The sequence below is a fragment of the Cibotium barometz genome, chromosome 8 (assembly GCF_041138505.1).
Source record: "Cibotium barometz isolate CiBa-2024 chromosome 8, ASM4113850v1, whole genome shotgun sequence".
In the NCBI taxonomy this organism is placed as follows: Eukaryota; Viridiplantae; Streptophyta; class Polypodiopsida; order Cyatheales; family Cibotiaceae; genus Cibotium; species Cibotium barometz.
In genome coordinates this window covers 24,405,641-24,693,998 of record NC_141053.1, presented here as the reverse complement: position 1 = coordinate 24,693,998, position 288,358 = coordinate 24,405,641, and the positions used below count along the sequence as shown (strand labels likewise).

The following is a 288,358-nucleotide window of genomic DNA, read 5'->3' as shown; positions in this document are numbered from 1 at the left end:
TTTCACCTTCTTGTCAACTATAGCAATTGAAAGAATAAACTATGCATAGAAAAAAATGGAAGTTAGTATATGAGCCTACAAATTATGTACCATAAAGAGAAAATGAATAAGCAAATATTTATATACCTGCAATATCTTGAGCCAATCATGTGTCTTTGGTCTTTGTGAAGGCACCGTTCAATGAATGCATTACTCCCATTGGTGTACGAAAAGAGGCAATCATACTTTTCACCTTATTGTGCTCCTTCTTAGTTAATACCCATGGTGCCTTTGGTAGGACCATGTTACCACCCTCACTTTCAAATTGGCCATGCACTTTAAAGGTGGCCAATGTTTTGTAAGTCATCGCTTGCACCCTTTGTATCTCTTTTACCAATTAAATGGCCCCAAATATTTGTTTGCGACATTCTTAAAGCTATGCATGGGATCTAAGAGATGATTGATCTTAATGTCACACCAATATGGAAGTCGAAAGAAGATTGAGTGTCCAGACATCGCATCAGGTGGTGGATTCAGGCTGCTTCTCCATGCCTCAAACCTATCTCTACCTCTCACATCACAAGAGGTGAAACATTATGTGGCACATACTTGGGATATGAAGGAGGGAGAAATCGATGAGCATAAGTCTTATATGCAATAGGCTTAGGGTTTAGGATTTATGGAATAAGCCTTATGCAATAGGCTTATGCATAAGCCCTTATGCAATAGGCTTAGGGTTTAGGGTTTATGGAATAAGCCTTATGCAATAGGCTTAGGGTTTAGGGTTTAGGCTTATGCATAAGCCTATGCATAACGGCTTATCCATAGACTTATGCATAAGCCCTTATGCATAAGCTTATGCATAGGCTTATGCAATAGCCTTATGCAGCAATAGGCTTATGTATAGGCTTAAGCATAAGCCCTTACACAATAGGCTTATGCATAGTCTTTATGCAATAGGCCTAGGGTTTAGGCTTATGCATAAGCCCTTATGTAACAGGCTTAGGGTTTAGGGTTTATGCATAAGCCCTTATGCAATAGACTTATGCATAAACCCTTATGCATAGGCTTATGAAATAGCCTTATACATAAGCCCTTATGCAATAGGGTTATGCATAAGCCCTTATGCATAGCCTTTATGCATATAGGCTTATAAATAAGCCCTTATGCAATAGGCTCAGGGTTTAGGGTTTATACATAGGCTTACGGTTTAGGGTTTATGCATAAGCCTTATGCATACACTATGCATGCATGAAGTTTAAATGTGTGACTAATCACTTTTTCTCATCTTATGTTTTGTAGGTGTTGTATTGTCATCCTCTCCTTCGGCTGACATTGTTGAGGAAAGCTCTCTTATTCATGCAACCTCATCTTTATTTGCAACCTTATGCCGGGTTTAGGGTTTAGTCTTATGCATAGAGATATGGAGCATTATTGTATGCATAGAGATATGGAGCATTATTGTAGGCCATCTAGAATGCTGTTTAAGTCAAGTTAGGAGTGGTTATCCGTGAGTAGGTGGTTATAGTGAAGGGGGAGCCTTAGATTTTTTCACTATCCTTTTCTTGTCAAAGATAAGTTTCCTTTGTATTTAATAGTGGGGAGCATGTAGAAAGTCCTTAGAAACTATTATCCAAAAGGGGCACTATCCACCCTTCTTGTCTAAGAAGTATTGTAAAAGGTCTCAACAATGTTCTAATATCGTATGCTGCCTCGTTTGTTTAAGAGTTAGAGCATTCTTGTGTTGTTGTCCTCTCCTTCGGCTTGAAATTATTGAGAGAGGTAAGCTCTCTTATTCATGCAACCTCATGTTTAGTGCACCATTGGGTGCTGTGTTTAGGGTTTAGGCTTATGCATAGAGATATGGAGCATTATTGTAGGTCATCTAGAATGCTGGTTAAGCCAAGTTAGGAGTGGTTATCTGTGAGTAGGTGGTTATAATAGAGGGGGAGTCCTAGATCTTTTCACTATACTTATCTTATAAAAGAGAAGTTTCCTTGGGCTTTAATAGTGGGGAGCATGTGGAAATTCCTCAGAAGCTATCATCCAAAAGGGGCACTATCCACCCTGCTTGTCTAAGCATTATTGTAGAAGGCCTCAACAATGTTCTAATATCACATGTTGCCTTTTTTGTTTAAGATCTGAGCATTCTTGTGTTAGAGAAATCTTGTGTTGTTGCCTCTTTTGTTTTGCAACTCCTGCACTAATCCTCTCTTTTGGCTTCACATAAAAGCAGTAAGCTCTCTTCTTCTTTGGATTGCTTACAACATGTTTTTCCTTTATTGCACCCTTGGGTGTTGGGTTTAGGTTTAGCTTAGGTTTACCTCTATGAGTATGCTCTTGCAGGATCTATACATGAAGCTTCTATGAGTAGGCTCGATGCATAGGCTTTATGCATAAGGCTCTATACATAGAGCTTTATGCATAAGGCTCTATGCATAAAGATTCTATGCATAGGCTCTATGCATGAGGCTCCATGTGTAGAGCTTTATGCATAAGACTCTATGCATAGGCTCTCATTAGAACATCTGAGAGGTCATTTGGAAGGCCCTTTCGAAGAGAGAGAAAATAAAACCCGACCAATGAGCAAGTGGGTAACATAACGTTGACAATAGCTATATTCATATAAAAAAATTTAAAAAATATAACTTATATTTAAAAAACTATCGTATTCATCTAAAAGTAACGCTTTTTTAGAGAATGTACCTAACAATGGCAATAAAGAGGCTCATCATATTCATCTAAAAAGTAATGATTTTTTGGATAATGTGATTAATAATCAAAGTAAAGAGGCATGACCAAGTATGAAGAATATCTTTTCTTTTGATATAGAAGACGGAAAATTTTGAATGCTCTCTTCATTGTTCGGTCTTCTTCGTCTCGTCTTGCTCTTCTCATCATCCAATTCTTCTTCTGCTCTTTTTGTTTTTTCTCTCAAAAAATGGCTACAACACATCACTTTATATCATATTGTTCCCAATCCCAGTGCTCATGAAAAACCGACCTTTAGTGTATTTTTTCAAGCGTGTAGTATGCACTATGTAGTATATATTTAGGAGGAGAACATTGTAGTGTAGAAGGAGACTTGCAACATTGAGAGAGAGAGAGAGAGAGAGAGAGAGAGAGAGAGAGATCTGCCAATCACATTACAAGATTGTAGTGATTCTATGATGTTCCTAGAAGTCTCCGCTTATCTCCACAAGTGTAGCAGTAAAGTGTGCATCACTGGAAACAGCCCCAAGCTGGTTGACAGCTTCACTTAGCACAAATACGGCAAGAAGTGCATCCGGGTGCTACTTACAAGAGGGAAGCTTGGATCTCTCTATAGTGTTTTCAATTTAAGACAAATTTTAAAGGCTTTTCCTTTTTCAAAAAGGAAGAAAAAATTTGATTAGCTATCTGATTACATCTTATAGCCATTTGGAGCTATACAAGAGAGAGCAAGGAGAATCAAAGCACCAATACGTGCCAACTGGCTATGATAGCCAAAACCTCTCCAAAGGAAACTAGAATCTTCACAACACAATGATATCTAATCCTTTGTGAAGATATATATCTAAGCCTTGCAATACGACGTAATTCTTTTAAGTCTCGCCAACAAGTGGCTACTTCAACAGGAGGATCTCAATAGGAGTCTATATGACTCAGTTCTTGTACTTCATGTATAACTGCTTCATAAGAGCACTTAAATATACATAAAAGCATAAAAAGCACATGGGAACAAGTATGTAGGAACAGGTCCTACTCAGCAACAATCCTGACACAAGAAGAGACTCCATCGTTTATTCACATGAAGAGTGTCGCCTCCATGAATCAGATGAGGAACTAAGAATCACAATCTCGTTCTGATGATTTTATCTATGTTCCTCCCGTTCTTCCTTCTCTTCTCTCCTATTATTAACATCTCTTAGTTTCCCAACTAAAACAAATCCCATGTAACTCTGCTTTTGATTACCAAAAAACAAGTGAGAAAAAAAATTAACAAAAAAGGGGACTCACAAAAATATAAAAATGCAATCATTCGCAAATACCCCCATCCACCCACCCATCCCAATAGGAATTTTAGCTAACCTCTAACCTTTCCATTTACTAACTAGCATTTTTTATTCCTTCCGAAGGAACAAAAACCATTGAACGTCACTTAACATCTAAACCATCAACAAAGCTTGCCAATTCTCCCCACACAACGCTCTTCAACGCGATCACGAGGACGCGATCCGCATCAGGAAGGAAAAAATGTTAACCCATTCTTTAGGGAACTATCCGAAACAGTCTTAATTGGCCCAACTATCTCAACTAGAGTAGAATACTTCACTCGTGGGTCTTTTGACCTTCCCTAACTCTCAAGCTGCTCCAATCTCAAAGAATTACCACACCAAAGTATCACTACTAACTCCAACAGACTATATTCCAACTATTTTGACCAGACTAACCTAGCCGACCTAACTGGAGCAAAGTTCTTATCTTCCATGTCCACTGACCCTCTTAAGCCCTCAAAACACTCAAACCCCACGAAGACTCATCTCCGTATACTCACAACTGTTAGTTGTGCTACTGCTAATGATTTTCTGACTCAAGGATACCTTCTCCTTCAATTATGTCTCATTGCTGGTAGTCAAACTTAACTCAAAACTTTCCTTTTCAGTAAAGAGATTCCAAAACCACTCCTGAAAACCCACAATTAATCCCTATTGGGTCTCTATTGATCTAGGCTAACTCCCTTCTGACTTGACATAGTTTTTAAGTATTACCTAAACCACTAGCAATGCTCAACTTGTGAGACTGCTTCTAATAGTCAACCTAGACCTCACAAGTGTTAGACAAGGCCAGACCAATACTCTAACTCGCAATGCGCAGCAGGATGTGGGTGGTCCGCCACACGAGGGGTGTGTGTGTAAGGCCATTCTTTGGAATGGTGCTTACCCTGGGGCACTTAGTCGGTAACGCGGCTAGTCTGTGTCCTATGGTAAGTATGGCACGCCGTACTAGTCGGTAACGCGGCAAGCATAGTATCGTTATGGCGATGTCACCTTCCCTTCCCTTCCCTTCCCTTTGTCAAATGCGGGCATATGGTCGGTAACGCGGCCAGTGTATGTTCGTATCCTATTCGTATTCCCATAGAATCGGGCGGCATTTTGTCGTTAACGCGGCAAGTTGGTGTCGTCCGCTAGTGCATATATTGTTTTTTGCATATTGCGGCATTTGATCGTTAACGCGGTCGAAAAAATGTCGTAAATTTGCTTGCATATTACGGCATATGAATGTTAACGCGGTCGAAAAAATGTCATAAATTTGTTTGATTTGACTTGTATTGTTTTTATTGTGTTTGATCCATGCGATACTTGGTTGCTAACGCGGCATGAGTATTTCATGGATCAAATTTACATCATATTGTCTAAACGTTTTATTTTATAATATCGTGATTCGTAACTCGAAAAAATGAATATCTCTCTCTCTTCCTACCCCCCCCCTCTCTCTCTCATGATACACTGCACAACTCTTTCTCTCTCTCTCTCTCTCATGATACACTTCACAACACGATAGATGTGTAGATAAGGATTTCTTTTTTTTTCTCTTAAAATATACATAATTCCTAATAATTTCTTTTTTCTCCCTCTATTTACTTAAAAATTAAAGCAGTACATTATTTTCCTCTTTAGGAACTCACAAAAATATTAAAAATGTCATCTAATGTTTCTTCTCTCTATCTGTCACAACTCTCTCTTCCTCTCCTCTCTCTCTCTCTCTCTCTCTCTCTCTCTCTCTCATGATACACTTCACAACTCTCTCTCTCTCTCTCTCTCACATGATACACTTCACAACTCTCTCTCTCTCTCTCTCTCTCATGATACACTTCACAACTCTCTCTCTATCATGATAGGTGTGTAGATGAGGAGTGCTTTAGGAATACAAAACATTATTTTTCTCTCTTTAGGAACTCACAAAACTATTAAAAATGTCATCTAATGTTCCCTCTCTCTCTATCTGTCACACCTCTCTCTCTTCCTCCTCCTCTCTCTCTCTCTCTCTCTCTCTCTCTCTCTCTCTCTCTCTCTCTCTCATAATACCCTTTTCACAACTCTCTCTTTCTCTCTCTGTCATGATAGGTGTGTAGATGAGGAGTGCAACATGTATACACTTGATAAGTAATAATGCACTTGTTGCGGTTGTCTCACGTTCGATAATGTATTGCATGATGTTGAGTTCAGTAATATTGTTTGATATTCCGTTTTTGTTTGATCATTGATAAGTAATGATACACTTGTTGCTGTTCTCTCACGTTTGATGATGTATTGGATGATGTTGAGTTCATTAAAATTATTTGATATTCCGTTTTTATTTGAATATTGATAAGTAATGATACACTTGTTGCTGTTCTCTCACGTTTGCTTGATGTTGATTTCAGTAATGTTTAATATTTTATTTTTTTGTGTTTAGTGATATTTGCTAGATTTACGAAGACGACCAACATGCTTTCCCCTGAAGAGCGTAAAATCATTCTACGAGCAATTCGCATTGAAGCAGTCATCACAGTGTCACAATGTGCCGATGATGTCGTCAAAAAGATCAATGAGTGAGATACTCATGCGAGATCTAATAGACCAGATATGGGAAAATGCACAGCGTCGGCTTCGAAGCGGAGGCAACGCTAAGTTGCTTGATAGACAGAAGATAGCAGATTCAACCATCAACATATAACACGAACCATTTTGGGGAGCATGCGTGTAGCATGCAATGATCTTAGAGATGCTGCCCCGCCTGAAGCTAATATGCAACGTCTACAGTTATGGGACGTTGTATGGAGCGAGCAAAGAGTCAAGAGCAAGCGCATGAAGGCGCTGGATGCAGAGTCCCTCCCCAAAAGAGTGTGCATTGCCCAGGACGTCGCTGCAACGTCCAGCCAAGCAGATGCAAGGGGGCAGGTGTCATTAATCGTACCATCTACAATTCTATGTGCACACACCTCATTGGCATCCCGCACGAGGCTCTGTTCGAAGGGCGAACAATAGGCTCTGGTGTTTTTGGCATAGTAAAAGAGTATACAGTTAAAGGTATATCATTTTTGCCAGAGCACATTACTTTTTGCGGAAAGCACTACAAAGGAGAAGGCAGCGCCAAGTTCGAGAGCTTCCAGGCAGAGCAGGGCATGCAGGTTCTACACCCATCAATTGTCAGGTGTATTGCCTTCACAAAAGAATCTCCTTGGATCACAATTTTTCCATACTATAATGGCGGCTCGCTTGGTGATACTCTTCTGAAGGTCCCCTTCAGATTCAGTGAGTTCACCAGAGCAATTTTTTGTTTAGATCGAGGATGGAGACAACCCCCGCCCGATAATATTCCTTTAAGTCATCTAGAACTTTCTAAAATAAAACAAATAGTAATAACCATGCCACATATTATGCATGCCCTGGTGGAAGGCCTAGCGGCAGCACATCTGGCAGGAATTGTACATACCGACCTACATCCATTCAATGTAGTGTTGGATTTTACAAAAGAGTTGAAGCCACGCGTAGGTATTATCGATTGGGGGTTACTGCACTGAGAGCGCCCAAAAAACGGGTGTCTCTCAATTTTGTATTTGAAGCAGACAAGAATCCTGAGAAGGTGACGCAGGCGGTTTCCTATGCAGACAGAGAGCGAAATAAACGACCGTGGATAGCCCCGGAGCTTTATGATCCGTTTTTGGTAGATGCATACACTCCTGCATCTGATGTTTTTGCATTGGGATATTTATTAAAAACTTTATATGACTTTTGGCAGAAAGTACAAGAGTTGTGGATGGATAATAGTTCCTATTGACAAAGTTACCATGGATACTATTATTTATAGAGTCAAAAATTGGATGTGCCTGCCTAATCTCGCGATGAGCGAAAATCAATTTTGCAAGTAGTGGAATTTTTTAGATCACTAAATACTAACCCAACGAGGGCACAACGTCCTCTTGTAGAGCTATCGGTGTCATTCACCCCAATTTTGTAATGATACAGTATCAGGAGATTAAGTTTCAGGAATGGCACTTTGTTTCTCTCTTCAAAATTTGATGTGTCCATTGTTTGAAATATTATCTCATTGAGTCTTTGCAATATCTCTCTCCTCTTGTGGTGTTTAAGTTTATGTTTTCTCTTCAAAATTTGATGTGCGCGCATTGTTTGAAGTATTTTTGGAGTCAAGTGGATATTTCTCATTGAGTCTTTGCAATACATATCTCCTCTCGTGGTGTTAAACTTTGAGTTTTTGAGGGTAATGGTCAATTTATCTTACGTTGATCTTTACAGTTCATTAAAATCCTAAAGTCATTTATGTTCATGCAGATATGGCAGAGGCGCAAGCAAACGAGCATCAAGAGTTAGCCAAGAAGGCATATGAGCGAATGAAGGCCCTTGCACATGGCCTGACAGCCCGCGAAGCTACAAGAACAGCATGCAGGTTGTCGAAATAGACAAATCCTACTTATGCCCAATGGAAAGACATAAACAAACGCGTAACCACAGAGATGATAAAGGAAATATGGCCATGCCAGATGGCGAGATTAAGAAGGGAAGGTGGAAGATTTCGCGTTGCACTCACAATGATATCAAAACTAATGCCGAGCGCATTTTCTTGGAGGTGTACGGTCGTCCTCTCCATAACGCCGACACTCCACTCTATTTTGCTAAGATGCTATATGCACAATTTATCCTAGAAACTCCAGTGGACTTCGCCTCCAGAGAGGCCACTGTCAACACCCACAACATACGTGAAGAGACAGTGATATTCACAAGGGAGGAACTTGCTCTCATGGTGGAGGGCACTGGATTGGAGTTAAACAAGGTCAAAGAAAGCTTAGGGGCACAGCTAGCAGAGAAGGAGAAAGAAGCTGAGCGATTATCTCAAGCGTAAACTCCCCCCCGGCCAATAGAGGGATTCAAGAGCAGCTCACAAAGATCAGCCAAGATGTACAGAGCATCTCTTCACGTATTGCTCCTGTGCGCGAAGGAAACCACATCTCTCATTTTTTGATACATCCTGATCTTGTGGGAGTTTCTGCTGAGGCTACTAGTTCCTCCACCCCCTAATGTCCTATATGTTACAAAGTATTCGATGGGTGGAGCGGCCAGTATATACTACCCTATGGACACTACTACCACTTAATATGTTTAGTGAGGCAAATGCAAAATACTTCCACATGTGCATTGTGCAGTGTCCCAATAAATCAAGGTATTTATACAGTGTTCGGCATGGCTAGCGAATATAAACCACCAGGACCTTTAGATGCAACTCCTAGTGTAATTCGTAATTTGTTTCAAGATGAAAGCTAAGAAAGACATAAATCCTACTTTTGTATTGATAATTTCTCCAAATACGATCATTTGTACAAGTACTTTTTATGAAATTAATGAAATGTCAGTATCTTGCTCCAAAATTCTTTCACCGTTTACTCTCTTGTCTGCTAAATTAAGCTCATCTAAGTCAATGTCTAAATTGTCTTCTATCTCAAGGGTGGTGCACAACGTGCGTCCAACATCAAAGTTCTCGTCTACTACATCATTACAATTGTACATCCATCTGGGCATATCTTCTTCATACTCTTCGCTTTCAATGTCTCGCAAGATCTTTTCATTGCAATACATGTAAACAAGTTTATCTGCTCGATCTGCAAGAAGTCGATTGCGAATAGTACTGTGAATATATTTGTACATGCTCCAGTTTCTTTCTGAGCCTGAGTTTGAAGAGCACTGACTTAGAACCTTCATCGGAAGGTTGCGCAATAAAGCATAATGCTCACCACCATTCATCATCCACCACTTCCATGCAGGTTGCTCTTTAGCCATTTGTTGAACAAGGGAGTTGGAAAATAAACCCTCTTTCAATCGAAATGAGGTCATCTCCTTTATGCACTTTACACGATCATCAACATTATTATAGAAAGTGTTTACCACTTTATAAAAATCTTGCACCACCTCAACATTGGACATCAAATCCATATTCCAATCTTCAGGATCTAACATGTAAGCAGCACTATGTAGTGGTGAATGCGCTCCAATCCATCTAGCATGAAAGTACTTCAATAGGACTTTTCTTTGTCTACTGGAGAATGGTACACGCCATTGCTTTTCCACCACCACTGAATGCTCTAATTTCTCAGGACACTCCAAACTCCGCTGGACAGTCCACCATTGCATCCATGCTTTTCCGAGATTAGGCGCTCTTTGATCAAGACTTCGTACGGCATACATAACAGGCATCATTACATGGTATGCATCCATCACACTGTTCCACCAACTTCTTCTCGTAAGCGCTGCCTTCAAGACTTTGATTTTCTCTTTCACTTTTTCAAGTTGAGTGCCATGCATGTAAATGTTTCGTAAACTGCATCTTTATTTCTAAGAAGAGACTCAAAAGTGTAAAAGTGAGTGCAAAACCTAGTCTCTGCTGGAAGCTTTAACATAACTGACATGCGAGGTCGAAAAATATCTAACACTCTCTGTCTCTTGAGCATGAATCTCACAAGCTGGCGAGCAGTGTCGACGATTGAGGCAAACCATTTGGTATCATCACTTTTATACCAATCTTTTAATACAAGATTCAAACTATGAGTATTACAACCTACCGAAAAAACATGTGGATATTGTCGCTGTAGAATTTTGGATGCATTTTTGCAATTCTTTGCATTGTCCATGACGACTTGGACTACATTTTTGGCACCCACTTCCTCTATCACAGAGCCAATGACTTGAGCAATGTAAGCCCCAGTTTTGATTGAACCAGCTGAATCCACGGCACAGATGAAAGTCTCACCTCTAGGTGAAATAACCATTATATTAATTAATGGTTTTCTTTGTACATTAGACCATCCATCACTTACTATTCTACATCCAGAAAGCTCTATATTGCTAAGAATTATTCTTTGTACACGTTCTTTTACGTGCGCATAACATTTCTCTAATAGATCATTTCGCATAGCATGGTACGTAGGCGGTGAAAACCCTGGTCCAAACTCACCAATTTTCTTCCATGCTCTCTTCCAATGCTCACTGTCCACCATCATCATAGCACTCCCAGAAAAGTAAATCGCTTCAGCAAGGGCGAGTTGTGCATCATCGAGTCGACCTTGACGTAGGCTTTCTTGCAATGAAGTTTGACGCATGGGTATATTTCCTACGTCAAAGTTTCGCTTGCAGGAAGATGCACTGGGTAGATTACTTTTTGGTTGCACATTGCCATTCGGGGTAGAAGTAGGCGATGTAGCGGGAGTTTGATGATTAGAACAACAGTGTTCTTGCTGCCTTGATACATTAACGGTAGGAGTGTCATGTTTTCTTGAATCTTTCTTTTGAATTTCTTCTCTTATGCGTTTGGCCACTACAGGTGCAGAGGGGTGGGTACATGACTTTTTCTTCGGTCCGCCTAAAAAGTGTTCTCTTAGTCGAGACGCCCCACCTGATTTTACTGCATGGCATAGCTTACACTCCCAATCTATGAATCGATCACCAACGTTAATTGCATATTGCCACTCTATCCCGGGTGCCTTTTTTTTCCTGCTATTTGAAATTTGGACTCTATTGGAGGTATCACTGGATCCAACATTGTCCTCCATCTCAACAAATAACCTATTCAACCAAGCATATAACAATAAATACACAAATGAAAAAACAACAAAGTCACTCACGTATTACAAAACATACATTAGCAGACAAAGTACTTCGAAACTATCTTGACAAATACAAAAGATCATCACATAACACAAAACTACTTCGAAACTATCTTGCAAGGTCTTACTACAAAACTACTTCGAAACTATCATGCACATTGCACCCCCAATGAAGGATACCTTTTGTACCCAATTAAGGATACTTTACACAATCAAAGATCTATGCTTGCCCAATACTCTAGTATAGGACAATAGACCTTCTCTAACATTCACAAAGAAAATCAAAGATCTATGCTTGCCCAATACTCTAGTATATGACAATAGACCCTTGTCTACTCTAAACTATATCAAGTATCAAGAACCAATACAAGCCCCTAAGCAGGACTCTTGGCTCCATCCAACCATTCATAAAGTAGAATGAGGTAGATTACCTACGTAGCTCAAATGCAAAGCTGAATGACTCCAAATTTGTCCCTAAATCTTCGCAAGTATTAGCTATGAACCACACCCTACCCCCAATTCAAAGAACTAAGGACGAGTGGCTCAATAGCCTTAGGAGTGCCTACAAGGAAAGACGACAGCCTCTAAGATAAGGACGTTCTTCCCAAGAGGACACTTCTAGCAACTCGAGAGCTCTACAAGTACTTTGAGGAGAGATATCACGCCCCCAAAACAAGGACTATCTCCCCAAAAGTTCCACGATGGGTGTCGGGCAGTGTTTATAAACAGAATAGAACCCCGCCGGTGTTCTTTGGTTTTCCCGGTGGGCCCGCCAGGATAAGCAGTTATCCCGGCAGGCCCACCGGGAAAACCAAAAGCCCGGAGGTGTTACAGGACTAGTGGGTTCTGGCAGGTCATTGCTCAGGTCATGTGAATATACAATGTGATCACAAGTTTTAATATGTTAACAATAGGTTTTGTTAACGTGATCACGAAATTGTGAAGACGTTAATGAAATCCCTGATTTCTGACTTCACAAAGAATCAAAAACAACACCATAACTGTATTTGCACACTGCAGGTAACCATCAACAAACACTATAGTGGATTATTGATGAAGGCTTTGAGCTAGACCAAGTTCCAACAGAATTGTAGCCTCAGTAGTCTTAGGGAACCCATCTCCTACAAGACTCACTCACCTTTGCAACTTGTGCTCTGGGCAGACTCGAGTGTTCTCAAGCAAAACCCACGTCTTCTTCTCAAACAAAAACTGTCACAACAAATTTCTACAGAATTGCTTCACTACAGCCTTTCTTCTGCCAACTCGCTCCCCACTCTATTTCTTCTCTATGCCCTTTCCATCTTCTTCACGATTTCTCTTCTCTACTCTTCTCAACATCTAGCTCACACACAATCAAATCTTCTCTTTCTACAAATTTCATTTCCAAGCATCCCCAATTCCAAGCTTCTCTCAGCTTCACAAATCTATTGCTCTTTTCTTTGCAATCTTCCCCCCACTGCATACAAATGTACTATTCTTCTATTGGCTAGGATGGCAATGGCTAATTTTATTTTTTTTAAAGTAGCCACAAAGCAATTTCCTTTTCCTAAGGTTTCTAAACATACATCAATGATTTTTTTTGTTTTCTTGGAATAGGGTGAACATATCTATTGGGCATTTTCCATGAGCATAATGTAAAAGTTGCTCATGCCTTAATGTTTGAAAAAAACATACCAAATTATTTTTGAGCTAAAGTAATAGCAACTGTTGTTTACAATTATAAACAAATCCCCATTACAAATCGTACATGGCATGATGCTTACAAACATAAAACCAGATATGTCTCACTTGAAAGTTTTTGGATGTACTACATATGTGCATATTCTTGATGAAGTGAGAACCAATTTTAATCCAAAGACAAAGAAATACATCTTCATTAGCTATACTTTGGAGTAGAAAGATTATAGATTTTATAACCCTAGCACTCGTGAGATGCGAGCAAGAAGAGACGTTGTCTTTGATGAGATAAGTAGCTAGTATGCACAAGTAAAGTAGACTAAAGATGCAGATGTAAGAAATAATGATGTTCTTCCACATATAGAGCAACAATCACGAGTGCTTAGAAGACTTGGAATATTGGATCTAGCGCCAGTTTATGGTTAAGCAAGTTGAGGATAGATACAAAGGATATAGATGCATCATATCATGATACTACAAGTGTTGGAATACATATATCATACAAAGAAAAGAAAAAGATAGCTTAACCTTTTATGCTTGATCTATCAACAAGTCACTCTTATATGGATGGTGACTCCAGTGACTTCGAATAGAGCCTTAATGAGAAGCTTAGCATTTTATCAATGGTTACTACTAGTATACAAAGAACCAAGGATGTTTTGAAGACACTCGATAGTGATCTAAGTACATGTAGATCTACTTGGATTAGATACTCTATTAAAAAGTGAAGATGTGATGAATATATAGCCCATCACTATGCTTACATGATTAAAGAAATATAAAGATTAAAGAAATATAAAAAAGAACCCACTTATTTTGAGCAAACACTTGAAAAAAAAAATTATATGATAGATGAGATGATAACATTAGATACATAAACATTAGTATCTTTTAACCAAGAATAACAAGAAAATTGAATGCGAGTGTAGAAGATCAAGCATAACTCATATAGATCTATAAATAAGTATAAGGCAAGACTGGGTGCCAAGGGTTAAATGTAGATATATCGTATTTACTAACCATGAAGAGACATTCAACCCGATTGTAACCATGAAAACTATTATTACTATGGTTGTAACAAAGGATTAATCTTCATATAAGATGGATACAAAGATGCGTTCTTATGTGCTCATTTGTAAGAAAAAGTCTACATGATGTAACCACTAAGTTCTAAGAATGATACATATCCAGATTTTGTGGACATTATACAAAGCCTTCTATGGCTTGAAGCACAAACACCTAGAACATGGTCGAACAAGATTGAAAAGTATCTTGTTAGCATTGAATTTCAAATATCAAATGTAGATTTTTGACATTATATAAAAAACATAAATAGAAAGAGCATGATATTAGTAATTTATATGAATGAAGTGATTAGTAATGGTGATAATCATGCTAGCATACATGATATTAGTATACTTTTAAAGCCGAATTTACGAATGAAAGATTTGGATGAGAACCGATATTTCTTTGCTATAAAGTTAATGAGATAATCTAAAGACATTTTTTTTTTGTTATAGAGACACTATAACTTGGACATGTTGTCCAATTTTGGTATAATAGATTGTACGCCTATTTGAGTGTCATTGATACATAACATTAAGCTTATATAGATACGAGTGAGCTTTTAGAGGACCCCACTATTTACAAACGGATATTGGATAACTTGATTTATATGACTATACTATTGGACTTGTGAGTCGGTTTATGTAAGCTCCCAAAAAGCCACTTAGATGTGACTCGACAGATTTTGAGATACATAAGTCCACTATTAATTATCAATTTTCCTACTATTAATTATCAATTTTTCTATGAGACTAGATTCGCCTATAATGAACGGTTTTTCAATCCAAGAGACATTTGTTTCTCTGACAAATGGACTAGAGATCGCATTATTAAAATACTCAACAATAGGTCACACATGAGGCCAAATGTGAGAAGGAAAAGGTATACGCGAAAAAAAAAAAAGTGGAAGCAGGTAGTTAAAAGAGTTTTTAATACCCACAACAAAAAGCAACACATCGTTCTTATCCGTAGACACAAAATATGGTTCAGGCGAAAAGGCACCACGGATCACCAATTTTGTAAATTCTCATTTGGTATTTTCGGTAGAGAATAAACGGAGTCTCTCCCATCCACTCTGCCATCCATTTCATTTCATGCCCACCCATCAATTTTTAATAGCCTTGCAAGTCAAAAAGCTCGTAGGTTCCACAATGGGAAGAGTATAAAAGACCATGAATGAAGCATCTCGTTGCATTCATCTATATTCACGCTCATAAACCAAATGAGTGTTGAAATCTATGCATCAAATCCAATAGGAAAAGGCCGAAGTAATCCAAGGCCATGATGCATCAGTAAGTTAAGAGGGTTCAAAGCTTTGATTTGAGTTCTGATCAATGAATTGAATTGTTTGGAAGTGTCAATCTGACAGAGTAGTAATTAATACAGTGAATCTGCGAAGAAGACAAACATGAATCAACTGTTTGGCACCCACAGTTGTAGGAGATACTGAACTTTCTCGCATCAATCCACAAATATCCCATTTTCGCCATGGAAGCAAGAGACCTCACCCACCCACCATCCCTCGTTCCATTGGTAACAAACCAAGGACAGGGCACAGTTTTAACCAGCCAGCTGCAATGGAAGCAGCATATCATTAAGCGGAGTAATTTGACATACAGTTGTATTATGTTTACTTGAATGTAGTGAGAATGAAACATGCTTATCCATTATCTATGGAAACGAGTGCTGACTAGAGCCCATGTCTTACAAAAGCCAGTAACAACACTGTAGATTGGCACAGGCAGAAAAGCATGAGCTACGTTAGACGAAAGCATACTTTCGTTAAACACTAGGTGTAGTCGAGATGTTAGTATATGCAGGTGCATGTCCACACTGCGTGCTGGCCGGACACAGAACCGTGGGCGCCAAAGATGTAACTGGGTCTGGCCACACATCCACCAGGGCATTCGGGGCAGTCATTGTGGCACTGTGGTGGCCTGGACCCCGGCTGCCTCATTGCTGCACTGGTGTTCTTGGCATGAGAAAACATAATCCTGTGCTGAAGGGTGGCCCAATCCTGCTCAAAGAACAATATTATTCTAAAAATATTACTTTGAAGTTTGAAGTTTGCACCTTTCATATACAATGCGAGACTTTCAAGTATATGGCATATCAGTACAGTATAAGCACACACAACCAATCATGCAACTAGAGCTTGGTTTTAACTGGGGATTCATGCTCGTTACAGAGGCTAGGGGGGTGGCTTGGTTTCAATAGATACTATAGTAATTAAGGGCGAGATTTAATTCGGCCAGTATATTCAAGTAGGAGGTTAGTTTAGCTAAGGTGATTCAGGGCAATGCTTGCAGATAATAAAGGGATGCAAACAATTACCTCAAGATGGATCACGTCGCTATGATCGCTCTGGTAAATACGCTCCCGTCGAGGTGACTCTGCGTAGCAGGCAGACCGCCAGGGAATGTGATGATCTCTCTCTCTCTCTCTCTCTCTCTCTCTCTCTCTCTCTCTTTGTGCATGGCTTCGTTCCTTCTTATTACGTTACTTAAAAATTGTACCAGAGGAGAGGTGATTATTCTAGCCCCATACTATTTGTGTTCTCATGCATATATGTTTGAGAGAAATACCGTTCTCTTGTTGCAGTAGCAGGAGCCACACCCTTGCACGCCACGACAAGACAAGCAGGAACAGGAGCAGCAACAACATTGCCAAGCTCACGGCGCGGGATGGGGCCATACTATCCCCACATATAAAATATGTGCAAATAGGAGGCAGCAGCTTCTACTGCACACTGCAGACGCAGTGCAGAGTCCAGACTGCAGCAAAAGAGAGGAGATTGTGATGTCTGCCTATCGAGGAGTCTGTGGAGACAGTGGAGTGGATAGAGCTCAGTCTTCAGAAAGGTAGCAGTATTGAAAAGGAGCTGGAGCCCAGCGCCGAGGCCCGAGGGCCGAGCCGCAAGAGGTAGCGAGGGGCGACCCGGGCGAGAGGCTACTCTGCTTGTAGGGTGCACGACCTGGAGGCTGGCACTGCCACACACCAGCAGACTTTCAATGCCGACGGACGGACAGGCGCTCTTTGTTGTTGCTGTGTCAGGCCGAACCAATCATCATGCGCGAGTAAAGGCCTCTTTCCTCCTGAGTCCTGCATCCTGGCAAGTGGAAATCAGTATCTACTATGCCGTGCTGATGCAGTTCCGAATTCCAAGGAAGAAAAGCATATGAATAATGACACAGGATGTCCGACGCGCGGCATATGAATAACGAGAGACGAGAGCGAGAGAGAGAGAGAGAGAGCAGCTGTTCCCGTGCACGCCACTGGTTGCTGCGTGGAAGGCTGGTGGCATGCGCGGAGCTTGGAGTCGCCTCAGGTGAGCCGTAGTCAGAATATGAGCAGGCTAGTGCGTGACAGGGTCACCGTCACCGTGTCAGGCCGAACCAATCATCATGAGCGAGTAAAGGCCTCTTTCCAGGGCCTAAATTTGACGGGTGTTTTACCTGTCAAGGGCGATTTTTCCTGTCAAAAAAGGCTTTTTTAAAAAAACTATGTCAAAAAACATGCAATGCCTTAGAATTAACTTTTCATTATGAAATACAGTAATTTCAAATGCCTTTCAAATGACATGTCATTTTTTAAAAAGCGCTTTTCATTTTTTTGATATATATATATTATATATATAATAAAATACACATTGCACAATGTGCAATCACTGCAATGTGTATTTTATATATATAATAATATATATATATATATTATATATTTATATATATATATATTATATATATAATTTCGGATGCACAAATTACATTATTGCATGATTTGTAATTTTGCAAAATTGCATGCGCTCCACCGCTTAAGTGGCACTCCCATAACTCGTTTCCTCTTTCGGCCACCTCTCTGTCCAGCTGTGTGTACAGTGTGACTCGTGACTCGTGAGTGTGAGGGAGACGCCTAGGAGAGAGATCCAGCAGCCAGCTTTTATAAATGATCACTAGCCGGCTGTGCATCTGCTCTGCGGGGCCACTCTGCAAATAATCTCCTCGCAGATTTCTTTTAATGAAGATGGCAGTGATAGTTGGCCGCTACTAGCTAGCACGTGTGGCTCCGACTATAAAAATGGCTTCATTTGGGTGAGTTATACTCAGTGCTCACTTATAGTCTGCATTGTTGATTCACTGGTTAACATGTCACTTGTCCTAGCATCCATTGGGAGCTCATCCTCTCAGCCTCTCAGCACTTGTCTCAGGTATCTAGCTATTGCTTGATTATACTCTTTATAATATACGATTGAAGGTTTCTATAATCTTTGAATCCTAGCAAATCTATTTATATGGTTTGACATGTTAATTTGTACATACACAATTTGATCTAATGACCTTTCGCTTTTCTGATGATGTTTGGGATTTTGTATTTCCCTGAATCCATTTGACAGTTTCTACACATGTAAGCTACGAGAGTTTTTTAGGCATAACGACTCTGTTGCCCCCGTATGACCTAGCTTGACTATGGTTGGCTTCTTATAGAGCGGATATATCCCCTAGCTTTACACATGCATGGGGTGCTAAATAGTGTCAATTTCCAAAACAGTTTGCTATGTAATTTTGGGCATACACATTGGGCTTCTGCATGCCTTGATGAGTATCTTGCTTTTTTGATGGTCATGACTGAATACGGTTACTCTGTTTTTTTAATGAGTTTTATAAGGAGTCTTTAACGCACATTTTTTTGTGACAAATCCGGTCTGGTTCTATCAAGTTGCATCCTATAGATAAACGATGAAGAAATTAATTCCCGATTGGGGTGTGAACATTCTATACGGTTGAATAGATAAGCTCCTGGAACCTTGGATTATGATTTGTGTACCCTAGGTGATGGACTACCTGCATGATGTGCTCTGAAATTCGGGTTACTCATTTTGGTTTTTTGTTTTTACATCTTTGGATAGTACGACTAATTGTCCTATCAGTGCATCAGTATAAGGTCCTTACACATCAGTTATTATTGTTATTTTTTGAGGATCTTAAGGGCATACACATTTCGTTAATTACTCAATGATGGGCATGATTTGCTGTTTTCTGAAAGCTGTGAATCTGGTTATGGATGGGCGACTATGACTGATGATGGGTATGATTCTTCATTCTTTGATTTCTAAAAGCTTTGAATCTGCTTATGGATGGGCGAATATGTATTGATGACTTATCTTGGAATTAATGTGTTAACATATGTAACCTAGAAAAAAAAATTTTTGATTTACTGAACGACTGCTTCAGTTTGCAGATTAGACAAATGGATTGTTTACTTATAGCCATGTTGTTGGTCTAATACAGATCTAGCAATGAATTGTTTACTTATGACAAATGTTATAATATATAGAGGTGGTTTTATATTGTATGATTGTGTACAATTAAATGAAATTGCTCTCTATCTGTCTCTCTCTTAACTTACTTTTATGATTCTTGAATCTCGATTAGTGAGTTGTGATCATAGCTAGCTACTTCCGATCTTGGTGGAGGACGTGGACCTACTGGCTGCAATTTATTTCTAGGTTGGATTCTTATTTTGATTGTTTTAACATTTTGTTAAACTATCTTCAGCTATTCCCTTTTGTGTCTTGTTTTTGTTGTTATTAGTCTGTTGTTCCCCTGCTATAGTAGTATATATGCCTTGTATAAATGAACATGCTTAACCGTTAAGGAGTATAACGGCCTTGTATAAATGAACGTGCTTAACCGTTAAGGTTGAAAAGATGCAAGGGGGAAGAGAGCTTGAGCTCTTGCAAGCACACACACACACTCACAAAACCCTAATAGAGAACACACAAGGTGAGAGGCTGAAAATCTTCTTCTTCTCTACTCAACACTCAACATGCCATATACAAGATAATGAGTACACATAATATGAAAGGTACTCAACCAATACATACACGGGTTCTCTATAGTGTGAACCCGACTAAATGAGCTGGCGCTATAACTATGCCAGTCTCTAGAATGGCTGTCACACAGCTTGTTATCCCCCCCCCCACTGGCCGCATATCACCCAAGATCTCACCAACCATGCCAGTGGTGTAAGTGTGGGGCCTATCCCCCAGGCGGGTCATCAGTGTCCACCACCTCACTAGACAAGCTCGATATCTCAACACTCCCCCTCGAGCTCAACTCCATCTCATGTACACCAAGCGAAGCCCTGAATTTGCGGAGCTTCTCTGTACCCAATGCTTTGGTGAAGATGTCAGCTACCTGATACTCTGTGCTAACATAAACAAGGTGAAGATCTCCTACCAAGACCTTCTCTCTGACGAAGTGGTAGTGGACCTCTATGTGCTTCGTACGAGCATGAAAGACTGGGTTCCTGGCCAACTGTATACTGCTAATGTTGTCACAAAAAATGACAACTTGTCTATCCACTGATAGACCCAAATCTGCAAGTAGCTTTCTCAACCAAGCTACCTCACATGCTGCCATAGCAGCTCCTCTCTATACTCGGCCTCTGTACTCGATAGAGCAACCGTAGGCTGCTTCTTGCTGCTCCAAGTCACAGCAGCACTCCCCAAAGAAAACATGAATCCACTGGTAGATCTTCTATCTGAGATACTACCAGCCCAATCAGCATCTGTGTATCCATGTACACATATTTCTGTCCCAGTCTCATAGAATAGTCCACAATGCAAAGTAGACTTCACATACCTCAGTATGCGTCTCACTGCATCCAAATGCGGATTCCGTGGAACCTGCATAAATTGACTCACCAACCCAACGGCATAGCTCAAATCTGGTCTGGTGATCGTCGTGTAGATCAAACTTCCTACTATGCGTATGTACATAGTAGGATCCTCCAAGATCTCTCCTGAATCTGCACTCAACTTGCCATTCTGATCCAATGGCACAGAAATAGGCTTACAGCCTGTCATACCATACTTGGACAACATGTCCAAGCCATAATCACAATGCCCAAGAAATATCTGAGCTCCCCCAGATCCTTCATCTCGAACTTCTGTCTAAGCAAGATCTTTACATCAAAGATCTTTGCATCATGGTCCCTCGTAATGATCAAGTCATCTACATAGATGATGACAAGCACAACTCCTCTATCACCATGTCTCACATACAGCGAGAAATCTGCATTGGCTACATGAAAGCTAATAGTGACAAGATATTTAGAAATCTTGTCAGACCATGCTCTTGGTGCTTGCTTTAAGCCATACAAGGCTTTCTTCAACCTACAAACATACTCGGGGTGACCCACATCCTCATAACCTCTTCTTGCAAATCCCCATGCAAGAATGCATTCTTTACATCCATCTGATGTAAAGACCATTGCTTTGACGCAGCCACTGCTATCACAACTCTCACCGTTGCCATCTTGGCAACTGGACTGAAAGTTTCCTCATAATCAATCCCATATGTCTGCACATATCCTTTGGCTACCAATCTAGCCTTGTACCTGTTTATGCTTTCATCACTGTTATGTTTAACTTTGTACACCCACTTGCATCCAATGGCTTTCTTGTCTTCAGGCAATTGCACTAAAACCCAAGTTTCATTTCCATATAGTGCATCCATCTCCTCATCCATAGCTTTCTCCCAACACACATTTCCAACAGCCTCATCAATGCATGTGGGCTCAACAACCTGCACAACCTTTGCCATATATGCATAGTGATGTGCCACATAACCATCATAAGTAAACCTCTGCACAGGGTTCTTCACTCTCCCAGATCTTCGCAGCTTTTCATTCATGGCTTCCATAGCCTTCTTTACACTAGGTGTTCTCATAGCTGGGATCCCAAGCTCCTCATCAAGGCTCATATCTGAACCACTAGACTCTCCATCAACATGAGAATGCCCTGCAGAAATGTCAGGCATACCAAGGGGCTCAACCACTTTCTCTTTTCCTTTACGTGATGTAGTAATCACATTTGTAGGGCTGGTATTATGACGCAACTTGCCACTCCATGGTCTATCAATAGACCCACTAGATGAGAACTCTCCTGGTCCACTCAAAGACTGTGATTGCTGACCTGCATTCTGTGCAACCACACTTCCACTCACATTAGCCCCAACAGCTTCTTTTTCAGCTGCATACCAGCTGCTCATCTCATCAAAGACAACATCCCTGCTTACCCTTAACTCACGTGTAGCAGGGTTATAACACCTGTATCCCTTTTGCTCAAGGGAATATCCAATAAACACACATTTTTTTGCTTTTGGATCCAGCTTAGTTCTCAGCTCATCTGGCACATGCACATATGCAATGCATCCAAGACTTTCAGATGAGACAAATCTGGTTTTCTGCCAGTAAACCTCTCCTCTAGAGTCACATCATGTATGGCTGCAGTTGTTCATGATGTATACTGCTGTAGAAACAGCCTCAGCCCAATAGCTATGCGGCATATTTTTCTCTTCCATCAATGCCCGCGCAATCTCAGCAATGTGCCTGTTTTTTCGCTTAGCAACTCCATTTTGCTGCGGAGTGTATCTACATGTAAACTGTCTCCGAATACCATTCTTCTTCAAAAATTCAGAGAACTCATTGGAGAAGTACTCTCCCCCTCCATTTGACCTTAGGCACTTTACATATTTCCCTATTTGCTTTTCAACCAAAACTCTGAAATTCTGAAAGTGAGTGAACACCTCACTCTTCTCCTTCATGAAGTATACCCACACTTTCCTCGTGTGGTCATCAATGAAAGTCACATAATACCTGCAGCCTCCCATAGATATGGTCTTTGTAGGACCCCATACATCTGAATGCACAATATCTAGTGCATTTCTGCTCACATATCTGTTACGTGGAAACACATGCTTTGTTTGCTTCCCAAATTGGCATGCTTCACATATTTTCTGCATACCTTCCACTTTAAATTTTGGCAGCCCTGTCACAATTCCTTTTGTCTGCATAGACTTCAATCTCTGCACATTTACATGTCCAATCCTTTTATGCCAAATGTATGTGTCTGCAACAATTCCTGAACCATTTGCAAACATCGCAGCACTCATTTCAGGCATGTCTACATTCAACGTAAACATTCTGCGCACTCTGTTGCCTTTTGCAACCAACCTGCACTTGTCTTTAAAGTCTTCAACATAACACCCATCAGGGTTAAACCGAACCTGCAAACCCTGCTCAATCATCTGGCCAACTGAAACCAGATTCTTTGTTATGTTCGGAACGTGAAGTACATCTGCAAGGTACTTCACTTTACCATCCTGCATAGACAATGGCACATCTCTAACATGGGCAATTAGATGAGAAGTGTCATCCCCTGTTTCTACAAAACCTGGTCTTTTCGGGTTTTTCATCTCCTTGAACCACTCCCCATGACTCGTCATGTGGTTCGAAGTGCCTGAATCCACATACCATACATTATCTTTTTGTGCTGCATCAACATTTTCAGACACGGCATTCACGACATGCTGCATAACAAACAACTTTTCATTATCCTCATTATTTCTACTTGAGGATGCATAGTTGTTTTGCTACACTTTCCCATTTTGCATGTCAACCTGCTTCTTATAACATTCTGTCTGCACATGTCCAGGCTTACCACAATAATAGCATTCACGTGCATCATTATATTGCCTTTGCCAATTTCCACGGCCTCTTTGACTCCCCCTGCCTCTGAATTTGCCTCTTCCACTTGCGTGTTGTTGTTGTTGTTGTTGATTCTAGGACTGTTGTTGTTGCTGCTGCTGCTGGCCATAATTCTGATTGCCTGTTCGGCCACCTCCTTGACCGCATCCACGGCCTCCTCTACCTCGTCCTCTTCCTGAACTCGTGTAGAAGGCCTGTTGCTTTGAATTATTTTTGCATTGTGAAGATTGTTGGTCTTCACCCAAGCTCTTCTCTTCGATAATCAGCATAGACACCAAATCTGTAAAGTTGGGAATGTTTTCCCGAGTCTGAATAGACGTCTTGAACGCCTTGTATTGTGGCCCGAGACCACGTAGACAGACTTCCACCTTGTCATCATCATCTACTGACACACCAATAGATGCAAGGGATTCCACAATACCCTTTATCTTCAACGCATAGTCATTCACAGACATGCTCTTTTTCTCCACAGTATGAAGTTCATTCTTCAACTGTATCTTGCGTGCCTTGGTATTTGTTTCATAAAGCTTTACCACGGTGTCCCACACCTCCTTGGGGGACTTGGCATCCTGAATGTGCCCAATCATGGTGTCCTGTATACTAATGGATAGCCAATACATAACCTTCCTGGCTCCTTGGTTCTAGTCTTTAAACTCTTTCACATCTGCAGAGCAGTCGGTTTATATCCGGTATCTCCGATGCCTCTTTATGCTCACCTTCTATGTAGTCCCAATAGCCTTTTCCCATCAGGAAATTCGTCAACCTGAACCTCCAAGCATGGAAGTTATTCTTATCAAGCTTCTCAGCCACAATCTAAGTTATCCCATCATTTGACATCTTGCCAAACACACAATTTTACCAGAAACTGCACTCTGGTTTTTCTACACAACCTGCTGTATTTTCTGCACAGCAGTACTGTAGTACTCTCAAATGTCACGACCAGTGACTTCAATGTGCATACATACACCCAATGGCAACTGTAGACCTCTTTGCAGCACCCATAGTGTCTGCACAGTCAATCTGTCTTCCGCCATTTCTTAAAACAGAGTTCTGCAGAGAATCGATGACTTATCCGCAATGCTCGAAATCGCCTGCTTTCTGAAAAACGGAGGTCCAGACGTGCCCGAAACGCGTTTTCGGCCCAGAAAATATTGTCCGATAGGACGGTATAGTTGTCCTATAGCTTTACTCCCGCGAAGAAAGCTCCTCAATCAGAGACCGTTTGCCGGTGCCTCCCGTAGAGCTCCCGACAAGGGTGTAGTCACCAACACAATAGGGAAGAGTAGTTGAAGCTCTTACCCTCGTACTGCTTCCTGTGGTTCTCTTGCTTGCAGCTTAGCCCTTAGCACGAACCAGGCTCTGATACCATGAAAAGATACAGGGGGGAAGAGAGCTTGAGCTCTTGCAAGCACACACACACACTCACAAAACCCTAATAGAGAACACACAAGGTGAGAGGCTGAAAATCTTCTTCTTCTCTACTCAACATAACATGCCATATACAAGATAATGAGTACACATAATATGAAAGGTACTTAACCAATACATACACGGGTTCTCTATAGTGTGAACTCGACTAAATGAGCTGGCGCTATAACTATGCCAGTCTCTAGAATGGTTGTCACACAGCCTGTCATCCCCCCACTGGCCACATATCACCCAAGATCTCACCAACCATGCCAATGGTGTAAGTGTGGGGCCTATTCCCCAGGCGGGTCATCAGTGTCCCCCGCCTCACTAGACGAGCTCGATACCTCAACAAAGGTATGCTCTCTTCTCTTTATTATCATGTGGCTTCTTTTTCTTATTTTATTCTTATATTTTCAGTGATGGTTAACCGTCCCAATCTAGTGCCTCATAGAGGATGCGGCAAAAAGAAAAAGTCACAGCCTCCTTCAATAGATTCTTTTTTTGTCAAGACAGACCATTGCCAATGTAGCACATGAGAGTAGTGGTGGAAGCTCGAAAACTTGTAATGAGATTTCCCAAGAGTCTTCTTCCAATAAACCCAAAAGGAAGTGGAGGACTCAATGGACTCTACTACATCCTTGGGCATATTTATGCAAGTCTACATGTAATGAGGACCGCATAAAATGCACTTGTGGTGTGAAGAAGATGGAAGAGTGAATACTTTCACAATGGGTGGATCCCAAAGCATTCAGCTTTCAGCCTTGAATGAGCATGCAAAATCTGCAGATCATACGAGAGTTGCAAGTATTTATCATGCAAAGCTAAAGGCTATTGGTGGCAAAGGACCAATAGATGGGGGTATTGACACAATGGTGCATTTTGAACAGTTTAGAATAATCACTTGTATGAAGCTGGTACACTTTTGTGCATGCAATATTGCATTGGAGAAATATCCCACTCAATGTAAGTTACAAAGGGATCTTGGCACTCCTAATATGCCATCATCTGATGAGTATGGTGCATATACCAATCTCGTATCTGGAAGAGAGTTCTTGATGGCTTTAAGAGATTGTACTAGACAAGACTTGTATGCTGAAATTTGTGGAAGTCCATTTTTTTCAATCCTCATTGATGAAAGTACATATAGAACCATGGAGAAACATTTGATTATCTACATTTTGTACTTGGCTCGGAATGGCAAAGGAGAGCCCAATTGTAAATTTGTGAGATTGCTACCGGTTGATAATGGATCTGGGGAGGCAATCTACAATGCTGTCCATGCCATGCTCTTAGAGAGCAATCTGGATTTGAAGAAACTAGTTGCATTTGTAACGGATGGTGCCTCAGCAAACTGACAGGTCATAAGACAAGTGTAGTGGCACGGTTTCAAGCATTGGTGGCTTCACGACTTATGGGCGTGCATTGTATTGCCCACCGTGAGGCAGTTGCAGCAAAGGATGGTTTTGCATCGAATCCTCATGTGTTTGCTTTTGTTGATAAGGTTGCAATGATAAGGTTGCAAACAAGGTATATGCATGGCTAGGGAAATCAACAAATCGACATGTCGAACTTCAAAACTTGATGCATGAGTATCATATTGTTGCAGACTTGAAAGTTTTACTACAAATCCATGCAATTCGATGGCTATCTAGAGGCCAAGTAATGGAAAGATTGGTTCCCTTAATGCCTGCTATTTTGGAGCAATGGAGAATGCATGAGAAAAAATGGTACAATTATGCCACAATCTTTCAAGTCCAGTTTATGATGCATTTGCTGGCTGATGTTTTGGTTGAACTGAATAAATTAAATGCAAAATTTCAGAGGGAGAACATGGATGTTACTATGATTGGAGTCTACTTGGATTTGACATTTGCCAATCTGATGCATATGTGAGCTACAGGTGCTTATACTGGTGCGGGATAGGTGTTTGCATACAGGTGCTTGTCTGAGGGAAAATCTCACTAAAAGGTATATATCTTATGAGGGCCAATTTGGTGCTGGTTCAAAAAAGCTTACAAAGTTTTTGAACATGTCAAAAGATGGGAATATGTTATATGTTGATTCTAATGGGTTTACTCATAAGCATGTGCTACACTTTGTGCCAGTTCCAAAATTAGCTCCAAAAAAGAAACGAGGCAGAGCAGTAAGTGATTCAGAAGAGGAGGATGCAACTCTTGATCTCAATGTACTGCCTCATGATGGTGGAAGTGCAAGTGGTTCCCTCGCTGAATGTATTTGCATTAGAAGGACATTTGTACAAGATGTTTTGAATGCTTTAAATAATAGGTTTCTTGATCTTGGGGTTTTCAACTCGGTCAAGCTATTTAATCCCTCTACCTATCCTTCTGATGTAATTGAAAGGGATAAAAGGATTGAAGAATGGTTAGAGAGGCTTATTGGCAAGCTTAATGTTGATGATTCAACAATTGACATTAGGAAATGTTTGGGTGAACGGGAGGATTTTGTTGGCATGCTGTACAGGGTTGCTAGGAGTAGAGGTATGCATGATGCTTGGGCAATCTGTAGCGACACAAAGACTTGGTGGGACACATTTCCACGACTGATGCATTTATGGCAAGCAAGCATAGTATTTCCAGCGAGTACAGCATCATGTGAGCGAGGTTTCTCTCGACAAAATGACATAAAGAGTAGCTTGAGAAGTAGCATGTGTCTGGAGACGCTTAATGCATTGATGTTGTTATCGCTTAATGCAAGTGATGCATCACAAGTTTGTTGGAAAGATGTTTTTGATATTTGGTTACAAGGAAAAAAGAGGAGGGCGATGCCATTAGAGTGATTTGTTTACTAATTCCATGAAGTGCAACACAACTAAACAATAGTCAAAGGCCTAATTTTGGCAAGTTGGACATGTAAGGCATCTTGACTGGACAGCATGTTGGCCAATGTATGGGTACATAAGATGGTTGACAACATCACTCCAGCTATTTTGCCGTGAACACAACTAGTGAGTAGGTTGTACTAGGGTGGCTAAGCCCATTTTGGCAAGCTGGACACACATTTCAGATGGCTGGGCAGCTAGACACATTTCAGATGGCTGGTAGCCTGGTAGAAGAAATAGTCATAGATATGTCTATATGTAATACAAGGATAAGCTATTGCACATCTCTCACATTAGTACTTTCATAGCATAAGTATTACATTGAAGCCTTTTGTTTGTAGATTGGATGCTTTATGTATATACAAGTTTCATCAACAATTATACCTAAATTTTTACTTTTAAAAAAAGCTTGTTTGTAGATTGATTGTTTAATTACAAATAGTTTTTTAGTTTTTATAAAAGCTTTTCATTTTGATAAATTGCTTGCCATTTGAATAACATGATTTTGGAAATTCGTCATGTGAAAAGTGGTTTGAAAGAGTGTATGTCACTTGAAATTTTAAGTAACCCGTCAAATTTAGGCCCTGACAGGGTGTATGCGCGTGAGAATTTCAATAGGCCAATTGCGCGCCTGGGATTGATTCAGGCACTCGTGGCTTGGCCATCGGCCACCAATGCAGTGCATGGGAATAGCTCCCAGACGGATCACATCAAATTATTTTCATCGTTTCAGGTTTTATAAATATCCAAATAGTTTCAATTGATCACATAGGTTTACTACAAGTGAATTTGAAGTTTTTAAAGATGTCCACATAATCTCAACTGATTACTTAAGTTCATTACACGTGAATTTGACCTTAAAAAAAGATTTTTAAAATGCATAAAAAAATCAGTGTTTTTTACGATTGTGAGTTTCAAACTCACACCAAATTAAGGTGACGATTTGTTATAGACAAATTGTTAGACTTTATTGGGAATTATTTTGCATTCAAAACTTGGGAAAAATGGCCTGAAAACCAGATTTTTCCACACCGTGACTATTTTAAATTATTCACGTGTGACTATCTCTTAGATACTCCTTTTGTGATTCTCTTAGATACTCCTTTTGTGATTATCCTTTGAATTAGCTCAATTATGAATGGTGCTTAGTCCAACTAGAAGAAGGGGTTGTGAAGGTGGGAAGAGGCTTTGCTTGTGAAGGTGAGGGATTGTGAAGGGAGAAGAGGAGGGCTTGCTTACGACGGTGAGGGCTTGTAAGAAGATCTTGTGAAGGGAGAAGAGCTTATAAAGGGAGAAGAACTTGGGAAGATCTTGATAAGGTCAAGGGAAGGCAAGGGAGATTAGGGCAAGGTACATGCCATAGCTAAGAGGGTTTGAATGATCGACCTGTAAATGAATTGAAAGGAGGACATGAGAAGAGAAAGCGAAAGCACATGGCACAACACATGGGAGGAAGGTATTTGATTTTTTTTCAGTATGCAACTATGGGCTCGGTTATGTACATAGCTATGTGCGAGGGTATAGCCGTGTGCATAGATGCACCCATAGCCACATACTAGGAAAAATGTGGCCCCCTTTACAGATTCCAGAGAGCTATTTTTAATCAAATGGAGTGGATTGTTGATATAGTTTTGTATTCTGCATGATAACAACTAGGTGCCTACTATGCACAGACAACCGTCTTCTTCCAAGGATGATAGGGCATTGGTGCAAAATTAGCATGAGTGGTTGCATCAAAAGATTCCATGTCCATGTGAGAGATCAAGGGAGAAATCATGTGGTTATGATGAATCACAATAAATAACAAGATTACAGAGCTGATTCGAAGATGTACGATGTTCAGATTCTTCAGTGAGTATATTTATTCACTATCACATGTTTTTATGCACATGATTTAGGTATTCATAAGGTAGCCTGTGTTTTTTAGGACAAGGACGAGGATGAGACATTTTGTAGAATTCAAGAGTCTATGCCTCATTACTCTGTGATGTGTGGACCACTATGTAGAGGCTTTAGAGACCTCTATGAAACAATTGGGGTGCTCGACATGAGGAAGAAATGTGTTAAAACCCTAAGATCTCTCTAGTTTTAATAACCATGCATAAACATGCATGAACCAAGCATATCCTCATCTACCTGACCACCCTGAGCCCAAGGGTGCACACATAAATACAATGAAGTACCACATACCTTACCTTGGTGTCCCATACCACCAAGAGATATGACATCATTCTAGCTTGCACATAGCTTTAGTGTGAAACGGCAAGAGAGTAGATACCATGCTCTACACAAGATGACATCCCTTGAGTGTGCCCCATGCCCCTATTATATAGAAGGGCCCTCAAGTGACTCTTGACTCTCAAATTCCCATGTGTTGCCTGACCCTAACCTCAACTCTTAAGGTTAGCCCTAACCCATGTTCCACTCTAGACCTTGTTCCCATGCTCACAAGCCTAATGTGGGTTAGCCTCCTAGTATATGCATATAACATACTTCCTCTCTCTCAAAACATTGCACTCTTGAAAAGAAGGAAATCTACGCTGAACATTCTCAACCGACTCCCAAGTTGAATCTTCTATTTTCCTATCTTTCCACCTAATTTTAGCCTCAAGGATTAGTCGACTACGAAGTTCCTTTCCTTGAATTCAAGTACCTTTTCAGGTTCATGTGGAACATAGGATAAATCTTTGACTTCAACGAGTTCTTAAGGAGTAATTGTGTTATCCTCACCTCTCCCAGTTTCTCTTTCAATCTACTAACATGAAAGACTAGGTGAACTCTAATATGTGGAGGAAGTTTTAGTTCATACACAACTGTGCTAATCTGACGTATAACTCGAAATGGACCACAATATCTAGGAGATAATTTTGAGCACTTTCCAATTGACAAAGTCTAAGAATCTTTAGGAACTTTCAAATAAACAAATGCTCCTGGCTCAAAAGACAAAGGTGAGCATCTCCTATCAGCATAAAAGTGTGCTCTATCTTGAGCACTCCTGATAGAATCCTGAGCTTCGGTCAACATTTCCTACATATCACGCAAGAAATCCCTTGATGCATTAAGCTCAATCTCCTTAAGACTGACATCAATAGATGCCCTGCGTTGATACCTATACATAAGCATGAATGGACTAAAACCAATAGCTGTATGTTTAGAACTGCTATAGGCAAATTCCATCATTGGAAGATACTTTTCCCAATTTGATGGTTTTCTAGAGACATATGCACGAAGGATATCCTCTACAATTTGATTCACACGCTTTGTTTAGCCATCAGACTACGGATAATAAGAGGAATTCATACTCAAAGTAGTTTCCTCGTTGTAAACCATTCGGAATAAAGTAGTTTCCTCGTTGTAAACCATTCGGAATAAAGTAGGAAGACATGGCAATATAATGAAATGAACCAGGGATCCATCGACGGCGACGTACCCACATCTGCACAGGGATTTATTAACATCCCAAGTTACCCATATCAACATAGGGAGTTATCAACGTCTCGATGAGTCACATATGTATATCTGTAAACCATCAGGTGGATTGTATAAATCACCTAAAGGACGGAACTAGAGAAAGAAATGCCAAAAAAGGAAGAATCCAAAATTCCTTAATCCGAACACAACAAGATAAACTCATTGAATTTTAAAGAAAGATATTTCAACAAGTGAAAATGCCGACGAGATTACACTCATCAAAACATGCAGGCTATAGATAAAAGAAGTTTATCTCTAGTGAATGCCTATACTACAACTTTAAGTGAAGTCAAAAAATGAGATTGTCTTTGAATGTTGGGGTCAACATGCCAAGTGATGTAAGCAAGACAATAATCTTGAGCCCAAATTATCCAATAAGATAGTATATGTGAGGGATCACTAGCGTCCCATACCACCATGATACCACCCACACATACCTTACCAATTTGGAACTCCCTAGGATGCCGTCTAGAAAATATGAATAAAATCCTGCATAAAAGGAATGAGATGGCCTTATCCAAGACTTTCACATACTAAAAATTATCTCTATATACCTGAGACTACATCAAGGAATAACTCTTTCTGAGTACATAATTAGAAAACAATTGGAATTATTGGTGCCTTTCTAATGATAACTACCCAATAAACACAATAAAGTTGGGGTAGAAAAATAACTCACCTAGATACATAAGCAACTAGGTGTCCAAGTTGGAATATATACAAGAGTATAACTTAGGAACATACTCTAAAATTACGTGAAAAAACAAAGGCAAACCCTAACTTCAAAGCACAGAATATTATCCAAAAGATCAAAAGATCCTCATAAAACCATGGATAGAAGCATAGAAGCACCTTAAATCCATGAAAACCATAGTTGATCATAAAAATCATTGCATGCCATCTAATGGTCATTAATCATGCCAAAAGAAGCATTAAAATTGGTGGCCAACTCATCAAAGACCACACTTAAATAAGTGCAAAATAAATTATCATGGAAAAGTGTCAAAGGCGAGACGCACTTTCCCTAATTTTCTAGGGCCTCAAAACACGCTAATTTTGAATTCCACCAAACCTATCTTATGGCATTCCAAACCTATATTTTTTCAAAAAAAATAGCAATTAGATTTGCCAAAATACCAATTTCTAGGATTTCTAAAAATAATTTCTAGAATATTCCTAAATTCTCGTGAGAATCCCATCGTTCACAAAATTTTCAATTGTGCCCGACAATTCTCAAATCCAATGAAAATTTATTATTTTAATGGATTTCCTAATTTTTGTGTAAAAAATAGATTTTTAAAGGAATTTAAGTGGTCACAGGTGCCCGAATGGACACAACACATGCCAATCACCAATCCCAAATTTTTCTAAAAAATTAAAATAACCGGAGGGCCCTGAGGTGACTCTTGACTGTGTAATTCCCATGTGTGATCATCCATTCTCAGAGCCAGTGGTGGAGATGACCATTGTCACTTCCCTGGTGAGGGCTCTCCCACTAGAGTCCCCAAGTGGGCCCCCAAGATCTTGGGACTGGCTATGGATTAAAGTTTCTTCCAATGTCTTCTGTGACAAAAGAGACATATATTTTTTAGCAGACAATAGCTCCCATGCGGATTTGTGTGGTGTTTCATTGGTGCAGACCTTCTATGCTAGAGAGTGGCATGATGATCTTCTCTTTTCCCTCTTAAGTGCATCCCCGGGGATAGAGTGGGATTCAAAGTGGGTCTTGCTGCCACCGCCTAGGAGTTACCACCGTCCAAGGGCTCTATTGCTTGCCACCGTCCAGGGGTAGGCAATAGAGCTCTCACATCATCTTCATGATTTATGCATCATCGGACATGCTCACCCACCTCTAGTCCTTGGTTAGGATGGAGCTTGTAGGTACAGGCTGCCATAGAGACCTAGATGGGGAGGTGGTGGCCTCCAGCCTAGAGGTGTTGTTCTTTTTGTTCATATCTCTATCGTGGTACCCCTCCCCACCTCTTACAGGTACCTCCATTGTGATTATGCCTTCTCTCGTGCTCGGACAAAGTGGCAACACATGGAGGACAAGGTCCGCACCCACTTGGCACCGCTTTGCCCCAAGGCTGATTGTGATTATTCCCCATTTAAACCCATGCCCAAGACTCTTCAAGTGGAGGGAAGTTCTAATAGTTCTACCTCCTAGAGATTCTAATATGTAGATAGTCTCATGGAACATTCATGGTCTAGGGGGGCCGTAGTGCTTTTAGAGGCAAGGCGTCCTCAGAGGACAGCTTCACAGAGCTATAGTTGGGGGACCCATCGGCATTCTTTTCCATGCCAGAGATTCCTTCTAGAACCTAGCCAATGATAGAGTCACTGATGATTTCTTTGAGATAGCGAGCCCCCATAGGCAAATAAATTGTATTCGTCGCTGGTTACACGGCCAGGATGGAGCCATTGTTTTTACCCCCCCCCCATGTGAGATCCATCACCACTATTTTTTTCTAATGTCTCCTCTCATAGGTGTCCAATTATCCCCTCAAGTGATGGAAATGCATGAGAGGGTCTGGGGAAACACATGAGAGAGGTGGTTCCCCTTGATCTTTGGTCCTTCTTATTGACTCTCTTCACTACACACGAGCTGGCAGAGGCATTGATGGCTTTTCCTAGGGGAAAATGCCTAGGGACGGATGGGCTTCTAGTTTCTTTGTTTCTTTGCCTACTAGGATCTCATGGAAGGTGGCCTTCAAGTAGCCTTTGACGAGATTGACGAGATTATGACCATAGGAGCCATGCCACACAAGCTTTCAGAGGGTTTGATACATTTGTTTCTTTGTTTCTTTGTTTCTTTGCCTACTAGGATCTCATGGAAGGTGGCCTTCAAGTAGCCTTTGACGAGATTGACGAGATTATGACCATAGGAGCCATGCCACACAAGCTTTCAGAGGGTTTGATACATTTGATTCCGAAGGAGGGTGGTGAAAGATTGGAGATTAGGAAGTGGAGACCCATCACCCTTCTTGGAACCGCCTACAAGATCTTGGCCAAGCCCATGAGCTAGAGACTTCAGCCTTTCCTCCCTCACTTGATCCATGACACTCAGACACATTTTGTTTAGGATTGAAGCATTATGGACAACATCTTCACCTTTAAGGAGGAAACAGCTTTGGCTAGGATGCAACAGTAGGACCTCATAGAGCTACTCCTAGACTTTGAGAAAGATTATGACAAGGTCGATTGGAGCATTTTGAAGGGCATGATGTGCCAGATGGGGTTCCTTGTGGAGTGGATCCATGGTGTTTGAGTATTGTACTCAACTTCTCACAGCCAGGATCTTATTCAGGGAGCCTGAGAGGCGACAAATTCCCCCTTTCATAAATCAGTCCAGCAATGCTGTCCTCTAGCACCTTATCTTTTCTTATTCTTTGCCAAGGCCACCATGAGTAGTTTTCTCTCACAGCTCAAGAGACGGGGCTCCAAGGATTGTGCCTTCCCCTCTATACACAAGATGAGCTATTGGACTTGGAGTTTGCAAATGACACACAATAGCTTATCTATCTGGATATGTGGGGAATCTCCAAAGTTTCGCTGAGGTGATTGAGATCTTTTGTCGTGTATTAAGAGTGCAGATCAACTTGCACAAGTTATGTTGTTTTTTGGGTAGGTTGTGCACCTGCCCTCACTTGGTGTTGAGTTAAGGCCTTCTAGTGGATCCCAAGGGGCACTCTAGTTTGCTATCTTGGATGCCAGGTGGGCATCCATATCTCTCCGGAGCAGTAGCTTACCCCTCTTCTTCTGAGAATATTTTGTACTAGAGTGTTGTGAGACTCTCCTTAGTTGGTCGAGTGGTGGTGGCAAACCAGGTCCTTCTTGCCACAATGTGGTACATTACTTCTTGTTGGGCCCTCTCTCGATCAGTATAGTAGTTGATTCAGAAACCTCTTGTGGGCTTGCAGTGAGACAAGAGACCTTCCCGGGCCAAGATGGCATGGAGAGTGATCATTCAGCCATGACGCAAAGGGGCCCTAGGCATCATTGACCCCACTATTCAAAGTTGTGCCGTGCTGGGCAACAAGCTGATTATTAGAGGACTCCTTCTCGGTGGTGAGACTTGGAAGGACTTCCTCTTGGCCTAGATTTCAGCCCGTACCCCGGGCCTAGGGGGCCCTTTCCCACGCAGAGTACTAGATGGATCTTTGCAGAGATGCGATCCTGCAGATTTAACCAACTTTTAAGGATAGATTTACAGCCAGCTTACTTTGTTCTTGTTGGGATCACCTATGGCTGGCTCTTAGGCAACTAGCTCTAGTTGCCTCAGAGGAGCATCCTTAGTAGCTAATCTGGAACCCCTTGATCTATTTACCCAATGGCCATATGTTGGGGGCCCGAGTGCATGTATCATGTGGCACATTGAGCATAGGACTTTTCAAGTTCCTTCAAGATTGGGTTGCACACATAAGTAGCTATCCTAGGAGGTTCAGGAGAGAGGCCTTGCAGGGATCGGGGGTAGAGGCAGGCTCAGTCTCAACATCAACTTCGCTATTCCTAAATAGTGGCTAAGAGTGTTTACTAGGCATGATATTCTTGGAGTTTTTACTAGGCATGATATTCTTGGAGTGTTTTACTAGACCCAAACCCCTCACAATAGCTTGGAGTCTTTCCTAGGCATGATATTCTATTGGTAGTTCCATGGAGCGGATGCGGGCTATGGTTTGCTCACTTTTTCTATTAGTCCCCATGGTAGGTTAGAGAGATCCAAGCTCCCCTTGGAGGATTTTAGTGGCTACATCTTACAGAGGGTGAGGGTGATTACATTTTAGGCACATGAGTGGCACATAGGCCCCCCTCGACCAAGGTGCCAGGGAGAGACCTAAGTGGCTATGGATTTGGGAAAGCTAAACTTTCATGTGCCTCCAGTGTGGGACTCAGGAGAGTGAACTTGATGTGATCCTGCTAATTGGGACGAGACTCTAGATGCCCCCCTTTTTGCATATATAGTACGGCTAGGTTGTAGGATTTAGATGCCAGAGATTGATGGCACCCTAGAAATAGTAGTACATTGGCAATCACAAGGCCTATCCCAATATATAGTACGGCTAGGTTGTAGGATTTAGATGCCAGAGATTGATGGCACCCTAGAAAAAGTAGTACATTGGCAGTCACAAGGCCTATCCCAATATTTTCTCTGGAGGCTCTGGGATAGTTTTCAGCCTTGCAAGATCACTCTCTTCCTTTGGTTTAAAATGGCACATAAGAGCTTGGTGGGTTAGCATGTGGTTGGCCATTGGAGGTCAACGAATAGCTTGCCTAAGGTGTAGCCACCCTCAAGAGTCTTAAGTGACAATGTCTTTGGGATTGCATGAGCTAGGGCCACCCTCAAGAATCTCAAGTGACACTGTCTTTAGTATTTCCCAAAGCCTTAGTAAGTTTGGCCGCTCCACATCTTCACAATGGGGACAGGACCTGGACCCATATCATTACATTAGGAACTCTCGCTTGGGCCACAAATACTGAGGTTGTCAAGGCTTATGAGGAGGATGGTTGGGGGCTAGCCCTTCAAGTCTCTCATCTCCGCATTTCGACAATATGAGTCACAACCCCATCTACCAACCACTGGAGACCGGCTCAGATGGAGATGGGAGATTTGTAGTAATATTACAACTTGGTACATATGGCAAGCTAGATGCAACAAAGCCATTGTTAAGCTAAATATACAACCTTGCACACAAGAGAGAGAAAGAAGAAGAGAAACAACCATGCAAGGGTCCAGTGAGAGATGTGCACTTAGCCAACCCTAATGAGGCTTAACTCCCCTTTTTGAGGCCGCTAGGGACTCACTCCACCACCACTTATGTCACCCAAGTAGGGATTCAAGAGCTAAGTGAAGAGCAAGGAAGGAGGGGATATGGAAAGCTCAACCTTCACTCCATGCCACATGCATGTAAGAGGGACCTTCATAAAGAGACAAGAGAGGGGAGAGGAGAGGAGAAGCTAGATCATCACCATCCCAAACATGCACACACAACAACAATCAAGCATGCAAGCATCCACAAGCTCGAGAGAGAGAGAGAGAGAGAGAGGAAAAACTCAATTGTGACTAATGGTATTGTCCCTTTTCATATTCCATAAAGTATCTTATATACAAGAGCAGAGTCTCATTTTATAATGGCAAGCCGCCCATTTGCAATTGGGGGCCCAAAACTAGCCCTAGCTCTATGTGCATCTCTTTGGAACCTATGATCGGCATTACACAAGCCGTGAAAATGGTCATCCCATATCTCTTTTATCATTTAGCACTTTGGGTGGTTTACAAAATGATAAGTTACAAGAAGCATAGCCATGCTTGAAAAATAATGTTAACCGAAGTGTTAACATAACCCCCTCCCTAATTCAAGTCTGCCCTCAACCATCACTACAGTGGTTGGGCAGTTGGCTAACCCATGGGACTAGATGGGGTTAGGCTGGTGGACTGATGGATCCCTAAATTGAGACTCAATTCTGTTATGGTACGATAGATGAAGTAAATCCCGAACAAAAATTATTCTATGGAAAAGAATCAACAGTTGTGCCTCTCAATGAGGAAAAAAGCGTTGGTCTCTATGATCCAAGTGCAATCTTTCCCTGATCTGACTATGGGACTTACCTCAGATCAGTTCAGCTAGTTAAGACTTTTTGACTACATTAGAGAAAATTTATCCTGGAGGATTCGCCTGTGATTTTCGAGCAATGGGAAGCTTTTTCAGGTTCAGTTTTGGAGGACCCGATGGATTAGTCTCTTGTCCGAGACAAGGCCCCGAGTGAGGGACCCTGGGCCACGCAAGAAGTGCAACTTCCGTTGCTAGCAACCCTGATTTCATTATGCGGTGGGGATAGGGACGTTACAGCTAGTATCAGAGCAAATTTGGCTGGAGTGGATCAATTGAGAAGTCAAAAATGTCAAAAATTGATGAAGTAGCAGTAAAAGGTTGAAATTGTGTGATGAATTCATACAAATTGTTGTTCAGACTGAAATTCATAAATTGGAAATTAGATCTTCAGATGGAAATACTGCAATTATATGGAATCCCTGACTTGCTTGAGGCATAGACATGATGGTATTTACCTTATAATTCCAAGGACCGTGACTACCCGTATATACCGAGAGTATAACTGCAACTCTTTACTGGCAGTATATCCGAGTAAATCTAAGATCTTGAAATTATAAGCAAAAATGCTATCCAGATGATGAATTCGAATGTGGTTGATATGATTTTAAAATTCTAGTTGAGAACTAATGAGTTGATTTGGATTCTAATTGAAAAATGATGATTGCTAAATTTTGGTTGAAATGTAATAAGTTGAACAAAACCACAATGAGGATGAATGGGACGAGTCCCTGTGATGATGTTCATAATTTGAATGACGATAATGACTTTAGCAAGTCACTATGAGATTAGTGGATTGTGTTGTTGACAAATTGCTACTATTAACACTTGACCTAGTGGATCAAGTTAAGGGATGACAAATTAAAAATCTGTATAATTGAAATCCCCATGGAGGACTATTCAGATGGAAATTTCGGTCTAATGGACCATTCTTGTGTTAAAGATATGAATGAGATGTTCTGAATGAATTGTTATCCGATAATATGAATATCTTTATCCCATGATTCTATGAGCAACTGACCAATCTTAAGAACCCCAGAATCAGTTGAATCTAAAATCGGATTTGAATCATAAATAAAGAGAATTAACAAAGTTTTCGGGGTAGGGAAATCAAGGATCAAGATTCCAGACTCCATCTCCTTCCTTCTAGAGTAATCAGGTTTCTTTCTACCAAAATCAAGAAAATCCCAAAGGTAGACCCTCTAACCAACTCGCAATCTCAATCCAAAGTAATGCAAGACCTCCGCCTTAGAATAGGGGAAGGCAAAGAGAGATGTTTCCAAATCGGCCATCCACTTCCAAGGCAGTAACGCTGGAAGATATTGAAGAAGAAGAAGAAGATGAAAGAGATCATACTCCACCTGCGAGATGAGGACATCTCGCATTTTTCAAGTGGGAGAGAATGTAAGATTCCTCCCCAGCTCCTCAAGATGTCCAGTTTCTTCCCCTGTAATCAATCCCCTTTTCAGAATAATAAAAGATCTTGTTTTTACCTGTTTTGGCCTAGAGAGAGAAAATATTATAGAGAGAGATAACTCAGTTTTTAGATATCTTTGGATGGAAATATATCCTTATTAAACTAAATTTCCTCGAAACAAAAGTTAAAAAAAATCCTAAGGTGCATTAGAAATAAATTATAATCTGCTTTAAAAAATCTGCTTAAAAAGGGGTCCAAATTTTCTCAAAATTTTGGATTAAGGTTCTAAGGGACCAATTAGATTAATCCAAATGTAGGGAGGAGATAAATTGAAAAACCCCCCAAAAATGAGTAAATACTCACACAAGATGAAGAGTGGACTAAGAACCAAGGAAAATAGTTAAAAATTTGATTTTTGAAACCTCAAAACGGGGATTCCCCCTCATGAAGGAGGCACCTTTTTTCTCATCATTGCTTTCCATTTTAAATCAATAAAATGAGATATTTCCTCTCTTCTCTCTCCTAATTCAAGTCTAGTTCCAAAAAGTAAGCTAAACTGACCCAAAAATAGTCAAAAATTGACCAAACTGATCTAGAAAATTCTAGAATCAATTTGCTTGGTTTGAGGCTCTCTTTTTCCTATAAATAGAAGCCCCCCCCCTTGTAAAAGCTTAATAGTGTTTATGCACTGTTACTCTACTCCTCCCTAGAGCCAAAAACATTGAATTCACTTGATAATTCACTTGTTTTTTACTAATTCCTCTACAAGGAATTGGTGGCCACTCTTGATCCAAACAAGAGTAGAACCCTCAATCCCTCAAGTCAAAGGAAAGCTCACAAAACTCCATGTAAGTTATTAATTCTAATCTATGGTTTTGTGAATTCTTTGCTTTTTAATGTGATTATGGATTTATATATATATATATATATATATATATATATATATATATAAACTTTTCCTATTGATTACTCTTTAGAAGTGAAAATTTGATTAGATTAGAGTGCTTTATTTCTGCACTCAACTTGCCATTGTGATCCAATGGCACACTGAGATAGGCTTAAAAACCCACTTACATCCAATGGCCTTTTTACCAATAGGCAAATCACACAAAGACCATGTACCATTCTTCATTATAGCATCATATTCACTTTGCATTGCAGCCAACCAATTTTTTGATTTTTGTGCCTCATCAAATGAAAGAGGTTCTTCCTCTTCACACATACTAGACACAGCCAAAGCATAACAATCTGATGCATAAGAGGCATGCTGAAAACCTGAACGAGTACGACTAGATATAGGTGCATCAATTTTACTATCACGCAAGGTTTGCACCAGCCATTTAGGCATACCTCTAGCCTGCTCATTTTTAGCCCTATCCTTATGAATTATATCCTGTAAATTTGCATCAAAAATAGGCTGATCTATGATGACGTTTGAAATCTGCATAGGCTGAATATTTACCTCATTAGGACTTACATTTAAATTCCCACCTGTAAATAGAGGCAACAACGTATCAAATACATCCCGTGAGCTCACACCTGTCTCTTTGGTACATGATAACAAAGGCTGCACAGCATCTTTCACAAAAACAACATCTCGACTAATCAAGATACGCTTTGACTGCGGATGATACAATCTGTAACCCTTGCTCTTAGCACTGTAACCAACAAAAATGCATTTGACAGCCTTATCATCCAATTTTCTGCGTTGTTGCACAGGCACTAAAGCATAGGCCAAGCAACCAAAGACACGCAAGTGACCAATAGAAGGCTTCCTGCCATGCCAAGCTTTGTATGGAGTAATAGACTGCAAGGCCTTAGTGGGACACCTGTTGAGTACATATACAGCACACATGACAGCCTCAAGCTAAAACGCATGTGGCAAAGCTTGGCTCTTGACCATACATCGTGCCATCTCCATAAGTGACCTGTTCTTCCTCTCAGCAACACCATTTTGCTGAGGGGTATACGGCACTGTACATTGGTGTTTTATCCCACGACTAGCCAGAAATGCATCAAACTCTTTAGACATGTACTCCCCCCCTCGATCAGAACGGAGGGTGCCCACAATACAATTGGATACATTTTCAACCATAAGCATAAACTGTTTGAAGCACAAAAACACTTCGGACTTTGCCTTTAGTGGATATACCCATGCATGCCTTGAGTAATCATCAATGAAAGTCATGAAGTAGAAGTGTTTACCAAATGACGGAGTTTGCATAGGCCCACATACATCACTATGTACAAGCTGCAATTTGCGAGTGGCCCGCACAGAACCATCCTTTGGAAATGTAGAACGCTGCATTTTGCCCAAAATACAGCCTTCACAAACATGTTTCAATGGTGCCTCAAGAGGGGGCAATGAAGCAACCATATCAAATTTCTGCAAACATAGCAAACTAGCTAAGTTCAGATGACCAAAACGAGCATGCCATAGTTTTGCATCTGAAACTGCTTTTTCATCAAAAACTGCATTTGCTGAATCTTCCACACTTGTCATAAGAATTGAGCCTATACAGCCCACGAAACAAGGTGCCAGATATAATAATCGTATCACCAGAAGTCAAATCATGAACAGTACATCTGTCATCCACAAATTTGACTACAAGTCCAAGTCTAGCAAGCGTAGAGACAGACAATAGATTCTTCTTTATCCGTGGCACATACAAAGCATCTGAAAGTGTGAAAGCGCTGCCATTTGCATCTGTAAGCATAACTTTACCAACGCCCTTCACTGGGTAAGCAGCATTATTGGCACATGTGACAGTATTCCCATTAGGGACAGCCTCAAGAGAAGTGAACATATCACGATGCGAGATAATGTGCTTTGTAGCACCACTGTCAAAATACCAAACGTGAGAGTCAACAAAAACTGCCAAACATGCATCATGTACAGATGGGTCATATTGGCAATACACGCTAAATGCCCATTCTGTATCCTACACAACATTTGCAGAATCTATATTTGTAGAAGCATCCGCTATTGTGGCTGCATTTGACTCTTTCTTCTTTGCCTCTTTAGCCTTTAGCTTAGGGCAATTCTTAATGACATGATCATTTGCCTTACAATAGTTGCACCTGGTCTTTTTCTTACCTTTATCAAGAGCCTTCTCAGACTTATTGTTGGTTCCTGTGGAAGGAGAAGAAGTTGCAGACCTACTAATAGGAGAAGAAACAGTGGAAGGGGCTACCTTACCACTTCTTCTCTGCTGCTGGGCAGTAATAAATGCTTGATCAACTGCACGCTGCCTGGCCCTGTTTTGCCTGGACTGCGCTTCTTGCAAGAGCTTGTTGACTAAAGTATCATACTTGACAGCATCACGTCTGTCCTCATTAAGAAGTCTCCACGTGGAAGCAAAAGTCTGATATGTCTCAAGTAAAGCATCAAGAACAGTCTGCACAAGAGAATGATCAGGAATAATCTCACCTGCAGAAATCAACTGTTCTTTGAGATCTTTAATCTCAGCAAGAAAAACATTCATGTCATCATCTTCTTACATAATCTTCAATTCTAGCTCTTTACGCAGGTAAGTGATTTTTGCCTTGTTACGACCTGCATACAAACCAGCTAGAATATCCCAAGCCTGTTTTGCTATTTTAGCTGAACGAATATGTGGGGTGATGTTACGTTTGACAGAAAGTGCAATCAAGGCATGAGCCTGTGCATCTTTACCATCCCAACGAGCTTGTTCAGCAGTGGGTAAAACAGCAGCAACAGTAGAGCTGCTAGAACCTGCAACATCCTCAACAGATCCTATATCCACAGAACCTGGATGTACATCCATACCCTGCACAATGTTCCACACTCCTTTTGCAACCAAAACATGCTGCATTATGTATGCCCAAAGTGGGTAGTTGCTGTCTCCATCCAATTTGTCATCAGCAGATAACATGTGAAATACATCATTGCTGTTATCAGCCATGGCCACTGACTGAAACTGATGCAAAAGCTACCTGTAATGAAGCAAAGACTGAACAGAAAACAACTCGTGCTATGTAGCACGGTCCACAATAGAGTACGTATGCCTATTTTGCAGAAAACTGCACTGTCAAAATTTCTACAGAAAATGACGAAAACACCTGTGCAGAACTTGAAATGCAAAAACGGAGGCCGAAACGACCTCAGATGCGATTTCTGAGAACGCTCATCCCAATGGGCTTATTTGCAGAGTATAGGGACCTGGAAGCGCTCGTGAAAGCTCACCTCAATCGGAGAACGTGAGTCGGAGGGTGCTGGTGGCGTAGCCCTGGGAGCGGATGCCTGCTCTGATACTAATTGTCGGAATTAGGGTTTCAGGAAAGCACACAAAGCTTGGAAAAGAAGAAGCAAGAATGCACACAACACAAAGTGTATTAGATTGTGTCAATGTACAAAGATTAGTTAGCCCTAGGAGGATGGGCGTATATACAAGCTGGGGGAAAAAACCTCCTAAAGAGGGAAAAAGTGCCCCGGTGGTCCTAAGTGTGTTCACACACATCACTGCCTATATATATGTAGCAACATAAAGCATATTGGATATAGTTTCTGCTCTCTTGTGGTTGTACAAGGCCTCACTTATCTTAGGGGAGATTCAACCTAATCTTGTGTCAAGGTGACCTCTACTATATTCTTCATATCTCTCTTATTTATTTTATTTGGTTTATTAAGGTTTATGCTTAAATTTGTGTAACTATACACTATACCCTAATTTTTTTGTTGAGAAATTAGAGTTTGCTTACCCAATTGTCTTAAGGTCTTAACAGTGGTATCAGAGCTTTGGGGAGACCACTCAAGTGGAGAAGGAGTTTTGAATAAAAATTCAAAAATCAAGGTTTATGCAATTTACTTGGTGTAAGAAGGCCAAAGGTTTGATTTTTGGAAATTAATGAAGGCTCAACAAATCAAAGGAGAAATATCCTAAGAAAAAGAAAGGTGTGCAAAAAGCTAGAGCAACAAGGAACAAGGGTACAAGTGCTTGGACAAAAAAAAAAGTTCTTGGAGCAACAAGGAACAAGGGTTCAAGTGCTTGGACAAAAAGAGGACATCATCAAAGATCCAAAGCTTGAAGAAGGCCATAAAGATCTTTGGGAAAAGGTTGGATGGTTTATGGGAATTTTCTAAGCCATTGGATCAAGAACATAATCAAGGCTAGAGTCTAATATCAACTTTTTCAAAACCACCTCTGCAAAAACCAAAACCTCGCCTCTTTTTTTACAAAAACACCTTCTTCAATTCTCAATTCCTCAATAATCAAGCCTTATGGATGTGATTAGCATGGCAAGAGCTCCAACCTCCTAATCTCATAATCACTAAACTCAACTCATGTAGCAAATCCATATTCAAGGGCTGGAATTTCTCACAAGGATTTTATATAATTTTGAATTATCCTCCTATGCTTGACGGCTTAATTCTTCAATATTTACGTTTTTTTAAACACTAACAGTGCTTGAAAATTAATGAATTTCCTCTTCAAATCTCAATTCTGTCACAGCCTAGCCTTGCACCGCCGCTTTTTGCCATTTTATTCAAGTGCTTACACTACTAGTCACCATATTAAGATTTATTTTGAAAGCTTAAAGCTTTTTTAAAATTTAAAGATTTAATATTAAAGCTTTAAGCTTTGGATAAAAAAGCTTTAAGCCTCAAAGCTTTTATACCAAATTCCCAAGGATGTTTTTTAAAAAGCATATAACAAAGCTTTATATTTAAGGTTACAAGCCCTCATCAAAAGCATCATTTAAAGCTTTTCAAAAATTTTAAGCTTTTACTTTTTGTCCTCACACACACACACACACACACATATATATATATTTCTGAGACAAATTTTTAGAAAAAAATTTCCACCTTCTCGAGCCTTTTGATAAATTTCAAGAGCAATAATCCCAGACTTATTCTACCACGAGACCAACAATTTCAACTAACAAAGGAAAGAAATGGACAAAATTATTTCAAGTGGAATTTCTTGACAAATCTCAAGCACTTTAACGTATTTCTTGGTTGCTACATCTACTTTTAGACTTCATTGAATTCTGAATCACTTGGATTTTTTGCTAATTGGCAATTCACAAATTAGTTTATTCAACATCGAGGAGTTATTTTTCACATTTTCCTTCTTGATTGCATCCGACTTCAAAATTCTATTTTCTTATCAACACCAAGTGGGATGACAAAGTTTATTTTTTATTCCGTGGAAAACTGCTACATCCCTAGCAAATCAAGAGCATCAAGAGCTACATCAAAAGTTTTTCCGTTCTTACCAAAATCTCATCCATGCAATTGAGGTCAATTGCAACTTGAGCAAGAGGGAATGTTAGTCGAAGTGACCTCTACTCTATTCTCCATCTCTCTCTTGTATATTTTATTTGGTTTATTACAGTTTATGCTTAAATTTGTGCAGCTATATGTTATGCTCTAATTTTTATTTTGAGAAATTAGATTTTCCTTCTCCAAGTGTCTTAAGGTCCTAACACAGGTACTCCCTTGAACATCCCTAAGTTGACGGATTTCATGCCTTAAAAAACTGAGACCACAATCACTGCACGTCTATGTATAGACCCTGAACTCTTTATGGCATTGAAAGCTCTTCTTAATGGGGAACTTAATGTTAGGCTATGACCCTTTGTAGATATGCATAAACAACATCCTTCCTATGAGGCTACACCAAATCCTCAAATGGATGAGGACAACACCAAGTCTATGGTCAAAATACCACTGAACAAACTAGGATAATACTTTGAGAGTGATGAGACTAATGCAACCCTGTCCGTTTATTGCCAAGGGAATCACAATAATGGGAGTCCTAGATGGTGGTAGAGGAGTGAGTTTAATCACCAAAAAGTGTTGGGAAAAGATGGGTAACCCTTTTCTTGAAGACATTATTGTCAAGCTGGTAGATGGATGTTATGAGATCTTAGGATCAAGGTGCTAAAATATTGGGGAAGCATACCTCCATCACGATGGATTTCTCCAAACAACCAAACTCTTATGATATGATCCTAGGAAGACCATTTATACATGAAGCTAAAATGGTCTATGATTGGGCAAGTAACCATGTCCACTTGCAACTTGATGATCCAATTCTTAGAGTAGACCTTGTGGCTAGTCATGTACATCCTATGAGTAGTGGTAGACTTTTTGGTAATCAATTGGATACCAAAACGTCTATCAATTGGTAATCAATTGGTAGACTTTTTGGTAATTAATTGGATACCACCATCAATTCTATTCCATTACCTTATTACTTCACATGCAAGAAGGACACCGATACAAACCAGGGACCATCCCAATCGAAAGTAATATGTGAAGGTGATGATTTGAATTGGATTCAAATGATGGCAACCATAGACACTTGGGGAAGGCAAGGATCAACATGGGTAACACCGAATGGCGAGTGCATGTGGTATGAAGATTTGCGGGATGATGTGAGAGAGTTAGGCATTATTGGAAGTAAAGTTTCTCCAGGTTTGCAAGGATGTTGACTCCAAATGAAGCTTAGAGAAGGTAGTCGTGTGTATGTGTGATGATGAATGTGTAGCTGATTTCTCATAGAGATTTGAAAATACATGACATTCATGGGAGAGAGCAAGTATACATGCTAAAGAGATGTATTTTCTTGAGTTGCATGGTGCGTATATGAAGATGGTCAAGATGTAGACATTGATCAGTTAGTTGAGCCCAGTCTTGAGAGAGAAGCTGGAGTATAAGAGACATAAGAGCTTGAAAGAAGCTCTTGAGATTGCTTACTGCAAGGAGAAGAAACTAACGTTCTATGCTAGTTTAAGTCGCCCACCAACTATTCAAGATATAGAGTCTATAGAGGCACCTTATGATAGGTTGTTGGAGTTAGAAGGTTTGCAAGTAAAGGAAAAAGTTGGAATGTCTAACTCGATCATGGATCATGGTATGTCTCATGTTTTTATGAGTCTAGGTCCAATATCATGTGATATGAAGTTTGATGATGATGAAGTTGATGATAGCACAATGCTTGAGTGTGAAGAAAATGAAGGCTTTGTTGAGAGTTGTGAGATCCCTGTCCCCACCACGCAACGAATTCAGGGGTGCTAGCAGCGGAAGTAGCACTTCTTGCGTGGGGCAGGGTCCCACACTCAGGGCCTCGCCCAAGGATATCTGGACAAGAGACTAATCCATCGATTCTTCCAAAACCAAACCCGGAAAAACTTCCCTTGCCCGGAAAGCACGAGCGATTCCTCTTGGATAACTTTTCTCTAACGTAGTCAAAAGCCTTAACTAACTCAACTGATCTGACCGAACCCGAAAGTCCCATAGTCAGATCGAAAAGATCATACTTGGATCATAGAGACCAACACTTTTTTTTCCATTGAGAGGCACAGCCGTTGATTCTTTTCCAGAGACCAATTTTTATCTGGGATTTACTTCATCTATCGTACCAACAGAAATTTAGTCTCATTTTAGAGATCCATCAGTCTAGCCTAAGTCCCTTGGGTTAGCCAACCGCCCAACCACTGTAGTGATGGGATCCAATTAAAAATTTGGTTAGGTTTTGTCTCGAGTACCAGGAAAAAGAGTTCCCAGGCCCCCTAGCCGGATATTCATGCAAACTTAGAACCAGTCACACCACTTACGCACCCAATACAAAATTGCCTTTTTCTCAGGATTATCTATCTTTAAAAATAATCATTTAATGAAACCATTGTGTTACTGATCATAATCCTCAAAATCTCTGATTGAATCCTTATTTCAAATCATTCCTTCATCAGTGGAATCATTGGCAACCAAAACGCTCACCACCTGACCACTCAGGGGCCTTTTCGATAGTTCCTAGCTCATAGTAACCGGTAATATATTCAGATATCAAAATGGAATCTCCGTTGAAGATCAGCAAGATCAACCAACGGATCCATATAAAAGAGCCATGGACTCATCCGTTGAGGACCAGCAAGGTCAATCAACCAGATCCATGCCCGAATTCAGAAAACAACTCTTACTCCTTATTCAATATCTTCCCCGACATACTTGTGGGTATCTTTGGCGACCCAGATCCTGAGCACCATATAGTTAGCACCCTCTAGGATCCTTTGCAGGTCACCTAGCGCTTCACACATAGGCCGCTTCCTTGGTCCCTCATCCACCATGTACCAGAAGCTCACCATTTAAATTGATCAAGACCTCGACCGACCTTGCTACGAGAGACGTCCTCCGTTGACTCTCCGTCAGCTGTTGCAAACTTATTAGCTAGCTCTCCATGACCTCATTCACAAGATGGTCAAAATGCTTCCCCAGCATTCTTAACATAAAACAGTCATTTAAAAAGAGGTCATAAATATAATTTCTATAACAAACTCTCGTCTTTCGACATTAATCAACATTACTTAATCCACATTCATTTCATATAAATTCCTATTCTCATCTAATCACATCATTTTTCATCTCATCACTTCTTCCCTCAAATATCCTCATCAGATCTCATCCTCTCGCATTTACCCATATCGACATCTCATCACATCACATTCATTCAGACCACATCTCATCACATCACATCACATCACATTCATTCACATCTCATCCATTCAGACCACATCACATTCACTCACATCACATCTCATTCAGACCACATCACATTTACTCACATGACATCTCATTCAGACCATATCACTTCACAACACATCTCATTCAGAACACATCATATTCATTCACAACATATCTCATTCAGACCACATCACATTCATTCACATCTATCCAGATTCACATCCCATATTATTCATTCACATCCCGATTCACATGACATCCCATATTATTCATTCACATCTCGATTCACATGACATCACATCCATTCACATCCTGATTCACATGACATCACATCCATTCACATCTCATACCATTCATTCTCATCTCGATTCACATGCCATCACATTCATTCACATCCCATATCATTCATTCACATCCCGATTCACATAACATTACATCCATTCACATCCCATACCATTCATTCTCATTTACCTGATTCACACCACACCACATCCCATACCATTCATTCTCATTTATCTTATTCACACCACATCCCATACCATTCATTCTGATTTATCTGATTCACACCATATCTATCCATCCATTCATTCCCATCTATCTGATTCACATCACATCTATCCATCCATTCATTCCCATCTATCTTATTCACATCACATCTATCCATCCATTCATTTTCATTTATCTGATTTACATCACATCTCATCACATCTATCCACATCACATTCTCATCACTTCTATTCATATCACATCCATCCATCCCATATCATTCATTCACATCCCGATTCACATAACATTACATCCATTCACATCCCATACCATTCATTCTCATTTACCTGATTCACACCACACCACATCCCATACCATTCATTCTCATTTATCTTATTCACACCACATCCCATACCATTCATTCTGATTTATCTGATTCACACCATATCTATCCATCCATTCATTCCCATCTATCTGATTCACATCACATCTATCCATCCATTCATTCCCATCTATCTTATTCACATCACATCTATCCATCCATTCATTTTCATTTATCTGATTTACATCACATCTCATCACATCTATCCACATCACATTCTCATCACTTCTATTCATATCACATCCATCCATCCATCCATTCATTCACATTTATCTGATTCTCATCACATCCATCTATCCATCCATTCATTCACATTTTGATTCTCATCACATCTATTCACATCACATTCGTTTAAACAAAGAATTTACGTGACTTCCTAATTTTTTTGATATAAAGATTCTTTACGCATCTATTTATGCATAAAATCAACTTTAGTGGGAATAACACTTTAAACAAAATCCTTTTATGCATCTATTTATGCAAAATTAATTCTAATGAAAATAACACTTTTACAATAAAAATATTTCCAATATGCATCTTTCTATGCATAGAAATTAATTCTAATGAAAATAATGCTTTTACAATAAAAATATTTCCCATATGCATCTTTCTATATGCATAGAAATTAATTCTAATGGAAATAACACTTTTATAATAAAAATATTTCTAATATGCATTTTTCTATGCCTAGAATGAAAATAACACTTTTAGAATACACAAACGGCGGGGATTACTCTTTTTGAATCTAGGATAAAGAAAGGCTGAATTCAAGAATGAAGAGAGGGGGAAAGCCTTTCCAACAAGGCATAACATCATTTTTCATTTTAAAGAAAACAAAAATTAGAAAACCATTAAATGGAATAAAGAAAAAGTAGGATTTCCAGCTTACATGAATTTTTGTGAGCTTTCCTTTGGCTTGATGGTTTGAGGGATCTACTCTTGTTTGCAACAAGAGTGGCCACCAATTCTTTTGAAGAGGAAATGGTCAAAAACTAATGAATTATCAATAAATTCATTGTTTTTGGCTTTGGAGAGGAGTAGAGTAACAGTGCATAAAACACTATTAAGCTTTTACAAAGGGGGAGGCTTCTATTTATAGGAAAAGTGAGCCTCTAACCAAACAAACTAATTCTAAAAATTTCCATATTAGTTTGGTCACTTTTTGACCATTTTTAGGTCAGTTTAGCTTACTTTTTGGTTCTAGATGAAACATTATTTGAGGGTTTAAAACTCCACCACACATGTGAAATAGATGCCTCCTTCATTAGGGGAATTTTCCCACACCGAGGTGTCAAAAATGCATCATTTCCTCTAAATATCTCTAAATTTTTAACTAATAACCTTGTCCTTAGTCAACTCTTCATCTTATGTGAGTATTTACTCATTTTTAGGAGGATGTTCTTTATTTCTTCAATTTATCTCCTCCCTACATTTGGATTAATCTAATTGGTCCCTCAGAACCTTAATCTAAAATTTTCTGAAAATCTGGACCCTTAGGCTAAGGCCTTTTGAACATATTACACTACTAAAGGTTTAGGGCATACTGACGCTAGAACACCGACGCAAATGTCGAGTGTTGGTATGTACCTCCTAAACTTGGAGGCAAAGAGTCGGGCGGGTAATTTTCAAAAGTACGTATACCGACGCTTGCGTATACCGACACATATTTCGATGAATATTCTGACACATATTTCGGCGGATATTCCGATGCAGATATAGATCTCCCTCTCTCTCCTTGGGCGTTTTGCCTCTCCCCATCTCCTCATCTTCTTATGTGTGTGTGTGTGTGGAGAGATTAGGGTAAATGTGTGATGTGTGTGTATATCTCCTTCCCCTCTCTCCATCCTTCTTCTTACCTTCTTAATTATGTTTGGAGAGAGGATTTGTATGTGTGTGTTGTGAGAGATGTAGAGAGTGAGAGAGCTTGTGTATGTGCATCTATTACTAATGTATGCAATGTGTGTGTAGGTTTGTTCCTCCCACGTGTGTCATAGCTTGCAGATCTGCTTCGAACATGCACTATCCAATCCACATTTGAGAGGTAAGCACATTACCAATTATGTTGTTTTATTACTTCTCTTTTTGTTATGTTTTAATTTGTTCTCAATTTGTAATTATTAATTAAAATTGAGTATGCAAGCTTGTTGTTTTATGCACATATATGCTAATATTAGCATATATGTGAGTGCATAAGAAATTAATGTATGTGCTTATTTGTCTTTATACACACACACACACACACTTTGCGAGAGAGAGAGAGAGAGAGAGAGAGAGAGAGAGAGAGAGAGAGAGAGATTTTCTTTTTGGCACATACCCAAGGCATTTCGGTCTCTTTTTTGACTTGAAATCTAATGTCTAAGACATGCATGTCAACGCTATGTCTATATGTATATACTCTAATGTATATGCCTAAAGCATATATCCATAAGCTAATGTATATGCCTAAACATCGCTAATGTATACTTGAACTCCCTCAACGGCTGGGGAAAAGAAGCGCGTTTGACGCTTTAAATGTTATTTTTAAAATCTCCCTCAACGGCTGGGGAAAAGAAGCCAATTTGATGCTTTAAATGTTATTTTTAAAATCTCCCTCAACGGCTGGGGAAAAGAAGCCCGTTTGATGCTTTAAATGTTATTTTTAAAATCTCCCTCATGATTGGGAAAAAGAAGCCCTGTTTTATGGTTTACATAATGCTTAATGATTTGTGTAATGCGTAATGATTTGCATTTAATGAGCTACATATACATGTTATCCTGCTAGATGGAGCCTCTCAATCTTGAAGAGAGAATAGTGTGTCCATGCATGCGATGTAAGTACCAAATATTTCAAAAACGAAGGATTTGCAACCAGCATATTCATGACGCTGGCATATTTCCAATGGAGCACTTAAAAATTTATGGTTTCAATCGTACAACCAAGCAAGTGTGCAACCACATCTTGATAACATTACGCCTATGAATTCTCGTCTCCAACAAAGGATGAGAATATCGAAGAAGGAAGTGACAGATGGAGCTCAATTAACAGCACCCGAGGGAATGGAAGAAGGTCCAATGGAGGAAATGTTGGATGCCTTTCTTGAGCAACAAGAAGGTGTCTTCGAGGAGCATGAACATGAAGATCATCAACCACGACATTCTCAAATGTCAAATTATGAACCAGAGGAAGAGGCCATGCGTAAACTTGCATGCCTTCCACTATGCAATGGTGCCAAGATATATGTATTGCGTGCATTTCTTACGATGCTAAATTTATAGTCAATTTTTGGATGGTCTAATACAAGTGTCACTGAACTCTTCAAGTAAGGGATTTATGGAGATTACACCTAATGTTGGAATGATAAATTTTCAACTTGTATTTGACTAAATCTTAATAGTAATACTATGAATCGTATCCTTGAATCTCTATATGGTCAAGGTGTCGATGAGTAGGAAATTTTCTCTAAGATAAGACTTAGTGGACTATCTTAAGCGTTTCTCCTATTTGTGGAAGGGGGGGAACCTTACAAGTGGTATCAGAGCGGATCTTAGTTCTTAGGATTTGTTTTTCAAAGGTTAACTATCAAGGGATTAAAACAAGTGATTGTTTATCATATAAGGATGAATCAATCATCTCTAATGGCCATAGAAGTGATTTGAATATCCTCACATGTTGAGACAATCATCCTATGAAATTGTGCTTGTATCTTGGGGGTGCACACGCAAGATATTTGTACAATAAATTTGAGAAATAAGATTGGGGAGAAAACCTTTTGAGAGAAAAACATAGGGTGATCAAATTAAGAAACTAAAGAGAGACTGAATGACTAGAAGGATAGACCGAAACTTTGTTTAGAGAAATTTTTCAGGATATCTCAATAAATTGTATATTATAAATTATTAAGATTATAACTCCATTAAGATTTGAATAGTTGACGTGTGAATGCCATCCATTGGATGCTGTACACTAGGACGATCATCCAAGATCTTGAACCCATCTCAGACAAAAACATCGGATGTGTAATTCCCAGAGGATCATGCTCTTAGATGTGTTAATCCCAAGATACTAAATGTGTAATTTTCAGAAAACTAATCATCTCAGATGTGTTAATCCTGATAATCTTTGGATGTGTCAATCCCAAGGCACCAGATGTGTAATTCTCAAAAAAATGATCTCATATGTATTAACCCTGACTGCCTTCAAATGTGGTGCTATGATAAGTATTTGATAGTTTTGAACTTTTAATGGATACAATGAAAGAAGCAAGCTCACCCTTGCTCACGTCTAAAAATCGTAAGAAATGCCAAATTAGTTGGAAGCATTGTTGTCGATCTAACCACTGGAGTGGAGCTAGAATCAGTTATGAGATGCCATGAAAGTACACCTTCGTGATGAAAGGTTTTGTCCTCTAGGATTTTGAGAGGATAAAATGAATAAATTTTTGGAGAGCTAATCCAAGAAAGGAAGACCCTAAAAGAATACCACCAAACTTTTTGTTAAACTTCTCCGATTTGCTCTAGAGATGGATGAGGTAACTCTTCTCCATCGATTCATTTGGAAGCTTAATCTACCTTTGAATAACCTCATCAAGAATGCAAAACCATCCTCTATTTCAGAAGCCATAATTATAGCCAGAGACTGTGATAAAGTTTTTTTGTATAGAAAGTGTCGAGAAGGACATGAGTCCTTCCATGTTAATCAAGAAGAGGTCTCCTAATTCAAGAGGAACGTCAAGCCCACCCTTGGCTACAAGGAATCATGAGCTAGAGCAAAAATTAGGTCAAAAAATAGGGATAGCAGGATTAAAGATAATCGAGTTCAACAAGTATTTCTATGAGTAAATAGAAGAGGATTGGTGCAAGATTCATGTGAAGTAATGTGCATGATGATGAATAGAGCTATTCTACAAGACGATACTAAGATTATGAAATTGCTATCATAGGTTAGATTGCATAAAGGATTGATTCCCTTACGTTTTTCCATGACAATTTGTTAAGTACCATATTACATGGGGGATATAGAATAAGGAATTCGAAGGTTCATAGCATATGAGAGGTATATGGATGCATGAAATTAGGATAATAAGGCCAATTTTAACTTTAGAATAATAGACCTTTTGGAGAGGCACAACAAAACGAGCCAAACACATGAAATAAGGGACTCTTTAAGAACAATGTTTAGATAAAAGAAGATTTCTACCTAGTGGGGATACCACTTTGAAAGAGACAAGAGGATTTACTTAGATACTATCCCAGCTCGCGAGATAAGGACATCTCGAATCTTTTAAGTGGGGGAGATTGTAAGGTCCCTCCCAAGCCACATATGTGTGTGTCTCTTTTAATATAGATTTCAATAAGGAAAGAGAGTGTACTTAGAGAAGAGTGAGACAATAAGGTTAGAAACATTAGGAAAGTATTAGAATAAAAATATTAGCTCCAAAAATCCTAAAAGAAATAAGAACATAAGAATAGTTCTATTAAGAGATAAGTATCCCCAAAAATAGAATTTTGAATTTAGGTGATAAGAGGTCATATTTAGAGTACTTTTACACATTTAGAGTCCATGCATACTAAAAATATGGAAAAACAACGCGTTTCTAAAGATGGTGCGTTTGTGGCTATATACAGACGTTTTTGCCTATTCTGCCCGCGTTGGCTTGTAGACCAGATGCCTTCCCGTTCTTTTGACTGGTTATACAACTATATTCTGAGTTTTTGTCAGAGAGTTATGGTCAAAACAGTTTGCTGTTTCTGTCAGGGTCTCTACATAGAGAAAACTGTGAGAAGGCAGCAAGTAGCCTCAAGGTAATCCCAGAGTTTGAGATGTATATATCCCTTCATTCTTATCTAATATCTTAGAAAAGAAGCTTAGATTGCTATGGTCTTTCGAAGGAAAAGACCAAAACTTCATAGCTTTTTTGTAGAGAAAGAATAGTAGACCGTAGTCCTGTAAGAGAAGGCTATTTTGCCATAGACCTTAGAAAGAGAGAAGAGTCACAGTATGAGTAAGAGAAGATAAAGCTTGGAGATTATTAGATGATTTCAATTAAAAGACAAGGTATTAGAAGACTCTATTCTCATATGTCAAGTTCTAAAACTCTTGTTAATATGAGCAAAGACAATGATAAACGACAAATTTCTATAAGGTATATACATATTTTGTTTTTCAATTATATATCATTCTCAGGGGTTGAGGTATGGCCCCGGCTTCTCTATTGATTGTTACAGTGATCTATTTGATTGATTTACTATTTAAAGTTTGTATTCTTTTAAACAATAGCATATGCCTTAATAAAGAATGTCTTATCGCAATCTCAAGTTGAAATGCTAAAATCTGTGTGAGAAAATGATTATTTTCTTAAGAAGGTAACATGGATTCTAGTCCTATGGTTTAGTTGAGTAAATGGATTGTTATCTTGGTTAAATTAAGGTACATGTATAACTTCTCCCTGCCTTAACGCTGCCCCATTCTTGTGCTTGTATAGCCGGATGGCGGAGACGTTAGTAAGGCCCGGAGTTGGCCCATGGTATCCCTCATACCATTGGGAGAATAAGGTTCGCCGATTGAGGCGAGTGATTGTGATGCTGCCTAGTTCTAAGGGCCCAGGCTAGTGCGGTGAATTAGCCCACCCTAGTGCACAGACATCCCTCTGAGGGGCGGGAGGATCGAGCGATGGAGCTTGAGAGGGCGACAGGCCGTCGGCTTGAGTCCTCGCTAGCAGAGCCGACGATGAGGTGTATGGTCCCGTAGGGTTTTGCCCAGCATGTAGAGGCTGGAAGGCCGAATTCTAGATCATCGGCGGTATAAAGGAAAAGAATAAGAGAGCCAGTTTGGCTTGTATGGAATTGATTCATGTATAAACTTTTTTGTCTTTGGCATTATTATACTGTGAAAAAAGGCTGTTTTAATAAACCTTGTGAAAAGGACCTTAATTAAGGAACATGTTTTTTTATGTCAAACAGTGTGGTAGGATTAATTAGAAAACAAATTGACACGTGAGTAGGGTGGAAAGTGGGAGGATGGAATCCCCCAACGGCACCATCCTACGGACGGGTGGACCCGATTAGTCAGGTAGCTTTCCAACATATTAAGTGAAAGCCCTACGTTAGATAAATAGGTTTTCAAGCAATTCTATTCTAGAAGACTAGGCCAGCAGCTATCCCTTGCATGGATGAGGAAAAAAGCGTTGTCTCTAGGAATCAAGACTAGTAGTTGCCCAAATTATGATCAATTACCCTATGGGTGATTTGATTTTTTGAAGACCATGCTCCCCCTGCGGGATAGAACTAGGTCTTACCTATGAATCGTATCCTTGAATCTCTGTATGGTCAAGGTGTCGATGAGTAGGAAATTTTCTCTAAGATAAGACTTAGTGGACTATCTTAAGCGTTTCCCCTATTTGTGGAAGGGGGGAACCTTACAGGAGTCAAGAATTCATCATTTTACTAAAGTAACCCATTTTTTTACTAATAAACCTTAATTTTTAACTAATAAACCCTGTACTCAGTCAACTCTTCATCTTCATCTTATGTGAGCATTTACTCACTTTTGGGGTATTTTCTTTTATTCTTTGCATTTTTTTTATCCCTACACTTGGATAAATCCTATTGGCCTTTTGGAACCTTATTTAGACCTTAATCCAAAAAATTTCTAAAAATGTGGACCCTTAGGCCAAGGCCTTTAATATGGCATATTCAATTAATTCCTAATGCACATTGGAAAATTCTTTTTGAACTTTTGTTTTAGGGTAATTCATCGTAGATTTTAGGAGAAACTTTGTATCCAGAAATATCTCAATTTTGAATTATCTCTCTCTAGAATATTTTCTCTCTCTAGGCCAAAACAAAGGGAAAACGATATTTTCTTGCATTCTGAAATAGGGGATGATTAAAGAGGCTGAAGAGAAGGTTCTTACACCTTTACATATTAAAAGCTGGGGGAAAGAATCTTACATCCTACCCCACCTAAAAAACGCGAGATATCCTGATCTTGCAGAGGATGATCTCTTTCTTCTTCGATTACTTCCAGCATTACTGCCTTGGAAGTAGATGGCTCATCTGGGAATATCTCGCTTTTACTTCCCCTATTCTGAGGCGGAGGTCTTGCATTACCTTACGTTATTCCTATATCCATTCACTTCCATTTACATCGTTCCCATATCCAATTACATCATTCCTATATTCATTCACATTCATTCACATCATTCACATCATTCCTATATTCATTCACATCCATTCACATCATTCCTATATTCATTCACATTCATTCACATCCATTCACATCATTCTTACATCCATTCACATTATTCACATCATTCTTACATCCATTCACATTCATTCACATCCATTCACATTATTCCTATATCCATTCACATCCATTCAATATTTTCACATTCTTTCTCAAATTTCTCAAAATAAAATACGCTCAATATTCTTCTTTTTGAATAAAAGATTCATGGGATTTAAAAAATCAATTATACCCATATTTTCTCTTTTAGTATAAACACTAATCCATTTATCTAAATGAATCATTTTTGTAATTCTCATAAATTGAATGATTGTATAAAATTTGTGCATAACCTTCTTTATTTTTCTGAAATCAATCATACCCATATTTTCTCTTTTAGTATAAACACTAATCCATTTATCTAAATGAATTATTTTTATAATTCTCATAAATTGAATGATTGTATAAAATTTATGCATAACCTTCTTTATTTTTTTGACTATTGAATAATGCTCAAAACTCCTCTTTTAGCATAAAAATATCTATGCCTAGAATATGATGGGAATTCCTCTTTTTGATTTGTTAAAAATATGTATAAAAATAAGATTTATCTTTTTTCTGGAAAATTTTGCCATAGCTTTGCTGCAATTACTAGGAATGTTCAATTTTCTACTTAAAATTTCAACTTAAAATGTGATAGGAACTCCTCTTTTAGACTAAAATTTAATTATGCATACATAACATACGTATAATCAAAATTATAGGCATAGTTATGATTAAATCTCTTGATTATTCTAAAATAACCATTCCTCATTTCTAAAAATGTTAGCATAAGCCTCTTTCGATTTAAAATGAGTTAATATGATTTTTTTAACTCATAATCAAGCTTAAAATATTTAACTATCATTTTTACTAGATTAAAAATCATAAAAATATCTAATCTTTTTCTCTAGCTTGTCAAGCCTAGAGTTTTGATTAAGATAAAGAGATTATCATTGAGAATCAACCATAAATATGATTAATCTTTTCAAAAGAGAGATTTATTAACAAAAAATAGTATAATTAAACATAAAAATTAGCATTAATCTAATTAAACATTGTGAATCATTGGAGAGCTTGATTTCAAAAGAAAACCATTCCATTGAAAGCTTCTCAAGCATTAGAGGGGTTGGGAAGAAGAAAATCATTGAGAAGAATAGAAAAAACCATTAAATTAGGGCTTACCTTAAATTTTGGCTTGATTCTTTGGATAGAAGTGAAGCCCACAAGCACGTCCTTGGCCACCAAGAGGGGGGGACGGTAATGTTCAAGAGAGGATGGAGAATAAAGATGCTCCAAAGCTCTCAAAAGAAGAGGCAAAATAGAGGGATAATAGAAATTACACTAAAAATGAAGATAATATTGGTATGTAATTACTCAAAGATGAAAATACAAAAAATTGAGGGTCTATTTATAGGTGAGGGAGGCCACTAACCAAGTCCAACTGGGTTCTAGAGGCTTCTAGCTTTAGTTTGAATCAATTTGGATAAGATTTGGATCAGTTTGGTTCCCTTTTTGATCCAGGTTGCATCAAGAGAGAGGAGATATAAAAATATCTAATTTTTTAAATAAAAAAGCCAAGTAATGATGATAAAAAAGTTGCCTACTTGATGGGGCTCTCCCTCCTTACAGAGGTGTCAAGAATTCATTGTTTTACAAAAATATTTCATTTTTTACTAATAAACCTTAATTTTTAACTAATAAACCCTGTACTCAGTCAACTCTTCATCTTATGTGAGCATTTACTCATTTTTGGGATATTTTCTTTTATTCTTTGTATTTTTATCATCCCAACACTTGGATTAATCCTATTGGTTCTTTGGAACCTTATTTGGACCTTAATCCAAAAAATTCTAAAAATGTGGACCCTTAGGCTAAGGCCTTTAATACACATATTCAATTAATTCCTAATGCACATTGGAAAATTCTTTTTGAACTTTTGTTTTAGGGTAATTCATCTCAGATTTTAGGAGAAACTTTGTATCTAAAAATATCTCAATTTTGAATTATCTCTCTCTAGAACATTCTCTCGCTCTAGGCCAAAACAAAGGAAAAAAATATTTTCTTGCATTCTGAAATAGGGGATGATTATAGAGGCTGAAGGGAAGGTTCTTACACCTTTACATATTAAAAGCTGGGGGGAAGAATCTTACATCCTACTCCAGCTATCAAACGCGAGATGTCCTGATCTCACAACAGCTGGAGGATAATCTCTTTCTTCTTACTTCCAGCGTTACTTACTTCCTTGGAAGTAGATGGCCGATCTGGGAATATCTCTCTTTAACTTCTCCTATTCTCAGGTGGAGGTCTTGCATTACTTTATGTTATTCCTATAACCATTCACTTCTATTCACATCGTTCCCATATCCATTCACATCACTCCTATATTCATTCACATCCATTCACATCATTCCTATATTCATTCACATCCATTCACATCATTCCTACATCTATTCACATTCATTCACATCCATTCACATCATTCCTACATCTATTCACATTCATTCACATCCATTCACATTATTCCTATATCCATTCAATATATTCATATTCTTTCTCAAATTTCTCAAAATAAAATACACTCAATATTCTTCTTTTTGAATAAAAGATTCATGGGATTTGAAAAATCAATTATACCCATATTTTCTCTTTTAGTATAAACACTAATCCATTTATTTAAATGAATCATTTTTGTAATTCTCATAAATTGAATGATTGTATAAAATTTGTGCATAACCTTCTTTATTTTTCTGACTATTGAATAATGCTCAAAACTCCTCTTTTAGCATAAAAATATCTATGCCTAGAATATGATGGGAATTCCTCTTTTTGATTTATTAAAAATATGTATAAAAATAATATTTATCTTTTTTTTGAAAAATTTTGCCATACCTTTGTTGCAATTACTAGGAATGTTCAATTTTCTACTTAAAATGTGATCGAAACTCCTCTTTTAGACTAAAATTTAATTATGCATACATAACATACTTATAATCATAATTATAGGTATAATTATGATTAAATCTCTTGATTATTCTAAAATAACCATTCCTCATTTCTAAAAATGTTAGCATAAGCCTCTTTCAATTTAAAATGAGTTAATATGATTTTTTACTCATAATCAAGCTTAAAATAATTAACTATCATTTTTACTAGATTAAAATCATAAAAATATCTAATTTTTTTCTTTAGCTTGTCAAGCCTAGAGTTTTGATTAGGATAAAGAGATTATCATTGAGAATCAGGATCTAACCATAAATATGAATAATCTTTCCAAAAGAGAGACTTATTAAACAAAAATACTATAATTAAACATAAAAATTAGCATTAATCTAATTAAGCATTATGAATCATTGAAGAGCTTGATTTCAAGGGATAGAAAACCATTCCATTGAAAGCTTCTCAAGCATTAGAGGGGTTGAGAAGAAGAAAATCATTGAGAAGAATAGAAAAAACCATTAAATTAGGGCTTACCTTAAATTTTGGCTTGATTCTTTGGATAGAAGTGAAGCCCACAAGCACATCCTTGGCCACCAAGAGGGGGGGACGGTAATGTTCGAGAGAGGATGGAGAATAGAGAAGCTCCAAAGCTCTCAAAATAAGAGGCAAAATATAGGGATAATAGAAATTACACTAAAAATAAAGATAATACTGGCATGTAATTACTCAAAGATAAAAATACAAAGGAATGAGGGTCTATTTATAGGTGAGGGAGGCCACTAACTAAGTCCAACTAGGTTCTAGAGGCTTCCAGCTTCAGTTTGACTCAATTTGGACAAGATTTGGATCAGTTTGGCTCCCTTTTTTATCCAGGAGAGAGGAGAGATAAAAATATCTAATTTTTTAAATAAAAAAGCCAAGTAAGCTATATTCTAGACTACAACCAGTACCTACACATGCTTTTACAAGCTATATTCTAGAATCTAATTAGTACCTACACACTAAAAATATCTCAAAGTGTGTGAAGAGGAGTTGGAAAAGACAAAGAAAAATTTGATAACAGAAATATCAAAGTATGTGAAGTAGAGCAAGAGGAGATCATGGATAAGCAAGCAAAGGCATGAAGAAAAGCTAAAGGAAATCAATTTTGGACTTAATAGTCTCAACGTACACCTCGAATTAGAGAGAGCTACAATCACAAAAAGAAGAGTCCAAAAAGATAAAGGACCTCCAAGAGGAATATGAGTAGAAGTTGAAAGTGGAGACAAACCAATCCATTGAATTTAAGAGGCCACGCTATAACAAACCGAATCAAACTTTGAAACTAATAAGAAGAAAGATAGAAAAAAAGCTTTAGAAGTCCAAGGAGGTCAAAATAAAGTGCATAAAAGCTTCTTCAAAAGGCCATTCTCTAGCTTGAAGATATGGCAAGATAAGCCTAGGAAGCCAACATTAAGTATGCAAGCCTCCTACATGCAAGAGAGTAGGTCGTGGATAAAACTATCACAACCCTTGTAACCTAAAAGGGTGCCCATATTACAAGATTGGAATAGAAAATGAAATTGTAAACATGGGAGCCCAATGATAAAGTGAAGCAGTTGGTGAAGCATGCATTATAGATGGCCTTCATTATCATTAACTCTAAGGGCCCCTCCACACACTCTTAAGTGAAGCAATTGGTGGAGCATACATTATACCTGACTTCATTATCATTGACTCTAAAGGCCCCTCCATACACTGTTAACTTATCTCTCTCTTCACTAGTCCTCTTCTTCTTAATAGTATGGCATAGATGTTAGTGATACTTAACTAGTGGGGATATATGACTCATCCAACAAAACTCAATAGGGATGTAGACCCAACAATTATCATGGCTATTTCTCATAATGATATGTATCTCACTAACTATATAGCTCTTTGTACATACACTCTACACACCATCATTCTTAATTTTAGATCATGTTGTTGAGTCCACATGACTTGTGAAAAGATGTAGGGGAGAAGAGAGCTTGAGCTCTTGCAAGCACACACACACTCACAAAACCCTAAAAGAGAACACACAAGGTGAGAGGCTGGAAATCTTCTTCTTCTTCACACAACACTCAACACACCATATACAAAGATAAGAGTATCACTGGCCTGTCGCTCTCTCAGGCTCCATCGCTCGATCCTCCCGCCCCTCAGAGGGATGTCTGCACACTAGGGTGGGCTTATTTACCGCACTAGCCTGGGCCCTCAAAACTAGGCAGCCTCATAATCTCTCGCCTCAATCGGCGATCCTTATTCTCCCAAAGGTATGAGGGATACCTTGGGCCATTCTCGGGCTTTGCTAACGACGCCGCCCGGCTACACAAGCACGGAACGGAGTTAGCATTGAAGCCAAAAAATCTTGAATTCTAAAGATAACAACTTCAATGCAATTTTCTAAATATAGCATTTACAATTCATGAAGATAACAATTTCAACGCAATTTATCGAATACAACATCACATAAGTCGTAACTTCATATATTTTTTATGTCGTCATTTTAAAAGGAAAAGACACCATTCATTAATACTAATTTAAGGAAAAATCTCTTCTTTTGAAAATTAACCAAGCTAACCTGGCCACCGTTTCCTTGAGGGGCTTGAAAAGGGAGGACTGGAGCCGCATTGGGCGCATCTCCTCCCATCTCGTTGTTACGTGCCCCTCTTGAGGCAATATTTTGTTGTCTCCGAGATGAGGCCATCTTAGGCGTCGCCTTGTAGAGCTCGCTGCTGCGATCGAAACGCTTCAGTTGGATCTGAATTCCGAGCTCGTTTGCTCACCGTATGAACAAAAGAATATGGCGCACGAACCCTCGCTTAAGTCAAAAAACCCTTACTAAAGTCTATGCAAATGGGGGGGGATTGTGAGATGTCCTTAAGGGCAAAGGCAAAAACGTGGAGAGGGCTGGGAGGGTGGCTGCAAGCCTCTCTGTAAGTCTATTCACACGGGGGGGGGGGGGGGAGAAGAGTTAAGGACACTAGCTCCTAGCAAGAGGGGGATGGAGGAAAATTGGCTTATCAGGAAAGAGCCAAATGAGGGGGTGTGAGAGGGGTGGCTGCAAGGGCGGCTGTACTTGCAGCAAGTACGCTGCACAGGGACGGACGGCGGCACAACAGGGCATACGCTACATAGAAATGTGTGCCGTCTGAGGAGCACCCCGGGGGTTTATATAGCTGAGGGGTGAGGGTACGGGCGCTGCGCAAAGCAAGGACAAAAGGACGGTGTACCTTCAAAGGCTATGGATCAGTGGCCTGCATGGGTCTAGGGGAAAGGTACGGTGTCGGTTGTCTGGGAAAGGAGTGGTACGCATGTACCTTATCTGGTCTGGGACAGCATGGGTGTCCACGTAAGGGTACGCGTGGACCATACAGTGGGCGGCCGTCCTTTGGTTCTTGGGCGGTCATTGTACGGGCATCCTAGTAAGTGTGTACGGACCAAATTTTTGGGGCGGAGTACCCAAATTTGGGACATCTGCCTCGATTTGCGTGCCGGACCGCCCCGAGGGGCGAAAAATTTTTTTGTCCGGGAGGTTCTCCTGGTCGCAGGGGTTCAGACCGTTTGTCAATCAGACGTGCGGTCATGCATTTATTAAGGTTTAAAGGTCGCCGTTTTTTAACTAAAATGTTTGAAATTAGCGTATAGGCTTGATCCGGTGTCCGTTTTGGATGCTGTAAAATCCTATATTAGGGTAAAATCGCACACAGATTCCAAATTTGGGCTCAGAATTTGAAGATTCTAATTAGAAATGACTCAAATAATAAAATCATTCATATTTATACCATAAAAACTCATAATTACATGGACATTTCTTTATTAGTGAAGATGGGTACGTTACATCCTTCCCCCCTTAAAGAAATCGAGATGTCCTCATCTCGTCATGAATTGGGGATAATCCTTTAAGAGTGTAGCTTCATCTTCCCAAGTTGCATCCTCTTCAGGGTAATCTTTCCACTGGACTAGATGTTCTACAAGAGTTCTATTTCGGAGTTGCCTTTCCCTAGAATCTATGATGCTACTGGGCTGTAATTCAAGGGATCCTTGAGTAGGGATTACAACTTGTTCATCATCAAGAATATGATCGAGACTGGGGACATATGGTTTTAACAAACTTACATGAAATACATTATGGACTTTGATATGGGCTGTGGGAGTTGGAGTTTATAGGCACTTTTACCTAGACACTTGATAACTGTATAAGGACCACAATACCTAGGGCTGAGCTTCTTATATTTCCCAAGTGACAGAGAACTTCGTTTGGGTCGCACTCGTAGAAGAACTTTGTCTCCTTCCTTGAAGATCCTTTCAGACCTCTTGTTGTCAGCATAATGCTTTTGTCGATCTTGGGCAGCTTTAATATCCTTTTGGATAGCCTTGGTTTGTTCCTCCATCTCTTCGAGCATTTTCCTGGATGCCTCAACTCTTATGGTCGGATCAAAGAAATTTAGAAGAGATAAGCATTCTTGCCCATAGAGTGCTTTGAATGGTGACATTCCTATGCTTTGATGATAAGACGCATTGTAGGCAAATTCTACCAGAGGAAGGTATTGAATCCACCTTCTGGGTTCCCGTCCATAGTATGCTCTGAGAATGTCTTCAATTACTTGATTGACTCTCTCAGTCTGGCCATCGGTCTCTGGATGATAAGCTGTGCTAAAGCAAAGTTAAATTCCCAGAGCTTGAAATAAAGACTGCCAGAATTTAAAGGTGAAGTCAGAATCCCGATCACTTACTATCCTTTTTTAGAGACCATGAAGTTTGAGGACTTCCTTGATGAATATTCGAGCAACATCGGAAGCTTTGAAGGTCTTCTTTGCTGGTATAAGGTGAGCTACTTTGGTAAGTAAGTCCACTACTACTAGAATGGAGTCATATCCTCCTTGAACAGTGGGGAGACTTGTGACAAAATCCATACTAATGCACTCCCACTTCATTTGGGGAATATCCAAGGGTTGAAGTTTTCCAGGCATCTTGACCCTTTCAGCTTTGATCCTTTGGCATGAGAGACATTGCTTCAAGTACCGAAGCACATCATTTTTCAAGCCTGCCCAATGAAAGCTCCTTCTTACAGCATTTAATGTTTTTGCATAACCTGGGTGTCCTGCAACAGGGCTATCATGAGCTTCATGGAGGATTAGTTTCTTTAAAGCAGGATCCTTAGGGATACATAGCCTGTGATTGAAGTAGAGGCTTCCTTCATGAGTGGAGTATCCCTTGATTAGATTCTTCTCTTTCTCTGAGTGTCCCCCTTCTTCTACTAATTTTTTCATCCTCTGATAATCTGGATCATGAGATGAGACTTCTTCCACCTTGACCAATATGGGATTATTTGGCATTGAAACTGAATTCATGAAACTGAATTCAAGAAAGATTTGCGGCTAAGTGCATCTGCTACCACATTATCTTTCCCAGGGCAGAATTTGATGTCGAAATCATATTCTTGTAGAATTTCAATCCATCTCCTTTGCCGCATGTTGAGGTTAGGTTGGATGAAGATCCACTTTAGACTTTTGTGGTCAGTTACAAGCTGGAATTTGCCTCCCAAGAGATAATGTCTCCATAATTTGAGGCAATGAACAACTGCTAAGAGTTCCAAATCATGGGTGGTATAGTTTGCTTCATATTGCTTCAGCTTGCAGGAAGTATAAGCGACTGGTCTTCCTTCTTGGCCTAAGACACCACCAAGTGCTAGACTACTAGCATTGGTAACCACTTCAAATTCCTTGGAGAAATCAGGAAGCTTTAAGACTGGGGCAGAAGTAATAATGGCTTTCAGTTGATCAAAGCTGTTTTGATGGATTGGCAACCACACTATTTTGCAGTCCTTCTTAAGAAGGTCCGTCAAAGGTGCAGCTACCAAGGCATAATCTTTAATAAAAATCCTATACCAACCCGTGATTCCCAAAAATCCACGAACTTCACGAACTGATTTAGGGGGTGGCCATTCTAGAATATCCTTGACCTTGGCAGGGTCTACTGAGATGCCATCTTTGGAGACGATGAATCCAAGATACTCAATTTGATGAGTAAAGAAGGTACATTTGCTCTTCTTGGCATAGAGTTTGTGTCTGCGCAGCAATTGTAGAACTCTACGCACATGCTCCTCATGCTCTTCCATTGATTTGGAGTAGATTAAGATGTCATCAAAGAAAACAAGCACAAATTTGTCCAGGTAAGGACGGAATATATCTTGCATTAGGCGGTTGAAGGTTGCAGGAGCATTGGTTAACCCGAATGACATTACAGTAAACTCATAGTGGCCATAACGGGTATTGAAGGCTGTTTTGGGTATATCTGCTTCCTTGACTTTGATCTGATAGTAACCAGACCTCAAATCTATTTTTGAGAAGACTTTGGCCCCATGAAGCCTGTCAAGAAGTTCATCGATGCGAGGGATAGGATGCTTATTCTTGATAGTGACTTGATTGAGCCCTCGATAATCTATGCAGAGGCGGAGAGTCCCGTCCTTCTTTTTTTGGAAAAGAACAGGTGCTCCCCAAGGAGAGCTGCTGGGGCGTACAAATCCTTGTTCAATGAGTTGGGAAAGTTGCTTCTTAAGTTCAATGGCTTCAGGAAGGGACATTTTATAGGGAGTTTTTGAGACGGGTTGAGCTCCAGGGATCACCTCGATTTCATGGTCGACTTCTGGAGGAGGCGGTAACCCTGTAAGCTCGTCAGGGAAGATGTCAGAGAATTCTTAGAGCCAAGAGGGTTCTGTCTCCAGGTTCAATGACTTTTTTGAGTTTGACTAAGAAAACTTTCTGACCCTTACGTGTTCCCTTGAGAAGATGTTTTGCCTTGACTACCCTAGACTTAGGTTTTCCTATGATCCCCTGAACAGATATTACTTGGCCATGCTTATTTTCAAAAGTGATACTCCCCTGGTTACAATGAATGCTAGCTTTGTTTGCAATTAACCAATCCATCCCAAGGATTCCATCATAAATTCCTAATGGCAAGACTCTAAAGTGGCCATGAGTTTGCTCATTACCCAGCTCAAAATCAAGATTCCCTATAGAGTGGCGAGATACTACTTCTTTCCCACTGGCTAACTCTACAATCATTTTTCTAGCTGATTTTTGACTCAAGTTTAATTTTTGCAAGCATCTAGGAGAAAGGAATGAATGGGTACTGCCACAATCAATCAAAAGCTGAAATGGCTTACCGTGATGAGTGGCGGGGGTTTGGATTACACCAAATTGTTTATTCGGACCTTGGTGTTCTACTGCTGCATGGACGATGGCGCACTCTTCTTCAGCCGTTTCCAAGGTCGGTTCTTCACTTATAACATAGGCAGTTCTAGCAACTGCTCCTCCGCGGCCTCTGCCACGGCCACTGCCTCTTGCACCTTGGTGGGTAGGGGTTCCACGGCCTTGATTTCCTCTGTTACCTTGGGGAAATGATGTTGCCATCTTGGGACAGTTGGCTCTAAAGTGTCCCGGCTCATTGCACTCAAAACACAAAGGGCCTTCTCTGGAAGAAGCAGCATACGAGCGGGGGGCAAAAGAGTTGCCTTGTCGCCCTCTGTTGTAGTAGGGGAAATTCTGTTGAGGTTTCTTGTAGGGTTGATCTCTAAGGTTTGCCTCAGGGTAAGATCTCTTTTGATTCTTCGGTTTGTTAGCCTTCATTTCTTTCACAAGGGGCTTTGCTCGTATGAGAGCATCCTGTAATGTGCTTGGCCTCATTGCTTCAAGGCGGGAATCTAGGGGTTCATTTAGCCCTTGGTAAAAGCGAGCCACTTGCTGGGAAGTAGTCATAGCTGGGGCATACTTCCGAAGGGTAATAAATTTGGAATAGTAGTCCTCAAGAGTTAAGCTGCACTGTCTAAGACTAAAAAACTCATTCATCTTTATGGATTCATGGGATGGAGGAAGATATCTTTCCTTCACTGCCTGCTTGATGTCTTCCCACGTTTGAGAATGCTCGGTGACTTCCTTGTCACGGCACCACTGTTTCCACTAGAGTTTAGCATCTCCAATGAGGCGAAACCGTGCGAGCATAGACTGATTTGCTACTCCAGTACCGGCAACAGAGAAATAATCGCCCATCGCCTCAATCCAGACTTCAGCATCCTTCTCAACCTTTGAACCTTCTCCTTTAAAGGAGGGAGGTTGCATTTGCTTGAGTAGGAGCTTCTTCTCCTGGGTATCGATGTAAAGCGCATTGGGAAGTGGAGGGTGGTCGTCCTGGCCATCATTGTAAAAACAATTTTAAGATTACAAGATTCATTTTTGCACAACGCTTAATTTTTTGGAGAGTAAAACATTGAAATTATTTTATTTCCAAATATTTACAAGGACAAGTTTTATTACAAAGATCTGAGACTAATATAATTAGTCTTATTTGACATCAAGGGGAATTCCTAGGCTTGACTATGACATAAGGGTAGAGCGGTCCACATAGGTGAAATATGGGGGTTCCGCAATAGTTTCTAAGACTCTAAAAACTGATGGTAAGGGTGGTAAACTCTGGATTGGGGTAGATCCCAACACCGCTACTCTATCAGCAGGTAAGACCTGCATCACTTTGTCATACACCCAACGATCCTGAGGTATACGAACCCCATCTATAGTCACTGAGGTGTCGGCCTTGGGGTTACCGACGAACCAAAATAAGCGGATCATCTTCAGCTTCTCAATCCAACGAATCCGCTTAAGGTCGGTGGTGAGGTTCCCAATCTGATCTGCTCGGATGAAGAAGTATCTCGGCCCACGACTCCAAAAATCTCTACCCCATCCTCTCTGAATACGAGAGAAATGAGGGAGGGATATCTTCTCTAATATCTGCACCATGGTGTCACGGAACTCGAAATTCGAGGAGTGACTAGCAATCTCGAAGATGCATTGGAAAACTAGAAATTTGGAGTAGGCATCTTCCTCTTCCTACAATCATTCAAACATCAATTTAACTTATTTGTTTTAGTAGGATGTCTTTACTAATTAGCATTATGTTAGGTAAAACATTTATTACAAAACAATCCTTAAACTGTAATTCCTAGGAGCTAAACTTGCTCTGATACCAATTGTAAGGTTCCTCCCTTTAAAAATGGAAGAAACACTTAAGATAGTCCGCTAAGTCTTATCTTGGGAAAAATTTCCTATTCATCGACACCTTGACCCTGTAGAGATTCAAGGATACGATTCATAGGTATGACCTAGCTCTATCTCACAGGGGGAGCGTGATTTTCTAAACATCAAATCACCCATAGGGCAATTGATCAAAAATTGGGCAACTACTAGACTTGATTTCTAGAGACAACGCTTTTTTCCTCATCTTATGCAAGGCACAACCGCTGGCCCAGTCTTCTAGAATAGAGTTGCCCAAGAACCTAACTATCTAACGTAGGGCTTTCACTTAATCTGTTGGAAAGCTACCCGACTAATGGGGTCCACCCGTCCGTAGGATGGTGCCGTCAGGGCATTCGATCCTCCCACCACTTTCCACCCTACTCACGCATCAATTTGTTTTCTAATTAATACTACCACACTGTTTGACATAAATAAACATATTCCTTAATTAGGGCCCTTCTTCACAAGGTTCGTTAAAACAGCCTTCTTACACAATACAATCATACCAAAGACAAGATGTAATTATATAAAAAGTTTATACATGATTCCATTTCCATACAAGCCAAACCGGCTCTCTTATTCTTATTCTGCCGATGATCTAGAATTCGGCCTTCCAGTCTCTACATGCTGGGCAAAACCCTACGAGACCATACACCTCATCGTTGGCGAGGACTCAAGCCGGCCTGTCACCCTCTCAGGCTCCATCGCTCAATCCTCCCGCCCCTCAAAGGGATGTCTGCACACTAGGGTGGGCTTATTTACCGCACTAGCTTGGGCCCTCAGAACTAGGCAGCCTCATAATCTCTCGCCTCAATCGGCGATCCTTATTCTCCAAAGGTATGAGGGATACCTTGGGCCATTCCCGGGCTTTGCTAACGACGCCGCCCAGCTACACAAGCACGGAACGGAGTTAGCGTTGAAGCCAAAAAATCTTGAATTCTAAAGATAACAACTTCAATGCAATTTTCTAAATATAGCATTTACAATTCATGAAGATAACAATTTCAACGCAATTTATCGAATACAACATCACATAAGTCGTAACTTCATATAATTTTTATGTCGTCATTTTAAAAGGAAAAGACACCATTCATTAATACTAATTTAAGAAAAAATCTCTTCTTTTGAAAATTAACCAAGCTAACCTGGCCACCGTTTCCTTGAGGGGCTTGAAAAGGGAGGACTGGTGGGTGCATCTCCTCCCATCTCGTTGTTACGTGCCCCTCTTGAGGCAATATTTTGTCGTCTCCGAGATGAGGCCATCTTAGGCGTCGCCTTATAGAGCTCGCTGCTGCGATCGAAACACTTCAGTTGGATCTGAATTCCGAGCTCGTTTGCTCACCGTATGAGCAAAAGAATATGGCACACGAACCCTCGCTTGAGTCAAAAAACCCTTACTAAAGTCTACGCAAATGGGAGGGGGGGATTGTGAGATGTCCTTAAGGGCAAAGGCAAAAACGTGGAGAGGGCTGGGAGGGTGGCTGCAAGCCTCTCTGTAAGTCTATTCACACGGGGGGGAGAAGAGTTAAGGACACTGGCTCCTAGCAAGAGGGGGATGGAGGAAAATTGGCTTATCTGAAAAGAGCCAAATGAGGGGGTGTGAGAGGGGTGGCTGCAAGGGCGGCTGTACTTGCAGCAAGTACGCTGCACAGGGATGGACAGTGGTACGAACGGCGGCACAATAGGGCATACGCTACACAGAAATGCGTGCCGTCTGAGGAGCACCCCGGGGGTTTATATAGCTGAGGGGTGAGGGTACGGACACTGCGCAAAGCAAGGACGAAAGGACGGTGTACCTTCAAAGGCTATGGATCAGTGGCCTGCATGGGTCTAGAGGAAAGGTACGGTGTCGGTTGTCTGGGAAAGGAGTGGTACGCATGTACCTTATCTGGTCTGGGGCAGCATGGGTGTCCACGTAAGGGTACGCGTGGACCATACAGTGGGCGGTCGTCCTTTGGTTCTTGGGCAGTCATTGTACGGGCACCCTTGTAAGTGTGTACGGACCAAATTTTTGGGACAGGATACCCAAATTTGGGACGTCCGCCTCGATTTGCGTGTCGGACCGCCCCGGGGGCGAAAATTTTTTTTGTCCGGGAGGTTCTCCTGGTCGCAGGGGTTCAGACCGTTTGTCAATCAGACGTGCGGTCGTGCATTTATTAAGGTTTAAAGGTCGCCGTTTTTTAACTAAAATGTTTGAAATTAGCGTATAGGCTTGATCCGGTGTCCGTTTTGGATGCTGTAAAATCCTATATTAGGGTAAAATTGCACGCAGATTCCAAATTTGGGCTCAGAATTTAAAGATTCTAATTAGAAATGACTCAAATAATAAAATCATTGATATTTATACATAAAAACTCATAATTACATGGACATTTCTTTATTAGTGAAGATGGGTACGTTACAGGAAGCATTTTGACCATCTTGTGAATCAGGTCGTGTGGAGACCTAAATGATAAAGTTACAACAGCTAACGTAGAGTCAATGGCGAACGTGTCACGTAGCAAGGTCGGTCGAGGTCTTGACCAGCCTCGGTCCGATTTAAATGGTGAGCTTCCGGTACGGTGGATGAGGGACCAAGGAAGCGGCCTATGAGTGAAGTGCTAGGTGACCTGCGAAGGAGCCAAGAGGGTGCTGATACCATATGGTGCTCGGGCTATGGGTCGCCGAAGATACCCATACGTGCATCGAGGAAGAAAATGGAATAAGGAGTTAGAGTTGTTTTCTGAACTCGGGCATGGATCTGGTTGATTGACCTTGCTGGTCTTCAACGGATGAGTCCATGCCTCTTTTATATGGATCTGTTGGTTGATCTTGTTGATCTTCAACAGAGAGTCCATCTGGATCTTTCTTATGCGATTGTAATTCCAGGTACTATGAGCTAGGAACTATCGAAAAGGCCCCTGAGTGACTTACGGGTTCGGTCAGATTAGTTTGGTTAGTGAAGACCGTGACTGCGTTAGAATAAAATATCCTAGAGGAATCACTTATGTCTGGTGGGCGAGGGAAGTTTTTCTGAGTTTGGTTTTGGAAGAACCGAGGGATTAGTCTCTTGTCCGGATATTCGTGGGCCTCGAGTGAGAGGCTCTAGCTGGTGCAAGAAGTGCTACTTCCACTGCTAGCACCCTAGAATTCAATGCGCAGAGGGGGCAGGAATCTTTCATTCGGTATCAGAGCGAATTGGCTAAAGTGGATCAACCTACAAGAAGCAAGAAATGAAAAAAATTTATGAAGTACTAGTAAAAGATTGTAATTGTGTGATGAAATTCATACAAATTGATATTCAGAATGAAGATTCATAAATTGGAAAGTGGGTCTTCAGATGGAAGTACGGCAATTGTATGGAATCCCTGACTTTCTTGAGGCCTAGATATGATGGTATTTACCTTATAGCTCCAAGGACCGTGACTACCCGTATATACGAGTAAATCTAAGACCTTGAAGTTATAAGCAAAAATGCTATTCACATGATGAATTCGAATGCTGGGTGATATTATTTTTGAATTCTGGTTGAGAATTGATGAATTGGTTTGGATTCTGATTGAAAGATGATGATTTCTGAATTCTGGTTGAAAGAAGATAAGTTGAACAAAGCCATAATGAGGATGAATGGGACGAATCCCAGTGATGATGGTAGTAACTGAAAGATGATTATAACTTCCAGTAGATCTATGAGATTAGTGGATTATGCTGACAGATTTATGATGTCTGACCTTTGATCTAGTGGATCTATTTAAGGAATGACAAATTGAGAAATTGCATAACTCAAATTTCCATGGGGAATGTTAAGATGGAATTTTCGATCTGATGGACCATTATTGTGTTAAGGATATGAATGATATGTTCTAAATGAATTTTTCTCTGATAATGAGCTTTGTATGTTCTTCTTATAGAAGGGATCTCTATCCCATGATTCTGCATGGGTTGACCAGACTATAAGGAACCCCAAAATCAGTTGGATCTTAAGTGATGTGGAACAATGTGGAAAGATGAGAGTTCGTTAGAAACTGTATTTATGACCAATTTTAAATGACTGTTTTATGTCAAGATTGTTGGGGAAGCATTTTGACCATCTTGTGAATCAGGTCATGGAGACCTAAGTGATAAAGTTGCAATAGCTAATGGAGAGTCAATGGAGAACATCTCGTGTAGCAAGGGCATGGCCGAGGTCTTGACCAGCCTCAGCTTGATTTAAATGGTGAGCTTCTGGTACGATGGATGAGGGACGAAGGAAGCAGTTTATGCATGAAGCGCTAGGTGACCTGCGAAGGAACCTAGAGGGCATTGACCATATGGTGCTCGGGCTCTGGGCCGCCGAAGATACCCACGCGTGTGTCAAAGGATGAGTCCATGGCTCTTTTATATGGATCTGTTGGTTGATCTTGCTGATCTTCAATGGAGAGTCCATCTGGATCTTTCTTATGTGATTATAATTCTAGGTATTATGAGCTAGGAACTATCGAAAAGACCCCTGAGTGACTTACCTGAGGCAAAACATAACCAATTCCTAAATGGATCCTATCACTACAGTGGTTGGGAGGTTGGCTAACCCATGGGATTGGACGGGGTTAGGCTGGGCTGATGGATCCCTAAAATGAGACTCAATTCTGTTAAGTTACGATAGTTGAAGTAAATCCCGGATAACCCTTGTTCTATGGAAAAGAATCAACAATGCCTGTGCCTCTTCAGTGATGAGGAAACAAGGGTTGGACTCTATGATCCAAGTTCAAGTCTCTTCCTTGATCTGACCATGAGACTTACGGGTCGGATGGATTAGTTTGGTTAGTGAAGACCTTGACTACGTTAGAATAAAATATCGTGGACGCATCGCCTATGTCTACTGGGCGAGGGAAGTTTTTCCAGGTTCGGTTTTGGAAGAACCGAGGGATTAGTCTCTTGTCCGGATATCCGTGGGCAAGGCCCCGGGTGAGAGGCTCTGCTTGGCGTAAGAAGTGCTACTTCTGCTGCTAGCATCCTAGAATTCGATGCACGAAAGGGACAGGAATCTTTCATCCGGTATATCAGAGCGAATTGGCTAAAGCGGATCAACCAAGAAAGCAAGAAATGAAAAAATTTATGAAGTACAAGTAAAAGATTCTAATTGTGTGATGAAATTCATACAAATTGATATTCGGAATGAAGATTCATAAATTGGAAAGTGGGTCTTCAGATGGAAGTACCGAAATTTTATGGAATCCTTGACTTTCTTGAGGCCTAGATACGATGGTTAAAAAACTACTTTGATTGATTCTAAATGAGAAATAGATTATCCTATCAATTTGGAAAAAGAGAAATAATGGAATTAGCTTAATCTAGTGGAATAATTATAATTAACTTTATGATTATGATTTAAATTCATAATTTGATTTTAGGCATAAAAGAGGAACTACTATCATATTTTCATTACAAGCTTTTATTCTTTTAGAAAAAAAATTAAGAATTATCAATAATAGCACCAGCGAAGCTATGGCAAAATTTTCAGAAAATAATACATATCATATTTTTATGCATAATACTAAAAGAGGACTTCCTACCATATTCTAGGATTGGACATCCTATGCAAAAAAAATGATTTTCATCATATTCATAAGAAATTTTTTTCCCTTTAATTATGCATACTTAATTGATTATGAGAAAAGAGTAAATTTTGGTAAATTTATTTTTATGCAAAAAGAGGAATTCCCATGATATTTGAGATCCAAGTAATTAAATAGTAAAAGAGGAATTTTTGGCATAATTCAAATTATGAGTATTTATCAAAAGTAAAATTTTGAGCATAATTAATTTTATTGGAAAATATGGGTAGAATTGATTTTTGTAAATCCCATGAATCTTTTACTCAAAAGAAGAATATTGAATATATTTCACTTGAGAAATTTGAGAAAGAATATGAAAATATCCATCAAGAAAAAGTACCTTTCACTAGGCCAAGCAATTGGCAGAAACTTAGAAAAGTCCCATCGGTATCGAAAGTAGAAAACAGTACTAAAAGTGGATGTGATAAGATGTGAATGTGAGGTGAGAAATGTGAATGCGATGTGATAAGATGTGAGTGGATTTGGATGAGATGTGATGTGATGTAAATGGATGTGGATGTGGATGTGATGAGATGTGATGAGATGTAAATGGATATGGATGTGGATGAAATGTGATGTGATGTGATGTAAATAGATGTGGATGTGGATGTGATGAGATGTGAATGAGATGTGATGATATGCGAATGGGTGTGATGATATGTGAATGGGTGTAAATGGATGTGGATGTGGATGTGATGAGATGTGAATGAGATGTGATGATATGTGAATGGGTGTGATGTGACGGGAGAATGAGATGTGAAGTGATAGATGTGTATATGAATGAATGGATGGATGTGGATAGATGTGAATGTGAATGAATGGATGTATGTGGATGAATGTGATGAGATGTGAATGGATGTGATGAGATATTGATAAATGTGGATGTGATGTGATATGGATGGAATGAATGTGATGTGATAAGGATAGATGTGGATGGAATGTAGTGATGTGATGTGGATGCAATGAATGTGATGGATGTTAATGGGTGTGATAAATGTGAATGGGTGTGATGAGATGTGAATGGGTGTGATGAGATATGAATGGATGTGATGAGATGTAAGTGGATGTGATGTGATGTGAATGGATGCGATGAAATATGAATGGATGAGAATGTGATGTGATAATATCTGAATGGGTGTGATGAGATATGAATGGATGTGATGAGATGTGAGTGGATGTGATGTGATGTGAATGGATGCGATGAAATATGAATGGATGTGAATGTGATGTAATGATATCTGAATGGATGTGGTTAGATGCAGTGAGATGTGAATGTGACGTAATGAGATGGGAATGGATGTGATGTGATGTGGATGGATGTGATGTATGTGATGTGATATGGATGGATGTGATGTGGATCTAGGTAGATGTGAATGGATGTGATGTGATGTGAATGGATGTGATAAGGATCTGGGTTGGTGTGAATGGATGTGATGTGATAAGAATATGATAGGATGAGATGTAAATGGATGTGAAAGTAATGTGATGAGATGTGAATGGATGAGATGTGGATCTGAATGAATATAAATGGATGTGATGTAATGTGAATGGATGGATGAGATGTAAGGTGGATGAATGTGATGTGATGTGGATCTAGGTAGATGTGAATGGATGAGATGTGATGTGAATGGATGTGATGTGATGTGATGAGGATCCGGGTAGATGTGAATGGATGAGATGTGATGTGAATAGATGTGATGTGATGTGGATATGGGTAGATGTGAATGGATGAGATGTGATGAGGATGGATGTGACGTGATGTGAGGAGGATTTGAATAGATGTAAATGGATGTGATGAGATTTGATGTGGATGAATGTGATGTGATGTGGATAGATGTGATGAGATGTAATATGATGTGATTGGATGAGAATGGATGAAGGATGATGGGAATAGAAATGATTAGATGAGGAATAAGCAAAGTGAATTGATTTAGAAGAATGTGGAATAACGAGAAATGATTTGGAACACTGTGGAAAGATGAGAGTTTGTTAGAAACTGTATTTATGACCTGTTTTTAAATGACTGTTTTATGTCAAGAATGTTGGGGAAGCATTTTGACCATCTTGTGAATCAAGTCATGGAGACCTAAGTAATAAAGTTGCAATAGCTGACAAAGAGTCAATGGAGGACGTCTCGTGTAGCCAGGTCTTGCCTCGATTCGATTTAAATGGTGACCTTCTGGTACAATGGATGAGGGACCAAGGAAGCGGCCTATGAGTGAAGCGCTAGGTGACCTGCGAAGGAGCCTAGAGGTTGCTGACCATATGGTGCTTGGGCTCTGGGTCACCAAAGATACCCACGCATGTGTCAAGGAAGAAAATGGAATAAGGAGTTAGAAGTGTTTTTCTGAACTCGAGCATGGATCTGGTTGATTGACCTTGCTGGTCTTCAACGGATGGGTCCATGGCTCTTTTATATGGATCTGTTGATTGATCTTGCTGATCTTCAACGGAGAGTCCATGTGGATCTTTCTTATGTGATTATAATTCCACATACTATGAGCTAGGAACTATCGAAAAGGCCCTTGAGTGAATAGGTGGTGAGCGTTCTAGTTGCCAATGATGCCATAGGTACATTGGGAAAGAAATGAATGTAATACTTAATTATATTTCCGAGTACTATGAGCTAGGAATTATCAAAAAGGCCCCTGAGTGAGCAGGTGGTAAGCATTCTGGTGCCAATGATGCCATAAGTACACCGATGAAGGAATGATTAGAAATTAGAATTCAAGCTAGATATTTTGGAGGATTATAATCAGTGATACTATGGTTTCATTAAAAGCTTGTTTTAAAGACATCTGAATCTGTGAAAAAAGCAATTTCATATTGGGTGTGTAAGTGGTGTGACTAACTTGAACTTTGCTTGAAGCGTCGGCTAGAGGACCTAGGAACTCTTTTCCCTGGTACCCGAGGCAAAACATAACCAAATTCCTAAATGGATCCTATCACTACAGTGGTTGGCCGGTTGGCTAACCCATGGGATTGGATGGGGTTAGGCTAGATAGTTGGATCCCTAAAATAAGACTCAATTCTGTTAAGTTACGATAGGTTAAGTAAATCCCGGATAACCCTTGTTCTATGGAAAAGAATCAACGGTTGTGCCTCTTGATGAGGAAAAAAGCGTTGGACTCTATGATCCAAGTGCAAGTCTTTTCCTTTATCTGACCATGAAGGGTACGGGTTCAATTGGATTAGTTTGGTTCAGTTGGATTAGTTTGGTTAGTGAAGACCTTGACTACGTTAGAATAAAATATCTTAGACGAATCGCCTATTTTTGTTGGGCGAGGGAAGTTTTTTCGGGTTCCGTTTTTGAAGAACTTAAGGATCAGTCTCTTCTCCGGATACCTGTAAGCGAGGTCCCAAGTGAGAGGCTCTGCCTAGCGCAATTTCGCTACTAGCACCTCGGAATTCGATGCGCGGAGGGGGCATGGATCTCTCATCCGGTATCAGAGCAAATTAGCTAAAGTGGATCAACCAAGAAGCAAGAAATGAAAAAAGATTATGAAGTACCAATAAAGATTGTAATTGTGTGATGAAATTCAAACAAATTGATATTCTGAATGAAGATTCATGAATTGGAAAGTGGGTCTTCAGATGGAAGTATCCATGACTTGCTTAGGGCCTAGATATGATGGTATTTACCTTATAGCTCCAAGGACCGTGACTACCCATATATACCGTGGGTATATCTGTAGCTCTTTACTGACAATATATACGAGTAAATATAAGACCTTGAAGTCATAAGCAAAAATGCTATCGAGATGATGAATTCAAATGGTGGTTGATATGATTTTTGAATTCTGGTTGAGAATTGATGAATTGATTTGGATTCTGATTGAAAGATGATGATTTCTGAATTCTGGTTGAAAGAAGATAAGTTGAACAAAGCCACAATGAAGATGAATGGGACGAATCCCAGTGATGATGGTTGGAAGATGATTCTAACTTCCAGCAGATCACTATGATATTAGTGGATTATGCTGATAGATTGATGATGTCTGACCTTTGATCTAGTGGATCTAATTAAGGAATGACAAATTGAGAACTTGCATAACTGAAATTTCCGTGGGGGAATGTTAAGATGGAATTTTTGGTCTGATGGACCATTATTGTGTTAAGGATATGAATGATATGTTCTCTAAATGAATTGCTCTCTGATAATGAGCTATGTATGTTCTCCTTATAGAAGGGATCTTTATCCTAGGATTCTCCGTGGGTTGACCAGACTATAAGGAACCCCAGAATCAGTTGGATCTTAAGGTGAAAGAGTTTATTCTCGAGCTGCGAGATGAGGACATCTCACATTTCCTAAGTGGGGTAGGATGTAAGATTCCTCCCTCCACCTTTTGAGGTGTTAAGGTGTAAGAACCTCCCCTTTTGTTCTTGTAATTATTCCCCTCTCTAAAATAGAAGAAAGATCTTGTTTTACCCTGTTTTGGCCTAGAGAGAGATAATCCAAAATTGAAATATCTTTGGATATAAAAATCCTCCTAGTGTCTAAAATGAATTCCCCTGAAACAGAAGTTCAAAATGAACTTTCCAATGTACATTAGGAATTAATTGAAAATGTTATAAGGGACCTTAGCCTAAGGGTCTACATTTTCAGAAATTTTTAGATTATGGTCCAATTAGGGTTCTAATGAGCCAATTGGATTACTCCAAGTGTTGGGATGAGATAAATCCAAAGAATAAAAGAAATTACCCAAAAATGAGTAAATGCTCACATAAGATGAAGAGTTGACTGAGTACAAGGTTTATTAGTTTAAAATTATGAGATATTACAAAAAAAAAGAGATATTTTGAAAAAATGATGCATTTTTGACACCTTGGTAAGGAAAGGGGGACTCTTGAGGTAGGCGCCTCTTTCACATGTGTGGAAGGGTTTTTAATTCAAAAAATTGTGATATTTGTGTCTCTCCTTCTCTCCTCTCTCCTGGATCAAACCAAATCTAAAAGAGAGCCAAACTGGTCCACACCTTGTCCAAATTAAGTCAAACTAAACCTCAAAATTTCTAGAACCCAGTTGGACTTGGTTAGTGGCCTCCCTCACCTATAAATAGACCCTCAGTCATTTGTAATAAAATATTGGAGCTATACCGTCATGCCAGTATTATATTAAAATAATCATATTTTCTATTATCCCTTAAATTTTTCTCTCTCTTGGGAGCTTGGAGCTCTCTGTCTCTACAACAACTCTTGGAGTTTCTCTTCTCCTTTTGGTGGACCAATTGATTTGTTGGGGGCTTCACTGCAATTAGAGAATCAAGACAAATTTGGAGGTAAAATTAGAGAATCAAGACAAATTTGGAGGTAAAATTAAATTTTATGGTTTTTTCTAATTTTCTCAATGACTTTCTTCTTCTCAACCCCTTTCAAGCTTAAGAAGCTTTCAAAATGATTGTTTTAATCAAGATCTCCCTAGAAATCTTAATGTTTAATTAAGATAAAGTTAATCTTTATTCTTAATTATAATGCTTTCTTTAAGTAAATCTCTCTCTCTCTCTAAAAGAATAGCCATCTTTATGGCTAAATCCCTTGAAAAAGGATGCTTCTCAATGATAGTCTCTTAATTCAAAGCTAAACTCTAGGCTTGATAAGCTAGAGATTAAGAAAATGGTAATTTTATGATTTTGTGTTAACAAAATAATGGTTATTCTTTTAGATTATTTATAAGTAGTTAAAAAACTACTTTGATTGATTCTAAATGAGAAATAGATTATCCTATCAATTTGGGAAAAGAGAAATAATGGAATTAGCTTAATCTAGTGGGATATTCATAATTAAGTTTATGATTATGGTGAAAATTATGATTTAAATTCATAGTTTGATTTTAAGCATAAAAGAGGAACTACTATCATATTTTCATTACAAGCTTTTATTCTTTTAGAAAACAAATTGAGAATTATCAGTAATTGATAAAATTTTCAGAAAATAATACATATCTTATTTTTATGCATAATACTAAAAGAGGACTTCCTACCATATTCTAGGATTGGACATCCTATGCAAAAAGAATGATTTTCTTTTCATCATATTCATGAGAATTGTTTTCTTGTAATTATGCATAATTAATTGATTATGAGAAAATAGTAAATTTTGGTAAATTTATTTTTATGCAAAAAGAGGAATTCCCATGATATTTGAGATCCAAGTAATTAAATGGTAAAAGAGGAATTTTTGGCATAATTCAAATTATGAGTATTTATCAAAAGTAAAATTTTGAGCATAATTAATTTTATTCAAAAATATAGGTAGAATTGATTTTTGTAAATCCCATGAATCTTTTACTCAAAAGAAGAATATTGAATATATTTCACTTGAGAAATTCGAGAAACAATATAAAAATACCCATCAAGAAAAAGTACCTTTCACTAAGCCAAGCAATTAACAGAAACTTAGAAAAGTCCCATTGGTATCGAAAGTAGAAAACAGTACTAAAGTGGATGTGATAAGATATGGATGTGATGTGATAAGATGTGAATGCGATGTGATAAATGTGAATGCGATGTGATAAGATGTGAGTGTATGTGATGAGATGTGGATGAGATGTGATGTGATGTAAATGGATGTGGATGTGGATGTGGATGTGATGAGATGTGGATGTAAATGGATGTGGATGTGGATAAGATGTGATGTGATGTAAATGGATGTGGATGTGGATGATGTGATGTGATATGATGTGAATGGATGTGGATGTGGATGTGGATGTGATGAGATGTGATGATATGTGAATGGGTGTGATGTGACGTAAATGCGTGAGAATGAGATGTGAAGTGATAGATATGTATATGAATGAATGGATGGATGTGGATAGATGTGAATGTGAATGAATGGATGTATGTGGATAAATGTGATGAGATGTGAATGGATGTGATGAGATATTGATAGATGTGGATGTGATGTGAAATGGATGGAATGAATGTGATGTGATAAGGATAGATGTGGATGGAATGTATGTGATGTGATGTGGATGTGAAGGATGTGAATGGGTGTGATGAGATGTGAATGGGTGTGATGAGATATGAATGGATGTGATGAGATGTGAGTGGATGTGATGTGATGTGAATGGATGCGATGAAATATGAATCGATGTGAATGTAATGTGATGATATCTGAATGGATGTGGTGAGATGCGGTGAGATGTGAATGTGACGTAATGAGATGGGAATGGATGTGATGTGATGTGGATGGATGTGATGTGGATCTGGGTAGATGTGAATGGATGTGATGTGATGTGAATGGATGTGATAAGGATCTGGGTTGGTGTGAATGGCTGTGATGTGATGTGAATATGATATGATGAGATATAAATGGATGTGAATGTGATGTGATGGATGTGAATGGATGATGTGATGGATGTGAATGTGATGTGATGTGAATATGATATGATGAGATATAAATGGATGTGAATGTGATGTGATGGATGTGAATGTGATGTGATGGATGTGAATGAATGAGATGTGGATCTGAAAGAATATAAATGGATGTGATGTAATGTGAATGGATGGATGAGATGTAAGGTGGATAAATGTGACGAGATGTGGATCTGAATGAATATAAATGGATGTGATGTAATGTGAATGGATGGATGAGATGTAAGGTGGATGAATGTGATGTGATATGGATCTAGGTAGATGTGAATGGATGAAATGTGATGTGAATGGATGTGATGTGATGTGATGTGGATCGGGGTAGATGTGAATGGATGAGATGTGATGTGAATGGATGTGATGTGATGTGGATCGGGGTAGATGTGAATGGATGAGATGTGATGTGATGTGAATATAGGTAGATGTGAATGGATGAGATGTGATGAGGATGGATGTGACGTGATGTGATGAGGATCTGAATAGATGTAAATGGATGTGATGAGATGTGATGTGGATGAATGTGATGTGATGTGGATAGATGTGATGAGATGTAATATGATGTGATTGGATGAGAATGGATGAAGGATGATGGGAATAGATATGACTGGATGAAGGATGATGGGAATAGATATGACTGGATGAGGAATAGGCAAAGTGAATTGATTTAGAAGAATGTGGAATAACGAAAAATGATATGGAACACTGTGGAAAGATGAGAGTTCGTTAGAAACTGTATTTATGACCTGTTTTTAAATGATTGTTTTATGTCAAGAATGTTGGGGAAGCATTTTGACCATCTTGTGAATCAGGTCGTGGAGACTTAAGTGATAAAGTTGCAATAGCTGACGGAGAGTCAATGGAGGACGTCTCACGTAGCCAGGTCTTGCCTCGGTTCGATTTAAATCGTGACCTTCCGGTACGGTGGATGAGGGACCAAGGAAGCGGCTTATGAGTGAAGCACTAGGAAGGAGCCTAGAGGTTGCTGACCATACGGTGCTCGGGATTTGGGGTCGTCGAAGATACCCACATGTGCGTCGAGGAAGAAAATGGAATAAGGAGTTAGAGGTGTTTTTTTGAACTCGGGCATGGATATGGTTGATTGACCTTGCTGGTCTTCAACGGATGGGTCTATGGCTCTTTTATATGGATCTGTTGGTTGATCTTGTTGATCTTGCTAATCTTCAACGGAGAGTCCATCTGGATCTTTCTTATGTGATTATAATTCCAGGTACTATGAGCTAGGAACTATCGAAAAGGCCCCTGAGTGAACAGGTGGTGAGCGTTTTGGTTGCCAATGATACCATAGGTACACTAGGAAATAAATGAATGTAATACTTGATTATATTTTCAGGTACTATGAGCTAGGAATTATCAAAAAGGCCCCTAAGTGAGCAGGTGGTGAGCGTTCTGGTGCCAATGATGCCATAAGTATACCAATGAAGAAATGATTAGAAGTTAGAATTCAAGCTTTTTTTTTTAGGATTATGATCAGTGATACTATGGTTTCATTAAAAGATTGTTTTAAAGACAGTTGAATCTATGAAAAAAGACAGCTGCATCTATGAAAAAAGCAATTTCATATTGGGTGTGTAAGTGGTGTGACTAACTTGAACTTTACATGAAGCGCCGGCTAGGGGGCGTAGGAACTCTTTTCCCTAGTATCGGGGCAAAATATAACCAAATTCCTAAATGGATCCTATCACTACAGTGGTAACCCATGGGATTGGATGGGGTTAGGCTGGATAGATGGATCCCTAAAATGAGACTCAATTCTGTTAAGTTACGATAGTTGAAGTAAATCCTAGATAACCCTTGTTCTGTGGAAAAGAGTCAATGGCTGTGCCTCTTGATGAGGAAAAAAGCGTTGGACTTTATGATCCAAGTGCAAGTCTCTTCCTTTATCTGACCATGAAGGTTACGAGTTCAGTTGGATTAGTTTGGTTAGTGAAGACCTTGACTGCGTTAGAATAAAATATCTTAGACGAATCGCCTATGTCTGCTGGTGGGCGAGGGAAGTTTTTTCGGGTTCGGTTTTTGAAGAACTGAGGGATTAGTCTCTTGTCCGGATACCCGTGTGGGCGAGGCTCCAAGTGAGAGGCTCTGCCCGGCGCAAGAAGTGCTACTTTCGCTGCTGCTAGCACCCCAGAATTCGATGCGTGGAGGGAGCATGGATCTCTCATCTGGTATCAGAGCAAATTGGCTAAAGTGGATCAATCAAGAAGCAAGAAATGAAAAAAGATTATGAAGTACCAATAAAGATTGTAATTGTGTGATGAAATTCAAATAAATTGATATTCTGAATGAAGATTCATGAATTGGAAAGTGGGTCTTCAGATGGAAGTGCCACAATTGTATGAAATCCCTGACTTGCTTGAGGCCTAGATATGATGGTATTTACCTTAGAGCTCCAAGGACCGTGACTACCCGTATATACCGTGGATATATTTGTAGCTCTTTATTGACAATATATACGAGTAAATCTAAGACCTTGAAGTCAAGCAAAAATGCTATTGAGATGATGAATTCGAATGCTAGTTGATATGATTTTTGAATTCTGGTTGAGAATTGATGAATTGATTTGGATTCTGATTGAAAGATGATGACTTCTGAATTCTGGTTGAAAGAAGATAAGTTGAACAAAGCCACAATGAGGATGAATGGGACGAATCCCAGTGATGATGGTAACTAGAAGATGATTATAACTTTCAACAGATCACTATGATATTAGTGGAGTATGCTGACAGATTGATGATGTCTGCTGACCTTTGATCCAGTGGATCTAATTAAGTAATGACAAATTGAGAACTTGCATAACTGAAATTTTCGTGGGGGAATGTTAAGATGGAATTTTTTGTCTGATGGACCATTATTGTGTTAAGGATATGAATGATATGTTCTGAATGAATTGTTCTCTTAAAGGTATAAGAACCTCCCCTTTTGTTCTTGTAATTATTCCCCTCTCTAAAATAGAAGAAAGATCTTGTTTTACCTTGTTTTGGCCTAGAGAGAGAAAATATCTAGAGAGAGATAATCCACCAAAAATGAAATATCTTTGGATATAAAATTCCTCCTAGTGTCTAAAATGGATTCCCCTAAAACAGAAGTTCAAAATGAACTTTCCAATGTGCATTAGGAATTAATTGAAAATGGTATAAGGGACCTTAGTCTAAGGGTCTACATTTTCGAAAATTTTTAGATTATAGTCCAATTAAGGTTCCAATGGGCCAATTGGATTAATCCAAGTGTTGGGATGAGATAAATCCAAAGAATAAAAGAAATTGCCCAAAAATGAGTAAATGCTCACATAAGATGAAGAATTGACTGAGTACAAGGTTTATTAGTTAAAAATTATGAGATATTACAAAAAATATATATATATATACAAAAAATTATGAGATATTACAATATATATATATATATATATATATATATATATATATATATAATTATGCATTTCTGACACCTTGGTAAGGAAAGGGGAACTCTTGAGGTAGGCCCCTCTTTCACATGTGTGGAAGGGTTTTAATTCAAAAAATTGTGATATTGTTATCTCTCCTCTCTCCTAGATCAAACCAAATCTAAAAGGGAGCCAAACTGGTCCAAACCTTGTCCAAATTAAGTCAAACTAAACCTCAAAATTTTTGAAACCCAGTTGGACTTGGTTAGTGGCCTCCCTCACCTATAAATAGACCCTTAGTCATTTGTGATAAAATATTGGAGCTATACCATGCCAGTATTATATTAAAATAATCATATTTTCTATTATCCCTTAAATTTTTCTCTCGCTTGGGAGCTTGGAGCTCTCTGACTCTACAACAACTCTTGAAGTTGCTCTTCTCCTTTTGGTGGACCAATTGATTTGTTGGGGGCTTCACTGCAATTAGAGAATCAAGAAAAATTTGGAGGTAAAGTCAAATTTTATGGTTTTTTCCAATTTTCTCAATGACTTTCTTCTTCTCAATCCCTTTCAAGCTTGAGAAGCTTGCAAATTGATTGTTTTAATTCAAATCAAGATTTTCCTAAAAATCTTAATGTTTGACTAAGATAAAGTTAATCTTTATGCTTAATTGTAATGCTTTCTTTAAGTAAATCTCTCTCTCTCTAAAAGAATAGCCATCCTTATGGCTAAATCCCATGAAAAAGGATGCTTCTCAATGATAGTCTCTTAATTCAAAGCTAAACTCTAGGCTTGATAAGCTAGAGATTAAGAAAATGGTATTTTTATGATTTTGTGTTAACAAAATAATGGTTATTCTTTTAGATTATTTATAAGTAGCTAAAAAACTACTTTGATTGATTCTAAATGAGAAATAGATTATCCTATCAATTTGGGAAAAGAGAAATAATGGAATTAGCTTAATCTAGTGGAATAATCATAATTAAGTTTATGATTATGGTTAAAATTATGATTTAAATTCATAGTTTGATTTTAAGCATAAAAGAGGAACTACTATCATATTTTCATTACAATCTTTTATTCTTTTAGAAAAAGAATTGAGAATTATCAGTAATATAACGAAGCTATGGTAAAATTTTTAGAAAATAATACATATCTTATTTTTATGCATAATACTAAAAGAGGAATTCCTACCATATTCTAGGATTGGACATCCTATGCAAAAAGAATGACTTTCATCATATTCATGAGAATTGTTTTCCTGTAATTATGCATAATTAATTGATTATGAGAAAAGAGTAAATTTTGGTAAATTTATTTTTATGCAAAAAGAGGGATTCCCATGATATTTGAGATCCAAGTAATTAAATGGTAAAAGAGGAATTTTTGGCATAATTCAAATTATGAGTATTTATCAAAAGTGAAATTTTGAGCATAATTAATTTTATTCGGAAATGTAGGTAGAATTGATTTTTGTAAATCCCATGAATCTCTCACTCAAAAAAAGAATATTGAATATATTTCACTTGAGAAATTTGAGAAAGAATATGAAAATATCCATCAAGAAAAAGTACCTTTAACTAGGCCAAGCAATTAGCAGAAACTTATAAAAGTCCCATCGGTATCGAAAGTAGAAAACAGTACTAAAGGTGGATGTGATAAGATATGAATGTGATGTGACAAGATGTGAATGCGATGTGATAAGATGTGAATGTGATGTGATAAGATGTGAGTGGATGTGATGAGATGTGGATGAGATGTGATGTGATGTAAATGGATGTGGATGTGGATGTGATGAGATGTGATGTGATGTAAATACATGTGGATGAGGATGTGATGAGATGTGATGTGATGTGATGTAAATGGATGTGGATGTGGATGTGGATGTGATGAGATGTGATGATATGTGAATGGGTGTGATGGATGGATGTGGATGCATGTGATGAGATGTGAATGGATGTGATGAGATATGGATAGATGTGGATTCGATGTGATATGGATGGAATGAATGTGATGTGATAAGGATAGTTGTGGATGGAATGTATGTGATGTGATGTGGATGCAATGAATCTGATGGATGTGAATGGGTGTGATAGATGTGAATGTGTGTGATGGATGTGAATGGGTGTGATGAGATGATGTGAATGGGTGTGATGACATATGAATGGATGTGATGAGATGTGAGTGGATGTGATGTGATGTGAATGGATGCGATGAGATATCAATGGATGTGATGTGATGTGAATGGATGCGATGAGATATGAATGGATGTGAATGTGATGTGATGATATCGGAATGGATGTGGTGAGATGTGAATGTGACGTAATGAGATGGGAATGGATGTGATGTGATGTGGATGGATGTGATGTGATGTGAATGGATGTGATGTGGATCTGGGTAGATGTGAATGGATGTGATGTGATGTGGATCTGGGTAGGTGTAAATGGATGTGATGTGAGGTGAATATGATATGATGAGATGTAAATGGATGTAAATGTGATGTGATGAGATGTGAATGGATGAGATGTGGATCTGAATGAATATAAATGGATCTGATGTAATGTGAATGGATGGATGAGATGTAAGGTGGATGAATGTGAAGTGATGTGGATCTAGGTAGATGTGAATGGATGAGATGTGATGCGAATGGATGTGATGTGACGTGTTGTGGATCGAGGTAGATGTGAATGGATGAGATGTGATGAGGATGGATGTGACGTGATGTGATGAGGATCTGAATAGATGTAAATGGATGTGATGTGGATGAATGTGATGTAAATAGATGTGATAAGATGTAATATGATGTGATTGGATGAGAATGGATCAAAAGGATGATGGGAATAGATATGACTGGATGAGGAATACGCAAAGTGAATTGATTTAGAAGAATGTGGAATAACGAAAAATGATGTGGAACAATGTGGAAAGATGAGAGTTCATTAGAAACTGTATTTATGACCTATTTTTAAATGACTGTTTTATGTCAAGAATGCTGGGAAAGCATTTTGACCATCTTGTGAATCAGGTCGTGGAAACCTAAGTGATAAAGTTGCAACAGCTGATATAGATTCAATGGAGAACGTCTCGCGTAGCAAGGTTGGTCGAGGTCTTGACCAGCCTCTGTTCGATTTAAATGGTGAGCTTCCAGTACGGTGGATGAGGGACGAGGGAAGCGGCCTATGAGTGAAGCGCTAGGTGACCTGCGAAAAGGAGCCTAGAGGGTGCTGACCATACGGTGCTCGGGCTCTGGGTCGTGAAAGATACCCACACGTGTGTTGAGGAAGAAAATGGAATAAGGAGTTAGAGTTGTTTTCTGAACTCGAGCATGGATCTGGTTGATTGACCTTGCTGGTCTTCAACGGATGAGTCCATGGCTATTTTATATGGATCTATTGATTGGATGGGGTTAGGCTGGACTGAAGGATCCCTAAAATGAGACGCAATTCTGTTAAGTTACTATAGTTGAAGTAAATCCCGGATAATCCTTGTTCTATAGAAAAGAATTAACAACGGTTGTGCCTCTTGGATGAGGAAACAAGCATTGGACTCTATGATCCAAGTGCAAGTCTCTTCCTTGATATGACCATGAGACTTACAGGTTCGGTCGGATTAATTTTGTTAGTGAAGACCTTGACTGCGTTAGAATAAAATATCATGGAGGAATCGCCTATGTTTGCTGGGCAAGGGAAGTTTTTCCGGGTTTGGTTTTGGAAGAACCGAGGGATTAGTCTTTTGTTCGGATATCCGTGTGAGAGGCCCCGAGTGAGAGGCTCTGCCCGGCGCAAGAAGTGCTACTTCCACTGCTAGCACTCCAGAACTCGATGCGCAGAGGGGGCAAGGATCTTTCAATTGCCAACTCCATAACCCTTGACAATGACAACTAAGGTTAGCTGACAAAGCAAAAGCTATCATTGTGACCTCGTTTCACAATGACAACCCCTCTTACTAATGTCCCTAAGTCTATAATCACAAAAGATATCAGATCCACAATTGGATTTGGTAAAATCTAAGGCATAGCCTCAACATCAACATCCCCTCCTCTATTGAAGACCCAACCCTCATCATCAATGTTGCCAAAACCCATCACTAAAGCCTCGTCAACTCATATCCAAATAGGTATAATAGCCTCAATTCCAACAAGAAAAGCCACCATGAAGACCATCAAAATACTTCCAAAGCATCAAAAGGTGGGTGAAAAAGATTACTCTTTAAGCACAATGATTCTATAAGGGTAGAAATTCTATTTGGCTACCTAGTCAATCCAAACAACATTCACATGAACGAATTCAAAGGCCTAACAAGTAGAAGAAAATAAGGCAACCTCAACCATGGCATCCAAAGCAATTACACAAGAAGGTGCCAGTAAAATAAGTGTGGATTCCAAAGGTAATACTGCAAGCCCAAGAATATCATGAAGGTGCAACCCAAGGTTGGATCCTCAAAAAAGCAAACCATGCTCTCAATGAAGAAGAGGCATGCACCCAAGAAGAAGTCTGCATACCCAAACAAAGAACAAAGAAACCAAGGTACCATGCTCAATACCTAAGAATTCATCAATAATGGTCACCTTCAAAGCTACTTCAAGACCAGGGATACTATGAAGGCAATACCATCATATGGGTGCCTAAAGCTGTTAAGATTAATCAGGTTTCATTATCAACTTTATCTCAAGGAGCCCAAAATAATTATATGGTGAGGAGACCAAAGCAAAAACAACCAAACCACATGGAGGACTCTACTGACCTACTCGAGGATGACTTGCCCATCACTTTATCCAATGAAGGGATGAAATTGGAGATATCCCCATAGATCATCTACATGAAACTACTCTTTAAATCAGCAACAATTAAGGATGTAGTGCAAACACAAGTACCTACACTCCCAAATAACCCACTACTCACACGAGTGCTAAACCATAAGAGCCATTGCTTGAAAAAGCAAAATGCCTCTAGAACCTCCCATAAATAATAATAACAAGAGTGCTCCAACAACATGCAGAGCCTCTGGGACAACTACAATGAATGACATCAACAAATGCTACCAACAAACCCGTCAGCTTTATTAGGGATGAGTGTTTTGGCCGCATATCACCCATAATCTCACCAACCATGCCAGTGGTGTAGATGCCGAAGCTATCACCTAGGCGGGTCATCAATGCTTGTCGTAGCACTAGTTGAGCTCGATATCTCAACACTCCCCCTCGAGCTCAACTCCACACACTGCACTCCAAGTAAGCTCCTAAACCTATGGAGCTTCTCTGTGCCCAATTCCTTCATTAAGACGTCAGCCACCTGATCCTCTGTGACATATACCAAATTTACATCTCCTGCTACTAGAACCTTCTCCCTCACAAAGTGATAATGCACCTCAATGTGCTTTGTTCTAGCATGATATACTGGGTTACTAGCCAACTGTATGCTGTTCATGTTGCCACAATATATGACAACTGCCCTATCCACGGGCTCTCCCATGTCTGCTTCTGAAACAAACCAAGCTACCTCACAAGCTGCCATAGTAGCACCCCTGTACTCTGCCTCTGTACTCAACAAGGAAACTGTTGACTGCTTCTTATTGCTCCAACTCATAGCAGCACTCCCAAATGAGAACATAAAATCACTGGTAGATCTCCTTTCTGCAATACTACCAGCCCAATCAACATCTGTGCACCCATGCAACTGTATCTATGTGCACCCATGCAACTGTGTCTCTGTACCAGCCTCATAGAAAAGTCCTTGGCCGCTTCCTTTGGTGCCAGCTTGTCTCGCCAGCACGACCTTCAAGAAGGTTAGCGAAAGGAGGGAGGGCGGTTGCCGCTTAGATAGAGGAGACTTCGGGAGAGAGAGGAAACAGGGGAGGTGTTAAGGTGTGTGAGAGTATGTGTGGGCAAGGAGAGCCAGCGTGGAGAAGGGTGTGGCCGCTCGTTGATGTGACAACTGCTGGTGATTCTGCAGAGCCGTTGAAGGTTCTCGCCTTGTGCTACGAGGCTTGAAAGGGTGATTTGGCGGAGGTGCTGTGCAGAACCAGAGGCGAGGAGAAGCTGGTGAAGGTTGCCGTTGGAGCGAGGGTTCGCGGGTGATCATAGCAGCGTGGGAGCCGCCTTGTGCAAAAAGGCTCTCAAGTGAGAGCAGCTGATAGTAGGCGTGGAGGCAGCTGCAGCGAGTAGCGAAGGGTGGCGAAGACGCCATGCATAAGGGGTTACGGTGACCGCCTTGCTGGGGATTCTGCGGAGATGGAGCCGAAGACAGTCGAAGGTGTGGCCACCGTGTGATGAAGGTAGAAACAAGGTCTCTCGGGTGATTGTGCAGTGCTAACAAAGAGGGTGAAGCCGTCTTGGCAACGCACAGTGGCTGCTGGGGCACAGACCAGAGAAGGTGGCCTTGTTTGTTTGTGTGTGGCGAAGGCTATAGCTGAGGTGCTGTAGAGAGGAAGGCTTGCTACTGGTGGCGACTGGGAAACACCGACACACAAGGGGGCTGAAGGTGTTTGTGGCTGCTGAAGATAAGGTGGCAACATCGACAAGCTTGAAGTATAGAGGCTACTGGTGGCGACTGGGAAACACCGACACACAAGGGGGCTGAAGGTGTTTGTGGCTGCTGAAGATAAGGTGGCAACATCGACAAGTTGGGCGACTGGTGCAGCCGACAGGCGAGAGTGTTGGTTTTTTTCTCGGTGGCTTGGTGTTGCTATCAGGGTGGTAGAGGCCGGTAGCATGCATGCAAAGAAGAAGCTGGTGTGAGGGTGGCCACATTTAGGATGCAAAAGGAGACTACTAGCCGAAGGGAGTGAAGGAAGCCGAGTGGAGCGAGCTGGATTGTGAAAGAGGGATTTTTTTTGTATTATTGTGGTTAAGTGTGTGGGCTTTGATTATCTTGTGGAATACAGAGTTTGAGGTATCTCTGTGTGGTGTTTTGAGAGATTTCTGTTACCAGCATTGTGCTGGTGGTGCCCCTTGTGTCTGTTGTGTCTTCCAAGGCTGCTGGGTAGGTAGCTATAGAGGCATTTCTTCTTTTTCTACCCTCCTGACAGTTTTCTGGTGCCCCCACTGAGGATAGCTCTGGTATTTTCTTCGATTTACAAAGAGCTTATGAGGAGTCATTGAGGGTTGTTGTTCCATGTATCGATATGATGGAAAATGGATTAAAGATAGCACTTAGCAATAGGTTCAAGAAGGTAGAAGACCCCGACAAGGTTTGGTATGAGGTGCAAGCTCTGATACAGGGTGAGTTTGAATCAATTGATGATTATGTGAAGAAATTCTCTTTGCTATGGGAGACTTTATGCAGGGCTTTAGCGGAAGACCAGGTACCTCCTGACATGATGAAGAAAAACAAGTTTGTAGCCGGGCTTAAGAGGAGTATTCGCTGGAAGGTGGAATTAAAGAAGCCCAGGTCTTATGAGGATGTGGTGGAAATTGCCAAATCAAAGGATTGGAAGTTGCAACGGATGAATCAGCTGGGGATGATTCCAGTTGTAGCACAGCCGGAGATTAGAGTGGAGGCTACACCCATGAATGTAGTGATTGAGAGGATGAAGCCCACTAAAGCCCAGGCTATGCAGATGGTCAAGGAGTACCTATGGTTCCTGTAGGTTCTGATGAGGGATTGAGACAGGATATGAAACAGATGGTTGATCTTATGAAGAATTTGAGCTTAAATTTAATGGGAAGTGCAGGTGGTGGACATGGTAGAGGTAGAGGCAATAATTAAGAAGGGGGAGATGGACAAGCAGGGTATGGACGTGGTTGTGGTAGGGGCCGTCGTTTCATCCCTACATGCTAGAATTGTGGTGAGCTTGGTCATCTAAGTACAGATTGTGATAAGCCTCAGCGAATGGGTGGTGATATGTACCCACTACCTTCACAGTTACCTGACAGGTCAAACGACTATGGTATTGATATCAGGGATCAATGGTCCCAGTGGAATCTTAGCTGAGGAGAAGGGGAAAGCAAAGGTCATGAATGTTGTCACTTTGGAGAATGTTCAGGTAAGAGAAGAAGGGGATGTGATGCCCATTGGCAAGCGCACAACGGATGAAAGAGAAGGAAAAGGGGTGGCTGGACCCAGCTGTAAGAAGGGGAAGCAACAGGAAGGAGAAGATGTGAAAGCTAAAAGGAAACGAAAACCTCGTAGAAGGTTCCAGGTGTCAGACTTCCCACTGGGGGATGGGCAAACCAGCTATAACCTGAAATCTGATATGGTGAACAGGAAGGCCAACATCACCTTTGGGCAGTTGGTGGAGATGGTGCCAAAATTGAGAAGGCAATGGAAGGGACTTGTGAATCCAATGGAAAAGGAGTCAGAGAAGAGGTCAGTCAAAGTACTATCTTTAGAAGAGCTTCCAGATATTTGCCCTATTGTGGAGGTGTGGAGTAAAGGTAGGAACCTTGGTTAGGCCTATATAGATGGAGGAGCTCAAATCTGTGTGATTACCCAATCATGTGTGGAGCAGTCAGCAGGCCTGAGGGTGTCTGGGGTTTCTGGTTTTCGAATTAGGATGGCTAATCATAAAATGTCTTGGTATGGTAAAGGAGTTGGAAATTGAAGCTTTTAATGTCAAAGCTACTATAGATTTTCATGTGATGCCTGTGGGTCTTGGTGCTTTTCCAATTATTCTTGGACGACCCTGGTTGCGAGTGGTGGGTGCAGTACAAGACTGGAGGTATGGGACCATTTCTTTGCATAATAAGCGGGGTGATAAAAAATCTTTTGAGATGCATAGTAGGAGATCTTTGAATGATGTGTGGGAGAGGCCACAGGATTCGAGTGAAGAGGAAACTACCACCAGTACTTCTAAATCGGAGATGGATTCATCGACTCTACTGCTTCTAGTGAAGAAGAGGTAGATGTGGCTTTCCTAGTATCAGAGCAACAAGGTAATGAAGATAAAGAAGTGCATGAAGTGGGTGCTGAGGGAGAAGATACCTTGGGGTCGTATGAAGTGATTGAGGAATTACTGCAGCTAAAGATAGAAGTGAAGAAGAAGCAGGAGCTGATTGAAGGAATGCTAAGTCCGGATCTCTCGAGTGGAGAAAAGGTTAGATATGTTAATATGCTGTCTCATTTTCCAGAATTGTTCATCACCTCTTATAAGGAGATTCGAGGATTTAAAGGGCTAGATTTGAGGATTGAATTGAAAGAAGGTGTAAAAACAGTTAGGCAGAAGCTTCGCAGGATGGGACGAGAACAAATGCAGGCCGTGAGAGAGGAAGTTGATAAGTTGTTGAGTACAGGTTTCATTACACAAGTGGACACAGCTGAGTGGGTAAGTCCTACAGTGGTGAGTCCAAAGAAGGATGGTAGGTGGCGTATATGTGTAGATTTCAAGCCCTTGAATGCTGCTACAAAAAAATGATCCTTACCCCCTACCTTTTTTGGATGAAATCTTGGATACTGTAGCTGGATATGAAAGGTACAGTGTTTGTGATGGGTTTTCAGGTTATTTTCAGTTAAAGATTGTAGAAGAAGATCAGCGCAAGATGACTTTCATTACACCTTGGGAGTGTTTTTGCTACAAAGTTCTTCCTTTTGGATTGATGAATGGGCCAGCCTACTATCAGAAAAGGAAAAATTGGGTATTATCTCCTTTTTTGAACAAGTTTGTCAAGGACTTTATTGATGATTTTTGTATATATAGCTCCAGGCAAGAGCATTGTGATAGGCTAGCTACAGTTTTTCAGTGTTATGATGAGTGTGGTGGTCAATTAAATCCAAAAAAGTGTTTTTTGGCTCAACCGAGGGTGAAGCTCTTGGTCCATGTTGTTTCACAGAAAGGTATTGATCTGGATCCTGATAAAGTCAAGTCTCTTCTTCTTCTTCCTACACCAATGAATACAAAGCAATTGACTATTTTTGTGCAAAAGGTGAAGTATATGGCTCGATTCATCTCTCTATATTCACAGTTATTATATCCTTTGCAGCAAGCAGCAAAGCATGATCCTTTACATTGATCGGAGGAGTGTGAGGTAGTTTTCCAAAAAGTGAAAGAGGTGTTGGGTGCTATTCCTACAATGCAGGCGCCTAACTCGGAACATGTATTTTATGTCAACCCTTCAGTAGGTGAAGATGCTATTGGAGCTATGTTGTTACAGAAAGGAAAAGAATCACATTATATGCAACCAGTCTACTGTGCTAGCAGGGTAAAACTTGATAGAGAAAGGTTGTTATCAGAGGTGGAACTTGTTATGGTTAGTGTGATGTATGCATGTAGGCGGTTCTGCCATTACTTGCTGCCTCACCCCTTTGTGTTTTTGACGAGCTACACTTTTTTGCCTCAGTTGATAAATGCCACAAATTTATCTAAAGCTATGATGAAGTGGGTGATTGAGTTGCAGGAGTTTACTTTCTCATTCTTGGTGGAAGAGAGTACCAGGGCTACCTTAGCTTATCTATTGACATATAAGGAGAGTCCTCTTCTTAGAGGAGACCATCAAGACGCCAGTTGTGGATGCGACTGAGTTGGTGAATGCACACTTATTATATTTTGATGGTTCCTACAGGAAAAGCCATGATGCAACCTCAGGAGGTTTAGTGCTTTATGATCCACAGGGTTGCCTTGTTTTTAAGAAGGGTGTTAAGGTGGATGCACATAGCAACAATGAAGCGGAGTATCTAACTTTGGAAGTTGGATTGCAAATATGTTTGAAGCATGGTATACACAGGATTTGCATTTGAGGAGATGCATTGCTTGTGGTAAAACAGGTGTTGGGAGTTTGGAAGTCAAAGAATATGTCACTCAAAGAGATGTGTTTCAAGATTAAAGGTTTGTTGAAGGAATTTAAAGCTTGGAGTCTTAAGCATGTGGATCGAGACCATAATGAGGAGGCTCATGAAGCAGCCCAGGGAATGATTGGTGAAGTTTTTGTTCTTAAAGCTCATGCATCATTTTATTGTGGCAGGGCGATTTACAAGATGTTGAGGAGTTTTTGTTAACAGGGATGATTCCTAGTGGTTTGAAAAATCAAAAAAATACGGTTTCATCAGGAGAGCTGCAAGGTATGTGATGGTTGGTGATGCTTTGTATTTGAAGGGAATTGACTTGATAATGCGACGGGTACCTTGGAAGGAAGAAATCTAGAAAATTTTTAATAAAAACCATGAAGGAGCATGCGGTGGACATTTTGCCTCGAAGATTACTTTGCATAAAGTGTTGCAGGAAGGTTATGTATGGCCAAGTGTACATAAGGATGTTAATCACTGGTGCAGGTCATGCAAACAATGCCAAGCTCATAGTAGACGGATATTAAGGCCTGAAATGATGAAGACAATTCTTGCTTATGATGTTTTTTGAAAAATGGGGAATTGATGCTGTGGGACCGTTGCCTATTACCAGCCGAGGGAAGTGCTACATCTTGACTACAGTTGATTACCTTTCTAGATGGGCAGAAGCAAAGGCAGTGAAACAAATTACTACTAAGGAGGTGGTAAAGTTTGTATATCAGGATATTTGTTGTAAGTTTGGTCTGCCATTGGAATTGCTTTCTGATCAAGGTCCAGGTTTTAGAGCAGAGCTTATGGACTATTTGTGTATAAAGATGAAGATCAGTCGTAGTTTTACCACACCTTACCATCCACAGTGTAATGGCTTGAATGAGCGTTTCAATGGTGAATTGATCAAGATTTTATCTAAGGTGACAGAGCGACAAGGCAAGAATTGGGATCTGGAGTTGCATGCTGCCTTGTGGGCATACAGGATAGCAATTAAGACTGGTATTGGTTTCACTCCAGCTGTTAAAATGTTGGAAAAGCTTTTGGAAGAGCCTAAAGATGCCCTTAAAGAGCGGCTGTTATATTTACAAGTTTTTGCTCCATAGCATAACCAATGAAGATGCATTTCTCTATCTTTGGATCCAACTTTTTTCTCACTTCATTTCAGGAACAGGTACATATGCAATACACCCAAACACTTTCAAGTGAGACACATCCGGTCTTATGCCTGTAAACTTATGTTCATGAGTCATACCATGAACAGCTGCAATGGGTGTCATGTTCATAATGTACACAGCAGTTGCTTACTGCTTCTGCCTAATGTGGCATATTCTTTTTAGCCATCAAGGCACGTGCCACTTCTGTAATGTGCTTGTTTTTCCTTTCTGCAACACCATTCTGTTGTTGCTAAGTGCACCTACACGTAAACTCCCTCTTGATTCCTTGCTTTCTCAGGAAATCGTTGAACTCATTGGAGAAATATTCTCTCCCACCATGTGATCTTAGGCATTTTATTTGCATGCCTTTTTCCTTCTCGACCAAGGCTTTAAATCTCTGAAAGTGAGCAAACACCTCGCTTTTCTCCTTCATGAAATAAACCCACACTTTCCTAGTGTGGTCATCAATGAATGTAACATAGTACTTGCAACCTACAACTGTTGCAGTCTTGGTCGGTCCCCATACATCTGAATGTATGATATCCAATGGCCTTGCACTGACATGCTTTTCATGTGGGAAAGCATGTTTGGCCTGCTTACCAAGTTGGCATGCTTCACATACCTTATGCATAATGTCAACCTTAAACTTTGGCAAACCTGCAACAATATTTTGGGCCTACATAGACTTCAATCAATGTACATTCACATGACCAATGTGCTTGTGCCATATGTCAATATCTGCAATGACACATGTTCCATGCGCAAACATGGCTACCTTTATCTCAAGCATGTTCACATCCAAAGTAAACATCCTGCCATTTCTGTTACCCTTTGCAACCAAGTGACACTTATTTTTGAAGTCTTCCACAAAACATCCTTGAGGATTAAACCTCACTTGCAAACCCTGCTCAACCATCTGCCCAACAGAAACATTCAGAACATGAAGTATATCAGCCAAGTACTTCATTTTACCATCCTGCATAGACAATGGCACTTTACCAATATGCCCAATGGGATGCACAGTATCATCACCTGTTTCTACATAACCTGGTTTTTCCATTTTTTGCATATCCCTAAACCACTCAGCATGACTGGTCATGTGGTTAGAGGTGCCAGAATCCACATACCATAATCCACATACCATATACCTTGAGATCCTGACTGGTCATGTGGTTAGAGGTGCCAGAATCCACATACCATATACCTTGAGATCCTGACACATCCCCTGTTATATGGAACTAAGCATGTGCTGCATAACAAAACAATTGCTCACTTATGTCATCACCTCTATGCTTGCTAGATGATGCATAGTTGCCTTGCTACAACTTCCCACTTTTGATGTCATTCTGCTTTTTTTAGTAGTCCTTTGCCATGTGTCCTGGTTTGCCATAGTAATAGCACTCTATGCTATTTGCATTTTGATTTCTTTGCCAATCACCTCGGCCTCTTTGGCTCCCCCTGCCTCTAGATTGTTGGATAGGTGTCATCTCCAGATGGTGTCACGCTAGTGGCACACTCTTTTGCCTCTAGCCATTTTTGGGATTTGTAGCATTCATTTCCATTTTTTTCCTATTTACACACTTTTTTGGGTGGAGGAACTTTCCTATATATATGAGGCATTGTAGTTCATTTCTAATGAAGTTGGCTAGTGGTTCATTGATGAGTTCTTGAGTACATTGTCTCTTCTCTTATCTCTTCTTTCTCACATGGTATCAGAGCAAGGTGGTGGTGCACATAGAGTCTCCTTATCCTTCTTCCTCTCTACCTCTAGTCCTCTTCAACAACCCTGCTTTCAATTGCGTTTTTTTATTCTTGATTATCTGCTAAACAGATGCGTTTTTGAGGATTGTGCCTGCAAAACCTACTGGAATCATCGTGATCTACAACTTTGCAGAAGAAAGTTTTCGCAAATTCCTCACTATTTTTGAGTTATTCTTCGCAGACTGCTTGCATGCAGAATTTTTGCTTGCGTTTTTTACAGAAGCTCTTACATGCTTGATTATCTGCTAAACGGATGCATTTTTTAGGATTGAGCCCGCGAGACCTAGTGGAATCATCGTGGTCTACAACTTTGCAGAAGAAAGTTTTCGCAAATTCCTCACCGTTTTTGAGTTATTCTTCGCAGACTGCCTGCATGCAAAATTTCTGCTTGCGTTTTTTTGCAGAAGCCCTTACTCATCATCCTTGCACTCATTCAATGATGCAAGAGGCTTCAAACCAGACCCTTACCATCCTCTACAAGTGTGTTTTTAAAGCACTTCAACCTGAGTCCTACAACTCTACTTGCGGTGAAAACATTGCTAACTAGTTTTCCCTACATGCGATAGCGTTTTTTTGGAGGCTTCTTGTGGAGAGATTTCTCGGCTGCGTTTTCATCATCAACTTCAACCCTCTTCATGGTGTTTTGAGGTACATATTCATCCTCTTTTCTACACCTTTCTACCGGCTGAAAATTCCACTTTGCCACACACTTTGTGTTTGTGTTTTTGTGGACAATCAACTCCTCCATACTCCTTCTACCTAAGGCTACATTCTCTGCCCTCTTTTGGTGGTTTCTACGGAGTCTATTGGTTCATATATCGGCTGCGTTTTGTGGCTACGTTTTTGCACTATCTTTGTGCATATTTTGGAGATACTTCCTTGGTGGACAGCCCATCTATTGGCTACGTTGGAGGTACGCCACTTCTTCCCTTGTGTTTTCCCACCCTCCACTCCCTATGGGATCTCGGAAGTCCTCTACTCCAAAAGACAAAGGCAAACTTGAAGATACTATGGATCCTACATCTCCTACGAGACGGTTGGACCGGCAACTACTACAATGGAAGTTGGTGTAATTCCTTCTTCAGTAGGTGCTTCTACTTTCTATTTTCCGTCGTATCCATTACCTTCTACGGATCCATACACTCTTTCTTCTTTGTCCTTTATGCCTTCCTATCCACATACTTCTATGCCCTCTATGGTATATCCCCCTACATCATCTATGCCTTTTATAGCAACTTCATCTACTATGATTTCTTCTTCTACTACTTCCACTACTACTCCTCTCCCCACTCAATCATATCATCCCTTTAACCCATTCACTCAATCTTTGAGCCTTCCAAGTCTTTCCGATTCACAAAAGCTTACCCCAAACAACTACCACACTTGGTCCTTGTTTATGCAACTTCTTTTGGAAAGCGTTGGGGTGTGGCCTATAATCACTTCTCCTCATATGGTGCCTTCTCAATATCAAACCTATATGGATGCACGGGCCAAAGCTTTACTTGTGCATGGCATGTCTACATCGGTTATGTCTCAATTTCTCTCTACAAGGAGTACGGCTCAACAATTATGGCATGCTATACAAATGCAATATGGAAGACTTTCAACAATGGTTAAGATGGCTAAGTTGGAAGAATATTTGGATAAGCTTTCTATCTCCGAATCTGATAACATAGTGGAGAAGCTTAGAGAATTCAATCGAATCAAGCGGCAACTTGAAGAGTTTGGTACATTGGTAAGCAATCCGGTCCACAAGCTACTTGGTAAATTGCCTTCTTCTTTTGAATCGTTCAAAGATAACATCTTTCGTCGAGTTCCTTTCCCTTCCTTTGAAGAGACTATGGGTCTTCTTCATGATAAGTGCCTTACTCGCGCAAGCAAAACAAAAAGGACTCGGCTTTTGTAAGCCAAGGCAAGGGCAAAGGCAAAGGCAAGGGGAATGATCAATGCAAATGCTCTAATTCCAATGCTAAAGATTCTTTAACCAAAGGCGACAAGGACAAATCAAAAGATTCTTCCAAGGAGTGCACTTTCTATGGTCGTAGTGGCTATACGGAGGATCGTTGTTTTGCTAAGAAGGTGGCATCCAAGAAGGTAAAAGTTGAACTTGAATCCAAATCTAAGGGTTCTTCTACATCAACATCTTCTCATGACAAAAACAAAGACAAGAAAGAAGACGGTAACACCAAGATTGCATATGTTGCTATGTCTTCTACTTCTTCATGTGACACATCACTTGTGGTAATCAAAGATCTTGATACGCATACTGCGGATGAGTGGATTGCTGATAGTGGTGCTACCTCTCACATGACGAATAGTTCTTCCTTATTGGAAAACTATAAGTCTATCTCTTTATCAGTACACATTGGTGATGCTTCGTCTCTCCCTGTGATTGGTATTGGTGATGTTTCTTTTGGAGATGCTATCTTACATGATGTTTTGCATGTGCCTAAGATGTCTACCAACTTATTTTCTATCTCTAAGGCTACTTCTAAAGGTCTTGGGGTTTACTTTGATGATGAAGTGATTGAAATCATTGATAGACAGTCACTTTCTTGTGTGGCACATGGTTATCAAAATGCTGGGCTTTATCATATAAGCTCTTTTACAGCACAGTTGCCACCACATGAGTCTCATCTTCATCAATTATTTGCTTCTCCTAAAGCACTTGTTTCTAATGAAGATAGTGATCTATGGCATTTCTGCTTTGGCCATGTTCCTCTTGCTACTTTGCAACATCTTGTCTCACATGACATGGTTACAGGTCTACCAAAGCTTCAGAAACCTCGCCATCACATTTGTTCTTCTTGTGCTCAAGGAAAGCAACATCGGGCTTCTTTTCCAGAGGAGGCTACTCATAGGGCCACACGCATACTTGAGCTTATTCATGCTGATCTTGCAGGACCTATGGAAGTACAATCGCTTGGTGGATCCACGTATTATATGCTTCTTGTGGATGACCTCTCGCAAATCATGGGTTTATTTTTTACCTAAGAAGTCTGATGCTCTTTCTCAAATTCTGAATCACCTTGGATGTTCATCTACTCCGATACTCATCTACTCAGATTCACAGAGTGCTATTGCTTTAGCCAAAAATCCAGTTATTCGAGGACAATCCAAACACATTGATGTTCATTTTCATTTTGTTCGTGATTGGATTTCTGAAGGTCGCATTCAGCTTGAGTATTGTCCTACCAAAGATAATATTGCTGATTTGTTTACTAAGCCTCTTCCTCGACCTACCTTGGATTATCTTCTTCAGCGCGTTGGCATTGGTCCTCCCATCTGGACCTGAAGAGGAGGTGTTGGAGGTGTCATCTCCAGATGGTGTCACGCTAGTGGCACACTCTTTAGCCTCTAGGCATTTTTGGGATTTATAGCATTCATTTCCATTTTTTCCTATTTACACACTTTTTTGGGTGGAGGAAAGGATGGAGGAACTTTTCTATATATATGAGGCATTGTAGTTCATTTCTAATGAAGTTGGCTAGTGGTTCATTGATGAGTTCTTGAGTACATTGTCTCTTCTCTCATCTCTTCTTTCTCACATAGATTGGCATCTTCCACCTGTGTATGATTGCTGTTGTGAATCATTGGACTGTTGTTGTCCAGAATTCTGATTTCCTTGTCAGCCACCACCACGGCCTCTACCTCTGCCTCTACCTCTGCCTCTACCTGAATTAGAGTAGAAGGCCTATTCCGATGTGTTCTTACTTTGTGAAGAAGAATCCTCACCTAAAGCCTTTTCTTCTATGATCAAAATAGATATCAAGTCCCAAAAGTTGGGAATATTCTCCCTAACTGCAATGGATGTCTTGAATGGCTTGTACTCTTTGCCAAGCCCATTCAAATAGACACTCACCAAATCATTATTCTCCACTGATACATTGATAGACCCAAGGGATTCAATAATGCCCTTGATCTTTAAGGCATATTCGTTGTTGATGGACATGCTTTTCTTTTCCATAGTATGCAACTCTTACTTAACTGTAACTTCCTTGCCTTTGTGTTAGTCTGGAACATCTGAACCATATTATGCCATGCAATTGTTGGAGTGTTCGCATCCTATATGTGTCCTATCATAGTGTATGTGACACTAATTGAAAGCTAGTACATGACTTTTCTTGCATCTTGATTCCAATCCTTGAATGCCTTTATATTTGCAGGAGTGGCATTCTCCTCAAATAACTATGGAGGCTCCTCATTGTCTCCCTCTACATAATCCCAAAATCCTTTACCCATTAGGAAATTGGTCATTTTGAACTTCCAAGCATGGAAGTTATTCTTATCTAGCTTCTCACTAACAATCTGATTAATTTCGCTGGACATATTTTCCTGTAGCAATCAGATAACTTGCAAACAAATAACTTCTGTATGCAACCTATAATACAGTAGTATCTCCTGTAAAACTGCTCTGCAAAAGCGGTACTTCAGCATAACCTGTGTGTCACCAAATGTGACCAGAGTACGTGTATATACACCCAGTATCAACAATACATGTGCAAACCCTAACTGCACTTCCAAAATGCACTGTTGCACTATAATAACATTTCGAGCAGAAATACCAGAACTTCCAAAAAACTATCGAAAATACCATGTAGTGACAAAATAGGGCCTGTAATGTGCCCGAAATGCGAATCTGGCCCAAAAAAATTCTACCCTACAGTATACCTGCCCTGTAGCTCCACTCTCGCGTGAAGACAGCTCCTCAATCGGAGATGTATGGCTCCCAGAGCTACTAACGGGGTGTTGTACCTATAGAGAATTTATTTTTTTTTTTTTTTTGCAGTCTATAGAAACCTTACAGCATATGAATGGGCCCCGAAATGCGCTTAAACGGCCCAAAAGTTATAAAAATATTAAGTAACCATGTAAACAACACACTATAGGGTATGCCTTCTCTACCTCCAAGAGGATATCTTAATCTGAGACAATCAGAAGAGGGGCTCGAGGAGGTAATGAAGAGAGTAAATGACAGATGTGAGAGCTAAGAGAACCGACTCTGATACAAATTATTATTTTTGAGACAAAGATAGCAACACATACACACACATGTAGCAAGTAAGTAGAGATACAGAGAAGCATAATGCTAAAAATAAATAGACGAGAATGAGTAAAGTATAAGTGAAGTGATATAATAAGGTCACTTACACATTCACTCATTAGGTGTGTACGCACACCCAGGGGGGAAAAACCTCCTAAGGAGGGAAAAAGTACTATGACCCATTATTAGCCTACATCCCCACATCACTACCATACAAATGGCTAACCAACATACACTAACATGCACAAAACTATGCCCATTACTTATCCATGGCTCTTCCTACGGATCATAGTTAGCCATTAGCGTGAATTGCATATGTAAGGCAACTTGCATGTGAAAATGCACGCTAACATGTGCAAAATATGGCCTATTAATATGAACTATACAAGAGAAAACCACTGTTAATGCCTAATCTTTGTTATCCTCTTTTGATAAAAACATATTGGCTCTTGACCTATCGACAAGACAAAAATGGCTAGAGATGGATCTCTAAGAAATTGATTGAATATCTTAACCCTATCAAGGAGAAATGCAGGATTCAAAAGGCCCAAGAATTAGTATGGAAATATATCAAGCACAAATGGAAGGTGAACCCCAAGTAGTTCCTATTGCTTTGTGGATCCACCTATTCTAGAGCCAAACACCCATGCACAATGCTAGGAAGGTTTGTAAACACCTAGACTCCCTTAAGGCTACTCTATAGCCCTCTAGTCAAATTAAACACGTATATCCCACCATGTGTGATGGGGAGATAGAAGCATTACAAATTACAAACTTACAAATTAAGAGTGCATAGAACATGTGCTCTTTTGGGTTCTTTGATCTATGAACATTGAAGGAATCTTTTATTCTAAAAAACAATCACCGACTTCAAAGCGTAGTTGCGAAGCGTGTAATCACCATGGATTAGTGGGACCATGGATTGGCGGTTTAGTAGGTAGTATGCATTTGATCACCATGCATTAGTGGTGGGTAGTATATGTAGTTGAGCAGCATGGAGAAGCCTATGAGTTTGTTCCATGGTGCATGTGCATGCATGCGTGGGAGTGAGTGTGAGTGTGTGAGAGATAGAGAGAGAGAGGGGGGGAACTTGGAAGGCGGCAATTGATTTTTAAAATTTTGAGAAACGCACAAAAAAGGAGTAATAAAAATTAGGACGCATCGTATTTAGGAGAGAGCATTTACTAAAATCCAGCGGCGTGGTAGATCGGTGGGTTAATAAGTGCCAAAAAAAAAAAGGAAGCATTGAAGGTGGCCATGTTCTCCACCTTCACACGCTCCGTTGCGGCTCCAATAACTTGTATTTCTCTCTCTAACCATGCCATGGGTTAGTGCTTCCTTCCTCTCTCTTCTTTTCTCTCTCTCCCTTCTCTACCTCTCTCTTGAGTTTGATCCCTTTTTAATGTTCTCCCTCTCGTCTGCCCTGTGCAGTTGGCGGCCATGGCAACCTCTAGCTTTCTTTGTCTTCCCCTTCTCCTGCTCTTCTTTGCATCTCCCCTGCATCTTGCCTTAGTCAGAGCTGACAGTCCATGGATATCTGCCCAAGCCACTCTCTACGGTGGGGAGTCCACAGGCACCATCAATGGTTAGTAGCAATTTAGTTTACCACTTAATTGGTTGTTTAATCATGCAACTTAATCCCTGGAAAACAACATAGATTACCACTTAGGGCATAAGGCTTGTGCATTGATGGGTTGCGCAGTGCCCCTTTGAACCCCAATTAATGAGTGTTGACTTGTATCTTATGTTGAAATTTTATGCTGTGTTGTAGGTGGGGCTTGTGGCTATGGAGATTTGTACAACAATGGCTATGGCACTAACACAGCAGCCATAAGCAGTGCTCTTTTCAACAATGGTGCTAGCTGTGGTGCTTGCTTTGAGATCAAATGTGATGACTCATCAAGCAAGGGGTGCCTGCCAGAGGGCAAGAGTGTTACAATCACTGCAACCAACTTCTGCCCACCCAATCATGAGCTGACAAGTGGCTTATGCAACCCTCCTTCCAGGCATTTTGACATTTCTGAGCCAGCCTTTCAGCAGATAGCCACCTATATCAGTGGTGAAGCTCTTCCTGTCAAATATAGGAGGTAATGCAGTAATTAGGCTTTGAATTCAAAGGTTAAATCTAAGGTTTTGGCTGCCAAATATAAGCAGGTAGTTGTGTAGGTTAAAATCCAAAGCAAAAGAGCATTAAGCAAGGTGCAATCTTGAATTGTTGTGGTGGACACACAGGGTGCCTTGCAGCAGGCAAGGAGGGATGCGTTTCACAATCAATGGAAACGGCCACATGATGCATGTGCTGTTGACAAATGTGGGAGGGAGTGGGGAGGTGGAGAGCGTGCTGGTGAAGGGGTCGAGAACGGGATGGCAGACCATGGCTCGCAACTGGGGCTCTAATTGGCAAACGCAGGCCAATTTGAGGGGGCAGAGCCTGTCCTTTCAAGTTCTCCTCGCCGATGGCTCCACCGTCACCTCCTACGGCGCTGCCCCCTCTCACTGGCGATTCGGCCAAACCTTTGAAGGCACGCAAGCCCCTTAATCGTCCCTGCTTCCCATCTTCATACCCACACCCACCCACCCACCAACTTGTGCCTTCTCTGACGCTATATCTAAGCTATCACTTGTTATTTTATTGGGCCATCCCTCCCTTTCTCCACTCCCCCCCCTCCCCTTGTGTGTGCATGTTCATAAACCGTTGGGTTTTTGTGTGTGTGTGTAGCTACTTTTTGCTAGTGGGCTACGTAAGAAGCGTCCCAATTCAACTCCACAATTTTACTTTGTTGGTGTCCTCCCCACAAAGAGAGACAATCTAAGTATTCTCTACAAGGACCATGTGCTTAAGGATGTGTATGTGCGTGAGAGAGGATCCCAATCGAACTCCACATTTTTTCTTTGATTGGTGTCCTCCCAAAAAGAGAGACAATCTACGTATTCTCTACAAGGACCTAAGGATGTGTATGTGTGTGAGAGAGGGGTTTCTTTTTGGCACTCTTGTCTTCTTGTAAAGAAGTCTGCAAAGGTATACAACACTCTAAGGATTGAGAAGAGGGTGCCTTAGGATGTATAACCTTGGACATGGTTGCTAGAGGCAGGTATGGTAAGGGCCTCGAAAGACTCGTATTTTTTAGAGATGTGATAGAGGCGTCTGTTATATATATATATATATATATAGTGATAGATAGATATATAGTGAAAGTTGAGAGAGAGAGAGAGAGTAGTGTGTATGTCTGAGCCTTGAGGGAGGGAGAGAGAGGGTGTGTATGAGAGGGAGAGAGAGTGTGAAAGAAAGAAAGCTATATTAAACATTTACAGAAGGCCAAAATGACTTGTGAGACCAAAATAGCCCATCCTCATGATTTGGATATATCATCAAGATTCAAGGGTACAAAGTAAAATGAAATGAACCGGTAGAGTACGGAGATAGCTCCAAAAGTGGGTATAAAAAATATCATTATCCTAGTGTTTGAAGTTTGAGCTTTGGGTCTTGAGAAAGGCTTAAGGAGAGAATGAGGGAGAGACAGTTTGTGTGAGAGGGGTTTCCTTGCGTCCTTAAAGCCCTCGTCTAAAGACTCAAACCAATATTTTTTTTTTGGTGGATGCCTCGATTAGGCAGTTGTACATCTTGAATGCCTCGAATTGTTAGAGGTGTGTCTCTAACAACTATGACCTTGGAAATGATATAGAACATAAAAATGCTAATATTAGTGTGGAAATGGGGAAAAAACAAAGAGAGATTAGTAACAGAGTTTAAGGAAACAAACAAAGTATATGATGTCTATTAGTAAAAAGCATTTATGATTTTCATTGGCATGTTAATAACAATATATAAGGGCATATAATCATCACAATAGAAGCAAATATTATCTATGATAGGTATAATTATATGCCTCATATTCTTAAATTATGTAATGCAAAATTGAATATAGTATTATGCTCATTTTTTTGAAGCCAATTATTGTAGCACAAACATAAACAATGCTTCATCTTAAGGTTTCATACATCATAGTTGATGGTGGCTTTATTTTGTCTCCTTGTGGTAAAATTAAGAGTGAAGTTTCCTTTTTTCCTTAGGTATATTTAAAGTTTATGTGCTTATCTTTGACTTCCAAGAGTAAGTCCACCATTAATGTATCTTGATATTTAATTTGAAATTTAATTACATGACTTGATTTATCATTTGCTAATTGTTGAATGCTTATTGAAGAATAAATCTAATCTAGTTAAGAGTTAAACTATGTATCAACAATTTAATAAGGTCATTAACTTACTAATTGTTGTATAGAATGTGATTATTGTTGCAAAAATGTAGTTACACATAGTAAATAGTGTAGTTTAATGGCTACTATATGGTTAATGTGATTCTATATGAGTAGGAGTGTAAGCCACATAGAGCAAAAAAAGGATCTTGAAGATAGATGAAAGCATTCTTTATTACAATGCAAATTAAAAAAGATATACACCAATCAAATTGAAGAAATATTTTTGTCCATGCTCCATTGTGTTCTCCATACATTAGCTAAGTGATTGATAAAAAATTAGTATGTTAATTAAGCTTAATTAAGTGGATATTTATTTATAGTCAAGTTGCCATGAAAGCTACAATTTCTTCTCAAGTTGAATCTAGAGTTGGACTTAGTCAAAGGCAAGACTTGGTCCATGTAAATCTCATGGTCTACTCCACATCTTTGAGCATTCATACCAACTTTGTATGGGGCTAGGTGAGAGGCAAAGGCTCTAAATTGCTAGAAATATAACAAAATAGGGTGTTTTTAATCAAGAAATTCATTTATGTAAATGAAGCCATTTAAGCATGAAAGCTTGAGTGTAATGTTAGTAATCTATTAAGCTAACTCTAGAGCTAAATAAGTAATGATTTGTTGCATTGATGGTGGATAAATCAAGCAAACATTAAGTTGCAATTTACACTAAGTAAGGCATCATCATTTGAGGTGACTTTGCTCAAGATCCTCTACTTATGTGAGGTTTAGTCCTTGGATAGGTTAAGTGTATATGGTGATAGCTTAGTAAATTGTTAAAGTATGTGATTAATGCTTACTCAAAGTTGGGAAAGAATACTAGTTCTAAACTCTTCAAGACCATCATATATATGATGTAAATATAGTGATGGGGTATGTGATGTATGGTGAATGTATGTGACCTTGGAGTTTGATTGGCACTATAAGAGTGTTATAGAGCTTAGAAATGTTTGGATTAAGCATTTGAAATGTGTATGTATTGATTGAAGTAGGAACCCAGCCACATGTTGGATAGATCACATGTGAGACACTTGACAAGCAAAATTTTCATGCATGGTCCAAATTGTAGGCAAAAGTTTTTAATGGGTAATCGCATGATTTGGATTGACAAGAATAATTTCCATGCCCCAAAAATTATATATAAGAATTTTCATGCATGGTCCAAATTGTAGGCAAAAGTTTTTAATGGGTAATTGCATGATTTGGATTGACAAGAATAATTTCCATGCCCCAAAAATTGTAGGCAAAAGTTTTTAATGGGTAATCGCATGATTTGGATTGACAAGAATAATTTCCATGCCCCAAAAATTATATATAAGAATTTTTAATAGGCAATGGCATGTGGGGATTTATTATAGGTGATAAGAAAGTACCACGAGAGAAGGCTTCTATGGATGAGGATGAGTTCAAGGCATGGGAAGAAAGGGCACGCAAGGTGCTACATTGGGTTTTGGTGAGTATCAGTGATCATATGATTATGTATATACAAGATATATGGACTCCAAAAGAAGCATAGAACATCCTTATGGGTCTCTATGAGACAAACACGAGATCTAGAAAGATGCAACTTAATCAAGAGTTGAATAGCATGAAGAAGGATACCATGTCTATTCCGTAGAGCATGTGCTAAAGGTGAAAGGTGTTGTAGATGCATCAGGTACCATTTAGTTCACATTTTGATAATGATGATCTTGTTATGATCACATTAAATGGTCTTGAAAAGAATTTTAGGACTTTTTAGACTTTCATTAATGTCATAGGTTTTGTAGAGTTGTGAGTGAGGAGGTTAGACTAGGAGGATCTACTAGTCATGAAGGTAGAGGTGAACATGTATTCTACATTGATAGAGGTAAAGAAGCAAGGGGACATGCTCCTCTCATGGCCATGGTACATGTAGAGGCCGAGGTTAATCCACAACACCCCCCCACTAGTAGTTCACGAGGTGGTAGAGGTGGTAGTGGGGATATGGCTTTAGAGGTGGTAGAGGTGGTAGTGGGGATATGGCTTTAGAGGTAAGGGTATCTCTAGAGGTAAGGGAATCTCTAGAGGAAGAGGTTCTTGGAGTAGAACCAACCATGAAGTCATAATCTTGGAAACTTTTATTGTGGGAAGTAGGGCCACATGTAGAAAGAGCATTGGAAGGATACTAAAAATGGCAAATTACAAGGCAACTATGCATCAACAAGTGGCAAGGATGATTAGTAGGAACATTTGTTTGCTATGATATATAGCATGGGTTCAGCCTCATTATTGATGATGCAGAGGTTATGTATCTAGTCACTCAATTATATATGTTGGGAAAGTACCTTTGAAGCTACATGATAGAAAGGTTAAGCACTTAAGTGGTGTGCTTCATGTGTACCAACTATTATAGAGAATCTTGTATCAATGGATCAAATAGTTGACAAAGGGTTTAATGAGAATGGATTTTTTGTGGAAGATTTTAAAAACAAAGTGTTGTCTTATCAAGCAAGAAGAATGGCAAGTTGCTTACATTGTGGATGTTAGTATGCTAGAAGTGAAAGTTGCTTTGCTTACAAATGGTACATGTGTTATTTTGGACATGAACATGTGGCACAAAAGAATTAGTCATGTGAACATTGAGAGGTTGAAGGTTATGCATGTTGAAGGCATACATAGATATGTATGGAGACCTACACATAGATAGTTTCTCTTAACGGCGCAGAATGAATGCTCACAGGACATGTTTGATTCGCTCCTACCTTTGTTTAATAGAGGACAGCCATATGTAGAGCAATTGAATGCTCAACCAAGTGCTAAAATTCTGCCTTTGTAAGACTTGCAAATCAGCCTTTTGATGAGGCAATTATTGAGGATATAGTGGATGAGGAGAGAGAAGCCATAGAAGAATCTAGGTGTATGCCAAAATGGCTTGTACAAACATCGAGGGATAGCAAGTTGGCAGCTCCTTTACCTAGCAAAACTCGTGCAGGTTCTCATCATACAGATTATTCTCATATGGATCATGTTCTCATTTCTACTTTATGTAATGAGGAGGAACCTATTTTCTTTGAGGAAGCACAGGATGATGATCATTGGTGGATGCATACTATGCAGGATGAGTATAACTCTATACTCAAGAATGACACATGGTATTTGACAGATCTACCTCATGGCAAGAAGGCCATTGGTACTAAGTGGGTTTACAAGTTAAAACACAAAGTAGATAGTAGCATTGATCGCTACAAGGCCAGACTTGTTGCAAAGGGGTATGACCAGCAAAAGGGCATTGATTATGATGAGACCTTTGCACCCACATCTCGTATGACTATCATTAGGTGTCTCATTGCTTTGGTAGCACATCATGGGTGGAATGTATATCAGTTGGACATTAAGACCATATTCTTGAATGGTGATTTACATGAGGAGGTGTATGTATTGCAGCCTCTTGATTTTGCTGTTAAAGGAGAAGAGTCTAAAGTATACAGGTTGAAAAAGGCTCTTTATGGCCTTAAGCAGGCTCCTAGAGCATGGTATGAGAAGATTCATGCATTCTTGGTTGTAAATGATTTTTACAAAAGTCCAACAGAGAGTACCCTCTATGTGAAGAGGATTAAGGACACATTTTTGGTCATCATTTTATACGTTGATGACATGCTGCTCACATAACCCGATATAAATCGAATTTCAACCTCTAAGTTTGATTTGCAGTCATTGTTTGAGATGTGAGATTTGGGGTCCTTGCATTACTATTTGGGAATTCAATTTATGCAGCGCAATGATGGCATTGTTATGTTCTAGGCTAAATATATGCAGAAGCTATTGAAGAGGTTTAATCTTGAAGATTGTAAACCTGTGGCTACGCCTATGGAGATTGTAAACCAGTGGCTACGCCTATGGAGACAGGTACTCGACTTAGTCTTCAAGATGTAGGAGACTCTTTTGATGCTAGTTTGTATCACTAGGTTATTGGATCCCTTCTTTATGTTGCAACATGATGCTAAATATATAGTATGCGGTCTTACAGTTGAGTAGATTTATGCATAGCCCAAGTATGACACATTGGCAGGCTGTTAAGTGGGTTTTTTGCTATTTACAGGGCACTCAGTATTTTGGATTATTTTATCCAAAGAGGGGTGAGTCCCAACTGCATGCTTTCAGTGATTCAGATCGAATTGTATACTATGACACATGAGTGTCCACTAGTGGATTTTGCTTTCGCCTTGGTGATTCATATTTATCATGGTTTAGTAAAAAGCAGCCTACAGTGGCCACTTCCACCAGCTGTGAAGCTGAGTACAAGGCATCTTTTAAGCGACAATTGAGTGTGTGTGGCTCAAATGTCTTATGGCTATTTTGGGTGTTGGACAGTCATCTAGCACTACGATTTTCACTTATAGCCAGAGTGTATTAGTAGTTGTGAGGAACCCAGTGTTTCATGCTCGCACTAAGCACATTGAGGTGCATTATCTCTATGTCAGGGAAAGAATCTTTGTAACAGAGATTAGCTTGGTCTATGTGCCTACACATGACAACATGGCAGATTTATTCACAAAGGCTCCTCCTCTCATGAAAAGTTTGAAGCTTTTCGTAAAGCTTTGGGCTTACTGCCTTTTCAGGTTTGATCGGCCATACCTTGTATATGTTCACATCCTCACTCCAAGGGGGATTTGTAGCATTATATGGTAGTGATGTGTGTGAACACACTTAGGACCGTCATGGCACTTTTTCCCTCACTAGGAGGTTTTTCCCCCGTGCGTACGTACACCATCTTATCTACTCATTTTGGGACGTGTACTTATCTTTTGTATCTGGCACACATTTGTTTATTCTAATCTAGTGAGTTTCTAGTGAGATTGTGTGCTCTCAAGCTTCTCTATCTTGAGTGTGTGTATTATTGCAACTCTAACCCTAATTCTAACATAACTTAATTAGTGTGATTAGAATTAGCTTCCATAGCCTTTGATCAGGGTTTTATAATTTCATCAATCTTAAAGATTGAGATAAGTATATGGTTAATGCACCCCAAGAATGGTATGAGAAGTTACAAACCTATTATTACCCCCTTGGAATAGAATGTGAAGCTCTCAAATTCAATGTGGGAGAACTTCTTGAGGATCCTACCATGTATATATAGATGGTGGGAAGCTTGATTTACATGACAATTATAAGGCTAGAACTTAGTTATGCATCGCGATGGGTTAGTCAAGTTTATGTAGGTACCATGTAAACCACACTTGGATGTGGTGAGGTGCATTATGAGATATATGAAGAAGGGTAATGTTCATTTTGGTTTGTTCTATGAGGGTGGCAAAAATTACGTTAATGTTGTGCATGGGTTTATAGATGCAGATGGGGCTATTGGTGTATTTGACATAACATCTACCAGTGGTTATTTGGGAAGTGTAGCATTTTCATGGAGTTTAAAGAAACAACCTACATTTTCTCTATCTAGCATTGAGACAGAGTGCAAAGGTGCTATTGTAAGAGGATACAACATGTGGTGTATACAAGAGAACACTCGCAGAAGTAGGATCTTTCACATCAAAAAAAATTAAAACACAAATTTCATAATAACAAAGATAAGAGAATAATACTATAATACCAAAGTGATATAATAGATGTTAAAGACCCACACCCCTGTCCTACTATGGAGGGAGATTTGATAGATGTTTTGGAATAGCAAATATAATGGTTACATGCTAGTAGAAGCTAGGGAGTAAATGTAGAGAAGGGGCTAGCCATGTATCTTTATAGGCATGTATACACAGGGCATCCACATGACCTATGTGTGGCCACATGACCACAAATAGGTTTGCGATCATAGTTGATGCCACTGTTCATGATGTAGGCTCAACCTGTAAAGATGTACTAAAACATGCATAGTGGTCGGCCCACCTCCCACCACCATCTAGGCTCATCTTGGGCCTTATTCAAGCCTCACAGTGTCAAGATCTAAGAGTAAAGTCTACCTACTCCATGTGTGGGGGTAGTTATGAGATTATGATCCAGTGAGAATGTAGCCTCTTTGGCAATGTGCCGAATCTAATTTAAGCCATCTATAAACCATCTTGCCTCTTAGGCCGCCTTATCATCATGTGAATTTGGGGATATCAAGTGCCCAAGCTACTCACTCCTCAAGATGGGTACCTAGATTATACAATATGAGGGTGAAGCATTAATATCCAACCACCCCCCTCAATGTCCACCCGAAAATGAACTACCTTTATGGTTCGATGCCGAGTTCATGAAGATGTCACTCCATTTGATCTCTGCTCTAAGAGACTTTGTGAAGATGTCTGCATATTTCTGTCGTTGGGCAATAGACCATGTCGATCTCCCTGAACATGATGAGCTCATGCACAAAGTGATAATAAGTGTAACTGTGTTTCATGTGAGCATGTACCACAGGATTCCAACAATGGCCATGCAACTCTAGTTGTCACATTGCAGTGTTATAGGCTGCTTCTACACCACTCCCATATCTTGTAGAATCCTCCTCAACCACAATGTCTCACATGATGTAAAGCATGTAGTTTTGTACTCAGCATGTCAACGAGAGTGCAACACTGGACTGTTTCTTATTGATCCCAGAAATACATCTAAACTAAGAGAAAAACAATGCCCTGTTAATTGAGCACCTGGTGTCACCCACCCAATTTGAGCCACAAAAGCCACTAAGGGTCTGCCCACAACATAGGTGATACCGTGCTCTTAAGTACCTTGGATATATTGCAACACCCACATACCTACTTTCCAATGATACTCCGAGGCATATTGGAGAACTTGCTCAAAAACACCAATGAAAAAACCGATGTTTGTTCTAGTATTACACAAGAAGATAAGACTACCAAAACTAGTTTCCTATATAAGGTCTCATCCACAAAGCTTCAAATCAACCTCCATCGGGGTACCAACTGCCTTGCATTTGGTCACGCCAAATACCTTGAGTATATCACCTGCATATTTCTTCTAAGAGATAAAAATGATATTTGGGTTCTACTAGACCTCAATCCCCAAACACTAATGCATATGAGCCCAAGAGCTATCATCTCAAACTCTACACTAAGCATCTGTTATATTTGTTAGATGTTTTTTTTGGTAATCCCTTGTCAAGCCGAGGTCTATTATATTTGTTAGATGTTTTTTGGTGATCCCTTGTCAAGCTGAGGTCATCTACATGGAGAACACTGATCATATACTTCCCTTGCTCATAAAAGACATACAAATTTATATATGAAGGGCTACTTAAAAGATTAATATTCACAAAGTAAGCATCAATCCTTTACTACCATGCTTGTGGGCTTGTTTTAGCCCATAGAATACCTTTTGTAACTTGTAAACTTTGCTTTCAAAATCAAGAAACATGAACCCAAGTGGCTATTCCACATAGACCTCCTCAAGGTTCTCGTTGAGGAAAGAAGATTTTGTATCCATTCAGAGAATAGGCCCATCCCCTTTGCACTGCCAATGTAAAAACATTGCAGGTTGTGGTTAACCTAGCTATAAGAGAAAAAGTTTCCTTAAAGTCAAAACCTTCAACTTGTGTAATACTTTTGGCTAGTCATGCATTATACTTTTCCAAATTACCATCAGATTTGTATATTGATTTGTAAACCCACTTAATGCCTATTATCTTGCATCTTGAAGGACGATCTACAAAATCCTAAGTGTGGTTTTTCAAAATGGAGTCTTATTCTGTGTATATGGCTCCCATCCACCTTGTGCTTCAACAAAGGTGGCAGGCTCCTGGGTCTTGATTGCCTCTATCATAAGAGTAAAATTCATACGATTCTCTTAAGCCATGTATTTCTCCTCTAATCTTCTAGAGCAGTGAACATCTTGAGGTCCATCCTTGATGGCTTAACTTAGGGAATGGTTTCACTTTTTGTGGTACATCATGCTCTTATTATTCATCTTCAAAATCCATGTCCGTAGGAAATGGGGCAGGCTACCCTCCATCAGAATGCAAGGATGCCCTTGTTGCATATGGAGGTTATGTTTCTTTGGTGATTTCCTTGTTACATGATGAAGAAGAAGTAAGATCTTCCTCCATCCGATGTGGTTGTCCCTAGAAAACCACATCATGACTCACTATGATCTTCTTCGCCTAAGGATCATAGAGTTGATATCCCTTTGACTCCATGGTGTAACCTAAGAAGATGTATTATTAGATTTTGGCAATACAATTTGGTCCTCTCAACATCTAGAACATGTACGTATCATATCCAAAAACTCTCAAGTGTGCAAATGAAGGTTTTCTTACTACTTTAATAGGCCTACAAAGGAGACATCCCTTTGATGGCCTTTATTGCACTCCTATTAAGAATGTACATAGCCATAGGAAGGTTTTCTTACTACTTTAATAGGCCTACAAAGGAGACATCCCTTTGATGGCCTTTATTGCACTCCTATTAAGAATGTCCATAGCCATATTAATTGCCTTATCGTTAGGATCCTTTATAACTTTGCATCCTCATCTCCTCACATTTCAAAGTAATGAGTTGATGAACTCCTCAAATGTGAGAGGAGTAGACATGACACCAACATTCAAAGATGTAACAAAACTATCATACTTAGGCAGTAATATCCTTAGACAACACAATGAGCGAGCACACGCATGCCGATTGTAGCCATTTAGTCATGGAGATCTTTGAGTTTCTATAATGAGAAACACTTCCACCATTTCACCTTCGTTCATCTTCTCTTGTTGAAGCTGATTTTTGAGATTCTAAATCCTTGAGGGATTTGTGGTCTTGTACTAGCTCTGCTAACAAGGCACATACGAGAGTTGTGTGGAGACATGATGAACCATGATCAACACATTATCTTCCATGCTCTCATGTGATGATGGCACAGAGAGCATCTGAATCCCTTCTTCTCCAAGCTTCGACAAGGTCGGTAGTAAGTGGTATAGGGTTGTAGTTTTCAACCCATGTTGGTGGTGGGTGAACCTCAACATTAATGATGGTGTCTCAGAGCTCATAGGAGGAAAGAATAGAGAGGATAGGTGGTGTCATTAAGCTTTCCATCAGCATTGAATGGTGGTGGGTGGGCAGGGTCTTGTAGAAGATGGCATTTCTCCAAGAGACTGCTAGTAGACGGTAATTAGCATAGAAGTTTTGTACCGAGCCCAAGCTCCAATACCATGTAAGAGGATACAATGTGCAGTGTATACACAAGAACATTCACAAGAAGTAGGATCTTTCATAGCAAAAACTTAAAACTCAAATTGCACAATAACAAAGACTAAGAAGAATATTATATTATTGAAGACTTGATGAAGTGATACAATAGATGGCGAAGCCCCACACCCGTGTGCTTTTATGAAGGGAGCTTCGATGGTGGGCTAATCTAGAACTATTAAGATAGAGGTTGTATACTAGAAGAAGCTAGGGAGAAAACTCACAGTGATGAGACTGATGACTGTGTGGAGAAGGGGTTGGCCGTGTATCTTTATAGTCATGTATATGCAGGTTAGTAGAGCCACCATATGACATGACCGCATAGGTTTTTGGTCATTATCCCCACCACCGTTTGTGGTATAGGCTCCATCTACCATAGCCATATTCAAGATGATCTTGGGCCTCATAATGTTAAGACAAGGTGTCAAAGAGTAAATTCTACCTATACGTTATATGTGGACTGTCATGAGATAACGATCCACTATAGCATGTAGCATATTTGGTAGTGTGCCAAATCTAATCCAAGCCACAGTCCTCTAAACCATCTAGCCTCTTAGGCCACCTTCTCATGTAAATATGGGCATGTCGGGCACCCAAGCTGCTCAACCCCATGGCTACCCTCATAATGGGGACCATACAAACATGAGCTATCTAATGCCTAGGTAATATAATATGAGAGTGGAGCATTGATATCCAACAACTATTATGGTTGCATGAGGTAGCTTGCTACTTGGTAATTTTTCAGTTGAGCCTTGCAATTAGGATAGCCATTTAAAAAGATAATATAGGGGAGGCCCTTGAATAATTTATTCTAGATACCCCTTAGAATAAGTCTTGACCTTGTGTGTATTTAGATTAGAATTATGGTTAAGGGGTCTTACAAGTGGAAATGCATGAGGGTATGTGGAGGAGGGTATGTCCTCCTCCTTGGTGGTGAGAAGGGTATGTGGAGGAGGGTATGTCCTCCTCCTTGGTGGTGAGAAGGGTATGTCCTCCTCCTTGGTGCCACTTTGTTGGCACTCTTGGTAGTGGGTCTGTTTCATCTTTTCATTCCCTTAAGACAAGTGGAAATGGAGGAGGATATGTCCTCCTCCTAGGGTATATCCTCCTCCCTGGTGGTGCTTTGTTGGCACTCTTGATAGTGGGTCTTACAAGTGGAAATGGAGGAGAATATGTCCTCCTCGTTGGTGGGGAGGAGGGTATGTCCTCCTCCTTGGTGGGGGGAGGAGGACTTAGAGGGTATGTCCTCCTCCCTAGTGGTGCCACTTTATCAACACTCTTGGTAGTGGATCCGTTTAGTCTTTTCCTTGCCTTAAGATAAGGCTACAAAAAGAGGTTGTGCATATTTTGGAGTTTTTGAACTTCAAGTTTTTCAATTAACTAGGACTTAAGAGGTAGACATGGTTAAGGATTACTGGCAATTGACTTGGCAACTTGATTTGGGTGTTGCCCTAAAAATGCCCTTGGGCTCTACGCATGGCCTCCGAAATCCACCATCATCCTTTTGGTGCATCTTTGTCGTGTAGAGTTTACATGTGTGATGTTCTTGTTCTATTGAGACAAGAAGGTTGTGTTGTTGTCTAGGGTGCCTTCATAGAATTCATGTTCTTTGAAAAACAAACGATGATGACAACTCTTTACTGACCCACCATGATTGTGTTCATGTGTTCTCGGCGAGTAGGTCTTTCCTTCTTCATCATTTTGGAATGTGGCAAGTACAACTTTCTATGGCTCTTTTGGGTATCTATTTTGTTTTTAGCACCCTTGTGCTTGGAGTACATACTTGGGCCCCACCACTCATGACCTTTTTGATGATAGGCTTTGAGGTTTTGTGGTAGGGGAGAGATCTTGTTGGGGTTGGAGGTTTTGTGACACAAAGAGATCTTGTTAGGGAGTTAGGGGTGTGGCTTACCTTGGCCTGTAGTTGAAGCATAGGATTCTTCTTATTTCCATGGTCGATGGTGAGGTTTCCTTTAATAATGGGATACCCAATGTGGGGGGGGGGGTTATTTAAAAAGGCCATTGCTACAAAGTGGGTTTACAAGCAGGCAAGGCTTGTTGTACAAAGGGTTATGCTTAAGAGAAGGATATGGATTATGATGAGACCTTTGCACCTACGTCTCATATGACTACAATCAGGTGTATTACTACATTGGCAACACATCACGGTTGGAATGTACGTCAATTCGATCCTTCTTCAATGTTGAATTGCATGAAGATGTTTACGTATCTCAACCTCATGGTTTTGTTGAGAAGGGACATGAGTCTAATATATAGGCTAAAAAAAGCTTTATATGGTCTTAAGCAAGCTCCTAGGGCATGGTATGAGAAGCGAAATACATACTTGGTTGCAAATGGTTTTTTGCAACAGTTCAGCTGAGAGTACCCTCTAGGTAAAGAGGAGTAAATATTGTTTTTTGGTTATCATTTTATACATTGATGACATGCTCCTCACAAGTCCTTAATGAGGAGAAGATTGCAGCCTTCAAAGCTGAATTACATGTGTCATTTGAGATGATAGACTTGATCTCATTGTAATATTATATGGGTGTATAATTTATGTAGCTAAATCTACTAAATACTACGTGTCATTTTTATGGATTGAGTCATGCTCGTCCCTACATGGCCTACATCCAATGATCATTTTCTTGTGCTTCTTCAAAAGAAGGAGGTTCCTCTTGATTTCAAATATTGGCATAGAGAGCATGATCCAAAAGAATAAATTGCATGATAAGAACCTACACATGTCTTAGTAGGTAAAGGAGTAGCTAACTTGCTATCCCACAATGTTTTCACCAACCATTTTAGCATACCCTTGGACACATGTATGGTTGCCCTTTCCTCATCCAATGTATCATCCATAATTTCCTCATCAATAGGCAATTTTTAGCATGCTCTTGGACACATGTATGGTTTTCCTTTCCTCATCCACTATATCATCCATAATGGCCTCATCAATAGGCTGATTTGTGGGCTGAAATTTGAGATGATGGCTTAGAGTGTCGAATACCACACTGATGTCTCCACATCACTCAAGTCATGAACTGTACACCTATCATTAACAAATCTAAAGACTTCACAATAAGGTCTTTTTAATGTCTAGGTCAAACAAGGCTTTTGAGAGAGTGATTGTCCCACCATTTGTAGTAGTGAGAACAAGCTTACCAAATTAAGAGTTTTTGCACATGTTATTATGCCTCCTTGAAGAGCTAACTCAAGGGAGGAAAATAAATCACGCTAAAAAGTAAAGGTGCTTGCTATTTTAATAGTGGTGCTGGATAGCATCACTATCAAAATACAAGACCTACTAATTTGTTTGATGTGTCGGGGGAGACCTGCCTCTATAGCTTGTCCGAACTCACCACCATAAGGAGGGAACACCTACCAGCACACCACCACACCAACAAAACACCAAATCAAAGTACCAATCCACTCAGCCTCTGTTCTCTATCCTCTGTCCTTTAGCTAACACCTGAACACTCTCAAAACCCCTTAAACTCATTCAGCTAACTCCTCCAACTATCCTCCCAAGCCAGTCCTGACCTCCAATATCTCTAATCTTCATTTAAAACCCCTCAAAATGACCTTGGCTGACCAAAAACACTCCTAGTTGACACAAACTAATAACTAAAAACTGAATCAGACAGCTGCCTGCCAACTCCAGTCAGAATTATGTCTACCAAGCTTCCTCAAAGTTCCTCCAGCCTCAGCTATCTTCCTCAAAGCTGCTGACCCCAGTCAGCAGCTTTGAGGAAGCTACTAACCCCAGTCAGAATTATGTCCACCAAGCTTCCTCAAAGTTTCTCTAGCCTCAGCTATCTTTGAAAACTTGCTTCGGAACCTCACAGAACTTGCCAACACACCCTTATTGACTCCCTATTGATTGAGATCTAACCTATCTACTTCAGTTGACTCAGTTCTGAGTCAAATCTCAGCACCCCAATGTCCGCTGACATCTCCAATCCCTCAAAAACCTCAAATTCCACCAAAGCAGGGTGGTGCATACACCCAAGGTTGACAGCAGCTGATTGTTTCTGACCCTGGAACCCTTTTTCCCTTAAATTCTATAAATCTGACTGCTGCTGACTAATTGAAAATCTGATAGTCAGGAAAAATCCCTATATCACTTCCCTTTAACAAAAAAAAAGAATATCTACCCTTGTACACTCTCAGCTGACTCCTTCTGATACTCAACTGACCCCTTTCTGACCCTCAGTTGACACATACCACCATGTAGCCCACAATCTATCAAACTATCAGACTGACTTCCGCCTATGCTCAGATTGTCAGACCAGACTTCACAAGTGTCAAACAAGACAAAATATATCCTTCAACAACATCAGCTGACTAACCCTGATATACAACTGGCTCTGTCACACCCTGCTGACTCCAAATTAGAGCTTTTTGACATAGACTTGACTTAACAATCCTCAGATCTTTACTCACATGTTTGTTCTCTTTTTAATCTCAAATAGCACAACATGAACCATAGCATAAACAACTCATCAATCAAAACCATAGAGAACCTTCTATATTTAGAATGATAAAAGAACCGGTCTCAATAACCCTACGACATAAAGTACAAACTGAAAGAGAAAAAAGCATCAAGAACAAGGGGAATCCACCACAGGAAAATCCCAACAAAACTCTTCAAGATTTTTCCTTCAATTTCCACAAGAACCAACAACAAAGAGCTCTGGAAGCACACTCTGCGGGCCTCCACCATCAAACACAGCCAAGAACTATTGAGCAAAGCTTTGGGTTGGTCCAAGTTCCAACAGAGATGTAGCTTCAGAGATCCTAGGGCACCAACCTCCTACAAGATCCTATATCACCTTTGAATCCTCTGCTCTGAACAAACCCAAGCAAATCCCATGTCTCCTTCTTCCCCAACAAACAAGCACAACCCAACAAGCTTCCATAGAGCTGCTACACAACCAAAACCCTTATCTTTCTCGCAATCCTTCACCTCTATCTGCTTCGCTGCAATTATGCACTTCTGTTCTGGCTCTCAAGAATCTCCTCTTCTCCCTCTCGTCTGGCTTCAATGCGCCTCTCCTTGTTGTCGATTGCTCTCCATTCCTTACGCATGTAGCAATTAATTGGACTGACAACAATAGTTCCTTTTTGGAAGGTGGCCATTCAACAACCCCTATTCCCTAAGGTTCTAACTTTACTCTACGAGCTATTTTAGTTTCTGGGGTTGGGGTGGACACATATGTTAGGCTCAAAGGTTTGGGCACAAAAAAACCTATCATAGTTTGCAGAGCCCCCCCTTGGTTAGGGCATTCATTCTCAACCACTTATTCTAGGCAACAACTTATTCAAACACTGCTCAAACTCCTATTGGCTGATTTGTACCATCACAATATCAACATATCAAATGGGAAACAAGGATGCAAGCCATGCATCTATACCACATACTCTATTCTCCTAGATCAAATGGCCCATACACCTCACTGCTAGATAGGTTCTCGTCCGTGTGCACTTGATCCTCCAAAGCATGTATGTGAACCTGGTTTTCTCCATCAAACCACATCACTGAAGAAATTAGATCGCACAGTACATCATCCAAAAAACCATCAAGCAGATTTCTCTGCAAGTCCAAAACACCATCCATAATTGGCAATGGCACATGATCTAAGAAGCCAAAAACAAGGTTATCCCAAACTTCACTCTCCAGAAGCTCTTCATGCACACCTTCCATTACTATATTCTCAGCTCTCTCTAGGCTAATGGTGTAAAGACCAGGGCTCACAAACCCTTCCAATGCGTCATCCAGAATAGTCATTAAATCTTCATCAACCTTTGACTCGTTTCCATGCATCTGAGACCCACATACTTTTCTTGCTCTATCTCAAGACCCAACACCTCCTAATTATCATCAAGATCACCTTCCTAGCATACACAAGGAGCATAGACTTGCTTGGAATCCATACCAATACATATAAAATCCATTAGATCATCAAACATCATTCATATCATCAACACTCTGCAACTATTCCCTCTCTCTAGAGAAAGCTCTGTTATCAGACTCTCTCTCTCTCTCTCTCTCTCTCTCTCTCTCTCTCTCTCTCTCTCTCTCTCTCTCTCTCTCTCTCTCTCTCTCTCTCTCTCTCTCTCTCTCTCTCTGTGTGCAAGCAGGCTCTTTTGAGGAAAGCTCTTTGCTACCAGCTACTCAGAGGAAAGCTCTTTGCTACCAGCTACTCAGAGGAAGCTCTGTTATCAGCCCTTCTCTCTCTCTAGAGGAAGCTCTGTTATCAGACTCTCTCTCTCTCTCTCTCTCTCTCTCTCTCTCTCTCTCTCTCTCTCTCTCTCTATGTGTGTGCAAGCAGGCACCTAATGCAATCTCTCATTTGCTTTCTTTTGAAGCTTTAGCTTTCTGTGTGTATGTGCATGTGTGTGTGTGTATTGTGTGTGTGTGTGTGTGTGTGTGTGTGTGTGTGTGTATGGATTTGCAACGATCTTCTTTGAAGCTTTAGCTATCTCTCTCTCTCTCTCTCTCTCTCTCTCTCTCTCTCTCTCTCTCTCTCTCTCTCTCTCTCTCTCCCTCTCTGAGCAGGTATTTGCTTTTTTGCCATATTCTTAACATTCACTTTCTTTTCATTTGGGCAATCTATGGCTCTTCAGTGTCCATCATCCACTATCGAGTCCATGGCTATTTCCAAAGTACAGGATGATGAAGGTTATTGGATTCCTACCGTTTTTAAGCGGTTCATGTGGATAACAATGCAACCCAGTTTGAGGGGTGCACAAAAGGTTCATCGAAGGCATATGGCTTCCACAAGCCATCACTGGAAAGGAAGGATCTTAGAATTCAAAGTTTGCAACAAGGATGGAAAGCGGCTTGCAAAGGTGCAACATGTTTACACCTCAAGCCAAATACATCTTGAAGATGAGAACTCACCACCACGGTTCCCAACTAACTGTAAGTTTCAAAACTTGTTTATAGTTTCTTTGCTTTAGAGAAATGCTTGCATGAAGACTATGTGAATATCAAGAACTCCAATGTATTCTATTGTATGCAGATGTTTTCCCTTCAACATATGTGGAATGGCAGCCTCTAGAATGTTTTACAGGGACCTTCGAAGCATGTCATGTTGATCTAGGTAGGTTTATGTATGCTGGGGAAACAAGTTCCAAACTTGCAAATAGAGGAGTATTTTTCATTGCTGCAACATATGTTGTGCCACAGAGGAGAAGGTTTGGAGCACTTGAGCCAATTTCTCCTCCTGCACTAAATAGCCTGGAATGGCCCATTCCAAACCCCACCACAATGGAGAGCTTTCAGCGCAGGATTTTCCATGACATTCAGTCAAGCCTAAAGGCTGCATATGGATCCCACAGGATAAGTGTATCTCTTTTCATGCCTTTACATGTGTTTATTGCTATTTTCAAAGTAGGCAAGTTCCATCGCACCCCAACAATGTGGATAAGCAAAGATGGGGCCTTTGAAGCTCTAGATACATTTCTAAAAGGCGATTGGACCACCAAGGTGGCATAACATCAGGGCGATGTAATAAAGTGCTCAGCGAGACGGTAATGTCAATGGTAAGATGCAGGTATCAGATAGGCAAGCAAAATCTAACTATGGTGTACCCAATTAGAAGGTGGAAATGCTCGCATGGTGAATGGGAAGCTTTGGACTCTGATCTCTATGCTAGGGAGGAGGTAGAACTTCATATTGAAGTTCACCCAGGAGAGCAGCATACAGTGGTAGTTAATGATGATTGGAATTTCGCTCAGTTGAGAGATCGTATTGTCATGTCCTTTAATGTAAGGAACCAATTCAAGTTTGTTGTTTCTAATCGACCTATGCGTCACAGGTCAAAGACACATACACTCTGTGTGTCATTGGAGCCCCCTAGGGTCCTTAGCTTGAAAGACTATTAAGTTGCAGACTTAGGTAACATTTTGAGTGATTTTTGGCGATAATTTGTAGTGGTGTACTTTTGAATACAAAAATTTTGATTGCACCATAGCCCCAATGTCCTCTGTATTTCACTGTAATTTGGATTTTAATTTTGTTAATTTTAAAATTTTTAAGTATGTTTTATAAATTTATTAAATGTTTAAATGGAATGCTTTATAAGAATAGGTTTTGCTCTATAAAGCTCATTTCATTCTTAAGCTCTCACAATTTCTATTTCTGTTCAATATCCCGCCATGGCTTCAAGCTCTAACTCGCTACGCGCAAAGCTTGAGAAAATTGGGCTCTCAGCAGGTGTAGTCAGAACATCGCCATTTTTGAGGGGGTGATTGATATGCAGAGAACTATAGACCTTCACGCAGAGGCTTTTCAAGAGCAGGTCCAGTACATGAATGATGTAGTGGCACAATATGTCGTGCAATTGCCTGAGTCCATCACTAAATGGGTTCCAGTGGACTTAATCAGGCATCTGTACCATGGTGACAAGTTCCGATTCAGGCTCAACCGATTTTTGAAAGGGCTTACATCTAGTAATTACAGGGTTGAAGATGATGACACCGTTTATGAATTGCAGGTTGGTAATGTAGGCACCACCTTCCTTTCATGGGATATGACGTTAGCACTGTTTCTGCAAGAAGCCAGGGATGCAGAAAAAAAGAAGGGAAAGGCAATGAGTAAAGAAGTAGCTCTTGTGAAGGAATCCAAAGGCGAGGTGGAAGAGGTTTTCTCAGAAGAAGCTGAAGCGTCCATGGCCTTGGTGCTTCTCCAACAAGGGTCAACTGAGGATGAAGTGCCTCATCGTGACCTCGACGAGAGGGACGAAATTATGGAAGAGATCCCTGAGTTGGGTGTAACCACTTTGAATCCCATCATCATGGATGACAAGGAATTTCTTTTCCTTGATGACATTTGTAAATCCTTGGGGTTAAGGGAGGATGAGGCCCTAAGTATATTAGCAATTGGGTCTGGTTTCTACAAAGAAGACACACCTGAGCAATAGACTACATGTGTACACATTGATTTTGATGACCATGATCTTACCAAAGCGCTAGCATTCCAAGGTTATGATATAGAACGTACAATTGAGGAAACTGTTTCCAATGCTCTTGTTGCTATAGAAAATGTAGAAAATGTAGCAGCAGAGTATGAAAGTGTCCCTCAAGAAGCATTTCAACCACATAAGCGCTTGCATGTAGATACATCAGTTGAGTAGCGTGGAAGCAGACATATGCAACCCACGCACAAGCCAATGTGATGATGACATTGAGGTGGGGTTAAATCAAAGTTCTAAGAAGGCGTGCCTTCATATTTATAAGTGAGTTGTTACTAACACCTAAACTTTTTCTCTCGTAGAAAGCTTATATTTTTGACAAGTTTGCTGCACGTGGAGGTGAAGTTCGTGTGCAATCCGATGGACGAGACACCTCCCTGATTCATTACCTTCCTAGCCTCTCTCCATCATTTATTCGAGTAATCCATTTAGAGTACTCTGAGGAGGCACAAGCAGAGCTCATCAAGTGTAAAGCTCTAAGTGGGGTTCCCACCGAAGATGGGCTAGCAAATAATGCAAACAAATGTATACTTATTAGAAGGGAGGCAGCTATGTATACATTTGCAGGCAACTACACCGGCCATGTGCTAAGCCATTGTGCTATATCAATCTCCAAAGGTGTAACCAATCCTAGTATTATAGCTAATAGCCTAGGTGAGAAAGCCACGCAGAGTGACCAAGATAAAGAATCTCTCAGAAATCTTCTCAAGAACTTGTAATTTTCTTTCTACAAATTCAATACAAAATGTATACTTTTTTAATTGTAATGTTTTTAAGAATTCTCAACCATTTCTCTTGTTTATTTGTTGTGTCAGCACTGTGCCCTATAAACTATTGGCAGCCATGTGAATGTGTAGGAAATTTCATTGATAATGATCAAATATTTGTTCAAATATTGTCAATTAACATCCAGCTGAAATCTGGCAGTACAAAATCTAAACAATTTAAAATAAATCAACTTTTTTATATTTTTGATGTTTGTAAGCAGATTAATCATAAAAAAAGTGTACATAATGCATGAATGAGTACAAAAATTAAAAAAAAACAGGCCTGTGCGCTACGGCGCGAATTTAAGTTTTCAAAGGTGAGGAAGGACTTAAATTCGCGTCGTAGTGCACAGGCCTCATTTTTTCATTTTTCTACACTTTAATGCATTGTGTACACTTTTTTTATGATTAATCTGCCTAGAAACATTTTAAAAAAAAGGAAAACTTTTGATTTTTTTAAAAATGTTCTATCTACTGCCAGACTTTACCAAGTGATTTTGAGCCCCAAATGACTTTTTTTTTATCCCTGAGCTGCTGCTGCTGCGTCAGACGGTCCCTTGACACAACCCAATGCTGATACGGTACAACCTAATGCTTTTCTGAGACCTTATTGAGCTTTAAGCCTTTTTTTATCCTAAAATAAATTCAATTTAATTTTGTTTCTGCACTATGTAAGGATCCTTTGTTCAATGCCAACAACAATACCACGTATAACAAGATAATAATCAAATTTCATATTGGTTTTCACAATCACCTTATCAATAATACAAATTTTGTTCCTGTTTGACTAAAGCTCTTAATACATGATCAACAGTTTTACCCATTCAAACCACAGTACATGAAATGAAATGTCTGCTTTTATAACACAGTTGAAACAAATAAATACGTTGGTTAACGAGTCATTTACAATATCTTATAGATTCAAAAAAATGTATTACAATGTTGGAGATTACAAAAGGCACAAAGGCCGCCGCATAAAAGCTTAATCCTATCCAATAAAGCCTTCCTTATGGAGTGCTTTATCCTAACGTAGACGTAGTGTAAGTGCCATGTCAAGAGGCTTTAGGGTCACCCTTTTTGTGTGAGCATGGCACAGCACCGAATCTTGAAATAGAGAGACCAAAATTGTTTCTGATGCCTCTTTGGAGGGCCTCGAGTGCCATACTCTGTACCCGAGTGACCCTGTCATTGTACTTGTCGATGACTTCTTTTACAACTCTTGCAAAAGGGGCCTTCGCCATGATGGGGTCTGTGCTCTTTTGGTACTTTCTGATTTCTCGCAGAGCCACGGTCCCCGGTTTCCATCTTCTCTTCTTGTTGGCTACAGGGGGTGGTGGTGGATGCGACCTCTCTTCCCATGGTTGTCTATCATTTCTAAATTTTTTTCGCCTTTCTTGCTCGGCTGGATCTAGATTTAGTCTTCTTTTACTTGCTTCTGCCTTCTTCTTTTATTGTTCTTGTTTTAATCTGCGTGCTTCTTGAATTCTTTGTTGCTCCACCTGCTCCCGTCTTTCTCTCCCCCTTTGCTCCTCCTGCTCTTGTCTTTCCCTCTCCCTTTGCTCCTCTTCTTGTCGTCGTTCCTCCTCTTCCATCTCCACCTCTTGCTACCTATTTGCACGTTCCTTCTTTCTCTTGACACAAATCTTTATTCTTTGTTTTTTAGGTGGAGGCTGGGGCTGATGCCTCTCAAGTTCCTCATGTAGTGTTTGTGCTAAGAGCCTATCCTGCTCCTCATGACAGCTTATTTCCTCTGCTTCATAGAAGTCAGCAACCTGTTGATACTGCTCTTGCTCATCAGTACAGAGAAGTGCTTCCTGGTCTTCCTCAAATGCGACCCTTAGCTCCTCTTCTAGCTGCTGAGGGAGTAGGGCTTGCTGTTGCTCTCTTCTTCTATGCGCCTCCTCATCAATCTGGCGTTGTTGCTCTTCCAGCACACGCTGCTGCTGCTCAGCCTCTGAGAGAGGTCGGGGGAATGGTGTACGCGTGGCTCTAAATGAGTCGGTGTCTCTAGGCTGCTTGGAGACATCCTCAATATTGTCGAGTCCTGAAAACACATCCGGCTGTATATCTTCCTATTGAGTCTCTACCTCTCTGTCCATGCTTGTATGCTTCTTTTTGATGCATTTTTGCACTTGTTGAAATGCCTGTGCCACGGCGACTTCTTGTATCGAATTGTGTGCACCAGACGGTATGTTTGGGTTCTTAGTTTTGCGTGCAGTGTGCTTAGTTCTAGCCATCCATTGTGACTTACACGAGTGAATGAACGTGAAAATGTACTTTTAAAACTGACTTTTACAGGTTTATATAGTTTTTTGAAAAAAATGATTTAAAAAAAATCTCTAATTTTTTTTTTAAAAAAAAGCTTTAACTTAAAAAAGGCTATAATTTTTTAATATGGAACCCATTTTTGACCGATACGCCTACACGCACCGAACCACTCACGCATCCCATGCATGGCACTTGTTGATGCTCGCCATGCAATTGCTCGTTTTGCAGATTGACAATTTTTTACAACCTTTCGTAGTAATGACACCTGCCCTTTTGGTTTCTGTCGGCGTCGACCTCCCAAACTGCGATAAAACCAATTAAACATCTCATGCAAGGCATTGCTTTTTTCCTTACCACCTCCACCATGTCGCGTGTTCTTAAAGTATGCTGCCTTAGCTTGATAATGAGAGCGCTCCATTCCTTGGGTGCTCCAAATTGCCATTGGACCATATTGGTCGAGAAAAAACTGTGCATGGGCAAATATAAAATGATAAAAAGATGAGGCATGGAGGATGAGAGAGTGTGAGATATCAGCATTTGGAAGTGCAGAGGTTATGGAAGCTTACTAATCAGAGATGCAGAGCCATGGCACACCCAAATGTGAGAAAGGGGAAGAGAAAGAGAGTTGTGAGATGAGGGCGTCTTAGAGAGAGAATGTAGAGAGAGAAAGTGGGGGGTCCTAAAAGTGGAGGGAAGAGAGGAGGGAAGGCTTTTCAGCCATTTTGAATTTGGTGAAACCAAAAAGTTACCCCCAATTTAGCTCAAGCAAATATATATTTGAAAAAATAGAAATTCAAATAATGATTGCATAAAGATCCCCTTGTCAGGCTTGGTCAAAGTTTGCTTAGAGTCCTTAAGCAAAAGTACTTAAAAACATAATATGGCAGCTTAAAGGGCCCCCATAGACCTCAACCTTCCCCTAATGACTGCTTTGGGATGAGGACTCTCTGGAATCAACGGGTCCAAAGCTCCCCATTGTATCCTGCATACCCTCAGATGTTGAGAAAATGGAGGAATCCATGCTCATCCTCCTCAGTGACTACATCTGCTTTATCACTTCCTATGGCATTCTTGAATGAATTAACCTGTCTGTAAAAAACCTCTCTCCTGTCATGAATCATCTCTACTGCTGCCCTATGCATCCCCCACATTGCTTCTTCCTCTTCATGGACTTGGCCTCTCACTAAAGTTCATAATGTATAGCCCTGGCATAACTATCACATCTATGCCTAACAACTCTTATCTGCCACACTGGCTCCAAGGCCTCCACAAAGCACATAAATTGAAGGTAGTTGTGCACATAAATTGAAGGTAGTTGTGCACAATATCTATACTCCCTGCTAACATGATGGTGAACAAATGCATGAACATCCTCAGACCCATGCCCGTAAACTTATGGCTTCTTCCTTAGCACAAACCTATCTGGTATGAACAAAATGCAAACTGAAGGGTGCTGTGTGTCGAGGGAGACTTGTCTCTATAGCTTGTCCGAACACACCACCGTGAGAAGGGAACACCCACCAGAACCACCACACAATCAAAACACCAAATCAAAGTACCAATCCACTCAGCTGATGTCCTTTGTCCTTCAACTAACATAGTCGGACACCTGAACACTCTCAAAACCCCTTAAACTAATTCAGCTGACTCCTCCGACTATCCTCCCAAGTTAGTCCTCCCGACCTCCAATAGCTCTGATCTTCATTTATAACCCCTCAAACTCACCTTAGCTGACCACCTGACCAAAAACACTCCCAGATGACACAAACTAATCAATTACTCACTGAAAACTAATTTAGATAGCTGCTACTAACCGCAATAAGAATTATAACTGCTGCCAAGCTTCCTCAAAGTTTATCTAGCCTTAGCTATCTTTGAAAACTTGCTTCGAAACCTCACAGAACTTGCGAGCACACCCCTCTTGACTCCATGCTGACTGAGATCTGACCTATCTACTTCAATTGATTCAGTTTTGAGTCAGATCTTAGCACCCAGTGTCCACTAACACCTCCAATCCCTCAAAAACCTCTAATCCCACCAAGATCCAACTCCATACACCCAAGGCTGATAGCAGCTAATTGTTTGTTGACCCTAGAACCCTTTTCCCCTTCAATTTGCAAATCTGACTGCTGTTAATTGACTAAAAATCTAATAGTCATTAAAAAACCCTATATCACTTCCCTTCAATCCAAAAAAATAATATCTACCCTTTTACACTCTCAGTCGACTCCTTCTGATACTCAATTGATCCCCTTCTGACCCTCAGCTGACACATACCATCTCTAGCCCACAACCTATCAGATTGTCAAATTGACTTCTGACTATGCTCAGATTGTCAGATTGACTTCTGACTATGCTCAGATTGTCAGACTAGATTTCACAAGTGTCAAACAAGACAAAAGATACTCTTCAACAACATTAGCTGACTTACCTTGATATACATCTGACTCTGTCAAACCTTGATATACATCTGACTCTGTCAAACCTTGCTAACTCCGAATTAGAGCTTTTTGACACAGACCTGACTTAGTAATCCTCAGATCTTTACTCACACATGAGTTCTCTTAGCAATCTCAAATAGCACAACATGAACCAGAGCATAAACAACTCATCAATCAAAACCATAGAGAACCTTCCACATTTAGATGATAAAAGAGTCTATCTCAACAACCCTGAGCCATGGGGCTCAAACTAAAAGAGAAAAAGCATAAAAAACAAGGGGAATCCACCACAGGAAAATCCCAACAAAACTCTAAGTTTTTCCCTTCAATTTCCACAAGAACCAACAACAAAGGACTATGCAACCACACTCTGCGGGCCTCCACCATCAAACACAGCCAAGAATTGTTGAGCAAAACCTTCAGAGATCCTAGGGCACCAACCTCCTACAAGATCCTCTATCACCCTTGCATCCTCTTCTCTGAACAAACCCAAACTTCCTCAAGCAAAATCCCACATCACCTTCTTCCCCAACAAACAATCACAACCCAGTAAGCTTCCACAGAGCTGCTACACAACCAAAACCCTTTGTCTTTCTCATAATCCTTCACCTCTATCCTCTTCCCCGCAACTATGCGCTTCTGTTCTGGCTCTTGAGCATCTCCTCTTCTCCCTCTTGTCTGGCTTCAATGCACCTCTCCTTGTCGACTACTCTTCATTCCCTGCGCATGCATTAGTTAACTAGACTGACAACAATAGTTCCTTTTTGGAAGGTGGCCATGCAACAGCCCCTATTCCCTAAGGTTCTAACTTTACTCTACGAGCTATTTCAGTGTCTGGGGTTGGGGTGGACACAACTATTGGGCTCAAAGGTTTGGGCACAAAAAAACCTATCACTGTCACTAACATGCATACATCATGGACAAAAGGGTCATAACTACAGTGCAAAATGCATTCCCAATCATTATGTGTATAGTTCACTAACTCCTTCTTTTCAGCACTTGGTGCTGATGCATCAGCCAGCCATGCCGGACTGTCTGTTCTTTTTCTTCTCTACCCTTTTTCTACATTCATTAATATAATGGCGTGGCTTCATATAGTAGTTGCGTTTACCTTTCTTCTAGGCTTATCAGTCCCTTCTCGGTATCCTTGCTACCAGAAGACTGGGTTGATTCTAGTTTTCACTTATAGCCGCCCTAAGCAAAGGCTTTGTCTTTACCTTTTTTACTGGTAGGGAATGCTTGATCTCCCACATGCATACTACTTTGATTTTTCTAGGATTTCTCTTCTTGCAAGAGAAATACATCCAGATACAAAAGAACCATCCAGATAGACCTCATCAATACATGCAAGCTACTCCATTCAACCCTTAGTCAAAGTGTGGATACAAAACCCTAGTATGAAACGAGAAAGACTATGAGAATTGTAGACACTAATGAAATGTTTGGACAAGTCTCATCAATACATGCAAGCTCCTACCTGAGATCTTATGAGCCAAAGAATGCCCTAGATGATTGTGAGTATCTTGGGAGTGGATTATTCTTTGAGATGCTTTTTCAGTGGGGAGGGATTGTTGTGAAGATTTTTGATGGGACACAATTATGTACTTCAAGAGACAATCCTTGGAATTCCTTTCCATGAACTTATATGATTTATTGGGACTTTCTAGTTTGAAGGAGCTTAGAATATATTATAACTACTCTTCCTTCATTTTAATGAGGTGTTGGGCTTCGTGTAAAAGTAGTTCACATTGCTTTTATTAAATATTAGTTTTATTATTGATTCCATGACTATATGACTGAGTTAATTGATTGTAGTCTTGAGTTGGGAACACGCTTGTTTTTTAACAGGACTCAAGACATTTTTGGATATTTTGGACGTAAAAAACATGTAAAATAGTTCTCAACTATCAAAAATTACATGTAAACGATGAAAAACTTACAAGTCTCATCCTTTTTCCGCCGTCAAATTTGACAAACAAGGGTGCCCATGAAAAGTTAACATTGGTTGGGAGGAGTAACCTGGGAACTACATAAGGTCATTTATGAGTTCTAGATAGAAAATTGGATAGCAAGACTTAATGACATGGGAGGTCAAATTGGATAGCATGATTTAATGACATTTTAGGCAGAATGAGTGTAGGTCTAGCATCAAAATTTGGAGATTACCAAAGATGGTGGTAGAACTTATCCACAACCCCTTTCATTAGTCTTTATGTGTGTGTTTGTGCCTTTGATTAGTCTTTATGTGTGTGTTTTTGCCTTTGATTAGTCTTTACGTTGTGACAAATTCTTTTGTGCTTCATATAAATGATCTCTTTACAACTCCAAAAAGATAGGGGTGCATGTGTAGAAATCTAGAGGTGATCTAATGCAGTTTGAGTGTGTTTGCTTTTTGTGTTGTGTGGACTAGCTTTATTAGCTTGGGATGGGGATTTGCATTTGTTATATATTACTACATATCATTGTACAAATATAGCATGATTTCAAGTATGTTAATCATGGTTTAAATCTGTTGTGAGCTTGGGGAATAACGACACAAGGCAAATCTCTTGCTTAGCTTTGACTAATTGAAAGCAATCAACAATTAAGGCTAAAGAGGCACAACCCAAGAAGGATGTAGTATGGAATTTATGCACTTATTGTTGTTAATAGGAAAGCATGTTGGGGATCATAACATCTTATGTGTGTATTGTGGAAGCTCTTAGATTAGGCAGATGTATATTGCTTTCAATACATAGAAACCAGTTCAAAACACAAAGGCACATAAACCCCTTAGAGGCACACATGGATGGGAGGCCAATTAAAGGGAAGACAATGGTATATAACATGGCTTTTTGTCCAATACATTTAAGAAGATTTTTTGGCCAAACCCTAATTATGGAAACGAGCCCTAAAACCTCATCGTATAGAACCTTAGGGTCAGCATGTAGTACATGATAACGGGTTGGCGTGGCAACACTGACAACTCAAATTACAAAAGCTAGCGACGTCAATGATGTTGGAGCATTCGCACTCGCACATAAGCCGTGATCAGTAGAGAGCATGAAGGAAGAGTTCTTGGCTTTGAGTCTATCTACACTTCTATGACCAGAGAGAGTGGAGGTGTGTGCATAAGCTAAGAAAGTGTGGCTCTTGGGTGGCTAGTGCGCCTACAAGCAAGCTGAGAAGAGGAGATTCTAAAGAACTCTACTGAACGAATGTTGTTTGAGTGCAAAGATGATGTCTAAGCTCCAAAGGTGACTGCTTGTGCAAGTTGACAAGAGTAGTAGAAGAAGCTGTCTAAGAAGAGCTTGAGGTTGCCAACTACTGCAAGGGAGGAAAAGACATCATATTTTGGGTATCAATTCAATCATTTTAGCTCTCTTCTCTACTATTTTTTTTTTCTAGAGATTCCCCCACCCTCTTATGCCTTTACGTTCACTCTTTATATCATGTCTTTTTGACTCACTTAAGCTCAAGTATTTTCCTTAGCATATTGATGGGATTATACTGAATGAAAGGCATGTGAGCAATGGCAAGGAGACACTTGTATCTACCTCTTACCTACTTTAAAAAGACATGAAAGCTTTCTTGTTATCTTCCATCATCTCAAAGTTTCACTTGAATGGCTATCAGTGAATGTCAAATGAACTTTTTTTCAGACTGAGAAGAGAGGACTTGTACTGGTGTGTGTTAATAGTTATTTAGTGTGACTTCATTTGAGATTTACTGTGAAAGTTGGTCAGTTATAGAGACATTCTGGTTCAAAGGACAAGTCTCACATGTTTTGGTGCCCCCACTAAGGAAAGAAAAGCTTTGTGTTAGTGCTTTGATCAACAAGTCAGAATCCACGTGTGGGCCACCAACTCGACTTATGGGGATGGTTCAAGGTATGAGTTGTTCAAAGGAGAAAAAGGGGAGAATGTGGATAGATTTCTAAGGATAGAATTGGTAGCCCATAGCAACAATAGGGATGATGATGCTTATAAAGTTAGAATGGTAGGGTTACTCTTGGAAGGAGCAGCTAGAGAGTGGTATGAGGATGTTTTAGAGCAGAAGAGGACAAGGGTGATTGGGAGCATTTGAGAAAATATGGGAATGCCAATAATCTAGAAGACCTTTGGAGGGATCTTAGTAGATTGTATCAAGGAGAAGAGGAAGAGATTATAGCCTTTGTAAATAGGTTTGAAGAGGGGTCTGGAGAAGAATTTTTTAGGGTTTTGGGAGAAAATCAAATTCTACCAGACTTCTTTAAAGAAAGACAGATTTATAGGACTGTTACATGGTGTTTTTAAGGAAAAGGTGGAGCTTAAGGATCCTGACACTTATTCTGAAGTAGTCAAGTTGGCTACACAGAAGTGGAAGAAAAAGGTGAGGAAACAAGAGTTGGCTTGAAATGAAAGAGAAATAGGCATGTCAGATAAATACAACCATGGAACATGTGGATATGTGGTAGAACCTTTGCATGTTGATATGTGTGTAGAAAGGGAGCATCGTGTGGAGACTCCAAGGACTGGAGAGATAGATAGAGGACAAGATGGTTTTCATCAAGATATTCAAAGGTTAACTAAGAAAATTGGAGATCTTAATTTTTCCATGCAGGTTATTCGGAACCAAGTCAGAAGACCACAAGGAGAAAGGCCACAAAGGAATCGAATGGAACACTTCCAATGCTAAAATTGTGGGGAGAGGGTCCATATAGATCCTCAATGTCCTCAACCAAGGAGAGAGTCAGGAGGTGTGTATCCTATCATTTAAACGCCAGAAAGGTAATAGAGGTGTTGGCAAAATTGTGGGGAGAGGGTCCATATAGATCCTCAATGTCCTCAACCAAGGAGAGAGTCAGGAGGTGTGTATCCTATCATTTAAACGCAAGGTCGGAGTCTGAAGGTGAAGATAAAGAAGCAAGAGCCAAGAAAAAGAGAGAGAAGAGAAAGTCAACCATGGAGCAACCATAATCTAGCAAGCAAGGAAAGGCTAGAGCTAGGAGAAGAAAGATTGGCATTGATGATTTTCAGTTGGGTGAGAGGGGATCCCCTTATAGTATCTGGGCGGATGTGAAACACAAAAAGGTAGATATCAACTATGCTCAGCTTACAATTGAACTCCAGCGTAAGAAGATAATGGCACAAACTTGCAAGTGTTAGACTAGCTAAGTTTAAAATGCCAAAGGCTAATGTGGTTCAGTTAAGTAGGGTTTCTGACATTTTTCCTATTGTTGATGTTTGGATCCATGGCAAGAAAGTGAGTAAGGTCTCTATAGATGGTGGAGCTCAGGTATATGTCATGACTGAAGGAGATGTACATGATCTTGGTTGTTTAGAAGTAACAGGCACGTCTATCTTCAGTGTAAAAATGGCCAATAGTTCAAAGGTAAAATATCTTGGTGTGATTAAGAGCATGGAGCTAAATGTTCTTGGACAAAAAGTGGTCATTGATATGCATGTCATGCCATCAGGGGTTGGGGCATATCCCATCATTTTGGGAAGGCCCTGGCTAATTACAATGAAATCTAGGTAGGAGTGGTACAAAGGTTACATTGATTTGTTTGTTTGACATGCCTAAAGACAAGAGGATAAGATATGTTTTAAAGACTGGCAAGATTGTGGAATTTGGAGAAGATGGAGTCAGAAATGGGAGCTGACTCAACCTCCTTTGATAGCTATGATGCTTATTCTACAAGCTCTTTAGATGAAATCAATGAGATTCAGGAGTGGATCAAAGTCTTTTGGAACTTGAAGCAGACATATGTGGAATGAAAATGGCTAATCACACAACAGGACAAGCTGGTGCTCAAGGCGAGAAGCCCAACATTCCAAAAGCTGAGTTAATGGAGATGCTTGCCAGGTGATCTAACTAGTGATGAGAAAAGAGAGCAGTATGGAGTGTTACTTGTTGACAGGTACCCCAAAAATTTTGCCAAATACTATAGTCAAATGAGAGGTACTTCCAATATGGTTCATAAGATTAAGTTGAAAGAGGGAGAAAAACTAGTAGCCTAGAATTTGAGAAGATTAGGGACTATTCAAAAATAGATCTTGGAGGCAGAAGTCACTAAATTGTTGCAGGTTGGTTTCATATACCCTGTCGATGATGTAGAATGGGTTTCCCCTATAGTCATTGTGCCTAAGAAGGGAAACAAGTGGAGAGTTTGTGTGGATTACAAGCCCCTTAATGTTGCTACAAAAAGGCATCATTATCCCCTTCCTCTTCAAGATAAAATATTGGACCAGCTGGCAGGGCATGAGAGATACTCGGTTAGTGATGGGTTTAGTGGCTATCACTGGTGCACGAGTTGTCATGAGTGTCAAGCCTTTCAAAAAAGAATGCTAGTTCTCAAGCCTATGCATCATAGTCTGAGCTATGGAGCCTTTGAAAAATGGGGTATATATATTATTGCACCTCTTCCCAGTAACTTGAAGTAAGAAACATTATATTATCACTGCTGCAATACACTACCTAACTAGCTGGCCAGAAGCCAGAGCAACCAACAATGCCACAACACAACAAGTTTGTAAGTTCATTTATGAAATTATTTGTTGTAGTTTTGGTGTTCCTTTGGATTTTATTAGTGACCAAGGAAGAGAATTTATGGCTGATGTGGTCACAGATCTTACCAAGATGTTGGATATAAAACATAGATTTGCCACTCCTTATCACCCCCAGTGCAATGGGCTTGTGGAAAGTTTTAATGGTGTCCTATAGAAATTTTTGTTCAAATTGGTGGAAGACCACATGAATGATTAGGACTTGTATTTGGATAGAGCTTTGTGGGGAATACAGAGTGTCTGAGAAGTATGCCACATGATTTACTCCTTATCACTTGGTTTATGGGTAAAGAATGTGTATTGCCAGTAAACATTATGCTTCCTTCACTTGACTTTCTTTTGCATCACAATGTGACACAAGAGAACAAGAAAAAAGGATGTGGTCTAGTCTACACTCTCTTCTTTTGGATCAAGAAGAATCCATCAAATGGTATGAGGAGACTAGTGAGAAAAGAATCAAGGCATTCAATGAGAAGCTGGGTAATAAGGACTTAAAGGAGGATATGCTTGTGTTAAGATATAATAATTCTCTTGACACACCACATTCCAAACCAAATTTAGGATACGATGGGAAGGCCCTTTCATACCAATCTTGTGTCGAGACTAGACACACTGGCCATGAATCATTATCTAGACACTGGCCGTGAATCATTATCACGTGCAAAGACCTTCCCGATCTTCTCACTACAAATGTGTATGAGATTAGACACTGCTAACAGAAAAATAAAAGCTTGTTAGCAAGACCTTCTCAGTATGGAGTGTGTTGAAGTTGTTTCAAGATTTAATGGTGATGGTTTTTCACATGGCAAAGCTTATGTGTAAGGGGCTTTGGCACCTTATTGAGGATGAACAAGTGGAGGTTGAGCCACTTCAAAACAACAAAGCATTGGGTCTTATTGCTCAAAATCTTGATGATGATGTGATTAATCACATTGCTGGCATCAAGGATGCTAAGTTGGTATGGCAAGAACTCAACAAGATTTTCGGCACTGACTCAAAGAGCTCAAAGATCAACCTTCTCATGCAGTTTTACAAGCCCGACAAAAGAAGGAGACCAAGACCATCAGTAAACTTAAAGGTATCAAACAAAAACTTAGTGCATTAAAGAAAGTCATTGAGGAAGATGAATCTATTGCCGAATTGTTAAAAAGTGTTAACAAAGAACCTTAGGAATCACTTGTTGTGCTACACTTAAAAATGTGACCAACACTAAAATTCAAGATGTAGAATCATCTCTACTTGAACAAGAATCAAAATTCAAGGATAAAGAACCATTTAAATCACATTCAAGTGGGCAAGCACTATATACAAAGGATGGGAGATTTCAAAGAATAAATTAATCAACATCTCAACTTCCAAGATGTAATCACTGTGGCAAGCTTGGTCACATCTTTGCAAATTGTCATTTCAAAAATAAACCAAAAAGAATTTGTAGTGCATGCGAAAGGATTGGGCACTTGGAAGAACATTGCTACTCCAAACAGAATCAAGAAAATAACTATGTGGAAGATGGTCACTTTGTGGCAGAATATGATGCCTCTAGCTCAAAAAATATCCTCTAAAAACATTGTATGTCCTACCCTGTGGTACTGATGATGTAGCCAAGGTAGAAGAAATAGCCAAAATTTGTAACCCTAGCTAGTCTTAGAAGAGACTTCTATACCTCAAAGATAGGTGAAGTCTCTATCAAGGGAGGGACCTCACTCTTAGAGATGACCTCTAGGCCTCAAAGATAGGTCAAGTCACCATCAAGGGGGGGTGTTGTGATTTGAGGTGACATGTGAGCTAGAGAGAAGAGTGGAGACTTATCCCACATTGATGTTCAAGGCCAAGAGTGTACCTCCTCATATAAAAGGGGACCATTTTAAGCAATGAAATATGAAGCAAGCTCTCAAGCGTCTCTATAAGTACAAGTCTCAATCTTGTGACCTAATTGTGCTTAAGTCTTACACTTAGTTAGCATAATCTTTTCATAATCATTATGTTAATTAGATTGCACCCACCATAAGATAAGTGTTTCTTAATCATAATAATTAGGGTTAAGTTAGCTATGCATGATGAGGGTTCATCTTTTTTAATAGTGTTTGTGCTGAAGCTTTTGCAAGTTGACAAGAGTAGTAGAAGAAGTTGTCTAAGAAGAGCCTGAGGTCGCCAATACTGCAAGGGAGGAAAATACTGTATATTTTGGGTATCAATTCAATCATTTTAGCTCTCTGCTCTACTGGTTTTTTAAAGAGATTCCACCAATCTCTTATGCCTTTAAACTCATGGCGTTTTGACTCACTTAAACTCAAGTTTTTACCTTAGCATTGATGGGATTATACTAAATGAAAAGCATGTGAGCAATGGTGGCAAGGAGACAGTTGTGAGTATCTAGCTCTTACTTATTTCAAAAAAGCTAAAGGAAGCAAGAGATTGACCAAATTCTTGCTCTCTCCGTGGTTGTTTCTTCAAGACAAGATATCTTAAGGATTAAGAAACTCTTTTAAAAAGGCTCAAACAAAAGAAATAATCCCAAGGCTATTACTTTTTTCTCTTATACATGAGAGGGGTTCCTTTTACTTTATAATCCATCACTTCAAAGAACCCAAAATAGATTAGAGAAAATGTTGTCTAATCAACAAGTCTAATCCCCAGCCTTATGTCAGCTTCCCTAGTGTTGTGGATGTTATGTGAGATTGTCTTGTCATCATCAGAGTTTAGGTGAGAGTTAGAATCAGTATGTAACAATCATTGTATAACCTTTGAACACTTTGTAAAACCTTTTACCCGAGTGAGTGAATGAGTCAAGGGGAGTGTCAGTTGATTGTCTTGGAAGCATGCATGTGTTGCCCCCAAGTTTGAGTGATTTCCAAGAGTTTTACTTTGATTTTTTGATGGAGCTTCATTAAAAGAGATCATAAACACCACAAACCTCTTCTTATTCCTAGTGCTAGAGATCAAGTCGACAATAATAATTGTATTTTTGGTTCTCGAGCCTCATGTCAAAAATATTCTGTCTTGGAAGTGCTCAGCTCTCTAAGAACGGAATATGAATGGTTCTTACTATTGAGGCTTCTTGAATGGATGGGGATTTTCCAAATCCCCACTATCCCCACATCTTCTAAAAGAGATCCTGCATGCAAAAATTTGTGATGAAGAAGATCTCAACGGATCCAAGTTGTAAATTACAAGTTTGGTTTGTCAGTTACTGTAAATGATGTGAGTTTCTACTTTGTTGGTTTGCTATCGATATTGAACTCAATGTAAATGAAAGCTTTTTAGTTATCTTCCATCATCTCAAAGTTTCACTTGAATGGCTATCACTGAATGTCAAAGGAAGTTTTTTTCAAAGTGAGGAGAGAGGACTTGTGTTGGTGTGTGTTGATAGTTGTTTAGTGTGATTGCATTTGAGATTTATTGTGCATCTTGGTCAGTTGTAAAGGCATTCTAGTTTAAAGGCCAAGTCTTACAACATGTATGTTTGTCCAAAACTAGGCATAGGCAAACCACTATAGACTCCCTATGACCCAACCCTGTTTGTGCAAAACTAGGTATAGGCAAACCACTATAGACCAACAAGGTCCTCCCTATAGACCCAACAAGCATCCTTATGTATAGATATGTCATACTAGACCTCCCTATTATCCAACCCTCTACCTACAAGCATCCTTTTGTATAGATTTAGAGCTTTTTGTGCCATATCTTCCTAAAGCCATCCTCTAAGCCATTTGTTACTAGAATGTGAACTCGAAGGTTCACAACAACTAGAACCATTCTTACCTTAGTGGTGTATCAAGAATGCAGCCATGGAAAGTGCCCCACAATGCATATTACACAAGCAATTGTCCCAAAAAGGTGCGGCCATGGAAAATGCCCCACAATGGCAATTGTCCCAAAAAGGTGCCCACATAGGAAAAACATAACATTTTGGGTTTGAACAACCGGAGGTGCAACCCACCGGCATGACTCTTGTGCTAGATTAGGCCTAATACCATGTCCAAATTAGTTTCCTAGATAATTCAAGAAAGCCCTTATTTTCAAGTGTGCCAAGTGTAAAGGCAACATGAGTACATAGCCATCAAAGTGATGTATTATTGTCCCCTTTTAAAAAAAGTTGTTTTACCCTTTTAAACCCCTTTGAGAACCCATGTCTTGTTGTGTCTTCCATCAAAACTTTGACCTATTTTAAAAATGAAGAACCATGGCTAGCTATTTTTGGCTCCGAAAGGAAAACAAAAGAAACTCCCTAAACTTCCTTTAAGGTTAAAGTAAATTTTTGATTGGATCATGGAAACCGTTGTGAGTGCCAAGGAGAAGTTGCAAATACATAAGCTATATCCATGGAATGCATTTTCACAAAAAAACAAGGTGTTGCAAGATCAATTAGTTGTCATGAATATTCTCAAGTTCAAACTTTGAAACTAGGATCATTGGTCTTAATGACTACAAAGATTGTGTAGATTTCATTGAGTTTTTTCAATGAAATCTACAAGAGTTTTTTGATTAATTAACTTTTTAAGCAAGTTTCGTTAGTTACAACTGTCCTAATAACTAAGTGATGATCATAAACTACAAGGCCTGAAAACTTGTGCACGACACAATTTCGCAGATTTCTCCTAAACCACGTTGACCTCATTGGTCTCAAATGTCTCCTAAACCATATTGACCCCTATGGGCTTACAAGATATTGTGATGGCTCTAATTAATGCAATGGTTTGTTGTCAGTGTGCATATGGTTTTGGATCTATATTGGATCTACCAAATTGTAATAGATGATTTGAGGGGGCATGCATTACTTCCTATATATTAGAGGGAATAAGGTTAATTACTCCCAAGAGAGCCCATAAGAGAGTGAAAATTAGCACCGAGCATGGGATTCATTGATAATGAAGTATGAAAATACATTAGGTTCTCCTCTTGATTACATCAAAGCAAATATAGAGGGAGGGGGAAACACAGAGAAAGCCAACCAACCAAAGCTTCACTTCAACCTTCTGTACAAAAAGGTCATACAATTCTAGATTGCAATCTCCTATATATGTCCACAACTATTTCCTTTAATGGATACAAATCCCCCCTTACAGTACCCCAAAACATGGAGTAAAACATTCATCATTGATTTCGTTCATGAATCAGCTGAAACTAAATAGGCAGGTTTTACCACTACTGAAAGAAAGAATCTGTGACCTCTCCTTACAAATGCACACTTACACATATTTTGTGACAAGCTGGACGGATGTCCAAAAGGCATTGGAGGCAGCTTGGACCATGGCTGGATTATTATATAAGCTGCAGCAAAATGGCACTGCATCACGTTGGATCCAACTGAGGTGCTTGTCATGTTATTTTACAAGGAACAGGCAGATGTTGTGAAAGAGGTTTAAACTAACCTTACTGCAGTGGCTCCCCAAGAAGCTGCAGTATAAAGAACTTTACTGCTGCTCCATAGCTTCCGAAGCCTACCCTTCTTTGGAGCACTAAAAGCCTTCTTGAGAGCTGTTCAGAAATTAGAACTCATGGTAAGCTACACAAAGGGTTCAAGAAAATTCTTCCAAGAATTTCAACTGATTATTCAAGATTGCTCACCACTCTGCAGCTGCTTTGGGGACATGTCCTGCTAACATCAAACCATGAAACACGTCAAAAGCACAATTCAAAAAAATGCACCACTGGTCAAGGTTTTTTTTCTGCTTGGAAAGAAATAGGCACCTTTGCTTGAGGTAGAGAAGAGACATATTTGGCCATGAAACAGGCCATGCCCTCTATGATATCTTCTTGATTCACCAAGACATAGCTTTCCGGCTCCATGCAATTTCGTGAATCCTCCAAGTCAGTGCTGATCAGATCCGTCTCGTTTATGAGATCCCATGAGCCCTGATCATCTGAAATCAAAACAAAGCATATAGAATACAGTTAGTTTTAGACTGGATACATGTAAAATCCATGGGAGGGCCTGGGGACTTGGACAGGCACAAGCCTTACAGGCAGTCACACCACTCAAATAAATGTTCATGATGTGTAGATGGTTCAGAAAAAGGGGTACTCTCAATCCTCATGTCCAAAAACTGGAAAACGTGCCTTGAGTTTCAGGTAGAGCTTTGGCAGGAGGCTCATGTACGTCTCCTAGCCTCTCGAGGAAATCAGGTGAGGCAATTTTGGCTTCCAACCTGCTATACAACTGCAAAATTTTCAAGCAATAGGCCTGCTTAAAGTGCTGGCCAGACACAACATGCATGTACAAATATACATACATGCAAGGACATTAACACATACAATTAATACAGAGAGATACCATGCGTGCATGTGCATACACAGATGGATACGTACATACAGAACAACATGCACGCACACATATAGAAGCATACACTGGCATGTGCATACATACAAATTACATGCACACACACGTGGATACGTACATACACCCATGCATGCATATAGAAATGAGCATAAGAGATAAAAGAGTTATAGGCATACATATGGATACGTATATTCATGGATGCATACATCCACATACATGCAGATGTAGCAGCATAAATGCTATAACACAATACCAGATTAACAGAGGCGAGGCGACATGGAAAGGAAAAGGGTGCTGGGAGAATACTTGATCACCATCGAAGTGTTTGTTGTAGGATTTCTTGAGGGCGAAGGTGCGGAGGTCCTGAAGGGCCTGCTGATAAAGGTCCAAGACGGCGCAGAACCGATCTCTCTCGCCGTGCCCTTCTCCATGCCCTCCTGCCAGGTCGCCTCTCGCTGCCACACCCCCTTTCATTTCTTCCACACTGCATTCTGATACCAGAGGCTCCGAAACTGTAGTCTCCACCATCGCTAGGGCGAGACGGAGCTCAGAAAACCGCATGCGTGTTTCTCTTGGAGTTCCCCTAAACCTAACACGCAGACAATGGAAAACCCTGATTTGCAAACTAACCCTAAAACAGATCTGCAGAAGTAATGGAAACCCTAACTTAACCCTGACGCCCAATCGCAATCGTACCTTCCAAAGCTGTTAGGAAAGCCCGATTGCATCGACTTTTCGAGCTTCTGCACGAAAAAGCCCTTGCAAAAAGCAGCAGCAGCAGCAGCAGCAGCAGCAATTGCAATCGAGTATTTATATTTGGCTATTGACTAAAATAGACAAATGTGCACGTCATTGATTGCTTTTTCCCCAGGTTTATTTATTCCTAATATGTACAATCTTCTTAATTACATAGAGTTGCTAATTGTAGTTGCTTTTGGTCGTTTGGCACGTGTCCCCAACTCAATTTGCCACATACGCTCGGTACACTCAAGCTCCACGGTCTCTGTCCCCAACTCAATTTGCCACATACGACGCTCGGTATGTTCCACCTTCTTTTCTGCACAGTTGCCGCCCGCTTGAGTGCCACCGCTGCTCCACGTTTTCTACGTCACCTCCCCCACACGTGTTTTCTTTTCTACACTATTGTGAGTGTAATGTCACCTCCCACCCAATACGGAGAGACAAGACCATGGCACCCCAGCTCCATTTCTCTCTCTCTATATAGAGAGAGAGAGAGAGAGGAATGTGTGCATTATGTATATGTATATATATATATATATATATATGTAATAATGTATGTATGTATGTATGTATTGTATCTATAAATATAAATACATAAATATATAATACACATACCTGATAAGAGAGAGAGAGAGAGACCAAACAAAATTTTGCATGTTACTACAAAATTTTGTGCAACCGGACCTTTAATTTTTTTGAAGAGAATAATCAAAAACTCATAAATTAAATCAAATATCAAAACAACTACTTGAATTAAATTAAAAATTAAGCATATAACAAAACATAAGACAAGAGAAAGAAAAACATCACCATCAACACAAGGCAACACAAGACTGGGTGCAATCTTCCCCCCCCCCAACGTGAGTGGCTTCTTCTCGCATGGGTATTTTTATATATTCTAAAAAGTAGGCTTTCAGCCAAAAATAAAGTACACATCCATATTTGGACTTTGCCATTTAATTAGCCTTTGTCCTCAATTAACCTTTGTCTTCAAACCTTCTAAGGTTTGCACAATTCTTCTAATACAATAATCTAACTTGTGCACATATGCACATTACAAAATAAATCAACTAATGCTCGTATGCACACTGTACAATAAATTGACGCGTGCACACACACACATCACACTGATGTCAAAATAACATTAAATGCCATAATACAGCCACAAAATATTGTGAGATCGGTCCACACACCATGACTCAATCCACCATCCGTGCGACACCTAAATCGGTACCCTCGCACTGTGCAACACCTAAATCGGTACCCTTGCACACCTCATCACCTAAACTCATAAACATAAACCACGTCAGTAGTAACAATCAATTGATATCACATCAATCAATCCTAACGTGTTCATGAGAAATAGGCATCATAAAAAATATATACAAATTTAAATGACCATGATTATTATTCAAATAACATGGGTCATAACAGTCCTCCCTGTTGGGAATCAACTGTCCTCAGTTGTGGGATCAATGAGTGGATGGCTTCATGGCACAAGTGGAAGACAAGATCATCACATCAAACAATTTCTGAAAATAAAACCAAACAAATGAATGCATGTAAAAGGGATCTAAGTGTCCCATACCACTGAGGTACCTTCCACATACAAACACTCGCTGGTGAAAGATAGAAGACATAGATACGTCTGGGGTAGCTATGTAAAACCAATCTAATGTCCCATACCATAGATTAATTCCACACGACACTACTTTAAGAATAGAAGTTTGAGACGGAGTAGCTAATTCTCTCTGAAACTTTCATTCCGACATAACTTTTCTCTATCCTCAAAATTAGTCTACAAGTCTTATTCCAAAAATGAATTAGGTCGAAATGAAAACTCTTATCAACTTAGAATTGAAAAATAATCACTTACATTACTGTCAATAACTTGATGAATTCTGGGAATTTGTTCTTGATCTTATTCTTGTAATTGTCTAACTAAATTCTTGGGATTTGTTTTTGATCTTAATCTTGATGAATGCTCGAGATTTGTTTTTGATCTTAATCTTAATCTTGTAATTGATTAACTAAATTCAAAAATTATAGTCTTTGAATAGGTATATAATTCTTGAATTTGTGAATCTTACTTGTAAACAATGAAATCTAAAGGAGATCTTGATCTTAAGCTTAATCTTAAACTTGAAATCAGAACTTGAATAATGATAGACATCTTGCGTCCTAGTTGATAGCAAGAACTTGATATACTAGTAATAATCTTGGCTTGGATTAAAAATACTTGAATAGACGAAAATTGAGAGATTAGTCTTTCATTAATCATAATTGCAATTCTTGAATAAATCTTGTTCCTAAGGGGTTTAAATCTTGTGGTTGAATATATCTTGGACTTAGAGCAATTCTTGGTCTAAAAAGAATCTTGTAGTTGGATAAATCTTAAACTAGAACACTTGAAAATCTTGTAGTTGGATAGATCTTAAAACTACAACACTTGAAAATTTAGATAAAACTTTACTTGAATTGTTATAAACTTAAATCTGAAATTCACTTACTTGTGGATGGCAGATAGAGGATCAATACCCGAGATATTTGTCTGTGTGCAGCTATTAGTGGAGGATACCAAGGATGTAGCCGCCTGACTGTAAGAATTCACACACAGTCGCCTGGCTGTAGATGGTTCACCTTGGCTACAAATAGAAGATGGAGGCAGTGTAGTCACTTGCAGCCTGCTGGACAGAAGGAGCAGCCACTTACAGTCGCCTGCTGCTGCTGGAGATGGCGTAGAGGAGCAGCTGACTGTGGAAGAACAGAGACGTGGTCTATTTGTAGAAGTCGTCTGTAGCCTGTGTTGCTTGTAATGCAAAAAATTCAGCCACTTATATAGACCCTGGTTGTGTGCAGTGATTGGCATACAACTTAAACTTGGTTTCTAGTCACTTGAGAGCTATTTCTTTACTTTTCTCATCATCACTAAATTCGATGGTGAAGCAATTGATAACTTGAATCAAAGACTGGAGAAACTTGCTTGGTTCTTGAATCTTCAAATTGGTCTTAATCTTCTATGAAATGTCTAGCAATCATTTTTACTTGAATTGGGGCAACTAGATCTTGAAGATAACTTTTACTAATCTTGTCTCGATCTTTCTAGTTAGGTCACTATATCTAAAATTCTTTTCAAGAGCTAAAGTTTTCTAACTAGGTCTAGAAAAAAAGAATATTCAGAAAACAGATACAAAAGCAAACAAGAAATTGTGTACAATAAATAATTTTTTTACACATACCTCCACCTTTGGTTAGTGTGTCAAGTGTGTTAACCTCTTCGGTGTCAAGCTGTTCCTGAATAGTACGAATTCACCCATTTCTTGACAATTAAAAGGAATAGGAAAAAAAATTAAAAACAAGAGAAAAGATAGGATTTCTTATCTCATATGGAACGTCGAACTAGATGTGAGTCCTGCCAAGTTAGCTCAATACACAAATGCATAATTTTTCAAGAAATAATCCATGTACTTTTAAAATTAAAGCTTTATTAATTAAAGCTCAAAGAGTTTCTTAATTAAGCTTAATAATAAAAGCTTTGCTTAACATGATTTTCTACTAATTTAAATCCAACGCATAATTAAACCCAAGCTTAATAAAGGCCTAAATGAAATGATTAGGTGAATTCAATCATCTTGGAATTCATGAAGTTCAACGCAGATTTGTTTTATGAGATTACAAGCTTTAATAGTAAAGCTTTCATAAGCTTTTTAATAAGCTTAATAAGCCTAATATTAAAAGCTTATAATCTGGTCGATGGTCGATGCCCAACAAGCCAACGCTGGAGAAAAAAGTCGCCCACCACCACATCAAAATATAAAAAGAAAAGTAAACTTTTTAAGCTCATAAAGCTTTTAGCTAATTTAAGCTTTGTAATAATCAAAGCTAATTAGCTAATTTGAGGTCTAAAAATTCCTCCTTCCAACTTGAATTCACAGCCGTGGGCACCGCCGACCGGAGGTAGGAGTGGGCTGCCGCCCGGGTATGAGGGAGAGAAAAAATTACAGCAACAAAAAATATATATTATGCTGGTTAATGAGTCTTTAATTAAGCTTATTCAAGCTACATTTTCAACCTCTCCCACAGCGCCAGCACGATTAAAAAGGGAGACTAATAATAATAATAATAATAATAATAATAAAAATTAGCCTCTATTTCAGGCAAAACTGATAATCCTCCCGGCCCTGAAATCGCTTGTCTCGCCGCCGCCAGCCGGATGGAGAAAGAAAAAAAAAATCAGTGCCTCCCTGAATTCGCACGCTGGCCGTCGGAAGGAGGGAGGAGCCGCTGCCGCCCGGTAAGGAGGGAGAGAGAGGCAAATTAGAAAATTATATATATATATATATAACTTTAAGCTTGCGCCCATCGCAGCACAAAGGAGGAAAATTAAATAAAAAGCAAAGTAATTTTTGAAAAGACTCTTGAATAATCTTCAACCCTCTATTATAGAAATTGAGCAAAGGAAAGGTTTAGCAATTCTGCTTGTGGCTTTCCATGCTCCTCTGCTTGCTCTTTCAATCCGTACAGACAGATTAGGAAGAGGATTAGTGAAGAGGAAGGTGGTTTCATGGTTTTGAGAAACCCACTAATGGTTTTCCACCTAGTTTTACCTTTTGGGCAATAGATTGATGGAGATTGATTACCCAATGGTCAAAAACAAGCTTAATTTCATCCATACATAAACAAAAATCCCCAAACGTGTTCTTCTTCAATTTAAATTCAAGAAAATTACCAAAATCACCTCTTTTTTTGTCTCTTTCACCTCTTTTGACCGCCTTCAAGAAAATTAAATTACACCAAAGCTCTGATACCACTGCAAACCGGACCTTTAATTTTCTTGAAGAGAATAATCAAAAACTCATAAATTAAATCAAATATCAAAACAACTACTTGAATTAAATTAAAAATTAAGCATATAACAAAACATAAGACAAGAGAAAGAAAAACTCGCGTGGGTATTTTTATATATTCCAAAAAGTAGGCTTTCAGTAAAAAATAAAGTACACATCCATATTTGGACTTTGCCATTTAATTAGCCTTTGTCCTCAAACCTTCTAAGGTTTGCACAATTCTTCTAATACAATAATCTAACTTGTGCACATATGCACATTATAAAATAAATCAACTAATGCTCGTATGCACACTGTACAATAAATTGACGCGTGCACACACACACACATCACACTGATGTCAAAATAATATCAAATGCCATAATACAGCCACAATCAAAATATTGTGAGATCGGTCCACACGCCATGACTCAATCCACCATCCGTGCGACACCTAAATCGGTACCCTCGCACTGTGCAACACCTAAATCGGTACCCTTGCGCACCTCATCACCTAAACTCATAAACATAAACCACGTCAGTAGTAACAATCAATTGATATCACATCAATCAATCCTAACGTGTTCATGAGAAATAGGCATCATAAAAAATATATACAAATTTAAATGACCATGATTATTATTCAAATAACATGGGTCATAACATTTTGCCTCTACGCATTTGAAGGAGCCATAGACCATGTGTGACTAGAACCCAGTGCTACAATTCACACAAAGGTTGTATCATGCGTGTAGACTAAGGTTCTAGTTCTACAAAGATGGCGTGTTGAGGGAGCTTGAAATTAGGTCCAAATGGTGTTGTGGTAAGTGAGAGACCAAGGGGGTAGTCGCTTGATAGTGGCATATTCACTCGTGGTCGCCTTGATGATAGTGAATAGAGTTGGTGGTTAGTGCGGAGGTGGATTAGAAGTAGAGGCTTATTGATAGCATTCACGATTGATCAGCATTGGTGGTAGGGTTGTGCTGGCACAAAAAATCATCACGTGCAATGGCTACCTATGAAACTCTTGCACGATTGTAAAAGGTATTGAATAAGGGATGGTAGATGGACATAAGTGAGAATCCTGGTCTCGATTAACCAAATAGCTCAATGCATTCTTGATTGTCGATAGCAACGCCGAGAAATTAACTTGATGTTTGAGAGGATGAAAATAGAATCTTTGGGAAAAAATATATACACATTCATAAATATACACACACTCATACATACATACATATATCTACCTATTTATTATTAGAGTATAAATTGATAGTCTAATTATAATTATGATACATTGTCTAAGATTTTTGTGTCGATGAACTATGGTGTTGGATGCGATAAAATGGAGCATTTCATACCCCTTATATATAACAATATAAAGTGATAGTCTAATTATAATTATAATAAGTTGTCTAAGATTTGTGTGTTGATGAACTATGGTATTGGATACAATAAAATGGAGCATTTCAACCCTTTAGATAACACTATAACACACACACACAAACCCCCACACTTTTTTCTACTTAGAATGCTACCAATGTTAAGCAGAGCTGTTGATTGATGCCACATCACCAACTCAACTTGTTGCTACATGTCACCGCCTCGCCTACCCTCACGCTCGGATGACACTCAGCATGCTCAGGTCAAGCTCATCACACTCAACATGCTCAGGTCAAGTTCAACTCCATGTTCTCTCTATGATATCTATTACACAGAGCTTTTGGTCGTTGCCATGTGTCACCAGCTCAACTTGCCACGTGTCACCACCTCATTGCCCTAATGCTCGAATAAATTGTGGTTAAAGATGTTCATGATGATGATACATGATCATCTACATCTGACATCCATATGGGGTCTCTTCATATGGTAGCATGAGTTTGTTGGGAAATAAAGTCTGGGTGTGCATGGTTGTGAATAGTCATAGCATGTTTATCATATAGGGATGATGAGATGGGTGAGTGTATATGTTGATATGTTAAAGGTGGGCCATAGATGATCATGCGCATAGGGGTGATACATGGCCATGGGAAACTATTTATGCATATATGGTAGTCCACTTGACAACATTGGTGAGTCCTTAGGTCAGGGATCTACTATAGATGAGAGGCTAGGTGGGTCTATGGAGTGCCTGCACAGCAGGTGGGGATGCCCTTGAAGTTGGATAGCTAGGATGCAATGTTAGAGGATTCCTACGCGTGGTTACAAGTTAGGATCTCGTGGGCAAGCCACTAGTATGTTTTTGGAGTAATCCTTGCATGAGGACGAGACAAGTTGATGAACAATTGTTGGAGCTTTTGGATGATGCATTGGAGTGGGCCAAAAAATGAAGAAGAGATAATGGATAAAGTACATAAGGAAAGGCCCATAATCAATGAGCAGGATATTCCTACCCATGACTTCATAAATATTGATGTGGTTATGCTACCCAATGTGGATGCCTTAGATGTGAGGCCAGATCATTTGCATATGTGGTGCATTATTTGACTATCGTTGGGTTGTATGACTACATACACTCATGGTGTGCACGTTTGGAGATTCGTTGTTGTGATCATGCGAACCCTTTGGATAGGGGTGCCATGATTTGGTCAAAGAGTTTGTGAAGGCATGTTAAAGGTGGCAGTTCAAAAATATTGCACGTCAAGGGTGGTGGTCCCAGGAGGCTGCACCATTAGGAAAAAAGGGAGATCCTGAAAGAGATGAATAGGGGGGACTCTTGTGATGATGGGATCACCAAGCAGCGTGGAGAGAAGAGAAGAAATCCTTGACCCTTGGCCGTTTGTGAACCAACGAGCAGAGAGGGAACAAGAAGAAGCCTCACCGACATTGGGAGGAGCATGACCACGGCTATAAAAAGTATGAACCAGAGTCTTTGGTGCTTGGGAATCCCATCAAGGTGATCAAGACTGAGGTTGGTGAGATGCGCATCCTACCACATACGAGCTCGCCCCCACGAGCAGAATAGGGTTAAGATTCCTCAACCTGGAGCCCAAGGCCACCCAGATACTGTTTCAGAAGCTCAAGGTTGAGAAGGAAGCCAAGCATTGCCTAAGGAAAGAAGGTGGCAATTTAGTGCAGAGTCAAGAGAGGCCATCGGAGGGAGGTGGACATGGTAACCAACTAGTGGGGATGGTTGCAACAACATAGGGACAAACAAGGAAGAAAGCCAACTAGAACCTGGAAAGAAAGCTTTGGAGCAACTTAATGGCAGATAGGAGAGAAGGGTCCCGACTGTGAAGTTGTGTCCGTGTCTTGGTGTTGGGGCTTTGAGGCTCCCCACCCTCCCTTCATCATCATATTTGGTGCAGTGATTGTTGGACCGAGATGGTTGGCTTATGCCGCAAATTAGCCTCTTATTCCAAACACTAGTCGGGTTTCTCTAGAGCACCGTACCCCTTCTCCTAGTGTCAGCCCATCAACCTCTCCTGCAAAATGGTAGCTTTGTCACACTCTATGCGAAAGAATCAAGCAAGTAGCTTGCAGCTGGAATTGTCACTTTGGGTGTTATGGGAATATATTTCAAGCCCTCTTAAATATATTATTCTACCCTCTTAGATAATTCAGGGACTCTTGGATCATCTTTGCGTCATGCCAAATTATGTTAATATCATGGGTGATACCATTATAAATATTAATATGGTTGGTGGATATTGACGTATGCTTGGGGTCTCCAATGTTTGTTTCAGTTGTGGTTCGTATGTAGGGGTGATTCTCGGGTTACTTATGCCTGGCAAACATGTGTGTGATGATGGTTTGTATGCTTATGGAATATTTATTTCACCAATTTATCGTTGGTTATTTTATAGGTGAAGAGGATTCCAAGGATTGAAGAGAAGTCGCACAAATTTATTACTTGGCACACCATTTTTGTAAACAAGCTTTGTATATACATGTGCTAACTTGTGCACATTTTGATTTATTTTGTAAAAGCCATAGTTTATCAAGCATAGACTTGATCTTTAATATTTGGTTAAGTGTGATATGCTTTAAACCCAAGCCTCAATTTATGGGCACTCTATTTTTGAAGATAAGAGAGTGTTGTGCAAGAAAAGCACCCTTTTTGTATTTTTGGAGGCTATGGCCTAAATTGGAATAAAGTATCTAGTAAATACTCATGTGTGGGGAAAATAGGCCATACACACATGAGGGGGGATGATTGCACCCAATCTTGGAGCCGAATCTTTGTGAGCTAAGTATTTTTATTTGTTTTTTGAATATTTTGATCATGGTCATGTGATGTTTGATGAATTGTTTGAATTTAAATCAATTCTTGTAATTTATTTGATTTCTATCTCCCTAGAAATTTAGATCGCGTGGTATCAGAGCTAGACCTAGGGAAGAGAAGGGTTAAGAGAGGAGGGTGGTAAACCTTTTTCATAGAAAACCATAAAACCACTCTATATTTGAAAGCAGTTTTGCTAGATTCTTAACCTCTTTTAGATCCGTCTGTGTATGGATGAAATCTAAATTTGAGAGCAAATCCGACTTAGCTTTTAGATTGCTAAACCACTGCTGGAGGAAGAAATCTATAATGGACAGTGTATGTATCTCCATGAGTCAATTTATGGGAATATATACAGTCTTGAAAAATTTCAAAAAATAGGGATCTGGTTAATTAGAAAATTTTCTTTTCTTCCTTCCCTTTTCTACCCACGACGACAGGTTATCATCTCCAAGGGAGATTTTTTTCCTCTCTCTCTCAAGACCACCGTCGGCCGGGCGCTGCGCGTTTCAGGGAGAAAGTGGGCTATTGCGCCAATTACTTCACCAAAGCTTTGTAAGCTTTTACTAATAAAGATGTGTTGATTAAAAGCTTTGTTAAGCTTTAATAAGCTTTATATAACAAGCTTTAAATATATATATATATATATATACCTTATCCCATCCACATCTCTCTCTTTTTTTTAAAAAGCATATTCTTGTGACCAAAAATTCAAGAGAGAAACTTCATAAGAAGAGAGAAACCCGATAGTTTCTTTTAAAGCAAGCTTTGCTAAAAGGCTTTAAGAATTTTATAAGCCTATCCTCATCACTTCGAAAGAAAACTTTTCGAGAGAACTCATCACTCCCCCACAAAGGCAACAATTCAGAAATCTCAAATCTTTTAGAGGACGGAATTGAACCCATCATTTCGTGATTGATTTATAAGCTAAAACTCTCCATCTTATTTTAGTTGTAATGGAATTGAACCCATCATTTTGTGACTGATTTATAAGCTAAAACTCTCCATCTTAATTTAGTTGTAATGGTTACTTTACCCATTCCGCCCAGAGTACAAGAACAAATCTTAGTGCTTCAAGAACAAATTACTAATGAACGAGAACTCCAACGCAAATTAGAGCGTCAAGTCAAGCGTACCAAATGCAAACGTGTCAGTCGAAAGGCATTCACTTTCTAAAATTATGATGGCAAGAAGGATGCACGAGTTCTCATTGCTTGGATCAGCCAACTAGATGACTATTTCTCTAGCGAGAAGTTCTTCAAAAAAGATAAAATTAAATGTGCTTGTAATCATTTAATTGAAAGTGCGGCTTTATGGTGGAACATGATTAAGCAAGGTAAACATCGACTTTCAACATGGAAAGAGTTTCAGAAACTCTTAAAGAAACATTTTCTACCATCACAGTACAAAGCTAAAGCATGTCAACGGTGGGACACTCTATGCCAGATTGATAAAGGGAATGTCCAAGCTTATATCGATAATTTTTGGGATATTCTTTTACAGGTTCAAGTAATTGCAAAAGTCAAGGAAAAAGAGCAATGTAGAAAATTCATTGTAGGACTTAAGTCTACCATTAGGGTTGATGTTAACATGTTTCATCCACATGACCTTAGCACTGCTATGGACCTTGCCCTAAATTTAGAACGTAAAACAGGTATATCTAGAGATTTCAAGATTCAGGATAAATCTTTTACAAAATCTACTAAATCTTCTTTCCTTTGCTAGTACTTTTGATAAATCCAGGATGTGAAAGGGTAAAGATATGGCCAAAGGAGGTATCCAGGAGGACAACAACAACAAACCTTCAAATGGACAACCAAAGAATCGAATCTTCAGATGCTACAATTGTCATAAGGAAGGACACCTCACGCAAGATTGCCCTAACAAAAAGAAGAATTCCACATCGATGGCTCGACTCAACGTTATTGAAGAAGAAGACGAAGATTCTTTCAAGCAAGAGGGTAACTCTGATCCCAACTATTCAGATCAAGGTAAGTTTTCAATGGTGTGGCATGCTACCTAGCACTCTCATATGGTTGTCCTTAATGTCATTATCCGCACTTGGTCGTGCCAATGCCTCATGAAGCCCATACCTCTGGACATACTCAATTGTTATACGACATTGTCGTATATATTGGCCCTTGTATCGATCACACATATAATAATTTTTTTCTCTCAACCATGCTTCGAAACCAACTTCTAGTCCTTGATCACTGTCAGACATCTCAAACCTACCAAAATTGATTTAGGGTTAGAACAAAAACACTTGAGCTATCTAGAACTTATGACAGAAAATTTCCTAGGGTTTCGTTTGCTAGAGAATGATTATAGAAGCATTTTTTCGCTGCTATAGAAGCATTTTTTCGCTGCCCAGCAGAGCAAAGTTAGCAGTGAAATTTTGTTGCTGGTGGGTAGGGACCTAGAAACTGGGACTCCCACCTAAATTGCCGCCGATGGGTGTGTTGAAACATGCAAGTGAATGGGTGTGTGCGCGAGAACAAGCCCTTAGCTAGAGACTTTAAAAAGGAGTCTGTAATTGAGTGGCTAGCAGTGAAAAGGTGAGAAGAATCTATGGGATGAGAGAATCAAGGGTAGCATGAGTGAATATAGGGGTGTGGAAAGATTGTAGGAGAAGGTGCCCCTAGGGGAGGTGGCACAAATCAAGGAGAAATCAGTGGGATTAGATGCTTGGTACCTTGTGGATATAAAAGCTATAAATTGAGGCATTGACCTAATGAGAATTAGTTGGTTTTTTGAGTATCCATGCCTACATTATACCAGTAATTAATTGTGCACTAATCTTAACTTACTTACCTTCTAATTACTTGCTAATGATGTTGATTCTTGCATTTAATCCACCATAGCTCATCACATTGCTGAAAATTTAACATTGTATTAGAGCCAAGCTTAGGCTTCAGCTAATTTTTAAGCCTAATCATCATGCTAATCAAAGATTAAGAGTTAATCCTTATTTTTAGTCTTTTTCAACTAACCTTCTACACCCCCAATTGGTGGAAGGGCTTGATCTCCCTCTAGTCTTTAAATTAGCTAAAATCCTTTTAGCCACACCTAGGTAGTATCCCCATGCATCAGCCTGCCACCACAAGTCTTCAAACCACCGTCCGATGTAGCCGAAAATCGTAAATTTGCAGGCGCCTTTTTTCTAGAGTAAATTACAGATCCACACTTCCACAGATAGAATTAGTCTAATTCCTCTCAACCACATGGGTTTTCAAGGGTTCTCTACACGCCTATGATCTCAGATTTTAGAATTCATCAAAGAGAAGTAGCATCAAGCTTTAGATCAAATCTACAGTGACTTTGGTAAAACAGAGATGAAGCATTCAATATTTGGTTGAATCTTATGTTTTTGGGCTTGATCCTCTACTAGAATAACTACTATTGATACCTTTGAAAGGATTTGAGCTCATTTGAAATCTAAGACACCAGATCTGGCCTCCCCATACACTCTATTTTTTACACACAAAATAGGGAATTAATTTTATTAATTAGTGATTAATTAGTACTAATCACTATATTTTGGTGCAATTGATGGTTCAAACTTACCATTGGGTATCTGATATAGATCCCTATCACTTTAGATTGCAATTTGAAGTTGGTTTGATGTCCCAATCATCTAGTACAAACCAACTATGGCTTTATGCAATTTTTGGTGTATTCATACTTGTAAACTTGTTGTAATTATCATTTTAACACCAAATTGGAGTTGTAAAAGGGTAGACATTGCCCTTGAATCTTGAATTGAATAAAGAGGTAAGACCCCCTTCACATCATAATGAACATTGCACAAGAAGTAGCTAAGTTCAACGGGGAGCAATTCCATACATGGCAAACAAAAACCATGTATTTACTCAATGAGGAAGAATCTATGGGGGCTAGTTGAGGGAAGAGATGAATGTCCAGTGGAGAATGGGGAGAATAAGTGGGAGAGTAGAAATGAGAACGCACTAGGACTCATTGCACTTAGCTTAAATGAAATCATTCACATTACATTGCAGGGATACAACAAGCTAAAGATGCATGGGATGAACTTAACAAATTATTTGGCATTCAAGCAAAGAATTCAAAGATAAATCTACTAATGCAATTCTACAAAATTGACATGAAGGAAAGTGAACCTCTAACTACACACTTGAACAAATATAAAAGCATCAAACAATAACTTGCAGCCCCCATTGGGAAGAAAAGTAGAAGATGACGAGGCACTAGCAGTGCTTCTTTCTAAAGAGTGTGGATAAGGGAGATTATGAGAACATTGTGGCAACCTTAAAGAATGTACCAAATTTGAAGCTGCATGAGATAGAAGGAGCTCTACTAGAGCAAGAGAACAAGGTCAAAGAGAAGAAAGGATTGGACCCAACAACTGGAGAGGAGAAAGCACTCTACACCCGAGGAGGCCCCACATGACCCCACATGAGGATGAGGATGCGGAAGAGGCAGGGGAGGAGCAAGGATCTTCACTTGCTACACAACTGTGGGAAGCTAGGACACATGGCCAGAGACTGCTTCTACAGCAAACCAAATGAAGAAGGATCGTCATTGCTCGTCGCGACAAACGTCATGGAGACTCCTAAGGTAGAGGAGTCAGAATATCTTCTCCAGAGGAAGAGAGAAACCCCACAACCCAATGTAACTTGCCCCAATAGAGTAAAACCAACTCTAAGCCATCGATGATGTAGGCCATGTGGTAGATGTATGTGTAAGCACTTTAGTCAAAGTTACAGGCACTTGTAGTAGCCTTGGACACATAGAGAGAGAGTATCAAGGACTACGAGTTAGGGACTTGAGGCATTGGTTGTAGGCTACCAAGTAAGAGGGAAACTTGGTATAAGGTCTAGGTGTGCTAGAATTATTCACTTGAGGGGAGGTGTTGAAATATGCAAGTGAATTATTCACTTGAGGGGAGGTGTTGAAATATGCAAGTGAATTATATACTTGAGGGGAGGTGTTGAAATATGCAAGTGAATGGGTGTTGAAATATGCAAGTGAATTATTCACTTGAGGGGAGGTGTTGAAATATGCAAGTGAATGGGTGTTGAAATATGCAAGTGAATGGATGTGTGCGGGAACAAGTCCTTAGCTAGAGACTGTAAAAGGGAGTCTGTAATTGAGTGGGTAGCACTGAAAAGGGGAGAAGAATCTACTTGATGAGAGAATCAAGGGTAGCATGAGTAAATATAGGGGTGTGGAAAGGTTCTAGGAAAAGGTGCCCCAGCAGATGTAGGGGAGGTGGCACAAATCAAGGAGAAATTAGTGGGATTAGATGTTTGGCACCTTGTGGATGTAAAAGCTATAAATTGAGGCATTGGCCTAATGAGTATTAGCTGGTTTTTTGAGTATCCATGCCTACATTATACTATTAGATTAATTGTGCACTAATCTTACCTTAATCACCTTCTAATTACTTGTGATTAGCTAGTTTTTTGAGTATCCATGCCTACATTATATTATTACATTAATTGTGCACTAATCTTACCTTAATCACCTTCTAATTACTTATGATGTTGATTCTTGCATTTGATCCACCATAGGTCATCACATTGCTGCAAATTTAACAGGGTATCTTTTCTTTCTACCTACTTTGACTGCTTGCACATATGAAGAGGACACCTGCACAACAACATTTCCTCCCACCACATCTCTTCTATCAAGCCTCTCTTCCTCTCTAAGGTAATCACCCCTTTCCTTTCTTTCTTTCTCCCAAGCTTTTATGGAAAGCTTCAATGCTTTCTTTTATTCTAAGCTTTCATGGAAAGCTTCTACATAGCTCTATGTGAGCTTTTCTTTCCCTTCCCCTCTCTCTTTCCTTTCCCTTTCTCCCTTGCCCTAACCCTGGCCCCATGCATAGAGCTCTAAAATAGAGAGTTTTGATGGGATGGAGAGCTCTCCATTAAGCTATCTATTAAGATAGCTTAATGGAGAGTTTTGATGGGATGGAGAGCTCTCCATTAAGCTATCTATTAAGCATTCTATGCATAGAGCTAGGGTTAGGGCAACATAAACCAATTTCTTTCGATCACTTATGCATTAGGAATAGGGTTTAGGATACTCACCTCTTTTTCTTCTTCTTCTCCTTGCTTGCTAATATGTTAAAATGAACTAACTTTTTGATTTATTATGTTTCATTTTTGTAGGTTTATTCAAGTGAACAACTAATAGGGGTTTAGGCCAATCCTTTCCTACGGCTTCTCAAAGAAGAGGTAAGCCCTCTTTTTCCATTCTTTGTTTATGCTTTTCTCTTTGTGTTATTGCATACTTGGGTGTCAAGAGGATTAGGGTTAGGTCAAGTTATGCATAGATAAGGCTTATGCATAAGCCTTATCCTCCTTAAGCCTATGCAATAGGCTTATGCTTAAGCCTATGCAATAGGCTTATGCATAAGTCTATGCTTAAGGCCTACGATTAAGCCTTAAGCCCTTTACATAAGCCTATGCATAAGGCTTAAGTCTTATGCATAAGCCCTATGCAATAGGCTTATGCTTAAGTCTTATGAAATAGGCTTATGCATAAGCCCTATGCTTATGGTTAAGGCTTATGCATAGGCCTATGCTTAAGGCCTATGCAGAAGCCTTAAGCCTATGTATAAGGCTTATGCATAAGCCTATGCTTAAGGCTTAAGGCTTAAGGCTTATGCTTAAGCCTTAAGCCTTATATATAAGCCATAAAGCCTATGCATAAGGCTTAAGGCTTAAGGCTTATGCATAAGCCTTAAGCATAAGCTTATACATAAGCCTAATGTGTAGTGTTATGCATGCGTGAAGTTTAAATGTGTAACTAACACTTTTTCTCATATTATGTTTTGTAGGTCTTGCATTGTTGTCATCTCTTTCGGCTTGACATTGTCAAGGTAAGGTCTCTTATTCATGCAACCTCATGTTTATTACACCCTTGGGTTCCAGGTTTAGGCATAGAGATATGGGGCATTATTGTAGGCCATCTAGAATGCTGGTCAAATTAAGTTAAGAGTGGTTATCTGCAAGTAGATGGTTATAGTAGAGGGGGGAGCCCTTGATCTTTTCACTATCCGCGAGTAGGTGGTTATGGTGGAGGGGGAGCCCTCAATCTTTTCACTATCCTTCTCTTGTAAAAGAGAAGTTCCATTTGGATTTAATAGTGGGGAGTGTGTGGAAAGTCCTCAGAAGCTATCATCCAAAAGGGGTGTTGTCCACCTTGCTTATCTAAGCAATATTGTAGAAGGTCTCAAGGATGTTCTAATATCGCATGTTTCCTCTTTTGTTTAAGCTTTAAGCATTCTTCAGAAGCTATCATCCAAAAGGGGTGTTGTCCACCTTGCTTGTCTAAGCAATATTGTAGAAGGTCTCAAGGATGTTCTAATATCGCATGTTTTCTCTTTTGTTTAAGCTTTAAGCATTCTTCTATTAGAGCATTCTTGTGTTGTTGCCTCTTTTGTTTTGCAGCTTTTGCACTAATCCTCTCTTTCGGCTTTACATGAGGGCGGTAAGCTCTCTTCTTCTTTTGATTGATTACATCATGTTTTTCCTTTATTGCACCCTTGGGTGCTGGGTTTAGGTTTACCTTTTACAATGTCCTCATCATGGGCACCACGGCTCAAACTTGCGGGGTCGCTATTCCCACCTGCACCTGCACCATTTGGTAGAGCTCCCTACCCCATACCACCTTCCTTCTTCCACCAACACCCGCGGCGTCCTTTTACTGATGTATTTCACTCGCTTGTAATAAAAGAAGTCTATTGTTTTAGACATTATTGTTGTGCACTCAAATTATGTCAATGGTATTGTTTTTAGCTTCTTCCATGTGACCGTTTAGGTAATTAAATTGACAATTGAGAGAGATGGAGGAAGATGGATAGAGATCTAAAGGACACGAGAGAGAGTGTGAGTAAAAGAGAGTTTGAGCGAGACCATAAAATAATTACCTTTGTACTTAAAATAGTTAATTTTTTATGCTTAAAATAGTAATTTCTATTTCTGAGAAGTTAAAAATACAGTAGAGATTTCTGAGAAGTTATAAATACAGTAGAGATTTCCATGTTCCAATACTCTTCTTCTAGGCACACATCCCACTCACCCTCCCCTTATATCTTCATATTACAAAATAGGCTCTTTGTAACTCTTTTATCATGGCTTCATCTAGCAATCCCTCTAATACTACTACGTTTGCAAGCATCTTAAGCAAAGATCTTCAATCTTTCATGCACCTCAAAGAAAAGGAACCTAGATCAGATGCCCTTATGGGAGCATGGACAACAACGTCTGAAGTGATAAGAAGCTCATAATAGAGAAAGTGGTAGACCTTGCAGACAAGAACATGTTAGAGGTGAAAGCTGTAACATCTCATTGGGATATGGAGAGCTTTTGGCATCATTGAAGAGGCAAAGGAGACTCCTCTTCGAGCTGAAGTTACCACCTTCATTGCAAATTTAGGGTCGATAGAGAAGGGCAAGATGATAGTTGAGGCCCAAACTGCTTTCATATAGTGTTGCATGTGTTCAACATAGTCGCACGTGTTTGTCATAATATGCTACAATATTGCTATTTTTATTTGAAATATAATAGAAGTTGCATCTCTCTATGGTGTCTTTGTGAAGAAGTAGCAATGATAGTGGCCCATGGAAGTAAAGAACAATATGTACACCCTTGCTTTCATGTATTGTTGCGTATGTTCAACATGTTGGCCAGAGTTTTGCCATGTAATGATGTGATCTGTAAATTTGCTTTGGAATACAATGCAAGTTTTAGATTATAATAGTTGCAATGATAGTGACCCATGGAAGTAAAGAACATTATGTACACACATGCTTTCATGTATTGTTGCATGTGTTCAAGTACTCGTAGGTGTTTGTCATGTAATGTTGTGGTCTTGTAAAATTTGCTTTGGAATGTAATGGAAGTTTTAGATCATAATATGGTGTCTTTGTAAATGAGTTACAACAATGATAGTGACCCATGGTGTGTAGTACACCCTTGCTTTCATGTATTGTTGCGTATGTTCAACATCTTGGCCAGAGTTTGCTTTGGAATACCATGCAAGTTTTAGATTATAATATGGTGTCTTTGTAAATGAGTTACAATGATAATGGCCCATGGAAGTAAAGAACATTGTGTACACACATGCTTTCATGTATTGTTGTGCGTGTTCAAGTACTCATAGGTGTTTGTCATGTAATGTTGTGGTCTTGTAAAATTTGCTTTGGAATGTAATGGAAGTTTCACATCATAATATGGTGTCTTTGTAAATAAGTTGCAACAATGATAGCGGCCCATGGTGTGTAGTACTCAACATCTTGTAGGTGTGACAGTAGAGGGAGAGAAGTAGACGGATACAAGAAGTGTAGAGAGAGAAACTGCTCGCCTGAACACCAAGCGCTCGCCAAAAATATACACCCAAAACAAGGATACACCATTAGTGGTATGGTAACTATAGAAGCTTGAATTTCCTTCTATGATCATTGTTCTTTCTAAAAAACAATAGACTCTCAAATATTTATCACTTCCAAGATTAGCTTCTTCCAGGTTTGGCATCTACTTTTGAATTTTGAAAGGGTACTGTCTAGTTGCGATCGTCTGGCCATGTTGAAAAATATGCTTTTTCCAACCAATCAAAATAAAGGTAATGCATAAAAGTAACTCAAATTTCATCCTTAAAAATAGAAAGATTAAATGTATGATTTTTGTCTCTTGAAAACTAAGGCAATGCCATATTTCAAATAAGAAAATTACACTACAAACCGAGTTTTGCAAGCATTGCATCGGGTATGGGAAACTCCATAAGTTTTTAATAGTAGTCTAGTCGAGATCTCGATATCTTACGTCCGCTTCAAGTTGGGCATAAGACAAGTTCTATTTACGCGCACTTGTTGTTCACATTGGGTGCATGTTCATGAACTCTGGTGACCCCACCAACTTCGCCACCACTCACACACCATTAGCCAAGAGTGGATAGCTTGAACAATGGCCATGTTGTGACGGAATTTTGATTTGTTTATTCTTTTTTTTATTTTTTACTCGTTGGGTTGGGCACCCTCAGAGTCCATGTCTGCAAGGGCCCATCCACTAGTCGCAATGCTGATGTGGAAACAGTGCAGCTTCCCGCCAAGCAAGTTTCCCGCCATTTTCTTGATCCATTCCTGTTTCGCCTCCACTCTACACAATCAGATGCAGAAATCGTGGACAGAGAAGCCCTACGCCCCAATCGTTGCAGGAACCTGAAGACGCTGCACAAACCTTAACCCTAGCACACGCAGAGACCAGACGTTCGCAGCAACCCAGAAACCTAACATTCGCCACTACGGAAAGTGTGTTTTTTGAATCAGAGTAACTACGCCGTCTTCTCGCAGTAGATCAACTCAGGTTTCCTTACCATGGTACATCCCTCTTCTCGTGCTTTTTTATGTGGAGGTGATGTGCCATCTTTCATTTTTGAAATAGTGCTGCCCTCGCTATGCAGGATGCTGACAACAATCCCTCATCACATCCCTCTACCCCTGGATCGCCATCGTCAGCTGGAAACTTTAGCACTGACAGGTTGCCTCACACAAGCAGCCCTCGCAGGAGAAGCTCTGGGCATTCGATCTCTGATGAAGCCGAGGTTGATCCAGAAGTGTTTGCAACAGACCCTGGAGATGACGAAGAAGATGAAGGAGAGGACCTCTACCATGATAATTTCATGGAGCAGTAAGCGCCTACCCCTGGTATTTGCAACTTGTTATGATGATTGCTTGCATTCTGGTTTGCTAAATATCTGATGTGTGTATGTAACCAGAGATTATCAACCCTTGGGAAGCCAAGACCGTTATGAGTCTCAAGACATTGATGATGAGGTGGAGGACGATAGAGATTTAGATCAAATCATGGCTGACCGCCGTGCGGCTGAGGCTGAGCTGGATGCTCGGGATACTGTCCACGGTGTCGCATTTAATCGCAAACTTCCTCGCATACTACATGACCCTGGTATTGTGAACTTGTGTATCCTTGCTTTTCTATTCTTGAATGGGTCTTTTCTTAGCCTTCAGTATAATGCTGCCACGTGTACAGGCTGAGAAATTGGATCTTATGATGGGTTCTGTCACTTGAAACCCTCAGTGTGTTGAATTTTGTCTCATCAGATGATGATTCTGAGGTAGACTATAGGCCCCGGCGTAGGGCTCGTGTGGAACCTCCTGTTGCAGATCAAACAGATGATGAGGCCTTTGAGGTATATAAATGCCCATTGCTTTCTCCTAGTGCTGCTAGTAATGGCTCTTTTTCCCACATCAGTATGTATGTTGTAAATGGTAACAAGGTTACTCCATTCCTGGCATCAGTTACACTCACTTGTACATGCATCCCTGCCACTGAGTCACATGTATTGCTGTTTTTGTGACCATGATTTCCTGTTTTACCATATGGAACACATGTATTCCTGCCTTTCTTGAACAGGAAGAAGAGGAGGATGAGAACGACTATGAAATGTACAATGTGCAAGGCAGTCTCAGAGAATGGGTTACACGAGATGAAGTTCGTAGATTTATAGCACGCAAATTCAGGCAGTTTCTCATGACCTATGTGAACCCGAAAAATGAATCTGGAGGACCAGAGTATGCACGCCTGGTTGATGAAATGGTAGCAGGTGAGGCTATATGAAAGTTGTGTATTGCAATTGACAAGTTCACATTGTTTTCAAGTCCTTTGTGAGACTTTGTTAACCTTTTCTTCTTGATGCCTTCAGCTAATAAGTGCAGTTTGGAAATGGACTACAAGCAGTTCATACACACTCATCCCAACATAGCTATTTGGCTTGCTGATGCACCACAATCAGTTCTTGAGGTCATGGAGGAAGTAGCCCTTAATGTCGTGTTGAGGTTCCACCCCAACTATGAGAAGATTCACGATAAAATCTATGTGAGAGTAACCAACCTTCCGGTTTTTGATCAGATTCGTAACATCAGGTACATGTTGCTAGATCTTCGTGAGTCTTTTTGCAGCTCAATTGTTTATATTCCGATAGGGATTTGAGTCTTCACACGAGCTCTTTAGCACCCATTCTCCATTGCAGGCAGGTGCATCTGAATACAATGATTCGAATTGGAGGTGTTGTAACAAGACGGTCGGGTGTTTTTCCTCAGTTGCAGCAGGTCAAGTATGATTGCCACAAGTGTGGAACCATTCTAGGACCCTTCATTCAGAACAGCTACTCAGAAATCAAAGTTGGATCGTGCCCCGAGTGCCAGTCCAAAGGACCATTCAGTGTGAACATCGAACAGGTAATGACAAGCCCATGTCTACACTCTTATTAGCTGAGGGATTTTGTTTGAAGTGTGTGGGCTTACGGTGCAATGCCTGTGGGAATCTCCAGACAATATACAGGAATTACCAGAAGCTAACTTTGCAAGAGAGTCCAGGGATAGTGCCTGCTGGTCGGTTACCTCGTTACAAAGAAGTTATTCTGCTCAATGATCTCATAGACATTGCAAGGCCAGGAGAAGAGATTGTAGGAATCTCACTTTAAGTCTACTTTTTGCCACATCTATGCTTAGTTTTCATCATTTGTACCAGAAGAAACCTTTTCGACACTGCCGGAACTGCTCCCAACTGATGCTCTCCTGTTTCCTTGCTCTTTACCAGGAAGTTACAGGCATTTATACCAACAACTTCGACATGGCTTTGAACACCAAGAATGGGTTCCCTGTTTTTGCAACTGTGGTAGAGGCAAACCACATTAGTAAGAAACAGGATCTCTTCTCTGCTTACAAGTTAACTGAAGAGGACAAAGCAGAAATAGACATGCTATCCAAAGACCCTCGAATTGGTGCACGGGTAAAGCCACTGACCCAGATCACCACTGACTAGGATGCCCTTACATGTTCAATTTTCATGCAAATAGGGGCCAAGTTGCTTGCCATTGAAGGTCAGTGCATGAACCTGCAGATCATCAAATCCATAGCCCCATCAATTTATGGACATGAGGACATCAAAACCGCCATTGCACTGGCAATGTTTGGAGGGCAGGAGAAGAATGTGAAAGGAAAGCATCGTCTACGAGGAGACATAAATGTCCTCCTCCTTGGAGACCCCGGCACTGCAAAGTCTCAATTTCTAAAGTAAGGCCAAAAACAATTCTTGTTTGATCTCTTTTTGTTTGTAGAACCACCTTCTCGATATATATAAACAACTTGATTTGTGCAGATATGTTGAAAAGACTGCTCAGAGAGCAGTGTACACAACTGGTAAGGGTGCCTCAGCAGTAGGTCTAACAGCAGCTGTACACAAAGATCCAGTGACACGTGAATGGACTTTGGAAGGTGGTGCACTTGTCCTTGCTGATAGGGGGATTTGCCTAATTGATGAGTTTGACAAGATGAATGACCAAGACAGGTATTTCCACCCCATGATTACATTCAAATATCATGCTTGTAAGATGGTCTGAAGCACTTTTCATGTACCATCCTCTAAAGCTCTGCTTTCAGTCATATTGCATTCCTTATGCTGCATTGGTTGTGTTTTCTACAGAGTGAGCATTCATGAAGCCATGGAACAGCAGAGCATCAGCATATCAAAGGCTGGCATTGTCACCTCCCTACAAGCTCGCTGTTCTGTTATCGCAGCTGCAAACCCTGTGGGTGGCAGGTCAGGCTACACCTCTGTTTTTACTCTGTTTGAGCTGTTCTTACCTTTGTTAGACTCTTCACCCCCAATGTTGCCTCTTGTGTATGCAGGTATGACTCTGGGAAGACATTTTCAGAAAATGTAGAGCTTACAGACCCTATTCTATCACGATTTGATGTTCTTTGTGTAGTCAAGGTATGCCACTCTCACTCTTGTTCAAGTTTCAATTGGCATCATTCGTTTCATGCATTACTGTGTTGTCTTCTTGATGTCCAGGATGTGGTTGATCCTATACGGGATGAGATGCTTGCAAAGTTTGTGGTGGACAGCCACTTTAAGTCCCAACCTAAAGGCTCACAAGAAGTCAATCCAGATGCTAATCTGGAAGAGCCAGCAGGTTCTTCTGAAAGCTCTGATCCAGAGGTGCTGTTCACGCATGTTTTCAGTGTGTTGTTAGCTGGGTTGCATCGTAATTTTAGCTACTATATCTGGATATGTCTAACATCTACAAGTCTATACAGGTGCTTCCTCAAGAAACTCTCAGGAAGTACATTACATATGCAAAGTTGAATGTGTTTCCCAAGTTGCATGATGCTGATCTTAACAAGGTCTCACTAGTCTATGCAGACTTGCGGCGGGAATCAATGGTATTTATATTATATTCCAACATCATAGCTCAATTGTTGGAAATAAGCTTAGCTCAGCACAATGAAATCTCCTAAATTGTTGGATTTGAATGCTCATAGAGACGGACTCTGCGACGTAACCTGTATGCGTAAGGTTTTCTTTGATCTTTGTGGAGGTTAATTGATTCTTGAACACAATGCTGCAGCATGGGCAAGGGGTCCCTATTGCTGTGAGGCATATTGAGTCAATGATTCGAATGTCGGAGGCACATGCTCGGATGCACTTGAGAAATTATGTCACCGAAGACGATGTAGACATGGCAATTCGAGTTCTACTAGACTCCTTCATTTCTACCCAAAAGTACGGGGTGCAAAAGGCTTTGCAGAAGGTAAGATCATAAAGAGAGATTACACTAATTCATAGGGTTTATGTTACATGACAGTATGGTCAAGGAAACATAACCTTATGATCAGTGAAATGGTTAACAAGTATGTGCCTGAAGGTGCTCCTTGGTACATGATCCTTGTGAGCAAGCTAATGGCTGATTAGTATGCTTCTTTGCATTGTTTACATGGTTGTGCTGATGAATTTAAGTGGTTCATTTTGGCAGAGTTTTAAGAAGTACATGACTTACAAGAAAGACTTCAATGAGCTTCTACTCCATCTTCTCCGTGGCCTTGTGAAAGATGCAGTGCGGTTTGAAGAGCTCATGGGTCGCCCGAATGTGCCTCTAACTCAAGTGCAGGTCAAGGTGGAGGACCTTGAAGTCAAGGTAAAAAGGTTTTATATATGCATTCTTCCATGTGGCCAAATGATTTTTATATGATTGCTAGGAATCCATCTGTTATAGTGAAGGATTTCTGTTGTGCCGAGAGCTTCACTCATCTTAGATTCTGTGTATTTTTGCAGGCAAGGGAGTATGGTTTTACAGATCTACAGCCCTTTTATAACAGCAGACAGTTTACCAATGCCAACTTCACCCTGGATGCCACCCAAGGGGTCATCACTTATCCATTGATGTGAGATTTTTAATGCCTATCCACATTCTCTTGTACTTTTATCCCCCTCCTGCTCTAATACTCAATTGCAACACTATAATACACCTTAAAATCTCTATGCAAAAGTTCTAGTAAGGAAGTTTTTGTTATGTCACATTGGCATTCTTTCAATCCTCTGTTCAACCCTCTACGGCCTTCTCTCTCTAGCTCAACCCCATATGCTCTTGCTCGTTCAACCTCATATGATCAGTTCAACCTCACATGCGTGCGTGTGTGTGTGGAGAGAGAAACAAGCTGCCCTTTTATTTGGCCCTTTAAACTCAATCGGCATTGTCTTAATTTAATAAGAAAAAAAAACACGACGAATGAAGTTTCAAGTACAACACCATAGGGTAACTAATGCATAGAATATGCACTATAATTTGATCCTGGGAAAATGGTGTGAGAAAGCTCAATTCATATGATTGCTTCGCGTTCATAAAATGCAAGTGGCTAAGATTGCATGGACCATTGTTTTTACTAGTTGACAATCCGTGCATTGTTGCGGCATGTGAAAAGGCATTCCATACGAAAGATTTTTATCCATGTCTTTTCTTTGTCAGCTGAAATTGTTGGTGTGGTGGTTGAGTTGAGATTGTAAAAATAGCTCGAGAAGGTCTTCTTAAAATTTGTTGTTAATTGCAAGGTGTGAAGGGTAAATAGAGACTTGGAAGTTTAAAAAAAAAAAAAAACATATATGAGTGAATTGTGAGAATCAAAAGATAAGGTTTGCAGCCTATAAAAGCATGCACTATATATTAATCAATCTACATTGAGTTGTACAATCATCTCTCTAGAGCATCTCTTTTCTCTCTCTTAATGTCTCGTCAATGGAGAGGTTACATCCCCCTTAGATGTGTAATGCTAACCCTAACCCTAACACCCATAACTAGTTCAGCGTTGACTATTACGCACATAACATCGCCAATGCTGTCTTGCACCACTTGCGTGTTTGCCATCATTATCAGCACTCCTCAGGACTAAGTGCCACGGGGTCTTAAATGTCCTTATTAGGTGACATCAATGGATATCATTGATCAAAATCATGATATCTTTTTTTAATCGTTGAATAAAGTAAACTAAGTCGAGTAAACTAGAAAGTAAACTAGATCGAGTAAACTAGGGGTGAAAAACATAGAATATAATGGCTTGAAACCACATGGTTTTGTTGCTTGAAGGTAGTGTAGTGGTAAGATGTTTCCAATGGTGATCCTAGGTCTCGAGTTCAAATTCTCTTTTGCACATAGTTTTTTGCTCCAAAAATTTCAAAGTCCCAAATCTAAATTCACCCTCATTCCATGATGTAAACTAGGAAGTAAACTATGTCCGCTTAGTAAACTAGATAGCTTAGTAAACTAGGAAGTAAATTATGCCCATCTAGTAAGCCAGGAAGTAAACTACGATCACTTAGTAACCTAGTTTACTCGGCCTAGTTTACTTTATCAGACTTGAAAAAAGACGTCGTGCTTTTAATCAATGTCATCCATTGATGTCACTTGACAAGGGTCTTTAAGACCCTGTGGCACTTAGCTCGAGGATCAGCATCCCATAGTTGTTGCTCCCTCCAACCTCTACAGTGCAACCTCATGTTCGTACATCCATCGACTTGCACCTCCAGTCGACCAAGATCGCCCATGATTGTAACCTTACCCATGCCACTACCTAGGCTGACGCTTGGTCTCCACGATCTCTCCTGGGCATTCTTTTCTAGCCACCTCTCTCTTTTATACTATGCATGCCTTCACTTAGTGCCCTTGCAGCCTGAGGAAGTCCCCTAACAATACCTGCAAATTCACAAGTTCAAGACAAAAAAAAGGGGGGGGGGTTCAATCACCTAATTGAAGCTTTTCCACTTTCTATATCTACATCAGTCAACTACATTATCAATAAACTGGCAGTTTCAAAGAAAAATTAGGGTTTTGGGATTTTTCAAAATAAGGTGATAATCCTCTAAATCTTGAAAACAAGGTGATAATGCTCTAAATAAACTGTCTTGAAAACAAGGTGATAATGCTCTAAATAAACTGTCTTGCTTTGAATTTGTTTGGGTTTTCTATAAAATTGAGCCATTAGCATCGAGATAAATCTCCTATACACATAAATTTGGGAGGTTTTACTTAAATTGACCAAAATTGGTTAAACGGGACTAGTATTCAACGCATTGAGTTTTCCATAATACCATGGAGGATGTGGACTGGATTAACGTTCTTTTCCAACCATGGACACTCTTCCATAGAAGCATGAGACAAGGTTTGCACAATCGAATCATATCCCTATTCGTGCTCGATGCATTTACATAGAATGAGCAGGTAGAATTGGCTTGCCTTGAGTTAGAGTTCCCCCAAACAGATCATTTGGTTGCATGAACCACCTTGGTTGACACAATTTTGTCTTGGGAGAGTGGACCTCATTAAGCCATCCACCCCTCACATCATCTGTAGAGTAGGAGCAATCAATACCAGGGTAAATAATTTCCAATCTATGACCGTTAGTTGTTTTGAATCAGAGTTTCTTATTGGATCTAAACCTACATCATGCAAGTTTTATGTAACTCTTATAGATACATTAAAAGAGAGCACCATGCTTAAATGGGATGGATCATGGTGATTGATTGCATCATCAATCAATGAAAAAGGACCACAATGCTCAAGCTCCTCTCAAAATGGTTACCCTTGGTGGATGAGGGCACCTTGAACCTATCAACATCCTGAGACTCGTTCTCCTCCACTTACAAACCACACCCTCATATAAGCACTAACACTAAAAAATCCTCTCGCACACCCTCAAACCATTATGGAGATCCTCAACCTCACCCCACTGAAAGACCACACCCCAAACCTCAACCTCATCAACCTTTCAGGGAGGTCACTAAGAAAGAATGGGTACCCAAGAGTACCTTGGCTAGCCAGGGAAAGTACGATGCCCATGCAAGAACTTGGCAAGCACGAGCCCCATGTAATAGTGTTTTACCCAAACCTCGAGCCTCGTTGTTGGATCCCCATCAAGCTACAAGAAACCCAACGCCTCTACGAAGGCAACCCATCTATTTGGGTCCCAAAAACCTCATTGTTTGCACAACCTCGAAAGCTAGAAAGGTCCATGCGATGGCCTCAATAACCTCAAAAGTCAACGCTTCGTTGCATCTCGACATAATTACTATAAGCACAAGGATTCTACAAAGGAAACCCCCACACCTAGGTCTTGAGATTAAAAAAACCATGTCCTCAGCAAACGCACCCTCGAATGTCAGATCTAACTGGGTGTGGAGACCCAAAACCATGCCTCTGATGCCAACCCCAAAGCTAAAGCAAGAGTGGAGAGCAATGGTTCCCTCCTCAACTCGTGCTGAGACACCAACTTCATAAAAGTTGGAATAAGCATTGAGGGGCAACACCTTGCCCATGCGCAGTGGCCCCATCCATTTTTTTGTCCATCAAAGAAGAGCCACCCATGGTACCAAACCCTAAAGAGAACCATGCACACACTTCCCCTAGCATCGTCGAGCAACCTAGGGATCGAACATATATCCTTGACCCCATAACACTTGGATGCGCAACGTTGTAACACCAACTTGCAACTTGGAATTGGAGAGACACAACTCAATCAAGCACACCAGCAAAGCCGGCTATGGTGGCGTCCAAGCTTTCATTGTGGTTGGGCAAAAGATACTCTACCCTCGCCCACCGCTAAGCATGCAATTATAGACCCGAACCCTAATCCCATGTGTACATATGTAACATAGCCCAAGCGTACAATTACTACCTTCACCCAGAATGATAAAAAACAAAAAACCCCAAAAAACGTGAGAAGAAAAGTAAAAAAACACTTGAAAACATACACACTTACACCATGTGTGTGTGTGCACGCACCCATTTACTTTTGCACACACTCCATGCATTTGCACCATTCATGCACACTTGCATATACACATTCACTTGCATGCACACTCACCTGCACACATACGTGTGCGCATGCACTTATATTCATGCATTAGTATGAGCACCCCACCTTCATACATTCACATACATGCACCCTCCCCACACATTTTCACACACATGCACCCCACTCCATTGCACCTACTCGTGTCCACACACTCATATCTGCACTTCTTGCACCAATGCATGCACGTGTATCCACATTTGTGCTGAACATACCCCCCACACTTGCGTCCCTTACACATTCACATCCGCTTGGGCATGCACATTTACACCTACACATTCACATGCACGTGCACCATATACAAACTTTCGCACCCTCGTGTGCGCATCCAACACCACCATCCAAGATTATAGTCTATGGCTAGAGTTTGTTTTGGATATCTATATGAATCATATTACTCATATGACTCATAGCTCTCCCATTTTGGACTCTGTGAGTCTATGGCTGGGGGTTATTCTAGATATCCATATGAATCATATTTGTTCGTATGACTAATAGCTCTCCTGTTTTGGACTCTTTGAGTCTGTTGGGAATGTCACCAAGTATTGTTATACTAATGTAGTTCCAAGAACAGCTCGATCCCTCTCGATATAGGGTTTTGATGAATGGGTGCTAGATTATGCATCGGTTGAGAAGCATTTGGCATATATGGGCAGTAGGGCTCGTGGTTGCTTTGGCACTGGGAGCATAAGTTATGGTGCCAAGTTTCCCTGGTACAAACAACGAGCTATGGCATGGTTCATGTGGCCCTAGCAATGAGTGCAATTGTTATCATCCACCAGGTCTCAACATTGGACAATTTGTGCTTGTATGATTTCGGTGGCAAATTACACTATAAATCATATCTCTTCATGGGAATAAATGCAAGTGTCTTGCTTGAGGTGTTGGGCAAGGACTTGCCTAAATGTTGGCCTTGGGACTAACTACCTTGCCACTACTGGCCTAAACCATTGAGTAGATTTTCTACTAACTCATCCATGCTCATGTCCTTGACTAGGGCTCTAGCTAGTGTAGGTGGGGCACCCTTGGCCAATGATGAGGCTTTGGATGATGCATCTCCTATCTCTTGGTTCGGGTGGACATTCTACATCCTTGTCTACAAGTTATCTACCAGGTCTATTATGCCTCGCCATGCAGCACTCACATAAAAAATGTAGTGCCTAGATCTATAAAGATGGTCATGCAGCCTCTTACTCTTGAGACTGATCATAAATCAATCGATGAGCGATAAGTCATCTCTCTAGTGGGTGATACTTGGTCCTAGCAATGTAACCCCTCTTCCTGCTTGAGCTTATATATTTGCAAATGGGGCTCCATCTGGCTTTACGCATGAGAGAATACCACTATGAAAGTGTATCTCAAGCCCTCATAGTGACCTCATAGCTGGCCTTTTCAAGTGGGTTTAGTGACTTAAACTAGTGGCATTCTTTCCCTTCAAGGCAAAGCTCAAATGAGAACATCTTGGTGGGATCATCAATCCTTCCCATGGCCTCATAAATTTCTAGGCGCTAAATGGGATCTCTATTTCCATAAAATTGTTCATCATCCTTGAGATTTGTCTTGGTTTTTCCCATCGCAACCCCCCTTCCCATTTCAAACGCCATCCTCAACGTCCTCTACGTATTCACGTGGTAATGGAACATAGGAGGTCGTCTATTCCAATGTACTAATCTCTTGCCCTATGCGGTTTCCACTTATGCTTCTCCTCTGCCAACCTAGCCTTGAGTGTGTAGGCTCGCTTGGCTAAGGACGCATTATGCAATTGCCCTTGTGGATCCCTTTGTGATGAGATAGTCCCAGATATTAGCTACTTATCCCTCCTCATGTTCCCTGTTTCCTAGTCCAAATGGAGAAGGAATGGAACTCAATTCCACGGTAAAGGCACTTCTATAATGGGCTCGTACGTTATGTGCACTTACTATCTATTGGGTGTATTATGAAACACTTATCCTAAGTAGTATTGCAAAAGAGACATTTCCTTGGTAGTACGACAAAAGATACATGTCCCGTTTGCCATAATTATGACTGTTGCACTTTTTGTTGGTCATGGTCAAAACCCAGCTTAGAAACATTGTAGATTTTTTGATGTTGGACTTTTTTGCTGGTCATGGTCGAAACCCAACTTAGAAACATTGTGGCATCTAAGACCACTTACTATGGGAGCAAATCTTGAGGTGCATGGTCCTTGACTCTCTCCTTCACTAGAGCTACACACAAAAAAAAGGTGGTTAAACACATTCTTCGTAAAGTTCAAGGCATTGTTTACAAAGCTTATTAGTGAATTTGGAGCTCGAGAAGGCCCGTGTGGCTCCTATTTCTAGGTGTTCTTCGGATCCTCCACTTATGTCTATGTTTCATTTTAGCTCATTTCTTCCTAAAGCTCCTCATTGGAGGTGGATCCAAAGGAGTCGAGTCTTCTTAACTAGGGAGAGCACTTTGCTGATGAGTACTAGTCATTTGTTGGGACATAAACCTTGGTAGTAGGTTAGAGGAGGTGTGGTATGATGCACTACAATTGACTGTAATATCATTTCCAACAATCAGTCTAAATCAAGCTTGCATCAAAGATCCCTGATGTTTTTGGAACAGGTTTGAGAATGGTTTTGGACTCTCTTTTTTGGGCGAAGAAGTGTTGTTTTTTTACTAGGTTCACGTGTCCAAGTTCACACATGTATGCAGGTTCACGTGTCTGGGCTTACTTTTACAAGTTCATGTCTCTTGGCTCACATGAACAAGTTTATGTCTGTAGACTTGCATCTCTTGGTTCATGTCTCTAGATTCGCGTCTCTAGGTTCACGTGTGTAGATTTACATATACATGCTCACACCTTTTTGTATGAACTCAGCTTGCGTACTTACCTTACATGAATGGAGCCTACCTAGGACATAAAAAATATAGAAACTGGGTCTATGGCATGGTTGATGTGTGTAATTATTAGGTAATAAGTGTACTTAATTTCTCAATAATTACAAAAGAGAATTTTTATAAGGTAATAAGTTTAATTAATTTTCCAATAATTATAAATGATTTTTTTGGAAAATTGTACTGATACGCATTTTATGACAAGAAAATCTTCTAAGAACATAGGTAGGTGTGTCTGTACAAGTCTTACAACCATAATAATTAGTCCATACTATATTAGGTATCTCTACGCTCACGTCTCTAGACTCACATCTGCAAGTTCACGTGGTGTCACAGCTCATGTGTCCATACTTATGGCTCACATGTCCAACCTCGCGTCTTTTTGCGTGGGACTGTGGGCTCAAGTTCCTTATTCGAGAGCTAGGTTGGCTCACATTTCCTACTCATGTATTTTTTGTGTGGGATCATGGGTTCAAGTTCCCTACTACTCGAGAGCTTGTTTGGCTTAGTTTTTAGTGGTTTTTATAAAATTTTAAACTTAATGGGGTGAGATTAAGGATCTTAAGCTATAATTCAACTAATGAAGTATTTTTTAAAAACATTATTTTTTCCTGCTTCTACTCTACTAATTCAATAATGTATGAACAAGTTATATAAAACATGAATAAAAATTAACAATTCCACTCTAATTCAACCTAATGGAGCTCAATGATCCTATTATAGAGTGGATTCCATGCCTAATCACAATTACTAAGCTAATCCTATTGTAGAATGGATTCCATGCCTAATCACAATTACTAAGCTAATTCTTGAATCAAAGCATGAAATCTAAGCCTTTTGGGCTCCAATTTCATGTAAATCGTCCAAGAACCATGGTGTTTTCCTACCAATGGATGAAAGTAGAATGACTTAATACAAAATAAACTTCAAATCGAAATCACACAAACAAACAAACACATCCAATGGCTCCAAAACCATATGTTTTTTAGAGTGTGCCCTTCTAATCAACACCATGAAATATTGGGTAATCCCAATAGCTTGGAATGGATGAAAAAATGGAGTTAAAAAACCCTAGGCTAGTCCCTAAAACGACACTAAATATGTTTAAGTCAAAATATTACTCTAGTCTTGTCAAAGTATGTGTCGTTTGGGTATTGCCTTTGAGTTGTAAATATAACTTCCCATTGTAGGGGTGCTCACTCATCCGTGATTGTTGGAATTAGGGTTGCAGGAAAGCACACAAAGCTTGGAGAAGAAGAAGCAAGAATGCACACAACACAAAGTGTATTAGATTGTGTCAATGTACAAAAGATAAGTTAGCCCTAGAAGGATGGGCGTATATACAAGCCGGGGGAAAAAGCCTCCTAAAGAGGGAAAAAGTGCCCCGGCGGTCCTCAGTGTGTTCACACACATCACTGCCTATATATATATGGCAACAAATCCCCCTTGGGAGTGATGGTGTGAACAAGAGCTGGCACTCATGTATAGGGGAGTGCCATGCCCAAAGTAGATCAGTCCACAAAGGGGAGCAAGCCCAAAGCTTTGCGGAAAGCTTCGAACTTCTCACGAGGAAGTGCCTTTGTGAAAAGATGGGCGAGGTTATCCTGTGTTGGCACATAGGCCAAGCTGATCTCTCCTGCTGAGAGTCTCTCCCTGACATAGTGATAATGCACCTCAATGTGCTTTGTGCGAGCATGAAAAACTGGGTTTCTCGCATCTGCCAATGCACTCTGACTGTCAGTGAAGATAGAGGTGGCAGACTCCTGTCCAACACCCAAGTCAGCCATAAGCCGTCTGAGCCACACACACTCAACCGTAGTAGCTGTGAAAGCTGCCCTGTACTCAGCTTCACAACTAGAAGTGGCCACAGTAGGTTGCTTCTTGCTCAACCAAGATATGCATGAGCTACCGAGCATGAAACAAAAACCACTTGTGGACACTCTTGTGTCATAGCAACCAGTCCAATCTTAGTCCGAAAAAGCATGTAAATCTGGCGGCAACGATCCCCCCTTGGGATAAAACAACCCAAGATGTATGGTGCCACTCAAGCAGCGAAAGATGTGTTTAACTGCCTTCCAATGCTGAGACCCTGGGCTATGCATAAACCTGCTCACCTGTGAGACTGCAAACTGAATGTCCGACCTCGTAATGCATACATAAATGAGGCAACTGATAGCTATCTGATAGAGTGTGACATCAAAGTGATCTCCAGCATCATGAAGACTCAACTTCAAACCTGTCTCCATTGGAGTAGCAATAGGCTTGCAGTCTTCAAGGCCTGCACGTGTATGTATTCATGTATGCACATTTACACCTTCACACCCCCCATTTGCCTGTGCACACGCCTCAAATGCATATGTGCACACTCGTACACTCACTTGCACATTGTGTACCTAGTTGTGCACACACTCACATTCACGCATGTGCAACACCTGTACACCGTACGTGCACTACACCCCATTTGGATGCATATTTGCACCTCCACCCACTCGGCACATACACCTACCCTCCCGCTCTGCAGACACACCCACATTCACACATTCACCACACATCCATGCTCATTCACATTGCATGTGTATACACCTGCATACATGTATGTCCACGCATTTTCACTCCATGCATGTGCACACGCGCTCCCATTTACACCACAAGCATCCCCACATGCACAACTCAATCCCCCCCTCCCCATACTTTTAAAAATTTGGCCCCTTCTCTTTCCCTTCCTTCATTTGTCTCCATAAACCCTTAAAATCCCCCCCTCTTTTAAATTCTCTTATTTTCTTTCTTTTTTCTTTATTTTTATCTTCTTTATTCATATATATATATATATATAATCCCTTATTTTCTTTTCCCTCCTTTTTTATTCCTTTAAAAAACCCTTACTTTCTTTTTTCCCCCTTTTATTTATTCCTATTTTAAAAACAAACAAACAAACCCTTATTTGCTTTTTAAAAATTGTTAATTATTTAAACATTTTATATTATTTTTTATTTTTTTCCCACTCTCTTTTTCTTTTTTAATTTTTTATTTCATATTTAGAAAACGTTCTTTTTATATTTCTTTTCCTTTTCTCCTTTTTATTTTTTTATGTTTATTTAAAAAACCATGCTTGCAACCCCCTTCCCCTGCAAAAAAATAACATAGGTTCAAAAATAGTGTAAAAAAGGTTCGAGGAGATATCCAATGGGTTCGAGGAGATATCCAATGGGTACTTTTGATAGAAATTGCATAGCTTTGGCAACTAGAAACATCTTTGTCAAAGCGCTAAGGGTCCATTATATATGGACCCCAGGCAGCAGCAGTCTGCTCCAGAGGCAGCCGACAGGTGTGCAGATTCTCCACGACCAGCTACAAGACCAGTCGACCATCAAACATAAGTCGGGTACAGTCGACCAAAGAAAGAATGCGCTTGCCAACTCACAATTGCCCACCAAGCCATAGATAAATGGAAAAAATATGGGGAAAAATACAGGGAGTGAGGAAAGATGAGAAAAGCACCTACAAGGGTGGGCACACCCACAACAGAAGCCCTGGCGTTTTAGTAAAGACAAGAGATGACTTCTAACATGAACACCCTCTTATTAAGAGAACATAAGATAGGGCTGTGCCTATATAAAGCATTGTACATGGTGGAAGTATCAATCATTGTTGTGCTGTGCAACAACTCTCTCTCTCTCTTTCACCCATCCATGTCTATGCACCAAGTCACCATGGCTTGATCTCTCTATCTCTCCTTCCACTCACTCTTTCTCATGTTTGGAACCATGTTCACCTACACTGACGTGTCCAATGGTACCTTTGAATGAAATTGCATAGCTTTGGCCGAACATCCTTGTCAAAGTAGTTAGAAAGGATAAAACAAAGGCTATGGCATGATCTGCCGCGTATATATTCTTTATCTCAATACATATAGCCCAATAACCCTTCGTGCATGCCCAAGTTATGGGTAGCAAGACAAGCAGGGATGGATGTCACACTGGGTACCCCCTTGCACCTAGAAGTCAAAACATGTATGGGCGTTGGGATATGATTGGCTACTTACATGGGTGCCCACGCATGGGCAAGGAAAATTGGTGCCCATGAAACTCAAAATGATATACACGAGGTGATAGATCACTTCGTTCTTGGGCACTCCAAGTTTGTAGCTGTGTGTGAAGAGGGTAGTTTTCAATTTGAGTATGATGATTGGTTGCCCTTGAAAAGGTGGGATGGGCACGTGTAAAGGGCCTTGATAACAATACTATTACTTCCTTTCAAAATTTTCAAAGAATCATAGTACTTATAGCTTCAAAATAGAATCATAGTACTTATAGCTTCAAAATTTTATTGTTTTGGCGCCAAAGCGCAGAAGTGTAAGCGCACACAGCAGAAGGCTAAGCGAACTGTTGGCCTGGATTAAGAGCGATGGAGAAGAGGAAGCGCAATGGATTGGAAGTAACTTGCATCGGCAGCCTCTACCAAGGCCCCTGGGAGAAGAAGTACTGGAGCAGCTCTAGGGTACGCTTGTCTATACTCTAACCCTAACTATTACAATGCTTTTCTCTGTAACCCCAACTGCGAGAATAATCTACTCTTACTCGAACATTCTCTTCACGCGTGCTACCTCTGCCGTTTTTCTATGAAAAATAGGCGTGATGAAGGTTTAATCATCATGTATGCATGCTCTTGAAGGAGTACTTGGATCAACTCCAGGTTGAGCCCTCTGTGTGTGCGTGCGCGCGCGCGCACCATCCCTTCAAAGAGAAACTCTAGCTGTGTACTATTTTTTCAGTTCTCTGTGCCATTTTCGACAAATTTCTATACAAGTGACATTTTCATCAATGCATATCCTTGAACTTAGAACGGGATTGCCATGGTCTATTTGCCTGCATTTTTTTTTCTTGCTGAAGGCTTAACCTGCATCCGTTCTCCTCTTATCTGAGCCATTTTTCATCAAATTAGTGCATATGAGCTTCACTTTTCTTTCTTAAAAACAGGGAGCTTTACTTTTATCAGTATTGCTGAGATTTGAATGATCTAGGTCTCCACAGTGGAGTACTGGAACTAGAAAGTGGTTTTATGAGAATTGTTTTGGTTCTGGTGCATCAAACAGTGGAAATTTTTTTTATAAGATTAGAAAGGCACAAAGAAACCCTCTCTGCAATGCAGCTTTATTCTGCTCAGCATTTGTCTTCACACTGGTTGTCTTTGTCACTAAGCATTTGTCTTCACACAGGTCATCTTTACCACTTGTCACTACAGCTAGGTGATTACTGCTTCCTGATTCTCTGAATCAGTATTGATGAAATCTTATTTTTTAATGCACGCTTTTGAAATTACAACTGATTTGGCAAAGGACTTCTTGTGGGTTTTCAACGTAATATATCTCTGTAGGCTGATTATATCTCCATTTTTCTTCATCTCGCATGATCAAGTATTGAACTTGTCATTCTGGCTTTAATGCTGTCCACATATACATCATTGTAACTCTTTGAGGTCATCTGCAATCCGAAAAATAAAAATGAATATATTTTTTTATATCTTACGCTTTTATATCACATTATTGGTTTTGAGGGTTTTGTGTTTACTAGTTCTAGTTTGTCTATTTTGAAATACACATGGAACATGTACTTTGCATTGATAAGAGTCCTCCATCCACATGAGAAATCATCATGTTGAGGTGGAAACTATATACCAAAAAATATAAACCTTAGGATGTTTTCATTCAAGAGAAAAAGTTTTGAACATAGAAAAGAGGAAGAGGTACTTATAGGAAATCAAAGTGGAGTTACAAGACCCAAGAAGATCAGTATTTGGAGGCAAATTACCCAGCATAGAGAATAGCCTTTTAAAATATCTACAACACATGATATTTTAGTAACTTGAAATTAAAACAAAGTAACTAAACATAAAGGAACTAATAATACATACAATCCAAGTTCATTTTATGAGTATCCTTGAGAGAATTGAAAAGCGAGAATTGTTTGTTAGCAATATCAATTCTGTTACTCGTTTGCACTTATTATTATAAGCGATGATGTGCAATAGTATGCCGCCATTGGTTTTCCCACGCAACGTCTTCGTGTCCCACGCATTATTGGTGTGTAAATCTTGGGTATCAGTGTGTACGCGTCCCACGTGTACAGGTCGTAACATTCTTTCTTTCTTTTAGGAAGCATCGTCTTGGATGACAAACCGAGGATAACGCTTATGAAACTAAAACTCCGTTTTTCAAGTTGCATCTGTCAAGGGATGTCCTTTTCATTTTACAAGGAAATCTCGAAGAGTACGATTTTGCAATCGTCTTTCTCTTCCTTCTAGGATCTTTTCTGGTCCATGATCTTCTTGATGAGGTTCTTGCAAAGCAATCATACCAACAACTAAATTATCATCTTCATGAAGATAACGCTTCAATTGACTCACATGAAATATTGGTGGACACGACAGTCTTGTGGTAAGTCTAACTTATAAGCTGTATCTCCTACTCGTTTCGAAATCGTCCATGGTCCATAGTATCTAGGCAACAACTTAGTAGATTTACTTGCACGAAGCGTCTCAGATCTCCAAGGAACAAGTAAAACACTTTCTCTTCTTCTTTAAAAGAATGAGCTATTCTCTTGGGAGTAGCATACTTAACTACTCGATCCATAGTGCGACGGACATAATCTCGAGGTCTGGCTAAATTAAATTGCATTCGAGATAGAATTGTAGCTGCACTCGGTGTCTTCATAGGTAATCCAATTATACCTGGCATCAATGGATTATAGCCATAATTCAATTCAAATGGAGAAAAGTTTGTGTAAATTATTCGCAATCTCCAGTAAAGGTAAATACTTTTTCTGATCACTTTGTCGTTCCTTGACATAAGCACTTAACATATCCTCCAAGACTTGGTTGACTCTCTCGGTTTGACCATCAGTCTGTGGATGATCATTGCTACTCATGTAGAGTTGCGTGCTAAGTTTACTAAAAACATGCTACCAAAAATTACATGTAAACCATGGATCTCTATCCAACACAATGAATTTTGGTAAGCTATGTAATCTAAACACATTGGCAATAAACAATCTCACTACTTGCGGAGGTTCAACTTTATTCGTGTCATCTTAGATAATCTATCCACAATAACAAAGATAGCATTATAACCTTTCTTGGTTCTGTCAGAATACGCAGCGGAGATGATGACCAAATCTGGGAACATGAGCAAAAAACGCAGGCAGAAAAACAGCACAAGAGAGAGAGAGATGTAGGCGTGTAACTTTGCTCTATATACACAAGAAGATCCCGAGAAATGATACAAATGAGGTATGGGGGTTGAGGACCTATATATACCTCCCTGGAAGGGCAGTCGGCCAGCACTAAAGTGTCCACGACTGAAGAAAGAGGTCCCACGACTGCATAAATGCAGTCGGCTAGCAACCTGGTGCCCACGACTGATGAAAACCAGTCGGCCAGCAGCAAGAGTGCCCACGATTGATAAACACCCAGTCGGCCAGCACTGTACTGCTCTTGGCACCCTCTGGCAGCTCTCCCAAGCCTTAGAAAAAATGAGAAAAATAGGGGAAAAATACGGAGAGTGGGGAAAAATGGGAAAACACCTCATAAGGGCAGGCACACCCACAACAAAGGCCCTGGTGTATAAAACTGGACAGGAGATGACTTCTAACACCCCTTCTCAGCTCTTGGCTGTGTAACCAACCACTGGGAGCTAGGGTGCCGCCTGAGCAAATCCTGAGAGAGCGACTTCGTGAAGAGGTCCACTGTATTGTCCTCCGTCGAACTCCAGCAAGATGTCATCAGCAACAATCTGTTCACGAACAAAGTGGCTCTGGATGACCATGGGTTCCTCCAGTGGAAGCCCAAACCTGCAATGTAACCTCCTCCTGCTCCATAAAACTGCTCTTGGGTCATAAGTAGATCTCCTTGTGTCCGAATCTCCTCCCCAAACCGAGTCACTCCAACCGTGGAGTCGGACTCCATCCAACAATCCCCCTCCTGTGTACAAGAGTCCATGATCCTTCGCATGTCGCAGAAACCACAGGAAATGCAATCCTGCCTCCCAAAGAGACATCTGCAACCATGAGCTCAACCGCCTCATCAGGAAGCTCCCGTCCAATCTGGTGTCCATCAACCAGATCAATGAACCATACAGCTTCTGAGTCAAAGAGACATCACACTGCTCACAAGGATCAACACCTGTTACGGTGCACAAGCAAGTCCTGGAAACCTGAGAAGACCACGCAAGGCCTTTTGAAACCTGTCAACCACCCCCTTTGAATCCGGAACCACAAAGCCTGGAGAAACCACCTCCTTCTACAAGTAAGCACCTGCCACCTGCCTGGCTTTTCGAAAGGTCCGCGTGGAGAGAACATCCTCAACTATTGGAAGTTCTATGTCCCGAACACTACGAGACATCAGAGCATAAGTGACTTGTTCAGCTTCCTCTGACTCACGAACACAAGAACTACCAACATTAGTACTGAAAAGTTCTTGCCAATTGCTGCCATCTACTAGCAAGCTATCCCCACCACTTGGTCTCGGAAAGCCCGCACCTGTAGCGTATCCACACACAAGTGGCCATCACCAGATTGCCACTCATCACAATCCTAAGAACCTGGGAGAGAGAGTGCTGAAAGCCTGTAAACTCCATTCTCCACTCCACCTTCTCAACTTGGCCTGTTGCTTTGTCTCGGAGAGCAACAAAATGCTCATCAAACTCCACCCGTACGCCAGTCTTGCAAACCTGATGCACTGACAACAGATGAAAACCAAGTGCCGGAACATACAACACCTGGGAGGAATGCTTCCCCCCTTTGCCATCGGAAACTATCTCCATCTTGCCCTCACTGTGAATTGGGATAGTGGACGTATCCCCAGTAAGAATATGACCAGAAAGCCTGCAGAGATCTTGTAAACCGGAACGGGAAGGAGTCATGTGCCTGGAAGCACCACTATCGAGAATCCACTCCCAAGTATCCGTTGCGGAGAGTCCTCCAATCTCCTCCTTGCTTGAAGAAAATGAAGCATCGGTGTCCATCACCTCTAGGTGCACAAAAGCCGGAGTCTTCATGATTGCTGAGGAGTCTTCATCCTTCTCGGTCTTTCGCTTGGGACACTGCCTCCAGTAGTGGTCTTTCTCGCCACAATCATTACAGGTCCTCTCTGCCTTCAGCTTCTCGCGGTCAGCGTCGGACTTCTCCTCAGAAGACTTCTCCGATGAAGCCTTCCCTTTGCCCGAGTTACGGCCTTTTGATCGTTGGCCAGTTAAGGCCTCCGAACCTCCACCCTGAGGAGGGTTCGTGAATCGTTCTTGCTCGGATGAAGAAGTATCTCGGCCCACGACTCCAGAAATCTCTACCTCGAGAAGCTGGCAAGGAACTGTGAGGGTGCTTCAGCAGTGAAGAGAGCTGGCGGGTGCTTGTGCAGATAGCCGCTTGGTGGTCCAAGACCATGGGCACAAGCTCCTCCCACGTGATGGTGCTGAGCCTGCCACCACTGGTAAATCCCATAAGTGAGTCTACTCAATCTTGTACTTCTCACCTATAAATTGTAGGTGTCACATCAATAATCAATCAATCTTGTGTCTTGTCTACACTCATCTCAAGGTATGTCTAAGCTTTGTGTTTCCTTTTTAGTCTTGCTTTCATTTCAGTTTCAGTTTCAGCTTTGTCTCTACCCCATTTCTCCTACATGGTATCAGAGCAGGTTTATCCTGGCTCCCCTCATCCTTGCCTCAGTCTGCTGCAGCCATAGCTGCGTTTTTTTTTCTGCCCGCCACCGAATTCTGACCGCCCTTGTTTTCATCAAGTTCTGCCTCGCCATACTCTAGTTGAAGGGTTCTTGTTTCTTCTTGACGATGTTCTTCATCTACTCCATCAGCATAAGGCTCTTCATTATGGTGCGAATCTTTTCCTTCAGTTGGGCGACTCTTTCTCTCGATGGCATCTCTCTAGGTGCAGCCCGTGCTGCCCCTACCCTCATCGCTGCCCTGTTTGCCTTTGCTCCGCCTGTTGATTTTGCTCCAGCTTGCAACTCAAGATCTGTGCCAACAACTGCCGTCTCTCTACTTGAGCTTCCCCGCCATATCTCTGTCGCCACGACTTAGCTCCAGCCTGCTGCAAATCTGCGCCATCTTCCCCTGGACCGCGCCCCCTTCTACGCCTCTGCCTCTTCATCTCCAGCAAGGCCTGCGTTGCATCTGCTCTGACATCTGCATCTGCTGGAACTGCTCGCTTGTCTCCTCAGCATCTTGCCGCTCCTATCTGCCACGTCATTCTCTCGTTGCTGTGTGTTTGTGGAGCTGCTGTCTATACCAGGCCGGGTGCTGCTGTTCAGTCAGTTTGTGCCTCATCATCTTCTCCTCCGGTCTCCACTCCAACTTCCATGTCTCCATCTTCTACTCCAGCAACCTCTACAGCAGCAGCTCAAGGCGCTCTCCATCTAAGAAGTATTTTTAGTCTACTCTCTATTTCTTAAAAAAAAAAAAGGTTCTGAATTTCATTTACTTCTCTATCTTGTACGGGATTAGACACTGCCAAATCTGGTAAGACCTTCCCATCTCTCTCATAATTGTCTACGTTTTCATGCTATCTACCACCATTGATCACCAATGATGTAGATCATGGGGTAATATCATGTCTATTTGTCTACATGGACTTATCTTTGTCCCTATCCAAGAGGCACCCCTGCATTACCCACTCTAGCAGGAGGATTGACCTTGAGGAGGGATTATCTATCAAGGTCCATCTCTCTGTCTATCTACAATCAGTCAGTCTCTCTGTCTATGTGTCTATCTTGTGTGATCTTACAGTCATGTCTCTGACACTCTATATGCCTCTCTTTTGTGGATTAGCTACCCACATTCTCTTGGCATTTTCTGTCTATGTCCCCATTTATCTTCTATCTGTCAGACTCTCTCATGTCTATCTGACACACTCTCTCTCTCTGGGACCACTCTACTGGTTGATTGTCTCTCTCTCTGTCTGTCTATGATCCACACTTGTCCCTACCCTTGTGGACCCATATGAGAATATCACTTGAGGAGGGGTATCTCAGGATCTTTTGTCTCTCATGTCTTGTCTCTCAGTCTATCAGTCTTTATGTCTGTCTTCTAGTCTTGTCCATCTTTTCTTCTAGCTTGTCTCTCAATCCTTGTGATAGACTTCATAAGTGAGGTTCTGCGAGGTCATGGTCAAAGTAGTAAACCAGGCAACAACATCATAGTCATCCTCTTTCTTGAGGAAATCTTTCTTGAAGACGTCTTCGAATTGTGTCCAAGTCGTTGGTTTAGGGTTGAGTTCCTTCCACCAAAGCAAAGCTTTGCCTGAGAGGAAACCTGCTGCTAATTGGATCTTTTTTCCATCGTCATATGAATGAAACTGAAAATGGACTTGCCACTTATGTAGCCAACTGTCCACTATCTCCTTGGTACGCTGCTTTTGCTCGCCTCCAAAGTGTTTTGGAGTAATATTGGGGCCTAAAGCAGATGCCAAGATATCCATACCCGAAAGAGTAGATAGGATAGTGGTCAACAAAGAGATGGAGTTCTGTTAAGCTTGCATCTGCGCGGCGATTTGTGCTTGACGTTCTGAGGAAGAAGCTTCGAGAGCACCTTTAAACTCTTGGAAATTTGATTTTGAAACATAATCGTCGAAAAGATCGGCATCGGTGGCTTCCGTAGCCGGCAGGTCTTCACGTTCGAGAAAGGGCTCTAACTCGGATTCTTGGGTCGACATCTTGAAGAGGACAAGAGGAGAGAAAATATTTATCTTGCACAAGGAGAGTGCTAGAGAGCTTGAGAGCTTGAGAGATGTGTGGCAAGAAGCCTGCTTAAGGGGAATATATAGGCTTCCCAAAAAGCTAACTTTAGCTTTTGCTTTTTTGTGTGTATGTGTGTGTGTGTGTGTGTGTGTTTTGTTTTTTTTATGGGCAATATATATATATATATATTCAGTTTTCTTTAAAAAAAAGAAAAAAAAACACTTATAAAGCAATACTTGGGTTTTTAAAACCCTTTTACTAAGGTTCAGCAAAAAAAAAAAACGAAAGCAAGGACAAACAAGGCGTGGGTTAAAAAAAAAGAAGAAGCTAAATTTATCCAAAAAAACCCTCCAGTCGGCGACTTTGCTTTTCGCGAATTCCTACAGCACCTTAGCGCCGCCTTTATGCCACCCATCGACTGCCTACGTGTGCCGCTTGTAGCGATTCTGCGCACGACTGGTACCCGCCGCCTGCCCGCGTGCGCTTGCGATCGCTTGCCTAGCGCTGCCGCCTGCGCACATATCTGGCCGCCTGCGCCTGCCTGCACAAACCAGCCCACGTGCGCTTGTCTACTCGCTTGCTTGCGTGTACATGCCTGCTTGCGTACACATGCCTTCCTTCTTCGCTTACGTGGACTGTGCAGTCACTCAGGCGCCACTTCTCTCCCTCTCTCTCTCTTATAGATTCGCACAGCCGACAGGCTGTTCTACTTCTCTCTCACCTCTTCTCTTTCTCAAACTGTTTACACAGTTGAAAACACACACATCCAGCCTTCTTCTTTGCAAAGCAAACAACCCGTAACAAGACCAAAATCCCCATCACCCCGGCTCCTACGATGAAAAAGCAACATGCTGAAATTGAAAAAACAGCAGTATACTCAGAAAAACAGCAAGCTTCTCGAACTCATACCTTTTCTTCGACCTCTTTTCTCTACCTACCGACTTGCTCGTTCACGAGGCTTGCTCTGATACCATTGTCAAATCCCCATAGGATCTCCTCGTAGAACGCTCTTGGTACAAGACTCGAAACCTGCAAACAAACCAAACAAACATGAGGGGGTGCAAGCTTGACTCACTTCCCAACCTTGACAGCCGTGGGCAAGCCCACAAGTCTTGGCTGTCCCCACCGAGCCACGAGCTGTGCTAACTAGATGGACGTACCGACCAATCTCTACCTCGTGACGTCCCATACTGCCACGAAGCTACCCTTGCGGGCCTTGAGATTGTTGCCAGCCTCGGCTGCATGAAGGAGGTGCACGTCTGCAATAGATCAAGGCTCCTGACCATAGAGCTCTCACAAAGACACGCGAGACTCTATATGACTAATGACTAACCTTGGCCACCCTTCTATAGGCTCTTGGCCGGTCATCGGGTGTCCGCACTTGGGTGCCCGCCCATCCATACTTGGGTGCCCGCCCGTTAGTCTATCCCTAACTCAGCTCGCCAATCAGCCTGCCTAGCTCCAAGCTTTCCCAAACCTTGAAGGTAGTTTTGTGTGCGTGTAGCACACGGTAGATACACACTGTGCACATGACAACCTCGATCGCTTAGAGTTCGTGGTAAAAGTCAATCAGAGGAGCTTTTATAGGTGAACTATGCATTGATGTCTTGTATCGTTTGGGACAAAGAGCCGACTTTAGTTAAGGAAGCTCTTTCCAAGGAGACTTGGAGGAAAGCCATGCAAGTGGAACTTGAAGCCATCGAGAAGAATAAAACTTGGGAGTTGATTCCAAGGCTGTCAAAACGGTCAGTCATTGGTGTCAAGTGGGTCTACATGACCAAGTATACGTCTGATGGGTCAGTGGACAAGCACATGCCCAGACTTGTGGCTAAGGGCTATGCTCTGTGGCCTGGCATCGACTATGAGGACACTTTTGCACCCATAGCGAGGATGACCACGATTCGGATAGTTCTTGCCCTTGCCTCTTCTCAGCAGTGGCCGGTGTATCAGATGGATGTAAAATTTGCGTTCCTGAATGGTGACTTGTAGGAGGAGGTGTATGTTGAGCAACCTCTAGGTTTTGAGGTTCTAGAATCAAAAGGTATGGTTTACATGTTACAGAAGATCTGTATGGTCTTACACAGGCTTCTAGGACTTGGATTAGAAGATTGATTCTTTCTTTTTGACAAAGGGTTTCCAGAGATCAGTTGTAGATCTAAACTTGTATCTCTTTCGAGAACGCATTATGGTCACCTTGATTATCCTCTATGTGGATGATCGTATTCTCACTGGCGGTCATGTGGAGCACATAGATGTGACCAAGGTTGGATCAAAACATACGTACGGATCCAATCCGTACCGTACGGGGATCCGTACGTACGGATCGATCCGTACGCGGTTTTGTTTTGTTTTGTTTTTTTTTTTTTGGTTTTTTTTGTTGCTTTGCTTGCTTGCGATAAACGTTTTTTTTTTTTTGGGTTTCGCTTGCGATAGCGTCTAGACTCCGTACGGTGCACACCTTCCAGTAAGGGCCTCTACAGTCGCACTCTCTTGCTCAGGCTCCAAGGCAGCAACATAACTCTCTCTCTCTCTCTCTCTCTCAGAGCCTTAGCCCACCCTCTGTGGACCGTGCATAGAGCTCTCAGTCTCTCTCTCCTTCAATTCTCTCTCTCTCTCTCTCTCTCTCTTTCTCTCTCTCTCTCTCTCTCTCTCAGTTGAGCTGCCCACTAAATATTATGCATTGCATGATTGCTGAATCCTGATTGAAATTGTATGGCATTGTGCATTGAATTTGTCAGAGCAATCATGCATTGACTTGTGATTCTAATTTCTCACTTTTGAATTAGTAGGTTTTTGACCTTGTTGTGTCTCTATTTCGAAAGTTTTATATGTCAATGTGGACATGGACTGAAATTTTATGTAGGTGGCTGAAATTTCTGAGATTTTATGTATTTTTACCAATGGTACGTATTTTTACGTACCTTAAAATTTTTTTCCGTACCAAACAACGTACGGATCCGTACAGTACATAACGTTTGGAACCACCTTGGATGTGACGAAGGCTGGCTTGTCAGAGGAGTTTGAGATGATGGATTTAGGCTTACTTCATTTCTTTCTGGGATTGGAGATTTGGCAGACCCATAGGGGGTTGTTTGTTTCTTAGCAGCGGTATGTTCATGAGTTGTTGCAGGCCTTTGGGATGGAGAACTGCAAGCCTATTTCATTTTCGATGGACGTGAATACCAAACTTACACTACATGATCCTTGTGAGCAGGTTGATGCCTCCTTGTATTGGGAGCTTGTGGGTTCAGTGATTTGGTTGTTGAACACTAGATTGGACTTGAGTTCTCCAGTGGGGCTGTTGAGCTCATGTATATAGACACCTTTGAAGACTCGTTGGGATGTAGGATTGCGAACCTTGTAGTATCTGTAGGGTACGAAGGATCTTGGACTCTTTTATAACACTGGAGGGGGAATGAAGGACCGAGTCACAGTTTCCGAGGTTGGAGTGACTCTAATTGGGGAGGAGATCCCGACAACACGAGGAGATCTACTTCAGGATACGGCTTTACCCTTGGCTTAGGAGCTATTTTTTGGAGCAGCAAGAGGTAGCCTATTGCCTTGTCTTCTACTGAGGCAAATTATCGGGTTGCTTGTGGTGTTGCTTGTGAGGTGGTGTGGTTTCGGAGGTTACTTGGCGAGATTGGGTTTCCACAGAAGGTTGCTTATCTTTTGTTCGCGACGGAGGACAATGCGGCGGACCTCTTTATGAAGCCTCTACCTTAGCAGATGCTCTGTCAGTACTCCAGCTCACTGGGGCTGGTTCCACATCCAGGAGTTGAGAGGGGGTGTTAGCAGTCATCTCCTGTCCCTACCGTATTACCGAGTAGGGAGTGAGGGCCATTGTTGTGGGTGTGCCTACCCGTGTAGGAGTTTCTGCATTTTTCCTCATTGTCCATATTTTCCCAGTTTTGCTAGTCATGGGAGGATTGTTTGTGCTAGCCGACTTGATCTAGGTGTTGGCCCTTTGCTTTTTATGCTGGCCGACTGGATATTATCCAGTCGCAGGCCCATTTAGGGGCTGTTAGTGGTTGACTGGCTGCCCCTACGTGTATATATAGCATGTCTTCCCCCCACATCAGTTTTGTACCGGATTCAGGTGTATATAGTAGAGTCTATACAGCCTCCTTCTCTCTTTCATTTTTGTACTTTCTGCTCTCAGTACTTTGTCTCATTTTCGCTGCCCATTTTGATAGACTTGTCACCTCTAGCTCTCTTTTACTTCATTTTATGCCACTTTTAATCTAGATATTTATCTGATATTTTTAGGGATTTTTCCCATATTTCTTAGACTATTTTAGCCATTTTTATCAGTCGTGGACATTTGTCCTCTAGTGCTACTTGACTGCCCTACATGAGATGTATATAAGCATAGCCATTGTGCCTTCATAATTCAATATTTTTCAGTTCTTGGCTCGAGTGTTGGATCTCTCTAGGCTGTCTACTCTCTCGTGCGATCTCTATTTGCTTCCACTTCATATTCACATATTCTCACAAGAAAGCCAAAGGTCAAAGGTAGATTCCCAATGATGTGCAATAAGGTGTCAAAGTGTCTTTTGAGGTTGTGGAGATGTGGAGTGATCCTCCGGAGATGGAAAAGGTGGATCTAGATACTTCTATAAGAAGCTATATAATGATGTACTCCTTTGCTCCGTTTAGAGCTTGATTAATATGTGTTGATGTCTTGATTAGTGTACCTCTTGTCTTGATTAGTGTTCTTAATTAAGAGTTAAATGCTCATTAGTTTTCAATCATGAAAAAATTCGAATAGCCTCCCTTGATCTGGTGATCCTAGGGTATGTACAGAGGACCTCTTCCTAATATTTGAGCTACAAGCAATGAACTTACAGACACACACAAGTAACCCTTTGTGTTACAACCATTCCTACTGATGTTTCCTAAAAGGACACACTGGGGGAGTTTGCACGGGTTCACTGTGTGGGACATTGCATGAGCAAGCTATGCTGACAATGTATTATAATGTATGCAAACTGACACAATAATCCCCTTGATTTTATTGATTTTCCCCCATCAAAGGCCTTTCTTGTGGTTTCCGCAGGTGCTAAAGGGATCCTTTGTTTATATGATGTAGGGAAAAGATAGGTATCCCTATCCAGTGGGATATCAGGCTGTACGATGCTATAATGGCCACTCGTATCAGATGGAGGTCCAAGAAGGAGCAAGAGGCCCTTTGTTTGTGGTGAGTTGACGTACTTAAGTCACCTGTATTTGTTTGTGGTGAGTTGGACGTACTTAAGTCACCTGTATTGCTTATGAAAGCAAAGAGTGAAGCTCCCATACAAGAGCTAGTCCCACAGCCCGATAATTTTATAATTCTGGATGTAAGAAGCAATATACATTTTTAGGCAATCCTTGATGTCAAAGTGTGCATAGTTGCAAGAACTGGTCAATTTGAGGTGTTGTTGACAACCATCAACTGATGGATTGATTTGATTATTCCAGTCTAATGAAGTTTTATCTGTATGCATGTGTGTATGTATGTATTATATTGAAATCTATATGTAAATAATAATTTTTTCATGCTTAGTAATGGCTTATTCCTCAACCATTTATGAATCAGGTTTCCTTTGGAGAAGGGATGACATGCTCTGGTGACACACCTACCATTGCCTGGCAAAATGCCATGAAAAAGGAGAGTATACGTTCAAAAAAGATGCAGGGAAGACTTTTGAGCATCAATACCCATGGCTCAGAGGTGCTTAAACCACAGATGTATTGTTTAGCAGTATGAGGATTATGTCTGCAACAAATTTGGAGATGATATGGCTTAAATTATGAATACATGACCATTCCACTCTCTACCTTTTCTCTTCTGCTTTAACATGGTAATCATCCATGCTTACTTTTAAAGAATTTGACTTAAGGCATTTCTAACCTCAATCCTCTCATTTCAAACATGGCTTTTGTGAGCTGTGTGCTTTCCAAGCAATATCAACCTACATGGAGGACAGATTTATACAGGCCAGATTTTTCAAGAGGGTTTCTATTTAAAGGCTCCTCTCAGCGTCCTTTTTTGCTTTTGCCTTACTTCCACCTTATGCTCTCTGTAAAACTGCTTTGTGCCTTGCAAGCCACATGTGATGCTAAGGGTGTGGGGATGGCCTTGGTAAACAACCATGCTATTTTGTGCGTTCCTGTGTTGCTGGGCAGTCCCAAAGTCACTGCCAGGATACCATATTGCTGAATTGCCAATAAATAGCAGATGAAAGGAAGATGAGCAAGTGTGGCAAGCTTGGACACTCTTGTAGGTGCACTAGGGAACACACGCAGAGGGTAGGCACATTAGACCCCCCGGTTCAAAGCGGCAGTGTTTGCGATCTCAGGTGTCTTGGGGTTCCCTCCATTGCTGGCGATGTGCCGAAGTGGAAACAGTGATGACAGAGAAGATGGGAAAGGGAGAAAAAAAGAGAAGATGACAGAGAAGATGGGAAAGGGAGAAAAAAAGCCGTTCCAGTTGGCTGGTGAGTTGTGCCAAGCCAATGGCCAGGCTAGCAAGGCATGGAGTAGTGACGGATGGAAATGCGGAGCTGACGAAGCTGATGAACCGGGCCGGCTAGACAAGAGAAACGGTGCAAGACCCAGGAAGGCAACTTGAAGAGTAGTGATGCTCGACGGCCATGGGAGCCAAAATTGTTTTATCAGGATGGAAAAGGTGGACTCACCAGGTTGCTTGTGGCTCGAAGGTGTGTGAGTCCACAATATTTGAACATGTGCGGCATAGAACAGGCATGCTAGGGATTGAGGTTTATAGATCTTACCCTAGATGCCAGTCTCTCAACTAGCTTTGCCTGCAAAACTCAGCAGGTCAGAAGTTCAATGGACCTTGGGGGAGAAGTTGGCAAACTCTCCTCCTAGCTTTAGCTGCCCAGACCAAAATGGGGCTTAGCTCCTCGCCCAAACCTGTGTCCCTTATCGCTCGTGACCAACCGTTAGGTACAAGGTGCACAGCACCCAAGGTACATGTGGGCAGCAGCGTGGTCAACCGGGCCAGACATGACAGGTGGTTTGGGCATGCAGGTGTGAGCAGCCAGGTTGGACAGCTGGTGGCAGCATACGGGCAGGTCAGGCAGCAGCTGACCCCAGTTTGGGGGCTTATAAATACGCACCCTGGTTCCCCTTTCCAGCATCAGTCTGTGGGGCTACCTCTTCAGCATACCGAGCAGTCAGGAGAGTTGTCCGAGTGTGTTGGAGGAAGACGGAAACCTAGGTTGCAGGAAACGTCATTTGGAGGCGCGTTTCCCCCTTTTCATGGCTGGTGTGGATGTTTCCCACTGGGGAAACGTGAGGTATAGTCTCGCCCAGGCTGGGCAGCGTAAAAAAAGAAAAAAAAAGCTGGCCCCTTTTTTAATAAACGACAGCGTAAATTTTATTTAAAAAATCAGCGCGGCGCAAATCAGCACGTTGAGTTTGAAGATAACGTTACGCAAATCAGCGTGGCACGCCCTTCTCTCTGCATTCACACAGAGAGACTCACCTACCTGCACACACATGTCCCACACAGACTCACTCGCCTGCATACACCTTTGTGCACATCAGTTTTCTTCATGCAGGAAGAGGGAGCAAATAATCAGCCGCCTTGCTTTTGCTTCAACTTTGTCCCTCGCTCTATGATTTTTGAGCCTTGTACTTGCCCTCTTAATCTGAAAAACTCTCACACTAGCCCATGCTATTAGAGAACGAGCTCTTAGGTGCAAATGCATTCACTTTGTGTTGACTCTTGAGTGGCTTTGCTCAAAGACTCTTCAATCCGGGCAAAACCGCTTGCCTCAAATAAGAAAAGGCCCAGTATTTAGATAAATTCAATCATGTTTTCTTCTCCTTCAGCTTCCGCAACCCCTTTAATCAACCCTTTCAAGCCCAAACCACGGTTGTCCTTGAGCCTCTTTGGAAGTATGTTACTGCAATTGGCACCTTTGGTAGTGGGGGCAACAAGAAATGGAGGTGTTCTTTTTGCAACTTGGAGTTCTCAGGCTCATATTCTCTTAACCCTAGATTGTTTTCAAAGAACGCACATAAGGACATGGATGTGATGAAGGGGTGGAGGCAGACATTGGACCGAGTAGCCAAAGATGGTGCAAAGAAGACAAAGTACAAGGCACAACTCTCGGATTACATTGGACAGAAGGGGGGTTTTGGCGAGGATGGTGCGGCGGATGACATGCTTAATCTCTCTCCTGTTGCATGGTGGGAGAGCTACGGTACAAGTACTCCCGAGTTGCAAAGGTTAGCCATTAGGCTCTTCACAGGTGTCGAGTGCCTCAACATGTGAGCGCAATTGGTCTACGTATGGATTCATTCACTCTATCAACCGTAACCGGCTAGGGCACAAGAAGGCAGTGTATGTGCATAATAATCTCCGGTTGATTTCTAGGAAAGAGCCTTCCTACATCTCAAGGCCATGCTAGCAGTGGGATGTTATTAATGAGGATGCTTTAGAAGAGTGGAGCAAGGAAGTGATTGATGATGAAGATGTATCAAGCATGTAACTGTATTGTATTATGATCAATGATTGATTAATGAAAACCTCTCATGTTTTGCCTCAATCTACTTTGGTGTGCATGTGAATTTGTATTTTTTCAAGTATTATTTCAGCCTACCCCCGACGTTTCCTTGAATTTGAGTTTGCCGTTTCCTGGGGTTTGCTGTTTCCGAACCGAAAACATGCAACCTAGAGGGAAACTATAGAAGAAGCCAACGTTTGAGGGAATACTCGGAATAGACAACTTTAGTTGTAGAGACAATTCATTGTAATTATTCTTTGTCAATACAAGATTAGAGTAGGACACTTGTTAATACAAGGTTAGATAACTTTAGTTGTACAGATAATTCATTGTAATTATTCTTTGTTAATACAAGATTAGAGTAGGATACTTGTGAATGTGTGTTGCAAGTCTTCTGCCTTTCATTCTCTCTGTTCACAGATTCATTGCACTAATAAATAGTCTTACAGTATGTATTAGAGACTAGGGCTAGCAGAATCAGCATTTTGTCTGTGTTGGTAGGGATAGAACAGTAGCTTCAGGAGAGCACACTTGGGTTTGGGGGAAGATTAAATTTGTGTTAGTTTGGCCTGATATTTGCTCTGTGTATGTTGTTTGCCTGCTTAGGGAGGAGTCCTCAGGTCCAGGGGAGGATTGTAGGGTCTAGGAAGAGAGACTTGGATATCTTTTCAGAATTCGATTTTTAAAGCTTTCCAGCATGGCTTCTGAGGGTTAGTTGGCTGCTTTCATCGATATGCTGACAGCATATTGTAGCTATGGCCTGAATGCAAGTGGAGCAGATGGCGAACTGGCTTGCTCACAGGCGGAGCACTTGACTCTCATGGCCTTGTTACAGGCCATTCATTACCTGCAGCAGAAGCGCAGGGATTGTGACGAGCCTGGAAGTGTTATTGGGTAAGCACAGTTCTAGTGAGGAGTGTCACGCACGGCACTGAGCAGATGGTCAAATGGTCTCGTTTTCATCCAGGGGACTTGGGAGGCTCTTCATATAATTTGATTTCATAAATAATTAATTCTGTTATAGGTAGTGTTAAAAAACATGCTGAAATGGTCCAATCTCTAGCCCTAATCATTTCAGCGTGTTTTTGAACACTGAAAAACATGCCAATCTCTAGCCTGAATCATTTTCCAGAGTTTGCCTCGCATTTCAATGATGCCCGCTTGCTTGGAAGGGGCTTCTTCCAAACAGATTTCAATTCGGCAGAGGCAACCTCACAAACTGTTGAGAGCAGCCTGTTTCCTCTCGGCCAAAGGAAATTACTCTTCTTCCGATGCTGCTGGATCTTTGACCCGGTGCTAGAGGACCGTAACTTTTGCCTAGTTTCTTGGGCTCCCACGGATCTATTGGAAGTTTTTGGCTTCCATAGGGTCAACCTTTGGACAGGTTCTGGAAGTCCCCATCCTTCCAGAGACACCTTCCATAGCTGCAGCAACTGTCCACGGCCAGTGGTGATGGGGTACCACGAGTCATGATCCTAGTAAGTGACCCTTGTTTTATAGACAATCATGTAATGTTGCCAGGACCATATGGCTCTTTATTCAGACGTCGGATGGAGATTGTCGGTAGACTGGATCAGTGCCGTGTCTGTCAACAACAGGGCCACATTGCAAGACACTCTCTGAGAGCTAGGGACCCCCCTAGGAGGTGGCACAAACGTGCCTCCCAGGCGACAACCCAAGGCCCCTCTAGTCTCCGTTGTCCCCAAACCCGGCTTGTTTGGGTTTATAGACAAGTTGTGAAACCAGCCTTTGGCAGAAACCAAAGTGCGGTAGACTAGCAGTCACCCAAACACAATTGTAATCCAGCAAATAAGACAGATAGAATGGGAGCTAGAGTGCTAAACACCACACTGTTGTTCACCTCTAATTAGCCAAGATAGTACATATCCACGAGGCCTTGAATACGCATCTAACCGGCCCATGCACATAACCAGAAACACAGCCATACATCAGCCCGTAAGCTCTTCCAAATCAGTCCAAAAACTTGCCCTGTTTCCACCTCCAAATTGCCAAACCCTTCCTCTCACAAAGGGCCAGAGAAACAACTCCGAGACAGTCACGAGCCAGTGAAAAGAGAGACTCTCACACCCTGTCCAATTTTGTGTAGTTCTGCAGTTCTGCACCTCCGGCATCCACCTTCAGTCTTGCACCGTTTTCCACGGGAGAGAGAGAGAGAGAGAGAGAGAGAGAGAGAGCACTTCAGTCTCTGTGCGCTTGCTGTCCTGCAGCCGCCTACCTACAAGAGAATTTCCTTTGCTGATCAGTCCGCCTCCTGCAGCCGTACTTGCTCGCCTGTTTTCCCACCAGAGAGAGAAGCGTGTGTTTGCTGCCCGACCAGCCTGTCAGCCTTTCCAGGCATCCAGTTGCAGCCGACTGTGTGCCCAAGGAGAGAATCAGCCAGTTGCTTGTCTCCTTCCCTTCACAAAAGCGTGAGAGAGAATTCAGTGTGCAGTTCTGTGCGCCCAACAAAACTCTCCGCCAGCCTTCCAAAAACGTGAGAGAAAAGCACACGTATCTGCAGCTGTAGTCGACTTGCTCCAAAAGAAAACCTTTTGCCAATAATAGAACGACTCCCCAAAAAGTATTCCTTTGGATTAAAACCTTTGTCCCCCACATGGGGTTATAAAAGGGAAACTTCAAAATAATACCTAGAGTCCTCTAGACCACAAGTGTGCACGTTTAATAAAACCTGGGAGAGATTTATCTTTTCCTTTCATGGCAAGGACTGTTGGTTAGAGGATGACTTCCATAGGAAGTAAAAATCACTCTTCTTTTCTTGGAGTAATTGATGCCTACTTGCACGGCTATTATGTTGATGATTGGGCACTTGATGGAGGTGGCACTATCTGTTGGACATGTCATCTCCAACTCTCTTTTACTCCATTTTATACCCCTTTTTATTTAGATATTTATCTGATGTCATTAGGGATTTCCCCATATTTTTCCACTATTTTATAGCTTATTTTTAGGCATTTATCACTTTTGCTACAGTCTTGTGCCTTTTGCTACTGGGCTGACTACTCTCCATGAGATGTATATAAGCATAGCCATTGTGCCTTCATATGGTGGTTGCATTTTGGAGATTTACTTCGAGCACAAATCAACGTTTTTCTGCATTGATTGGGGGCTGTTTTTGCCATTAGGATAGCACTTCTTTGCTGCGTTTCTCCTACAGCAGTACCTTGTTGCGTTTTTTTTCCCAGCCCTCCTTCTCCTCCCCTAATTTTGTATTCTATCCCTACTCTAGACTAGTGGTAGCACTGTGCACTTGCTCCATTAGCCTCTCCCTCCCTTACTTCATTGCGCATCGGGTTGGCTCCCGTCTTCACCCGTGTGCCTTGATGTCCGGTAGGAGTACAATTCTACATCTTTCTTTCACCTCACTTAGCGTCTAGGGAGGAGTGGGTAACCCTCAAGTGTCTACTTGCAGCCTTTCTGTTGTAAATTCAAGAGGAGGATTCCATGGCGTCTACACCGACTGTCATCTCTTAATCCATTTCTCAACTTCCCAAGGAATCCATCTTAGATAGAACTTATTGTCTTGATTGGGCACTACAGATGAAGACTCCCTTCGATATCATCGGCTATGGGGTATTGTTTCTAGTACAAATGCCTCTCTCGAAGCTACTTCTCCTCAAGGTGAGATTGATGCCTAGGTTGACAAAGATGCAAGGGCTGATGCCTTTATCTTCTTCAACATAAAATCCTCTATTGCTCGTCAACTTGATGACAATGATGAGGAAACTGCAGAAGAATTGTGGGATACCATCCAGAGGAGGTATCATTGTGAGAACTCTGCTCAGAAGGTAGCCTTGGAGAATCAGCTCTCCAACTTGAAGATTGTTGAAACTGTTAACATCATGGATTTTGTTACGGAGTTCATAACCCTTTAGAAGCAATTGGTCTCTTTGGGGAGCAAAGCTACCAACGAGGACTTCGTCAATCGACTTCTCGCCAAATTGCCTAAGACCACCTCTACTTTTTGTGATACTATATCACTTCTTTCTTCTACTCCTGATCTACATACCATTGTTGGCATGCTTTTGGATAGGGCCATGAGAATGAAGATTGGCCAGGGTACTTCCGAGACCCTTCTTCAAGCTAAGGGTAAAATCAAATGGCAGTCCAAGCTTTCCATGAGCAACAAAGGTGACCACAAACCTGCCAACAACCCCGCTCATAAAGAGCTTACTAGTCAGTATTGTGGTCTCAAAGGTCACATTCAATTTGATTGTCTTAAGAAGAACAGAGACGGTGGTTCTGCTAAGAAACACCCCCCAATCAATCCTCTTCATCCACCAACCAAACTAAAAAATTCCTCTTCCATCAAGGAGATTGTGTTCATCGGTATTGAGGAGCTTCCCTTTGGCTCTCCTCTTCCTTCCACCTCACATCTTACGAATTGGGTGGTTGATAGTGGGTGTACTACTCACATGATTCCTGACAGGACCATTCTTCATGACATCGTCCTAGCTCTTCGATGGTGTCCATTGGTGATGCTTCCAACTTGGAGGCCTCTTTGGTTGGTAATGTGCCACTTAACTCTTCCTCGAGCTAGCCTTGTACTATTCGGGATGTGCTTCATGTTCCCAAGCTCTCCGGCAATCTCTTCTTAGTTTTTTGGATTGTGGAGAAAGGATATGGTGTCTACTTCGATTGTTCCGTCCTTAAGATCATCAACACCAACACCTTGCAGATTGTTGCCATAGGTATCCCGAAAGGTGGTCTTTATCGGTTGAAGAACTTTGGTGGCTCTTTGACCGAGTTCCAATCTCATCTGCTGCAACTTCTTCACAACTATCATGCCTTGGTAGCTCATGTGGATACAGGTTTGTGGCATGCTCACTATGAGCATCTGAATTATACTTCTCTACAATTGTTGTCTTCTCAGTAGATGGTCGAGGGTCTTCCACCACGGAAACCCTCCCACTCCACTTGTGTGGCTTGTCTTCATGGCAAGCAACATTGAGATGTGTTTCCTCATGAGACAACTCATCTGGCTTCTCATATTTTGGACCCTCATTCATATAGACCTGTGTGGCTCCATGGGGATTACTACCTAAGGAGGAGCCAAGTACTTTATGCTTATTATTGATGATTACTCACACAAAGTTTGGTAGAAAAATCTCAAGCTTTCTTTTGCTTCCAAGAGTGGGTGACTTTGGTCGAGACTGTGATCACACAGAAGGTTCGATAAGTCCACTCCGACAATGGACGAGAATTCATCTCAAAAGCCTTCCATAATTTTTGCTCACAGAAAGGCATAAGCCGTTAGTTTTTCACGTCTCACACACGTGAGCAGAATGGTGTGGTTGAATGCAAGAACAAGACTGTTCAGGAGATGGCCCATACCATGCTTTCTTCTTTTGATCTTCCTCCCTCTAGCTGGGGAGAAGGTGTGAGCTTTGCTGTTTACATCATCGATCGTTCTCCTACAAAGGCGGTCTCTCATATGGTATCCAGATAAGCATGGTACTCAGCCTCAGTACAAGATAATGAAACTGTATTTTGCTTCTTGGATCTCCAAGAAATAAGACCAGAACCAAGAGTGAAGCAATAACGAGAAGTGGATTGTTGAGTATCCTGATCACTTGCCCAATTAGCATCAAAGTATCCAACATGCTCAGTGCGTCCTCTGAAAGAGAGACCATAGTCCAAGGTACCGGATAAGTATTGGAGAACCCTCAGAGCGGCTTGCCAATGGGAATATTGAGGAGCGGAAGAAAACTGATTGAGACCACTAACATTGTAAGAAATGTCGGGCTTGGTGTGTCTGGCTGTAGGAGCAAAAGTTTCCTCATAATTCACACCCTCAAGCTGAGAGTTCTGCTGCGCAACCAATCTGGCTTTGTGTTTATCCAGAGATCCATGAGCATGAAACTTGGTCTTAAAGACCCACTTGATCCCAATGACTTGTCGATGCAGAGGCTGGTCCACAAGCTCCCAATGTATGATTCCTCTCAATGGAATCAATCTCGACCTCCATGGTTGTCCGCCACTTAGGAAGAGCAAGGCCTCTTTAGCTGTAGTAGGCTCATATGACTTTATCACTGTACTCATCAGGGTGAGCTTACAAGAATGACGAAGTTGCTATAGTCTCCATGCCCGTGTCAAAGATTGTGTTGAAGAATTAGCAACTTGATGAAGTTTCATAACGGAGAGATGAGAATCACAAACAATGGTTTCCAGCCATCGTGGAATCTTGGGGGTAATCCTCCGTTGCATAGGAGCAGGAGAAGAAGGAGAAGCATGGGAAGGAGGAAGTGGGGGTGGAGAGGCAGGGGGTAAAGAAGTTGATGGTGGAAAAGGTGGTGGTGGAGTTGGGGTGGCCGAGGAACTAGGAGGGATCTCGATGGTAAGCTCGGGATGAGAGCGAGAATAATTTGATGAGGGTTCAACAAAGTGAACATCACGAGAAATCACCGGGCATGGTGACTCCGGATCCTTGAATCTATAAGCTTTGGAATGAGAGCTATATCCAAGGAATTCACACTTCCTGGACTTGGGATCAAATTTGGATCTGTTAGAATGAGGGATATGAACATATGCATCACAATCGAAAACCTTGAAATGAGAGAACTGAAATGAAATGATATATTAACGTCTCTAAGGTGCCATAATGGCCTATGAGACAAAATTGAGAGTACATCTGAAGTTGATGTCTCGTCAAAGAGATCAATCAAATGAAACTGAAAAGTACAATAAATTGAATGTCTTACAGTTATAAGAACTGTAAGTAAGACTCCTGATACTGAGTAGAAATACTGGAAAATGTATATCAAGTAGATCCATGTATGATGATCAGTTGAAGTGTTGCCCTCTTCTTTTTTCAAGTATCTCCGCCATGGGGCTGTCTAGATTGGAGAGGTCGTAGAAGTGAGGTAGGCGCCTCCGATGCCGAGCAATAATGGCTCTGATCTGGCGATGGTGAGGATGCCATGGTCGGGATCTTGGTGGGCGTGGTTGACGAGCAGGACATAAAACGATTGCTTTATAAATGATGGCTCCCTGGGAGCGTGGGTGGTGCCCTAATGGCCCGATGGAGGAGGTATCAAGAGGTGTGTGGGCTGGGCTGGGCTGCTGGTGCTGGTGCTGAAGAAATCTGTCAGGATCCTCTGTCTAGGTACATCATGGCTCGGTATCCTGTCTGCCAAGAGGGTCTCTCTGTGTCTCTTGAGCTCAAGTAGAAACAATACTAGGCATCTATGATCCTCAAACTCCATGACCTTGCGTAATGGCCCAAAACCCTCTTGGAAGAGGCAGTGATATCTCCCTCAGATCTCATAATAGACTGTACATCGGCAAATGTAGTGCTCCTTTGTCTCTGCCTCCTGGTAGCATAGTTGACAAATGCATTCATTCGAGATCTCATGCACAAATAAAACTGAAAAGTACAATAAACTCACTGTCTTACAGTTATAAGAACTGTAAGTAAGACGCCTAGATGATACTGAGTAGAAAATACTAGAAAATATATATCAAGTAGATCCATGAATGCATATCAGTTGAAGTGCTCCCTCTCCTCAGATAAAATATCTTTGCCATGGGGCTTTGTAGAATGGAGAGGTCGTAGAAGCGAGGTAGGCGCCTCCGATGCTGAGCAATAATGGCTCTGATTTGGTGATGGTGAGGATGCCGTGGTCGGGATCTTGGTGGGCGTGGCCGACGAGCACGACATAAGACGATTGGTCTATCAGTGGTGACTCCCTGGGAGAGTGGTTGGTGCCCTGATGGCCCGATAGAGGAGGTATCAGGAGGTGTGTGGGTTGGGTTGTTGGTGCTGGTGCCGATGCTGATGCCGAAGAAATTTGTCAAGATCCTTTGTCTAGGTACATCATGGCTCGGTCTCCTGTTTGCCAAGAGGGTCTCTCTGTCTCTCCTGAGCTCAAGTAAGAACAATCCTAGGCATCTGTGATCCTCAAACTCCAAGACCCTGCGTAACGGCCCAAGACCCTCTCGGAAGAGGCAGTGATATCTCCCTCGGATCTTATAATATAGTGTACCTTGGAAAATGTAGTGCTCCCCTGTCTATACCTCCTGGTAGCATAGCTGACAAATGCGGTCATCTGAGATCTGATGCACATATCGCCCTGTCTCAATCCACAGCTGGTGTGATGAGGTCTTGATCTGTCCTATGGCACAACATATCCCATGTGATAGGTGTACATCCATGTACGCGGGCGGGTGATAAAATCATTTGGTGAGAGGTGCAGAAAATGGCTCTTGTAATGAGCCATTTTCGTGCCTAAGGGGTCAAGGGGACTAGTCCATGTCCTCTTTGTGTCCACTCTGACGATATCCATCCTAATCATGCGGTTTTGCTCTGAGCGGGTGAGATCCAAAAATGGACAATCCAGGCTATACTAAAAGGGTGGTAGTGCCTCTATCTGCAAACCATGTAGGTCAAACCGTGATCTCATCTGAGCATACCAGCAACGAGTATCTCCATCTTCTGCCAATTGTATGAATGAGGTCAATGCCAATCAGGAGTACCTGTGCTGAGGGAGCTCCCATAGCCGCTGTAAAAAGGTAACTGCTTGGAATAGGGCCTCGGTCACTACTGGTAGAGCACCCAGCTTAGCCCAAACAATCTCATGTGGTACCGATGATTTGCTCCGAATCATGCGGGCAATCATCATAATCAGTGGTCTCTCCATATGCCTCCATCCCTCATCCGTCCCTCTCTGCGATCTGTGATGTATGCTGGGCTGCCAAATTGGATGTGACAAGTGTGTCAAATAGCCACAATTTGGTGCGCGACTCTTGAAATTGTATGTGTGCACCTTGCCTCTCTCAGGTTTCCCCAAGGCTGCATGCCCTCGAGCTAATCTAGCTGCTGCTGTTGCCTCCTTCAGGGAGAAACGCGGTCCTGTGAAAGTAACTCCCAAGTAGACATATGACCTGACGTACTCAACCGGCTCCCCTCGGAAAGTGAACTGAGGCTCTGATCTCGTCACCCATGCCTGTGTGGTCTTAAACACTATAACCTTGGTTTTCCCAAGGTTCACTGTCAGATCTCTATCCGCACAGAATGCTTGTAATGCATCCAGGTGTCTCTGTAATCCCTTCGGAGAGTCTAAGATTAGAACAATATCATCAGCATATAATAGGATGGGAATCAACACTCGTGCCAGGCATGCCCCTACGCCTCCCAATCTGTCTACATAATTGGAGACCACATCAATGTACAGTCCAAAGAGGGTGGGTGATAGCGGGCATCCCTGCTTCACCCCTATCGTGCTGGTCACCATATCAGATAGTCCGCCGCCTGGAGCTCGGACTCTGCCTGTCTCACAGACTCATACAAAGCATATATCCCCCACTGCATATCCTCAGGTACCTCAAGGTCATGCAATCTGTGCATAAGCTTGGCACCTGGTACGGTATCGAAGCCTTTGCAGACGTCCACAAAGTAGTATTATATCCTTCTCTTCTGTGCCTTGCCCTCTTCAATAAGTGCCTGAAGTGTCAGTATGCGATCCAAGGTAGTAAATCCTCTCTTGAAGCTAGCCTGTCCTTGTGCTCGATGACCATGCCTCTTTGCCCAACGGCTCAGCTCCGACTCCATTATAGAGCCATATAGTTTGGCCAAGTAATGACCGATCATGATTGTTCTCTAGTTGCCTGGTACCATAAGGTCCCCACTCTTAAAAGAGTGGTACAATGATACGCTCTGTCTAGCTCGTTGGGAAACCCTCACAAATGGCACGATTAAAGACATGTACAATCAGCAGAGCCAAAGTATCGCGCACATATGAGAAGTGCTCTCCAACTAGCCCATCATGATCCTGTGCCTTTCCATTTAGTAACCTGGCTATCGCATCTAGCACCATCTGCATAGTAAAAAAGATGTTGCTAGCCGGTCTAGCTCCCAATGGAGGGGGGGTGGGGGGCTTTCGGGTGCATCATATAGCTCTCTAGCGTAAGCATGCCATGCCTTAGGTGGAGTAATTGGAGTACCAGGCTATCTCTCCTGAAACATCTTCCATGCCCTCTTGCTGTCCTTCCCCAGGAAGAGTTGGTAGATCTCCTCCTCTAACTTAGCCAAGTAGGCTTGTTTCTTCCTCCACACAAGGCGCCGAAAGAGGGGGATGGGGGGGTGGGGGAGGGATCATAGTGCAGGGAAACGCATATGAGGCGGATGCATGTAGTACACCTGCCAATCCTCTTGTAATCTCGTCCATAGGGCTATGCGGGTCTAAAGCAAACAAGCCATCAGATACTGCATCTTGATAAACCCCAGTTGTCTCACGTGTAAACTGATATCTCGGGTACCTAGGTAGATGAGTGGCTGGCCCATCTCTCGGGGATCTACCTACTAGCGTGAAACTCAGGTATGCATGATCGGCTGCTATGCCAATGGGCCGACCGGAAATTGTGAAACCCCGCACATTGGGTATCAATGAAGGAGATCCCATCAAGTAGTCCACTGTGCTCGCTCCCCCGTTAGAGTTCCAGTGTGTGAGAGCATCTGATCCTTGCCATCTTGATAGGCCATTGTATATGACCAGCCCATGTGCACTCCCGAGTGTGAGAAAATGCCTGCCATAATCTGTAATCTCCCCCTCATCCTATGTTGATCTCTGCAACCCTACATCCTTTGCCGTGATCTCCCGTTACATAGCCTCCTGAGTATCATACAGCTCTGTTTGCTCTATGCCTGTACGTGCATTAAAGTCTCCCAATAGTAATATGTCTCCCATGCTGGAAAACCTCATGATATCATCATATAGTGGCGTATAGGGAGACTCTCTTGATGGTGCAAACGTGGAGTGGACTGGGGGAAAGTAACATAACGCCACATATAGCTCGCGGAGCCCCTTTGCATATTCGGACCCACATGTACCTCGCATCTGCATCACTATGTACTACATGTATTTTGTCACGAAGCTCCTCCCTGAAAAGTACTGCCACTCCTCCAGATCCTCTGGTACCTCCCATTGTGCGTGGCTAAGGGCGGAAAACGGATTCCCATCTATAACTCCGTACGTCAGGAAGCCTCTTGTTTGTGCACTGATGGGTCTCCGTATACATAGCAATATCATTGTGTCTGAAAGTATCCTGAAAGTATCCTGCATCTGTTCTAAGGGCTCCGTTGCAATTCCACACCATGAATCGCAAGGTCTCATAGGCCGCGCACCGTCAAGCGGGCCTCCTCTCCATAACGATGACTCGGCCATCTCTGTATACTGCCCATTTCCCCTCTTTCCTTGCCTCAAGCACACGCGGCATGTGTTCCTTCCGGTGTGCTATCTGTGCCGGTGTAAGGTCCTCATCCAAATAAATCTTTTCTCCCTTAAGGGCCACCATTTTGGAGAGGAAGGCCTTCCTCCAAGCCGCCAAACTTGATGATCAATATCTTCGCCCTGGTTTCATCTCTACCTACTCGCCATGCTCCAGTAATGGGTACATCAGTGGCTCCAATTTTCGTTGCAAGAGCTTTTGCATCCTCTTGGGGATTTCCCTTATCTTCCCAACCAACTTCGCGTACATGTAAGGCACGTGGCCATCTCTTGGCTTCCTCTTCCAATGTAGCATTCATCACCTCTACTTAATTGACTGGTGCATCCTTATGCTTTCTTACTACTTCAATCCATGGGTGACTTCCTCAATTTGTTTCTTTGTTGCACTGGCAATTTCAGCCCATGAATGCATTTCCTTCTCACCCTCGCAGCCACTTTTCCCTTACATGATTCCAAAGCGTTTTGCATTTCTGTGATGTCTTTTTCTCAGTCAGCCATACATGTCTTCAAGGTGCCTTCGTACGATGCAACTGATGTGCCAATCTCTTGGAGCATCTCATTCTTCTATTTCTGCATCTCTTTTTTCATTTTCGTGTCCATCAAGGCTTGGGCTAATTCCATCTCAACCCGTACTTGGGCTTGCATTTCTCCCTTCAGCTGGGCATACATCTCTTCCTACAACGTTTCGTATATCAATTTCTTTTGGGCATGCATGTGTTCAGTCTATTCCTTTCCCAGCTCTTGTCGCATGGTGCTTATCTCTGTCCTTATGTGCAACTGAATCTCGTCATGAAGGGCCTCATCTCGTCGGGTCATCTTCGCAAGCCTTTGTGAGCCAGGGGACAGGATCCCTTCCCTCAGTTTTCTACGGTAGGCATTTGGTGCCTTCGTGGGGGTGCGAAAGATTGTTCCACCATCTTGTTCTCTCTCTTGGGGTTGAGACATGTTTCCCCCTAGTTGCTGCCTTGGGGGCTTGAGCAAGGGTGGGTGTTGAAAGTGGCGCGCACATCCTACGCACAAAGCAGGCAGGCACGCTCTGCGCAGGTGGGTGCGCACAGAGCAGAACACGCAACGTATGTGGGTGCGCACAAAGCATAAGAGACAAGCGGGCAGAGGCGCGCATGTGGGTGCACACAGAGCATAACATGCAGGCGGGCAGAGGCGCACAGGTGGGATGCACACAGAGCAGCAGGCGCGCTACATCCCCGTCTAGAGAGAGAGAGAAATGAAATAATATATTAACGTCTCTAATAAGAGGCCATAATGGCATATGAGACCAAAACTGAGAGCTGTAAGACTCCGAGATGATACTGAATGAAAATACTAGAAAATATTGAAAAATGTAATCAGGTAGATCCATGTATGTTGATCACTTGAACTGTTGCCCTCTCCTTAGATCAAGTATCTCTGCAATGGGGCTGTCTAGAATGGAGAGGTCGTAGAAGTGAGGTAGGCGCCTCCGATGCCGAGCAATAATGGTTATGATCTGGCAATGGTGAGGATGCCATGGTCGGGATCCTGGTGGGCGTGGCCAACGAGCACGACATAAGATAACTGCTCTATCAGTGGTGACTCCTTGGGAGCGTGGTCGGTGCCCTGATGGCCCAATGGAGGAGGTATCAAGAGGTGTGTGGGCTGGGTTGCTGGTGCTGGTGCTGAAATCTGTCAGGTTCCTCTCTCTAGGTACATCATGGCTCGGCCTCCTGTCTGCCAAGAGGATCTCTCTGTCTCCTGAGCTCAAGTAGAAACAATCCTAGGGCATCTCTGATCCTCAAACTCCATGACCTTGTGTAACGGCCCAAAACCCTCTCGGGAAGAGGTAGTGATATCTCCCTCGGATCTCATAATAGATTGTACATCGGCAAATGTAGTGTTCCTCTGTCACTACCTCCTGGTAGCATAGCTGACAAATGCGGTCATCCAAGATCTGATGCACATATCGCCTTGTCTCAATCCGTCGCTGGTGTGATGAGGTCCGGATCTGTCCAATGCCACAACGTATCCCATGTGATAGGTGTACATCCATGTACGCCGGGCGGGTGATAAAATCATATGGTGAGAGGTGTAGAATAAAATCATATGGTGAGAGGTGTAGATTAAAATCATATGGTGAGAGGTGTAGAAAATGCCTCTTGTAAATGAGTCATTTTCGTGCCTAAGGACTCAAGGGGGCTAGTCCATGTCCTCTTTGTGTCCACTCTGATGATATCCATCCTGATCACACGGTTTTGCTCTGAGCGGGTGAGATCCAAAAATGGACAATCCAGACTGTACTGAAAGGGTGGTAGTGCCTCTATCCGCAAACCATGTAGGTCAAACCATGATCTCATCTGAGCGTACCTGCAATGAGTATCTCCATCCTCTGCCATTTGTATGGATGAGGTCAATGCAAATCGGGAGTACCTCTATTGAGGGAGCTCCCATAGCCGCTGTAAAAAGGTAACTGCTTGGAATAGGGTCTCGGTTACTACTGGTGGTGGGGCACCCAGCTCAGCCCGAACAATCTCATGTGGTACTGATGATTTGCTCCGAATCATGCGGGCAATCATCATAATCAATGGTCTCTCCATTTGCCTCCATCCCTCATCTGTCCCTCTCTGAGATCTATGATGTATACTGGGCTCCCAAATTGGAGCTCTGTATAGGAGGGTCGGTGTGACATGCGTATCAAATAGCCACAATTTGGTGTGTGGCTGTTGAAACTGTAGGTGTGCACACTGCCTCTCAAGTGCCCCCAAGGCTGCATGCCCTCGAGCTAATCTAGTTGTTGTTGCCTCCTTCAGGGAGAAACGCGGTCCTGTGAAAGTAACTCCCAAGTAGACATATGACCTGACGTACTTTACCGGCTCTGCCTGCGTGTTGTTAAACACCATAACCTTGGTTTTCCCAAGGTTCATTGTTAGATCTCTATCCGCACAGAAAGCTTGTAATGCATCCAGGTTTCTTTGTAATCCCTCCGGAGAGTCTGAGATTAGAACAATATCATCAGCATATAACAAGATGGGTATCAACACCCTGGCCAGGCATCCCCCTGGGCCTCCCAATCTGTCTACATAATCAAAGAGGGGATCTACCTACTAGTGTGAAACTCAGGTATGCACGATCGGCTGCTATGCCAATGGGCCTATTGGAAACCGTGAAACCCTGCACATCAGGTATCAATGAAGGAGATCCCATCAAGTAGTCCATTGTGCTCGCTCCCCCTTTAGAGCTCCAGTGTGTGAGAGCATCTGATCCTTGCCATCTCGATAGGCCATTGTATATGACCAACCCATGTGCACTCCTGAGTGAGAAAATGCTTGCCATAATCTGTAATCTCCCCCTCATCCTGTGCTGATCTCTGCAACCCTACATCCTCTGTCCCGTGATCTCCTAGTACATAGCCTCTTGAGTATCATACAGCTCTGTCTGCTCTGTGCTTGTATGTGCATTAAAGTCTCCCAATAGTAATATGTCTCCCATGCTGGCAAACCTCATGATATCATCATATAGTGGTATATAGGGCGACTCTCTTGATGGTGCAAACCTGGAGTGGGCTGGGGGAAAGTAGCATACCGCCACATATAGCTCGCGGAGCCCCTCTCTGCATATTCGGACCCACATGTACCTCACATCTGCATCTCTATGTACCACATGTTGGAGGAGAATGACTCAAACACAAGAGCCTTAGCCAAGGAAGTGCAGAGGAGATAGAGAAGAGTGAGAGTGAGAGAGAGAGAGAACTCACACAATGCTCAAGAATATCTTGAATGTCTTATTGAGGCTCAAGGGAGACCTCGTATTTATAGTAATACAAGGGTATGGGCGGGCGCCCAACTTATGGGGCGCCCGGCGGACCAAATACAAAGAATGCCTTTACAAGGCCCAAATGAGGGCCAAATGTACAAGTAAATATATGGCCGCGAAGCTCTCGACAAGAGCTACGCGATGATCAAGGTCTGGAGGCGAAACTGGGACTTTATACCCAACAACCTCCCACTTAAAGGGCCAGTGAAGCTCCTCTAAGCTATGTAACTCCCACCCGCTGTAGACACATATCAAGCTGTGCTTTTGGCAAACTTTTGGTGAGAGCATCTGCAGGGTTCTCATGAGTGCCAATCTTGACCAAACTGATCAAGCCATCATCTAGCACCTGTCTGATGAAGTGATACCGTACATCAATGTGTTTGGTACGAGCATGAAACATGGCATTCTTAGCCAGGTATATGGCACTCTGGCTATCACAACCAAGGACCGGAGCCCTCTCTGGCAATCCAAACTCTGTGACAAGGCGTGCTAACCAAATGGCCTCCTTAGAAGCCTCTGTGACGGAGATGTACTCGGCCTCAGTAGTAGAAAGTGCTACTATCCTCTGGAGTCTAGAGCACCAAGAAACAGCACCACCTGCAAGAGTATAGATGTACCCACTAGTAGACTTGCGGGTATCAGAATCACCTGCCATGTCTGAATCACAATAACCCTGCACCTCAAGTGGACCTTTACCATACATAAGGCATTTCTTCTGTGTCCCCTTCAAGTACCTCAAAATAGACTTTATAGCATCCCAATGTGCTTTGCCCGGGTTGGACATAAAACGACTGACTACTCCCACTGAATGAGCAATGTCTGGCCGTGTAGCAACCATAGCATACATAAGAGATCCACAAGCAGAAGCATAAGGGATCCCACGCATAGTATTGGCTGCATCATCATCTTTTGGGCAATCATCCTTGGATAGTTTAACATAGGGCTGCAATGGAGCACCCAAAGGCTTAGAATCAGCCATGTTAAATCTATCAAGGACTTTCTGGATATACTTCTCCTGTGAGAGGAAAAGCAACTTCTGTGCTCTGTCCCGTCTAATCCGAAGACCCAAAATATGTTCAGCTGAACCCAAGTCCTTCATAGCAAAAGCTGACTTCAGCTGGTCCTTAAGAGCTTCCAAAATGCTCTTATTCTTCCCTGCAAGAAGCATGTCATCAACATACAGCACAAGTATCACTGGGCTGCCATCTGCATCAGTTTTAGTATACAAGCAATGATCTGCATGGCTACGATTAAACTTTTGGTTAAGCATGAAAGCATCAAACTTTTTGTACCACTGCCTCGGGGCTTGTTTCAGCCCATAGAGACTGCGCTTCAGCTTACAAACCAGATGTTCTTTGCCAGGAATGACAAAGCCTTCAGGCTGCTTCATATACAGCTCTTCATCTAAATCACCATGTAAGAAAGCTGTCTTTACATCCATCTGATACAGTTCTAAATCCAAAACAGCAGTGAGAGCAAACAAAACACGAAGGGTGGTCATTTTGACCACAGGAGAGAAGACCTCCTGAAAATCAATACCTTCCTTCTGAGCATAGCCCTTAGCAACAAGGCGGGCTTTATACTTAGGCTGGCCGTCAACTGTCTTGACTTTGTACACCCATTTGTTAGGAATAGCCTTCCTTCCTTTGGGCAACTCAACCAAGTCCCAAGTGTCATTTGCATGTAGAGACTTAATCTCCTCCTGCATAGCATGCTCCCACTTGTTTCGGAGTTCACAAGACTTAGCCTCTTTGAAAGTAAGAGGCTCACCCTCATCTGTAAGCAAAACATGTTGCAAAGAGGGATCAAAACGCTGAGGTTCCCTCCGAAAGCAAGTAGACCTCCGTACCCAATGATCATTGGCTGGTTGGGGGTCAATATCGGGAGGAATCATAATTTCAGCATCAAAAGGCTGCGGGTTTTCACGAACAGCCTGATTTTCAGCATATAGGGGTTGCTGCCCTACACCTCCAGGAGCATGAAGCGGCTGTCCAACCTCTTCTGGCTCAAATATCACGGACTCATTATCTTCAGCCCTTTGTGAAGCATCCTGGGGCTCATTTTCAGCATCAATGGGTGGCTGCCCTTGCTGAAATTTGACCTTTTTCTGATCACCATGAGAGGCACAAACATTACGGAGCAGCTTTGCCTCATAAAATACAACATCCCGGCTGCGAACCACTTTGTTGGTTGATGGCAACCACACACGGTAGCCCATCTCACCTTCATCACCGTAGCCAACGAAGGTGCCCTTCTCGGACTTAGCATCAAGCTTGTTCCGGTCTTCCTTGCGGATATGCACATATGCATCACAACCAAAGATGCGTAAGTGGGCATATGAGGACGGTTTGCCAGACCAAACCTCCTCAGGGATTCCACCTTTCAAAGCTGTGTGTGGAGATCGATTGCAAACATGAACTGCAGTTTTCAAGGCTTCTCCCCAAAAATCCTGAGAGAGATTAGCTGTGGACAGCATGCATCGAATTCTTTCACACAGTGTACGATTATACCTTTCAGCCACACCATTTGAAGAGGGACTATAGGGGGGTGTAAGTTCCCTCTTAATGCCATTATCATCACAAAACTTCTGAAATTTAGTACTAACAAACTCACCCCCATTGTCAGTGCGTAAGCATTTAATCTTCACTCCTGTTTGAGTATGAACAAATGCATAAAACTTTTGAAATGCAGCAAAAGCATCATCCTTAGATTTCAACAAAGTGATCCATACTTTTCGTGAGTGATCATCCACAAAAGACACAAAGTACTTTGAACCACCTTTAGATTTAATGGGCATGCTGCATATGTCAGAGTGGACCAAGTCCAACTTTTCAGCCTTGCGAGAGGCACGAGAGGAGTAAGAACTCCTATTCTGTTTCCCATACAAGCAATCATTACAAAAATCAAGCTTGCTTCCTTTTGCATCAAATTTGTTCAAAGAGGACAAAATGGAGAGACCCTTTTGGCTCATGTGGCCAAGTCTCTTATGCCAAAGCTCCATGTGGGAGCGTACCTCTGCAAAAGCAATAAACTTACCAGACAAAGCCTGACCATGAAGGCTATATAATGTTCCTTTCTTGCATCCTTTTGAAATCAGCCTTGTGCCTTTGGTCAATTTCCATGTGCCATTTCCAAATATGGCCGTGTATCCCAAGGCATCAAGCTGGCCCACAGACAAGAGACTGGTTTTCAAACCAGGAACATACCTCACATTTGGCAGCACAAACTCACTACCATCCTGCAAAGTCAAATTCACGGTGCCCATACCTTCAATATTGCAAGCATGATCATTCCCCAAGAACACCTTTCCTCGGGAGCCTGCAGTGAAAGTTGCAAAACACTCCTTGATAGGAGTTACATGAAAAGAGGCACCCGTGTCAATAATCCAAGTCTGTGAAAGCACATCAGATTCATACATCAAGGCATGAATAACATCTGGTTCTGTGACATGCAAGTTATGAACATCAAGTGCATTAGCAGAAAAAACACATAGCACATCATCTGAGTCAGACAGTTCCTCTATGACAACACCAGAGGCCACATTGGCCTTGCTCTTGTCCTTTTCAAACTCTTCTGCTTTGCTGGAATTACTCTCTTTTTCCTTCTTTTTGTCATTTGAATGACTGGATTTCTTCTTCCGGTCTTGCTCCATCTTGTAAAATTTGCAATCTGGCTTCTTGTGGCCTTTACGACCACACTGGTAGCATGTAACATCAGACTGCTGGCCCTTGCTCTTGCTTCTACCCTTTGAATTGGTAGTAGTATTTCCCCGCTTGGTCGTCCTTCCTCGTGAGACATTTGCTGAACCGCTAGTCTCTGAGGTCTTCCTCCGGATATCTTCATTGAGAATAGCACCCCTGACTCCATCAAAAGTTAGGTTGGGATTTGTCCCAAGTGACACCACAAGTGTTTCCCAAGAGTCAGGCAAAGTAGTGAGCAAAAAGATAGCTTTCAACTTATCATCAAAAGCAGGCAATCCAGAATCCTGCATCTGATTAAGCACCCCTGTGAAAGTAGTAATATGCTCTACTGCATTCTTAGAATCATCAAGTTGCATATTCATGAGTTTCCTGATGAGATGTACCTGGTTCACTGGCGTGGTGATCTCATAGGTGCTTCTCAGCTTCTCCCAAACGGCATAGGCTGTTGTCAGCCCTTTGAGGTCTACAAGAACCTCATCAGCAACAGCCATCTGGAGATAGGCAACGGCCTTTCTGTTCAGGATTCCCCATTCATCATCTGTCATAGCAGCGGGTTTGAACTGCTCAAGTGCAGTATCACATTCCCGCAGATAGAGGATATTCTGAATCCTCACCTTCCAAAGATCAAACCCAGTGCCAGATATGGGTTGACTTGTAGGATGCTCGTAGATTGATGAAACAACTTCAAGTGAAGGTGACGTCGGAAGAGAATCACCAGATGTCGATGTAAACTCGCCGAGGGGCAGAAAGTTGCTGTCTTTGGTGTTGCTCGAAGATCCCGTCTGCTGGAGGGCCGTGAGGCAAAGACGGCTGCTGCTAGTGGCCGTGGGACTGCTGGCTGCAGCCCGGACTGCTGCTGGTGGTCGTGGGGCTGCTGGCTGCAGCCCTAGCTGCTGCTGGTAGTCGTGGGGCTGCTGGCAGCAGCGTTGGCTGCTGCTGGTAGTCGTGGGGCTGCTGGCTGCAGCCCTAGCTGCTGCTGATGGCAGCCGTACAGCAGGCAGAGAACAAGACCACAGAAAACGCTGCTGTTTACAGCAGCGCAGCACCAAAAACGCAGCACAGAAACGCAGCAATGGAGTGCAAAAAAAAACGCAGCACAAGGGGCAGCAAGGGATAGAAGAAACGCAGCACAAGGGGGCAGCAGAGGGAGAGAAAAAACGCAGCACAAGGGGGCAGCAGAGGGAGAGAATAAAAAAAAACGCAGCACTCTAGAAAGAAAAACGCACCATCTTGATGATAAAAAGGGAGGTGTTTGACGATCCCGTAGTCAAGTGGTGGAAGACACCTCTAACTCCATAGCTTCTGCATACAGCTTCCCTCCATAGCTCTGATACCAGTTGTTGGAGGAGAATGACTCAAACACAAGAGCCTTAGCCAAGGAAGTGCAGAGGAGATAGAGAAGAGTGAGAGTGAGAGAGAGAGAGAACTCACACAATGCTCAAGAATATCTTGAATGTCTTATTGAGGCTCAAGGGAGACCTCGTATTTATAGTAATACAAGGGTATGGGCGGGCGCCCAACTTATGGGGCGCCCGGCGGACCAAATACAAAGAATGCCTTTACAAGGCCCAAATGAGGGCCAAATGTACAAGTAAATATATGGCCGCGAAGCTCTCGACAAGAGCTACGCGATGATCAAGGTCTGGAGGCGAAACTGGGACTTTATACCCAACACCACATGTATTTTGTCACGAAGCTCCTCCTTGTAAAGTGTTGCCACTCCTCCAGATCCTATGGTACCTCCCATTGTGCGTGGTTGAGGGCGGAAAACTGATTCCCATCTATAACCCCGTACGTCAGGAATCCTCTTGTTTGTGCACTGATGGGTCTCCGTATACATAGCAATATCACTGTGTCTGAAAGTATCCTGCATCTGTTCTAAGGGCTCCGTTGCAATTCCACACCCTGAATCGCAAGTTCTCATAGGCCGCGCACCGTCAAGTGGGCCTCCTCTCCGTAATGATGACTCGGCTATCTCTGTATACCGCCCATTTCCCCTCTTTCCTTGCCTCAAGCACAAGCGGCATGTGTTCCTTCTGGTGTGCTATTTGTGCTGGTGTAAGGTCCTCATCCAAATAAATCTTTTCCCCCTTAAGGGCCATCTTTTTGGAGAGGAAGGCCTTCTTCTTCTCCAAGTCACCAAACGTGATGATCAATATCGTCGCCCTGGTTTCATCTCTGCCTATTCGCCATACTCCGGTAATGGGTACATCAGTGGCTCCAAATTTTGTTGCAAGAGCTTTTGCATCCTCTTGGGGATTTCCCTTATCTTCCCACCCAACTACACGTACATGTAAGGCACGTGCCGGTCTCTTGGCTTCCTCTTCCAATGTAGCATTCATCACCTCTACTTTATTGATTGGTGTATCCTTTTGTTTCTTCACTACTTCAATCCATGGGTTGACTTCCCCAATTTGTTTCTTTGTGGCATTGGCAATTTCAGCCCATGAATGCATTTTCTTCTCACCTGCAGCCACTTTTGCCTTACATGATTCCAAAGTGTTTTGCATTTCTGTGATGTCTTTTTCGCGGTCAGCGATACATGTCTTCAAAGTGCCTTGGTACGATGCAACTGTTGTGCCAATCTCTCGGAGCATGTCATCCTTCCATTTTTGCATCTCTTTTTTCATTTCCGTGTGCATCAAGGCTTGGGCTAATTCCATCTCAACCCGTACTTGGGCTTGCATTTCTCCCTTCAATTGGGCATATATCTCTTCCTTAAGCGTTTTGCTTTCCTTTGGGCATGCATCTCCTCGGTCCATTCCTTTTCAAGCTCTTGTCACATGGTGTTCATCTCTGTCCTTATGTGAAGCTGTATCTCCTCATAAAGGGCCTCATCTCGTTGGGCCATCTTCGTAATCCTTTGTGAGCTAGGGGACATGATTCCTTCCCTCAGTCTTTTGCGGTAGGTATTTGATGCCTTCGTGGGGGTGTGAAAGGTTGTCTCACCATCCTGTTCCACCCCTCCAGGGGTTGAGACATTGTTTCCCCTGCTAGTTGCTACCTTGGGGGCCTAAGCAAGCGTGGTTGGGAAAAGGGAAGGCAAGGCAGCCTACAGCGGAGGGCAGAGCAGAGCAGCGAGGTGGCCTGCGCACAGAGGCGGGCAAAGGTGTAGAGGTCGGTGGAGCAGAGAGGCGGGCAGAGCAGAGCATCAAGGTGGTTGCGCACAGAGGTGGGTAGAGGCGTGCAGGTGGGTGGAGCAGAGAGGGGGGCAGAGGCGTGCAGGCGGGTGCGCATAGAGCAGAGGCGCACAGGTCATCGAGCCAAGGGGCTTAGCCTTGGCATCTACTAAAGACCCAAGAGAGAGAGAAATGAAATGAAATGATATATTAACCTCTCTAAGAGGCCATAGTGGCCTATGAGACCAAAACTGAGAGTACATCTGAAGTTGGTGTCTCATCAAAGAGAACAACTATGAGACTAAAAAGCACAATAAACTGATTGTCCTACAGTTATAAGAACAGAACTAAAAGACTCCGAGATGATACTGAGTAGAAAATACTAAAAAATGTATATCAGGTAAATCCATGTATGTTGATCAGTTGAAGTGTTGCCCTCTCCTTAGATCAAGTATCTCCGCCATGGGGCTGTCTAGAATGGAGAGGTCATAGAAGGGAGGTAGGCACCTCCGATGCTGAGCAATAATGGCTCTGATCTGGCGATGGTGAGCATGCCGTGGTCGGGATCCTGGTGGGCATGGCCGACGAGCACGACATAAGATAACTGCTCTATCAGTGGTGACTCCCTGGGAGCGTGGTCGGTGCCCTGATGGCCCAATGGAGGACGTATCAGGAGGTGTGTGGGCTGGGTTGCTGGTGTTGGTGTCGAAGAAATCTGTCAGGGTCCTCTGTTTAAGTACATCATGGCTCGGCCTCTTGTCTGCCAAGAGGGTTTCTTTGTGTCGCCTGAGCTCAAGTAGAAACAATCCCAGGGCATCTCTGATCCTCAAACTCCATGACCTTGCGTAACGGCCCAACACCCTCTCGAAAGAGGCAGTGATATCTCCCTCTGATCTCAAAATAGACTGTATATTGGCAAATGTAGTGTTCCTTTGTCTCTACCTCCTCGTAGCATAGCTGACAAATACACATCCATGATTTGATGCACATATCGCCCTGTCTCAATCCGCAGCTGGTGTGATGAAGTCCGGATCTGTCCAATGGCACAATGTATCCCATGTGATAGGTGTACATCCATGTACGCCGGGCGGGTGATAAAATCATATGGTGAGAGGTGTAGAAAATGCCTCTTGTAATGAGCCATTTTCGTGCCTAAGGGCTCAAGGGGGCTAGTCCATGTCCTTTGTGTCCACTCTGATGATATCCATCCTGATCACGCGGTTTTGCTCTGAGCGGGTGAGATCCAAAAATGGACAATCCAGACTGTACTGAAAGGGTGGTAGTGCCTCTATCCGCAAACCATGTAGGTCAAACCATGATCTCATCTAAGCGTACCAACAATGAGTATCTCCATCCTCTGCCAACTGTATGGATGAGGTCAATGCCAATCGGGAGTACCTCTGCTAAGGGAGCTCCCATCGCCGATGTAAAAAGGTAACTGCTTGAAATAGGGCCTTGGTTACTACTGGTGGGGCACCCAGCTCAGCCCGAACAATCTCGTGTGGTATTGATGATTTGCTCCGAATCATGCGGGCAATCATCATAAACAGCGGTCTCTCCATTTGCCTCCATCCCTCATTTGTCCCTCTCTGAGATATGTGATGTATACTCGGCTCCCAAATTGGAGATTTGTACAGGAGGGTTGGTGTGACAAGCGTATCAAATAGCCACAATTTGGTGCGTGGCTCTTGAAACTGTATGTGTGCACACTGCCTCTCAAGTGCCCCCAAGGTTGCATGCCCTCGAGCTAATCTAGCTACTGCTGCCTCCTTCAAGGAGAAAAGCGATCTTGTGAAAGTAACTCCCAAGTAGACATATGACCTGACGCACTCTACTGGCTCCCCTCGGAAAGTGAACCGAGGCTCTGATCTCGTCACCCATGCCTGTGTGGTGTTGAACACCATAACCTTGGTTTTCCCAAGGTTCACTCGCAGATCTCTATCCGCACAGAAAGCCTGTAATGCATCCAAGTGTCTCTGTAATCCTTTTGGAGAGTCTGAGATTAGAACAATATCATATAACAAGATGGGTATCTACTATCAACACCCTTGCCAGTCATGCCCCTGGGCCTCCCAATCTGTCTACATAATTAGAGACCGCATCAATGTATAGTCCAAAGAGGGTGGGCGATAGCGGGCATCCCTGCTTCACCCCTATCGTGTTGGTCACCCTATCAGATAGTCCGCCTGGAGCTCGGACTCTGCTTGTCTCACAGACTCATACAAAGCATATATCCCCCACTGCATATCCTCGGGTACCTCAATGTCATGCAATCTGTGCATAAGCCTGGCACGTGGTACGGTATTGAAGGCTTTGCGGAAGTCCAGAAAGCAGCAGTATATCCTTCTCTTCTGTGCCCTGCCCTCTTTAATGAGTGCCCGAAGTGTCAGTATGTGATCCAAGGTAGTAAATCCTCTCATGAAGCCAGCCTGTCAATGTGCTCGATGACCATGTCTCTCTGCCCATCAGCTCAGCTCTGACTCCAATATAGAGCCATATAATTTGGCCAAGTAATGACCAATCATGATCGTCCTGTAGTTGCTTGGTGTACCATGGGGTCCCCACTCTTAAAGAGTGGTACAATGATATGCTCTGTCCAGCTTGTCGGGAAACCCTCACAAATGGCACGACTAAACACATGTACGATGAGCGGAGCCAAAGTGTCTCGTGCATATGAGAATTGCTCTCCAACTAGCCCATCATGATCCTGTGCCTTTCCATTCGGTAACCTGTCTTTCGCATCTAGCACCATCTGCATAGTAAAAAAGGTGTTGCTAGGCGGTGTAGCTCCCTGAGGGGGGGTGGGGGGACTGTCCTGGTGCATCATATAGCTCCCTAGCATAAGCCAGGTGCAATAATCGGAGTACGAGGCTATCTCTCCTGAAACATCTTCCATGCCCTCTTGCTATCCTTCCCTAGGAAGAGTTGGTAGATCTCCTCAGGAGCACAGAGGATGTGGGTATCTATAGCCTAGCTCTTGGGCAGATTGAGGAGTGATGTCTATATTACTTGGAGTGCTATTGCATGGTTGACTCAGTCTGGCCCACAGCTTCTTTTTGAGGGCAGGGGAGCATATCTTATTATACTTGTCCATAGGGGCATAGCTCAGAGATGTTTGCTTCAGGATATCCCTGGGTTATGATGCACACCACCTTCGCTGAGTATTGACACCACCTGGGAGATTATTGCTAGTATCACGGCGTGGCATATCTGGAAGACCAGATGCTCAGAGGCATTTGATGCTATTAATGTTTGACACCTGGTGTATTTGCAGTATATGGAATGACATTGTTCACACTCTTTTGGCCACCTGGGCCCGCATACAGGGATCTTCTAAAACTGCACAAAACAAACGCAGCAGATTTATGAAAGAGTGGAACCATTGGTATTCTCTTCTCCTCCACTCACTACAGGGCTTTTATGGCAGCATAATGCCCCGGGCCCCGGATTGGTTGAGATCTCTGTACCTTTTTGTTTGAGATCTCCCTTTGTATGATTTTATTTTACTTAATAGAAATATCTTTTCTGAAAAAATAACATGCTGAAATTAGAATCTAGTTTAACCTAATCTTGATGTTTTCAGTATGTACAGTGCTGGATTTAAAACTTTAAGCAGTGCAGAATTTCTCTAACATAGAAACTTGGTGGAATGCCCAGCTATTTGGATTTCTGAATCCAGTGGTTCAACGGCTATTTCGAGAACTTGTCTCCTCTCAGGATGGAGAGGCCCAGCCAAGTGCTGAGCCTTCTCAATCGTCAGAAAATAAACATGACAAGATAGTTCAAGAAAAAGCAACCAAGCTTGCCAAAGCAAAGGCTGTGCCCACAAGCCTTTGCTGGGGATCAACAAAAACGGTACCAAAGGCTGTGCCCACAAGCCTTTGCTGGGGATCAACAAAAACGGTACCAGTCAGGAAGTCAAGAACATCCAATGTTAACACTGGTAAGTGCATGCTGGGCTTCTTAATACTGTGTACAAGAGACTATGATAAAGGGTTGAAGTAGTGGAGGCTTAAAAGAACATGTGCCAGTGTTATTGATGGTGTATTGGATTGTTTGTACATGATGCTATGCCCAAGTCAGGGAATGCCAATTGTGGGACGGAAGGGCCAGACAAATCTCCTTCATTTCAGAAAGAGGTCTTGGTGAGAAAGTCGTCATCAGAGCCCTGCCAAAGGGTTACCAGGAACACTTGGTCCTTTCGACCAATGCAGGTAAGTGTGCATTTAACAGAACAGTGTTCAACTGTGCATTGCAAGAAACTCTTATGTGTTACATGCTTTTGGTACGTGTTCTTAAAGAAGAAGAAGAAGAAAGTAAACAAATTCTTTGTCAATAAGTATTTGGTGCAGATTTTCAAATCCTTTTAAATTAAGAATTCAGGTGATCAAGTCTGATAGTTGAAAGTGTTGAATACTTACAAATTTTGAATGGAATTCTGTACTGCGTTATCAGAAACAAGTGTGGGTAGCTGATCTGGAGCAACCAGGTTATGTTAGTGGTGGCAGGAAGCGCCTGAAGTTGGTCAAGCCACCAAAGAACACTGAGGAAGCGTCGGAGCATCATGATTACACATGCAATCCAGTTTGTGCTTCTTTTGACAATGCTCCTGTACAGTGTATACTCCAATGTTCACCCTCCAAGTTGAGCCAACCTATTCCGGGACTCAGCTTACACAGTTTGGTGTCAATAAACAAGGCACAAGAAGATTCAGGGTCAGGAAAGGATAGGAAGGATGATTATTTTGGCCCAGAAATTCCAAAGAATCAAGTCTTACAAGGTATTCTCATTCTTCTATCAACAGTAAAGGAGTGCAATGTTACGAGTCGATAGTATGATTGATTTATGTTTGAGATAATGGACTTGGTCCAATATTAAGAACCAGCTTTTTCATCCTGGCCCTTCTGGTACTCTTAGGTAGCCCCATTAAAGAGATTCACATGAGCCGTTTCTATCTGTACTGATTCTTCTAAGGTTGAAGCCAATGCAGAAAGTGAACTGGTTTGATGGAAGCCATTTTGGAGTGCTAAAATTGAAGAGGTCTTGTACTATCGGTTATAAAAAGCTCTCCCCCCTTTCCATCCTTTGTTGCTATTGTTAGTCACTAGAGTTTGTTTGTGCATGGTTAACAGGCCATGAGGCAGTAGTCCCTGATTCATTGGATGGCAACTCAAGTGCAAGGAGCGAAGGAGAAACTTACGAACAAGGAGGTCTTGCAAATGCCTGCACTGCAAGCTATCTTAAAGTTGACGAGTCTGATAAAAGCATAAAAGGCTGTTGTCAATCTAATATTGATTTAGGAAAACTTGAAACTGGCATAGTTAATTTCCAATCGAACAGAAATGTCCATGGCTCTTTGACAAACAATTCTGCATCAATAATCAAGAACCTATCTCATTGTGAAGGAAAGCAGCATTTGGATTTCAATGCATTGGAAACCTTACAAAAGACATTGAATGTGTCATTTCACTATGAAAAACATGACGCAAATGTCAGTGCAGATAATGTCAATGTGATTAATGCTGTTTATGTGGGTGCTGTGGTTCCTGATTCTTTTGACGATTCTCAAATCTCCCAAGGAAATATCATGGAAGTAAGACAAACTTCCACTGCAAAGGACTGTGCTGTAGATTTGGTCGGTGATGATGTTAGGAATGAGATTCCAGCCTTGACTGCTGGTGCTGATGCAGTCTTGACTGTGCAAGGTTTGTCGCCAACTTTTGAAGTTCCTGATACTTTTGATGAACTACCTTCTCAATTATACAGAGAAAGAGGCAAGGAAGAATTACCGTGGAGTTCTAAACAACAGATCCATGTCATTTCATCCCCTCAGAGCAAGAGTTTGAACTCTGGAAGTAGGGATCGGGACATGAACTCATCAAGCAGGGATGTAGAAAAACTTTTGTTAACAAATGTTATAGTTCCAGACTCATATGATATTGACAGTGTTTCAGTGCCGATAAAAGATGCAAGTAAACCAATATGGGGAGCTGCAGCTAGTTTACAGGTGTCTTTGGAACAGACCCCAGTTGTTGATTCTGAGAGGAATCAAACAGGTTGGTGTGAGAGCTCACCTGGCTGCATTGCCATGGAAAACAGCCAATCAAGTGAGGGGAACACAGAAAAGGGTGAGTCGGACTCTTTGGGCCAGGAGCTCACAAAGTCCATGATTACATTGCTACTTCCACAAGCTCTACAGCTTCTTGATAAGAAAGAAAAAAGAAAAAGTAAGCCAATCATCCCAACTGTGACCGATAAAGAAGATGTCGCAGAGGTCAGAGAAGTAGTTGACCTTTCTGGTATAGCCTTTATGTTGCCAGCTTCGGATAAAAAAGCTATCAATACTCTGGAAGAGCCTTTCTGCCTGCCTTTCTTTCCTGAGTTGGTTGACGAGCAAGTTCCAACAGCGCTTAGCTCTCAAAACATTCAGAGGGAAGATCAGGCCAATGTCTTTGTGGAGGCTGATGGAACCTGTTTAGGGACTGATGTTGTACAGCTGCAGAATGTTGGCTTTGACCAAAGCAGCAAGATTTCACATCCTGATGACAGTTGCTTGGACAGGGTTGATAACATCAATGTGAGAAAACTTGATAAGGCGGTACAGATTGTTTCAAAAAATGTCAAGTCAGGAGAGGACATCTATTTGCATGATGCTCAACAGTCTGAAAACATGGGGTGTAGTGATTCCGAAATTCTCAAAAGTGGGGTGCATATGAATACTTTGAAAGAGTCTTTCTGCCTGCCGTTCTTTCCTGAGTTGGTTGATGAACAAGCTCCTGTGCTCAGCTCTCAAAACATTCAGAGGGGAGAACATACCAATGTCTTTGCGGAGGCAGATGGAACCTGTTTAGGGACTGATGTTGTACAGCTGCAGAATGTTAGCTTTGATCAAAGCAGAAAGACTTCACATCCAGATGACAGTTGTTTGAACAGGGTTGATAACATCAGTGTGAGGAAACTTCATAAGTCGGTACAGAATTTACCAGAAAATGTCAAGCCAATAGAGGACATCCATTTGCATGATGCTCAACAGTCTGAAAACATGGGGCGTAATGGTTCTGAAAATCTCAAAAGTATGGTGCGAATAGATTGGCAGCAGATCCTACACAATTTTAAAGATTGTCATGTAAAGTGTACAGCTGTACCTTGTCACAATACTATGCTTCCAGATAAATATGCTTCAGCAGAATCTCCAGCTGTGGAAGAATTCTTGCCTCAAAAACAACAGGTTGATGCATTGTCATCTCCTGCTGGCAGAGCATCTGGGCATTCCATTTTTGTAGGTCAAGGTTCACCCCTTACTGAGAAGGAGGATCTCAAAAGTTGGGCAGAGCATGACCAGCAGTCTGTAGAACATTCTGGATGTGAAAATTCAAAATTTGAATGTCTATGCTCATCTTTACTTGAAGCCAAGTGTGAACCATCAGGTGAGGTGAAAGTAGTTACATCAATAGAAGAGAGCACTGTACAGTTGAAGACAGAGCACCATCCAAAGGGATCCAAGGTGGCAGAAGGCTTTGATCTCGATGCTTGTGCAACAGTGGAAAATGCTCCCGTAACTCTTAATCATGAAAATCTAACAGCAGCTTCATCTACTTTAATGAGTTACAAGTCACTGCTGGGTCATTCACAGGATCTCAATGAAGTGAAGGAAGTAACCCCTTGTCAGAAAGATGTGCTGATGGGTGTCCCTGGTGTAAGGAGTGAAATGAATCATGACGAAAAAACCTATGAAATGGGCCTCCCTGTAAAAGAAAGGTCTGGTGATGATTCAAAGAGTGAAACAAAAGCCTTGTTTGGGGTGCACCAACACGCGCTCCAAACAGATTATTTTGAGCCAAAGGCTTGCTTGGAGCATCCTATGCCAGTTCTGGCTATAAAACTGAATGTTCAGGATGATCGGGTCCGTTTCTTGGTTTGCTGTGGGTTCCAAGATGCAAGATTGAGGGTTCTCTTTGTATACGAAGCAGCAGGAAACGAGTTCAAGCCCTCTTTGATTAGCAGTGCTAACATTGAGGTTTTGGACCTTATGTGTGATGCAGTGCATATAGATGTAAGGTTCATAATGACATTATTCCTTGTCATGTGTTCCACATATGCACAATAACATGCAACCAAGTTTTGATTAATATGTTTGCTTCAACGCCGTAGTGAGCAGTTCTTTGGTTTGTGTTTCTAATCAAAACAAGTGAAGACTTGTCATGTGTTCCACATAGGCACAGTAATATGCAACCGAGTTTTGATTAATATGTTTGCTTTTCTCAGCTTGTTGAAGCCAATGGGATACAATTTACACCTGATGGATATGATCTTGTTCTACTTGGCATGTTTACCATCCACGGAGCAAGGTGTGACATTTACAGGCCTTGCATAAAATTTACATGGGGTCTGTGTACAGGCATGTTTCTTCAAGCTTCTAGATGTTGTGGTGATGTGCTCTCTACTTCTTAAAGTTCCACAAACTTGGTATACTCACCTTCTCACACATTGCATGTTGAATCACGACCATTATTTTTTCCTCCATCCAGGTACTTAGACATCCAGTTTTGCAGGGAGACAATAGAAGAGAAAGAGGAGTCGGTGACTCGGGAAGGCACATTTCATGGTATAAAAGTGGTCTCGTATGCCAATGGTGAAATCTGTGTTCATACCAGGCTCAGCTCATGTGGAAAACATGTATACTGCCTTCTGCTTCCTCAGCCTTATCTGGTGGTTGCTGGAGGAGAGACAGGCTATGTCAGTGGCTGGACCATGGATTCTCTGTGGAGGTTACACTTCTTCAACTGAGCTTACATTCTGTTTTGAATCTGTACACAATGCCCTTCCAGAACGTTTTAAAACTAGCTTGTGTCTGAATTTTTGCACTGTTGGATAGCTTTGTGTACTTAGATGGCCTCATAATTGCACATGGATTGTTCCTTTAAAAAATTGTGGCTTATGATTGCACTTGTAATCTTGTATGTACTGCATTCATAAGCCCAGGGCCAGCCCAAGCTCATGGCCACCTGGCAATAGGGTCAGCTTTAGGGTTTCATATTTCAATACATATAGCTTGGGTCATTGGATATTCTGTAATTCAATCAGGCCATGCCATGTTTGCTTTGTCCTCAACTATCTTGGTTGCTGTAATGCAGTTGCTGTTGTCCACATACAATATTAATCCTCAGAGATAATAAAGATTTTGCAAAAGCTGAGGCAACCAGATCCCTCGATAAACCTTTTGCTAATTTCTTTTGTGCATAGTAAGAGAGCAGTTAAAGGGCTCCATTTGAGCCCACAGGAAGTGTTGTACTGCAGTTACACCTGTGCCCTTCCATTTGAGCCCACAGGGAGTGTTGTACTGCACAGGTGTAATGCAGTTACTGTTGTGCCCTTTCATTGTGATGCATCATTGTGAATCGTGATGCACTTGCAGATTGGCCGGCAGCCAATCTGAGGCCAGAGAGTGGGGGCAGCAGTGTGGGCAGTTTGGGCCCATGCTGGGGAGGCCAGACAGCATGGACACGCCAGCCAGTTTTGGTGCCCACACGTATGAAAGATGGGCATAATTATAAGGTTAATTTGGAGGTTTTTTGCCAGGTGCCCATGACCTGCATGGAGCTGGTTGACCAGCCCATGATGTAGATTGGCTGCCTTACAAAGAGAGCATGATAAACATCCTCATGCTCATTGGGTTGTAGACTCTTTATGTACTGTTAGGACTGAGCTTCATCACTCTCTTGAGCAACGTGTGGAGTATCGTTACCATGCCCTAGAATCCTTTTGGACCTAGATGGGTAGTAGATGCAACAAACACTTCTTTGCTACTCACGACCCATCTCATGCCACAGATAGTGTTAGGCAGTTGTAGGATTCACATGGCACTCTTCATTCAGATCCTCTTATGGTTAGACAAATTGCCACTGATATCTATCGCCAGCTTCTTAGCGTTGAGCCTCATTTGGAGGATATAGAAAAAGGTTTGGAATGCATTGCCGCATTTGATTACTGAGGAGATGTGTGCCGTTTTGGATGCTCCTTATTCTATGCAAGAGTTCGGTCATGCTCTTAATGCCTTACCTCATGGTAAGTGTCCAGGGGAGGATGGTCTCTTGTTTTTTTCATTACTTTTTGGGATGGGATTGGGACAGAGATCACATCGGCTCTCTAGGAGATGTGGGACATAGGTTCTATGCCTTCTTCTCTAACTGAGGGGCTTATTTTCCTTATCCCTAAAAGTGGGGATAAGACCTTGATTGGACAGTGGAGACCTATCTTGGGACTACATAAAAGATACTTGCTAAGGTAGTGAGCATTAGATTGCAACCAATTTTGCAGGATGTCATTCTTGATACTCAGATTGGTTTCTTACACGGGAGGAGCATCTTTGATAACATTTTCTCATTTTGGGAGGCCGTGGAATGGGCCAAAGCGAGTAATCAGCCTTTAGCCATTCGGCTTTTGGATTTTGAGAAGGCTTATTATAGAGTGAATTGGGCTTCCTTGAGGGTACTCTTAGCCATATGGGTTTCTCTCATAGATAGATTAGGGGAGTTTCATGCATGTATCGTGATGCCCACAGTAGTGTGCTTGCTTGTGGTGATAGAGGAGAGCGTTTTCAGATCTCTCGCTCAGTACGACAAGGATGCCCTTTGCCCCATTATTATATATCATAGTCGTTGAGGCCATGGGCATCTTCCTCCGTCCCACTGCTGGTATTTCTGGATTGAGATTGCCTCTTCGTAGTCAGGAGGAGCTCGTTGACTCTGAGTTAGCTCATGACACAGCCATGTTCTTGGAGGCCTCACACATATGTTTATGTTCCTTGTGGGTGGCACTTGAAGAGTTTTGTTTGGTAGCGAGGGCCCTCATTAATTGGCACAAATCTGTTGGTTTTTGGATTAGTGACTTGCTGAGAGTTGCTTGGGGTACACTCATCAATGAACCTTGTAATTACATTTCTGTGCATCAATGAGAGAGCAGCAGAACAGCTGCTGCAGCCTGCAATTGCCATTCAAGCCCATATATGCGACTGCCTTCTCCTCGCACCTGTATGGATGTGGGTATCCTTAGTGCGGTGCACTGTGTATTTGCATAGCATCTATACCGGCACTGTCTCAGTTCTCAATTTATTCACTTTTTTCTTTTCCAAGAAAACATCTTTCATTAGTCATAAAGAGAAACGTCAGCAGAAAACGAACCCCCAAGGGGAGCCCCAAGAGAAGCCTAATGTGTACATCCTGTTAGCAGTCATCTCCTGTCTGTACAGTTAGGGCCATTGTTGTGGGTGTGCCCGCCCAGAGCTTCTCCTTTTCCCCATTTTTTCCATGTTTTTCCCCTATTTTTACAGGTCGTGGGAGGCTGATTGTACTGGCCAACTGAGCTCTTGTACTACCCGACTTTTCATGTGCTGGCCGACTGGATTTTACTAGTCGTGGGCATGTGAGGCAGCCTGTCGGCTGATTTAGGGCTGGCCGACTGGTACCATAGAGTGGTATAAATACCACCCTTGCCCCCATCTCCTGATTTGTACCGGATTTATGTGTATATAGCAGAGTTTATACAGCTTCTCTCTTTACACTTCTGCGCTTAGTTCTCTACAGCACTTGTCTTATTTTTCCATTGTGCATTGCGACATGGTATCAGAGCCCCGCTTAAAGCTTGGACACAGTGGGAGCTTGAGGGTTTGCTGATTTTTGGTGCTGATTGGAGATTTCTTGGATTGTTCGGGACTTGGAGATCGGGTAGAAGGCGGCCATCACCGTTGGACAGCCACCTTGCATATTATTTGCAGCCTCTTCTTCATTTTTTTTCCCACGCACCCTCCCTTTACAATACCTTGTGAACCCTTGAGATGGCAGCTTTGCTTGAGATGGCTGAGAAGCACCTGAAGATCCCTACTTTCCCCACATTCCCGATGGATCGACAATTGGATGGGACCAACTATGGCATCACGAAGGTCATGATGGATTCTGTCTTGGAGTCTTATGACTTGACTGATTTCATTGTAGTTGGTGTTCCACGGCCGGAGTTGGAGGACGGGGAGCTTTTACCCTCTACTCGGAAAGAACGGGAGGCTCAGGCACATTTGTGGGATCGTGTCAATGCCTGTGTGCGTTCTTTCATCTTCCTTAATTGCACACCACAAGTAATTAATCATGTCAAACATATGACGATGACTAGAAGGATTTGGTAGCATTTGGCTTCTGTGTATAGCAAGGTATTACCCATGAAGCAATCTTCCTTGGAAGTGCAGATGCGGGTGATGAATCCTGCAAAGTCTTCAACGACGATGCGGGAGCACATCAACAAGTTGCAAGCTCTTTAGCAGGAGGTTCTTTAGGCTGGGAAGGAGATATCTTCAGAGGACATGGCCATCACTTTGCTGTCTCATTTGATCTCTCAATATCAGCTTTTTACTCCTCTTTGATCACTAGTGGCAGGCTTAGCATTATCACATGGGAGGAGCTTGTGCCTATGGTCTTGGACCAAGAAGAGCGTTTTACGAACCCTCCACAAGGTGGAGGTTTTGAGGCCTTGCGGTTGAAAGGTTGTAACAATGACAAAGGGAAGTCTTTATCAGAGAAGTCTTCTGAGAAGAAGCCCGATTCAGAGCGTGATACTTCGAAGGTTGAGCGGATCTGTAACAATTGTGGTGAGAAAGGTCACTATTGGAGGAAATGTCCGAAGCGGAGTACCGAGAAGAATATTGATTCTTCAGTTGGAGTTGCCAAGACTTTAGCTTTTGTGCACTTGGAGATTATAGACACAGATGCTTCATCTTCTTCAAGCAGGGAGGCAGTTGGTTTCACTGCCAGGGATACTCGGGGGTGGATTCTCGATAGTGGTGCTTCCAGGCACATGATTCCTTCCCGAGAGTTATTACACGATCTTAAACGGTAGTCAGGTCGCATTTTCATTGGTGACAAGTCACAATTCCACTAAACTGATTCACAATGAGGCAAGATGGAGATTATTCTCGATGGCGAAGGGGGGAAGCATTCCTCTCGTGTTCTTTACGTCCCAGCACTTGGTTTTCATCTATTGTCAGTGCATGAGGTTTGCAAGCCTGGCTTTCAGGTGAAGTTTGAGGAGCATTCTGTTGCTCTACGGGACAAAGAAACTGGCCAGGTTGTATGGGAAGGTGGAGTGGGAAATGGTATCTACAAACTCTCAGCACTCTCTTCTCTAACAGGCAATCAGATCGGTGACTTGTGGTATTTCCGTTTCGGCCACTTGAATGTGGATGCCCTGCGGCGGGCTTTCTAGGACCAAATGGTAGATGTCTTGCCAGATGTTGGCAGCAGGCAGGGACGTTGTAGTTCTTGCATTCGTGGTAAGCAACACAGGGAATCTTTTTCGAAACAGGCTACAAGGCAGGCTTTGAAACCTTTGGAGTTAGTACACACTAACTTGTGTGGACCTATGCAGATCCCATCCTTGGGAGGTTCTTTGTACTTTATGTTGCTTGTTGATGATTGTAGCAGATTTACTTGGGTTTATTTCCTCTCCCAGAAGGACCAAGCCTTTGCTCGGTTTAGGGAGTGGCTTGTTATGGTGGAGAAAGAGTCTGGATTGTAAGTGAAGACACTTTGGGTTGACAAAGAAGGAGAATTCTCTTCCAGTGCTTTTGTGCAGTTTTATGCGAAACATGGCATCAAGCGGGAGCTGGCCAATATAGGTTCGCCTTCAGAGAATGGAGTGGTTGAGTGAAAGAACCGGACTGTGGTGGAGATGGCGAGGATGATGCTGGAGCATTGTGATCTTCCTCGTCCACTTTGCGGAGAGGCTGTGGCTACGGCTGTCCATATTCTCAACCGATCTCCGATGACTTCACTACCAAAGATGACTCCATTTTAGGCTTATTTTGGCAGGAAATCAGATGTCTCCCATTTTCGTGTGTTTGGGAGTGATGTCTATGTTCACATTCCAAAGAAGCAGAGGGAGAAGCTTGACTCGAAGTTCTAGAAGCTTGTATTTGTAGGATATAATTCTCTTTCCAAAGCTACAGGTTGTGTATGACCCGGAGCGGAACGAGGTGGTGCTGCTCAAGGTTGTGAGGCTGCGGAGGTTGCTTGGCGAGATTGGGTTTCCATAGAAGGAACCCACGGTCATCCAATGCAATAACCAGAGTTGTATAGCTATTGCTCGAAACCCGGTTTTCCATGCCGAGATAAAGCACTACAGATACAATATCACTTTGTTCGTGAGAAGATTTTGGTTGGTGACATCTTGCTTGTTTATTGTTCGACGGAGGACCTCTTTACGAAGTCTTACCTTAGGCTATGCTCCGGTAGCACTCTAGTTCACTGGGGTTGGTTCCACATCCAGGAGCTGAGAGGGGGTGTTAGCAGTCATCTCCTGTCTGTACAGTTAGGGCCATTGTTGTGGGTGTGCCCTCCAAGAGCTTTTCTCATTTTCCCTATTTTTTCCATGTTTTTTCCCTATTTTTATTGGTCGTGGGGGGCTGACTGTACTGGCCTACTGGGCTCTTGTACTACCCGACTTTTCATGTGCTGGCCGACTGGATTTTACCAATCGTGAGGTGTGGGGGGACTCCCTCTCTTTTTGGTTGCTTTCGGGGACGAAAAGCCACATTGGGGGTAGGTGGCCTGGCACTGCTGCATCTGCTCCGAGTTGCCTTTGAGGCGTGCTCCCAACGTCCTTGTAGAGTATGGATGATGTCCATCACTCTCTCTAGTGAGGAAAGGGCCCGGACTCCAAGTGTAGGAAGGTGGCCCGGCGCTGCTGCATCCGCTCTGAGTTGCCTATGCTCCCAACGTCCTCGTAGAGTGTGGATGATGTCTAGCCAAATGGAACGGATCACCTCTGTCAGGGGGTGGAGGTGCCATCAATGGCCTCTGTGCATCTCGCCTGTGCCAGATATGTCAAGCGGTGATACTGTTGATGATCTCCCATCTCGGACAAACTCAGTCCCCGGGGTCCACTGTGTAACTGGGGCCACTGAGGCTGGGATGGCTGTAATCCAAAAGTGAGTGAGCTGAAGGGCAAGGCCGGTGCCGTTCTCGTAGAGTAACATACGTAAGCCATCGCAAATCTGGAAGGCAATGTCGCTGAGTCCCCTCAGGGGTGTTGAGGCAGCTGCATACGAAGGAGGGTCGGTCCACAATGGTGAGTCAGGTACCAAGCATGAGGTTGTAGTAGCCAAAAAAAAGAGCAACCTTCCGTGGGCAAAAGCTGTCCTAGAGCTTGTGCCAATAGGCTGCAAGGAAATCATGAAGTATGCCTTGTGCTGTAGCTGCCGGGGTGCTATCTAGTGTTTGTGAGGGAATGCGCCCCCAGGCTAACTGAGTCCCCAGGCTAACTGAGTACCGGAAGAAGGGGATACTGGTTGGGTCTTGCTAGTGCCACTCTCTCGGATCCCACCAAAGGTGGACGAAGGGGCGGGGTGGCTCTCCCAAAGCCAAAGTTCAGGTTGGTTCATTGGCTACCTTCACAGGCAAGGGTTGATGTGCAACTGGCGATTGTGGAAGCCCACAACCCTCACTCGCTGGAGGAGGGTAATCCTCCTCTGTGAGATGTAGAAGGCATCCCTGATCCCCTACCACAAAGGCAAGGGGCTTATCTTCGTGGATGTCGAAGATTGCCAAAAGATTGTCATGTTACAAGAAGGAAGCAACCTAAGGGCTTCAGCCTATTCTTCATAGAGTTATTCATGATACAATGTCAACCCACGGTGCCAGAGAGGCCCGTGGTCGAGGGCTGCAGCTTCCCCACATTGCGCACCTGCTGCCTGCGCCCCCTCTCCCCCCTCCCTCATCGCGCTGCTGCCCTGTGCCCCCCCCGCCTTTGCCTCTCCTCCCCTCCCCCTCCCTCTTCGCCTTTCTCTTCTGCCACCTCCTCCCATTTTCTCCCTCCTTCGCACTGCTTCCCCCTGTGGCCTCCTTCCCTTGCCACAGCCACAGCCACAGCCACAGCCACAGCCCCAGCCCCAGCCCCCGCCTCCGCTCTGTTTTATCTGCCTCAGCCCCTGCCATAGCCTCCCTCCCTTGCCTCAGCCCCTGCCATTGTATCTGCCAGCTATATCCCCCCCCCCCCCCCCCCCCCCCCCCAACTATGAGCCGCCCTCTGTCCCCTCCTTTGTACCTCCTCGCCCTTCCTCCTCCTCCACCCGGGCCTTTTCCCCCTTTCCATTCCGCGTTTCTGCCCACTCCCTCCCTCCCTATCCTTTTCTTCGTCTTCTTGGTTAGGTGCTATTAGCTTTCGGGCAATGTTCTCTTAGGCAAGATTTGGTTTCTTTTGGGCTTGAACCCCCAAGAGGACTCCATGGCAGCCGCTCTGTCATCCCCGACTGTGGCCACCGTCCATTGCCTCTCTTTCTCAGAAGCGGACCTCCAGCTCCTCACTTCGATAGTTGCTTCTTTGGAGGCCTCCACCTTGGTAGCTGCTCGGCATACGGACAGCTCAAGGATCTGTTGCAGGCAAGCGCACGCGGCACGCGTAGAAAGATCACTGATATTTATCCCTTGGGGCATGTCTACTACTAGGTTGAGTTTGATTTGCTTGCAGCTTCGAACAGAGTCATGCAGATGAGCCCCATCGCACTACATATGGCCCAAGCCTTCTTTGCGAGGTGGCAGCACGACTTCGACCTAGTATTGTCCGACCCTTTGGTTGGCGTCTACGGCTTTCTCGTGATAGTTTGCTCCAAGTTGCATAGCCTTTCTAGAGTCAGTGCCTCATGCCATATCACTTCCTTGCCTTTTGGAGGATCCTATTTTGCAAAGAGTTGAGTACTTTGGCCTTCCAGGCCAATCTTTCATTTGTGGACAGATGGGACACCTTGCTAGAGCTTGTCCTCGCCGGCAGTCTCCTCAGGGGGGTGAGAGAGACCGAGGCACCAGAGCACTAGGATCCGACCTAGGTTGATCCCGATGCAAGAGAGTGTCAGGACGCTGGCCCCGAGGCAGAACCGTTGTGTGAAGATTTTTGAAAACCCCAAACTCAACTTGTACATGTGTACATGAGTGATGTTTCGTATTGTGGTAAAGTCATGGAGCACCGATTGACTCAGTGTGGGTGTCATGGATGCGGCAATCAGGCTTTAGGCTTTGATGGAAGTGTATATGCAAGGAAAATGGTGGAATCTTGGAAGCACAGGCTTGTCCGGAGCGTGGTCTGCTGGAGATGGTATCAGTCATTCGGTCGCTCTGTATGTGTGCGCGTCCCAAAAATAAAATGGGCACTTATAGGTTGTATTCGAAAGTGTGCATGGGCATGGGGGCAATTAGTTGTTAGGGGGCCAATATAATATGTGTATGAGGGGTGAAGAATATCCAAGATTGAAAAGGAAGCATAAAAGGAAGGTGATGATGGACGTGTGCGTGTCAGGAGAAAGGTGGCGCAGGGAGAATTCGATGAAAAGGAAAGATGCCAATCTGGGCCAGGTGGCGGGTTCTTCCAGAAGGAAGGTCGACTGTGGGCGACGAGGGGAAGGAGTTCGTTTTGCTGAGTGGGCCGCCTCTGGTAGCGGTGGTTGTTGGGGGTGTCGCCTTGTACGCTGCAGTAGAGAGGAAGATGGTGTCGACTGCAGAGAAGCAGTGAAGAAGAAGGTAGAGAGCACGTCGACAGAGTAGACGAGGGGAGAAAGGTGTCCAGGGCGTCAACAGTGAGGAGACGGGGGGACTGCAGAGTGCAACGAAAGAGAGAAAAAGGTCGACTGTGGGCAAAAAGGAGAGAGGAGTTTTCCTTGGGGAGCCGCCTCTGGTAGCGGAGAGGTAAGGAGGTATTGTTGTAGGGTCGACGGCTGGCAGTGAAGCCGTGGAGGAAAGGAACGCCGACTGCAGTAAGCAGAGAAAAGGAGGGAAAACGTCGACTACAGGATGACAAGGTCAGCTGGTGACGACGTCAGAGAAGGAGTTCTTCGTAGGGTTACCGCCTCGTGTGGTGGGGAGTTCTAGAGTTGGTGTGTTTTGGCGCAGTGGTTGGTAGCGTAGCAGAGGAGGATAGAGGGTTGCGTCCACTGCAGAAAACAGAGAAAGAGAGAAGGGCATCAACTGTTGTAGAGGAGCAAAGAAAGAGACAGAGCAGGAACCGCAGAGAACCTAGGAAGAGAGCAAGACCCCGACTGTGGAAGGGTTCGTCCGTGAGTTTCCTCATTCCTTGGTGTCTTCAAGTGGTGGTCATTGTCTTCTCCAATGCATTCACGACTGTTAGTAAGTGATGGTGATTTTTGGTCTTCAGTTCAAAGATGTTGAAGCTGTGCATGGAATCTCTAAGCTTGTGTTTTCAAGGAAGTTTTGTGTAAAGAGCCAAGGCTGGAACTGAGTTCTTGTATACATGCTTGGAATAAAGTGTTGTTTATGCTCTTGGGTTTGGTGTTCTGGGTGTGTTTGTGGAAGTGTGACACTCTATAAAGGCATATACAGCTATACCGCTTTCGTGTCATCACCGTCGGAAGACTTCTAGAGTAGAGTAGTGCCGCCGACAGGCGTGCCACGCTAGCAGGATACAGGAGGATATGATTGTGTCACAGAACTGTTACGAGCATATATCTCAGCAACCCTCCCACGGTGATGGCCATTCCCCCGTCCCCCTCCCTCCTGTTCCCTAGAGGAACTCGCCTCCAACCCCCCCTATTTGGAGACTGTTACCTTATCGAGTGACTTCTCTCTAGGCTTTTAGATTCCCGAGAGTCTCTCTAACCTTGCGGAGCCTTCGGCGGGCCCAACGTCGTAGCCCTTGCACCCCCTCCCCCTGCAGGCAAACCCTTTTCCCCTAAGTCCCCCTTCACAATCCTTGCTCGTCCCCCTTTCCCCCCTACCCTCACCTCTTGCTTTGACTCTCCCCCTTGTAGCTCCTTCTACTCCCACTTCATCGGAACCCCTCCCTTCCGCCTCCCTGGACCATCCTTGTTGCCCTCCAGCGGTGCCAAGACCCAAAGCGGAGGCAACTGGCTAGCTCAGTTTGTCGTTTGATCCATCGTTGAATGGAGCCAGTAGAGATGACCATTGCCGCCTCTCTGGTGCACGCTCTCCCTCCAGTGTCACCAGGCGGCGTTGGCATACGATTTTTTGTTTTTTGTTGTATTTTGATGTTTTTTTTTAATGTTTTTGTTAAGATTCATGTATAGCTGAGCCCTAGGGAGTTGCTTGATGAATCTTCTTGTGAGATCTAATTAAGATGACAAGAAAAATTTAAAAGAAATCATGAGTCAATTGGAGGAATCTTCCTACTCACTTGACATGGATTTTCCTAATAATGTCAAGAGTAGTTATTGAGATAGCCATTTGTGAAGAGAATGATAGGAGAGGCCCCGAGTAAGATACTCTACTACCCTCTGAAGTGTATTCTACTGCCAATAATAATAATGAAATGAATTGGGTAGGGATCTTAAAGTTAATATCAGAGCTAAAATTAAAATAATTATAATTTATGTTGAGAAAAAATATAAGCTTATAAGTCTCTTGTATTTCCAAATGGCCCAACATGATGTCCTAATCCTTTCTCTAGGAGGACCGACATAATATCTTCCAGCATTATGTCTAAATGTTCTTTCCAACCTCATTCAATCAATGCTCCATGTGGTATTTTGGGTAGAGGATCCATTCCTATGTAAGGATGAGTCATCGCTTGAGGCAGAACTTGCTCCTACTAATGATCCATCAGACTTGGATTAAGCATGGAAGTGTAATTCTATGATACCCTGACCTATAAAAAGAGGTGGTTACATTCCGTTCATAGAGTTCTCTCCCTTTTTTAACCTTGGGGAGCCTTTCAGTATTTTAGAGTAAAAAATTAGAGGAAGTATATTATGGTATGCAAGTTTGGTGGTATCATCTTGCTATACATCATAGGACGTGAAGAAACAATATGACTCTAGGGAAACTCATATGTATATCCATCTTTTTGTGCCGTTTTTGATACATATATATCCATCTTTGATACATATATATCCATCTTTGTGCCGTTTTTGATACATATATATCCATCTTTTTGGCTTTCAAAAATATTTCTTTTGGATTTGAATCCTAAATCATATTGTAAAGAAAATCAACTTTAAAAAAATCTAAGATAGCTATTTTATGAATAGATGGTTAGAAACACAAAAATGGCTGGGACATCCTTAATGTGAATCTTGGGATTATCCCCAAAACCCATGTGATAAAATGGAGGGTGCTTGGCTCGGATGTGAAAATCTTCAGGATTCCTCACCAAACCTGATTGAGCTTTGTGTTGGGGCAACTAGTGGACGTCAACTTCTTCTGAAGCCTTCCCGTCGAAGTAGCGGGTAAAGAGACGGTGGCTCCCTTTCACATGTGTGGTGTTACATCATGCTAGACCTTCCACCCCAAAGAGTGGCGCAATGATCTTCTCCTTCCCCCGTGAGTGCAGCGTTGTGGATGGTTTAGAGCATGGAGTCGGTGTTCGCTGCTATTCATGGGTAGGCAATAGAGTTTTCACACCATTTGCATGGTTTGCGTATCTACCCACCTTTGGCGCGGATGGAATTGGATGGCTCAGGCCACAGAGATCAAGAAGAGGAGATGGTGTCCTCCAGCCTAGAGGTGCTTCTGTTTGTGTTTCTTCATGTTTCAGTGGCAGTACCCCTTCTCCCCTCCTATAGATACCTGCATTGCGTGACAGGTGGAGTTCAGAGTATGCATACTCTACGGCTTGGATAGAGTGGCTCTACATGGAGGGCAAGATTCGTGCCTAGCAAGTGTAGCTTCGCCCCAGGACCGACAATGAACACTTTCCATCGAAACCCACGCCCAAGACTCTTTGAGTGGAGGGCAGTTTCGACACTTCCGCCTCTCGTAGATCTTAGTCATGCGGATTGTCTCATGGAACATTCAACGTTCGGGGGCTCGGAGTGCTTTCAGAGGCGTGGTGTCCTTAGAGAGGAGCTTCACAGAGCAGCAACAGTTGGTGGACCCAATGATATTCTCTTCATTCAGAACCACGATCTTGTAGAGGGGCGTACCAGCCGTTGTGGGAAGATCATGCAAGGCAGAAGTCGCACCTTTTGGTCCTATTCTCTTGGCCCCTTCGAGACACAAGGTGGAGGACGCATTTTCGTCAGTGAGTAGTTATTGCCGGTAGTGGTTGACTATGCCACCATTGTCACTGGACGAGCTGAGTGGGTGACCATCAGGATTTGAGAGGACTTTGTGGGCTTTCTGAATGTATATGCGTTGAACGTTGTAGCAAGCCAACCCGCCTTCTGGAGTACAATCCGTTAGTCCCTTCCGTAGGCAGATTTCGGGTGTATGGGTGGAGATTTTAACATGCTAGAGTCGGCAGAGGATAGACTCAGAGGTGGCATGGCTACAGTTTCTGGTACAAAGATACTCAGTTTGGGAGGAGTGTCGTTTCTATGTAGATGAGTGGGCTTGTGGTATTGGTCGCATGCTTGGTATTTTGGCAGGCACTACCTTCTCTAATCATGCATCGGTTATTCTTTTCATGGAGGACCTTGGAGGCAGGACATACATTTAAGTATCCGGATCCCTGATAGCCTCATCTAGGACGAGATATGTAGCAGGATAGAGGAGATTTGGGCAAGGCTATATTTTCACTTGGAAGGAGCCGTCGCAGGTGCCTTGGAGAGATTAGCAGTTTATTGTAAGAGGTAGCACCGAGGAGATTGGTTAGCTTTTGAGAGCAAGAGAGGAGCATTGCCGGGGCCTAGCTTCCTTACAACAGCTTAAGGAGAGTGCATCAGATAGCCTGTGGATTGAGAGTCAATTGGTTGCTTTCCGTACAGAGCTCTAGAGGAGCGGAGGCTGGAGTACAGATACCATGCGAGAGGCTCCTTTTGGACGCAGGCAGGAGATAGGGTCATGGGGGATTTCTTTGAGATTGCAGATCCTTACATGTGGAGAGATGGTATCCGTTGGCAAGTTGCGAGGCCAAGATGGATCCATTGTTACAGATCCGCTCCATGTGAGAGCCATTGCCACAGATTTCTTCAGCTCTCTTCTCATGGGTTCCCCTTTATGCTCACAGGTGCGAAGTGCGCGTGAGCGGGTTTGGCGACATACGAGAGAGATGGTCCTCTCCGGACCTTCCTATTGACCCCCTTCATAGCTGAGGAGGTGGTGGAGGTTATGACGGTGTGAGGAAAAATTTGGTGATGCCTGCAGGAAGGATTAGAGCCCCAGCTAGAAGCTCATCGTAGGTGTAAATATGGGAAAGAGTTGCTTTAGGCAGCCCTTAGATTTCTATGCTTTGGTGCTTGGTAGTAGATGACTGAGTTACATGTAGAGGGTAGTGAAAATAAGCTGTGACTAGTGATGTTCATGATGGTGATATATGGATGTATGCATCTGACATTCACATGGAGTCTGTTCATATGATAGCATAGGCTGGCTGAGAGTTTAAGTCTGAGAAAGAATGGTTGTGAATAGACATGACATTCAAGAGAGGAATCATCAAGTTCAGGACAATTTTTGACTTGGGTAGGGGAGTTGATATAGAATTAAGAGGTGGTCAAGGTATGAGATGGTGATCATAGGGCTTTTTTTTTGGGGTTTCAAGAGGTTGTTGGAAGATTGCGGATCTAGAGAATTGGTGAAGAGCAAGGGGCTGCATCCATCCCTCCAAAGAAGTTGCCACTGTTGGTTTAAGCTTCTTTTGATTCACAAGAACTTTGATGATATGGCTTGGGTTGGTAGATGCTTTTGGAACAGATGGTTTGTGAGCCCCCCCATCTTGTATCTATCTCTCTCTCACTTGTGTGGTGTCTGGTGGTGTTATAGAGGTCATCACCCAGAGCTCCGGTCTCCTTATTTCTCTGACATTAGGATCGCATGGAAGGCAGCTTGAGAGCTGCCTTCAATGAGATAATGATTACAAGGGCCATGCTAGAGGGGTGGTCAGAGGGATTGATCCATTTGATTCCCAAGGAGGGTGGTGATAGATTGGAGATGCGACGGTGGAGACCCATCACCCTCCTAGGGACCGCCTACAAAATTTTGCCTAAGGCCATTAGCCAATGATGACTGCAGCCCTTCTTGCTCGACTTGATACATGGTACATAGACTGGTTCCGTTTAGGAACGGAGCAGTCTTGACAACATCTTCACTTTTTGGGAGGCGCCCACGTCGGCTAGGATGCGTCAGCAAGATTGTATTTTATCCTCCTTGATTTTGAGAAAGCCTATGACAGAGTAGATTTGGCTTAATAGAGGGGACAATAGGCAAGATTGGATTTTCGGAGCAATGGGTCCAAGGTGTTTTGGGACTCTACTCGGCTTCACACAACCAAGTTCTTATTCAGGGAGCCAAAGGATAGATTTCCGCTTTCTCGCTCAATCCGACAAGGCTGTCCTCTATCACCTTATCTCTTCTTGTTTGTATCTGAGGTCATGAGTAGTTTTCTTTGTGCCCAAGAGACTGGGCAAGGGACTGCATCTTCCCATCCGCATGCAGGAGTAGCTACTTGATTCAAAGTTCGTCGATGACATAGCAACATACCTGTCTGGGCACGAGGGGAACCTATAGAGACTCGCCGAGGTGATAGAGATCTTCTACCGTGCAGTGCAGATCATCTAGCACAAGTCGTGTGGGTTTTGGGTTGGCTCATCGCCCGCCCCAACATGGCGTCCAGTTGAGGCTTTCTAGTGGATCTCGAGGAACACTCTAGTACGATATCTTGGATGCCAAGTGGGCATTGATATCTCCCCTGAGCAGCAACTAGCCCTTCTTCTTCTGAGCATTCAAAAGAAGCTACTATATTGCAGTTCAAGCTTTCTTTAACTGGCCGGGTTGTAGTGGCAAATGAGGTTCTTCTTGCCACCATGTGGTACATCACCTCTTGTTGGGCCTTCTTCCGGGCTTGTATTAGTTAGGTTCAACGGTTGATCCACATCTTTCTGTGGGCTGGCAATGACGGGAGGCTTACTTGGCCAAGGTGGCGTGGAGAATATCATTCAGCCGAGACGCAGAGGGGGCTTGGGCATCATAGACCCCTCCATTCAGAGCCAAGGAGCATCTCGGCAACCTCTGATTTGGAACCTCTTGGTATGTCTACCTAGTGGTCACATGCTTGGGGCTCGCCCACACGTATCGTGGGGAGCTTTGAGCACGGGTCCCGTTAGGTCACTTGTAGATTGGCTTACATTTTGATAGTTGTCCCTTGAGGCCTGGCAAATGGAACTTACTGGGATCTGAGGCAGGAATAGACTCAGCATCGATATCGACTCTTCCATTCCTCCGGAGTGACTGGCCTCGATACCGGACCCTCCTTGGTTGGGAGTGTTCACCAAGCATGATATACCCTTGACAGTTCATGGCACGGATGAGAACTCCACCTTACTTACCTTCTCTATTGGACCTCATGGGGCAGGTTGGAGAGAGCAAAGCGCCCCTTGGAGGATTTCAGGGGATGCACCTTGCAAAGGGTGAGGGTGATTGGTTTTCATGCACATGAGTGACACATTGACCTTCCACCGGCCAAGGTCTCTAGAGAGAGACTCTGGCATACGTGGATTTGGGAGGGCCGACCTCTCACGCGTCTCCTACGGGATACATGGCTGATCTAGAGGATAGTGAGGAGACTCTTGTTACCCCCTTTTTTGCATACACTGCATAGTTGGGGCGTAGGATTCAGATGCCAGAGGTCGAGGGCACTCCAATAGCACTAGGACGTTGGCAATCCCAGGGCCTCTCGCCGCACTTTCTCTCAGATTTTTGAAAGAGGTTGTGAGATAGTTTTTGACTGTGGAAGATCACTCTCTTTATGTGGTAGCTCGCACATAGGAGCTTGGCCATTGGCACTTGGTTGGCTATTGGAGGTAGGCCAACATTATGTTTGAGGTGTGGCCATCCCTAGGAGTCCGAGCATCATTGTCTTTGGGATTGTCCGAAGGCTGAGTAGGTTTGGCAACCGATCCTCCGCATCGTAACTTATGGATTGGCCCCCCCGTCATTGTTATGTGGGGCAGAGTTGCTTGGGCCATCGAGGCTGCGACTGTCATGTCATATGAGGAGGAGGGTGGCGGACTAGCCCTTCAGGTCTCTCACCTTCGTATTTCTGTAGTGCTAGTTCTAGCTCCACCTACTGGTCATTGGAATCTAGGTTCTTGCCAGAGATGGGAGATTTGTAATAGTATTACTGCATGGCACATATGGAGAGCTCGATGCAGTGAATCCATCGAAGGCAGCCTCACCTTGCTAGCGGAGTCCATCCGGAGCATATCGCTTGATATCATTCATACCCTCCATGGTTAGCAGGGGAAGCTTCAGGGTGGCTTGGACCGCATGCGGAAGTGCCAAGACCTGAGGATTTGGTGTCACGGTCCCTTTCTCACTGACAGTGGTGGTGAGCCCACTTGGCACTAAAGACCTTCTATGGTTGTTTCCCCCTCCCCCCAATGTATGAGATAGCCTTCTCCTCCTAGAGCGGCTGGTTTAGGAGAAGAAGATCCTCCTCTCTTTTATGCTTCTTGACTCTTGCTCCCCATGTGGAGACAAGTTTGTACCTAACCAATATGGTTGTTTTTCTTGGTAACTAATGGAAGGATCTTTTCCTTCGGAAAAAAAAGGGAAGCGACCCAAATAAATTCGCGGTGTCAATATCAAGGCTGAGGCAGGTCTCTCCTTTGAGGTAGGCAAACCTCTCCTGCTACACGAAGGGAGGGAGGGTGTTGAAACAGAGCCATAAATCTAGTCTGAGGAGTGCCAAATTTGGTGCGGCCCCTGATGAAAAACGATGGCGTGAGGGGAGCTAAATGAGTGCGTTCCACATAAGAGGCTATCGAGGCCGTGAAGGGATTGGAAGAGGGATGGCAGGCAAAGGGCCTCCCAAACATGAAAGATGCTGGCTGCAAACTTATCTTTGAAAGAGGTGCTAAGCCTGCAGTTAGGAGCCAAAGAGAATATCCACTTGATATTGAGGCTGTAGGCCAGCTTTCAAGAGATCCTTGGACCATCCTCATTGGACTAGTGCAGTTGGACCATCTAGTTAGGTTGGAACGAATCTCAAGAACCTCAACAGCGGAAGGCTTACACGTCATTGAAGGCACCACACGTTGATTGGCATCTTGGCCGTCAATTTGCTCAATACCCAATGAATGGGATCCTGCGTAGACACACGCGCACGCCCGTGCCCGCATGCTCCCCTGTTGTCTCTCTCACACACACACACACACACACACACACACACACACACACACACACTGTAGCTTGTAGATTGCAGGAAGAGGGGAAGAGGGAGAGTAAAGACAGATACAGGGTCCAGATGTGTAGGTACATGCGATGGCAAGAGAGTGGGTGGACAGCAAACAACAGCAAGTACAAGTGACTCTCTTCACGTTTACACACCAGACAGTAACGATAGCAAGTAAAGCAAACACACTTTTTTTTTTTGGTAACACAATATATTACAAGTGGGAAACCTCCAAGTGGAGGGAAAACCCACAATCAGAATACAAGAAACAAAAGAGAAGTTACAAAATGAGCTATCCAAAAGTAGGACAGCTAAAGTTCAAAAGCAGATGCAAAGGAAGATCTCCAAAGTCAAATGGATCCCTGCGAGACAAAAGAGATCTCCTGACGAAAACAAAACAGGGAATATCTTGTGTAGCAAAGATCTGCTGATTTCTTGGATGATAGATGGACTAGAGGGCCCAAAATCTGGTCCATGCCATCAAAGCATCAAATTTTGGCAGACTAGGGGAAATGGTGCCAAATAGCGAAAAGAATTTTCCAAGAAGTGCACGGGAATGGGGGCAAGATCATAGAAGATGATAGACTGTCTCACGTGGATGTGAACATCTTATCGAAAACGCTGAAGCTATACGTCTTTGAGCCAAAAAACTGCCAATTGGTAAGGCACCAATGAGGCATCTCCAAAAGAAGACTTTCTGTTTTAGGGGTAATCTACATTTCCAGATGTTCAAGAGAGCCACCCTCCACCACCTAGAAGACTTGTCAATGTGCCATAATGAGTTTCAACTTTTCGTGAGCTTGTATACAAGGAGGAGGAAGAAGCAATTTGTATGCACTGGTTGCAGTCAGATTGCAAAGGGGCACCTCACAACAACCTCCATTTTGGTTCACCAAAATCCAGTCATCCAGAGTATGACTCAATTGTAGAGGAGGTACATGCTGAAAATCATGCAATAAAGAAGCTATGATTCGCCATATCGGTCTATGAGGTAAACCCAGATTGTAAAAGGCCATAGCTTATCGGAAAGAAAGAACATAACCATCATCATTAAGTACATCCTCAACATATTCAATTGCTTTGGTAGAAAGGTAATATGCCTTCCTTGGCTGCAATAGAGCAAGGGGCTATTGAAATGCACGACTCCAATGAATGCTCTCTCTGCGAAGAGAATTGCCTTGATCAAGCGATCTACCAGACCATTTTATTTGAGCCATGAGAGTTTGCCAATCCTAAATCAGTTTTGTAGAGAACGGGCATCCAAGAATGCGCCCCTGTAAGCATCCAAATATAGCCTCAGCATGAGTGATCATCCAATGCCCAAAAGTTTTAGTTTTCATTGCTACAACAAGTCTCGATAACATTTAAGTCCGAGGTTGTTTTTGCTCCAAGAAGCTTAGAAGAAGAGAAGCTTTCCTTGCAATAGCATGAAAGTGTAAAACTTTCAATAGGAAAATTACTCTCACTCACAAGAATAAGGAACACACTCTTGATGTTAAGCGTAAAGGAGAATCTATTCCTGTTGTATCAGCTTCGGCCCTTTCTCGTTTAATGAAAAAACATCTTTTTTGTTTACTTAGTGTATGTTAAAGAGAATCAGGACACAACAGAATCTAACCTGTCTGAGTTGGACAAGGAAAGAATGGATTTTCTCAAAAGTTTTCAAGATTGTTTTTCAGAGGCTTTGCTAGGGAAGTTGCGACCTGCTAGGCCTGAGGATCATGTGATTGATTTGATTCTTGGGAGTTTGCTACCAAATAAGCCACCTTATAGGGTAAGTGCAGTCCAACAAGAAGAGATTATGAGCCAAGTGCATGATCTGTTGGGGACAAAGGATTGATTCAGTCAAGCTCTTCACCCTATTGTTCACTGGTGCTTTTGGTACAAAAGCACTGGTGCTTTTGGTACAAAAGAAAGATGGTTCTTGGCGGATGTGCATTGATTATAGGGCACTGAATAAGATTACCATCAAGAACAGATTTTCTATACCACGAATCGATGATATCTTGGACCGGTTACAGGGAGCAGCTTACTTCAGTCGCATTGATTTGAAGAGTGGATACCATCAAATTCGTATTTGACCAGAAGATGTGCACAAGACAGCTTTCAGGAGACCTTTTGGACTTTATGAGTTTTTGGTCATGCCTCTTGGTCTTCGAATGCTCCAGCGACTTTTAACAGGATGATGGATTGGATTTTCCGATCTCACCGTGCTTTTGTGGGCACCTTCTTTGATGATATAATTGTGTTTTCTTATTCAGAGAAGGAGCATCGGGAGCATTTGACCAAAGTGTTTGAGGAACTGAGAAAGCATAGGTTGGTTTATCAATGGAAAGAAGAGTGAATTTTTCATGCAAGAGATTCACTTTCTTGGGCACAGTGTGTCTAAGGATGGCGTTAGGATAGATCCAGCGAAAACTGAAGCGATAAAGAATTGGCCGGATTTCCAGTCTCTGTACATAATGTGAGAAATTTCTTGGGACTTTGTTCATATTACAGGAGGTTTATCCGATTCTTTGCAGAGATTGCTTCACCTTTACATCACTTAACAAAAAGGATGTAAAGTTTCGATGGACAGAGAAGGAAGTGGAAGCTTTCAACAAGCTTAAGGAAAAGCTTACCACTGGCCCAGTTTTGGTTCTACCGGATCTTCATAAGCCTTTTTTGGTACAGTGTGATGCATGTGGGAATAGCATTGGAGCTGTTCTTATGTAGGATGGACATGTTATTGCTTATGAGAGTAGAACTTTGTCATCAACAGAAAGGAATTATATCCTAAACTGAGTATGCGGTACTATGGCCTTTTCAGGTGATTGAGAAGATGAGTGATGTTTCTTATCGTCTTTGGTTACCGGATCATTGGAGGATTCATAATGCATTCCATGTGAGTCTTCTTAAACCTTTCAGAGGTGAGGTGCCTACAGTTCAGGTTGATGAGACACAACTAGAGGTAGAAGAACTAGATGAGATTCTTCAACCGGAACAGATTTTGGTACATAAGGAAAGCAAAGTCAGAGGGAAAGTTTCACGTCAATATCTGGTGAAGTTTGTGAACTATTCACCTATGGATTTGAAGTGGATGGAGGAGGGTGACTTGGCAGATTCACAAAGGATACTAAAACTTTACGTTGAGGTTTTTGGTTTGGAGCCTACCTTTCAAAGTGCTTCAAGAGGGTCAATTGTGGATTCTAGAGTACTACCTGTTATACTGAAGAGGGGGGTGACTCCGCTCCCTTGTCATAGAGTTCACTTGGATGAGATCTAGAAGTCGCTTGGTGTTCTTATCAACACACCGAGATACTGAACTGATAGTATATCTGCCTATGGGACTTCTATGATATATGTGTACTAGTCACATGGTTTGATTCATGGATATATGGATCTTTTGAGAGAATGGGGTTGCCTATTCTAGACTTTCGTTTGATGTGCATGTATATGGATACTTTTGAGATGTTATATGATATGGGATCCAAGGTTAAAAACATATGAGAACACCTCAAGAAGTATTTATGGGTATGCATGTATGCTTGCTTTGATGCATCACTGTTTACTCATGTTTATGATGTACTGTTGATCGTGGGTCCTGTGGGATGGCCATGAGCGGAGCAGGTAAAGCATCTAGGGGGACATGACTATTCATGAAGTGGATGCCGGTTTTGTGAATGACACTTGATTTATGTTATTCTGGATGTTCTGTTTCAGTTGGTAGGACATAGCTTTCTCATTGCTATCTTAGGTTCTGTTTCAGTTTGGCAGATCCTTTGACTCAGCAATTGAGGACGATTGCTTTGTTTTAAGAGGGGGGTATGTTACAGGACTGAGTATGTTGTCTCTTTTCTTAAGCACTGTGATTATGTTTTAAGCATGTTTAACATTCATTGATCATGTTTAACTCTGTATGTGCATGTGTAAGTTTGTACACATGTATGTGTAGGTGCAGATACATGCTTGGTGTGTGTGTGTACATGTGTGTGCATGCTCATATGTATGTACATGTACATGTATGTATGTTACGTGTTTTTGGTATGTTTCTCTTACTGTTTTGCAGGTGCAGTTGAGACCTTCTCTCTCTCTTTTGTTGGGCAGTCAAGGGCAGCCCAAAGGGCTACCCTAGGGCCACCCAAAAGGCAGCCCAAGGGCAACCCAAAGGACTGCATAAGGAGCGGTTAAGGGGCAGCCTGGCGGGGCAGCATTGGGGTGGCCAAGGGCAGCGGTTAGAAAACAGCCGGGTGATGCAACAGCAAGGGCACCCTGCAGCACAGCCCAACAGGCCAGGCAGCCCGTCCGGATGACGTGGCGCTGCCACGTGGCAGGGGCGCCAGGCTACAGCAGAAAAAGATGCCAGAGAGAGCAACGCTGAAACCTAAACACAGAAAGAGCAGCGCTGAAACCTAAACACAGAAAGAGAAAAGCAACGTGAAAAATCTTCCGTGTGTGAGTTTTTTTAAAATAAAACAAAAGTGTTCAATGAGATTTTATAATATATAAAAAAAAGCTGGGCTTTTTAGCCAGAATTTGGGGCCAAGGCCCATTGTAACCCATGTGAAAAATTTGGTGAAAGCTTATAAGAGACTCTCTTTACGTGAAACAAGGAGTTCTCTTCCCGGAAGTTGTACAAAGGCTACTCCGACTTCAAGAGAGAAATAAATACCTGCGGGGGCGCCACGCTTTGGGGCCTATCGGACTCTTGTGCAAGAGCGCTCTAGCTCCATCTCTTTTTCTTTTTCTTTTGCGAAGTTTATTATTATTCCAGCTCATTAAGAGTTTTAAGTGTGATTAAGCTGTGCTCACCGCCCGGCCGGTTTCAAATTCCATAGTTAAACCATCCCAACCTAGAGATTTCCAAGTGTCCAATTGTTTTATTGCCTCTTGCAATTCTTCCTCCGTGAAGCATTGTTCCATAGAGAGTGCCTCTTCCTGAGATACTATGTATGAAACATGAGAGAGAAACGGATCCCTAGCGGCCTGAACTTGGGCATTAACAGCACCTGTAGTAGCAAAGACATGCGCATAGTGGGACACACACTCATCAGTCAATTATTGTTTGGAACATGTCCAAGTTTGCGTCAAGGTCATGACGTGTTTGCCAATGAGGTGATAGCTCAAGTGGTGAAGGTGTTTGCCTAGGACCCGTGTTCAAAACCCCCCTTGGTGTTTGCTTGGCGGCATCGTCTACGGGTGGATAAATAAGCGCCCACAAGTGACTGTCTACGGACGGTAAAATTTGGTAACTATGGGCGGATCTTGGGCCCAAGGCTAGTTGAAAAAAAAAAAGGTCTTGACATGTTTAATGGTGTTTTTTTGGCATTCAAAATGTAGCTTTTGAAGAAATCCTTTGAAGAGCATCCCTTATCATTGAATGGGCGTTGCCTAGCTTTGACTTGCCATTTTTCTAGCTTATGTTTGTTATTTTCAGCAAGCACATTTTTTGCATGGTATAAATTCTCTTCTTCAGACACCGAAAGATTCCTCATGTAAGTAAGCTCCGCCAAAGCTTGACAAGCTACTTTTGCATTATGGACTCTGTTTTTCTTCATGCATATACCAATGACTATAGTCTCTAATGATGAGTTGGATCCTCTGAACAAAACGATACCAGGCCACATTTGTGCTTTCCAACATTTGCAACTTAAGCGGTGAATGACCTCTTTGACCAAATTATGGAAAATGTCATGGGAGAGGTAACGGTTATTAATGACGACGGTATAAAGAACGATCATCTAATTGCAGTCCGAAGTATAGTCCCATGCACAAAGGTAGATGATCAGATAATACTTGTGAGTGATCCATCCAAATTTTGCATATAAAATCATCATATTGATCCGCATGTAATAAATACCATCTATCCAGGCAGGCTCAATATTGAGAAAAAGCCATGTGGTGGAAAGTGAAGCCAGACACCCCAGGGCACATTTGAGTCCACAAATCAATAGCCTCTAAAGTATTTATCATTGCATTCCAACGGAACCTCTCAGAAGCTAGCATATGCGAATGTCCAGACGAGTTATCCCCATGCTGAGGGCCCGGGAGCATTGTTAAAATCCCGACACAAGAAAGCATTATGTAGCCAAGGATAGTCACATATCTTTGCCCATAACGTTGCTCTCTTGGCTGAAGCAATTGGCGCATAAAGAGCTGCGAACTCATATATCTTAGCATTTACTAGACATTGAACCACCAACCAGTGACCATCTGGGTCATTATGCACTAAAACCAGTTGTAACTCATGTCTGACCACAACAAGGCAACTCCGGAAAATGCACCTAGGCTTGCATAAAAGATGCCATCACCAGCAAAGTGACCTACTTGGCCTACGAACTTATTCTGGTTGTGTTCTTGTAAGCAAACTATATCTGGTTTCATCATATTTACATAGCACCAAAAACACCTCCATTTATTTACATCACAGAGGGCATTGACATTGTATGTAATTTAAGAGGGACTACCATGAGAAATATATACAAGAAAGTAGATGACACAGCCTGCACAGGCATGTGTCATTTGCATGTGTTCCCCATCATCATTATGCAACATATTTTCTTGCATTTCAGCTTCATGTGCCTATATTTGCACTTCCATAAGAGTCTGTGCTCTATGCAGCTCCACCATTTGTTCCCACTTCTTGCCCACAATATTATTTTGCAAGTTTGACGCAGCCATGTGCGACGAGGAAGCATCCAAGGCCCAGTTTCTCGTTGGCAACAGTTACCTATGTTGCATCACTGGTTTTTTAGGTGTTTGCCAACCATCATTTTCAATTTTTCTTTTCCCTTTTCTTTGCCTTTTTGCACAGCTTGTGAATACGATACATGTGCATTTGCAAACGATGAGGCTGTTTTTTATTAGTTTGCCCGCTTGTGAGACAGGAGGTGCTTGAACTTTCACATTGACATTTGATGTCGGCTATGAGACTACAACAAGCGGTGGAGGATGCAACACTGTGGGACATTGATTGGCCATATGAACAAATTTACCACATGTGTAACATGCACCAGCAAATACACCCCATTTCAATTCATAGTAAGCTTCACCCATACGAACCTCATCTACTTTCACTGCAATGGACGAGGGCGTGGATTGAGTCGCATCCCAAAGTATAAAAAACGTGTTCCTATTACCCGAAGGACGAGGTGGGCATATGACTGAACCAAGAGAAGCAGCAAGCCTAGGCAAATCCTCTCACATGTAATTAGGAAAGTTGACTACTTCCACCCATATTGGGCATCTATGTTGGATGAGTCCTTGATAATCTTTCGTGGGCGTCCATGGTAAGATATGCACCATTTGATTTCCAAACTACAATGGTGATTTTTCCAACATCTGTAGCTTATACTGATTTTCAATGGAGCAACACTTCATGAAATCCTTTATCTGCATAATACACTCCCTCCACCTAGTAAAGACTGGAGCCATTGTGTTACATCACTTGCCGTGGGCATTCTACTTGGAAAGAGCACTATGATTGCATTTTGCGAATATTCCTTGATTGGCGAGACCACAAAAGACAACTTGAGTTTGTATTTGAGAGTAGGTACAAGCCTATCCCAGGTTCTCAGAATATGTTGAAACTCATCATGCAGCACAGCATAGACGAACTGAGCATCTTCATTTTGATGGAGCACTCCTGAGTTGTTGACTTCAAAATGTCTTTTCTTGGTTTCTTGATTCCTTTTCCTTTCATAAATGGCTACCATAATTGCAGAGATCATTGTACAGAGACCCTCACACACACTCACACACACTTAGAAAGGGATGTACAGAGGAGAAAAGAGGACGGGAGAAGCTGCAGATCGAAGGGGACGCTGGACAGAAGATACAGGCGCACACATCAAACGCAGAGAACGCTGCAGAACACGCCATAGGTCATGGCTTGGCAAGACGTAGGCGCACAAACGTGCATGTCACAGAGGCGCCTAATGAGCAGGTCGCAGAGGCGCACAAGGGTGTAGGTCGCACAAGATGCACAGGTTGCATAGGTCACACCGGCCGTAGAAGCACACAGGTCGCACAGGTCATGCAGGGCGCACAAGCGCCCAAGCGTGCAGATCGCACTCTCCACACACACACTTTTTGGGTGAAAGCATTGTTCTGTTTATTAATTAAATGTACAAAGGAGTGTGCCTCACTGCAAGACACACACTACTCAAAAACAGTGATAAAACACCTCTAACTGATTGTAAGGAAGCTCTCCGAGATCATGGCAATCTTGAAGAGACAGAAGAAGAGATCTCCCGAAGTAAGAGTAGAAAGAGAAATCAGCAGTATGAAGATAAGATGATTCTGGGCCATGTAGATGGTCCAGAGAGCCCAGAATCTCATCCACGTAAGAAAGGGTATATAATTTGGTAATGGTGGTGAAATTGTGGAAAATAGCCAAAAGTCTCAACCGAATCTTTGACCTGGAAATCTGATGCATAAACGTGTCGAGAGATTATCGAGGAACTGGCGAGTAGAGGGGCAAAACCGTAGCATGTGGGGAACTGTTTCCTGTGTTCGAAAGCATCTTCTACAATCCAGTGATGCAATGCGCCTACGGGCTAAGAAAGCCCCAACCGGCAATGCTCCCACCACACATCTCCATAGAAAGACCTTTTGCTTAAGAGAGAGTACTTTTCCAAATACATGAGAGCATATCACGCCACCACCTTTGAGGCTTGTTTAGATGCCATAAGCGACTGCCATGTTGTTGAATCCATGGAGGGGGCAATAACAAGTGATATGCTTTCACAGTAGAAAGAAAAGGCATAGGAAAAGGGCGGAGTTGAGGCCTCCTTGGAACAAATGACCAATCATCTAGTCTCTCTTGGGTTTTTAGGGGAGGCACAGACTATAATGGGGCATGCAATTCCACCAGTGTATTCCTAATCTGCCTATAATGCATACCCAATCCAATTCGTTGCCTCACTTCAGGGAAGGAAAGTAGCATGCCATGCATATCAACCACGTCATCTATGCTGTGCAATCCATGTGCATGAAGGAAATAAGAGCTCTAACGCGACTAGAGGCTTTTGAAACACCTTGCTCCAATGAATGTTTTTGAGGCGCAAGGAATGACCGATTGATTGCTGCTGCCCATTCCAATGTAGTTATTCCAGAATAACTTGCCAATCTTGAATCAACCCGGTGACATATGGGCAACCTAGGATTTGTCCTTTAAACTTTCCAAAAACTCTCTTTGTAAGAAATAGACCAATGCCCAAAAGCTTTGGTTTGCATGACTGTCACCAAATGAGAAAGCATGATGGCCCAAGGTTGTCATTGACGTAGAAATTCCAATATAAGCGTGCTTTTTCGAGCAATGAGATGCAGATTAATATCAAGTATGTTGAGTCCATCATGCATCTTTGGAGTGCAAATCAATTCCTTTTTGAGAAGACGGAGAGGTTTTCGATCCGTACTTGTGCGCCAAAGACAATCTAAGGCCTTTGACATAAACACATCCAAATCTGATTTTGTCCAAGGCAATAATGGCAAGTGAAACTGAACATACGCAATGAGAATGGATTGCACAATTCTTAGACGCACATGCAAGGGCCACGTAGATAGCTTCTAGGAGAAGAGAGAGATGAACTGTGTTTTCAGTATATTCATATGATACAAAAAGATGTCTTTGACTGGCCTTTCGCCTTCCAAAATGGACCGACTTCTGACTTAATCTATTGACCTGCCCCATCTGGGGATCAGATGCTCTATGACTGAACTAGCCTTGCTATTTATAGGCTCATGGGATTTCCTTGGCAACGACATGACTACTGTCGGCCAGCAGAGTCAGAGCCTGTTAGTTACCCTAAACTCATACTACACTTGCTGCCAAATCAGGGATTAACCATAAGATTGGTTATGTCCATGTGACATTCACACTTTGCTGGTGCATGCGTGCTTGAAGATTTTAGATGGTGGGCTCTTTCCTACCTTGTGGCATGCAAGCAGAAAATCCTTTCCTCACTCAAGCTTGAAACTTAATTTTTAAAATTTTCATTTTGCTTCAGAGGGAGGTTTTCAACTTTAGATCATACAGAGTGCTCACTTGACACCTGCCAAAACTACATCTTTTCTGAAGACTAGAGTGCTTTGCTTGATTCAGTGTTGTGCACAAGAAGCACAAGAAGATTGCAACCTTCCAAGTGAAGCTCCATTCTCACTTTAAAGCATTATGGAAGGTTGTCCACTTGTTCAAGTTGTCTTCAATTGGGCAGGACATAAGCAACGGCTTTTGTAGCTACCCTAATTGGGCACAAAATGAACAAGGGTGTTGCCATTGAGGGTTTTTTGCATTTAAGTTTTTGGGGTAAGGAATAAGTGAGATAGGAGCAGAGTTACTTTTATTAAGGGGCCTTCATACATTGTCCTTGAAGTAGTCTAAGATTATTGAACCATTTATTTCTGCTTCTTGTTGAATAGATATGGAAGGTTGGATTGCTTTTTTGTATCTATGACCAATCAGCTTTGACTGTTATTGTTAATCATACACAGAACCTGCAAGGAAAGCTTCATATTACCAGTACCAACAGGTGAAGGGCGTCGACTTGCACATGTGGTTCAACTGCTAGCGGTGCCAAGCTTACCTTGCCTTGTCATTGGTTGCGATGACCGAGGTTTAGTGGCCATTTGGTATAACAACTGCTGCTCCTACTTTTGTCAATTAATTTCCTATACTTTGTACTGGTAATTAGGATTCCTGTGGAGTGATTAAATGCAATTGATGCAAGAAATGAAACTACGACATAGGATGGATGAAAACAGACCAGTGTAATATTGCTCTTGTTCTTGTTTGCCGATTGGGTTTCTGTTAATAATGCTCTGCTTAATTTATGCAGGAATGTTTCAAATCGTCAACTTCTAAGAACCTCTAAGCTGTCAGTTCTGTCACCACTAGAAGTACACATTTTGAACATAGATATAGTGAACCAGCGCAGCCGTGGTGAATTGTATACAGATTCTTCAATGAAAAAAGTTTGCACAGAAGGTGGGAGTAATACTGCTGGGAATGTGGTAATTTCTTTCCTTGTGAGCACATTGGATCACAACGGGCTAGCATCTGTTGATTCTGCCATGCAAGTTGTTCCGAAAAGGTGGAGCTTGGAACGTTTCAGAAGAGATGACAATACTTCTGTTTTTGTTCTCGATCAATTGCACCAAAGGTATGCTGTAATCTGTTTAGGTTTGTGTGCAGGAAAGACCTGCTTTTTATTTGAAGTGGTGCTTATCTGTTTAAAATAGTTCCAAATATGTCCTTGAGGATGCATATATATTTTTTCCGGAGAAGAGACTTCTATTAAATATGAAAAAAATACAAAAGGGAGATTTAAAACAAAACTAGGTGGAGATCTCAATCAATCGGGTGTCTTGTGTTGCCAACAAGGTCCGATATGAGTGGAAATGAAGAATAGACCATGATCCCACTCTCTCATAAACTGGCCGCACTTTCTCTCTGCAGTCCTCGAAGATCCGTGGATTCTAGCCCAGGTTGCCATAAAGGTATGGATAATATCACTCCAAATCCTGCAAAGGCACTGTGTGTCCAAGACAATAGTGCCCTCTATTGCCTCAGTGCATCTAGCTGTCCAGATGTGCCAGGCTATAATACTAGCAATAATCTCCCATGCACTATCCAATCTCTGTGTTGGCGAGGTGTATCTTGAATCTGGCAAATCCTAAAGGCAACCCCGCTGAGCAACTCCTTGCTTGATCAAAATGACGTGACTCTTGTCATCCCCCTCATACCTTAGCTGGGGGGTGAGGTACCATTTTTTTTTCTGTTCACAATGGGTGGCAGTTGGAGAAATGAGTGGTGTAGGATATGGTTGAGGGCCCAGTGGTTCGGCCCGTGAGAGTTGTTGTCAGAGCATGTAAGCACTTTTATATTGACTCCCCACCAGAGATGATTACAGATACTTCTTGTCTTTGGCTGTTTGGTGGATGTCCTATCAGACATTTGCCTTGGGATCCCGGTGAGTAGCAATGTGAAAACGGAATCGTTCTCTAGGATAGCTTGTGGAACACTTGAGAAATTCAACACATAAATTCAACCATGAAAACACATGCTTTGCAGGTTTCAACAAAATCAAATAAATTGAACAAAAACATAGTAAATATAATACTTAGCTCCAAGACAAACATGCTGGGTGCAATCTTACCCCCCCTTGTGCGTGGCCTTCCCCACACGAGTATTTTTATTAGCTTTCAACCTAAGCCATAGCTCCCAGGAATATACAAAGTGTGCTTTTAGAGAGCACGATACTCTTCCACAACAAAAATAGAGTGTCCCAAAAATTGGGACTAGGATAAAGCCTTTAGGCTTTAATAAATTCAACATTATAAGTGTATTTTTTCCAATGTATCAAAATGGAAAAATCAATTACTAAGGTTACAAGCTACGCTTGTAAAAATAAATATGATGCACATAAGAAACATTCTTCTCGACACTATTCATCAATCCTCGTAATCTTCATCACTTGAAAATATAAGTCCAATTAATAATTAAATTAATCCCACAAATATTAAACAGGCACAAATCATCACCAACTCATGACTACCGGGCGTAAGTATCCCAGGAATCACCTTGCCATACAAACCTAACTGAAATAATCATAAACGGTCCCAAGCATACGTCATATACCGCACGTAGTATTAATATTTATAGTGGTGTCACCCACGATATTAACCTAACCGGCATGACGCAAGAGTAACCTAGGCGTCCCCAAATTACTCAAGATAGAAAAATAATATTCTTAAAGAGGACTTAAAATATATTCTCATGACATCCTCCTTGCTTGAGTTTGCAATTGCCTTCAATTGGCGGTTTGTTGGGTTTGAAAAGAACGAAGGATCTCAGGATAAGCTCGGAAAAATTTCTCGGGCATCCATTTTGCATCTTCTTGAGGATGGTTTTTGAATATCAAAAGATATTTGAGGTATTGGTTTCCAGTTCTTGTTGTTGTTGTCTCTTGATCAATAATAGCATCAGGATCTAAGACTTCTTCCTCTCCTTCAACAAGAGGTGGTTCCTCATAAATTGGGTGAGAAGGAAGTGTTCCTCGAAACGGTTTCAAGAGATGAATATGGAAAGAGTTGTGGATATTCCAATTAGATGGCATCTAGTCTATAGGTCACATCGTTCATCTTTTCAATAATTTTAAATGGTCCATAGTATCTAGGTGCAAGTTTAACTGTAGGGAATTTTTCCACACTCTTCAATCGTCTCTTCTTAATTCTCAAAAGTACATAATCACCTTCTTGGAATGAAAAATCTTTACGCTTCTTATTTGCTTGAAATGTATACTTCTCTTGAGCTCTTGCAATATAATCACGCACTTCAGATAAAATGTAATCAAAGTCTCGAGTATATTGGTCAGTAGCTTCAATCTTATGGGAGAGTCTAGTAGTCGGAATAGGCAAAGCTCTACCATAGATAATCTCAAATGGTGCTCGACCAGTAGCAGAATGAGGAGTATTATTATAAGCAAATTGGAGTAGATGTATGTACTTATCCCATGAACTAGGTTGCTGGGAAACATAGGCTCTAAGCATATCCAAGATAGTGCTATTCGTGACTTCAGTCTGTCCATTTGATTCAGGATGAAAAGCCGTAGAAAAATCTAACTTAGTGCGTAAGTTTGAGAAAAGAGCAATCCAAAAGTGACTACAAAATTTGGAATCTCTATCAGAAACTATCACTTTGGGTAGACCATGATGAACAAAGATTTGCTTGACAAATATGGTCGCAGCTTGCTGAGAAGTCAGTGTCTTTTTAAATGGAATGAAATAGGCTTGCTTACTAAACCTGTCCACTATTGTCCAAATCATGTCATGATGACTGGAAGTAGTAGGAAAGTCTGTAATGAAGTCCATAGACACTTGTTCCCATGGTCGGTCTGGAGGTAAAGGCATAAGCAATCCCAAAGCTTTGTCTTTGTAGCTTTTAATTGCTTGACAAATGTTACACTCAGCTACAAATTTCGCTACATTATTTTTCAAATGAGGCCAAAAGAAATTCTCGAGAAACTACTTGAAGTGTTGTGGAAACTCCTCTATGTCCCATGAATGGTGGTTGGTGCATCTCTTCCAAGACAAGTTGTCTATAAGGTTGAGTAACACATAATCTTTTCTCAAAGAAACGATAGCCATCATTACGAGAATAATTTCCTTGAGGTGTTTAATTGTTTTCACGCAATTTGATCCATATCTCAGAAAAATCTAGATCTACTTTATAAGTTTCTTTCATAAGTACAAATGGTTCACTTTCAATAGCGGAAATGTTGTTGATATGTGGTCTTCTACTTAAAGCATCGGCAACAACATTTTCCTTTCCGGGTTGGTATTGAATCAGGGGTTGGAAACTTTGTATGAAAGATGTCCATTTGATGTGCCTATCTGAAATAAGGGGTTGCGAAAGCAAATGCCTAATGCTTTGTTGATCAGTCTTGATAAGAAATTCTGAACCCATTAGGTAATGCTTCCAAATCTTCAAGACATGCACAACTGCTGCTAATTCCTTGTCATATGTACTATAATTTGTTTCAGCAGGTTTTAGCTTTCGACTTTCATAGGCAGTAGGATGGTTGTCTTGCATAAGCACAGCACCAAAACCTTTGCCACTAGCATCAGTTACTACCACAAAGAATGGTCTTTGCAAGTCAAGTAGTGTAAGAACTGGTGTATGAGTTAAAGCATCCTTGAGTACTAGAAAAGATTTATCTTGACTTTCGGTCCAATGGAAAAATATAGTTTTCTTGAGAAGTTCCGTCAAAAGAATGTGCAATATAAGTAAAATTCTTGACAAACTTCCTATAGTAACTACATAGACCTAGAAAAGATCTAAGGTCATGAATGTCTCGAGGTGTAGGCTAAGAGGCTATACACTCAATCTTCTTAGGATCCACACGGATTCCTTCAGCTGACACTATATGGCCTAAGTATTCAATCTCTTTTTGAAAGAAAGAACTCTTTTCAGGATTGGCATACAATTCATTTTCTCTCAAAAGGTTAAACACTTGCTCCAAGTGTTGCTCATGCTTTTGACGATTCTCGCTAAAAACAAGAATATCATCAAAGAACACCACAATAAAGCTTTGAAACTTTAGGAAAATGCGTTTCATCATACGACTGAATGTAGTTGGAGCATTGATCAAACCAAATGGCATAACCAAAAACTCATAATGGCCAGTCTGGGTTCTAAATGCAGTCTTGAATATGTCTGACTCACTCATGCGTACTTGATGATAACCAGACTTTAAGTCAATCTTGCTAAAGACCTTTGAACCTCTAAGCTTATCAAGTAAGTCATCTACCCTAGGCATAGGGTATCTGTTCTTGACAGTGATTTTGTTCAATGCTCGGTAGTCAACACACATTCGGAAAGTTCCATTCTTCTTCTTAACAAGAAGAACTGGAGCTCCAAAGGGTGAACTACTAGGTCTAATAAGGTCTCTTTCTAACAAATCCTCGATTTGTTTTTGGATTTCTTTTTGCTCTAAATTATTGACTCTATAAGGAGCTTTACAAGGTGGAGAGTTGCTTGGCAATAAGTCAATACTATGGTCTTCAAGCCTTGACTTAGGTAATCCTGGAGGTAAATCTTCCATAAAATAATCCCTGAATTTGGAGATATAAGGATCAAGTTTTGGACTTTTGGATGTGTTAGACTCAGCGCTAAGCTGGTTAACCCAAACCATATAAGTCTTCTCCCTTTTCCTAAGAGCTCGCTTTACTTGAGTATGACTCAATAAAGGGCTCGTCTCTCCTTTGACTAGACATTGGAGGAAAATATTTTCATTGTCCTTCCTTACACAAATGCTATGTGTATTATAGTCTATAATAGGGTTGTACATATGTCTCCAAGGCATACCCAATATTACATCTACGCCTTGTAAAGGTGCAACTAAGAAATCCCTTTTTTCTGTTAAGAAATTGATGCTTAAAGTTAAACCTTTCACCTCTTGCATGCAATTATACTTGGTTCCAATAAATGCAGCTTTAACTCTATAATGTGTAGGTGAAGGTTGAATGTTTAAAGCTCTAATTGTCTTTTCAGAAATAAAGTCATGAGTGCTACCATCGTCATGTAAAACAATAACTTCATGCTCATTAATTTTTTCTTTTATTTTAAGTAGCGAATGAGCTTGAGGTTTACTTTCTGCTTCTGAATAGTCAGGATCAGAGTTACTCTCTTGCTTAAGCGATTCATCTTCATTGTCGTCGCCTTCAAGCATATTGACTCGTATTGCAGGTGTCGGATTCTTTGCACGTTCTGGGCAATTTGGTGCTATATGTCCTTCTTTATGACATCGAAAACATTTGATTGGAGGACCTTTGGGCTTGCCATCGTTGACTTTCTTTGAATTTTATTCGCCTTTGACCATCTCCTTGCCTTTGTCAAATCCTGGCTTATGATGAAGCATAAAAAGGTTTAGAAAAAAGTTTAGAGTGGTTACTCTCAAATGACTTGGCCTCTCTAGGAAAACCATTTTTGCGTTCGGAATTTGTTGCCAAAGATATAGCTGTAGAAAGTGAATGAGGTCTAAACATATTCACATCGGCCCTAATTGTAAACTTAAGGCTCGCAATGAATTTCCTCTTTTGGTCCTTCTCATTGACTTTCTCCACAACCTGTACTTGTAGTAATGTATTCCAAAACTTCTCCACATACTAAGACATGCTTTCTTTCTCAAGTTGATGCAATGTATCCCATCGATGCCTAACTTTAGATTTAAATTGTGAAGGTAAGAAATGCTTTTTCACTAGCCTTTGAAACCTTTTCCATGAATCCGGTTTGTCACGTCCTTGCTTGATGACGCTCCACCATAAAGCTGCGCTATCCACTATGTGATTAGCCGCACATTTGATCTTGTCCTTCTTGGAAAATTTCTCTCCCAAAAAGTAGTCATCCAATTGACTAAGTCATGCCAAAAGGACTTGAGCATCTTTCTTGCCATCATAATTCTGAAATAAAACAGCTTTATGACTGATTTTAGAATCTTTCTGTGAATTTTATGCTTGAAGTGTAGTATTGACAGCTCTTTGGATGATGTCATCTTTGTCATTATAAGATGGCAAAGAGTCACGCTTACGCCTTCGACTCGTGAGCTGTCGCTCCAATTCAATTCGCATCTCTCTCTCTTTTACAATTTGTTGTTGTAGAGATTGGAGTTGCTCTTGAATTGAAGGTGCAATAGGAAAATTTGCCATAGTGCTCATGCAAACAATGTAAATAAGTAAAATTGATATTATTTGATGTATGTAAATAAAGCAAATGATTGTACTTATCTCAATTCTCCCGCAATTTGATTTGTGTTGAAATTGAACAAACACTTTGGTTCAATGGTTGGGTCGAATTCCCTTCGTTTCGCACAAGTCTTGAGCAATTTTGAGTGATTTAAGAGACTTGGGCTAGTCGAAATGCCGAAGAAATAATTTTCTGCACCTTGAACACTGCTCAAACAATTTTGAAAACCTTGCCAAACCTCTGTAATAATTTTTGAGAATTTTTAAAATTTTTCAAAAATTATTTTGAAATTTTCAGGCATTTATTTGGCCTTTTTAAGCCTCTTTGAGTCCTGAAAAATCAATTGTCTGCATCCAAAAATCTGAAAATTGCAATTCTTTGGAATTTCCTTGAAATAGGAAAATAGGTAGTGTGAAAGCTCCAAAAATTGATGTGATATACATTGGGCTTGGGAAAAGTAAAATTGGATTAAAGAGGATTTAGCTTAATTGAGATTAAGCTTAATTAGTAGCTTAATCTTCTTCTCACGTTTTTTACCCGTGAGGTTGCAAATCGGCGCATTGCTTTTGCTTGATTTTTTTTTATTTTTCATGGCTAAATCTCACACAGCATGCAGTCCGTCCATTATAGGTTGCTTCTACCTTGAACCTTTGCAAAAACTGAGCAAATCACATGAGGTTTTTGGCTATGGGGAATCCATCTATACGGTTGGAACTGAAATTCATGAAGCTTTGAGCAAAACCACGTTTTGATGAAGAAGAATGGTTTTGGGAAGAGGTAAGTGGGTTTGAGAAGTAGAGCTAGTTTGAGAATTTGAATTTTTGGTTAAAGACCACAAACCTTTCTTTTGCCCACCGGTTAAAAGCCTGCAACTTTCTTGAGAGTTGTGTTGATGAAGACCTTTTTCACCTTTCCACAAATCTCCTAGCCTAAGCTCTGATACCACTGAAAACGGAATCGTTCTCTAGGATAGCTTGTGGAACACTTGAGAAAGTCAACACATAAATTCAACCATGAAAACACATGCTTTGCAGGTTTCAACAAAATCAAATAAATTGAACAAAAACATAGCAAATATAATACTTAGCTCCAAGACAAACATGCCGGGTGTAATCTTACCCCCCCTTGTGCGTGGCCTTCCCCACACGAGTATTTTTATTAGCTTTCAACCAAAGATAGGCCATAGCTCCCAAAAATATACAAAGTGTGCTTTTAGAGAGCACGACACTCTTCCACAACAAAAATAGTGTCCCAAAAATTGGGGCTAGGGTAAAGCCTTTAGGCTTTAATAAATTCAATATTATAAGTGTATTTTTTCCAATGTATCAAAATGAAAAAATCAATTACTAAGGTTACAAGCTACGTTTGTAAAAATAAATATGATGCACATAAGAAACATTCTTCTCGACATTATTCATCAATCCTTGTAATCTTCATCATTTGAAAATATAAGCCCAATTAATAATTAAATCAATCCCACAAATATTAAACAGGCACAAACCATCACCAACTCATGACTACCAGGCGTAAGTATCCCAGGAATCACCCTGTCATACAAACCTAACTGAAATAATCATAGATAGCTCCAAGCATACATCATATACCGCACGTATTAATATTTATAGTGGTGTCACCCACGATATTAACCTAGCCGGCATGACGCAAGAGTAACCTAGGCGTCTCCAAATTACTCAAGAGGAGAAAATAATATTCTTAAAGAGGACTTAAAATATATTCTCATGATAGAATGGATGGATGCCATCAATTCGATGAAAAGTTTCCCTTTCTATAGCTACACTGTGAGGAATGCCAGGCAGATTGTCTTGGGACAGATTCAGAGAGTCCCTATCCTTAGACCTCATTGGGAGTCCTATGATATTACCTCTGAGATTCACAGGAGTTTCTGGCGGAGTCTATGGCACTCTTAAGGCACAAATCTCCTCATTCTTTTGGATTTCACTACATGGTGGACTGGCCACCAACCCCAATGGAGATCAGTTGTTGGTGTTAGCCCAACTTGCCTGAGATGTGCATGAGCTTCAAAGACAGTTTATCACTGCCTATGGGAATGCAACGAAGCATTGAGGATTTGGACCGTGATAGAACACCTATTTGGCAAGATTAGTAAGGATGCGTACATATCTTTTGGTGCTATCATTTGGTTGACTCAGTAGCGAGAGGAGACCCATAATCTACAAAGGAACCTTGGTCTCTGAAAAAACCCCAAACCACAAGTGAGGAGATGCATCCAGAAAAGCCCCTGTAACCCAATGGTTGGGTATAACTGCATCAATTTGCATAATCCTCTGACTAGCTCCTCTCAAGTGCTGAGTAAGGCCAACCCTCTGATCCTCCGTGAGGCTCTTAAACCTCTTCCACTCTAGGACAAAAGGAAAAAACATCTCCCAAGTAGCCGAATGGATATGTGTGGCAGCGCCAAGAGATCTACCATGCTCATCCACGATCAAATCATTCCACAAAATGGGTTGTCTGTAAACCTCCTCAACTGATTGAGGAGGTATATGAACTAGCTAGAAAACTTCTCATGCACTCCCATGCCCGAAGAAGGGACCTAACCAAAGGGAAGGAAGGGGGGGGGGGGGGGGGGGGGGGGGGGGCAATGATCTGCCTCAAAAAAGATGAACCATGAGCTGTAGAGCTAGTGGCCACCCTTGACTAAAGTGCATCTCATAACCTGTTGCATGAGAAAGTCCTTCCAAGGCTTAGTGCCAAGAAGAAATCCTCGAACAATCAACTTGCAAAGCAACGCCTTACACTGCACTTTTGGGTCAATGATATTCAATCCCCCCTCATGCTTAGGTTTGATAATGGTTTCCTAGGCAACTCTAGCCCGGGTGTGTGCAGCTACTTTTCTAGTCTCTTAAAAAGTGATAGCCAAGAAGGAATCTTAATTCTAAATTTGGCATTGAATTGGACATGGTGGAGATATTATTATCCTTTGAAAAGATGTCAAGTTTTTTTCAATATGTAATGAATATGATCCAAAAGAGATAGATGAAAATCACATATTTGATGTGTCAATATAATTCTATGAATTGTCTAAATTGACATGATGAGAAAGTGTCCTAGGCCACTCTTATGTCCTTTTACCAAACTAGTGCTAAAGCAAGCTACCCATAGTAGTAGTTGCCTTTCTGCTTCGGCACTCTGCTTTCGACATCCAGATTTCAGACTTCTGCATTCGACATTCGGCATTTGGCTTTCAACTCTCGTCAACAGTTGATTTAGTCAGCCGATTTAGCATTCGTCCGTCCACAGCCGATTCAAATTCCTTCCATCAGCTGGTTCCACGTTTGTTAGTCAGCTGAATCTTACCTAACGATTCCGTATTCAGCTTTCGATTTGGTGATTCCAAGCTAGTCTCTAACCTGTTGATTCTACTTTAGCTTCTCACCTGACCTGCTGATGCGACGTCAGTTTTTGACCTGCTGACCTACTGACTCCACGTCAGCTTTCGACCTATTGACCTACTGACTCCATGTCAGCATCTGATCTGCTAACTCCACATCAACTTTTGACCTGCTAACAGGTCTATGTGTTGCATCTGCCATCCATCTGTACCCAGAATGCCTTAGTAGCGTGAAACAAGAACTCAGAATGCCTATCCAAGACCACCTGTAGCTCAACTTTGACTGTAGATAAAAGATCTGAAATCCAAGCAGAACCTCCGTCTGATAGCTCTCTCCTTTTCCAGATCTCGTGTTTCTTGGCCACAACGCAACAGACTGATAGTGATGGCTGGTCCTTTCCAAAGCCATGGCAACATTGTGGCAAGGGTCAGGATCATCACATGACCTCCAAATCTCTCTAATCACAAGTGAGGCCTCTACATCCAAATAAAGAGAATCAGGGATGCGAACGTGAGGGGAGGCATTTTGAGTCCCAGGCTCCTTCAGACAAAGAACAACTGGGCAGTGATTGGATTTGGTGGTGCTAGGCATAATAGCGATAGTGCCCCCCCTATCGAGGGCCCAACATCCACACAGAATCTATCGAGCCATGCAAAAATGCAATCATTCTTCCTCCTGCGATTATGCCAAGAGTAAGAGAGAGAATTAGGCCTCCTCTGGAAGTCATCCTCTGTCCAACAATCCTTGCCATATAAGAAATGTGTAAATCTCTCCCATGAGGCACGCTCATAGGGGTGAATTCTGCCCTCATGGCCACCCTTTTTGTTGCAAGGCAGCTCAACCATATTGAAATCTCCTCCAACTATCCAATGATCAACATGGGGGAGGAGTCCTGTGATGGTGTTCCAAAAGGCCACCCTTTCACCTTTCAAGTTAGGTGCATAGATATTCAGGATGCCTAACTTTTGACCCTCATGCATGATCATAATCCACTGAGCCCTAGCAGGTATAATAACACCAGATCCAACAACATGAGGTAAGAGGGAAGCTGCAACTGAAATGCAAACACCTCCTTTGGTTCCAACTGACCCAGACCAAAAAGTAAAGTCTGAAAGAAACTTGCCAGTTTTGTAGCATTGGAGCCTATCCAATTTGTGCGCTCAGCTTCTAAGAAAGTAATTGTTCACCTGGCCGCGGGCCGTGCACGGGGGCCGGCCCGGGGGGGGGGGGGTCGGAATACGCAGCAGATATGAGACAAACAACTGAGAGCACAACGTAGCAAGACACCGCGATGAAGATGAGCAAACACAAACGCAGAAGAGAGAGAGAGAGAGAGAGAGAGAGAGAGAGAGAGAGAGAGAGAGAGAGAGAAAGAGAAGCTGTATGAACTTTGCTCTATATACAAGATCCGGTACAATACCAATGACACAATGGAGTGGGGCCAGGGGTGGTATTTATACCACCTCCCTATGCTGGTTGGCTAGCTATAAACCAGCCAACAGTAGCTAGGAGTCCACGACTAGGAAAAGTCCTCCAGTTGGCTAGCATACTAAGTTGGCCATGACACATCCAGGCGGCCAGAATTGACAGCCTCCCCACGACCAGTAAAATAGGGAAAATACGGAGAGATGGGGAAAAATGAGAAAAGATATAGAGCGGGCACACCCACAACAAAGGCCCTCTGTGAGAACTATGGTAGAGACATGAGATGACTGCTAACATCCCCTCTCAGCTCTTGGATGTGGAACCAACCCCAGTGGGTTGGATTGCTACTAGAGCATCGCCTGAGGTAGAGCCTTTGTGAAGAGGTTTGCCGCATTGTCCTCCGTCAAACAAAACTCTAGCAAGATGTCATCAGCAAAAAACTTCTCACGAACAAAGTAACTCTGGATGACCGTGGGTTCCACCGGTGGAAACCCAATCTCGCCAAGTAACCTCTACAACCGCACCACCTCGCAAGCAGTACCACAAGCAACCTGGTACTCTGCCTCTGTAGATGACAAGGCAATAGTTGGTTACCTCTTGCTGCTCCATGAAACAGCTCCTGAGCCAACAGTAAAACTATAGTCTGATGTAGATCTTCTCGTTTTTGGATCTCCTCCCCAATCTGAGTCACTTCAACCGTGGAGTCATACTCCATCCGTCGTTCCCCCTCTAGTATCATAGAAGAGTCCAAGATCCTTTGTATACTACAGAAACCGCAAGATCCGCAATCCTGCGCCCCAATGAGTCTTCAAAGGCATCTACAAAAATGAGCTCAATAGGCCCACCGGGAAGCTCAAGTCCAATCTGATGGTTAGCAACCAAATCAATGAACCAAACCGCTTCCGATACAAAGAGGCATCAACTTGCTCACAAGGATCATCAAGTGTAACTTTGGTATGCCAAGTCTTGGGAACTTGTTGAAGACCACACAAGGCCTTCCGCCGAAACTTGTAAACCACCCCCTCTGAACCCGGCACCTCAAAGCCTAGAGGTTGCTCAATATCCACCTCATGCTGCAAGTCATCGTCTGCCACTTGCTTGGCTTTCTTACAAGTCCCTTGGGAAAGAGCTTTCTCAACTGCAAGAGGCTCTTTGTCCCGACTGATACGAGATATCAGAGCATAGTCCACATGTAAAGGCTCCTCTAACTTACGAACGCAAGAACTGAAATGTTCCTGCCTACTATTGCCAACATCTGCCAAGCCATCCACCATCTGGTCTTGGCGGAAAACCTGTTGCAGCATTTCCACATTCAAGTGGTCATGACGAAACTGCCACACATCACCTAACTGAGAACCTATAAGAGAGAGTGTTGAAAGTTTGTAGATCCCATTCTCCACTCCACCTTCCCATACAATCTAGCGTGTCGCTTTGTCTCGAAGAGCAACAAAATGCTCCTCAAACTCCACCGTACACCAGTCTTACAAACCTCATGCACTGACAACAGATGAAAACCAAGAGATGGGACAAAAAGAACCTGGGAGGAATGCTTACCCCCTTTGCCACCGGGAATGATCTCTAACCTGCCCTCACTATGAATAGGTATAGTGGACTTAACACCAATCAAGATGTGACCTGTGTGTCTCTAAAGAAGCTGTAATAACTCTCGAGAAGGAGTCATGTGCCTAGAAGCACCACTGTTTAGAATCCAGTCCCGAGTGTCCCTAGTGGTGAGTCCAACCACCTCCTTGCTCGAAGAAGATGAAACACCGGTGTCCATAATCTCCAAGTGCACAAAAGCCGGAGTCTTCACGGTCACTGTTGAGGAATCTACACCTTGCTCGGTGCTCCGCTTAGGACATTTCCTCCAATAGTGGCCTTTCTCGCCATAATTGTTACATGTCCTCTTTGCCTTCAAGGCGTCATGATCCACATCGGGCTCTTGCTCGGAAGACTTCTCCTGTGCAGACTTCCCTTTGTCCTTACTGCGGCCTTGCGATCATTGGCGAGTCAAGGCCTCAGAACCTCCACCTTGTGGAGGGTTCGTGAAACACTCTTCTTGGTCCAAGACCATAGGCACAAGCTTCTTCTATGTGATGGTATTGAGCTTGCCACTGGTGATCAAAGAGGAGTAGAAAGCTGAGTACTGAGAGGTCATATGAGAGCAAAGTGATAGCCATGTCCTTTGAAGATATTTCCTTCCTAGCTTGAAGAACCTCCTGTTGAAGAGCTTGCAACTTGTTGATGTGCTCCCACATCGTCGGAAGACTTTGCAGGATTCATCACCCGCATCTGTACTTCAAGGAGATCCACTTCATGGGTGATACCTTGTTATACAGAGAAGCCAAATGTTGCCAAAAATCCCTCTGGCCAACGTAATATGTTTGATACGATTAATCACCTATGGTGTGCAATTAAGGAAGATGAAAGAACGCACACGGGCATTGACACGATCCCACAACTGTTCCTGAGCCTCCCGTTCTTTCCGAGTAGAGGGTGACAGCTCCCCGTACTCCAACTCTGGTAGTGGAACACCAACAATAATGAAATCAGCAAGTCATAAGACTCCATAACCTTCCAGATGCCATAGTTGGTCCCGTCCAACTGCCGATCCACCAGGAACATGGGGAGAGTAGGGATCTTCACGTGCTTCTCAGCCATCTCAAGCAAGTCTACCATCTGGGGCGGGGGGGAGGGGGGGGGGGGTGATGTTACTCTGGTCTTGTGAAGGGAGAGTGGGTGGGAAAAAAATGAAGAAAAGGCTGCAACTAATATCCAAGGTGGTTGTCCAACGGTGATGGCCGCCTTCTACCCGATCTCCACGTCCCGAACAGCCCAAGAGATCTCAAATCAGCACCAAAAAACCAGCAGTCCCGCAAGCTCTTCAAGTCTCCCGCAAGCTCTCCAAGGTATTCAAGAAACAGTCCTGCAAGCTCTCCAATGTCTCCAACCTTCAAGCCACCGGGGGCTTTGATACCATGTCGGAATACGCAGCGGATATGAGACAAACAACTGAGAGCACAACGTAGCAAGACACGAGGATGAAGATGAGCAAACGCAAGAGAACCACCAGCCTGAAAACACAAGACTATGAAGAAGAGCAAATGCAGGAGAGAGAGAGAGAAGCTGTATGACCTCTGCTCTATGTACAAGATCCGGTACAATACCCAATGACACAATGGAGTGGGGGCAGCTATAAACCAGCTGACAGCAGCCAGGAGTCCACGAGTAGGAAAAGTCCTCCAATCGGCTAGGACACATCTAGGCGGCCAGAACTGATAGCCCCCACACGACCCGTAAAATAGGGAAAATACGGGGAGATGGGAAAAATGAGAAATGTACAGGGCGGGCACACCCACAACAAAGGCCCTCTGTGAGAACTATGGTACAGACAAGAGATGACTGCGCACACCCACAACAAAGGCCCTCTATGAGAACTATGGTACAGACAGGAGATGACTGCTTGGGGGGGGGGGGGGGGGGGGGGGGGGGGGTTGATTAGCCATGAGGCTGACCAGAAAAAAGGCCGACTTGAACTGCCGTGCTTGAGCTCTTCTTGCATTCCTTGCCTGCCACAGTCTGGAATATTGCTGCCCACGTGTTGTCTATTCCAAGCCAAGGGTTGTGATTTCTCTCTCTGCACACCACCCTGTTGTCTGCCTTATTGGCAATGAGCAAGCCTACAGCAGCAGGTCGTTTTAGGGTTTTCTATGCTGCCAGCTGCACATTTTAGAGTTTCGGCTGATGTAGGCTGTCGGTTTTAGGGTTTCGCTACTGGTAGAGGGTTTCCTGCTGCCTCTCTATCTCTCTCTCTCCACGCTGTGCTCTTTTCTCTCTTCACGTTGCTCCCATCGCTCTCTCCACGCTGCTTCCCTCTCCTGTCAATCAGTTCTGCATTTGCAAAGTCGTACCCAGGGACTGATGTATTCAGGAGGACGCTCACAGGAAGCCCTCCTACAGCTCGCCTCTCAACCACGGGATTGAATCATTCCATCAAGACCCTTTTGGGCAGCTCGCTTAATGATGTTTGAGAGTTACAGCCATACACTATGAATGATAGTTTTGGTAGCAGTTCGAGAAAAAAGGGCTATAATATTTAAATCTGTGCGTGCGCACAAGAAAACGATCTTTTATCAAGTACGTCCAAATTACAAAATATCCAGGATACGCTCCTCTAAAAGCCTCGTACAAAATCATGGGAAAAAGAAGCGAGGCTGTCATAATCAATCCAGAGAGTGGAAATGGCATGAAGAGGAAAGACCATGGTCTCACTCTGTGATGAGGAAGCTCTCCTAGCCGCTGCAGCATCCTGAATCCTGTCCTCACATATCCATGAGGGTGTGTACAATTTTACAATAAAATTTGGGTTTTCATTCCCAAATAATACATTCTACTTGTGCCTAGCTCATCTTTGCGTTTTTTTTTTCCAAAAAAGAGACTTAATAGAGTTTTGTCAGAAAGTGGACTTCTATCAAGTAATATAAAATCATCCAAAGGGAGATCTCAAACCAAAATGTAGGGAGATCTCAACCAATTGGGGGCATTATGCTGCCATAAAAGCTCCGTAGGAGTGGAGGAAAAGAAAAATACCATGGTTCCACTTTCTCATAAATCTACTGTGTTTTATTTGCACAGCTCTAGAAAATCCCTATATATGGGCCCAAGTGGCCAAAAGAGTATGAAGGATATCACTCCATATACTGCAAATACTTTGGGTGTCATAAACATGAATACTATGGAAGGCCTATGAGCATCTGGTTTTCCAGATATGTCATGGTGTGATACTAGCAATAATCTGGTAGGTGGTGTCAATACTCAGTAGAGGTGATGTGTATTGTAACTGGGAGATATCTTGAAATAAACATATCTAAGCTATGCCCCTACGGACAAGTATAACAGAATCTGCTCCCCTGCCCTCAAAAAGAAGCTGTGGGCCAGACTCAGTCAATCATGCAATAGCACCCCAAGTAATATAGATAGGATCACTCCTCAAGATCCTCTGTGCTCCTTTGCACTCCCATAAGCAATGATACAGTCTCAGATGGAGCTAGGCGTCTAGGACGAGGGATCCACGCCAAAAGTATAGATAGGATCACTCCTCAATGTGCTTAAGAGCTGGGCTATAGATACCTAATCCTCTGTGCTCCTTTGCACTCCCATAAGCAATGATACACTATCTCGGATGGAGATGGGCATCTAGGATAAGAGGGATCCACACCAAAAATAGAGCTGCAGTGGTTGGTTGGCATCCCACTGTGTAGAAACAGCCAGAAAAAGTAGGATATCTGGCTCCTCTTGTACAAGTGCCAGAGTCTCTTCCAGAATCTCCTCTGAAAGGGGGATGTAATGTCATACGCCTCCCAATGAGGCCTAAGAGTGGGAACTCTCTGGGTCTGTCCAAGCATGAGCAACTTGGCATTATGCAGTGTAGCTGAAGAAAGGTATGCTCCTCATGAGGGGTTAGTTACATCAGTCCATTCCCACTCACCAAGGTCCCAATGTAGATATCTGATAGGGCATCCACCATATAGACATAGGCACCACGAGGCATGATTAACCATTACTGGGGAAGGGTCAGTATACCAACGTTTCCTAGAGCGGCCCCACTACTCTCACTGGACGGATGACAGATCCCGGTTTGATCACCTGTACATCACATCTCTCCATCCGCCATTAGATTGAATGGAATAGAAGGCAACACCCTCTTCCTCCTTTGGCTTTGGGAATTCCAACATGTGAAGGGACACAACTGCGCCATAAAAAACTCCCACACCACAAGTGATGATACTCGTGTAAAAATGTACGAGTATTCCAGTTGTTAGGTAAAACTGCATCAATCTGTGCAATCTGTCTGTGACTCCCTCTGAGATGCTAGGTAGTTGCCTCTCTCTCATCATCTGGAAGACACTTAAAATTTTTTAGCCAAGTATTGTCACTGCACATCTCTCCTAGCCTGGCCACTGCCGTGCTGCACCGAGGGGTTTGCCAAGATCATCTCTGATAAGGTCGTTCCACATAATGGACTGCCTGTTAGCGTCATCTACTGAGCTTGGGGGTCTATGGCATGAAAATATCCACATACTGCTCCAAGCTTGGATAATGGAAGAAACCAATTGGGGGGTGAGAACGGGGAGCGGTAATGTGCCTTAGAGAAAATAGAAGGTGTACTCTGCTTCCAGTCACTCGTCTTGCTACAACCCTCCAGACGTGGGAGACTTCCAAGTCTGGGACTCAACAACTGGGGTGACAGAAAGGCAACTATTTGTGCCTAGCTCACCTCTTTGTCTCAACAGGAATTTTGTTTAGGCCTACCAATTTTTTACAGGTCTAAATAGTTTAACCCGAATAGATCCTGGGAGAGGTTCTTGTATACCTGTTTTTGGAGACTGGCCTTTTCCCACTGGTCAATCAGTTGAATTGATGAGATGAACTTTTAGTTGGAGTTGGTTAGGTCTACTAGCCTCAGCTAGTTGGCTGCATGAACTAAACCAGGTTGGTCTGACTTAGTTAAAAACCAAATCATGTCGGCTGGACTAAGCTAAGTTTATCCAGGTGATGGAACTTTTGGTGGACCTTGAAGTTGCTAAGTGGTCCCTTGGTTCCATAGAGTCATTTATGATCCTAGATTATGACCTTGTTTTGTTGTTCTAAAAAGTCATCTTTATAAACCTAGCTTGGTATGGAATGTAGGAAGCTGAAAGTTCACAGCTGTAGTGCAACACACTTCACATACATCAACTAGATTGTTTCACAATTTCACGCAAGTAAATGATGCAGAAGTTGCAGGATTACAATGAAAAATGGATGATGTTAGTGCTAATAGCCAGAGTGAAAAGGATGGCTGTTATCTTTCATCACCATGTGGTGTCGCATGCATGCCCTGAGCAGGATGCCCATGGACCTTGATCGCCCTTGCAATTGCTTTTTAGGCAAGATCTGAGGGCGAGTGGGGACAGATTGGGGACAGATTGGGGCATTTCGACAACCCAACGGATGGGACACAAGTTGGGTACAATATGAACATGTTTTATTTCTTTTGGATGATATTTTTGGGTCAAACATCAGAGCCTTCAGGTCATTCCTTCTGCTAGTGTGTGCTAGGTAATCATGTGTGTGATTCTGCATAGGAAAGTGTGCTTTAGGGTTTGCAGGCGTGTCAAGGTTTTGCAGCCTGATTTGTGCATTAAGGTGTGTGCTAGCAGCCAGATTTGCATTAGGGTTTGCGTCAGGGTTTCCCACAGCTGATCTTTTGCATAGTTCCTTAGTGCACGAGGCAAGTTGAGGTCTTGTAGGCAAGTCAGCATCTCCTTCGTGGCTACTCTAAGAGATGATCCCTATATTTTTTCCACTGGAAATTTGAGGAAAGCTAGGGTGGTTCAAAAAGCAAGTGAGAAACTCCATAGCTCACAAAGGAGCAATGGATCACATCAATTTATAGTGCAATAAGGAAGTGTCTAGATCCCAAAAGATCTCCATGAATGACTCCCTAGAATCTCTTAATCAAGGTTTAAAATTGATAATGGCATACAAGCCGAAGCACATGCCATGATGGTTGCACTCGCTTTCCAAATCTTCAAACTGCTATGCTAAGGTTTAAACCTTTACACTAAGGCTATTTTTACACTTATACCCTAAAGTTTCAGGGTTATGAGAAGAAATGACCTCTTGGGGGATGGTCTAATGCTCTCGACCTGGTACTGGTGGACAGCGCTGCTGTTCGACTATTGATGAAGAGCATGCTGCAATGGAGTCGCTTGCTGCTCTATTTGCACCAACTGAGCTCTGAGAAAATTATAAAGTTCTCTTGGAGGGTAGTCAAGGGAAGTTCGTTGTAGATAACTGCTTGCTGCTCCTGCAGAGGGGAGAATCAGCCCATGTGGCCCTATGACATCACACAAATTGCGTCATCTCTTACATCATTGGGAATCTACCCTTTTCACCTTTTACTTTCACCAAACCAACAAAATAACCTTTGAACTTTAATATTTCAAGACACACCACAAATGACGTTGTTCAAGGTCCTTTAGACCTTTACACATGCACACACACATACAAGGCTCATGTCCTCCCCCTTCAAATACACATTATCCATCACTCCAACATTTCCAAGGAACAATTAGAGCTATGGATACAGGTGTTCCAGATGTGGATCCTCGAGTTGCTCTACAAGTCAAGCGACATGTATGAGGACATATTTGGAGCATTGGGAAGGCAAGCTGATAGAGTTTGAGAGAGATCTAGGAGCGAGATGCAACATTGAAAACCATAGTAGATGAAGGCACAGAGTTCATCCGAGGTTGAAACTTAGGAGGAGTTTGTTTCTGAGGCTTCCCAAGAGCTTCGAGGATTGGAAATGGCACAAGAGCCTAGTAAGGAGTGTAGACTGGTGGAAGATCATCAGAAGGTGTTGATGTCGGTGGTGGTAGAGTCAAATCAAGCACAATAATCTCTCTCGGATCACCAGAAGATGCCAGAATTCGTGACTACCCCAATTGTTGGAGGTCATTTGGTCCTGGTTCTCAAGTCCCTTATGTTACCATTTGGCCGCCCCCTATTTCGTGGCAAGGTAGGAGAGGCAAGGAAGCTTTGTGTTGCCTGTACTGATGCCAAGACTCTGTCACCTATGGGAGGCCTCGTGTCACCCGTTGTGTGGCCAAGACGTGGAACCCATTGTCAAGGGTCCCAGTTTAGGCTTCCCACTAAGACAGTTCCGTGCTTAGGAAGACCTGCTATTTACAAGTTCTAGTAACGGGAGATATATCCATTGCATACTACACATCTCTGCTTGCTTGAAACTGATTTTGTATGAGTGGCTGCTATGACGTGTCGAGTTCATGGGTAGGGGATGCCCACCCATGAACTCTGCGAGTGCCTTGTACTTTGACATGGCTTGTGGCATGAGAACAAGTGGTAAGTATTCACTTAAACCTTTGTTTATTCTTGTAAAGGTTTTATAACCTTTATTGTTTACACTTCATTAAAACCGGGCACCGCCCACTGGCCAGTGCCCAAGCTGTGGGCACCTCCCTAGGCTCTTTAAGCCCCAAGTGGCCCTCTTTCATGAGGGGGGACATTTTATAAAGGTGCCCACCTTCAGTAAAGGTGGGCATTGCAACGTGTCCAAGGGGGGTTGGATCCCTTCTACCCCTTCCACCAACCTCTCCCATGAGTGCTTCTTTCTTGCTCTCACTGGCTGCCTTGTACGTACTGCCGACTGCAACTGTTCTCAAAGGTGCTGTACCACCAGTACCATCAGTTGTACCCGCTATTCTTGAATCTGGACCTGCTGTACAACCTTCTGTACCTGCTGAAACCCTATTGTACTTGCAAGTACACCTGCTGGGAACCCTACTGTACCTATAGTACTGGCTGGAAACCCTACTATAGTTGCAGTACTTGCTGAAACCCTGCAGTACCGGCCAGAAACCCTACTTTACCTGCAGTACCTGCTGAAACCCTACTGTACCTGCAAGTACAACTGCTGGAAACTGTGCAATGCTTGTCTCTTGCAGATTATCTTGCGCAGTGATGTATCTTTCAGGTTGTTTTGTGCATTGTGGTTGTTACATTTTAACTATTGATAGGCATATTGTTCACAAGATGCTGCCCAAGGATGTTCACACCTAGCTGGTGTAGTTACACCTTATTAAGGACTGTGAGGAGAGTTTGTTTCTAGAGGAGAGTACTATTCCCAATGTTCCTTGGAGATAACAAAGCTAGAGCCATCAGTGGAAGAAGAGCTAGTCCCATGTTTATCGTTGGACATCGAGGGAGATCTATTCACGAGTTCCTCACGTGTTGGTTGTGACGTGTGATCATTGCAGTTTCTAACAAAGGTGTTAGTTGGCCATCATTGGTTAGAGACAAATCCCAATATGAGTGGAGCAAAACTGCATCATTTGCCCCAATGCTCAAGTTTAGCAAGAGGGAATGTCTCGTGCATGCTCTGAGCAGGATGCACACGGACATGGATCTCCCTTGCAACTGCCTTTTAGGCAAGCTCCAAAGGGCGAGTGGACTGATGGGGGAAGTTTTGACAGCCCAATAGGAGCTTAGAGGTGCCTATGTAGGACATGGACACAAGTTGGGCACAATATGAACCTGTTTAAAGATATTTTGGATGATATTTTTGAGTCCAAAAAATGCTCGTTGACTAGGAGCAGCACATTAGATGCCTATTTGTAAGCAAATTCAGGTCATTCAGAGCCAGATTAGCAGAAGCGGAGCAAGAGTCTGCAGTGCCCAGCTCCCTTGGCGGCAGACAGGGCTACCCATATCTTGGTTATCTAGATTGAACATAAGTCACCTTTTGTATGCATGTAGCTAGATTTGCACAGCATGCGTGGTTGAGGCCCGAGTTTAGATCAACGATTCCAGTGTATATATTCATTTATGCAATATACAATAGTTCAAGGATTCCAGTGTATATATCCATTTATACAATATATAGTAGTTCGGGGTCTTTCTCACTTCTGTGTTATTGAAGCTTGATTAGGATAATCTCTTTATGTGCTTAGCATTAATCACGACCAGCTACTGCTCACATGTCACATTATGGGCCACCCTCAGGGTGGTCAATATAAATACGCAGGGCAAGCATTGTGCTGGTTGCTTAGTGCAATCAGGCACACTATAGGCTTCAATCTCTATGCCCCAAGTGGACTTCTTGGCCGTGCGTGGGTGCTAAGATACTGTCCATGGCAGATGCACAGTGTCTATGCCTGGGCATGCCAAAGCATGACTTAGCATATGTGGGTTGGACCTTGGTCTTTTGGAAAGGCTTCTCTCTTTAGGAGCTTTTGATACTTGTCTATTGTTCAACCTGAAATGACCAAGTTTTTCATTATGACGATTTTGGGAAAATACATTGAATTTGTCACATCTCTATCACTGCAGCAATTAGATAGTATGAACGTATAAATGAAGGTGTTCTTTTTTAAGATTTTTTAAGATTGTGAGCCATCGCACAACTCTAGTTTATATTTTCTGTATCTCTGATGCCAAGTTTACAAGAGAGAATAGCATTGTTCTTATGAACACCTATGCACAGGATGCATATGAGACATCACATGTGAGGATTTTCTTGAATTGATTGGGTGCTTTTGTAATCAGCTTTGCAATTTCTGGGAGAGGATTTCATTTTCCACTGTAAGTCATGATGTATGGGATATCCACTGTAAGTTATGCTGTATGGGGTATCCTCTATTCGAGTGCCATTCTGTAGAAAGACTCCTTTGAAGTTTAAAGGAGGCGTGTAGTGGTTTTTGTGATCACCTTTGCGACTTGTAGAAGAGGGTTTCTCTTGGCAGTATAGGTCATGCTGCAAATAGATACACAACCTTATTGAGGTGTCATGTGGTGTAGACGAACTGTTTAGAAATTTCAAGGAAGGGAAAGATTGAAGATTAGTTCGTGAAGCACAGCATGTGTTTATTTGCACGAGACTAGAAAGAGACACCCTAGTAAGTACTGGATCTTGGCAGTATAGGGCGACTTTCATACGAGATTTGGAAAGAGGAAAAGAGGGGAGCGGGAGGCAGAAATTTGTTCTTATTGTACGCAATTGCAATTAAATAATGTGCTTCTGCTAAGTGCAAGGGGAGTTGCATGTCTACATCTTTGAAGTTTCCATTAGTGGTCTTTTTTTGGTTTGATTCTCGAACACTTTTTATGTATGTAGCTCTCCCCAGGAGCTCAAAGATTTAGGGCAGCCACAAGACGTTTCTCACTAGTGATGGATCATCTCAAAATTGTACTGAAAGTTGGCTAGAAGATTCCATCTGTTGAACTGGCTGTAAGGGCATATGACTGCAGATAATCCAATACTATGGCTTACTTCAAATTCGTCGGATATCATCAGATTGAGCTCTAGGGTTTTGACCATGTAGAAAGAATAGTAGATGATTGAAGAAAGCCAGCTTGAAGGTTTTAATGGTAGGAAAATGAGATATGATTAACAGGATCCATGGTTTTTAAGGTAGGAAGATGACATATGATTAAGGGGATCGATGGTTTAAGTCTGGTTACAATCAAATAATTTTTCAGGCCTCGTGCATGCTCCAAGATGGAGTTATCATGCTAATAGATTTGCCTAAGATGAAGGGGCTCTTATTTCTTTTTGAACTGATGGCAAAATGAAAGCTTTTATGTAAACGATGATATGTCTAATTGCATGTATTCTTCTAGAGTCTGCTGTTGCATATCCAAGTTGGCAAGAGTGGTTTGGCTCGGGCTTACAGACTTCATTTCTTTCACTGCAAGTCATCGTGTGTTTCAGGGTTTCTGCTGTGAACATTATGGACAGGTTGGGAGTTGCAGGAACAGAAGATGGATGTGTCCATCTTTGGGATACTGTAAGTGGTTTGATTAGAAGGACTCTCAATGAGCTTCAAGGTAACAAATGCATAGAAGATTGAACTCATAAAAAAATCTCAAGAAGGTTATCTGGCAGTGGGTTGAATCTGATTCTTGTTCATTATGGTTATGATTGCAGGTGTGGCTATTACTTGTATTGCTAGTAATTGGGATTGTAACATGCTTGCAGTGGCAGGAAGTGATGCTCGTGTTCTGATATACATGAAACAATTAAATATTTGATAGGTGGAATGTCACTTATACTGGGACTGGCCCCTCTCCTCCTCACATGTATTTTCTTATGGTCAGAGTTGCTACATTAACATGCTATCTATATAGGGACTGTTGGGATATTTGGCCGATCTCCATCATGAATGTAATAATTATACATGGGTTTTGAACTTTTTTATTTCATTAAAAAAAGAAGAAGAAAAGAGACTTCTATTAAGTAAATATAAAATCATACAAAGGGAGATCTCAAACCAAAAGGTTGGGAGAACCAAGCAAGGGCACTATGCTGCCATAAAAGCCCCATAAGAGTGGAGAAGAAGAAAATGCCTTGGTCCCCCTCATAATTCTGCTGTGTTTTGTTTGCGCAGGTGTCCAAAGAGTATGATTGAAGCAAACATCTCTGACCCAAGTCCTTTCAGACAAGTATAACAGGATCTGCTCCCCTTCCCTCAAAAAGAGGTTGTGGGCCAAACTAAGTCAACCATGCAATAGCACCCCAAGTAATATAGATAGGATATTGATAAGCTACCACTTGTACCATTGTTATGTGGACAATTGTCAACTTGGTGGATCTTATCTTTGCATGGAATTTTTTGTAAGGCCCACATTCCATAATGAAAATATGTAGTAATCTTCTTATCAAATTTGTGTTTCACCAACTCTCCAAAGATGTAGCCCGAAGGTAGCACCTCTCTCTCTCCCTCTCTCTCGCTTGCAAACATAATCACTCTCTGTACGGTTGAAATCTTGAAAGTAGAACTTTTTGGGCTGGTTTCCACATGAGGGATGGTTGTGAACTCAACAAATCAAAATCTTGTCTATCAACTTCGCAACCACAAATTTTGTGGACTGTTTTGTCTTCATCCCATATCCCCCACCCCCAAAAAAGAGATCCTTCTATTAGTTGAAAACGACTTGCCTAGAAAGTAGAGTACAAACACTCAGAAAAGAAACACAACATAGAGAGACGTTTCCTCCATGGTTGGCCACTCGGAGGAAGGCTATATTGCTAATACAAAGATAGAATACCACGTTTTGAGTGTGGACACCCACCTCCCAGCCTCCAAAGAGGAGGGGCAACATCCAACTGTAAAAAGGGTCCTCTAGCATTCTGAGGATCCACAAGGGTTATCTCATGCGTGTAAGGAGAGTCATCTCAAGGGTGGAGCCTCTCTACTAGTGAAATTGAGGTGGGTGATATAATCCAAGTTTTAGGAATATTAAACTTCACATTAAAGATACTAATCTCAAGAATATTAAACTTCACATTAAAGATACAAAGTACAGATAGCTTTACCAATTACGTCACTCTCGCCCACACTTAATTTAGTGAGTATTAAAGATTTGGAAAAACTTGACAATACAATGGGTTTGGAAAGGCCAGCCTCCCTCCCTCCCCCAAATAAAAACTTTATTATAGGGAGTATTTATAGATACGTGTAGAGGGTGTTATTGTTCAAGACTTCCAAGTACTAGGAATAAAAACAAAGTAAGACAAATTCTCAGTCCAACCCTAGGGCAAGTGATGTTTTCAACTTCACGCCAGTCTAGTGTGGATTTTGCAAGAGGGGCAGTCTCACATAGCTAGCTATGTGGATTTGACATACCCTCACACTAGGTTGGATGCACCTAGAGAGCCTTGCTTATCTATAGTCTTCAATCTCAAGTTGAAACATATGTGTGCAACACACATATCTTCCTTTTGCTATTCCTTGAAGGCACTTGTATCAAGAGAAGAATTCAATGAAGAGCCGTCAATAGATCCCACACTTATGTTAATGAGGGGCTCACCAACCACTTATGTGTGAGAGAAAATGACGATCAATAACTGTTGGAAGAAACTTAAGAGGGAACGATAGGCTTGTCACTGGTTCAGTTCGGAGAGGGAAAGAAGTGATGCTCTAATTCAATCCTTTGAGAGTGCGTTCAGCTTGCAAGGAGAAAGACAGAGTCGAGGCCTTCGTTTTGTTTGTCGGGAGAGAGCCAATCCAAACGCTTCGTTTCACTCCATGTGAGATAGCAAAAGAGAGAGGCGATGGCTTCGTTCAATCCTTCGCTTGGTCTACTAGAAGAGAGAGCGAGAATTCCACGCTAGCTGGCTGTCCCTTTTTCCCTCACGTCGACCACCTTGCTGTTATACATGCGAAGGCTCCAGGTTTTTAACGTGCCTAAAACCCCACATAAGTGATTCCTCTAGTAATTAAAGTCCTCCCTTAAATAGGACCCATTGGGGTTTTCACACCCATTTTTAATCTGGTGTGAACACTCCACCTGTTGAATTTTAACTAGTCCTAAACATGGATTTTGTAACTTTCAATGGCTAGTTTTGGCACTTTCAAAAAGCCAATCACTAATCAACAAGCGAAGGCATCCACACAACGTCGTAGCCAGTAGTTTTGGGAGTCTCCAGTGCTATGAGTCTGGACATATACAAGCATACAGGACACAAAAACAAGTCATGCAGCTAACAAATCTTTTATCTTTGCACACACACAAAAAATGAAATGCATTGCAAATATACATTGGAAATCTCCCGTTCTCAAGCAATGTATTTCACCCACGGATCTAGTCATACTAGATGACCCGAGCACCAATGTTTCCAGTTATAGTGGTCACACCTAGTCACACTAGCTCTTTGCCAGAAGAGCTACTGATCATATCAGCAAAGCTCCTATTCCTCTGGAAATACCAGCCTATACCACAGGACTACTAATCATATCAACAAAGCCCAAAACACGGGACATCCTGAGAGTGATTCACGAGTCAAACTAGTGTCCAAATGCATAGAAAGATCCAATGAGAATCCATCTTTGCATTCATTTAATGAGACCTTGTGTTATTCGAGAGGTGGCTGACGGCTCATCTCCGCGTGAAAGTGAGCATATGCACTTGCAAAAGAGAACGTACTGTTACGCCCACTCAGTCCTTCCGAATATGTTGAGAGAGGCTCCAGCCCAATCACATTGGTGTGCTCACATTGGAACCTTTAATGGTGTCTTTATCAGGCTCCGGTGCCAATAAAGGGTTCACAGGCTGTCCCGACGTTCATGAGCGTTTATGGTATACCGTTTTGTCGTGAGCGTCTTCAGCTTGCGGCTAAACCTACAACAAACATGATTTTCACGTAGAATCCCAATCAACTTGTGTATAAGTTAACGTTCCCGACGTCATTATAGAATAGCTGCGGAGTTTAGTTCATACAAAGGGAGATCTTTTGGTAAAGGATATCTCAACCAATAGGGGTGCATTATGTTTCCATATAAAGGCCTCTTAAGGATATCTCAACCAATAGGGGTGCATTATGTTTCCATATAAAGGCCTCTTAAGGATGGACGATAAGAAAATGACATGGTTCCACGCATAAAATCTTTTGCGTCTTGTTTGTGTAGTTCCTTTAAGAACCTTGTATCCAAGCCTAGGTGTGTGAATGATGTCTCTCATGCACCTAAATCAGCATGGACAAAGCTTTTGCAAGTTGTAGCATGGACAAAGCCCTTCCCAACAATAACCTTGTAATCCACATCAAAAATGACTGCACCATTCTTGTCAAAGTGAATTCCAAGTCACTGTCCATGATGGTGAAGGCAAAAAGGAGGTTTCTCTTTATATCTAGAACCCAAAAAAATATTTGAAAGACTTTTTTTATAACCTTCTTTGAAGTAGTATGTGATTCTTTGATTGGGCACTTTGCACAACCATTGTCCATTGCCACTATGATGTCATCTCCCATAGATTTTAGGGAGGAATACCAATACTTGTGACTAATCATCATGTGCTACAATATTAAATGTCTCACTTAATACAGCAACAAACAACTCTATTTTTGTAGTATGATGATTGGATTCTTCCTTGGTCTTGAGAGTGTCATTCTAGGCATTTGTGTGCTTTTTTATGCTTTTTTTTAGCTATTTACCCTTTGTAGCTACAATAAAAATATTTACCCTTTCTAGCTACAATAAAAGCATTTAACCTTTTTCTTCCAATTTGAATATTTAGAACTCTTACCCTTCTTTGTGCAAAAACGTCACCACCATTTCGACTTTACATTTGCTCACCTTAGTAATGAGTTGAACTCCTCAAATGTGAGAGGAGTAGGCTTAATACCAACATTCAAAGATGTAAAAAAACTATCATATTTAGAGAGTAGCACTCTTAGACAATGACAAGTGAGGTTCAGAGAGAGCATACTCATGTTGACACTCGTGTCAATTGCAACCATCTAGTGACGTAAATCTTTGGTTTTGGTGAGAAACACCTTCATTCAACTTCTCTTGTTGAGGGATTCGTGGCCTCATATTGGCTCCGCACAATAAAGCCCATACTTCTATAGTTGTGGAGGCCCATGGTTAGCACAATATCTTCCATGCTAGTGATAATAGCACATAGAGTATCTATAACCCTTTGTCTCTAAGCTTGGGCAAGGTCTGCATATCTTGTTGGTGGGGAGGTGAACATCAACACCAATCCAGCAAAGAGCACACGGAAGCACAATGCATGATCATTTGTACAGTGACATCATGGCCATTGAAAGTGGTTTAGACAAGAGCTTTGAAGTTGCCCTTGCTGGAATAGCAAAGATCTCTTCTACTCAAGCCAGCTCTTGAAAAGGGAAAGAAACCCATTGAAAAAGAAACCCATTGAAAGAGAATCCCAACCTTGTGTTGGATAAAGAAAGAGTGAAACAACAAGCTTAAGATCTTGTAAGGAAGGTAATGTAAAAAGCTTGTGAGGAAGGTACATGTAGAACTAGAGCCAATCCTTGTGCAAGTGGTTGAGTACAAACCACAAACCCTACTTGAGCATATTCCAGACCCCATCCTTGAACCAATCACAGAATCGATGGTCAATGACTGAACTAGTGACTACCTTGAAGAGGCCAAGAGCCAGTTTTGAAGCCCTCAGCTCTAAAACCAAACCATCTAAATCGCACATTACTATATAGCAATAGTTCAGGACTGAAAGGAAGGCCAAAGTTTGTTACCTCCTATGGGTCTACACACAATATTCTCTGAGGTGATCAGCAATGAATTTATATAATCTCCTTTACATGCATTATAATCTCCTGGGGAGAAACCTGAGTACATATCCCATACATGATTGCAATTCCTAGTCCACCTCCCAACCAGTGAGTGTGAATATTGCTTGTGGGACTTAGCTATTGGATATATTGAAGATGAGAATCCTGACTATGAGTCACTCTAGGGCGGAGCCTTATGACTCTAACGCCTGGGTTCAGGGCTATGTCGACCATGGACACTCCACAAAATCTTAGGACGAGACGAAAATAACACCTCTATATTTGCTACGTGCATCATCTCTTCTGGGAGCACATGTGCGGCAAAAGTAGATACCATACTAAAACTTGCTCGCCTCGAGCTAGAGTTTCCACATATGGCTGTGTGATATTGGGCTAGTCACAACTTATTGCCTTGGTGGTGGGAGACAAGGACCTCATGCATGCCTCTCAAGTTAGGGTTTCCCTAGAAACACCACATAGCTATGTGACCAACCTCATGCATGCCTCTCAAGTTAGGGTTTCCCTAGAAACACCACATAGCTATGTGACCAACCTTGGTTGATATACCGGGGCTAGTCACAACTTATTGTCTCGATGGGAAACGTGGGCCACCTTACTAAGTCAATAACTAGCATTATCGACAGTTAAACAATTGTCAATCTAAGTATTTTGCAACAAAGTTTTACATCAAAACTAAGCCTATTATTTGCAAGTTTATGTGACACCCTAATGTACACAATGGAAGAAAGCATCATACCCTTACAAGGATTACAACCATTGATTTCATCTCATCAATTAGTGAAAGATATCCACACAACGCTTTATCCCTCTAATAAGATTGTTATCGTGCCTTTGGTAGGTGGACGAGGATAACCCAAACCAGTCAATGTCCTAAGTCTCGTCTCCAAATACATTTGATCAACTCAGATAAGCCTTAAAACTCATGACTCCTCTTGTCTCGTTACGTTAACTACCCCCTTAAATCAATTTGGTGATCCAAAACCTTATCTCGACGAAGTGTGAACTTCAGCCCTTAAGTCTAGTTGTGAGGACTTTAACCAATGAGTTCTATCCCTTGCTAGATTACTTTCTTGCACACAACCTCTAAGGGAGGCCCCAAGATAGGAATGTATATACCCAAGAGAATCCTATGTAGCTAAGGAATGTCAAAGAAAGTAGAAGTGCCAAAAAATGTCAAAGGGAGGCCCCAAGATAGGAATGTATATACCCAAGAGCACCTTATCTAGCCAAGGAGCCTATCGAGCAAAAAATGCCAAAGAAAATAGAAGTAACATAAACTTCAGTTCCAGATGACCTTCTTGGTCAAGATAACCTAAAAGAGTGCATGTGTACTATAAAAAGACTTTTTGTAAGTCAAGATGACCTAAAAGAAGTCTTTTATAGGTCAAGAAAAGGCATAGATTTGAGAAGGTCAACAAGACCTATGTAACTTTTTAAGTTCTAGACCCTAGACTAGGTGTAACAAAGGAAGGAACTAGAGAGTTCACAAGATTGATAGTGGTAGTATTTCTAGGCCAAGTTAGATTTTACTTCATTCCACTAGAATGTTTCTTTGACATTGGTCAAATTGATACTTCTTTCCTATTTGCAACCGTGTTACAAGTTGGAAAATGGTTGTGTCTACAAGAATTCTTTCACCAGAGTGTTTCTTTGAAATGGATCAAACTCATACTTCATTTCTATTTTGCAATTTACTCAAAAAGTCAAAAGTTAGTTATGTAAGCATTAAGTGAAATTACTTTGATATAGGGAGATAGAGATGATGTAGGAGATTCCCTACAAGTTAAGGAAAGTAGATAGAAGTAAACTTTAATCTAGATTCCCAATGTGAGATGTATATTTGTGTAAGTTATATGATTAGTTAAAGGGAAGTAGAAATGAATCTTTGTATGGGTAGTGTACTTGCTTAGTGCAAAACCATGTAGTATCTTTATGAGTTATTTTTTGCAAGTGCTCATCTTTAGATCTATTCTATATTAAGATTTCATTGTGCAACTCATTGTTGCCTATTCTCTAAACCTTGAAATAGTGTCCAAGCCTTCTTTCCTTGGTTGGTTTCTCTGCCATAGTGTCCAAGCCTTTTTTCCTTGGTTGATTTCTCTGGCATAGCCATAAGATTTCATTGTGCAACTCATTGTTGTTGCCTATTCTCTAAACCTTGAAATAGTGTCCAAGCCTTCTTCCCTTGGTTGGTTTCTCTGCCATAGTGTCCAATTCTCTAAACCTTGAAATAGTGTCCAAGCCTTTTTTCCTTGGTTGATTTCTCTGCCGCCATAGTGTCCAAGCCTTAGTAGTAGAGGTCCATCCCCTCCCCCACTCATTGTACTTATTGCACACCCAGATTCAGCTTTTTAGTTTAGTACTTTTTCATTTTGTTGGGATGACAAAGGATACCCCATACAGGTACACCGATTTGTCTCATAGGCCGATTTCGGTCTTTTGGAAGACGTTAATAAAATCTTTCTTTCTTTCTTTCTCAGGAGCCATGCACTAAATTGTGGCTATTTGATACGCTTGTCACACCGACCCTCCTGTACGGAGCTCCAATTTGGGGGCCCAGTATACATCATAGATCTCAGAGAGGTACGGATGAGGGATGGAGGCAAATGGAGAGACCACTGATTATGATGATTGCCCGCATGATTCGGAGCAAATCATCAGTACCACATGAGATTGTTCAGGCTGAGCTGGGGTGCCCCACCA

General features: G+C 41.7%; 4 protein-coding genes across 8 annotated transcripts; 3 read left to right on the top strand and 1 right to left on the bottom strand.

The window, feature by feature from the left end:
- Window positions 1–106,650: 106,650 nt before the first annotated feature.
- LOC147636074 (expansin-A4-like) lies at window positions 106,651–107,919 on the top strand. Its single transcript, XM_086801084.1, has 3 exons — window positions 106,651–106,872; window positions 107,059–107,374; window positions 107,520–107,919. Exons 1-3 carry the CDS (start codon window positions 106,728–106,730, stop codon window positions 107,824–107,826), a joined length of 768 nt encoding a protein of 255 aa, XP_086657210.1. The 5' UTR covers window positions 106,651–106,727; the 3' UTR covers window positions 107,827–107,919.
- Window positions 107,920–144,503: 36,584 nt separating this feature from the next.
- LOC147636073 (uncharacterized) lies at window positions 144,504–166,021 on the bottom strand. Its single transcript, XM_086802068.1, has 10 exons — window positions 165,966–166,021; window positions 165,763–165,884; window positions 149,407–149,495; window positions 146,650–146,780; window positions 146,260–146,542; window positions 145,734–145,833; window positions 145,365–145,537; window positions 145,242–145,269; window positions 145,046–145,151; window positions 144,504–144,944 (listed from the first exon to the last, which is right to left on the bottom strand). The coding sequence occupies exons 1-10, from the start codon at window positions 166,019–166,021 to the stop codon at window positions 144,863–144,865; spliced, it is 1,170 nt and encodes a 389-aa protein (XP_086658194.1). The 3' UTR covers window positions 144,504–144,862.
- Window positions 165,782–171,100, top strand: LOC147636072 (DNA replication licensing factor MCM2-like). 3 transcript variants are annotated; one of them, XM_086801515.1, is made up of 18 exons: window positions 165,782–166,105; window positions 166,189–166,415; window positions 166,504–166,691; window positions 166,847–166,935; window positions 167,160–167,349; window positions 167,449–167,668; window positions 167,776–167,983; window positions 168,076–168,210; window positions 168,345–168,536; window positions 168,648–168,820; window positions 168,906–169,094; window positions 169,230–169,346; window positions 169,436–169,520; window positions 169,602–169,748; window positions 169,847–169,972; window positions 170,158–170,340; window positions 170,563–170,724; window positions 170,862–171,100. In XM_086801515.1, the coding sequence occupies exons 1-18, from the start codon at window positions 166,103–166,105 to the stop codon at window positions 170,973–170,975; spliced, it is 2,748 nt and encodes a 915-aa protein (XP_086657641.1). In that variant the 5' UTR covers window positions 165,782–166,102; the 3' UTR covers window positions 170,976–171,100. The 3 variants fall into 3 exon arrangements, 2 of the variants coding, with proteins under 2 accessions (XP_086657641.1, XP_086657640.1); XR_015266487.1 differs by lacking the exon at window positions 165,782–166,105 and having other exon boundaries at window positions 166,183–166,415; window positions 169,602–169,722; XM_086801514.1 differs by lacking the exon at window positions 165,782–166,105 and having other exon boundaries at window positions 166,183–166,415.
- Window positions 171,101–182,123: 11,023 nt separating this feature from the next.
- On the top strand, window positions 182,124–280,845 carry LOC147636071 (DNA binding protein). 3 transcript variants are annotated; one of them, XM_086801511.1, is made up of 13 exons: window positions 182,124–182,287; window positions 194,622–194,729; window positions 195,111–195,245; window positions 223,558–223,843; window positions 223,984–224,114; window positions 224,356–224,680; window positions 225,033–227,953; window positions 228,166–228,248; window positions 228,453–228,668; window positions 256,486–256,623; window positions 256,830–257,153; window positions 280,310–280,425; window positions 280,526–280,845. In XM_086801511.1, the coding sequence occupies exons 1-13, from the start codon at window positions 182,195–182,197 to the stop codon at window positions 280,627–280,629; spliced, it is 4,980 nt and encodes a 1,659-aa protein (XP_086657637.1). In that variant the 5' UTR covers window positions 182,124–182,194; the 3' UTR covers window positions 280,630–280,845. The 3 variants fall into 3 exon arrangements, with proteins under 3 accessions (XP_086657637.1, XP_086657638.1, XP_086657639.1); XM_086801513.1 differs by lacking the exons at window positions 182,124–182,287; window positions 194,622–194,729; window positions 195,111–195,245 and adding an exon at window positions 222,847–223,285 and having other exon boundaries at window positions 223,558–223,731; window positions 223,780–223,843; window positions 223,980–224,114; XM_086801512.1 differs by lacking the exons at window positions 182,124–182,287; window positions 194,622–194,729; window positions 195,111–195,245 and adding an exon at window positions 196,968–197,491.
- Window positions 280,846–288,358: the final 7,513 nt, after the last annotated feature.

Bases quoted from the DNA above. Each gene is read 5' to 3' on its own strand.
- LOC147636072 (XM_086801514.1), top strand. From the start codon at position 166,183: ATGCAGGATGCTGACAACAATCCCTCATCACATCCCTCTACCCCTGGA. The intron at 167,669-167,775 runs GTACATGTTGCT...TCTCCATTGCAG, and splicing joins GATCAGATTCGTAACATCAG to GCAGGTGCATCTGAATACAA. The intron at 169,973-170,157 runs GTATTTATATTA...ACAATGCTGCAG, and splicing joins ACTTGCGGCGGGAATCAATG to CATGGGCAAGGGGTCCCTAT.
- LOC147636073 (XM_086802068.1), bottom strand. From the start codon at position 166,021: ATGTTAGGTTTCTGGGTTGCTGCGAACGTCTGGTCTCTGCGTGTGCTA. The intron at 146,781-149,406 runs GTAAGTGGCTGC...TGTCTATTTTAG, and splicing joins TCCAGCAGCAGCAGGCGACT to TCAATAGCCAAATATAAATA. The intron at 145,270-145,364 runs GTGCCTATTTCT...TGATGTTAGCAG, and splicing joins CTTCTCTACCTCAAGCAAAG to GACATGTCCCCAAAGCAGCT.
- LOC147636074 (XM_086801084.1), top strand. From the start codon at position 106,728: ATGGCAACCTCTAGCTTTCTTTGTCTTCCCCTTCTCCTGCTCTTCTTT. The intron at 106,873-107,058 runs GTTAGTAGCAAT...GCTGTGTTGTAG, and splicing joins GTCCACAGGCACCATCAATG to GTGGGGCTTGTGGCTATGGA. The intron at 107,375-107,519 runs GTAATGCAGTAA...GTGGACACACAG, and splicing joins CTTCCTGTCAAATATAGGAG to GGTGCCTTGCAGCAGGCAAG.
- LOC147636071 (XM_086801511.1), top strand. From the start codon at position 182,195: ATGGAGAAGAGGAAGCGCAATGGATTGGAAGTAACTTGCATCGGCAGC. The intron at 182,288-194,621 runs GTACGCTTGTCT...TATATGATGTAG, and splicing joins AGTACTGGAGCAGCTCTAGG to GGAAAAGATAGGTATCCCTA. The intron at 280,426-280,525 runs GTAACAAATGCA...TTATGATTGCAG, and splicing joins GACTCTCAATGAGCTTCAAG to GTGTGGCTATTACTTGTATT.